Source organism: Pelodiscus sinensis, chromosome 13 (genome assembly GCF_049634645.1).
Source record: "Pelodiscus sinensis isolate JC-2024 chromosome 13, ASM4963464v1, whole genome shotgun sequence".
NCBI classification, from domain to species: domain Eukaryota; kingdom Metazoa; phylum Chordata; order Testudines; family Trionychidae; genus Pelodiscus; species Pelodiscus sinensis.
In genome coordinates, this window is record NC_134723.1 from 45,380,363 (window position 1) to 45,661,645 (window position 281,283).

Below are 281,283 nucleotides of genomic sequence, written 5' to 3' on the forward strand. Positions count from 1 at the left end.
TCTGGCTTCCAGCCTTAGGTCTCCCACCCCTGGTATAACCTAAGAGTCTGATTCTATTTCCCTTTCACCCACTTGGTGGGGGGCAGGGAATTTAACGTATTTCGCTGAGGGCTGATGCCTAAATGAGCCTGGTGTCTCCCTTGGTTGCTGCTTGGGAAGCGGCACCGTGGACAACAAAGGAGGCAATGACGTGGAGATGCTCTGTCACCGGCAAACGGCGGATCATTGTTTGTTTAGCCCATTCCAAAATAATGGCTCTGTTGGGAGCATCAGCCCAGGATGCATCCTGCCTTTTATAGCATCTATTAATTTAGCGCCGACATTAGGCCTCCATTATTCCTGCCTTTTAATTCTCCCGCATTAGCAGGTGGGATCCGTTTTAACCCCGGACGCAGCTTCATTATGTCACAAAGCAGCATAAATCCAGCTGGAGAGCAAATGTATTTTTTCAGGCCGACTCGTGTCTGAGAGGGGTGGAGATGAAGCGCAGCCACCGTGTTGTCATTTTAAAGCTTGAATTTCCAAACTCCGTGTTTTCATTGCAGGGTGCAGTTCATTCCTTTTGGAGAGCGAGCGCTACAAACCAATTAACGCCAGTAGTGTCATGCCTAGAATCTGACACACAAAACTGCTTATTCTTGTGAGGGTAAATGTTTTCAAAATATTGGAGACCACTGGAAAGTCAGGAAAGACAGGGTAAGGCACTCCAGGATGAAAAACCTGTTGAAGGCTGCATGTCAATAGTAAAATTATGTCAAGGTGAATAGCAGAAAAGGGATTTTGTGCCCTTTCCTCCACCTTCTTTATAGTGGACAAAAATCTGGTCGATTGTTTTAAGTTGTTTTTCCTTGTTCCTTTCCCTTGTTTTAAGTTGCTTGTTTGTATTAGAAATTCAACTCCAGATTGATTGGCCGGCGAGTAAAATTAAGAGATCGCAAGAGAGAGAAAGCTGAGTAACTGAGACGGAATGGAAGTTATAGTCAGAGGGTTTAAATCTGCCCCTTACTTGTTTTTAGCACCTATTGACCTTGAATGAGTGAGGGAAGAAACCTTTTAGGAGAGTCATCACCTCTGTCCCTTCCATTAAGTGGCGAGAGCAAATTTACGGAGCTGAATACTGCAGCAAAACCAAAGGCAGCCAGAATCGATGCTGAACCTAATGATTCTCAAGTTAAAACAACACAAACAACCTTCCAAGCACAGGCTAAGGTTTAAAGTTCTGTGGTAGGTCATTAATGAGAGGCAAGTGTCTCTGGTAATTAAGTGCAATTCCAGCAGTCACTGCTGAGGCCGGGTCTACATTGAAAGGGTGGGTCAAATCAAGATACGCTAATTCCGTGATGTTAATTATGTAGCTGGAGTCAACGTAACCTTGTGTCAAGTTTTCTCACCGTCCCCACAGTGGGAGGCCAACAGGAGCAAATGCTTCCATCAGCTTCCCTTACTCATCACAGAAGCAGGAGAACCCGCCTGGTGGGGGTGACCTCTGAGTTTGATTTAGTGAGTCTTAAGTAGACCTGCTACATCGAACTCCGGAAGCGCGATCGTGGCAGCGTTGAGCTTCCATTTAGTGAAGACATGGCCTGAGAGAAGAAAAAGAAAATCACCATTTGGTACCCCAAAGCATTTAGCTTTATCCTGAGCCTTCCTACCCCAAGGTAGGGATGTAAGTGACTAGCTGACTAGTCGACTAGTGACTTAACTAGTCACTTCCCCTTCCCTTGCTGCCTCTCTCGGAGAGCTGGCTTAAAACCTGGCTCTTGCTACAGTTCAATGGCGGAGGCGCCCTTATGGACTAATCGACTAGTCGATGCAAATTGCATCGACTATTCAATTATTTGATTAATCTAAATGTAATACCCTGGCTCCAAGGATCGGTGGTTCTGCAAATAAAATGATAAGTGGTCATTTTTTTTGGGTGATCACCGCATGCCCTTCGAGCAGCGGCACCCAACCCGGTAAGCCTCACTGGCACCACGCCAGGAGGCCTGATCGGAATGTGCCTGTAAACACACACAAGATTTTAATCAGTGACAAATCCACAGAGTCCCTACTATTATTATTTGTATTTATAGAACACTTTAATTGTACGCCGTGCTTTCAAAACATGCGGAAAGACAAAGAACACATGACTGGGTTTTAAATTAACTGGAACCCCCGGAGAGGAAAAAGAACAGGATGCTACTGCGCACAATTCAGTGACAACCTCTGCTCCCGGCCCAGCAGCGTTCAGAAAAGGAAGCAAAATGGCAGCATGTGGGATGAACGGCTAGGATGGTAATACTGAACATACACTAATGCCATTCTATAAAACAACAGTACAGCTTGGACCTCTCTAGTCCGGCACCTTGGGGTCTGATTGGTGCCGAAGCAGAGAATTTTCTGGACTACGGGAGGTCAATATTGTCTAACAGCATCACCAACACTGCTGCTTGCTGGGCTCTTAGAGGCATTTTATTTATAAGTTAGAGCTAAGTTACAGCACAGAGCAGTGAGAGCCAGGCCTGGTGGCTGGAAACAAACTTTATGGGACTGTGGGAAACTTGGTCAGACCCAGGATAAGTGGACACCCGGCGCACTCAAATCATGCCGGACCACGGAGGTTGCCAGACCAGAGAGTGCCGGACTAGAGAGGTTCAACCCGTACCAGACAGCAGTTTGCTCACCTTGAATTGAGCAGCCAGTCCTGGGCATCCTATTGCCACAAGGGGAATGCAGAGAAAGACGGGGATTCAGAGATGGGTGGCCACGAAGATTAGGCACAGGTGAAAACGACGAAGACCGAGACTCTTCTGTTGAGAGTCTTCATGCCAGCGGTATATGAAATAGGGGCCATTATGGGGCAAGTCGATCAGGCTTCGAAGCAGAGCGTCTCTGCGTAGGGGACGGCTCCCTGACTCAAAGCACCGAGGCGCCGTGGCGATGGTCAGAGGTAAAAGCGTCATTAATTCGGCCAGCATTGCAGAGATGCCTCACCGCTTGCCGTAGGGTCTGCTTAAAATGTCGACTTGGATTCCCCGGGGTAAATCTCTTCTTCGGTGGTCCCAGAGTTCGGGGGCAGGGAGACCGGAGGGGCATTGCAGGGCACAGGAGAAGTGGCCCTCTGCCGTAGAGAGGAGGTTGGGTGGTGTCTTTCGGGGGGCAGAGAAGACGCCCAGTGTGATTTTCGTGGAGCTGCCGAGGCAGGCAAGGCATGAAGGAGAAGAGACTCTAGCTCTATGGTAGGGCTACTCAATGTTGGACGCTCCGGGGGGCCACAATGATACAGCAAGGGCCACAACTTAAGTGTGGTTGCATATACATGCAAATATCTATGCAAATATATGCAAATAGCTTCTTTCACATGGACGGGCATGAATACAAAAATGAAGGCAAGACCACACAACATGCAGGCCCCATTTCAGTCAGTTCTGCTGCTATTCATAAAATGCAATAGTTACCCCTTTCCACCCATATGACAGCATTTTAATGAGCCATGACAGTGCAGGAACATAATTACTAAAACACATCAGCCGAAGACCATTCTATTGATATTCTATCTAGACAGTGCTGGGTCCTGCCATGAGGGCAGGGGACCGGACTCGGTGACCTCTCAAGATCCCTTCCAGTCCTAGGATTCTATGATTCTATGACGACTTTTTTGTTTTGGCTTCCCAACAGTCCAGGAATTGAGCTATTAAAAGAGTTATCAACCCAAACCGCACCGCGGGCCACAAGCCAACGGGCTGCGTGTTGAGTAGGCCTGCTCTGTGGGGATGGGAACGGCAGTGGGAGAAAGGGCAGCGGGCGATTCTCCCTGGTGGGGAAAGATGGGAGTGAGGAGCCAAGAGAGTTCCTCTCGGAGAGATGAGGCTGAGGGCCAGGCCGGAGAAAGGCAGCGAGGGGGAGTTGGGAGTCCTGGGTGTTTCTCCTGGAGCAGGGAGGAGACACCAAGCAAAGGAGCATCCCAGCTGGTGCTTGTGTGGCCCCGGGGCAGCGGACACCTGTGCTTCACGACCGCATTGACACAGCCATTCTCTGCTCCCCAGGCCCAGCTCAAAACGTCAGCTCCCGCGGGTGCTGTCCCATGGGAGCCGATCAGCCATGCCCCCCCTCCCCCGCCCCCAGCTGAGGCATTTTGCATCCATCCCCTCCCAGGAGCCAGAGCCAACATGGATCCTGCCCTGGTGAAGGAACATCCCTGCCAAACCCACCCTATGGATCATCTGAGAGACACTGCTGGACGGTGCAGGGGCAGCTTCTGAACTGCGGGAGGTGTCTCCCGGAGGGGAACACGGACACGCTGGCTCCCCTCCAGGCTGCTCATGCCTGTTGTTCCAGCTGAGGGGCCCTCCTACGTAGACCAGCGCGTCGGGAGAAGGGCCACAAGCACAGAGCGAGGCGCTCACCTTGGCACTGCGGCGGACCTGGGGTGGCAGGAGTTTGGCACGAGAGCTTTGTGCTCAGATTGCCCCCACTCCTACGTAGGGAGGTCCCACAGGTCCAGGGAGCCAGCTCCCAGATGGATGTAGCGAGTAGGGATGTGACCAACTCTCCAATAAGCCAATGCTTATCAGATAGCCGACACACTAGATGCTCCCCCGCTCCTTCCTGCCTCTATCAGAAAGGGGGGGGGCGGGAGAGGATGCCTCAAAGCGGCAGCACCGCATGGAGCCCGGGGCCAGACCCTGGCTCCATGCAATGCTGCCGCTTTGAAATGCCGCAGGGAGCCTGGGGCCAGCTGGGAGTCCCCGGCTGCACGCGGCATTTCAAAGAGGCAGTGCTGCGCTGACCCTGGGCTCCATGCAGAGCTGCCGCTTTGAAACGCCGCGGGGAGCCCGGGGCCAGCGGGGGACGGTTTGAATCCCCCTTGGCCCCGTGCTCCCCACAGCGCTTGCACCCTGGGGCTGTTGCTACACTTCCAAGGCGGAGGCGCCTTTATCGGCTAATCGAATAGTCGATTATCTAACCGATCTACATTTAACATCCCTAGTAGCTACCCCACAACGTTACAGGTCAGTCGCTGACCCTTTTGGAGCTGGCCAATCGGTGCTGGCCAAGAGGATCCCGACGGTGACGTTCGCATGTTCCAGGGGCCGGGACGTTACCTTCATGGAGAAGGTAGGCCATGACTCCGAAAGGACTGGCATTGCTATACAGGGAATCACCGTCCCACCAAGGGGGTTAGCTTTGGGGGGCCCCACTTGGCCCTTGCTGCCATGGCTTCTGAAAGCAAAATCTGCTGCCTCCCTGTAGCCACCCAGCAGCACTGACCCAGGGCGTCCTCTGAGGGCGGGGCATAGCTAATCCACATGCCCACTGGGTTTGGTGTTTGCAGGTGAGCCCCTGGGAAGGAAGGGTTAACTGAGCAGCAGTTTTAAAGCAGGGGGTGTGGGAGTGGAAGGGGGGAGCACAGCCCCATGGCATAGCACTGGGGCCCATCCCGCCCCACAAAAGGACCTAAGTGGGCTCTGAGCCTGTCCCATTGGGGATAGGCTCTGAGCCCCCGCCCCCCCCCCCCCCCCCCGCAGACCAGGGGCTGCAGGCCAGACTCCCCAGTCTGCTCCAGTCACTCATGTCTGCGCTGGGAGGACGGTTTGGGCACAAGGCTGAACGAGATCCGGGAGGCGGCGGGCTGGGGGTGAGGCTGGCCAGGGAACAAGGGGAAGGCGGGGCTGGCTAGCCACGAGGGAGGGAAAGGGTCTCGCTTCTGGGGCAGGAGCAGTCAGCTGGGGGCTGCCTGGGCAGTGCAGAGGGGGCAGGCGGGACCCAGGCCCCTAGCCCTTGGGGGCCACGCACCACCCCACGGGTCGAACCCCCTCCTAGACGAGGGCTGGCTCAGGCGGGGTGGGGGGCCGGGCCTGCCTACCTACAGGGGGAGACCCTTTCCCCTCTGCCCTGCCCGCCTGCGCACGGCCCAGCGCGGCTCTGACTCCGGAGTCGTATCCGGGGGAGGCTGGTAGGAGCCGCGAGCGAGAGTTTCCCCGGGGCGCACGGGGAGGAGCGGCCGGAGGCTCCGGGGCGCACGGGGAGGCGGGGGCGGAGCGGGCCGGAGGTTCCCGGGGCGCAGGGGGAGGAGGCGGAGCTGGCCGGAGGCTCCGGGGCGCAGGGGGCGGAGCTGGCCGGAGGTTCCCGGGGCGCAGGGGAAGGAGGCGGAGCTGGCTGGAGGCTCCGGGGCGCACGGGGAGGAGGCGGGGAGGCTCTCCGAGCGCAGGGGGCGGAGCTGGCCGGAGGTTCCCGGGGCGCAGGGGGAGGAGGCAGGGGACGTTCCCGGGGCGCAGGAGGCGGAGCTGGCCGGAGGCTCCCGGTGCAGCGAAGGAGGCGGCGGCGGGGGAGGCTCCGGGGCGCAAGGGAGGAGGCGGCGGCGGCGGCGCGCTGCTGAGGCTGCCGGGAAGCGCACGGGCGGGCGGAGCGGATGGAGGCGGCGGCCGGGGCCGGGCGCTGGGCGCAGGGCGCCCGGGGCTGCTGGCGGCGCGGGCGGTGAGCGCAGCATGCGCCGGGCGCCCCGCGGCCGCCATGGAGGAGCGCGCCCCGCGGCTGCTGCTGGCCCTGCTGCTGCTCTGCCTCTTCGGCGCGCTGGCGCTGCAGTACGTGTGCCCGGGCAGCCGGTGCCAGCTGCTGCGCGCCCTGCGCCCCCCGCGGGCCGACCCCTACCGGGCGGAGGACGAGAGCCCGGCCCGCTTCGTGCCCCGCTTCAACTTCTCCGCCCGCGACCTGCTGCGCCGGGTGGATTTCAACATCAAGGGCGACGACCTGATGGTTTTCCTGCACATCCAGAAGACGGGCGGCACCACCTTCGGCCGCCACCTGGTGCGCAACATCCAGCTGGAGCAGCCCTGCGAGTGCCGGGCCGGCCAGAAGAAATGCACCTGCCACCGGCCGGGCAAGCGGGAGACCTGGCTCTTCTCCCGCTTCTCCACCGGCTGGAGCTGCGGCTTGCACGCCGACTGGACCGAGCTCACCAACTGCGTGCCGGCCGTGGTGGACAGCAAGAAGGAAGCCAAGCGCAGACCGTCCAGGTGAGCTTTGCGCGCCGGCGAGCGCAGACGGGGAGGAAGCCCCGTCCCCCTCCAACAAAATGTGAGCCCGGCCTCCTGCTGTTCGGCCCTGCTCCTGGAGGAGGCCTGGTGATTCCTCAGGCGGTGAGATGGGCGGGGGTTGCCCCCTTTCCTCCCCCCAGCCCTGTGAAAGAACAGGTCTCCTTCCCTCTGGCCAAGGGCTGGGGAACCTTTTCTGGGCTGGGGACCCACAGAAAAATCAGTGGGGGGTGCACACAAGTGGGAAGCAAGCAAACCCCAAAACCTCACTGAGGTGGCCCGGACGGAGGAGAAAGACCCCCCAGTCCCTTCGCACAGCAGCGCCTGGGGGGGGGGGGGCAGGCTAGTAGATTGCATGTTCTCCAGCCCTACGGGGAGACGGTGGCCAGCCCCAGTTCCCAATGCTGAGGGAAGGCCCTAGCCTCAGGCAGCTGGATCCAGGCAAGCCGGGGGCTGCATCCGGCCCTGGGGCCGCAGGTTCCCCTCCCCTGCTGTAGCCCCTGAAGGGATCCCAGCGTGTTCTGTTCCAGGCATTGCCCGGGTAGGAAACTGCAGCAGCACAGCTCCTTAGTGGACACACCAGGGAGCTACTGTTACCGCAGCCTGACCCACGTTCAGGAGCCCAGGAACAGCTCTGCTGGGCCAGCCTGGGAGGTTTGTTTTTCAGCCTTGTTTGAGTTGCCCGGGGACAGGTGTTTTGGGTCCTTCCCGGGAGTTGCCATAAAGGTGTGTCGTCGTTGCAGGGTGCTGCCCTCCGCACCGGGCAGCCCTGTGTGGTAGCTCCAGCGAGAGAAGGCTGGGGCTTTGCGGGCTGGCTTTGATCGGCTCCTGCAGCCGGGGGGGCCCGTCCAGAGGATGCAGCCCCAGTGTGAACAGGGGAACACTGAGCAGTGCTCACCCCATAGCTGCCTAGAGGCTGGAATAAAGCCTAGTTGTTAAGGTCGAGCTGCAAAAGCTGGACCCCTTTAAAACTTTGGGGGGGAGGGGAGGGCTGCTGCAGCCAGCCGAGCCAGCCAGGAACTGCTGCCTTCGCTCTGCTTGGTGGGAAAGGTTTTCTCCGATCTCCCGCTGGCCGATTCTGCTGTGGCGCTGACAATGGCTCTGTGGCTCCCAGAGGGGGAGTGGAACAGTTACTGCATCTCCTTGTTAATGTGCAGCTGGGCCCCCGAGTCCCTCCGTTCCCAGTGGCTGTAAGCGGAGCCAAGGATCCTCAGTATGACTAAACCCAGCGCCCCCTCTCCTCGAGTCTCTATGGTGAACCGTCCTTGTGTACTGAGCTGCTGCCTTATCATCCCCGAGCTAGCCCGTAAATGATGTCAAGTCGGGCATGTTTGCGAGCGGCATGATTTTTCTATGCCTTGAGCTCCGCACAAATCAACCCGGTGCTAGGCGCGGCGAAGCTCCTTCAATCACCGAAAGTGTTGCAGCTCCCCTTGGGGCCGTCCGCCAGCTCCAACTTGGCTTTGGGTTTGGGTGGCCCGTCCGCGGCGTGCTCACGTCTACCCTGTTCCTTCCACCACGTGCCTTTGTCCTGAAGACGCCAACTTGGCCCCTGGCAGTTTTGATATTTAAACCCGGTGAACTCTTTTTCCAGAGATCCGCTGGGTGGTTCTCGTTCCAAACCATGACCTAGCTCCAGTCCTGGAAAAGATCTGTGGGCTGCGAGTCAGCTGTGACATATTAAAGAGGTGGCACGTTAGTAGCATGTAGGAACATGTTCTGGTATGCCTAGGAATATGGTGTAGCAAGTAGGTGCAGGTAATGAATTGTTTTTCCTTGCATATCTCGGGTTCCGATTGCTCAGAGATTAGTCTGGTGTCACTATTAGACTAATGGCCGATGCCCGTGTGTGTGTGTGTGTGTGTGTGTGTTTGTGCGAGGAGTACAGTTGTATTTCACACCATCTGCACAGTCAAGTCTAAGCACAGATTCATTGGAAATTGAATGCAGTTTCTTTTCAGAATTTCTTTTATATAGGGCGACACACCACTGCCATCTAGTAGAAAAATGGTTCACGTCGTCCTCCCCCTGTAGCCAAGCCGCAGCTAAAAAAGTCTTTTAGCTGTTAGGGTGGGTCTGCTTTGTCTTCCCTGCTGCTTTTAAATGCCATCTAATCGCATTAACATTAAGAATTAATTACTCTCCCTCTGGATCTACCATGGCCTTAGCTGCTGCTTTGAAGGATCCTAAGTCTTCCGAGTCAGCCGGGTGTGGAATTCCTTTGACCCGTTGTGTAAATGTGTGTGACAGCTTGGGTGACACAGCGGTGGAGGAGCACAACAAGGGAGCACTCTGGTGTTGCGGACGACCTGCCAGTTGTCCCCTGCAGAGGGGCCCAGTCTGCAAAATTCAGAGAGAGATGTGAATTCCTTGCTTTTGATTCCCTCCCACCCCCAAAGACGAGGCTAGTCACAGACAGGGGTATGGGGTTGCTCTTTATGGGGCTAAGGTTCTGGTACCAAATAATTAGGATCTGAGTCTGGATATGACCCCACTTCCCCACCGGTCCATCATGCACCGGGTGGGTGTTTGGGGTCACTTGTGTCTTGCCTGCGGAATTACAGGACATCCTCCAACTCGAAACAGGCATGTTAGCTGGCTTGGGAGCGTGCGTTCTACTAGACGGTTCAGAGCAGCGCGACGGATGCTGCGTCGTTAGCGCTGTGTACAGCCCGTCACCATGACCTCTGAGTGGGGATTGAGCACAGGCCAAAGCTGAGGGGCGGAGGAGCCGAGCAACGCCGCTGCCCAAAGCTCTGATGCTACTGTAGCTAGTAGCGGCCTACTCTCGAAATGTTGTTGGTGTGGCGTTTTACATAACCATTACCCGGCCTGCTTCCTAGCTACAGTCTCTCTCGCAAGGTCCTGTCAGGCAGCTAATTGGACTGTGGCGTCTAAAGGTTAAAAACATTGGAACACAAGAGCCTTTCGAAATAAACAACCGGCCCTTCAGAGCCGCCATTTTATTATCGCATGTTAATTTATTTGGTGCTGGAGCAGCGCCCGGCTGATGAGTGAGTCGCCGACCTCCGCCAAGCACCCACATCAGAGAGAGAGAGAACAGCTCGTTGGGGAGGAGAGATTGGCTCCCTTCCGAACGTAAATAGGTCTGTTGAGAGACACTGGGGAAGTATTAATAACTAGAAGACTTACCCAATGTTGCCTGGGGGGCAGCGGCGACTGTGCGGCCCGCCTGCCAGCTTCTCCCCAGGGCAGCAAGAGCCACGCAGCTCTGGGGCCAGCCTGGAGTGCGGGAGAGGGTCGGGGAGGCAGTGTGAGCGGCTGCTCCGTCAGGATGACCAGAGCGGCAGGGGCTGCACTGGCCAGCGGCTGCTCCTGCCCCCTTGTGGTCATCTGCGAGTATAACTCTCCCTGCTATCATACCCCTTCCCTTTCTGTTTGAGGCGAAACTTAGTTTCATGTGCATCCCTTTGTCCTGGCACAACCGGACCCTGACCTTCTTGTACGTTTTAAGAGGAGGAAGCTGCCTATTGAATTGGGTGGTTCCAGCTCTTATCGTTTGGGAGGAGTTTGTGAACCGACAGACTCACAGGCAGACGGACGCACTAAGTCTCTAATATAGAGAGTAGATACTTAGCTATGAGCTCTGTGCCCGATGCACTTGGGTCATAATGGTGAATAATCTCTAGGTAAACGTGGGCTGAAGTGGATTCATCAGTCCGAATCCCAGCTCAGGTTTGTAGTGTATCAATGTGGGTAACGAGCTGTCTGAGAGTCTCACTCTAGTGCTGTTGACACACGCGTTGGGCAAATTCAGACCAGATGTACGCACCTGGATGTATTCTTTCCTAGAAATGCCTGTGCGTGGCCGCATGTTTGCTCATGGCTTGAGTTAATAGTCTCGTCTGTGTCTGCAGTCAGCCAGAAGAGGGTTCTGTTTGGCAGTCTTTCCCTTGTTCAAAAGTGGAGCGCTTCGTTCGGCTCTAAAATCCAAATGGACGCTCTGTGCTTATCTAAGAGGCAGCGGCAAATGCTTAGCAACCGAGGTCTGCTCCAGTGAGATCAGCTGCGCGGGGTCTGATGCGTTCCCGGAAGAGTCCTCGTTAATTGGATCCATCGGAAAGAAGACTGTGAGTTCCAGACAGGCCTATTAAAATGGCGGCCGTGGGCCCCAGAACTTTCATTGGGATGAAAATGAAGAGCGTGTCGGAGCGTATGTGGCTCATCTTGGAAATTATTGCCTCGGTAATGGAATTAGGCCTGAGGGGGACACAGAGGCTGTAAGCAGAGGTGGCGGGAAACGGCAGGACATGGAACAGGCCGTTGCCACAAACGCAGTGTTGGAGGGCTCCGGCCTTGCAGCTCCATGGCAGCCATTCGAAGCCGTATTGTTGGTCACTACCTACCTCAGGGGCTGATTCCTCTGCTCAGCTTCTGGGCTTGGGGCTGCTAGTTTTGGCTGCCCTTCCCCTGCTTATACTGAGGCACTTCTAGTTCTGCTTCACTTCCGCCCCGCAGAGCCCTCTCTCCAGCTCGCCTGGCCTCGGGCCTTCCTGCTTCTCTTCTACCGGACTGCCCCTGCCCCTCCCAATAGAGGCTGTGTCTGAAAGGGGGACGTTAAATTGTGTGGAATTAAGTAACCCTTGGCTCCTGCCTCTTCCCCCTCCCCACCACGCTGCTGCCTCTGATACAGAAGCAGCAGCAGGGGAGAGGCAGGAGGCTCCCTAGGAGCCAGTGCGCACGGGGATCCAGATTTTACACCAGCTCCCTGTGTGTACCAGGAGCCTGCATGTGACCGTGTACACCAGGCCTGGAGTACCTCAGGTCCAGGGGGCTAGATGTGGCTCCCAGCTTGCCTGGATCCAGCCCCTGAGGCTCAGGGCTTTTCTCCCCCTCCCCTCAGCAATGGGGAGTCCGAACTGGCACTCTAGCCCCCCTCCCCGCCCCACTGCGGAGTTGGAGCCCACAAAATCTACTAGCCTGAGCCCCTCTAGGCTTTGGTGGGTGAGGGAAATGGGGGGGAGTGTCTTTCTCCTTCTCAACTGGGGGCCACGTCAGTGAGAGTTTTTGGGGGGGGGGTTTCTCTTTCAAGTACAACCCCCGACTAATTTTTTTCTGTGGGTCAACGGCTCCCGACCCAAATTCCCCGTCTTTGGTACATGCAGTTACACTTTCACAGGCCTAGTCAGAAACCCTATTCACCCCTCGCTCCTAGGAGGTGCTTCTTCCCGACCAGCCTCTGTCCAGCTGGAGCTGCTATTTCTTGCCTGATGCTGTATCCCTGGTCACTGCACCTAACCTTCTCCCGGCTTGTAGGGTGCTACGGGGCCTCACCTCCAGTCTGGCTCCTGTGCTCCCTAACGCCCCCTACTGGCCCACAGAAGAAATGGAGGTTCTGAAGTCCTTGCCCGGGGCCAACCGTTGTGTCTCACCACAGAAACGCGGCAGCAAATATCAGGCTGTTTCAATACACCAGCGCTTCCCCACCTCCCTGTCCAAACGCAAGCTGCCTGGAGCTAGCAGGGGACCTGGCATTCCCAGCACAAGGGCTGCAAGCGACCCTGGCGGAGCTGGGTAGATGGGGGAATCCCTCGCTCACCCCGGAGGCCTTGAAGGCACAGAGCAGGGAGAGGTTGGCCTGGCCTGTTTTTTGGAAGAAGCAGGCCCGGGAAGCCCTGAGTTAATCAGCCCTGTGCTGAAAAGGTGGCGGGGTGGTGAGAACGAGGAGAGTTAGAACAATGAAGGCAGGCAGTTATTTTGGCTCCCTGGGGGCTGACTGGGGACTGCTGGTTCCAGTTCCAAAAAAAACCCTGGCTCCGCCGCAGCCTAAAACAAATCTGTTCAGCTTCTTTCCTTTTCTCGCCACACCCTCTGCACCCTGGCTATGGTGGGGATGGCAGGAGGGGGCAGGGAATGGCTGCTCTTTCTTTTGGGACCCTGCCATTTTCTGGGATTCTCTGCTCCCTTCTGTCCCTGGTGGTCTCCTCCCCCCACCCGGTACCACATTTCCTCTGCTCCCTTCCCTTCTTGACCCTCCCTCCCGATCTGGTGCCGCCTCCTTCCCGTGGCCTGTCTCTGTTGCCCCCTCCCCACTAGGGATATTAAAATGTGTGTCTTTTAGTAACCGTGTAGCTGCTAAACATTTGATACAGAGGCAGCAGCCTGGGTGGGCAGGCAGCTCCCCAGGAGCTGGCTTAAAAGTCAGCTTCCTATGTGGGCCAGTTCCTGTCTCCCTTCCTGCTGCCTCTGATGCAGGAGCAGCAGTGTGTGTGGGTGGGCAGCTCCCTGGGAGCTGGCTTAAAAGCCAGCTTCCTATGTGGGCTGGCTCCCCTCACCCTCCCCGCTGCCTCTCATACAGTGGCAGCAAAGGGGGGTACATGTAACCATGGGGGTTAACCGATGAGCCCAGGCTTATCAGTTAACCGTGTACACAAGTCCACATTAGCATTCCTATTCCACCCATGGACAGAAGATAAATTAGAGGGAACTTTGCTCCTCTCCGAGCTGCTGAGGGGGCCGCGGCTGGAGCAGACGTTTCAGGGCCTGAACGGTGCAGTCTCTTGTCCGGGGGGATATCCAAGCTGTCTGGCATCTGTGGGGGAAAAGCGAGAAATGTGTCTTTGCCTGGTCATGACTGCCTGACTGGCTTGGGTCACTCGAATGATCGAGGAAGTCTCAAAGCCTTTGGCACGGAGACCTGAAGCAGGGGCCAAAGGAACGGGGTGTGAGACATGCAGAACAGAGCCCCTTTGCAGCCCAGCTACTTCTTATGGAAAGTCTCCGCTTCGCTTCATGCCGGTAGTAAATCCAGTGGCACCATTGGTAAAAACAGAGTGCGTGTGTCGAGACTGTAGGAAATAAGTCTGGACACTGTGGATGCAGTGAAAACAGGCAGAGGATTTAGTACACAGAGTGCTGGTGGAGTGTCCCTCAGCTCATTAAGCTGGTGAACACTGCTTTAGCAAAACATTACAATAGATTATATAGGGGGCTGATGGGCGGAGGGGAAGCAATTCAATAGGTTCTAACAGCGAAACGAAATGAGCACATAAGCCAATAAGCTAAGAAAGATGACATAGCATCTCCGCCCATCGTCAAACACACACCTGATCTCTAATACAAGTAGTTTTCCTTAACAAGCTAAATAAGCCAACATCAACAGAGGATTAAATGGCGACTTTTGCCTAGTTAAAGGATGCTGCGTCTGTGATGGCACCTCGCGCTGATGTGATCCATGAGTTTATGGGCCCATTATCTAGGATTAAAGCAAAACATGTTAGCAAGGTTGGTTTGGTATCAGCTGGTGCGACCCCTTGGAATGTGGTTGCCAGGGCGACTGTGCCTTCCCAAGGTCCCTCTACTCAGGCTAACTGTCCGTTTGTGAGGTTTCCAGGTTGCGAGGTTAGAGGCCCATACAGGATTTCAGAATTTGAATAGGGGTTCTTAGCGAAATACCATGGACTGCCTCAGTTTACCCTAAGACTGAGGAAGGTAACGACCTTTGAGCAGATCCACAAACTGATTCCCACACAGTGAGGCGGGGCTTTGGTTTTCTCTCTCCTTGGACTGCTGTTGGGGTGGGCTGCATCGCTTCCGATACAGGCAGTGTCGCATCCAAGCCAGACGGACAGTAATTGAAAGATCAGTGGCTTTAGCTGGCAGAACCTCTAACACAAATGGGGTGTGTGTGGTACTGTGAAGCCAACGAACGAAAGGCTCACGGTGATTCTTGCAACATCTTGCTTTCTCTGGTGGCCTCCATCCAACGACAGGCCTGACCCGGCTGAGTTTGAGACCGTGGGGCTGATATTGCATGTCGTAGCTACCCTTCTGAGGTGAAAATTCATGGCTGTTTGTGCATTGATGAGTGTCCTTCGTAGGCGTCGGTCGGTTGTCAGGAGAGCTGTACAACAGACCCCCCCCCTTGCAAATCCGCTGAGGTGTGTGTGCGGGAGCTTGTTTGCTCACAAAAAAGTTACCTTAGAATTTATATTTTGCTCATTGCCACGATTGCTGAGTGGCCTTACGTGGCCCACAGTGTCACTGAATCTGTGATAAGCGCCGGCTCTGCCCATGGCAGGACGGGAGGGTGTACGGCATAAGCCCCCCCTCTCGGGAAGACTGCATCAGTGAGGACGAGCCAGTCTCTCCGTAACAGTGGTGAGGCCGTGTAGGGTGGACCTCAGGGTGTGGACGTGGAAGTGCCAAACGTATTGTGACGGGAGGGGGGCGGTCACTGAAGACCCCTTGGGGTTGCTTCCCTATGGGCTGACAAAGCCATTGACACTGAATCACTTCAGCTCTGAGGAGAATGCGGCTTCAGGCCCAGCTTGCAGGAAACCCACTCCTCAAACGGGGTCTGAACCCCAAATGAATCGCTCAGGCAAGCCCCCTTTCACACTGAAGGGAGGCTGTACACACTGAGGGCTCTCCCGGGTAATGCTCATTTACATCTAAAACTGTTCTTATTTCAGCTAAACCTCTAAGCCGGGAAGATCTTTTTGCCCTGCAGTCTCTGGTTAGCCCCTTAGGTGCGTCATGCCAGCCAAAGTGCAAGAGCCTGAAAACTTTGCATCCTACATAGACTTCCTTTTGGGCGGGAATTCATCCATGGAAAGTTACCTGGCCAGACACTACCAGTTGGGGTGGTCAGATGACTTCCTAAGACCAACCACTGCTTAGACTTCAAGGAAAAAAGGGGCCATTTACAGCGATCACCCCGATGTTGAGGGAAACTCCTTTGATGGCTTCCCTTTGTACGTGCAAAACCATAAACCATTCCATACTCCGTGGCTGCGTCTAGATTGGCATGATTTTCCGGAAATGCTTTTAACGGAAAAGTTTTCCGTTAAAAGCATTTTTGGAACATAGAGTCTAGATTGGCATGGACGCTTTTCCGCAAAAGCATTTTTTGCGGAAAAGTGTCCGTGCCAATCTAGACGCGCTTTTCCACAAAAAAAGCCCCGATCGCCATTTTCACGATCGGGGCTTTTTTGCGGAATACAAATCTGAGCTGTCTACACTGGCCCTCTTGCGCAAGAGCTTTGCGCAAAAGGGACTTTTGCCCAAACAGGAGCAGCATAGTATTTCCGCAAGAAGCACTGATTTCTTACAGTAGGAAGTCAGTGCTTTTGCGGAAATTCAAGCGGCCAGTGTAGACAGCTGGCAAGTTTTTCCATAAAAGCGGCTGATTTTCCGGAAAAACTGGCCAGTCTAGACACAGCCTGTATCTCTAACTTCACACACAAGAATGCAACATGCACCAAAATGAGATGCACAGATCCAGCCGATTGTGACGTTAAAATTGAGAGGCGATGTCAGGTACTTTGTCCAAAGTATCTTTGAGTTAGGTATATTTGTATCCATAAGTCAATCTCAGAAAGCACGGAGGGGGTGAAAGAATCACACGTATTAAATGTTTAAAAGAAGAAATTACCACCTGCTTTTAAGCGGGGCTTACTGCTTTAAGTGGGTGTGTGTGTGTGTCAGGGGAAGGGGAGGTCCTGTGCCTGGCAAACAGTATTACTAAATATCGAGCAAGGAAGCGGAAGGTTCCCGTTAGGCACCGTCTGACCAAAGCTGCTGCTCCTAGATTAGGATGCTTCACTGCACGTACTTTTTCCAGACTGTGTTCAGCACTGCAGGGCCAAGGGAAAGAACCCTAGTAATCCCATGCTCCAGAGCTTACCAGCACGTTCAGGGCAGTTTCTCTGGCAGGAACATTGCTCTGGGACCTGCTCAGCGTTGGGTCTCGTATCTAATAGGGCGATCATCAGCTAATAGGGCGATGGCTACTATAGGATCCCACATTGAACAGGAGATAGTAGCTGTCTGGCCTTTGTTTCTGAGGTGATCTCAGACTATTGACAGGCCCGGCCAACGAGTTTGCGGGGCCCAAGGCAGTGCACTGACTGCGAGGTCCAGCTGGTGGATGGCGTGATGCAGGCCGGGCCACAGGGAGCAGGGCTGGGGAAAGAACCCCCCTTCCCTTCCCAGCCCCACCCTTCCAGGTGCGCTTTGCTCAGGCCACAGGAGCCAAGTCAGCCCCGCTCTCTTGGGCTGGGCAGCAAGTGGCAGCAGCCGGTGGTGAGGGCCAGGAGCAGCAGATGGAGCATGGTGCGCCCCCTGGTGCTGGAGTGGACAGGAGGGAGTGTGGGCAGAGCGGACTTCAGTAGGGCTCTATCCCATTGGGCAGCGTGGGAGCGTCTTCGGCCAATCACTTGTAGCACAGGGACCTGCAGGTGAGGGGCTCAGTGTAAGCCTTATCCTACGGCTGGGCCTGACTATTGAAAACGAGGCAGGAAGGAGAGAGAAGAGGGGGACCGAGAAAAGGGAAGTGGAACATGGAAGGGAAGCAAAAATGAAGACGATGAGCAAAAACGTGTGCGTGCACACGTAGCGTTAAGGTAACCGTATTTATTGTGTCTTTAAACCAGAAGGACCAGACCGTAATAAAGTCTTATTACATAGGGAAGGCTCAGTGACTATTAAGTGCAGCTGTTTCTGGGGTGGACCATGGCAGCTGTTCTATTAACAATGATAAACGGTTTCTAGTAAGGGAAACGAACAGTATTATTTTCCAGTTGAAACAGCAGAGTCGTTTTTAAGCAAGCAGATGTTGTGTCCTGCTGCATGTTGGAGTTTGGCCAGACATCAGATGTGACATGCCTGTCCTTGAGCGAAGCACTGGGAAATTCTCAAAAACCGACTTTCTGTTTTGCTCATTTGCATGATCATTTCGACCATCAAACACGCATGACTCTCACATACAAGAGTCCCAGCGCAGTCATTGGGATCTCATCAGGCCTAGCTGGCTTTTGGTTTGACGACTCAGTCCAATGGGAGCTGCTCCAGCTGGGGACGTGGGAAGGCAACGAACGAAAGGTTCAGGGTGATTCTTTCACCATCTAGGGTTTCTTTGGTGGTCTCCATCCAACGACAGGCCAGGCCTGATCTGGCTGAATTTGAGACCCTGAGGTTGATATTGTTTGTCATAGCTACCCTTCTGAGGGTGAGATTCTTTTCTTAAACAGAAGTTCTCTGGTTATTCTTCGGTGTTCAGTTAATCCCATGGTTGGTCCTTGCAGCTGATGTCCATGGCCTTGATAGCAAAGTTGAACATTTTTTATTCCGTTCTCTGCTTTGCCAGCGTTTTAAAATGCAACTTTAGCTGATGGTTTAAACAGGCTCAAAATGCATGCGCACTTTGCATAAGATGTGTATTTATAATTTGCCATCCTTCTGAACTGGGCAGCCTGTGTTACAGGGCTATGAAATGTACTTTGAACTCAAGCGCATCGCTAATAGATACCTTTTTTATGATAGAAGACAGGGCCGTTTTCCGTTCCGCAACTCCGGCGTCAATTCTGACGTGCGCTCCCTGAGATGTATTGGTCCCTCATTTATGTAATCTGAATGGTGAAGAATCATGTTCCGCGCTGATGTAAATGTTGGGAAAAGGGACTTATTAGTAGGTTTGATTGCTTTTTAAATTTGACTAGCCGGGATGCACTGGGATGCCTTGGAGAATTGGCCTGTTTCTTGTGAACAGTTCAATGCCTAATGAATCACTTCAATGTACTTTTCTGAAGGAAAGCAGAGCAATTTAGATGTGCAGTGCATTGATTTACATCAAATGGATTAGGCCTCTGTGTGCAATCCCCGGCATTAATTTACTTTCTCCAGCAACTGTAATAATAAAGACAGTACTGCAGGACAGGATCAGCTCAAATGAACTCCTAGAGATCATTGTAGCTTTCCGCAAAAGTGGAATAATAATCTACTGCAGGAAATCAAATTGGGGAATAGAGTTTTCCAAAATTGCTTATAATCGTGGAACAAAGCTACTTTGAGCCTGGTTAAAAAGTCCACTGAATACTGCCAAGGAACTCATCTGTGGATTCCTGTTTTCAACCCCGTGCTTTATTGAATCGTGGGACCTTTTTTCTAGCATGGTGGATACAACTAACTTGGTTCTAACCAATATATACAGTGCAATTAAACATATTCTTCTCTTTGTTAGGATTGCCAGATGGTTTCAACAACAATACCGAACACACTTGACATTACGTCACAATCTACATGACATCTTATTTAGAAAATACTGGACACTTCTATTTTCTCATCTATATTTTCTCAATTTGTTTCCCAAACAGAGAGCTCAAATACTGGACTGTCCAGTTCAAAACCGGACACCTGTTAGTATTCCTTTAAGTTTCCTAGAACTTGTCTAAATGTTATGGTGAGGGTTCTCTCTTTTTATAGTGTTTACTTTGATAATGTTCTTTCTTGTCAGATAATGTCATTGAATGATCTCAGATGAAGGAAAAAATGAAAATATCTGAGATTTTGGCCTCTTTTTCAGTCCAACTGTTCTAATTGGGTCTAATTTCTCTTAAGGTTCCTGGAGCCGCTGGAATCTTTCTTAAAGTGACTAATGAGTCATGGTACAAAAATCTGCTGCTCAAGTCGGCGTGAGAACACGCTGTCAGCAGCAGAAACATGCTGATTAAAGCTCCAATTGTGTTTCTTTATTTCTATAATGTCCGATCTGTCACAGTTACCACACTCGCCGGCTGGAATCCTTTCTAAACCGGCCAGGAAGGCAGAATGCAGAAAACTGGCTAGTTTCTTATCAAACCCCTGAACTACAGACATGTTATCTTTGCTTTGTTTCATTAAATAGAGATTATTCTTAGTCCAGGAAGCTATTTTGCCTCATTTGGAATTATCCTTGCGCCGTGTTTTTTAATACTTGAAGGATAAAAACCAAGATGATCATTAAATGGTAATAAGAATTGCCCTTTGAGGGGATTGAGTGAGATATAAGACTCCCATGTCTGTACAAGACACAAGCAATAAATAAACCAAAACTGTCTTAGGACTCTGCCTTAAGCCACTACGGGTCGGCTTCCATTATAAGCCAAATGTACGGGGGAGGAATTCTCATGGGATTCCTGCCTGAATAAGGATTTGACTCTAATTATAAAATGTGATTGTGAGCTGCCTGCCCATTGAAGCTGCTAACACAAAAGATTTCCGAAGATACCTGGACTTATTTCTATTGGCTCTGGGGATTTAAGGGCACGGCACAGATAAAACAGTAGTGAGAAGTAGGCTGGGCTTGGTGCTTTGCCTTTGTCATGTAAGAAAGGAGCTGTTTGTTGTTCTGATTTCTCCGTTGGGGGGGGGGGGGGCGGAAGAATCTTGAGGTCGTAGACGCCCCGTGCTGATTATTTTTGAGATTGATTTGCTGATGCTGGCAATTGTACAGTGTGTTCTGAGAGTAATAGGGCTGCACCGAATTATTCAGGCGTTCTTGAAATGAATAATATTTGTGATGAGTAATATGTAGCAGACTCTGGTATTTCTGAATGATTAACCTAGTAAAGTTCTTCTTAAGCAGACATGAAGAAATGATTTAATTTCCACTATGAGCACTCTGTAAAATTAATGAAAGATAATTACGCTCACTAATGTGAGACTCGGAAGCCACAGCAATATTTTTAGTATGTAAGTTTATATTGCTGGAACAAACATTGTATATTTAATCCCTTCGGCGTGTCTTCTCCAATAGAAATCCCAAGGCCGAATATTTTAATATTTTTGTTGGCTGTTTATTGAAAAGGTGAGAAGATCTTTGGTAAATCGTAACTGACACGGTTGTAGGTCTCTTGCACTCTCTCTTTCTGCATAGGGATGTAAGCGACTAGTCAACTAGTGCTGTGACTAGTTGTTCGCCCTTCCCCCTCTTGATGCCTCTGTCAGAAGCCGGTATTTTCTAGCAGGAGTCGGTGCTGGGGGTAGCTGGCTTGTTTTCCCCAGCATCGTCTCCACCGGAGGCAGAGGAGGTAGAGGCACAGTGGGAAACGGCGCGAGCGGGGACTGAAGCAGTCTTTGCTCACACCGCTTCTGCTGTGATTCTGCTTTTGAAATGTACAAGAGCCCACTGCACTCTTGCTATAGTTCAAAGGCGGAGGTGCCATTATAGACTAACCGAATAGTCGATGGAAATCCCATCGACTATTCGATTAATTAATCTATGTACAAGAGCCCACTGCACTCTTGCTATAGTTCAAAGGCGGAGGTGCCATTATAGACTAACCGAATAGTCGATGGAAATCCCATCGACTATTCGATTAATTAACTAATCTAAAATGAACATCCCTATTTGGGGACATATCTCTTTGGATGGTACAGGCTGACCCTCTCTGATCTGGCAACATCCACGGTCCAGTATGATTTTAGTTAGCTGGATGTTCCCTTATCATGGGTGTGACCAAGTTTCCTGCGGTAAAGTTTGTTTACAGCCAGCAGCCTTGGCTCTCAGTGTTCTGTTATTAGAGCTGTTATTTAGATCTAATTTATCCCTAAATGTCTTCTAACAGCCCAGTAAACAGTGACAGTGTTGGTGATGCTTCTGGATAATATTAATTCGGCACCGGTCCGGTCCTGAGGGTGTCAGACTAGAGAGGTGTAAAAGCCAGTTGCTTGAGTTAATGCCAATTAGCAAATGTTAAGGATGTTAAATTTAGATTATTTAATTAATCAAATAGTTGATGGGATTTCCATTGACTATTAGATTAGTCTATAAGGGCACCTCCGCCTGTTTTCTAATTTGACTCTTCATAGCAATTTATTCTTCGAAAGATGGGATTCATTGAAAATATCTGTTTTGCATGTTTAGAGCTTTGAGGGAACTCTCCGGTCATTCGAAAATGCCTTGAAAAATCATTAGCAAGGTGCTGAGAGACCTACGTATCATAAGATTCATTAAGATGAGACTCAAAACCTTACTTTTTTCCTATTTCCAGCCACTCTTATTTTTGATGAGATACGAACTAAATATATGCAGCACACAGAGGGAGAATATTGCAGCTTTAACCAGCCTGGCTCATCTCTGTAAAAGTGCTACGTAAGAGATACCTTTCAGGAGATCTCGGTAGCAATGCTCTTAATTTCCTACAATCAAAAGGATTGTTCGGTTCTGATGCTCTTGGAAGTCTGAGTAGCCTGAAGAGCAATCTGTCACTTCTTCCATTTGGTAGAAGGTGAGTAAAATATTGCCTGGCTTCCCGCAGAGATTAAACAGATACTGTACTCGTTTTTTAAGATACCGTGGGATACAATCCGATTTGTTGAACGAGATCTGTGGTCTAAATAGCCGAAGATTGGAGGTGCAATTCTGTAGTATTGTTTCATTTTCCTAGGCCATCTCTTGCGTTAGGGAACAAATAATTGGTGCAAAATGCTATAGAAGTTGGTGTGGGTTTTTTTTTTTTTTTTGTGATCAGAGCCAAAGAAATCTTAGAATTCTATTTCTTTCACATCACCTTGTTTTGTTGTGGAATTGAACAAGACAAAATCCCTTTGGTAACTGTTTGAGGGGGATGTTAATAAACTCGGTAGAAAACCTACATCTGTTTTTTTTTTAAATGCTGCAAGTTTTGGGCAGAGAAGCTTCATCTGTGCATTCTCGATACCTTCCGTATTTGTCGTCTCCTTGCAAAGCCTTCTGGGAAAAGCTATTCCCTGAAGTAATCTTGGTCCATTCCAGGCCTGATCGCTTCCTGTGGTGTGAACAAATATGTTCTTCATGATGCTTTTTGTGCTTCATTGGGAACCAGCATGAAATGACTTTCCACATCCCCGTGGCAATAATACACTAAGGACCACCGTTCACTTGTCATGGGCTCGATTGCAAGAGAGAACACTAAGTAACTAAGATCCCGATCCTGTGTTGGTTGACTTTAGGGTGCCGAGCAGGTGTTATCGGTGACACGACTATTCAGTAGTCACTGGTGGGCCCGGCAGCCAGTGTGCTCCTAGCCCCACTCACACGAGTCCCCTGCCTCCCTGCACTACTGCCTCTGACTTTTTGTCTTGTGTACCCCAAGTTTCACCTCACTTAAAAATGACAATCAGACATAACAATACAAGCAGGTCATAACCACACTGTTACCGAAAAACTGCTGACTTGCTCATTGTTATTATATCATTATAAAATAAACCCATTAGAATATAAATATTATACTTTCATTTCAGTGCATAGTACGTTAAGCAGTACAGAAAAGTCACAGGAGGAAATCACAGGCTATGTCTATACTACGTCCCTCTTTCGAAAGAGGGATGTAAATTAGACCTATCGAAATTGCAAATGAAGCCGGGATTTGAATTTCCCATGCTTCATTTGCGTAATGGTGGCCGCGCGTTCTTTTGAAAAAGGGCTTTTCGAAAGTGAAACTGCCGTTGAGACGCAGTTCTTTTGGGGGGGAAAAACCCTTTTTTTGAAAGAACCGGTAAACCTCATTTTTTTCAGGCATTACGGTTCTTTCGAAGAAGGTTTTTCCCCAAAACAACCGCATCAAGATAGCGGTTTCACTTTTGAAATACCCGTTTCCGAAAGACCGCACGGCTGCCATTACGCAAATGAAGCGTGTGAAATTCAAATCCCGGATTCATTTGCAATTTCGATCTGTCTAATTTACATCCCTCTTTCGGAAGAGGGGTATAGGTTAGACATGCCCTTAGTTTGTACTGACTTTGCCAGTTGTTTTGTTGTAGCCTGTTGCACAGTTAGGCAAATCTCCAGATGAATTGATGTTCTCGCTGGAAGACCTCTTTGTAACTGGTTGAGAACCACCGGTCTACACTATGGCTGGGATCATGGTCTCCAACACGAATAGACAGATCTGCTATCTCTCCTCGAGCTACTTTGCTAAAAATAATGGTGCCGAAGTAGCCCCCAGCGGTCCAGGCAGGCTTGTGTTCAGGTGGCTAGCCTGAACTATGGCTTGTGTTACCCCCACAGCTACACAACTATTGTAGCATGTGCTAGTGTGGTTCTGTCTACTTAATCTGGGAAGCATATACCCACCTATGGTTCAGGACACACACAGTGAAAGTACAAGTTGAACCTCTCGGCTGTGTCTAGACTGGCCAGTTTTTCCGGAAAATCAGCCGCTTTTCCGGAAAAACTTGCCAGCTGTCTACACTGGCCGCTTGAATTTCCGCAAAAGCACTGACTTCCTACTGCAAGAAATCAGTGCTTTTTGCGGAAATACTGTGGTGCTCCCATTCGGGCAAAAGTCCCTTTTGCGCAAAAGATCCAGTGTAGACAGCTGAGATTTGTTTTGCGCAAAAAAGCCCCGCTCGTGAAAATGGCGATCGAGGCTTTTTTGCGCAAAAGCGCGTCTAGATTGGCCATGGATGCTTTTCCGCAAATGCTTTTAACGGAAAACTTTTCTGTTGAATGATTTTTCCGGAAATGCTTTTCAGTCCAGAACAATCTCATCCAGAAACATCTGTAGTCCGGTGTGATTTTAGTGAGCCGGATGTCCACTTTTCATGGGTATGGCCAAGTTTCCCACGGTTCCATAAAGTTTGTTTCTAGCCACCAGGCCCGGCTCTCCATGTTCTGTGTTGTTATTTAGCTCTAATTTACCCCTAAATGTCTTCTCAGAGCCCAGTAAGTAGTGGAAATGTTGGACAATATTGACCTCCTGTGATCCGGCAAATTCTTTCTTTCAGAACCGGACAGGTCCCGAGGGTGCTGGACTAGAGAGGTGCAACGAAGTGTGAAACTCAGCAGTATATTTTTATCCCGCCCTGGCTGAGTGAGATGTGCCCAAAAAAAACAACAAAAAAACCTGAAAGGCAAAATGAACTAGACTGAAATACTAAAATAGCTTTCACATACTAAAATAAATCATTGTTAATACCAGCAGCGATTGCCTGCTGTTCCTTTAACTACTGGTTCTCGGTTGAAAACTCCGGTTGATTCCCCAGCTTTGTTCGACATGTCACAGCCCTCTAAACATAAGTAGTGGGGTTTTCTTTTATGTGTAAGACTTTATTTTTCCCATTTAAATGAATCAATACTAGTCTTCACCTGCATAAAGAGTAAAAGAGTTAACCAAGTGCTGAAAATGTATAAATCCATGGTGGCTTTCTGAAACAATATTACCTTGCATGATACCTTAAAAGTGCCATTTCTGTATATATTTAATTGCAGTTTCCAACTTCCGTAAGACGGGGAATGACCAGGGAATGTGTCAAACCAGTGAAATGCGGGAAAGAGCACAGAGCTAGTTTTGACTAGAAATTAGCCTAGGAGAGTTGGCGTAAGTGACTCCGTGGTGCCAGTGATGAGACTGTCTTTTCAGAGTGTTCAAGGACGACTGAATTTAGACTACAGCTGGTATCTCTTCCTCTGGTGCCAAACTGTAGGGCAGACAGGGTGGCCTAGTGGGTGTGGCACTGGACAGAGAATGGCGCTGGATAGGCCTGAGTTTTCTTCTCCACTCAATCACTTACCTATTGCATGACCTTGAGTAAGTCTCTATCTTCTCCCAACAAGTGGCTGTTTGGTCCACAGACTACGGTGTAGTCCGTTGACTTTGTAAGCTGTTCGGGATGGAATCCGTCTGCCATTGTGTTTGTTTTCACTGGGCCTTGCACAACGAGAAGCCGATTTCTGTCGCACCGATAGGTGCAACTACAATGAATAGTAACACTGCTACGGACCCAGCAAGTATTAAATGGTGTATAAATGGTTTGAGGTAAATATTTGGAAGGATTTTGTTTAAAAGCAAGTTCAGTAAAAGTCTTTGTTCCCGAGCAGTAGTCTGCATGGAGACTTGCAGAGTTGCAGAACTAACAGAGAGGTGGTACGTTGTATTTGTGTTTCCCAATATACGCCTACCAGCATTTGGAGTGAGCATCTGATGCTGGCAGGTTTCATAGCAGAGATGCCTGGGATAAAAAAGTGAATTTGGTAAGAAATAAAATTTCTTATGGGATCTTACTGCTTCCCAGCCACTTCTGCTGGGGAAATAACGTGGTGTTTCCACCTTTCAGGAATTATGGAAAGACCAGATGCCATTGATTGTCATAAATGGCTTCTTTGGGCATGAGAAGGCAGTAAAAAACCAAACCTAGATACTAGAACCTGCTCATGCGTCTGACAGAAGGTCTGCTGGCTTGGGTTGGATAATAGGAAGGAGGTTCCCAGGTGTCAGGTCCGCAAAATGCAAAACTAAGATGGCTGCCCTGTGCCTTTCACACTAGTTTTATTTGCTTAGAGTGAGTGATTTAGAGCCGTATCAAAGTGGAGAGGAACTAGCTTCTGCCCGAAGTTCCTCCCGGATTAATAATCCCTAGCTTTTCCACACACAGCTCTCAGAGGGCTGTATAGAGGCGTTTAAGAACATAAGAATGGCCGTACTGAGTCAGACCAATGGTCCATCCAGTCCAGTGTGCTGTCTGCTGCCAGTGGCCAATGCCAGAGGCCCCAGAGGGAGGGAACACAACAGGGAATCCTCACGTGATCCCTCCTCCGTTGCCCATTTCCAGACAAACAGAGGCTAGGGACACAATTCCAACCCATCCTGGACCTAAGCTCCATGAACCTATCTAAGCTCTTTTTTTGAACCCTGTTAAAATCCTAGCCTTCACCACATCCAGTGGCAAGGAGTTCCACAGGTTGACTGTGCGCTGAGTGAAGAAAAACTTCCTTCCGTTTGTTTTAAACCTGCTGCCTATTAATTTCATTTGGTGACTCCCTAGTTCTTGTATTGTGCAAATATGTAAATAACTTTTCCTTATTCCCTTTTTCTACTTTTTTGATCGTTTGGTAACACTATCCCCATTTTACAGATGGGAAAACAGAGGCACTGCAAGGGCCATGACGTGGCTGATGTCCCCAGCTCTGGCACTGACTGGCTGGGAACTGAAACTAGTTCTCCTGTGTTCCCATCCCGTGCTCTGTGCACTAGACAGTGCTGCTCCCCATGCCAATGACGACTGAATTTTTAGGCCTGTCTTGTGCTTCTCTTTGTGACTGAAAAGTTGAGTGGGCGATATATAGGACAGCTGCTGGTTACAACCGGTGCTGGTTCTGGAGCAGGTCCGTTAGCGATAACCAACGACGCATTATCCTCTGCTACGTTCTGGTGCTGCCGCCGAGCCTATGCTCGGGAGAAAGCCTATGCTTTTTTGACATGGGAGAAAGAGGATGGGGTGATGAACTGAGAGGCAGGCGAGGTGAAGGGGAATATATATGGGGGTCCCATGTGAAGCGAGTTCAGCATAAAAGAACCCTCCGTCAGATGGATTCGTGCCAGTTTGCTCAGCAGCCTGGGCTGCAGTTATCCGAGGCTGCGCTCCGTGTCCGTCAATAGCATTACAGGGCTGTAATGTGTGGGTTTGACGGGCTCACGCTTTACCACCCCGATAGCAGCACGAGCCTTTCTTTGCTTCTGGGGGCAGCATGGTCTGCGGTGCCAGGAGAGGCAGGAAGCCGCCTTAGCCCCCCGCTGCACAGCTGGCCGGGCGCCGCTTGAGGTCAGCCCCCCTAACCCCCTCTGCCCCCCAAAGCCAGAGCCCCTTCCAACACCTCATTGTTCCTCCTCAGCCCCACACTGGGCCCACACTCCAGTCAAAGTATGTTGGGTTGTGGGCATCAAGGATCTTCCGCTGGGTCATGAAAGAACGGGTTTGCAAACCGCTGGTCTGAGGGTCTCCGTCTGCACAGGCTTGGCTTAGGCACCGTGTCCGTGGGAAGCCCATGGCCATGTATTTACCTGAGGAAGGGTTCTAGGGTGGAGACCTGTGGCTTTCAGATGCCCAGTCTCTGCGTGGCTCGGGGAGCAAGTGCGGGATGGCCCCAACTCAGCCAAGTGTGTAAACGCTCCGAGCGTCTGCATCCATGTCCCTCTGACTGGGGAGAGCTAGCAGAACCAGGGGCTGTGGGCCTGCCTGGGTAAGCTGCATTGGGGGGGCTGAGCACCCCTTAACTCCGGAGGCAGCGGGCACTGCAGGAACTGCTTCTCCTTGCCCATTCCAGCAACTGGCCATCCAGCTAACAAGCTGCTTCTGACTACAGAGAGACAGCGTTACCCTGACACAGCCAGTCCTCAGCCACCGCTTTACCATCTGTCCGTAGCCTGGAGAAAATGGCAATCAAGCCTGCATCTATGTAACATCCGCACAATCATCCGGACAGAGATGCAAACTAGGGAGGATCCTTCGGAGAGGAACACGAGCTTGCAACATCATTGCTTTCCGCTTGGCTTCCGTTCAGTAGGGAGACGCCCACCGCAGGACTGTGAAAGGCGAGTCAGAGGTTAGGGGTCATAGCGTTAACTTGGTAATTCCTGGCTCTGCTGAGTGCTTTGAGCCATTGACTGAATAATAGCTAAAGAATTTGCCAGCAACTCGGCAATATTAAGCAAGTGAAATACCGTGGAATCCTACTCGAGGTACCGGAGTGTGTGTTGTCATAAGTCGGCCCAAATCACGGCTTGGAAATAGAGCAGCGACTTCCACGTGAATGTCGTTCTGCTTTATTAATACGTTGCACTTACCATTGCCACCGCTCCACGTTTTTCAGATGGTTAGAAAGGCCAAGAAGTTAGTACTGCATCCCTGTGGAGTATTTATGACCATGCCTCTTTTTACAGATGGATATACTGAGGCACCCACGAGTCCAAATGGTTTGTCAAAACTCTTTCAACGAGCATGGGCAATACAAGTCCATAGTTCTTCCCTTCCCACCCCCTTCTCCTTTGGGCCACTAGGCATTTTCATTCTGCCTCTCTGTTACAAGGGAGATTCCGTTCGTTGAAGACACGTGCCCGTTTTGATGTTGGATCTCACGGGAACTCTGCGGCCATATGGATTTTCTGAGGCTGTCGTGTGAGTCTCAGGGAGTTTTCATGACGTTAGTAGGGTCGAAGGATTAACTTAGTCTTGACAGTCCTACGTTGCATTGGTTAGGGCTGGGTTTTCTGCCTCCCCTTGTAACAAACCTTTCCCCAGTGCAGTCATGCCCCAAACATTTAACTCTCTGGATATTGTGACCATGGTAGACTCTAGCAGCCTGACGTCAGACGGTGGAGCCCTGCAATGTAATAATAGCGGGGTCCGGCTGGCGGTGGATCTCATTACATCCATGCGGCACATAACGGCTCATAGTAAAAGAACGATTCCCTGGCCAAGAGGGCAAGGGCCTGGGGTGGAAAGGTCATGCAGGAAAAGCCTTGGGAACAACCAGGTTGGAGGAGAAAGTTTAGGCTCTGGCTTTTATCAGTGATGCTGGGGGGATTGATTTTAAACAATGATTTAAATCACCAAGTGGAAGATCTCAATCTAAAACATCAATTTTAATCAACATTTCTATTTGTTCTTCACTGTTATTTTCTAAAGAAAGGTGCATTCTCATTCATGGTACCATTGGAACGTGGTGATTTACAACTAAGTACACCCTTGACTCTAGATTTGGTGCATCTTTTATGCTACCTAGGACTCTAATTATGTACGTCTATTTAAGCAATTGTACAGCTTAATTTTTAAAATTATTACTAATTGTACACTTTTAGTATGTTAGAAAATGGTGAATGTGATTGTTTATTTATTAGATAATGTTTTGCTTGTGATTTATGTCTCGGGGGGTTAGGATGGTACCTAGAATTTGATTAAATGAACACAACAGCATATTTTATTTATATTTATATTTACATTTACATTAACATTTACATTTATTTTTTAAAACAAAACAAGCCCGTATATGATCATCTGTGTTCTGTTTATAAAGCTTGACCTCAAAAGTTACATTTCAATTTATCACATTACATTATCTTTATATTCTTTATTATATGTATTACATTATCTTTCATTTATATTTATTTTGTATTTCTATGTATTTATTTCTTTTTAAACAAAAACACGTTCGTATAGGATCAACTTTGCTGTGTTTATAAAGTTTGACCTCAAAAGTTACGCATTCCTCTCCCCCCTCCCCTTTTTTTTTTACTTCTATAGAAAAAAAGCCTTTAACTCAGTTTTTCATAGAGGTTCATGGACTCAACATATTTATTTTTTTATTCAAATGTTTGAGTCTATAATAAGTTGAGGCCTTGACATATATTGTACAGGTTGGATGTCTCTAGTCCGTCATCCTCAAGACCTGATGGGGGCCGAACCAGAGAATTTGCTACCCTGCCCCTGCTTACTGGGCTGTTAGAAAACATTGGGGGTACTTTAGAGCTAACTAACAGCACAGAACACTCAGAACCAGGACTGGAGGCTGTGAACAAACTTTGTGGGACTGCGGGAAACTTGGCCACAGCCATAAGTGGACTTCTGGCTGACTCAAATCGTGACGGCCTATGGGTGTTGTTGAACTTCTCTAGTCCAACCTGTAGTAAATTCAGATTTCATTTTAAACAGTTTTATTGTTTAAAAGAAAATTTTCCTATCATTTAAATAAATAATAATACATTTATAAATAAAATAAGTTACATTAAAAATTAATTTTTATAATTCAAAAAAGAAACCCCATTGCTCGGTAAACACTCTGGTTGGGTGGTGGTTTGCCACTACAGCCAAACTGTAGGATGGGAAAAACTTAAACAACAAATAGTCTGGTAGCACTTTAAAGCCTAACAAAATATGCAGATGGTATCGTGAGCTTTCGTGGGCACAACCCACTTCTTCAGATGACTGGAGTGTTGGATGTCCAGAACTAAAATAAGTAACTGCCCTAGCATCCGTGTGTGGCATCTCTTCTGGAAGCTACACGACTTACGAATTTTGGGGAAATATAAGATTGTAACCGAAGGGACACAAAAGTAGTGCCACGCTAGGCGCCTCGCTGGGAGGCATGGGGTGCCGCCGTTTATTTGGGACCTGGAATCTTGTCAGCAAGCAAGACGCCGGCACGGAGGGATCTTGGTTGGTCAGAATGTGGAGAGACCCGGGGTTGAGACGTTTGCTCCCTGGTGCCTTGGTCCGTCTGTTGCTTGTGCATTCGCAGCGGCAGTTGTTCACGTCATCTCGCATTGCTCGCGCCCTGCGCGGGGGTAACTGGTGCGCCGCTGTCCCTTGGCTCGCTGCCTGTTCTTGGGAGGGACAATGTGAGTTTCAATGATACAGTAGCTTGTTTCATGGCTGCAGGGTAAATTGTAATTTTACCCTTGCCCCTTGGCCTGTAGCTAAATGCTTAGTGAAGCAGGCCGGAGGGACGGCCTTACCTCACAGGGCTCCTCAACAGATGCTTTCCCAACTTCCTCATAAGCTACATTATTTGGAGCCCCCCCACCCAACAATTCCCCTCCCCCACCTCTTCAACAGAGAGCAAGCTGGCATCGCTGTCTCTAGCATCGGCTTCGGTTACCTTTCACCAGCTGCAGCTTGTTCTGCCCAGGCGTTTGTTTCCCTGCCCTTCCCCGGGGACGTCTTCCATCTTAGGCCACGGGGATTCTTGGTGCTGAGCTGACAGGATCTGTCGTTTCTTCTGCAGGTTCATTATTTGCTTGTTGTTTCCTGACTACAGCACACAAAGGCAGAGCCTAGTATGCATTAATAGTAAATAATCCTCCGCAGTTCTACGCTTCCCTAGCCTCAGGCAGTAGGTGTGCCGCTTTATCTGCCATTACAGAGTCCCTTATCCTCACTTACTGAGTCTTACCTTCCAGTAGCCTCGCAAGGGAGCAAAGTGTCATCGAATGGTTCTGTGTGGAGAAACGGAGTTAGCGGGCTTCAGAGATTTACCTCAAACCTTGTATTTGTAATGTCCCCAAAGGGATTTCTTCCCCTGTTGGTTTCATTCTTCATTTCCTGGAGTTGGAGTCTAGTAAATAAATAAATGGAGGTTGCCTGTCTCCTAGAGCTGGAAGGGACCTTGAAAGGTCATGGAGTCCAGTCCCTCACAGCAGGACCAAGTACCACATTTTTGCCCCAAATCCCAAAATGGCCTCTGCAAGGATTGAACTCGCAACCCTGGGTTTAGCAGGCCAATGCTCAAACCGCTGAGCTACCCCTCCCCCTTTGGCTCTTCGCCTACTTGTTTTTTCTCATGTCCCCCTTTGTTACCCATGGAGGTGTGACTAGCTAGGGCAGGGGTGGGCAAAAGGGCCTTGGTGGGCTAGATCCAGCCCACCGAGCGGGTTGATCCGGCCCGTGGAGGCCCTGCCACTCCCCTGCCCCCAGGCCAATCAGAGCATGAGGGCGGGGGAAGCGCACAAAGTTTCCTCTGTCCTGCTGGGAGCATGGAGCACTCTTCTATATGCCGCACGCTCCTCGCAGAGCAGGGGCAGGGCAGAAGAAGCCTCATGCGTTCCCCCGCCCTCAAGTTTTGATTGGCCTTGGGGCAGGGGAGCATGTGAAGCCTCTTCCTAACCTGCTAGGGGCATGGTTGTATAGTGGGAAGGGGGAGGCAAAGGGGCTCCCCCAGACCAGTCATGGTCTGTGGGTGGGGGAGCTCGGAAGCATTCTGGCCCCACCCCTTCCATTTTAGGTCCTGGGGCAGTCCAGGGCCACTTGAAAAATTATTGCCCATCCCTGAGCTAGAGTGTATCTGCAACACCCAAAAAGCGGGCTTCTCGACTCTCCATAACACCCTTGCGCCCTTTCGAACAACAAGCCGGACCAAACGCCAGGCAAAACTTATTTTGCACGTCCATCAGATGCTCCGGAGCAGGTGGCGTCAATGCCACGATGGTCTAGACAGGTTACTCCCGTCTCCGGAGCGCTAGTTCAGGATTGATTGCTAGTTATTTATTATAACAGTGTTGTACTGCCGGCAAAGGCATTAATGCTCCTGAGTTGCATTTCAGATCATGCAGCTAGCTAGGCTGTGGTGGTCGGATTTTTAGAAGAAGCATTGCACCCAGAGCTGGAGGTGAGCTCTCCGTTCCCCTCCCCGATAGCTGTATGTGTGTGGTAGCAGCTGGTATGAATGTGTTTGGCAGCCTTTTGTGTGTGTGTGTGTAGAGCAGGGAAGAGCGGTCCCTCTGTAGTCATTCCATCCCTCTGTATCTCTTCCTTACGTTGAAGAACGTGCCTGTGGTTTAGGACCAGCTGAACTAAAGTTTGAGAGAGAAATGTTGGTCCTACTGATGTGGCAAAACATGCTGTAGACATTCATAGGTTCAGGATAGTGATAGAAATGGAGCCGTGTTAGTCTGGTGTAGCTGAAACAAAATACAAGACTATGTAGCACTTTAAAGACTAACAAGATGGTTTATTAGGTGAGGAGCTTTCGTGATCTGAGGAAGTGGGTCTGGCCCACGAAAGCTCATCACCTAATAAACCATCTTGTTAGTCTTTAAAGTGCTACATAGGTTCAGGATTGTATCCTGAGTGTTTTCGATATAGGGACTCTAGGAAGGAATTGACTAATATAATAGCCACAGTCCCCATCCCTTTCTAGATCTTTACATATGTCTCTGGTAATCTTTAGTGAAGGGGACTGAACCAGATGACCTCTCGGAGGTCTCTTCCAGCCCTACAATTCCGATTCTGTCCCATGAGTCAGATTCATTCTTTAGTTGACGACAGACTCCATCGACTACCGTGGAGTTCCCCTAGACTTGCCCAGCTGTATCTGAGAGCAGGCATTAGCCGTGGGTTTGCGTTTTCCCCACATTCCTATTGTGCCATAATAAATTTGCCAGCCCATGGCTTGCGTGTAAGAAGGATCTATGCAAATTGTATTGTTACTCCTGTCCACAGCTCTGGTTCCCACAATACAGCAGGGGATCCAAGAACCAGGTTCTTTGCTCACAGCTCCAAGCTGCTTTCTAGCCTGCATCCAGCTCAAGAGCTCCTTCTAAGCTTTCTCTCAGGGTCTCCGCTGTATTGAGAGCTTCTCTCTCTGCCTCTGTGCTTATTGGGGCGGCCGTGCTTTCAAAGAGACACAAACTATCACAATACAGTACCCAGAGATACTCCTTGTCCCGCACGAATCTTGCACGTGCTTTTCTTTTGCTGGGGGGAGCCGGCTTAAAAGCTGGTTCCCCAGTGTGCGAGGGCGAGGGGGTGGGGGGAAGAGAGGCAGAGCTGCAGCGGCCCTGGAGCCAGCATGAGCTCTTACAACATTTAAACTGCAGAGCAACAGTGGGGGTAGCCAGTGGACCGCCTCCCCCATTCGACTAATCGAGTAGTTGACGGAATTTTCATCGACTACTCGATTAGCTAATTAATCGCAACTTAACATCCCTAGTGGAGGCTAGACTCATAGACTTTAAGGTCAGAAGGGACCATTATGATCATCTAGTCTGATCCCCTGCACAGTGCAGGCCACAGAATCTCACCCACCTCCTCCTAGAATAATCCTCTCTCCTATATCTCAGATATTGAAGCCTTCAAATACTTTGAAGGCCCCAAGATGCAGAGAATCCTCCAGCTGTGATCTGTGCCCCATGCTACAGAGGAAGGCGAAAAACCTCCAGGGCCTCTGCCAATCTACCCTGGAGGAAAATTCCTTCCCGACCCCAAATATGGCGCCACGGCGCATGCGCGGGGCTTTTTGAAGCGTGGGGCCCGGGGCGGCCGCCCCATACGCCCTGCCCTATATCCGCCTCTGCCCTTATCATAGAATCATAGAACTAGAAGAGACCCCAGAAGGTCAAGTCCAGCCCCCCGCTCTAGGCAGGACCAATCCCATCTAAATCAACCCGGCCAGGGCTTTGTCAAGCCGAGACTTAAACACCTCTCGGGATGGAGACTCCACTACTTCCCTAGGTAACCCATTCCAGTGCTTCACTACCCTCCTAGTGAAATAGTTTTTCCTAATATCCAACCTGGACCTCTCCCACCACAACTTGAGACCATTGCTCCTTGTTCTGCCATCTGTCACTACTGAGAACAGCCTCTCTCCAGCCTCTTTGGAACCTCCTGGCTACTACTGTTCCACTTACTTGGTTTTTGGAGGCATTGTGGCTAGTTCTCTGAAAACTGCAGCGGCAGTCAGAAGAGCAAACACAATGTTAGGATCATTAAAAAGGAATCGAGAGTAAGACAGAGAATATCTTATTGCCTCTGTGTGAATCCATGGTACGCCCACGTCTTGAACACTGCGTGCAGATGTGGTTGTCTCCTCTCAAAAACGGTATTTTGGCTTTGGAAAAGGTTCAGAAAAGGGCATCAAATATGAGTAGGGGTTTGGAACGGGTACCATATGAAGAGGGATTAAAAAGACTGGGCCTTGCTTAGAGAAGAGAAGACTTGGGGGATATGACATAGGTCTATAAAATCATGACTGGTTTGGAGAAAGTGAATAGGGCAAAGTTATTTACTTGTTCCCATAATATAAGAACTAGAGGTCACCAAATGGAATTAATAGGTGGCAGATTTAAAACAAACAAAAGTAAGCTTTTCTTCATGCAGTGCACAGGCAACCTGTGGAACTCCTCGCCAGAGGATGTTGTGAAGACCAGGACTTTAACAGGGTTCAGAAAAGATCTTAGATTCATGGAGGTTAGTTCCATTAATGGCTATTAGCCAGGATGGATAGGAATGGTGTCCCTAGCCTCTGTTTGTCAGAGGCAGGAAATGGTTGACAGTAGAAGGATCTCTTATGTTCTGTAAGGGCACTTAATTTTTTCTTATGGAAACAAGGAGTCCTGTAGCACTCTAGTGACTAACACTTTTAGTAGGGCATAAGTTTTCATGGAGTAAAACCCACTTCCTCAGATGAATTGGACTGGAAGCAATGGAGGCAGGGAAGGAATTGCTTGTGTTAATGAGGCTAATCAAGTCAGGGTGGAGATGTGAATATCCAGCGAGGGGAAATTGCCTTTCTAATGCGTTAGCCCGCTGAAATAACTTCTTCGCTCCTAAGTTGACAGTGTTGAATTGAATAACAGGAATAACAAGGAAACCTTATGTCCTGACAAGAAACCGCGAGGTGCTGATCCGGTGCTCCAATTCAGATGCAATCACAGTGACAGAATTATGTCCCATAGGTCTGCTTTCCTTGGTTATGGATGAGTTGCGCTGAAGAGAACAGATGGCCCAAAATGGTGGAATTTTGCTAGACAAATGTTTACTTTCCTACAGAACTTAATTTTGCTAAAGTGTAAAGGAATATTAAGTTTGGCACTTTATGAAATTACTACGGGAAATTGAAGATCGTCGTTCCCTGTAGCATTTGATAAAATGTTAAAAGAAAAAGAAAAAAGCCAGAAGGAAAGAATGATTCACTTCTCAACTGTCAGCTGGAGGGGGATAAATGAGGTGAGGCTGTATTCGTGATTTGAAAATCTGTTCATCAGTGTTGGGACCTGTCAAAACAATAATTTCATCTTGTTAATTTTAGTGAGTTACTGAGTCAAAAGTAAATTATAAAGATTTGTGGAAGAATGGCAAAACAGTGTTTTCGTAATGAGGGCTTTTTTAAGCTTGATTTTTCCCAGCGACATTTTATAAAAATTCCTGCTGTTCTAAAGTTAACATGATCTTGTTCCAGTAAAGCCTTCCTAATTACAGAATCTGCGATTTAATCATGCTCCATCAACCTATATTCAAATTAGAGTTAAGACGCACACACTCGGAGGCAATTTTAACCTGCTCATTTTTTATCTCACTGCACATAAGGTCAGAGATAATTATTGTGCATTCTGTGTTTCTCTCATTAACACCAATAAGTTAGAGCTACAGGGTTTTATCCCACCTCATATAATTAAGGGGGTACTTCAAGTGCATTTTTTTTTTAAATTAATTTCCAAGTAATTAAATGTACAGTAAAACTCCAATAGTCCGGCATCCAATAGTCCGGCACTCCTGATAGTCCGGCATCAAAATGGCAAGAGCCTAGTGAGTGAGCTTTGGCAAAAAATGAGTCACAAGGTAACAGCGGCAGCAGCTGAACTGAGCAAAAAGGGTAAAAAAGGCTTAAAAAAACTAAAACATTACAGTATACTGTATACAGTATGTACAATAAAAAGGGTTAGGAACACTTTATATACAGTATATAATGTATACAGTGTGTATATATATAACCAGTTTATAGTACCTCCTGATAGTCCGGCATATCTGGCACCACCTAGGTCCCATAGGTTCCGGATTATCGGAAGTCTACTGTAGAAAGGTATTGTGAAAGGGTCTGTCTCTTTAAAACTTCTTGGAGCAGACTAGGTAAGTGAGTTAATGCATATGGATAGCTGAAAGCCGTACATTTAAACTGCCTAAAGCATATTAGTCAGATTTGCCTGTTCTTCGTGGATGGGAACCCACTGACGTTAACCTTTGAAAAGTTCACATTGACAAACACGAAGGAGCTTCCATTCTGAAATGTAATAATAACGATGGGCGAGTTTGTGTAACGAAGCAAAGCTATCAAAGGCTCAAATGATGTCCTGTGAAATGACTGTGTAAGATGGTGAGTTTTGCCGTGTTGAGAAATACGAGTGGGACTCGTAATAACCGAGCTGTATCATGGCCTATTACATTGGGCTAGCAAGGAATGCTGGGAGACAGGAACCTGAAGAAAGCAGCTCTCCAGGGAAGGGTGAAGGAGTCGTGTGGGCGTGACTGAGCGGTAACTCCCAGCCGCGGGGGAGACAGGCAAAGGAGGCTGAGAGGATGGCTGGAGAAGGACCCTGGGAACGGGGGGAAATCGTTTAGAAAGCCGGGACACGTTCCTCTGATGAGAAGCTTCAAGGAAAATTGTTCAGATGGGGTGTGTTGACGAGCTAGACTCAGAAAGGACCATGCTGTTTGGTGACTGTTTTGGCATCGGAAAAATTGAATATATTGACATTGGAAAAAATTCAGAAAAAGGCAACAAAAATGATTAGAGGTTTGGAATAGGGCCCATCTGAAGAGACTGGGACTCTTCCGCTTTGAAAAGAGGAGATTAAGCAGGGATATGATAGAGGTCTATAAAATCATGACTGGTGTGGAAAAAGTGAATAAGGAAAGATTATTTATTTGTTCCCACAATATAAGAACTCTAGGGGTCACCCAATGAAATGAATAGGTAGCAGGTTTAAAACAAACAAAAGGAAGTTGTTCTCCATTCAGTGCACAGTCAACCCGTGGAACTCCTTGCCAGAGGATGTGGTGAAGACTAGGACTTTAACGGGGTTCAAAAAAGAGCTAGATAGATTCAGGGAGGTTAGGTCCATCAATGGCTATGAGCCAGGATAGGTTGGAAAGATGTCCCTAGCCTCTGTTTGTCTGGAAATGGATGACAGGAGAGGGATCAGGTGAGGATTACCTGTTTGTGTTCCCTCCCTCTGAGGCATCTGGTATTGGCCGCTGTTGGCATACAGGATACTGTGCTAAATGGACATTTGGTCTGACCCAGTACGGCCGTTCTTATGAACCCCTCATTTGGAGTGATTTGGGATGTTCCTCATGTCTTGCTTCCCCCTCAGTTCTTTGCGTCGAGTGGCAGTACCAAATGCCGCGTACCATCTCACAACATCAGTAAGCTGCAAAATTGTAGTTGTGATCATCACGCGCTATCTGGCAAAATATCCTGGATATGTGAGAGTTCTCCAGACAGCTCTGGGCTTCGCTGTGAAGACGACGCGCTGTGTGTTGAACTGGGATGCTGCGTGTTCTGGTAACGCGTTAACATTTCTGACGAGAGAACTGGAGACTTCCTCTGCTCTGTTGCCGGAAGGAATCGAGACTTAACGCACGTGTGCAATCAAGACTTGCGGTGAGAAACTCACGTGCTAAAAGAAAGCATGTGCTAAGTAATGGGGATTTTATAAAACCACTTTTGCTTTCCTACCTCCTCCTACTCCGCTACACTTAATGGTTTTTCCAGATGATCTCCTAGTTCTGTATTTACGCAAGCTCCTCACGTCTTCTGTGCTTTTGCGTTTCTTTGGCGAAGCCAGGTCAGAGACTCCTAATGGACTGAGCTGTTCTGCATAATCCATTTTGAATTCTGGGCCTGAACTTTTAGGAAATGATGGAGTTTATCCGTCCCCTTTCATTCTACTTTAGCCTGTGGCATATGTCCATGAAAGTAGCACTTGGCAGCCTCTTGAATGTCTGCAGTACGCCAAAGAAATACAGTCTGGAAAAAGCAAATCCCAGCTGGAAACTCAGGGGTTTGCATTCAGCGAGACTCTTGTGTTTTGTTCCCCCTCCTGAGTCATTGCTGTTGTTTTTTGGCTGGTGGTCAAACGTACAACTGGTAGCCAATGTTTACCCTTCCCAAGTATATCTCCATTGGAATAGTCCTGCAGGAATGAATCACCTTTCAAGTACTGTAGCAATCCAAATGATATTAACCGAGTTAGGGGGGTAAAGGAAAGGGATGATGAATAAATGATCAGACCTGCTTTCTAATGTGTTAGTGTCTAATGCATTAGATATAAGGGAAAAGGTAGAGAAATTAAGAGCCAGGATTGTGACGATGACTGTTGTGTACAGTAGACGTGTTTTGCATTTTATATGCAATCACGCTGCTGTTACCTCACCTGACTAGCCAATGGATGAAAGGATAACAGCTAACTGATCGCCATATTTGGGGTCGGGAAGGAATTTTTCTCCAGGGGAGATTGGCAGAGGCCCTGGAGGTTTTTCGCCTACCTCTGTAGCATGGGGCACAGATCACAGCTGGAGAATTCTCTGCATCTTGGAGTCTTCAAAGTATTGGAAGGCTTCAATATCTGAGATATAGGTGAGAGGATTATTCTAGGAGGGGTGGGTGAGATTCTGTGGCCTGCACTGTGCAGGGGGTCAGACTAGATGATCATAATGGTCCTTTCTGACCTTAAAGTCTATGAGTCTATAACTAAAAGTGATTCTGCCTTTTTTGAGACATAAGAACAATCACTGCACTGTGTGCTTTGTCATGGCACAGATACATGGTGCAACATGGTGACACGGGGCACTGTGGACTAATTCAACAGGCTGTGTGGAGCGGGTTCTGTCTGACTGGAGAACTGAGATGTTCTGAAGATTGTTTGGCAGGCTGAAGCGGGGGAAAGAAAAGTGTCAATGGCTATTAGCCAGGAGGGGTAGGAAAGATGTCTCTAGCCTCTGTTTGTCTGGAAGTGGGTGATGGGAGGGATCACGTGAGAATTCCCTGTTGTGTTTCCTCCCTCTGGGGCATCTGGCATTGGCTCCTGTTGGCAGACAGGATACTGGTTTGGATGGATCAGTATGGCCGTTCTTACTAGGATTATTTATTTTTTGCAGGGTTTTTTTTCAGATGCGTTCTCTAGTACTTCCGGGGGTACTGTTAATAGCTGAGTGCCTAATGTGAGCATTTGGGGAAGAGTGATCCTTTTCTCGTGGACTTTGATGGACACCTGTCAGCCACTGTCTCCGTGCTAATAGTCTTCATGCAAGTCACGTGGCTAATTGCTTCTTCACAGGGGTTGCAATAACTTCATCTTTTCTACATAATTCCTTTCCCTCCTTCTCTGTCTCGTAGGTGTTTTGTTCTTGGGCCTCGTGTGGTTGGGGGAGTGGATTTTTTTGATTGTAGGCAGTGGTTCTAATGCAGGTTTGACTGGGAGAAAGCCACATAGAGGAGACGGATTCCTGCAGGCTGACTCCACCAGTCTGGAGCTGATGAGTAATGATCTTGTCAGCTGGATTGACAGGCAGTAGCAGTAATTACACCTGACTTCCTTCCTCGGCTCTTGTCTCACCCGGACCAGGGTTACACGAAATGCATTCAGACAGAATAATGAACTTGCTGGAGAAATGCAGAAGCCTCTTGGTATTTTAGCTTCTGGCTTGGGTAGCTCTGAAATGCAGGATCATCATTAATAAGGGCTGTATGTAGCACATTCTTCTTTTTGGATGGGGGGAAGTATTTGGTTAGAGATCCCGTTACCCCGACCCTGTGTAGAAGGCGCCTCTGCTTTGAAACCAGTCACAGCCGGGGGCTGATCCAGCCGTAAGACTTGAAGAAACAACCTAATGTTGATCATGCAGGTGCCTTGCTAAATTACTTGATGGGAAATCTTTTGTTTGTTTGTTTTTGTTTACGGGGCACGTGCTGCGCGGTGTTTCCGGCTTCTGGAGTTAGAGGAGGGACGTTTCTGCTTTCCCAACTTAAAAACGAAAAAATGGTGCTTGCTTTCTTTTTCTTTTTTTTAACTAAAAATAGTCATTGTGCTCTGTGGTGTGTCGCGGCGTTGGTACGTGGTGCGACACAGTGACGTGGTGCAGAACAGACTTATCCAACAGGCCCAAAATGGAGCGGGACCTATCTGCCTGGAGAACTGAGATGCTCTTGAGATTGTTTGGCAGGCCGAGCGTCTGCATCGCGGGATAGTGGCAATCTCTTCGAGCTTCAAAGGGACGCCATCAGCCACTGCGGGCCCTGAGGCATGGTGTGGGCGGAGGCAGCTCCGTGCCCCTGGAATGGTGGGGCCTCGGGCCATTAGGGCTGCCCAGACTGTGCCCACCCACCCCCCGCTCTCCAGTGAAAGGGACTCAGGGCTCCGACCACTGCGAAAGTGTAACCTTGGATGCGCTAGACTTCACTGCCACTCCCACAGAAAGTAACTGGAGACCCGGAGTTCAGTCTGTAAGGAATTTCAGCAAGGATTGCCCCGTGTCGGCCTCCCTACATTCAAGTTTCAAAAGAAACTAAAGAAATGAGTTTGTTTAATTAACTTCATAAAATCTTATGAAGAAACCAATAATAATCTAATTCTTACAACATAACACGGCTATTTATAACCCACAGATAACGTCCACAGTTATGGTAAACATTAAATAAAGAGAAAACGAAAAGTAAAATTTGAAGAGTTCAGTCCACACAAACACAATGGTTATATCTACACTACGCATTGTTGCGCAAGAAAATATGCAAATGAGGCATGATGAATATCGCCGCACCTCATTTGCATACCTAATGAGCTGCCATTTTTGTGCAAGGGGCTGTTGCGCAAGAAGGAGCTGTCTACACTGCTCCTTCTTGCGCAAATCCCCCCTCTTGCGGAGGAGCCGTTCTGCTGCTTATTTTCAGGAAGAACCGTTCCTGCGCAAGAGGGGGTTTTGCTCAAGGAGGAGCAGTGTAGACAGCTCCTTCTTGCGCAAAAGCCCCTTCCGCAAAAATGGTGGCTCATTAGGTATGCAAATGAGGTATGGCGATATTCATCACTGTGCCTCATTTGCATATCTTCTTGTGCAACAATGCACAGTGTAGACGTAGCCAATAAGAAGAGACTGAGAGATCCCAACGGCTCCGATGTAGTTCCCCAAAGTCTCAGTTTGTGCCTCTGATCATCAAATCGGCACCATATGCTGAGTCTGAACCGTCCCTCCACTTGCTCGTAGGGCTCCTCGGTTGGAGTCCAGGCAGGCTCTTCCTCTGCTGTGGAGCGCTGCAAGGCAGCCAGCTCACGGATTAACCAGTCAGTTAACTCACAAGTGAACAGATTCAAAGAAAACTGTTACAAGAAAATACAAAAACTGAAAACAACCAAGTAGAAATGACTCTTTCCCCATTCCCACATTCACAGAGGAGCTGAAGAATCGCGCTGACTGAGGAAGTGAACTAAAAGAATTGGGCAAAAATCCAAACCGCATTCCAAGCAGACAGTTAACCCAGAAGACGTTATTTTCCCCTTGCTCTCAGTAGCATTGCCCATGACCCCTGGTGGAGGGTTAGCAGCATCACTACCTGCTGCAGAGCGCTTCAGAGTGACGGACAGCAACGCTCCTGGCTCAGCCTCTCCCGGCTCCCACAGGCCCTCAGACAAGCATCTGCCCTGCCTGCTGGCTCCTGGAGTCTGACCCCAAACTACCCAACCCAACTCCAGAAGCCTTCTGGGTAAGGAGGCAAAATCTGCCCGCCAACAGTAACACTCAACTCACGCCTACCACCCCCACAGGGGTCTCGTAAAGAGATCGCTCCCTGTCAGGTGCATGGGTTACAGTAGCAGTGACGGCAGGTAGGAGCTCCAGGCCTAGAGTTGCCAGGTATCCGGTATTAACCCGGACAGTTGGTATTTTCGCCTTCTGCTCCGTAAAAAATTTCAGAAAATATCGGATACCTGAAATGTCCGGTATTTTCTGATATTCTTCTCCCCTCCCCTCCACCTGGCCAGGAGGTGAAAATACTGGACACCTGGCAACCCTACGACACACTCGGCAACTGGACCCAGCCCCCGGCCTCCCCCACCCCAGTCCCCCGACACTCCAGGCCTCTAGCCCCCATGCTTACCTGGTTCTGCCGGCAAAAAGCCTAAAGACCAAGGGGAAGCAATGCATTCCCTGGGTCTTAGTGCTCAACCTCTTCCCTCTTCCTATCCCTATTCTGACTCTGCAGGCACTCTGAAAGGGGCCATGCTATTTTCATGCTGTTTTATTATTTACTTTTTTTTTTTTTTGCTTAATAACTCTCGGAGTCTTTTTTTTTTTCCCTTTGCTCAACAACTTTGGTCTCCCCCCCCCCCCCCACACACACACTTTTTTCCCCTCAACAGAATTTTTTCTGGGGCATTTTTTTTTTTTTTGGAGGGGAGGGGTGTTCGGTATTTTTGCTTAAACCATCTGGCAACCCTATCCAGGTGCCTTTGAATCTTCAGTCCCAGGGTAACTGCTCCCTTTGTTCCCCCTCCCCCTGTCATTGGGCCTGGACCCCGTGTTTCTTGACTCCCCCGTACTGCGATTTGGCCACAAGACACCCGCTTCCTTTAGGGGCGTTAAGGCCGTACGCCAAGTCTGAACTATTCCAGCTAGGGTTGCCAGGTGTCTGGTTTTGAACCGGACAGTCCAGTATTTGAGCTTTCTGTTTGGGAAACAAATTGAGAAAATATAATTGAGAAAATATCAATGTCTGGTATTTTTCTAAATAAGATGTCATGTCGATTGTGATGGAATGTCAAGTGTGTCCGGTATTTTTGTTGAAATCATCTGGCCACCCTAATTCTAATGCCTGTTTGGGTACCCGCGAGGTGGAGAAATGTTTATTTGTCCATGAAACTACCTTTGTGTCTACATTAGGGATGTAAATGGTGCATCAGTAGGGGCTAGAGCAGCTCCCCAACTGCCCCAGGCAAGGGCCCGCTCCAGTCCCTGTCCGTGACAGGCCTAGACCATCCCGTACCCTGCCACAGATTACACGCTGGCCTCCCAGGTCCGCTCCCAGGGCGGCTTCACTGTGGGCTCTGCAGTATAAAGCTTATTTCAGCTTTATTTTGCAGAGCCTGCAGCACGTGTAACCGCTGGGGTTTTTAGCGGTGACTCGGTCATGTTTTACATCCTTGGTCAACATGCTACATCCCAGTGTAAATATGAAATGGAGGTTAATTTAGCCAGACAGTGCCTCGCCTGGCAAGACTATCGACACCTCCTGTCTACGACACGGAGTTTTAAGAGTAACCTCTCAATTGATTACAACACTGTTCTTTTTTTTTTTCCTAGTTGAGAGCAATGGCATAGGTCTCTCTGGGCAGAATAACCATAAGGACTCTCTTGACTACCTCCTCTCGAACAGTATTTCAGTGTAGATAAATCTGCCTCTTCCGCCAGGCCTCCTGCTTCCAGGAGGTGAGTCGGTAAAATGGCAGTTGTAGGAATGTTGTCGACTCGAGTGCACAGACAAAGCAAGCTGTAGGAGCACGTCTCCTTCGATGCCCCCACCCTCCTCTTGGCCTTTTAGAACAGGCTGGCTGCTAAACACTTTCATGTTTGGTTCCTAGCCAGCCATTTTAATCCTCAGACTGAATCATGCTTTGAAATCAGATTATCTTGGGGTTTTGACAACTTGCGCGTATTAAAGCAGCTTTAATTTGTAACCTGAATCGAACGTAATGGAGCTCTTGACTTTCAAGGGTTGTGATCTAGATTAGTCAGGATCCTCGGGCCAGGCATAAGTCAGGAGTAACTCCAAATACATAACAAACTAATGTCCATTTGGTGCAAGTGACAGGCAACACAGGGCCTAAGTCTTCTGCAGTGTAGGCAAAAGGGATACATTCACATCTTGTGTAAATAATCGCTGTGTTTTTGATCCTAGCAGAGCTGTGCACTGATTTACATGAAGTCTGATTTGGGCCAAAGAGCTGATCTGGTCTCAAATCCGATTGCAATGGCATTAATTTGCTTTTTCGGGATTACACTCCTTTTTTGCACGCTCGCAGTCCCATCTCTGTATCCTTTTTCCCCCCTTTTTCTTTGTCTGTCTTTTTTTCCCCCTCTTTGGCATCTGAGGAAGGGAGGCTTATGCTATAGTACCCGAATAGATTTGTTAGTCGTGAAAGTGCCACCCGACTCCTAAGTGGTTTTAAAGAAAGTTGCAACAACTCTGGATGTTACCACCAATAGCGTTTGGAAGTTCGTTTGTTCATAGAAAAGGGACTTCACTAACTGCAGGGTTTCTCAAACTGTGGGTCAACTTACCAACTTTGAGGGGGGGTCGCAGCTGGATTCAGTTTTTCACTTGCGACCCCTCGCCCCTGGGCCACGAAGAGTGGCAGGGCGGCGGAAGGCAGCTGCCTGCAAGCCACGCAGCATGTCCGGGGCTGCAGGACTCCAGGAGCACGGCTCAGCTTCAGGAGGAGGCAAGGCAGCGGGAGAGTGAGGTGCAAAAAGGAGCAGATGTGCGAGGGGCCAGCTGGGGCACGGTTGCCGGGCGACCGAGCACTTCCCCAGCTGGGAGAGGGCGGGGTCCCTCAGGCAGCGGGCTGGGGGATTGGGTCGGGGCAGAGGACCCGAAGGTAAATAAGGGCACGCGGGGGCCAGAGGAGGAGGCAGAGGAGAGAGAGAAGGAACCAAAGGGACACAGAGCGGAAAAGAGGCACAGAGGAGAAAGAGATGGAGGGGAAGGAGCCTGCAGGGGGGAAGGGCGTTGGGGACCGCAAATGCCTTGAAGGAACCCCAGGAGGGCAAAAAGTCTGGTGAGAAGGGGGGAGGAAGCGACCCAGAGCAGTGAGGGTCACACAACTTCATTTAGCATTTTAGGGGGGTCGTGATCTCTCAAAGTTTGAGAACCCCTGACTAACGGCATTGTACGCACATGAGAAGCTCTCTTGGGATAACAAAGAACTTCACTGATTCACCTCACACTTCATTATACATACTCTGCTTACTACCCATTTGTATGCCATGAAAAATAACGACATGGCAGGAGGTTTACATAAGAACAGAAGAATGGCCGTACTGGGTCAGACCAAAGGTCCATCTAGCCCAGTAGCCTGTCTGCCGACAGTGGCCAGCACCAGGTGCCCCAGAGAGGGTGGACCGAAGACAATGATCAAGCGATTTGTCTCCTGCCACCCCTCTCCAGCCTCTGACAAACAGAGGCCAGGGACACCATTCCTTACCCCTGGCTAATAGCCTTTTATGGACCTAACCTCCAGGTTTAGCATGGGCGGTGGGTAAAGGTAGGGCAAGTCCTCAACCCCACCCCTTCTAACCAGGCCCTGCCCTATGGGAGCCAAGCCCCCTCTCCACCTGGCATGAAGCCCAGGCTCCCTGGCCCTGGAGCGTAGGGAGGGCGGGCGCTCGGGGACAGCTACACTCCACCACCCAGTATGTGGAGGGGGCGGAGTCTGGGTGGGGCCAGGCTGGCGGTTTGGTAGGATTAGCCACCTGTAATCAAGAGTCTTGGGTCTGGATTAGCCAGGTGCTGCCGGGCAAGCTAGCAGAGTGCATGTTTTCTCTTTGTGGCCGTTCCGTGTGCACGCAAGTTTTCATTATAAAAGAAATGAAAGAAAAATCTCGCTTCACTTGTCTTGCATTCGCTCTGGTGCTTGTGTTCAGGGGAACATATCTATTGCTTCTAGCTTCGTAGTGCGAGGTTATTAGATCGTTGTGTTGTCCTACCCAGGAGCTTAGGGGCACGCTGGGCAGGTGGTGAAAAGACGTGTCAGCTAAATAAGTGTTAGAGGTTTAAGCTTTTCTGAATCAGTGGCAGAACACTCACCGGGAAGTATGTTCACCAACATCTGAATTCCACTGTTGAGTGGATGGATTAATGGTGATCAAATCTGTCGTGTCAGAAGATGTGCGAGGCCCTATTGTGTGGCTAACTGTTGCGAATACGTCAAGTGGAAAATGCTACCACTTCCTTGCTCTTTCTTCAACGTTCTTCTTCTACAATTGGTAATGAATAAGTGTGTTTGAGAGGGGGAGGGGAGGGATTTCCCCAAATAGTTTTGGAAAATATTTAACTAGAGACTCTAATGAGAATCTAGTGTCGCTCCAGACCAAATTGTTATTGTCATTTTCAGCTGTTCAGCATTTTAAGGGCAGTTGCTCACAAAGTGTTCACTAATTAGGGACCAATTCACTTCACAAAATGCTTGCAGGGTAGTTTAGTTGCACATGGTCTAGTACAGAGAAGCATTTGAATAGCAGCCAGCCTGCCTACATAAGGTGGCCAATTTGGTAATACAGGTTGAACCTGTCTCATCTGGCATCTTCGGGACCTGACCAGTGCTGAGCCAGAGAATTTGCCGAATTACAGGAGGTCAATGTTGTCTAGCAGCATCACCAACATTACAACTGCTTGCTGGGCTGCTAGAGGACACGGAGGAGTCAATTAGAGCTAAATCACAGCACAGAACACTGAGAGCCAGGCCTGGGGGCTATAAACAAACTTTATGGGACTGCGGGAAACTTGGCCATACCCTTGAAAAGTGAACATCTGGCTCACTAAAATCATTCCACATGACAGATGCTTTCAGACTAGAGAGGTTCAACCTGTATTTAAAAACCTGGCACTCCACACGCGGGGATGCTGGAACCTCATCTTGTCTCCCAGGCTCCTCCTCCTACACTTCCTGTTCTTCACACTCCCACCTGGGGTGGGAGTAGGAATGTAATAGTATAGTCGATTAACCGATAATGCTTATTAACCGATAACGATAGCTTATCGGCTAATGCTATGGACTCCACGCATTTCCTCTCCTCCCCCCTACCCGACCAGTGCATTCTTTTGGAAGGCTGGCCAGCAACCCGGCTCAGTCCTGGCTCGTGCTGGGTCTGGGACTTGCCCATGCTGCGGCTCTGTATTTTTAAAGTTTTTTAGGAGCTGAGCAGGCAGGCAGCCGTGCTCAGTTCCGGCATGTGTCGGGTCTGGCAGCTCAAACCCACCCTGGACAGACAGGGCGACAGGCAGCCAGTCCCTGAGAGGAGCCGGTTTTTAAACTTACAGACCTGATGCAGAGGCAGCAGCGTGGGTGTAAGGGTCAATTGCGGAAGAACGTTGTACGTGCTAGTTTAGGGTTGGTGAGGCCTGCATTCTTCCCCCCCTTTTTCCTTTTTTCTGATGAGCCAGAAGCAAGTCTTTGGGAACATACGCCAGTGTAGCAAGAGCGAGTTGTAGATAAGAGCGGGAATATAACAATCTTGTTTACCCTAAAGTACTGATCACGTAAACCGGACCGAAGAACAAGTAGATCCAGAACAGATCCAGATCAATAACTAACCGCTAAGCCCTACGTCAGCATATAATGAGTAACCTCTGGAAATTTCCAAGCTGCCAAACAAGGCAGGAAAACTATATTTAAGGCTGCACCAAAGCACAGCAATTTGGACCTCACCGATGGCCTTTGGGTACCGGCGCCTCAGAAAATGAGACAATCTCCCACTTCGTCCGCAGCCTACCTGGGGTTCCAGGCTTGCAGGAAGGGACGTAAAATATGCCGCTTCTTTGTTATATTGTTCTTCCAGTTATGGGGCACAGCTGTTAGCTGTCAGGAAGTAAACAACTTGTGTCTGACAGATACCTGTGTAGCGTCCTTTGAACTGAGAGCCCAGTGTTGGACCTTAGGCTTACTCTTGCCGACTACGTTTTGGCGCAGCGAGTAGGGGGCTCCTTGGGAGTGAGGCTGGAGCACACTGGCTGCTGGCTCCATCCCTGGGGACTATACAATAGTCGAGTAACCGAGAAGAATTCATGAGGTTAATTGACTATTCAATTAACCGATATTGAACATCCCTAGTTGGGAGGGATTTGCCCACAGAGCAGGGCTGGGAGTTGCCACCACTCTGGCTGGTGTTAGGCTTGCCAACTTTCCTCGCCAGACAGACCGGATGCCAAATGGTCTAGTGCAGCCATGACCAACCCTGGCTCGTGAGCTACATGCGGCTCTTTCCCCCCAAAATCACAGCTTGAGAAGCTGCTCCTGCGCCCCCCCCCAATGGCCCCTGCCCTCCACCAACTCCTCCCGGCTTCCCTGTGCTTACCAGGACGGAGCTGCGGGGTTTTAAAAATGGCACCCAAGACAGGGGCTGTCTTAAAGGGGCAGCTTCCTTTTTAAAAAAAATTTTTTTTGTTTTGTTTGACAATTCTGGTGCGGTTCTTCACATTTTTTCCGCCGCTGTTTTGGCTCCCTTTGTTAAATGTTAGTCTAGTGTTTTGACCGGGTGCCTCTCCGACCCACAGTAACCAGATTTTGGGAGTCACACAGAAGATGTGATTGGATGCTATCAGGTCCCCTTTCCCACCACACTTTCTGGGCCCCAGCCACCCGATGTGGATTGGACTCAAAAAGGCTGTAGTGCTGTCTGTAACGTTCACTTGCTCTTCCATCGTGCTTCGCCAGTCTATACTACAAAGGCTTAATCATTCAAAAGGGTATAATTTCCTTTGGCAATCGCCCGATGGGTTTATTACTCATAGTCAGAAATGTCAAGAGATGATTTCACAGTTCTATTCTAAACGCATGAAGGAAAGGCTGTGCTTTTGACAGCAGGTCAAAGCATCACTTTTGAAAGTTGAAACTTAATTTCCATTGCTGGCACAGTTTGCGCTAATTATTGTGTTTAACAACAATATCCAGTCCTCCTTCATATTAACTTACTAATGGTTAAGTGAGCGTTCTAACCTCTTAGGAAAGTTAAGCTATATAAATGAGGGTGGGAAATGCAATTTACATCTGTCGTCTTAGTAAAGAGCAGCATTTTACTCAGTGTGATACAAATTATTGCTGGTTAATGGGATGTCCTAAAATATAAAAGAGCAGGGAGTTGTTCTAACTATAGCTACGGTAACAATTATACTGGTTATTTTTAATTTTATATTTTAAGCACTGAATAATGAGATGAAAGTAAGTACGCATTCTCGGGAGAACTCTTAAAATAAATCCAGCTAACTTGTTCAGCAGCCCTGGAAGTCTCCTATAGTCCCCGTAAAACAGATATTTTTTTGTTTCTGCCACTGCCTTGCCGTTTAACTCAGATAAGTCAGATCACCTGTCTGTCTGCTTTATTTGTGTTCCTCTGTAAGAAAGATAATACAACACACATGGAGTCTTTGTATGGAAAGTGCTTCATTCGACTAATTGTTCTTGGGGTTGTTGGATTCGTTGTTGTTAAATTACGAGTTGGCTAAAATACGGCTAAAACATGAGGTTCTGATTTCTTTGTGACATAATGTGGGGACTTCTTGTATATTTGATGCTAGTCTTACATCACACACCAACCATGCATTAATCAGTCAGCCTGTGGCACTGTGGAGACTAAGAAAAATATATACTATCATGAGCTTTGGTGGGTAAAACCCACTTCATCAGATGAGTTGAAGTGGAAATAACAGAAACCAAGATATATATTTAAAATCCCTATGCTAGGGAAGCATAAGTAAGAGCGGGATTCCTATGCCCCCAGTGTGAGAGAGGTATGGGGGAGGAGGGCAGAGAGGGGTATACAGGCTGCAAGTGGAACAGGGTTGTTAAAATGCAGTTGCATCCCTGTAGCACTGCAGTGAAGGCTATACCCCTGCTAAGGGGGAGGGATAGCTCAGTGGTTTGAGCAGTGGCCTGCTAAACCCAGGGTTGTGAGTTCAATCCTTGAGGAGGCTGTTTAGGGATCTGGAGCAAATCTGTCAGGGATGGTACTTGGTCCTGCTGTGAGGGCAGGGGACTGGACTTGATGACCTCTCAAGGTCCCTTCCAGTTCTGTGATTCTAGTGTGAGGGCATTACATTTCCCTAGAGCAGTGGTTCTCAATTTGTTTCAGTCCACAGACCACCAGGCCAATCAAAAAAATTTCGTGGACCACCTCTTTTTTGAGACATGATAAAAAAGAGCAGACAATGAACATTTTGGTTTGAAATGTATTTCTTACTAACAAATTTTTGTTGCCTGACCACGCCGTGTGACTTTGGACAATGTTCCTGTGGACCACCGAAAAAGTCACCGTGGACCACCAGTTGAGAACCACCGCCCTAGAGCAAATGCCTCACTTGCAACCCCCTCCTCCCGTCCGTGGGGAGAAGGGCAGCCTGGCTTGTGGAAGATCTAGCCATTGGTCTGGGATTTACATTTCAGCCCCCTTCCCGCTCTGCAGCAAACATCCTGTGCCCGTCACTGTATCCCTCTCTGCCTGGTTCTTCTCTATGTGATGGAGATGATAAACCTTTTCTCCAGCTCTGGACAGTTTAGTTAGCAACTGGGATATCTTGTGTAAGTGGAGGGACAACACAATGGGACCCCAGTCTGGGTTGGGGCCTTTTGTGTCTACGCATTCCAAATGGTTGGTACTGTATTCCGAGTCGCATCAGATAGGTACAGGCTGGGGATGCCGGTGTTGATCTTGTCGCAGTCTGGTAGCAAAGGAATTTATGATCACAAACATAGTTTTGCGCATGAGAAGTGCAGTGTATCTAGCAATAAAACCCCATAATTGCTGCGAGGAATATACCACGTTAGACCCAACAGTCACTTAATTAAGGCCTGCGTGTAGTTTTGCTATAGAGAAACTGGTGCTTTCATGTGAAAAAAAATACATATTATCTCCTTTCAAACACACCTTAATTGCCTGCAATGAATTCATTAATTAAGCAATAGATCTTACGAAACTGGGCAGGCTCATCTGTGCATGCAGAGTAGGAGAGAGTGTAGTTAAAGACAGAATGAGATTTTGTAGCTCCAAGCAAAGAGTGCTTTTGTGGCTAATACTGTGGGGAAGAAGGGAGGGTCGATTGTAACGGGACTGCAGGGTAGGTCTATCAATGGCTATTTGCCAGGATGGGCAGGGATGCAGGAGCGGCCCTAGACGAGCTGTCGGCAACTGGCACCCTAGGCGAAATGCGTAATCGGCGCCTCCCCCCCCCCCCCGCCTCCAAAGTCCTCAATGGCTGTTTATCTTGGCGCCCTAGGTGACCACCTCGTTCACCTGTATTGACGGGCCACCACTGCAGGGATGGTGTCCCTAGCTTGTTTGTTAGAGGCTGGGAATGGGCGATGGGGGAGAGATCATTTGACGATTTCCTGTTCCGTTCGCTCCCTCTGGGGCATCTAGTGTTGGCCGCTCTCAGCAGACAGGATGCTGGGCGAGATGGACCTTTGGGCTGACCCAGTCTGACCGTTCTTATGACTGGCCTCCCCAACTGAAATGGGAGGTGGTAGGGCTCCATCGAACATGCTGTACCGGGGCCCCAAATATCTCTCAAAGGGTGGTACTCCTCAGCGTAATGGAGAGGAGCAATAACGAACGCTCCGATTCATTAGCCGCCTCAAAAATGATTGCCTCGGAAATACCACTTGGAACTGACCTATAGTGGTGTGACGTCTGACGTTACATTACCATTGCTGCAAGGTGTAATGCCTGCCAGTGCGGTTTAGTTCCAGACAGCACCACCGAATCGATATCTTGAGTTGGAAGCTTCCGTAATGGGAGTAGTTGGAGCAATTCTGCCTTCTGGCCATTTGCTGTGATACTGTGGAGAATAGACTCCAGGCAGGTGAAGATCTCAAATTTGTGTTCTTTTCCAGTTGCTTTTCTGCCCTAGGTTTCCGGTGCGTTGTCTAGAAACAATGCCTGAATCCCCTACAAGAATTGCCGCTTGCAGCGTGATGAATTACGGGGGGTGATTTGTTGCTAGATTTCAGACTTAGTGTTGATGTATGAAGCTAAATGAGTTAAGAAATTGAAGCAGTAACAAGTAAATTGCTTTTTCCTTGTACTGTGAAATTCTTTATAGTTCAGTTGCTTGCTACATGGATTTTTTTTTTAAACAAGAACATATCCGTGCATCTGTAGACTTACGTATCCCTATTTTGTTGTGGTGGCCCTTTGGGAATCTTTACTTGTAAGTCAGTGAACATTGCCCAAGTACGGAGAGTGAGGACCCGTGTACTCAATATCTGTTGCACATGGTATCTTGTGTGTTAGAAACTTGAGTAGACCCTACACCTGGTTTTCCAAAGTGTGCTCCACGCAATGGGTCTAGGGGCTTCTCAAGAGAATATTAATGACAATTGTATGCTCCTGTTACTTTGTTACTAGTTTTCTGAATGTTTATTTGAGGGGAAAAAAGGAATTTTTAAGAAGTAAAAATAGATTTACAAAATGTTGGCTATTCATTTGCATACCTATCGAACTAAAAATCTATTTTAAAAGCCCTGCCAAATTTTGAGGGCCCCGAGGGGCTCTGTGGATGAAAAAGTTTGGGAACCCCCTTCCCTACACTTTGACAGTGATCTTAAAGTAACTCAAAGGTGTATCGGTTGCTTTTTGTTTCCATCTTCTTTTAATGGTCTAGAAAGTTTTAAACGTTAATGTGGCGAGAACTGGGAAGACTGTTACCATGACTTGAATCGGTTGGCTCTGAAATCCCACGATATGGATGAATTAGGATTTAATGCCACCTCTTTTAAAATGTGATACTTTGATTTTATGACGCTTCTGTATTTGGTAAGCTCTCTGGGGCACAGAAGTCAGCTTTGTTCTTGCGTCTGAAGTGCTCAGTCTACTTCCTGGTGCCGTTAGCTAATTTTGGCCCAGGTGTAAATTTTCAGACTGTCAAGGCAAGACAAATTATTTTTATTATAGGAAATCCTTTTCTCGGTGTTTTGCAGTACATTCTTATAGAACAATGTTAGCCTCCATTTTTCACTAGCTGTGGAGGAAAATGTGCCTCCAGAGCATTAGTCTCATGAATTTGCAAAGACGTTTTTATTGCCATTGGCAGATCATAAAGGTGTGGGGTTTTTTTTCCTCAAGCAGCAAAGGGTTTGGTTTCCACAAGGGACGTTGACTGTGAAAGCTAATGAAAAAAACTCTTTGCTTCCTGTGTGATCCCGGGAGAAGAGCGATTTTATTCTCTACTTGTGATCATATTTGACCTTGCATTGCATTTTTATTAATTTGTTAATGGCCCTAACTGCTAGAGTTTGGGAATCACCAGAAGAAGCCAATATGATTATTTATCCACAACAAAGAATTGCTGAAGATCGGCAGGTGCACCCAGGTGCCATGTTTTTCCTTCCACTTTTCCTTTGACTAACCAGGAGCTATTTTGTACATTTTTTTTTAAAAAAGGTGGTTTCAAATCATTATTCCATAAGGACCAGGCTCCTGCATCTCTGTGTAAGTAGGAAGAATGTTCCCAGTTACACTTTTATGAGTATAGATTTTCCACTTCACATTCTTGAGAGCACGGAAACATGATTAATGCAAAAAATTGTCAAACAGCATTAATCATAGCTGATTTCTTATTGATTTTTCCCCAGAACCTGCCTGCTGCTGATGCTGGCTGGTGAACTTCTGTACAGTGAATAAAACTAAGCTTGAATTGGACTTTTTTTTTTTTTTAAACAAGTTTGAAGGAAGCCTTGATAAATACGCCTGAGAGTAAGTCAGCTGCTTGGCCACCATTTTTTTTAGAGGCCTGTCGTCATGGTAGTATGGGGGGGAGGCAGTCAGCACGTTATATTTTATGTAAATACTACACAATTATGTTCTGTAAACTACACCATGCCAAGACAAGCTTTTTTACATCTAATATATATTTTCAACAGGCTGGCCTTTGTGAGACACCAGTGACATAAGGTGAACAAACTGCTTATTAAGGTAAAACAATGAAGGCCCAATTTTTAAAAGGTTAAGATGTACTAGAAAGTATCAGTGCATCCTCAAAGTCATTACTGTTATACCGAACGCACAGTGTGTGGTATTTGGAAAGGCCACAGTAACCTTTTCAAGCGTGGCGCATTCTAAAAGGAGTAGAGTTTCCGTAGTGTTCGGAAAAGAGAAATCAGCTTTAAAAGGCTCTTTATTTGCTTAAAAATAACCCTCTCTTTAGAGCCTAAAAAGAGAAAATGAACCTTCTGAAAGCACATTAAGAACTCGCCTCAACTGCCAATTACAAAAAAAAAAAAATCACTCAAGACAGGAAACCTTTTGGTGAGAACAGAGATGTAAGCTATCCACTTTTTTAAACATTCATTGCTTTGCAGTTTCTTTCTTACCTAAACCCTTTACTAATCTTAATCTTTGTATTTTTTTTTTGTTGGTCTTAAATAGAGTCCTTTTTCTTTGTACCGACAGCCATATGCTGCTATTTCCAGCGATCTCTCAGGTGTCCAGATAGGATTGTAAACGGAAAGTGAAGTGCAAAACTTTGGGTAAAAATAAAACTTAAGAATTTGATCTTGCAAACACTTGCTTGTCATAACAGCTCAATGGCAAATGGCGCTATTGAGGCAGAACCCTCTGTGGCTGTTACTAAGTGGTGTTAGCTCCTCGGGTCTTAAATATGAACAGTACACATGCGTACAGATGTGGTCTCCTCACTTCAAAAAAGAGATTTTGGCATTAGAAAAGGTTCAGAAAAGAGCAACTAAAATGATGAGGGGTTTGGAATGGGTCCCATATGAGGAGAGGCCAAAGAGACTGGGACTTTTCAGTTTAGAAAAGAGGAGATTGAGGGGGGATATGATAGAGGTCTATAAAATCATGAGTGGTGTGGAGAGGGTGAATAAAGAAAAGTTATTTAATTGTTCCCATAATATAAAAACTAGAGGACGCCAAATGAAATTAATGGGCAGCAGGTTTAAAACTAATAAAAGAAAGTTCTTCACACAGCGCTCAGTCAACCTGTGGAACTCCTTGCCAGAAGAGGCTGTGAAGGCTAGGACTATAACAGAGTTTAAAAAAGAGCTAGATAAATTCATGACGGTTAGGTCCATATAAGGCTGTTAGCCAGGGGAGGGGGTAAGGAATGGTGTCCCTGGCCTCTGTTTGTCAGAGGCTGGAGAGGGATGGCAGGAGACAAATTGCTTGATCGTTGTCTTCAGTCCACCCCCCCCCCCCCTCCCCGGGGTATCTGGCACTGGCCACTGTCGGCAGACAGGCTACTGGGCTAGATGGACCTTTGGTCTGACCCAGTGTGGCCGTTCTTATGTTCTTAGTGTATTTCTAGATGGGGTGCTTTTGAATCTTCGCAGTTCAAACCCAAATATTTTAAACCGGCTCGGCCAAAGCGCGTGCGGGGCCAAAGGCAGCGTGCTGAGCCGCACGGCTCCTGGCTGGGCAGGTGGGGCAGGGAGCTGGGCAGCGCGGGACCCTGAATGCATGGAGCTGGGGCCCTGAAGGCACAGGCCCCACGGCGACCGCCTTTCCCAAAGTCCAGGCCTGATGGCAAAACCACTTCTGCTGCAGGTTTGCTAAAACGGCGCTCACTGTTGCGTCTGCCTTCCCAAATGCTAACGCACAGCCAGGTCCGGATCCGGCCTGCAGACTGCGTCCGGCTGCTTTCCAGACAGTGGCTCAAGCAGCAAGCTCCTGTTGAAATGGCTCCCGGTTGCGGTGCGACGCTGGCAGGGGCTGGTGCCGTGAGCCCTTTGCGGTTTTTAATTCAAAGCCTCTGGCGAGAGGCTTATCCCCTGCTCCCCCAAGCCACGGCCCCTTCCAGGGGGAGGGAGGGTGGAGCCAGCCCATGACCACGTAATAAAATTCAGTAAGGGCCCCTCCCCTGCAAAAATGATCGCCCACCCCGTACTAAAGTGTTGTGGGCCTGAGTGTGCGTTCCTTGGCCCAGCATCTATTTCAGAGGGGCTGGGGGTGGCTCTGAGCATGTGCTTCAGCGGATCGTGGCAGTGGGGCCTAGAGTCGCCATGCGTCTGCTTCTCTTTGGACAGGGGCAGTCCAGCTCAAACCTCCTGCTGTAAGGAGTTTCCCCTTGAGCTGCAAGCAAGGTGAGACGAGCACGTTTCGTTAGTCGGCGACTCCTCTCCTGGCGTTCCTTTTTGGGATAAGCACGTTTGTCTCTCGGAAATCAAAACAGACTGGTCCACCCTGCTGGTAGGCGACATCTTCACTTCCCCGCTGGCATGATCTGCCTTGGGAGGGGAGAAGTTCTTGATTTTAAACCAACACGGAATCTGGTTTCATCTCAGTGGGTTTAGGGGAATGTGGAGGATGACATGAGAATTTCCCCTTTAGTGGGACTATGAAGCGCCTTTGGGAAAGAGCTGTATAAGGACTGTTCGTAGCCTCGGCTTTGCATCTGTTTGCCAAATTGCTTTTTCCGAAATACCCCGTCATTCTGAATTCACCACGTTTGCCTACAGAGGAAAGAGAGAAATAAAAATATGCCATCACCCGCCGGAGGTTCAAAAGGTAACGTGCTTGCATAGTGCAACTAATTTTATCCCCATGATATGGTTCCGACAGGCTTCCAAAGCGAACGTCCCAAGCCTGTGACCCGACCCAGACGGAGTGAATTTTGGGATCCAATGCATCAGGACGCCGAGACCTGGAATGATGAACATCCTAGGGTATGGAGTCTGGCCCAACCAAACAAAAAGACGTTTCCTCTTAAATAAGCAACAAGAATTCTACCGAGGAAGGGCTTGTCAGCTGTCAACATGGGATTTTTTTTCCCCCTCATCCTTCCCCATCTGACAGGTCTATCTCCAATTTCCACTTTCTTGAAAAATAATCCCCATTTAAATAATACATTTGGAGCTTTGAGAGGAGTTTTTTCCCCTATGTAACACCGATTCAAATTTCAGATCATAAACAAGGAAATCTAGAACACGCCTGGAAGGGACAAAGCAAGTATCTCGGCAACTAAGCCGATTTGCTATCTCTCCTGGCTGAGGTTTGGGAGCATCGAGTTGCCCTTCTCTGTGGGGGAACAGCAGTTGAGTGTTTGATAGCAATCAGATAAGGAGCAGAGGAGAGCGCCAGGCATCCGACAGGTTGTCAAACCTGTCACTTCCCTGCCTTTTCTTCCCCCGACAAGGTTAGCCACTGACTGACAAGGGTACCGTGAGGCAGAATGGCAGCGGAGCATCAAGAGTCAGGAAAACTGCTTGCACAAAATGGCTGAGATGCTTCTTCCTGATCCTCTAACGTCTGCCAACTAAGCTCTTTTCTTTTCAACTTCTCTCTGCGATGATTGTCCACCCTCCCTTCCCACACAGTAACGAATAACTGATGCACTCAGTGCGCGTTCTCGCTTCGGGATCCGATTGCCCGTCAAACATTTGTGTAATATTATTGGGGATCAGAGAATCAAGGAACTGGAAGGGACCTCGAGAGACCATCAAGTCCAGTCCCCGACCCTCATGGCCGGACCGGGCTCCGTCTAGCTCAGGAGCCGGCAAACTTTTCAGACAAAAGAACCAAACGGCATCAAAATTCAGAACAAGCGGTCAACCAAGAGTGGGCTAAGAATGCCCGTCGGCACGACTGAAAATATACAACTTAATATTATTGATAATTGACATAACGATTAATAGCAGCGTAAGTGAAACGTACTCACAGACTTTATTTAATGGGACTTCTGCTGCTGCGTCTTTTCACACGTTTCTTTGAAGTTTACATCATAACCGGTCAAATCCAGCTTCATTCAGGCATTAAGGCTGTCTTCTGTCAATCTTATGGCAGGGGGCTGGGGATGTGGGGGGTGAAGGAGTCTGGATTGCAGTGGATGAGGGGCTCAGGGCAGAGGATTTGGGTGTATGATGGACTTGGGGCACAAGGTTGGGGTATGTGAGGGGTGCAGATGTGTTTTGGCAGGGGAGCCAGGATGTGGGGGTTGCAGGAGTTTAGGAATGTGGGGGTAGGATGGGCTCAGGGCAGGGGATTGGGGTGTGTGGTTGGGGGGGTGCAGTGTTATGGCATGAGTTTGGGGAGTGGATGTTGGGGTGCATGAGTTTGGTGGATGTTGGGGTGCATGAGTTTGGTGGATGTGGGGATATGAACGGCTTAGGGCAAGGGGTTCAGGTGTGTGATGGGCTCAGGGTTTGTGTGTGTGTGTGGGGCGGGAGGGGGGCGCTGCAGGAGTCTTTTGACACTGTGGCCAGATGGGGGCAGGGCCCCAACTGGGGGCTTGTTTGCCAGGCTTCATTTTTAAATAAAATAAAATATGTGCAGCACAAAAGGTTTCAATGTTGTCTTTATTTGCGGCAGGGGTAGGGAACCTCTTTTGGTTTGGTGGCCTCTGACCCACAGAAAAATCAGTCGGGGACCACACTGGTGGTGAGAAGCAAAACAAACAAATAACAACCGCTCCAAAAACCTCCAGTCTTCACCGATGAGTCCCCAACTGAGACACCTCACTCCCCCGGTGCTCCAGCCCCATGTGGGGAGAGGAGCAGGGAGGACTGAGGTTCAAGGCCTCGGGCCAGATTTACTCTTCTGAGGTTCCAGGGTTAGTGAATTTTGTGGGCTCCCCTAGGCTCCGGGGTGGGGTAAGAAATGAGAGGTTCAGTGTGTGGGACAGGGCTGCCAGCGAATGGGATGGCGAGGTCTGGGTGGGAGGTAGGGTGCGGGAGCAGGCTGGGAGTAGGGTAACTGGCCGGGGGCAGGAGCAGGCTGGGGGCAGAGTGTCTGGGCAGGTGTCAGGAGTGGGCCGGGAGCAGGGTGTGTGGCCGAGGGTTGGGGGCAGGCTGTCTGGCTAGGGGGCAGTGAGTGAAGCAGGATACGGGGTCAGGGTATGAGGGGGTGGGAGGGCATTTACTGGCCTCCCACTGCTCCTACACGCCGGAAGGAAGCCTCCAGGAAGGATTCACAGGACGCTTCCAGGAAGTGTTTCCCGGGGGAAGAGAAAAGGCAGTGCATGGACCCATTTTTCGCTCTGCTTGTACCCCGCATGCCGGATCTGGTGGGGAGGCTTGGGGCTTTCTTCGGACCTCACGGGAAGCCGGCACTGGCGTTCCAATTTTGTGGGGGGTCGTAAGGCTGTAGCACTGGGGGGACTGATATGGGGCTCCAGAGGAGCCATATTGGGCTCCCTAGTTAGCCATTGGTCGCCGACCCCGATGACGACCATCTCTGACAGGTGTCTGTCTAACCTGCACTTCAATATCTCCAGTGATGGAGATTCCACAACCCCCCTGGGCAATTTATTCCAGTGTTTCACCACCCTGACAGGTAGGAAGTTTTTCCTAATGTCCAACCTAAACCTCCCTTGCTGCAACTTAAGCCCGTTGCTTCTTGTCCTATCCTCAGAGGCCAAGGAGAACAATTTGTCTCCCTCCTCTTTGTGACACCCTTTTAGATACTTGAAAACTGCTCTCATGTTCTCTCTTACTCTTCTCTTTTCCAAACTAAACAAACCCAGTTCTTTCAGCCTTCCTTCACAGCTCATGTTCTCTAGACCTTTCATCATTCTTGTTGCTCTTCTCTGGACCTTCTCCAGCTTCTCCCCATCTTTCTTGAACTGTGATGCCCAGAACTGGACACAAGACTCCAACTGAGGCCTAACCAGCGCAGAGTAGAACTGAAGAATGACTTCTCGTGTCTTGCTCACAACACCCATGTTGATGTATAATAGAACTACGCAATAGAACTGCTAGTTGTTCCAAGGCGGGAGTGATGACCTTGGTTCCTCTTCCTCCCAACCTCCCCTTACACACTGAAGTAGAACCAGGTGCAGGCAAGACCAGCTGTTTTTGTTGGGCACCACTGGTGTGGAAGAGCAGCACTCTTTGATGCTGCTGGGTTGCTGCTTGCAAGCAGACACCAAATGGTAACTGCTCTTTTGATGGAGATGATTTGTGGCCTCCCTCTGATGCGTGGGATTAGACCCGCTCTAGGGTGTGCCCTCTTGGTTCTTGATACTGTTGCCGCTGACGGAGACACGCGTGTGTGTGACGTGGTGGGCTCTGCCGCTGGCCCTTGGAGCAGCTAGAGAAGAAAACAAAATTAAAGGGAAAATACAACCAGAGAAGTCACTGCAGCTTAAAATCCTTTGGGTAACGTTTAAACGTAGAGAAACAGGAAAGCAGAGATTTGTGTTAGCGAAGACAGAGCTGCAGATTTCTGTAGATCTATCTGTTCTGTAGATCTTTTAAGTCTCGGCTTGACCAAGTCCTGGCTGGGATGATTGAGTTGGGGTTGGTCCTGCTTTGGGCACGGGGCTGGACTCGATGACTCCTGAGGTCTCTTCCAGCTCTAGGATTCTATCCCATAATCGAGAGCTCAACTTAAATTGCACTCAAATGAATGAAACATTTCGGAGCTCAGCATTTCCAAAAGTCCGGAAGCGAGGACTTCTGGTGTGAAGGTGTTTATGTGAGACTGGTACGAACACACACTCCACCTCCCCCCATAAAGAATAACTTATCCTTTACGCCTCAGTTAACAACTTTCATACCTTTTTAGGCTTCATTCATAAATTATGACGCTTCCTTATAAGGATGAGTTTCATATCCTGAAGCAACGCGATATAATTTCAGCTGTGGTACACAAAGTGGCGTGGCAATTTATATTCATCCCATAATTGAGGAGAAGCTACCTGTGAGATGCATTCTGCTATAGTGTGTGTGTGTGTGTGTGTGTGTGATGTGTGTTTATGGTTTTATTTATTGACTCCCATTAAACTAACACATGCTTGGAGAATCTCAAGTCTTTCAGTGAAGCTGTTTATTTAGCAGCTAAAGCTCCGAGGCAGCCAAGTGGGTGTATCTGTGTAGAAAATTGTGTATTGAAGAGGTTCACCCTTGTTCACCGTGCATATAGGTATAAATGCTGGGGATTTTTAGATGGGAAGACCAGCAGGAGCGGCTTTGCTGTACATTCATGCCCAAGGCAGAGGTTTCCATATTCATCAGGCCGTTGTAAGCATCTTTGGACAGGTGGGGAGAGCTCTTTGAGAAGAGACGCATTTCTTTATTGCTTATCTTGGATAGCTGCCCATTAGACCAGCGGTTTTCAAATGTTTTTTCTCATGACCAAGTTGAAGAAAATGGGCCTGCGACCCAACATCATTACTGGAGTGTGGGTTCCAGGGTGGGGCTGAAGATGGGCTTTGGGATGCAGGAGGGGGCTCTGGCTTTGGGGAGGGTCAGGGCTGGGACAGGAGGGGCTTACCTCCAATGGCTCCCTGTCAGCGGTGCAGCGGGGGTGCTAAGGCAGCTTCCTGCCTCTCCTGGCACCACAGACCATGCTACGCCCAGAAATAGCCAGCAGCAGGTTCCTGGCCAATGGAAGTGCAAAGCTAGTGCTTGGGGCGGGGGCAGTGTGGGGAGCCCTGTGCGCTCCCTCCTGCGCCTAGGAGCCGGGCCTACTGCGACTGCTTCTGGGGCGCAGCATGGTCTGCAGTGCCAAGACAGGCAGGAGCTGCCTTCGCACCCCCACTGCTCACCTGATCCCCTTGCAGCCATGATACCCAGGGCCTGACATTCCACCGCCCAGTGCTGGTTCCTGCAGTTTGAAAACCCCTGAAAATTAGTCCTCGGCGCAGGACTTAGCTGAATTATTACGTGTTGTTGTGGGCACGTCGTGAGATAAGAGCGGTGGTGGGTAAGTGGTAGGTACGAGGGCGCAGTAATTGCCCTGAGCCAGGTGCCCAATGCTGTGTCAACCTGTTCTAAATCAGCGAACCGCTCTGAGATGTGCACTTCCAGTCTAAAGCAATTGGGATGTGAAATTGGAGCGACAATATGAAGCCAATGCCGCGCCGTTGAGCCCATTGCAAATGCCTCGCTGGGATGAGGACGGTGCCGGTCCTCCAGAGACTTGGTGAATTTCATCTCCCATATGGTGGTTTCTGGAAGAGCAGGTCCGCGTTTGGGTGTCGCGGGTGTTGTAAACTTGACCTCTGCACTAGCAGTTCGGTGCTCTTCATCTGAGTGTGTCCAGTGCAGCAGGAAAAGGCAGAAGTGCTGTTTGTGTGTAAATGATTTTTAACAATCTAAGCCCCCCCGCAAAAAAAACCTCTGCTCCTTCCCTAATGCCAGGAATCTGCCATGTGTCTTCAGAATGGCTGGAGTCTTTTACCTGTACAATGATCACATGTTCATCTTGCTTGGTAGGGTGGCTGAATCACCTGCTGGAACTATGCTTTTCATTTGCAGACTCCTGAAAAATGTTGAATGGGGACGTGTACCTCTTTGGAGATTTTAGACATAGTTTGTGGATGCCAGGAATCTGTGGACCACAGGTTGAAAGCTCCTATGTTAGAAGAACAGATGTTGCTGTTGGGGATGTAAAATCCTGTTTGATTAGTTAACTGGTTAAACTTTGTTTAACTGGTTAGCCGCGATTAATCGGGGGCTGCTGGACTGGAGTGGGGCTCCCTGCCACCTGGGCTGGCGCGTTTCCCACCCATGGCAGGCCCCTCGGGGCTGGAATGGCCCCCTACCCGTGGCAGGTGGGAGGCTGCTGAAGCCCCCACCAGTTAACCATAACCAGCAAAACTCACCCGCTAAGAGTGAGGCTTACAGCTTAACCTTTCACTTCCTTAGTTGCTAATACTAGAGACCGTTTGGTGATTTTCTTATTGAAGTTCCATCTTCTGAACCATTGTGTATTGGTAAAAAAAAAAAATGCAATAAACCTGTCCTATTCACAATGTACCATTCTTTAGGCTGACTAATAATCAATAGTGCATAACTATTTATCTATAGATGATGTTGTATTGGAGTCTCTCTCCAGGATAATAATTGTATAATAAAATCCACCATGCTAATTTATAACTTTAAATAAAGCTCCGTCACGCTAAAGATTTTTTGCCTTTTTCCTGGGCTGCTAGATTGATGCAGCTCCAGGAAGGAAGTTTCCCCTCCTCCATTTTCTGGCTGTGACAAACCCATTTCACTAAAAAAGTCTGAGGGGGTGGCTCTGTTAGTCTGTAAGGTGCCACAGGGTTATTCATTGTTGGTAAAGTTACAGACTAAGATATATATAAAAACAGCATGAGCTTTTGTGGGCAAAACTCACTATGAAGAAGTAATGTCAGGACAAGAAGCAATAGGCTTAAACTGCAGGAAGGGAGGTTTAGGTTGGACATTAGGAAAAACTTCCCAACTGTCAGGGTGGTGAAACACTGGAATAAATTGCCTAGGGAGGTTGCAGAATCTCCATCATTAATGACATTAACGACGCTGGGAATGCCTGAAAAGTCTCGGAGGGGTGGCCGTGTTCGTCTGTATCTGCAGAAATGACGAGGAGTCCTGTGGATCCTTAGAGACTAACTGATTGATTCGGGCATAAGCTGGGAATGCCTGCTGAGGCGATCAATCCTCTAACCCTGCCGGCAGCAGGTGCAAAGTGCAGCTCCAGACGCGCTAGTTTGTTTCAGCGAAATATCCACCGCCGAAATCTGAGTCGGAGACAGGATTTTAGAAGGCCTCAGTGACGAAAAAATTTTGCGCAGCTCCCCAAATCGGGTGCGGTTTTGTTTGTCAGCGTGGTTGTGTCACAAGGCCAAAGGGAGACGTGTACCTCCCCCATCCACCTGCTTTTCCAGCCCCCACATTTTGAACATTAACTTATGCACAGGGGATTTGAAATTACTACTTTTCACCCTGGCTTAAGTCAGCAAGCAGGGAAGCGGGGTTGAAACAACCCATTTGAATCTTACTTTGCATTTACACTCTAAGAAATGTTGTTTCTCATTGCTTGGCAGCCTTTCCAATACGTTGATTTGCAAGTAAATAGTCTTTTTACTTGAAACTGGTGCTTTTTTGTGGGGGTGTTAAAATTAGTTTAATCAACTAATCGAATAGTCGATGGAATTTCTGTTGATGATTCGATTAGTCCAGTGTTTCCCAAATGGTGTTCCACTGAACCTCGCTCGGGGTTCCACAAAGTGAAAATAAGGGTTCCGGGAGAAAATTCCATTACAATAACATTTTATGATTTAAAAATATATATATATATATATATAAGCGTTTATGAATTTTATTGAAAACAATTTTCATTGGTGTTGATCTCGTGACCTTGTTTAGCATTTGTTTATTATTATCCTTACTTATTTGTGGTCTACTTTTTCAGCTCCATATATAAGACTTATTAGGGGTTCTGCAAAATTCTTTCGAGTTTAAAAGGATTCCATGGCCCAATAAAATTGGGAAACACTGGATTAGTCCAGAAGGGCGCTTCTGCTTTGAAATGTAACAAGAGCCCCACTGGCTGTGGCTATATTTCAAAGCTGGAAGTGCTGTGTGGTGTTCCACCCTTGAAATGTACAAGAGCCCCAGTAGGGGCTCGTGTGCATTTCGAAGATTGAAACGCCATGTGGAGCCTGGAGCCAGCTGAGTCCCCCGCTGGCCCCAGGATCCATACGGCGCTTCCTCTTTGGAATGTACAAGAGCCCCAACAGGGACTCTCATACATTTCAAAGGTGGAACGCCACTGCTGCACCCCTACCTACCCCTTCCGATGGAGCTGGAGCAGGGGGAAATCGGCTTTTAAGCTGGCTCCCCCCAACTTCCCTCCTCTTCCTGCCTCTTTCTGATAGAGGCAGCGAGGGGGGGAAGCCACTAGTTGACTAATGTGTCAACTATCCAATAAGCTTTTGCTTATCGGATAGCTGTCTAGTCAGTCACTTACATCTCTACTTTTTTGGCTAACCAGGACATGGATATAGGGCACCCTCCATTTAAACAGTTCTATAGATTAACATACTTGTATTCAGTCTTAATTAACATAAGAACTAGAGGTCACCAGATGAAATTAATGGGTAGCAGGTTTAAAACAAACAAAAGGAAGTTTTTCTTCACACAGTGCACAGTCAACCTGTGGAACTCCTTGCCAGAGGAGGTTGTGAAGGGGAGGACTTTAACAGGGTTCAAAAAAGAACTAAATAAACTCATGGCGGTTAAGTCCTTCAATACAAGTTATTATCCAGGCTGGGTAGGAATGGTGTCCTTAGCCTCTGTCTGTCAGAGTCTAGGAATGGATGACAGGAGAGGGATCACGTGATGATTCCCTGTTCTGTTACTTCTGGGGCATTTGGCATTGGCCACTGTACGAAGACACAACACTGGGCTAGATGGACCTTTAGTGTGACCCAGTCTGGCCGTTCTTATGTTTGTTAAAAAATGGTGACTGATGCATTTCGTCTTTACTGGATAACTAATAAGTTACTTTGGTATCTGTCAAGCTTGATTTGAGTATAAACCAGTATTTGGTTAAAATGCACAAAAATAACATTTCCGTTTTTATGACTGAAATAAAAGCTACCTTAAACGTGCTGGAGATGGAAGAAAAATAACTTTACCAGAACCAGCTTTGTATTTCAAAATTGACAGATTTATTCGGGAAGTGAGGTGCCTGTTTCTGAAGGGCGTGAACCTCGAGGGTTCATTCCCAGACCTCATTTTTAGAGTGGGAGAAGGAAACAAGCTTTCCTGCCTTTTCAGCTCTCTGTCAGTATTTCAGCTTTGAGTGAACTAGTCATTGAACTGACCTGGATGAGAGAAATAGTCTCTATGCCCACACAAGAGGCTGCTGCTATCAAGGGGCTTGTCTCCTCTATGCTGGAGATCAACACTGCAGCAATCGATCCACCGGTTGTTGATTTATCATGTCTGTTGAGACATGATAAATCAATCTCCGAGTGCCCTCCTGTCAATGCTGGTACTCCACCAGGATGGGAAGAGTAGCTGGTGTTGATGGGAAACCAGCCCCCACCGACCTTACTGCATGCAAGACGCCGTGCTAAATACGTTAACCTCAGCTACGCTGTTTGCATAACTGAAGTCATATGGATTAGATTAGTGGTGGGGGTTAGTGTAGATAAGGCCAAAAGCTGAGTTGAACTTCAGCTCTGGCTTCCAAGGCATAGCCAGTGACCATCACTTCTCTGCTTTGTCTGTCTTTTAAACTTTGTCAGCCACATCAATAGCTTCGTAATATGTGATTTAATGAGTGACTAGTGAATGAGCACCTGTTGGCTGTACATAATGTAAATGATGTGATCTAAATGATTTTGAGCTGAGGCCTTAAGGGCGTCCTCATTTTGAATTTAATTTCAGGCAGGTTGATTTTTAGAACAGAAAAGTCATTTAAATTTGAAAAGTTCATTTTTTAAAATAGAGTTTTGTTCACTCCGGCCAACGCTCATATTTCATAAAGGACAGGGGCCAACCTTAGTCTTTCTTGGTTGCTAAACGTCCTTTCAAATTGCCGTCCGCAAGATGGAGCCCATCATAGCTTGTTAGATGAAGGGAATTACGAGCCCCGTGCTAGGGCCCCCAGATGGAGCTGAGCCTGCCGCAAGAAGCGTTCCTAGTGTGAACAGAGCTTGGTAGCATTGAGTAGATGGTTGTGGAAGAGGCGCCCACCAGTTGGTGGTCTCATCGGCTTATTTGTGGCGTTTGAAACAGTCACAAAGATCCACTCATTTCTGAAATATTTAGGGTGGGGCTACCATATAAAATTGGGTCGACCCTGGAGCATTTCTCCGGGGTGTGAAAAATGCTCTCACCCGAGAGAAGTAGTTAAACTGGCTGAAGCCCCAGTTTATTCATTGCTAGGTCAATGGAAAAATTCTTCTGTTGACCTAGGTATCACCTTCCCAAAAGAGTAGATTTACTACAGCAATAGAAGAACCCGTATCTTTGTGCTAGGATCACGTGTTCCCATACAGCCTCAGAAAGCGGAAATAAATAGGTTGTGAGAACTGTTGTTAGGAGGTTGGTTTCTAAGGCTCTCTATTGCTAGTTTCGGCAGCCAGACCGGGTGACACTTGAGCATAGCCCAGAAGTATAGAAGTAGTAGAGTGTCTCGGATGGGAAGGACCAGGGGAAGGCACTGGAGGACGAAAGCTGGAAGAAAATGTAGGTTGAAGTTTTCTTGTTGACCGTAACAGCTCCCAAGGAAAGGTCAAGTTTGGCTATGATCTGCAGTGTGTGCTCCTTTTAGGAGCAAGGTAGGTACACACCTCATGTTGTGAGTTCCCCGTCATGGGGGAGGTCTAGGTTGGCTATTAGAAAAAACTATTTCCCTAGGAGGGTGGGGAAGCATTGGAATGGGTTACTAGGGAGGAGGCAGAGTCTCCATCCCTAGAGGTTTTTAAGTCCCGGCTTGACAAAGCCCTGGCTGGGTTGATTGAGTTTGGGTTGGTCCTGCTTTGGGCAGGGGGCTGGACTCGATGCCTCCTGAGGTCTCCTGCAACCCTACGATGGTACGTTCTGAGGCTCATGTTCTAAGGTCTGTCTTAAACTCTGGCTACACTGTAGCGTAAGGTGGGTGAATTAGCCACCTCCCTGCTCAGTGTAACTTCTGCTGACTCGAGGACCAGTGAGAGAGCTTCTCCTGCTGACATAACCACCGTCTGCAGGGCCTGGAGTAATGAAGCCAATGGGAGAGCAGTGACGTTGGAAATCTTACAGTGACAGTTGTATTCGTGCCACTGCAAGGTTCCCAGGGTAGCCGCATCCTGTGCCTTTTGTCACTGTTTTTCATTCTGGCTTCTACCTGTCCCGTTTATGCCCTCTTCATTCTTTTACTGCCTTGTGACTGCTCTGTCTGCCCAGGGTTCATTATGTGCAGTGCCTTCATTAGTGTTTTTTTAAGTAGTAAGCTGAAGGGCCCAATTCGGTGAGGTTCAGTGCGTATCCTCTGAAGCAAAGAGTGGCAGATGATCTGAAATGTGTAGGCTTGCGTTCTGCTTACCCTGGCTGGCTGTTGCTGTGCTTAAATGGCTTTGCTGGCAAGAAACACGACTGAAATATACTACCAGTTGAACCTCTGTAAACCAGGACTCTCTGGTCCGGCAATCTCCATGGTCTGGCACAACCACGGATGTTCCAGGGCCAGAGAATCCCAGTGGAGCGCTGGTACCTAGAAACCCTGCAGACTGGCTGGGTTGCGGGCTGGCCAGGGGCCTAGAGCTGTCCGGTGGGGTTGAGAGCCAAGCGTGCCCCAGCTGGGCTGCGGGATGGGAGCATGGCATGCTGTGAGTTAGGTTGCCTGGCATGGCAGGCAAGGAGGAGTGGGGGCCGGCAGGGCCTGCAGCTGGTCTAGCACTGTGGGGGCTGATAGCAAGGGGGCCAGATATGACCTCCCCTGGTCCAGCAAAATCCCTCATCTTGGACTGCTCAGGTCCTGAGGGTGTCGGACCAGGGAGGTCCAACCTGTACCAGCAAAGCAGCATCGTAAGAGCTTTAGTGCCCCAACTGTGCTCAAACCCAGCAATTACATTTTGATTCAATATTTCGTTAGCGTTTTCAAAGAATTGTACAAGAATCTGAAGTAGATTGCAAGGGGAAGCATTAGCTTAATGCTCTGTTGGCTTCCCGAACCGTCTTCTCGGCAGTAATCCACGTTTGACCTGCAAGCTGTGAGGCCAGGTTTCCTCCAAGGACATTTGAACAATAGACGTTGCCAGTGCTAAACTGAAACTGACAGGGAACGTAACCACCAAAATCCCTGAAGTTCTCTAAAGAATAGCGATCAGTCGAACGCAAGAAGTAATTGGCTTCTCTGGTTGGGTTTAGATTTTACGAAGAGAGGATAGAAGCCAAAGGGATTTTAGTTCCTTTCTGAAAGTGCTCCTCAAAGTAAAGAGAGGGATAACCAAGTGCCAGAGTTTTGGGAGTTGCCAGCTCCGTAAAGTTCTCCTCTGATTATCTGGAGCCATTGATATCTCATTCACATCTTCATATGGATCAACTTGAGTTTTGACCTGCCCTCATCATTTTGCTCGTAGTAACAGCAGCACTTCCTTGTGGATATCTCAGGCACCCTGTGACGGGGTGAACTAGGCTCAGAGACCAGTTGGAGGCATAAGGTCCAGCTGCATCGCATTACTGAGAGCAGAAGAGAAGTTCTCCAAGCAGCCTAGAGTGGCTGCAGTAGAAGCAGCTACTCAGAGGGGGCTGCAGAAGTGCCCGATAAGGGCCCAGCAGAGCCATATAAAAGGAGCTGCAGAATAGAGCATCAGGCAGTTGCTGCCTGGAGCAGGAAGAGGGAGAGCTGGGTGACTGGAAAAAAGAGCTGCAGGACCTTGGACAGTTCAGCATGGGCAGGGCCCCAGGGAGCTAAGATGGTGCTTCTAGCTGCTGCTGGGATTAAGGCCTGAGTCGAGTCTGAGGATGGCCTCAAGAAGACAGTGTCTCCAGGGAGAAAACCCCTCAAGTGCGGCCCAATAGCAGGGCCAGATCCACTAAAGCCTGATCCGGGAAGGTGTGCTGAGAGGCACCCCGGTGGATTGCGTACTCGAGCAGGGGTCTAGTCTCATGCATGTATAGTGTGAGGCTTGGCCGGAGGGCGATCACTAAAAAACTGCCTGGAAAACCATTGACACCGTAAGCTGAAGATCACAGACATACCCCCACCAGAAGGGAGTACAGAACCTTGTTCCATACCCTGATGTGGCAGCAGGTCTCTGTGGGGTAGAGGAAAGTAAGGGAGCATGTCTGCCCCTGTCTGGTGCCTTCTCTATCCGGGCTCTGGCCCACCAGTTGTTTTTTTTCCCTTCAATCTTATTCCCTTCTAGGGGGCCCGGCTCCAAAAAGCTCTGAAACAAAATGCAAGCACCTCCCAAGAGGTCTGCTTCCACCTGGGTGCTCCATCCTTCCATTTGGTCTTCCCTTCCCAAACCGGGTCTTCCTCGTGTGGTGCACGCTTCCGGCGCCACCCAGTGGCTGCTCAGGCTGCTCGCGTCCCTCTACAACTCTATGAGCCAAGCTCCAAGATGGCCGGCCGGCCCTCCACTGAGCCCAGCTCTCTCCTTGCACGGCCCCACCAGCGTTGGCGTTTCCTGCAGGTACAATGAGGGGGATGGCTGGGCCCAGGAGCTCTGCTTTGCCTCTTTTCTGCCGGGGTGGGACTCAGCCCCATCACATCTCTTGGTTGAGTCTTTTCTACTTTCTCTTGCTTCTTACTTTCGGGAGTCTAATGCAGCGCTCCTGTCCGTTGCTCTGTATCTCATCAACTTGGGAACCAGCGCCAAGCAAAATCCTGCCAAGATGCATCCCGAGCCAAGCCCGGTGGCCAGTGTGAGAGGCCTTCAGCGGCGGCCCCGGTAGACTTGTGAAAGACACATGAGCACCGCATCCCCACTTCCTACGGTGGAAGGCAGGGTGTTTGTACAGGTAGAGTCTTGCTAGGGCTTTGGTGCATCGGTGTCTTCAAGCCCAAAGGGAGCATCCTGCCATCTGGAGGCATGCGAAGTGCTGGGAGGGCTCCTGTGCCCATCTCTTGTGCTGAACGGGGGCGATAGGATTTTCATCTGGATATTCACAGCTCCTAAGAGAACTTGGGCTGAGTCACTAAGCTAGTCCTGCAGAGCTTCATGTCTGGTTTGCCACTGCTCTGGGCTCTAGTTAGAAAACCTCAGCTCCCTGGCTACTGCGGGGCTCTTTCCCTAGCGAGAGAGCCTGCCACCGGAGTTATAGAGCAGGCCGTGGCTTTTCTTAATTACATGTGGTTCCTGGCACGTAACTACTTACAGCAGGAGCACCAGAGTGCAGCTGGAGTGGCGCATATTGAAGTGCTTTGTCTGCCTTCCCTCACACACATCTCAGCTGTTGTACCTCTGCCTGGGCCAACACTGGACACCCATGCGGTTTTATTTCCGTGGAAGAATTATTGCAGATCCCCTGTGAAAGAGAGTCCACTTGGCAGCACTTCTCTCTCCTCTAGGCATAAAAAGAAGTCAGTTTTGTTGCATTTAGAAAACACTCCCCCCCCCCACACACACACACTTTGTTCCTGTGTACAAGTCTACACTGGTTTTTATTCCACGCTCTTCTTTGTGTACCAGTATCATGGATGGTGGGAAAATGTACTTGGTCATAGTAACTGTTGGGGTATACAGCAGTGTAGAAATATTGTGTGTCTTTGCTTTCATGGGAATTCCAGAATGGAGGACGAGGGTGTGTGAGAGAGAGCACCTAGTCTTTGTGAATGATGGAATACTAGGATCATAGAATACTAGGACTGGAAGGGACCTCGAGAGGTCATCGAGTCCAGTCCCCTGCCCTCATGGCAGGACCAAGTACCATCCCTGATAGACATTTATCTAACCTACCCTTAAATATCCCCACAGATGGAGATTCCACAACCTCCCTGGGCAATTTATTCCAGTGTTTAGCCACCCTGACAGTTGGGAACTTTTTCCTAATGTCCAACCTAAACCTCCCTTGCTGCAGTTGAAGCCCATTGCTGCTTGTTCTATCCTCAGAGGCCAAGATGAACAAGTTTTCTCCCTCCTTCTCATGACACCCTTTTAGATACCTGAAAACGGCTATCATGTCCCCCCTCGATCTTTTCTTTTCTAAACTAAACAAACCCAATTCCTTCAGCCTTCTCTCATAGGTCACGTTCTCTAGACCTTTCATCATTCTTGTTGCTCTTCTCTGGACCCTCTCCAATTTCTCCACATCTTTCTTGAAATGCGGTGCCCAGATCTGGACACCATACTCCAAGTGAAACGCAGGAAGAACTCAGCTGACCAGGTAGCAGGAGGTCTTTCAGCAGACCTTAGAGTTGGGAAAAGATCCCAGAGAGTGGAGGACTTCAAGGGAGGAGAAAGGTTTCTTCAAAGTCGCAGGGTGATGAGAGCAAGGTTATACGAGCCCCTGGAAGCTAGCAACCCATATTGGGCACACAAATGACTTGTATTTTGCTGCCTACGTCTTCTCTTGAGGTTCTACATTGCACCGTGTGCAAGGCCCTGCAACAGACTCTGGCGTGGCATGGATCCCTCCCAGGCTGGTAAGCTTGCTCAGTGGTTTAGTGCTGGAGTCTCTCTTTGAAACAACGGGCTGGCTCATCAGCTGGGGTAATTCACAAGGTACCTGGGACTTCGTGATGCCAAGTACAGGATGTTGCGCAAGTAGCTACTAATTTCCAGGGGAGATGTTCAGGTGTGGACATCAGGCCCCTTTGTTTCGATGACTAAGTTGACAGACCCATGTTTGATGCGAGTCTGGGCCGGAATTCTCCATCAATAGGCCGGCCCCTTGCACGTTAGTGAGGGCCGCTTGCCAGTCTAGATTGTGACACTTCCTCAGTGAGTATCTTGCATCCAGTTCAGAGCAATGTTAGGGTTTGCACGGTTCATTTCACACTCCTCCCGCTTGGCGCTAAAGGCATCTCCATGTCCGTCATGTGGACAGGCTTTGGCCTGGCTCCTGCTGCACTTAACCAGTGCAAGTTGCTGGATCTTCAGACACGGTCTGTCCTTCCCATAGCGGTTGAATTACTATCTTCGAGGGCGCCATGGAGAGATTTGCTGTAAGGCTTGTTGCTGGGGCTGGCAGAGCGGGAGCTAGCGTGCTCAGTTCTCAGATTTAATTTCCGGTTCTGTAGCTATGGGGATGTTTTCTCATGCAGAAGGCCTAAGGGTGAAAACCTCGACTCTACTGAAAGCGATAGCACGGACTTGAGGGAGGGAGGCCAGGGTGCCATCCTACGGCCTTACATAATAAAGAGTGAAAATTGCATGTTGAGGCTTATGACGCGAGCAGTGCAAAGCGTGGTAAAGGAAAGCTGGGAAACCCTTGAATTTGGATCAGGCTTTTTTAAGCCAAACTTCACTCAAGACCTCGTCATTGAGTAATACAATGCCGCTGTCACGATCCATATGGTAGGAGAGCTGTTACGGCAATCAGAGAAGATAAATTGGTAAGTCATGACCTTGAGAAGGCCTGCAAAAGGGAGACGTTTGTTCTTTCCGTGAAACTAAAATCCTGGCTCTTCATGCCAAAAACTGGTGACGCGCTTAGAATTGCAAATGACGAGCGACGATTAGAAAAGTGCGTTAGGAGCGATGGTAAGATTAAGTTCACAATTAAAGAAATAGCTGTCGCTGAATTTTGATTGGAACTAGTATTGCTACAGATTCTGGGCCTGATCCTGTATTTGGATCTGAGCCTGTGGGCTCTTCATCTGCATGGGAAGTAGGGATGTGAATAGTTAACCAGTAAGCATGACCCTTACTGGGTACGGTTAGCTGGCCAGGGCTGGAACAGACTCCATCCACGGTGGGCCTGGCCCGGGATTGCCACGGGAGGGCACGCTCCAGCTCGGCTGGAGCAATCCCTGCCCACATCTGGGGGGGGCCACGTCACCCCACCCGCCCCCGCTGAATCAGTTAACTTGTTAAACATCATCTTTAGCCAGTTAACTAATGAAAGAGGAGTCCTTTTGAATGAGCTCCCTGCCTGATCCAATAGCAGGACTGGGGTCATTGGAAGTTTTTTCTACTAAATTCCAGTTGAGTTGAGCTGAGGGAATAAGATAACGGCATTTCAATATCGGCTTCCCAGATGCCTTTGGAAGGTAGAAGTGCACTTTAGCACCATCAAAATAAAAGCATCCTATTCTGAGCCTTGGTCAAGACTGAATTTCCAAAAAACCAAGCAAAACAACAGGCTTCAAGGAGTAGAAATTTCTGTCTTTTGGTTTTAGAGACTGTCACAAGGCAGCCACTCGCTGCCACGGCGCCTCCTGCCGGTAGCACAGGGAATTAGCTGGAAGCAGGGCGCCCCCCTCTGGCAGGTGTCTCTCCATGTCCTTACTCCGGATCCATGTCGCTCTCGGACCGAGGGGTCCTCTTTAGGTCACAGCCCTTCGGCAGTGCCCACTCCAGTGTCTCGGCCCCTTCGGGGGAGCGAGGTGTTTATCAGTCTCTGTACTCTAGGGTCTTCCCCTCCCAGGGAACCCCCAATTCCTCTATACCCGCCTTGCCTCAGTGGCCCACTGCCAGTCTTCATGTAGCCCCTTACCTCAGGGGCAAACTGCAGCTCATCATTGGCAAGGGGGGGGGGGAGCTGCCGCCTCTTTCGAGCTTGGCTGCCTCCCCACAGCCCACTACACTCAGGCCTTGCCTCAGGCCCTGCAGCCCAGGAGTGAGGCCAGGCCAGGCTCCACAGCTCTTCCTGCCCCTCTCCAGCCCTGCTCTGTCTCAGGGAGGTTCCAGCTTCCCTGGCAGCTGGGCCCCCCCTGCTCCCCAGCTAGAGCAAGAGTCTGTCCCCTCTTTGCCTCCTGGAGCCCTTATTTATACAGCCCCAGCTGGGCCCTCATTGGCCGAATGTGCCTCAGCTGCGCACTCCATTCTCTCAGCCTTTTCCCAGGGCGGGGCTTCACCCTTAAAGGGCCAGTGCAGAGCAAACGCCCCGTCACAGAGACAGAATCTTTCTTTGGGCTTGTCTGATCCCTTACGTAGTAGGAAATACACGAATGTTTTCGGAAAGAAGGGAGAAACCCTCCTTTTCCCATCTCTTTGCATGTGTGTGTGTGTGTGTGTGTGTGTGTGTGTGTGTGTGTGTAAGGCTGGCTATTTATTTGGGTTGGCTGCCATAGAATCCTAGCACACTAGAACTGGAAGGGACCTTGAGAGGTCTTCGAGTCCAGTCCCCTGCCCTCACGGCAGGACCCAGCACCGTCTAGATCAGGGATACTCAACTTTGGAAGCCCTGGGGGCCACAACGATACTCACAGCACATGCCAACAAGGGCTGCAACTTAAGTGTGGTTGCTTATATATGCAAATAGCTTTATTCACGTTGACGGGCATCAATACAAAGCACTTCCCACGATGCTTTGGCTCTCCTAGTACCTCCTCCCTGGAGGCTAGAAATGCCGACACCCTGTACCCGCTTGTCCAAGTCAGCCCGTCTGCTTGCGTCTTTCAGTGCTCACCCCACCTGGGAGCCGCCTCGCCGTTGTGGAGCGTGTTCCCAGTGGAGGCCACGTTCAAAGGACCCCACCTGTGGGCCGCATGTCGAGCCTCAAGTAACCCAACCGCACCGTGGGCTGCAAACATATGGTCCATGGGGCCGTGTTTTGTAGCTCTGGTCTGGACCATCCCTGACAGGTGTCTGTCTAACCTGCTCTTAAAAATCTCCAGTGATGGAGATTCCACAACCCCACTAGGCAATTGATTCCAGTGCTGACAGGTAGGAAGTTCTTCCTAATGTCCAACCTAAACCTCCCTTGCTGCAGTTTAAGCCCATTGCTTCTTGTCCTATCCTCAGAGGTCAAGGAGAACAATTTTTCTCTCTCCTCCTTGTTACACCTTCACAGGCACTTGACATTGGCGGTAGACTCCTCAAAGGTTAGCTATGCAATTAAAGTGATGGAATGTCGACTCTACTCTACTCTACTCAGGTTCTTAATGTTTAATCAAGATAAATACAAGCTTTGCGATCCCCACCCCCGCCTTCCGAACACAGTTTTGGTTTGACAGCTTTCCAGAGCAGGTATAGTGTGTGCAAAGCTGCCGTACAAGCTCATGGGCTCCCTGTATCTTGGTTCTCCCTGCTCGTAGCGTTTTCAGTTCGTAGTGAGAAGCATTCACCTTGTCCTCCTTTTGTATAGATCTCCTCCAGTTGCAACCTCCCAAGCAACCACTGCACAGTAGTAACTTCCAACCTTAGCCGTCTGAACGGCCAGGCGAGAGGTGAAGTTCTCAAGCCTCCATACCTTTCCTTCTGGTAGTGGATACAAGGAATCAAAACCACGTGCCTAAGCTAAGGGGTGTGTGAGAAATCCTGGCTCCATTAATATCAGTGGCAAAACTCTCCCTGAATTCAACCGCATCAATATTTTGCCAAGATCTGTTTGCTGTGCTTCCCTGTAGACCACATACTTGTCACCTAAAGTGTAGACAGAGTCTAACTGCCACTTTGAAGCATGTTCCTAAGCTTGTTAAAGTTCTCACTGGCCTTTGAGCTGAGGAAGGGAGGTGCCATGTGGTTTTTTGTTTGACTGTTTGTTTGCTGGTTTTGGAAGTACAGGTTTGGCTCCCGGGAAGGTTTCGCTCACCCAGGACATTTGCAATGCCCTTTCTTTGGCCTCATCTTCGGTGTTGTCTAAATGGAGACTCGGGAAAGGTGTGTGGGAAAGCGACGTTACAATCACGACGTGCAAAGTGGCTGGCGTTTCTAGATGCAGGGTTGGATTCCCGGGAGATTCTTCTGTCACAGCAGGTAGCTTTTTGAATTTGTATCTGAGTGCTAAGACGCCACGGGGACGAGGAAGACAGCTTTGTGAATCACATCATGTGCTCTAACATCCTACCTTTGACTGAAACAACCTCCCTGTGTGGGAGATGATAAACATTTTTCTTCTCTTAAGGGAAAATCCTGCACCGACAGAGACAAGCACATATAAATAATTTACAACGCTGTAATACACTGTAAATAACAAGCCCACTGAATAATGAATTAACCCAGCTGCTGATTCATAGGTAAATACTTCTTGCGAAGCCATTTTAATGGATTTTACAGCTTCGTTAATATACACTCATGTTTTATTAAGGCTGTTCAGGTGAAGTGTTCTGATAACGTGTATCTCTTTGGAAGTGATTTGGGGTGTTTGCAGTGCACAGTAAACCTACTGTTGAAAGTTTCTCCTCCTAGCACGCTCCAAAGACGTCTGTGGCCAGGAGATGCTGTTTGCTTTTGCGAGGGGAGGTTTTTTTCTTGCATTCTTCATATGACAGGAGTGATTTTTGTAGGAAGAATTTGGATGTGGACAAAGAATTGGAGTTCTGCAGGGAGACATGTGTCTCTGAACATCTTTCTCTAAGCTTGTGACAATAAATAATGCATCCTGTGTACTTTGAATGACTTCTAGTCACTGTGAGATTTTTCTGCATCTTCAAGGCAGGGAATTTGAAGCAGTGCCTTGAGAATGGGGGAGGGGATCAGCCTCCATTTACTGATTTTCAGTGGTTGTGCCTGGGGTGTGGCATGGAGAGTCTGCGCTGGACACAGTTCTTGGCATTCGCCCCTCCCATAAGTGGAGAGGAAAGAAACCCAAGGGGATAGTCACTTCCACAAAGCAGGTCTCTCCTTCCTGTCCCTCCCCTCCCCAGAAAAGCCTTAAGAAATAAAAACTGTTGCTAAGCTACGGGATAGGGGACATCACAGCGTTTTGTGGAAATTCCGGCAGCTACTGACGACTCAGCAGATCCGCCGCAGAGAGCGACGGTAAGAGCTGTTCAGTCTCTTGGATTGCACGCCAGGCTGGGTACCAACTCCTAAGGCAGCTCGTATTGAGCACGCCAGTTGGATTTATATGGGAGGAGACTCTTTCTTTCGTCTCCAGGGCTGGCCAGTGGAATAGGGATCATCCCCATTATGTTACATCAGGTACAAGATGTGACTTTTGTCAGACATGCCATCTCTTTCTTTTATGTCTGAAAGCTTAAATGATTGCTTTTGTACAATGGCGGGGAACGTAGGCCTTCCTAAAGCTGCCTGGCCACCTAGAATCATAGAGTTGGAAGAGACATCTGGAGGTCATCAAATCTAGTCCCCTGCCCAAGGCAGGACCAATCTCGGCCAAATTAACCCAGTCGGGGCCCTGTCAAGCCGAGATTTAAAAACCTCCAGGGATGGGACCACAGTGCAACAACTCCAGTCCTTCTGGTGGCCAGGAAGGATCAGGCTTGAGGGCTTGGCTGGAAGGGAGATTGGTGAAGGGGGCGGGGCTTTGGGCGGAAGGGGCGGGGCTTTGGTGGAAGGGTGCCGGGCTTGGGCTTGGCTTTCTCAGCTGGGCATTCACCCACCACCCATGAGAGCGAGGTTGCTTTCATCCGGCAGTGCATTTGTTATAAATGTATAGATATCAACGCTGATTTTCATGGGCAACACACAGTTCTCCTCCCCGACAGATTTGGCTGCAAAGTTGTCTCTTCAAGAAACTGCGTCATTCTGATGATTTTGAACTTCAAAATAAATGATCCTCTGATTAATAAAGTGTTCCCTGGGGTCCCCCCATGCAGTTCGCCGAACTAAACAAGCAAATGATCTAAGTTAAATAAAAAAAATGGCTTTCCCTCAATAGGTAAGATTTTAAATGAAATAATCTTGCGCACCCACTTCAATCAGCCTGGAGCATGCTGGTTTGAATATGTTGGCTCCTCTATAAACGCAGTCTCACTTTTGATTGCAAGATCGCTCTTCAAGCATTGCATGCCATAAAAGGGGCTTGAAATGAACAGAGTCGGCTGCATTATTCATCACAGAGGAACTGTCTGTTTGCATGTCTTTTGTAGCTATCTAGATGATTGAATTGTTCCCAAATTTAATCCTATTTTCCATTACCTTGGCTGTTCCTTGGGCTGTGTGTGTGTGTGTGTAATATTTAAAAAGGTGATGTCAGCAGGGACACATTTTGTGTAGAATGCAACGGAAATAACTCTAAAACAGGAGCCCAGAAAATTGCATTGTCTCCTTTGCCTGTCAGAATACCCCATTGAAATCTCTCCACTATTCAGGGGCATATTTAATTACGTGACCAATCAGTTCAGCGTGGTGTGGAGGGGCAGACAGTTCACTCGCTGTGTGGCTCTGGAGAAAGAGGTAACATTATCAGTGCTCTGAGGGCAGGGGGAAGGCATGCGAATTGGTCACCCCTGCATTGCTTTTGGCAGGTTGTATTAGCTGCGATAGCCACCTCTGGTGCGGAACCCCAGTTCATTTAGAAGGCTGGTGTATGCGCATCTCTTGCTTTCTCGCCTTGCCCCTGAAATCAGCCACTTGATTTTTTTGTGCTCAGAATGCCACTTCCCATTTTCATCAGTCTCACAGGAAATGTTTAAACTTCAGCTTGAAAGAACCAGTGTGTAGGGCATTGCTGCATGAAAGACACTTGAGTGGTAAGATTTGGGTCCTAGAAGGAGGACAGACTTCAGTCTAATTAGCCAGAGAGTTCACTGTCTGCTCATCCATGCTGCTTGCTGGAGCAGTGAATGGATGTTACAATGCAAAATACCCTTTTCTTTTTTTTCCTCCTTTCTAAAGATTAGCAGCGCCTAATTGTTGGAGAAGGGGGCTGCAACTCACTCAGTGGAAGCTCGATTTGAACAACACAGACTCCACCACGGCGCTATAAAAGCTGCTCTGGCATTCCACCTTCGTGGCCCGGGAGCGTTTTTCTTGTCATGGTTGTGGCTGGGGATTTCATGGCGACTAAGGCAAGCCCGCTGTGCTAGCGACAAGGGAAAGGAGAAGAAATTGGGACGGGATCAGAATTGCTTAGCAATGTCAGGGCAGACCAGCGCCCTAGAGAATTCAGATGAGGCGTTTGAAAACTACACCTAGCAGGGGCTTTGGAATGAGTCGGTCTGTGTGGTCACAGGAGTGCAGCCAAATGCGAGTCACGCGAGCTGGTTCAAAGTCGGGATGTAAAATCCTGTGTAATTAGTCGGTTAAATGTTATCTAGTTAAACTTAACTGATGAAAGGGAGGGGGTGGGTGGGGGGAGCCGCTCTAGCCCACCTGCCATGGCCAGCCTGGAGCCCCCTCCCCCGTGCTGTGGGCAGGGATGCTCCAGCCGGTGGGGTTTCTGGCTCCCAGCCCATATGGGGCAGGAGGCGGGAGGGGAGGGGCGAAAGGGTTGGGAGTTGGCAGCCTCGTGTGGGGTGGAAGTGGGGTGTGGGGCGGCTGCCACTTCTGGCCCTGAATGAGGCTGCTGACTGGTGGACTGGGCACCAAGAGCCCTCACCCCCGCCCCTGGTGAGGCTGCCAACTCCCAGCCTGTGTGGACGGAAGCCAGCATCCCGACGGAGCTGGAGCAGCTGCGGGTTAACCGTTGCCAAGTAAGCATCACCCGTGGATAACCAGTTAACCAGCTACCCATTCACGCCTGGTTCAAACTGTTCCATTCTCCTGGTGGGATAAACGGGGAGAAATGAATGACCTGGTAAATGTCTTACTCGTCTGTTCGTTTTCAAGCGATTTTCATTCCTTCCCTGCGAACTCCCCTCCCTTGCGGACGTGCCGCAGGCAGGTTTAAAACAGGACGGACCAACAGCCGAGGGGCCGGCCTGCAGCCTCTGCTTTACTCGGCTATAGAGCATCGTTTTGCATTGCACGTCGTTTGTCCTGATGGGGCCCAACCCTGCTCTCTCCCCGTGGGCAACGCTGCCATGAAACCCGGGTGAGTTCTGCCTGGGTTAGAGGGGGCAGGATTGGGTGCACGCTACACTCGTTTTGGAGTGAAAGTGCCCTGAAAACCGACGCTCTACTCACCCTAAACTCTTCAATACAGAGGTCCAGGAGCCGAGCTGGGCAGCACTCTGGCCTCCTGTGAATGCCAGCCCGAGCCAGGTTTAATGGCGGAGTTGCCTCCCTTTTGTGAGCCCCGCTGCTCTGCTCGGCAGCAATCGGAAATCCACTCTCTCTGTCCGGGAGCGTTTCCATGCGTCCGATCGGGCCCCAGTTTCATCTTCATTCCTCTTGCAAGACGGCGTGTGGCTTTTACATCCCGGGAGAGATAAGAGTCTTCATAGTAAACAACCTGGAGCCGAACAATCTCCCAGCGTTTCTTTCCTCAAAGCTTGGCTGAGCAGCTAAGCCCCGTCTTTGTGCCTGTGTTCCAGGGCTCAGATAAGGGATGGGAAACCAGGTTTCCTCTTCCATAGCGTAATGGGTTTTCGCGCCCAGCTGTTGCCTGCACGCATACAGCCTATGTTCAGGGCTCCTCGCTTTGGACGGGCTTTTTAAAAACTCCACCGGTATTTCCTGCCTTCTAGCAGGGGTTCAGTACCGGTCCTCCAGGCAGCGCGAGTCGCTGCTGCCATAGCACCATGGAGTGATGCTTCACCGACTCGCAGGTGGCCGAGACGATGCTTTACAGGCCCTGGAAATGGAAACTTTTTAAAGACGCCATCATAGAGGCCCAACTTAAAAGCATGATGCAAATTAAAAAACGTAAAGAGAAAAGCAAAAAAAACCCAAGTGCCACCATGACTGATCAGCGACGTATAAGCAGCAGCGGAAGGCAAAAACCACCATTTAGAGAGTGGAAGTTAAATCCTGATGAGGAAAATAGGAGCATAAACTCTGGCAAATGAAGCGTGAAAATATAATTAGGAAGGCCAAAAAAGAATGTGAAGAACAGCTAGCCAAAACTCAGAAAGTAATTTTAAAAAACACCCCTTTTAAGTACATCAGAAGCAGGAAGGTTTTTTACCCCATTCCCTTACAGAGAGTTCATTTCCATTTGGGCACATGAATTTCTCATTTCATTTACCCTAATCTGTTCATTTAAAAAGAAATGCCCTCTTTATCACCCTATGGATAGGTCTAGACTACAGGCTTTTGTCGACAGATACTGTTGACAAAGCCTCTGTCGACAAAGAGCATCTAGACGACATCCAGTTCTGTCGGCAAAGCAAGCTGCTTTGTCGACATGAGAGTGTGGACACAAAGGACAGTGTAGATGCAATAATGCCTTCTGTCCACAGAACTCTGTCGACAAAAGGTGTTATTCCTCGTAGAATGAGGTTTACCGCCGTCAACAAAACTGCCGAGTTTTGACAATGTTATGTTGACAGAACTCGGCGGTAGTGTAGACACAGGTATGGTTTTGTCGACAAAAGTCCACCTTTGTCAACAAAACCCTGTAGTCTAGACACACCCTATCTGAATGTTGTCACAGAAAACAAGCTATTTATCTATATACCAGAGCCTCTCCGCTAAAACTTTTGGTTAGCTGGAGGGCCTCCAAGTGCCTACTTCATGTGAGCAACTATAGGAGCCGGAGTGGCTTATTCTCCATAGCTCTGCAGGTCACCTGGCAATTTAACTACCAAGTAAAAAAAAGACACTAATCCTCATTCCAGGTCAGTTGGTGCAACGTCAAGAGCTTGCTCCTGCACTCAAGTTTTTCTCTGTGGATCTCAGACTATAGACCGATCAAACTGTACATTGGATTGGCAGAAAGAAGCGTCACCCTTCACTCACGAGCGGGCATCTTCTCACATCTGCCGTTGTGGATGATACTAGTGCTCCAGCTGGAATTGGTTACGACCTGAAGCAAAATTTACACCAGTAAAATTCCCTTAAATTGCATCAGAAGGATTAATTTATTCCCTTGAGCTGCCTCTTGCAGACAAGAGGACTGTGTCTCAACTTGGGCGTTGCCCGTCGTCCAGTTGTACCAAAGCTCCAAATGAAAAATCTGATACCTGGGGTCACAGAATCCTAGAGCTGGAAGAGACCTCAGGAGTCATCGAGTCCAGCCACCTGCCCAAAGCAGGACCAACCCCAACTCAATCATCCAAGCCAGGGCTTTGTCAAGCCAGGGCATGATGCAGGGTTAGGTCACTCCATAGAAAACGTGAAGTTCTGAAAGCAATGAATGGATCACCCCGATTCTTATGTGCTCTGAAGTCTCTCTTCTTAGGCAGGTGTAATACGGATAACAGTTCCTCAGCAGCTTCACCTCCCCGGGTACTAGAACACTATTCCTACCCATCCTGGGTAATAGCCATTGATGGACCTAACCTCCATGAATTTATCTAGTTCTTTTTTGAACCCTGTTAGTCCTAGTCTTCACCACATCCTTTGGCGAGGAGTTCCACAGTTTGTGCGCTGAGTGAAGAAAAACTTCCTTTTGTTTGTTTTAAACCTGCTGCCTATTCATTTCATTTGGTGACCCCTAGTTCTTATATTGTGGGAATAAGTAAATAACTTTTCCTTATTCACTTTTTCCATACCCGTCATGATTTTATAAACCTCTATCATATCCCCCCTTAGTTTTCTCTTTTCTCAACTGAAAAGTCCAAGTCTTTTTAATTTCTCTTCATATGGGACCCGTTCCAAACCCCTCATCATTTTTGTTGCCCTTTTCTGAACCTTTTCCAATGCCAATAGATCTTTTTTTTTTTTTTTTTTTTTTTTTTTTTTTTTTAAGATGAGGCAACCACAGCCGTACCCGGTAGTCAAGATGTGGGTGTCCCATGGTTTTATATAGAGGCAATAAGATATTCTCTGTCTTATTCTCTCTCCCTTTTTTAATGATTCCTAATATTCTATTTGCTTTTTTGACTGCCGCTGCACATTGAGAGGATGTTTTCAGAGAACTATCCACAATGACTCCAAGATCTCTCTCTTGAGTAGTTGTAGCTGCCCCCCGCTGGGATACGCATTCACAGAGAGGGGCTTAGGCCCCCAACTTTTTGTTGGGGTTATTTGCACGTTCAGAAAATTTGCGTTTTTAACACGCCTTCTGTTGCACCTGCAGTCTCTTGATGCACAGCTATTAGAGGACATCTTCCCAAATTGGTGTCTCCTCATGTGTGCCTCAGCCCAGCTCCCATTGCCTCCATGGTAGGACAGCCCTGGATTTCAGCATGGGGGAACCTGCAAGAGATGAGATGAGAGTCTGTGCCCAAAAATTGGAATTTGGCTCAGTGGCGGCATTAGCCACAAAGCCTTCCCAATTCTCTGGTCTTCTGTCAACACTTGGCGTTCTGAGTAGGAGGTTACATTGCGCATTTTTATAATAGTTAAAATGCAGCTGTGACCTCACAGGGAGTCCTGCCTTAAGAATGAACCGCTGTGTCATGCCTACCTTTGTCTTGGCTGCTCTGTGGATCATCGTTTGGAAGGCAACAGCGCCTGGCTGACTGCGTGGCAGAGAAGAAAGTGAGGACGTGCCCTGTGGTAAAGCCACCTGGTTGTCAGCTGGAGCCAGTTCTTTGTGTGGGCGTGGTGAGGGTTACCCGCGTGAGGAGCGTTGTATTAATTTCCACGGAACCGTGAGGCCCGAAGAGTCAGCGGAGTTAACATCACGCTGTCCCCGTCCAGCATTACACGGTGGTCAACAAGGTTCAGGATTTGGTAAACAGTTCTCAGCCTGCGTGGGATGGGGGCAAACCCTCCTGTGACGGCGCGTTGGGGGTTCCCCGTCTCCTGCACCCCGAAATGGCACAAACAGACTGCACCAGCCAGTGGAATTGAGGGTGGTTTATTGCTCCTCCAGCACAGCGCAGCACAGATGTAATCTGGTTACAGGGACTGGGCTAGGATGCCTCAGGCCCCCTTGAGATGGGGGAGACTGGGCCCCTAAACTCCAGCCCCTTCCCCTAGGCTCTCCTCCATGCCCTCCGACAGCCAGCCACCAACTCACTAACTTCCAGCCCTGCCCCCCAGCCAGGGCAGCATCCACCTTCCTTTGTTCCTCTCCATGGGGGGTGTCTGGCCACTGGTTCAACAAGTTTGGCATTACCTCTGCCTAGTGAGGTTTTCCCTGCTGGGTCTTGCTCCAGACAGCAGGGGTCACCACAGCCCAGCAAGTACCCCCACTACGTCACACCTCCATTAAAAATCTTGAACCAGCTCTGAAAGAGAGAGAAAAGGCAGACAAACATTTTGAGTGTAAGGTGAGCCAGGCGTTCGCTTTAACAACCTCCCTTTGTTCCTGTTCCCTGTGACTGGAGAGAGCTTTTTAGAAAGAAGCAAACTTCTTCTTTATCAGCCATGTAGATGCTCTCAAAGATGGCCACAGCAGCCCTTTGTGAGGGAGGGAAAGAGCAAAGGGCTGGTTAAGATCTGCTGGAGTAGCTATTGAAGTCGGACTCCGTTTCCTTTAAGACAAAACAGGACACAAACAAAAGGAGAGAGGAAAGAGCAGCACAGAGGAAAATACTGCTTTTGTCTCGGGTACTGACTGCCCCGGGCCAACTCGAAAACATGGGCCCAGCACTTGGTCTTATCAGTCACTCCAGTGTCAACACTGGACCCTGTTTTTATCCCCCCTTTCTGCTGATAGGCTTTTGGGCAGGGCTGGGAAGTACCCGGTTGGAGAAAGGAGAGGGCTAGGGAAGAGAAAGGAGGCAGGGAGGGAAAAGGACACTAGAGGGTACGAGTGACAGAGTCTTGCTTCTCTAGTGGTGTTTGGGATTCAGCTGGAGCTCGCTGAGGTAGCGATGTCTTCTAGGTTCCTCTGTTGGGCCTGGTCTGTTCAGGTCAGCGGCCAAGTGGCAGCTAAGGTAATGAAGCTCTTTCCAGCGGCCAGTATTTCTTCCCAAAATCTTTCTTTAAGGACCCAAAAAAGGGAACAGGGAGGGGAAATAGCCCATCACCTCATTCATTTGTCTACCAGTTGGGCTGGTTTCCTACACGCCGATTGGATTTCTTGTTTACTGAGCCAAACCTTAACGCCACCCTTGAACTATGACCGTACGCTTTGTGTTTGGACTAATGGCATCTTTCCGCCTCCTTTTTGTACCTTTTCCCATCAACATTTCTTGTAGATTGTGACATTCTATGGACTTACTGACTTCTTACAGTTGAACTCCCAATTGAGGTAAATATATAGATCTAGCGATCCCAACATTATCAAACTTCTTGTTTCTATGCCCTGTTGAGAGAGAGAAAGTGTAAAGCTAAAACACCACACACTCATTTGAATAACAAGATGGAGCTGCTTTGGGGTTTAATCATTTTTATTGGAAGTTATGAGGTTTTTTGATGTTGCTCGTGACTTTTCCACTAATTTGACACTTTGGGATGTTGTTTTACATTTCATTTTGGTCTATAATCACTGAAAATTATTGCCAGTCGTACATGCTGGCTTTGCATTCTTGCATCTTGTTTATGCTCATTTGTACTAAGGGAGAGCTCTCCCCGTATCTGCCCAATTTATTTTTCTCCACAGCAGCATGAATTTCCAAACCTCTGGAGTTTCATTACTCTGTGTAGGAAGCGAAGTCCGAGGTTATCTCCCTTGAACTTCATGACGTCCTTCTGTACAATGTTTGTTTATTTAGACTTCATTCAACTTTTTTTAAAAAATCAATCACATTCATTTTTAGAAATAGCCTCTGATCTGTAGTGCAGGAAGCAGAGAGTTCTTGGCACTTGAGATTTAAAGAACTTGAATTTTGAATGAGCCAGATAGTTGATTTCCATCCCAAGAAACACAGAGAAGAGATACGAGCCATTTTGAGCAGCGCGTGAAAGGGGCGGATGCTTGCTTCTCCACTGTGCTTTCTCAGTTACTATATGAGATCCCATTTTGAACACTAGGCCTGCAGCCAATGTTCTGTCAATTTTTTTATTAAAGGCTAGAAAAATGGATTAAAAAAAAAGTTTGATTAATAACTACTGACTGTTTCTGGCTGCTTGTTTGTGTTCCCGGTTACCGGAGGTATTTGTCATTCTTAACATGCCAGTGGTGATGGGAATAAACTCTGCATGTGTCTTATGGGGCACGCAGCAGAAGTAATAAAACAGTAGCTGTTGCAGTGTTGGAACCCTGTCCCCAAATAAAAATCTCAAGACTCCAAGGAGTAATTACAGCAGAATCCATCAGCAGGAAATGGCATCCGTTCATTTCATCATCTTCTTGAAGATCTACAACTCCTTCCCATAGATTCCCTGTGTGTTACTCCCCAACAATCTGTGTAGTAAATGCAATCCAATGGCCACCTTAGCAATTGCATCAGGATTGTATCGCTCGTAAAAGAGAGTGAATTTATGGTGTCCTTTTCAGGCAAAACTTCCTTATTTGGGGGTGCTCTGTAGGCCAAGGTGCAGCCTGTTGGTTGGGCTGATTGTCCCTATTTGAAAATGGAAGCTGAGCCATCTCGGAGGGAGATGAGGAGGGGAGTTCTATGATCATGAAAATCCCAGCTCCAAAACGTGAGAGCCACTGCTGTGCCTCGAGTTGGCACTTGGGAAACCCTCTCTCTGTGAGCGCGAGCAGCCTTCGTACAGCATCGTCGCCGCTTCAGAGGCGCGTCTTGCGCTTGCTCCGTGGGTGTGAATTTGCGCTTTGATCCGGAGGGCCCTTGCGCTTTTGTGTCTCCCAAGTTTTTCATCATCTGATGAGAGCGAGAAGATTGAGCAGTGCCGCTTCCAAAGGCGGCGGGCCTCTATCCATCCTTCCCAATTTGTGATATGCCTCTCCCGTGGACGTGGTAGCTCTGTATTGGTGCTGGAGGATCACCCGTCTCCCCTGATCACAGCAGCTCTGTGCGTGGCAACCCTGAACTCCTGCGCGGGGCTTATTAGGCAGTGGTGCAGCTACGCTGTGTGGTTAGAAGGGGCTGCAAGTGTCATCTATTCCTAAATCCCTGCTGAGATGCAGGATTTGTTGGATCTAAACCAACCAATACAGATGGCTCCTGCCTCCTTTGGAAAACCTCTAGAGACGGCATCGCCAGGTCTCCCTGGGAAATCTCTTGTTTTGTCCCATGCTGACAGGAAGTTGTTGTTGTTTTTTCCTCAGCTTTAATCTGACTCGCCTCTGCTCTTCTTTGTGCTTGCTGCCTCTTGTCCTCCTCCTGTGGCAAGAGAGAACAATTTTTCTCCCTGTGTTTTAGGTCAGCCATTCGAGACTGCCCTCGTATCTGCTCTTCTTCTCTGAAGTAAACATACTTGGTTCCTTCGGCCTTTGCTCTTATGGCTTACATTCCACCCCCCAGGTCGCTTCATCCATGCTATGCATCTCTCCATCTGTAACTTGGGGGTCAATATTGATCTCTCTTGCAAGGACCTGGGGAGGAGAAACATGCTCAGATGCTGTGCGGAGGAGAGATGCAGAGGTACACAAATGTATTACTAAGAGTACTAATTGGTGGTTTTCGATGGAGACATTTGCTTCTACGGGTTGAACCTCTCTGGTCCAGAATTCTCAGGTCCCAAAGGGTTGGCTGCCAAGCTGGGAAGTCAGCCCAGGAGCCGGCCTCCTTTGGTCTGGCAAATTCCCTCCTTTGGGACCAGTCAGGCCCTGACAGTGCTGGGCCAGGGAAGTCCAACCAGTAGTGAGCTGCACTTGGACCCAAGTCAAAGCTTTATTTTTGTTGTATCCTTATGTGGCAGCTTTCTCTTTGTTACTCGGTGCCTTTGTCCAGGGTAACATCGCTAAAGCCCAATATTTCTCCCCCTGCCCCAATGGTACAGCTCACCACACGCAGGTGTGCCATCCGTACCTCTGATTTCCCATGGGCATGTCTGGCTGCTCACTCAGTCAGTGGGCGTGGCCTTGTTTTCTGCTGTGTTTCGTGGTTCAGTTTCCCCTCATAAGGTGTTGTGGCCTCCCGGATGAAAATGTTTCCTGTGTGAGCTTTCTGGCTGTAATTCCCCGCATGAGATGCTAGTAAGCCGAAGAGCTGTTGTGGCGGGGCGGGGAGGGAGACCTGTAGGTTGCTAATTTTCTCTGCGAGGATAAGCGTGACTGTTTCTGGTTCCCATAGTTATTGCCTCTCCCAGGGGTCTCAAACTCATGGCCCGTGGGCTGTCTGTGGGCTGGAGCATATTCCCATTCCAGCCCTGGAGACCCAACGTTCTGGGGGGCGTGTCCGAACCCATCCTTAAGCCCCACCCATTCCTGCCACCACCCTATCATTTCCTCCCTATGGCACCCCTCCCCAGAGGGACCAAACCTCGAGGATTACTGGGGGAAGGGAGGCCTGGTGTGGGGCCTCCCCACACTCGCGGGAGCCATGAGTGCCATTCGGCACAGTGGGAATGCCACAGAAATTCAACTTAAGGTACATGGACTCCAGCTATTTGATTCTAGTAGCTGGAATTGCCTATCTGAGGTGGACTTTCTTGCATAGTGTAGACCCATCGAGGAGACAAAAGGCAGGACTATGCAGCACTTTAAGGACTAAGAAGATGGTTTATTAGGTGATGAGCTTTCGTGGGCCAGACCCACTTCCTCAGATCAAATTGTGGAAGAAAATAGACTAACACGGCTACATCTCTATTACTATGAGAGGAGAGGCAGCTACCACCCACCCTCTTGAGGATTATGATCGAACTAGTGTATTTGCTTGGCTTCTTCTGTTTGGTGTGCGTTGCCTTGCATGGGGTCCGGAGCAGAATGGTGCTTTCCAGGGCACCTGCCACATTCGTTGTGTTAAAATATTAGTCAGCCAGCAGCCCCTCGGAGACCTTTTGTGTAGTGAGAGAAGTTGTCCTATTTTTCATGCTACAAACAGTGCAGGCTTTGCTGTAACCTCAGTGGGCTGGTGAGGGAAAAAAGGGACATTTAGCAAAGATGGATGGCAGCACATGGCGGAAAGCGGGTCAGCCTTCCGGGATGTGGCTTTTATCAAAGGCTTGGCTTGGCTTTTCACCACGGGCTTCAGGTAGTTTAAATGTATGGATCTGTTAAATAAATTCACAGGCTCTATCCCCACTGCGAAACAGCCAGGCGTTGCTCAGAGGAATATTGATTTTAATTTAGCACAAAACATTGAATTACGCTGGAATTCGGCTCCCACTGGTTTTGAAGATGGGAGGTAGAAATACACAGAGCTCATTTTGCACCTGCCAATAACAGTGCCCATATTCTTGTAATTGCAGGTCGCTGTCAGTGCAAATACCAGTGGATATTGAAATGCTTATTTGTACCTACAAATATCAGGTCGTTAGAGGTGACCAACCGCACTTCTCTTTCGGACTGATAACTTCCAGGAATGCATCCTTTCCATTCTCCTTCCCAGTACTCTCCGCAGCCCTGTGTCCTGCGCCTGCTCTGACATAGATTGCTTGATATTTTTATGCCTTAGGCTATCAACTCTCTAGATCGAGACTGTGTCCTGTTCTATAAAGGGTCATACCCACTTCTGGTACTTTGTGTACGATGCAGGGAATTTTAATCAAGGAAGAGTGAGCGACGGGGGACGGTTAAGTGACAGGGGAGTTGGCGAGTGCCTGGCAAGACTATAAACGGTTAATGGGAACTGTGCGTTAGAAATAAAGGAAACGTGTCATTTATTATCAGTATTAGAGTAGCGCGAGTAGCCACAGTCACAGAGCAAGGCCCTGTCATGCTAGGTGCTGTACAAATATAGGACAATCTCTTTTTGTAGCTTGAGAGAGAGTAGAATCAGAAGGCATTCCTTAGTTGAAATCCCATTTCTATGTACCTAGAATCCTTCCCCTCTAAACCACGGAACAAGCGTCCCTAAAGAGGCGGGTCTCTGTTAAAAACAAAACTTAATGCTCTGAAACCCAACGGTCACATCCCCCCCACCTCATGCAGAACTGCTGTTTAAAGATTCCATCTTTCATACGCCAGCCCATCTCTGAAATGCACCCAAATTTTAATGGGCTTCCAAGAAATACGTTGGAAATTCTTATTAGCAGTGTGACATTCAACCCAGGGAGAGACTTTTACAATTGGTGCTTTGTAGCCTGTGGATGAGCCTTTTATTTTTATTTATTCATTTTGTTTTGGTCGGACGTGCCTGTTCATGTGATTTTTCTCCTTTATCATAGCTGTGGAAGGGATGCCTTTCTTTTCAGAAGAGAAGAACCAAATAGCGATTAGCATGAAATGCGACTCCTAGCTCCTAAAGAACGGGCTTTGTAACTAGTAAACAGTTGTAATTGCCCTAAGATGAAAGTAGTAAATCGAATATATGTTCTAATTATTATAAAGAGAGAGACTATTTATGGTTGCAAATCAAATTGCAATGCCCTGAGACTCAATTTGCCTTCTAGAGGACGATCTATGTAAAAGATAAATAAATACATTATAAGCTATGGTTCTAAATCGTGCAGTCAAACAAATCTGTTTCCATATAGAGTCTAGGAAAACAACATTTCTATGGCATGTTTTTCTGTGTGCATGCAGTTTTCCAGTGCCAGGCTGTGCTACTTTGAAGTAGAGAAATTGCTTGCGTGAGCTAGTATTGAAGTGCCAGGGTTTGATAGACACAAAACACTTTATTTAATTGCACAATGGGAAAGATCCCAAACAGTGGATGAAAATCTTTATCTCAGATGTGAATTACCTAGACTTTTAAGCAGGGTCAAAGAAGTAGGTGTCTCTGAAACTTCTTAACGAATTTAACCTCATTAAAGAATCATAAGGCATCTTTAATAAGGACAGTACTTACTACATAATTAATACAGCGCTCAGTACTTCAGCTATGCATTCTGCAGATAAATCCCAGAAAATACACCTTATTTTCAATCCAATAAACCCCTTATGGAAAATCCAATAGGATTTAATGTAGAATAATAACCTCTCTGGAGTATCGTTTTACCAGCTTGAAGAGTGCTAAAGCAGGAAAATGATTCTCCATTAAATTTTGTAGGTTGATTTTAAAAATTCCTTACAAAAGATATCGTGTGAATAGGGGCCCTTTGAAAGTTACTTGTAAGAACCTCTACAATTGAAGACCTTCTGTAGAGTCCTATTATAGGTTGAACCTCTCTAGCCTGGCACTCCCACTTGGGCCGAACCAGAGAATTTGCCAGACCACGGCAAGTCAGTATTGTCTAGCAGCATTTCCAACACTGCCACTGATTGCTGGGCTGTTTGACGCCCCCCCTCCTACCCCCCAATATCTTCTATCAGAGCTAAATCACAGCACAGAACACTGAGAGTCAGGCCTGGTGGCTGCAAACAAACTTTCTGGGACCATGGGAAACGTGGACACCTGGGTAACTAAAATCATGCCGGACCACGGAGGTTGCTGGACCAGAGAGGTTCCACCTGCAGTTTCATCTCTGTGAAAGTCTGTAGGACTGTTTTAATATGGACTGTACAAACCTTCATGGTCTTAGCAAGCCGAAATGCTGATCACAATTTGTTGTGTGTGAGGTGGAGGCCATTTCAAATGACATCGTAGGATGGAAAATATCCCCTCAGGAGAATTTTGCCCCTCCATTCTGACAGCATGATTTGAAGTCTTGTTGTGGTAGCTAGAGGAAAGTTGTTCCTGGAAGCTTTTACTGCTATTCCAATTTATCATGTGACTAAAATGACCTCTCAGTCACAGGGAAGTAAATCACTGTGGCAGAATCATGACCCACTTTGGCTATTTCTCCAGACACCAGGAGCTGGGCTTTCCTTGTGTAGCGCTGTGGAACTGAACCAGGGACCTTGGGAGCTTAGTGCATGAGCCTCTACAGCTTGAGTTAAAACCCAGCTGGTGCTCAGCTTAGGCTGTAGCGCAAAGTCATTCTCTCTCTGTAAGTGGTCTTGGGGCCACTCCATGGGCCAGTGCAGGGGCGACCAACCCATTCTGGGCAAAGAGCCAAGATATCAGTGGATCCAGCGTGAAGAGCCGGGGAAAACTTGTTGAGCAAAAAAAAAAAACCCACTCTGCCTCTTTAAGAAAATGTGTTGAGAGGCTTTTTGGCCACATCAGGCTCCCACTGGCTGACTCTCCATCTTCAATGGCCGCACCAGATGGCTCCCCTACCCAGTCAGCACAGGGGTCGCGGAAGCGGCTTTGAGCCGTGAGGAGGCGGGCTTCCCTACGGGGGAGGAGGAAGAGCTGCACATGGCTCACGAGCTGTGGGTTGGCCCCGGCTGAGCCAGTGCATCCCACCCAGTAGGTGTGTGGGTTATGCATGCGCAACAGGTCAGACATGATTTGACTCACTTCAGCCTGGAAAGGGAAGCCCAGCTGCAAAGGGGCTGCTGCTTTCTTGTGGGGTCAACATCAGCACCACTTTTTTCCAACTTCCTGAATTCACGCCCAAGACTTGGGTGGCATTTCCCCTCTAGTGTACAGTTTCACAAGTGCTTTGGAAAGTTGCCTACGGTGGGCGGAGCTTGTCCTCGTGGGATTAGGCTGCAAATAGTTCACTGCGTGTGAAGACCAAGTGCAGCTCCTGTGAACGTCAGGGGGAGGTGAGCTGATACCACCCGCGGGAGCTCTGGAAAACAGAGGAGTAATCACAACGGCTGACATTCCAGGGGTGTAGCGCACGGCTGACAGTCGTCACCCCCGTTGTTACACTAACAGGCTTTGCCAGGTGTAGCTACAGGGAGCACCAGAGCAGAATTCTGGGCTGGCATCCACGGCAGGTAGAATTCCCAGCCTCGCCGAGGTTCCAGCTGTACCCAGCCTGGGCAGTTTCTGCTAACGGAACTGTTCCGATCCCGGGCAGTTTCTTTTTCCTCTTGCTGGCGGGTGCAGCAGGAGTATTGGAGTTCGGAGAGGGGTGTGCCGTGCCTGTGAAGGAGAATCCCACGGAGCTGGGTCTGGGACGGAAAGAGAATGCGAATGGCAAGAGAGCCAGAGAGAGACGCATGCTTCCCGCACAGGCACTTGGAAACTCCATGGGGCTCTGCTTGCAGAACCTCCCTGGAGCTGTGGCTTCTTGGGGGCAGCCCCAGCCCCACCTAGCAAGGTTTGCATGTGTGTCCGGACAGCCACACAGACATCTGGGGTCCTCGCGGTATCTGCCCTTGGGGATGGGACGAGGGAAGTGATTGCTGATTTACCCAATTAGAAATCAGTAGGGAAGCCCGCTGTCAAGAGGGGAGTCTCCCCAGCTCCCCTCCCTTCCTGGAACACGAGACTTGGGAATCCATGTGTCTCATGATTGGTTGGGGGTGAGAAGGGAAGGATGCGGGGGGTGTCCTCTGCTGTGGGCTGGTGCATTGCTCCTCTCCATGCGCCATGCAGATCCGAGCTCGTAGCATCACAACCGTATCCTGGAGGCCACACCTTGGGCATGGGGCAGTCGGTGATTTTAAAATAACGGGACAATGGATTTAAGAGAGCTAAACGTAAGTCGCCCTTGGACACTGTCCAAACCTCCCTGGTGATGACACAACGAAAAGAACGGTCTGGAAATGCATTAAATAGACAGGTTGTCTTACACTACCTAAGCCCCTGCACACGTGGAATCAGTGCAAACATCATTTTCATGATGGGCAACTATAATATGGTAAATGCTTTGCAAATACACTTCTAAGTGGGGTTGAGGGAGTAAAAGTAGAACGAGCCACCCAACTGTAATGGTACAGGAACGGAAGAGTTCTTTCACTTTTCAACTTAGGGTATGTCTACACTGCATTCCTCTTTCAAGAGAGGAATGCAAATGCAGACTAATGAAATTGCAAATGAAGCACAGATTTGAATTTCCCATGCTTCATTTGCATAATCGTGTCCGGCCGCTATTTTGAAATACCCTATTTCGAAAAAAGAAACACTGTCTAGATGCGGTTATTTTGAAAGAAAAACCTTCTTTCGAAATTACACTTACTCCTTATAAAACGAGGTTTAAGGATTATTTTGAAAGAAGGGGACTTTTCTTGAAATAACCGCGTCTACACAGCATTTTTATCTCGAAATGGGGCATTTCGAAATAGCGGCCGGATGCAATTATGCAAATGAAGCATGGGAAATTCAAATCCGCGCTTCATTTGCAATTTTGTTTGCCTGCATTTGCATTCCTCTCTCCAAAGAGGAATGCAGTGTAGACATACCCTAAGTTCTGATGAGAAGAAGACTGAGCAGCAGAAGATACCAGAGTTTTAAAAAAATATAAGCAGGCCACGTTTTAGTTCGTTAAAAGCCGTGGATTCAGCATTGGCTAGAAACAGTGTTTGGAAGAGGAACTTGGAAACTAGCACAGGAATCCTAATTAACTTCTTCTTAACAATAGCATTGTCTTTCCAACTGAAGAGAAAAGTACAAGAGTGGAATTTCTAGCAGGGCAATGCTTTGTGTGCTGAGCACAATTTGATGAATTTGCAATTATGAGTTTCTTAACTTTTTTTTTTGTCCCGACGCAGCTTTTCTGAGGTTTCTTTCACCTTTAAATACACGTGAGCATCGATTCATCTTTGAGTTGAAAAATGAGGGCTTAGCTTAAACTGAGAGTGGCCAGGAAATTCAGAATCAAAAGGCTGTCTGTACCCAGAGTAGATAAAAACTGATTCAAAATTTGCAGTTTTTATTGAAATATAAGTTTCTTTTTTAAAAGAAACCTGCTTAAAATGTGAAGTTTTATGGTAAGGCCTAAATTACTCTAATCTATAGAAGTAATGTAAAGTAAATAATTTTCCCTCCTGAAATGTTAATACAGTAAAGGCATTCTTTTGTAATTGCATACAGAATCAGGAGGAAAACGTTAACTTTTGAGGTCAAATCGGGCATTATACAAATATCACAATGTCCTGTACTGCATCAAGGACCTATGATTTTTGTCTTTACAAGGAGTAAATTCTGCTATTTCTCCTTTTCCAGGTGTAAGTACTTTCAGTTGTTGTGCAGAAGATTTTATTTTTTTTGCCTTGATTACCCATGGCCGCAGCTCAATTCATAGGTACAGAGCTAATAATTCATTTGGAATGATTCTTTCAGAGTCGTCGTTCCAGCTATGACTAAACACCAGGTGGGTGAGAGAGCTACTAAACAAAAGAAGTTGAAGGTCATGGGGCCAGATTTGCAGAGGTATTTAGGTGCCTAAAAATGCAGATAGCTGCCCCATGGGGGAATCTGCCGTGGAGAGAGACATTATATATCGCAAACATAATTAAACCATTAGAAACCTCCACTGCGGCAGGGTCTCTTAATCACTCTGTAATGGTGTAATTAAAAATAACTTGATGGACGGAGTTATTTGCTGCCAGTTTGTTTCTCTCTATTGTGAAGATGCTCACAGTCCTCTTGATATGTTTGGGTGTAGCAACCGGTCATAGCGTTGGACACAACCGGTCATAGCGTTGGACACAACTGGTCATAGCGTTGGACACAACCGGTCACTCCAGAACAGGATTGGCTCCAAAGCGCACCCATTGGCAACGTAGTCTCAGCAACTCTTTCTGACTGCGCTGAGTTATTTCTTATTTACAAAGTAACTCAGGAGGCAGAGGGGGAATGTGCACCCCTGCTTTTTAAGTGAAACTCTTCTATTTTAAGCAAAACCAAGATCGGTCTTGTTCCGCTCGAGCTTTCTCTCCCCAGGGGAATGCCTCTTATCTGGTTGAGAGGCAGTACTTCGTTGAGACAGCCAAAGAGCAGTAATACATTAAATGCTGCAGCTGTAATTGAATCGCGCCAAACATCATCCGGCTCTAAGTTATTTATAAGTTCAGACTATTGATAAACAAAGACCCCTGCAAACAGGTTCAACTCGCTGGAAGTCCTGCGTGTCAGTAAAGACTTTTCTGTACTGCTGTATCAGAAGCAGCAGCATGGAGTGGCAGGCAGCTCCGGGAGAGCTGGACTGGGAACCACATGTAACTCTGTGGATAACCGATAAGCTCATGTTTACCTATTACTGTTTACATGGCTACATGATCACATCCCTAATTTACATCTAATGATGCAATAAACACATGGAATCAATGTTCCAGCTAATTTTTCCATTTGTGTGCAGAATAATTTTTATTATGTGCACGAGGCATATGCAGATGTGCACCACCACCAGTAGAAACACATGCTGCCTGCTGTGGGCTCTCTGCTAATCAGCTGGGCAGCAATTGAATCTTTTCTGGGCTGCCCAAGTGCTCAGCTTACGGGGGGAACGCTCCACATAACATCTAAAATTTCCCCATATTGTATCCTTGCAGCTTCAATTTCCCTGTTAACTTTCAGGCTCCATTACTAGAGCTCCCTGAAAAAGCATTATCAGGCAGCATCATGTGCTTGGACTGGTGCAGGGCAGCACATCACAAATATGCGAAACCGTGGATAGCAAAACCGCTAATGGTGAGGGCTTCCTGTAATGTATTGTGGGTCATGGTGGATTCTCCATTTTTTAATCGGGACTGGATGTTGGTTTAAAGATTTGCCCTGGGAAGGAAGCTGGGGAAGATCTGTGGCATGTTTTCTGAAAGAAGTCAGCCTAGTTGGTTGCTTGGACACTGCGCCCCCATTTTTTTTATAGAATTGTGGTTTTGAATATGCATAACTCAAATATGCTTTTTCAAATCAAGGCAGATAATCTATCATTCAAAAGCTTGTCATCACCCGAATGTGTGTGTTTCATTTGTGTGCATGTATCACTCTTGTATGTGAAGTTAGAAATAGGAAGTGTAAACCTGCTTATTAAGCTAGCTGTGCTACTGAAAGCCATTAGCAGGACTTCAGGAACTTAATGGCCCGGTGCTCAAGACAATGATGTGTAAAATAGTCTTGTATTTCTTGTAAGCCTATACTATGGCTGCTCTTGTCGAAGTGAGACCAAATCACCTGATGCTGGAACCCATTTTGAATGTGGTACTTTCCCTTGGGGGTGTGAAAGGGTTGAAGCTGAACACAAAGGATTTCTGCCTCCGGAAAAATCTGTTTATAGGTGGGAAGCCAAACAAATGATAGTAGGCAGTTGAGAGAGACCCTCTGCTTATCATGGAGATGCCTGCTGGACTCTTCTGAGACTGAACAGGGGGAAGGATCGGGCCCTAGCTAGGAGGCCAACTCGCTTGTGAGAGAAGATTTAAACTACTGAGACAGTTAAAAATTGCATGTAACAAGTTTCTTAGAATATTAAGTTTAGCTGGTGTGTTTAGTTTTAGTTTAGCTTTAGTGACTCACTTTGATTAGTCGGTCGTCACTTGCAACTACTGAAATACTAGTTTCCATACTTAACAAAATCACTTTTCTTTGTTATTAAACCCAGTGTAAATAATTGTTACCCGGGGGAGACAAGAGCTGTGCATCTCTCTCTTCCATTGATAAAGGGAGCGAACTTTCTGGGCATTCTCTGTGTAAAACTTTTATCCAGAGTGAGATGGATTTATCGGGCATCTGATCCCATTGAGGTTGTGCACCTGGGTGTTGTCAAGTCCCTGTGATGAGTCCTTGAGCTGTTCTCAGGCTGTGGTCTGTAAGTCCAACTCTGTGCCTTGGCTGGGGGCGACCAGAGCTTCTGGCTTGGCAGGGTAGCCCCCAGAGGGTGGGTAGGTGGGCTCAGTGGTATGATTAGCCCATGCCCTCCCCCTGTATCAGTCCAGGCTCCGGGCCCCCCACCAACCACAGCATGCTGGGACTCTGATCCTGGAACACCCGTGTTCTGGACTATGGATGTTGCCGGACCAGAGAGTTCCGGTATATAGAGGTGCAACCTGTATTGTGTGTAAGCAGCTGGTATTCTTGCAGTTTTCTCAAAGTGCCAATGTAAATAAGCATTGGTCGTTAGGCTGACATTCTTCCCCTCCTCATTTGACTAGGCCCCGGTGCACAACAGCACTGCAAAGTGTCTCTGAAGCGTAAACCATGATGTGTCCTCCTTTGGTGCTACAGAGGTAATGGAGGCTCTCCGTTCACTTCCCTTCTATGGCAAGATGGCTTGCCACGCTGGCCGGGGCCATTTCAGTTCAGGGACAGGCTTTCAGGTAACATTATACTGCATTAAAGTGTCTGCGTCTGCACAGGAAACTAACAGAATAAGAACCAATGGCCCAGATCTGATTTCAGGGGCGCCTTACGGCCCTGCTGTCAATGTTTTCCGATGTGATTTGATCTTGGGGCGGGGGAGGGGGCAACAATGGATCTTCCTTTCACCATTTTCAACCAATTTCACGCTTCGGCAGCTCTTCCCACTTTTGTCATCTTAGCGCCACAGGTCAAAAGAGGGACCCTGGCAGGAGATGGAAACTGAAGCCTTAATTGAACAGTCAGAAGCTTTCACCTCTCCACAGGTTACTCGGGGTGGGGAGGCAACGTTTCTTATAGGGGCCCCCAAAATTTTAGCATTTAAAAAACTGTTGTTAAAATTCCCATAATTATAAACAGTAGAGCGGAACGAACAAACCTCTCCTGGCCTGCAAAGACTTAACTGCAAGACCGTGCTCTCTAGAATGAACCCGGCACAACCAGGCCAAAATAAACACGTCTTTCCTCTTGCTCTTTGCTTCTCCTTTACGTCTAGACGTTTGACCCTCGTCCTTTTTATTTTCCTTCCTTTTTGGAGAGTGCACCCGTTGCATGTCGGGTTTTTTTAATGTGAAGCGCAATTAAAAGTGTGTAAATGTCTCGCACTTGACGAGACCGTTGGCAGAATGCACGTGCTGTGACGTCACCTCCGCAGCTGTTCTTCTAAAAATGAGCGTCATGATTCAGATTTATCTTCGGGAGTAGTTGCGCAGATGAGGATCTAGTGTGTGTGCGCGAGCATGGATGTTAACTGGACTTGAAATAACCCCAGCCATAACCTTGTGGGAGGGAACGAGGCCGTTGTTGTGTATCACAATCGGGGAGCTCCTCTGACTGCACGTGCCCTGGCAGATGGTACTTCAATTAGAAGATCTGAAGAACTTTCTCGGGGGACTTTGTTGGGGTTGGTCCTGTTTCAATAACCGCCTGACCTTCAACCTTCTTCTCTAATTCCGTGAAGGAAGCACAGAGGATGCCGACTGGACCATGGGTCTTGTTGCATATGATGAGCCCTAATGATTTTAAATGATGCTAACGAGAGGTTTTCAGAGTCTGTGAGGTGTCATGTGCAGCTGCCAAATTCCAGCATTAATGGAACAGCTCTACCGTAGGCAAACGTGGGATCATCTGCCATCCCTCATAGACTGCTTTAAGACCTAAACCGTGACGTTTTTTCACGCTTCCAAAACTAGTTAGCATGAACTGTAATTGTCCTCTTCATATCAATGTCCTGTCCCTCTTTTGAATCTTGCTGAATCCTCTGTTTTAAGAACATGTGTCGGTGAGTTCCACAGTCTAACCTTACGTGAGGTGGGAAAAAAATAGTTCCTTTAACTGAATCTGAATGTTTCATTCTTTAATGCCTTCGAACGTGCCCCTGCCCTTAGGCTATGAGGCAGGAAGAGCCAGAGGTTCTGCTCCATCTTCTCTGAACCATTCGTTATTGCACGGTGTCAGGGGGTTCACACCCCAGTGCGCCTCAGTGCCCCCTGACTGTCTTCATATAGCCCATCTCAGGGCAGAATACAGTCTGTATGGGTTGCTCATCATGGGCATTTGGGCTTATCTCCGTGGCCCCGCTTACCTAAGCCAGGCTGTAACCTGTCTCCACGCCCGGGCCTTTCCTCCGGCCCCTCATCAGGGTAGCCTTAGCTGGCCTTCTCCCAGCTCTAGCTGGCTAGCCCCAGCAGGTCTCCCTCCTGGGAGTTCCTGCTTCCTCCACAGCCAGCCCCTCACTGGCCTCTCTCCCCCCCTTGAGCAACCTGGGCTTCTCTATATATAGGAGCCAGCTGTGCTCATACTCGCCCTAATGGGTTCAGCTGGCTTCTCCCAGCCATTCGTGCAGTCCTGGATCTTTGCCAGCTGGGCTCTCCCACGCCCTAATAGGTTCAGCTGGCTTCTCCCAGCCATTCGTGCAGTCCTGGGTCTTTGCCAGCTGGGCCCTCTCTAGCCCTAACTAGCTCCCGCTGGCCTCCTCTCTGCTAGCCCTGGCTCCGGGCCGGAGTCCTGGTATTAAAGGGCCAGTGCAGGGCAGGCGCCCTGTCACACACGGTCTCTAAACATACACCTCTTTTGGAATTGTCCTGTCCGGGGCAAATGACCACTTTACTGCTGTCCCCAGCAGAGATGGCTCAGTGACTTAGGCACATTCTGTTTTCCCTGATGGATTCTAAAGAAGCCAGGCCCCATCTGCCAGCCCCATGGTGAACTCATGGGAATAGCTGCAGGAGGCTGAGAGAGACTGAGTAAGTAGCGTGTGCGCTACCCTATTGTCCTAGTGAGTATCCGCATTGCCAGATGGGTGGAAGGGCAGTGCAGGGAAACCCAGTCTCCCCGGTCTGCTCGAAGGGACTGGGTAATAGGGATGTTAAAATGTGATTATTTCCCTAATCGAATAGTCGATAGATTTTTTTGTCAACTATTCGATTAGTCAACAACGGAAGGCAGTCACGGTACTCAGTCTGGCTCACGCCGATTCACAGCACAACTGTCCCAGCTGCTGCTGCTCTGCGCTAAACAGCCCAGGGAAGCCACATGCGAAGGCGCTAGCTCGGCCCCTGCTCCGTGGATGTAGAGAGCGAGATGTAGGCCCCGGGGTTGATCTGTCGCCTTCCGTAGAAGGCTGGATCAATAGCTCAAGGAAGAGATCTGTAGCAGTGAGATAACGTATGGTAAGCCCCATGGCAGGGACTGTCTCACCATAGAGTGCTAGTCCATGATTAGGGTTCCTAGGCACAGCAGTAACACAACTAGTAAAGAACAAATATCCTTCTAATTTAGGGCAATGGTATCAATCGTGCCCAGTGGACTTACGCTCCCAAATCCACCAAAGCTCCTACGTTCAATTGTCTTTTAAAAAGCTCAATTCTCCATCTTCCTTTGACTGTTCTATCCATTAGGGCAGGTCTATGCTACGGGGTAAAGTCAACCTCAAGTACATGAATAGCATAGCTGGAGTTGATGTACCTTACGTTGAGTTGCAGTGGGATTGCCACTGCAGAAGATCGATGGGAGACTGTCTTGTCAACTTCCCCTTATGGTGAAGTATCGGAGTGAGCATGATCAGTGGTTGATTTAATGGGTCTTTGCTAGACCTGCTGAATCGAACCCTGAGGAATTGATCACCATGGCTAAGTGTAAACCCGCCCTTCATCTTGTGTTTGTGTCTTCTGTGCATCCTCGCCTGATTCTACATCTGCACATATATGGCTGAGCTCAAGGCTTTAAGTGCCACTGCAATAAGAATGATTTGATAGGAATCCCTCATCCTCCGTTGAGTGATTGCTGTGTTCCTGGTTACTGGTGGTGGTAAGAAGAGGCATAAGTGGTATTTGGTGTCCACCTTATATGTCTAGATGTGAGAGCTTGTATTGCAAAGCAGCAGCAACATTTACTCTGTCACTTCACGAGGCTCATTTTGCAACTGAGGACTATGCCCCATCTTTAATTTGCTGAATGCACCCATGTCGGCTTTGCGTGGTTTTCTTTCCATCCAGGCATTTCCTTCTTGTGATTTATGCTTCTGAGCCTTCCTTGGCCGTTTTTAAGTTAATTAATTCAGCCTTTTGTTCTCAGGTTTTTTAAAGGCTAAAACTTCCTGAAGGGAGGTTCCAAAGAGGATGGAGAGAGGCTGTTCTCAGTGGTGGCAGATGGCAGAACAAGGAGCAATGGTCTCAAGTTACAGCGGGGGAGGTCTAGGTTGGATATGAGGAAAAACTGTTTCCCTAGGAGGGTGGGGAAGCACTGGGCTGGGTTCCCTAGGGAGGCGGTAGAAACTCCATCCCGAGAGATGTTTAAATCTTGTCTTGACCAAGCCCTGGCTGGGCTGATTGAGTTGGGGTTGGTCCAGCTTTGGGCAGGGGGCTGGACTCGATTACTCCTGAGGTCTCTTCTAGCCCTGGGATTCTAGGATCTAACCTTCTTAGGTGCTTTTGAGAGTCTGAGCAGGCATCTGTCTGCCTCTGTGTGTGTATATAAATATCTTCAACAGTTTTGTCCTTAGTGACATGTGGTGTCAATTATCATCTCTCTCTCCTGGTACTGCCACTTGCTTCTAGGCACCCTGAGTCTAAGACACCCTGGCTTGGATGACTTGCCTGTTGAAACCTAAAATACGGTTCTCCTGAAATGGGCATTTTCTACTGAGTATTCCCTGGGTGTTTCCATTTCCTGGGAAGCCCTGGTGTAATGCCATCCTGAATCACGCAGCAAGTAATTATTCAATGTTAGACGCCCCACCGCAGAATGTTGTCATGTCCACTGGATAGGAGAGTGGATCTTCTCGAGTGTGAGCAATGTTGCCTTCTAATGGCTGCCTCTTTAAAGCCAAACTTTTTCATTACAGGTTGGAGCTCTCTAGTCTGGCACCCTTGGGACTTGACCATGCCGAATCAGAGCATTTGCCAGATCACAGGAGGTCAAGGTTGTCTAGCAGCATGACCAACACTGTCACTGCTTGCTGGGGCTCTTAGAAGATATTTGGGGCTGGTGGCTGGAAACAAACTTTATGGGACAGTGGGAAACTTGGCCACACCCATGAGAAGTGGACATCTAGCTAACTCAAATCGTGCCGGACCACAGATGTTGCCAGACCAGAGCGTGTCGGACTAGAGAGGTCTAGTCTGTACTACAGTGATGTTGATTCTCCTTTAGCTAACAGGCCTTATCTGTGCTAGGAAAATAGCTTCCCATTTTTCAGTACTGATGGAGGCTGTCGTGTAGAGCATTTGTATCCCTGTCATCAACCTCCCAGGAGTGTATTGGCTTGTGGAAGGTCCCAACGTGTCTGGAAAAGGCTATAAAGCATTCTCCTGGAGACTCATCTGTTGACCCCTGCAGTGTTTATCATTTTGTTTGTTCCATTTTCAATGTTAAAACCTATTTTCTTCACCCGCTTTGTTTTTCTTGCCTCCATTGGATCCTTTGCAGCACAATCGGCGTGGAGAGCAAACATACCGAGCGGGCCACGGAAAAATAAGGGCATTTGTTGAATTTTCCAAACCTGCAACATTGTCTCTCAAAATAAACCAGAAAGTGGGCTATTTGGGGCTGGTGAGATGTGAGGAAATGTGAGCTAAAGACCCAGTCGGGTTGTCCGCTGGCTCTGTAGGCACTGGCACTGTGTGCACGAGAGTTTGAGGAAACGTATTCGTGAGATCTGAATCAAACAGATTTTTTCCGCTAGAAAGCCCCTGTCCTACAAAGACTCGCTGAAGCATCCACGTATAGAATCACCTCGCGAGGTCATCGAGTCCAGTCCCCTACCCTCACGGCAGGGCCAAGCACTGCCTAGATCAGAGCTACTCAACACACTGCGCATGGGGCTCAAGATGCGGCCTGTGGGTGGGAGTCAAAACAAAATGTAGTCAATAGAATGGTCTTCTGTTGAGATGCGTGTTAGTAGTTACATTCCTGGACAGTTATTGCTCGTTAAAAGTGCAGTCATGGGGGTGGAAATCGGGTAAATATTACATTTTCTTAATATCAGCAGAACTGACTTCAATGGGGTCTGTGTGTTATGTAGTCTTGCCTTCATCTTTGTATTCGTGCCCGTCAATGTGAAAAAAAGCTATTTTCATGTATTTGCAACCACACTTAAGTTGCAGCCATGTGCATGTGCATGTGCATGTGCTGTGAGTATTTCCAAAGTTGAGTCGCCCTGTTCTAGATCATCCCTGACAGGTGTCTGCCCAACCTGCTCTTCAATATCTCCAGAGATGGAGATTCCACAACCCCCCGTAGGCAATTTATTCCAGTGTTTGACCACCCTGACTGGTAGGAAGTTTTTCCTAATGTCCAACCTAAACCTCCCTTGCTGCAGTTTAAGCCCCTTGCTTCTAGTCCTGTTCTCGAGGCCAAGGGAAACAATTTTTCTCCCTCCTCCTTGGAACACCCTTTTAGATACTTGAAAACTGCTATCATGTCTCCTCTCAGTCTTCTCTTTTCTAAACTAAACAAGGCCAGTTCTTTCAGCCTTCCCTCCTAGCTCAAGTTCTCTAGACCTTTCATCATTTTTGTTGCTCTTCTTTGGATCTTCTCCAGTTTCTCCACATCTTTTTCGAAATGTGGTGCCCAGAACTGGACACAACACTCCAGTTGGGGCCTGATCAAAGCACAGTAGAGCGGAAGAATGACTTCTCGTGTCTTCACTTGAGATTCTTGTGTGTATTGATGCTTGTGGAATGCTGGTGGTTAGGATAAAGTGGGGACCTTTTTCTACCCAGGAAATGTTAGTGTTTGGCCATCAAACGAAAGAGGCACCTTTCTGTAAAATGTCCTTTATGTTAATATTGTCCGTCTAGGCCTCTGCTTTTGTGTGTGTATCGAATTCAGCATTGAGCACCTGAGGTAAAATGCTTGCCGGACAGGTAATTAATAACAGTAGAAACTAATTAACTGGAAGTCCCACATTGTCCCTGATGAACACGTGAGCAGACTTGATTCGGAAAGCGCTTTGAGTGCTGGGGAGGGCTCTTGCTTTCAGAGCTGTTGCTTCTTGGCTCCAAGCAGGTGAAAGCTTCAGAAACCCTCCCCCTCCCCCCCGCCCGCCCCCCGTCTGTCTGTCTATCTGTCTTTGGAGTTCTACCATGTAAAATGCAATTAAACCAACTGTCCATTGGCACTATGGGCATTCATCCCCTCATGGTGTGAGTCGGAGTGGCAATGGCTCTGCCTCAGTTTCCCTCCAGGCTTTCCAATCACCCTGAAAAAAACTCATCCTCTGCTTCTGCTGTGTGTATGTATGGGGGGGGGGGGCTATTTGGGCCCCCCACATCTCACTTGCCTTTTCCTGTCTAGTTTGGGGTTGGCACATCACAGCTCTCCATCAGGGAGGTGTAAAGCCCCTCCAGCTAATTGTCCTCATTTGCATGTGGCAAGTTTAACACATGGAGAAACAAGTAAACTAACCGATACATGTGTCCATGGTTTCTCTTCTCGCGACCATAATTGGCAGGAAGCAAAGTTCCGGCATCTGCGTCACTGAGCAGGGGAGAATGGCTTGTTAGCAGACGGGACTTGTTCTTTGTTCTCTTAACGAGAGAATCCCACAGAGAAGGCTTCACGTCCCTCAGCTTGAATCCAGACCTTCCTTCTGCTTTTCCACCACTTGCTTTCCCACTTATTTGTCCCAGGCTCCCCACGCAACCTCCTGTCTGCCAGGGCTCAGGCGCCGTTCAAAGCACAGTGTCGTCGCTCTTGGTTAATTGACGCAGACGCGGCTTCCAGGGGCCACTGGATTGAGCTGTCTTGCCCCGATCAGCCGGTGTTCAGCCGTCTCGTGTCCTTTCATCAAGAACCAGACGAGTGGCTCTGGGCAGAACCCATCCCTTTGCAGCTTCCTTGCTGGCTTTTCGGACCTTTCGGGCTGGTTGCGGCAGAAGTAAACTGAACATAAGAACGGCCATACTAGGTCAGACCAAAGGTCCATCTAGCCCAGTAGCCTGTCTGCCGACAGTGGCCAGCACCAGGTGCCCCGGAGAGGGTGGACCGAAGACAATGATCAAGCGATTTGTCTCCTGCCATCCCTCTCCAGCCTCTGACAAACAGAGGCCAAGGACACCATTTTATCCCCTGGCTAATAGCCTTTTATGGACCTAACCTCCATGAAATTATCTAGCTTCTCTTTAAACTCTGATATAGTCCTAGCCTTCACAGCCTCCTCTGGCAAGGAGTTCCACAGGTTGACTACACGCTGTGTGAAGAAGAACTTTCTTTTATTAGTTCTAAACCTGCTACCCATTAATTTCATTTGGTGTCCTCTAGTTCTTCCCTTGCTCCCCTTGGCTTGGCAGCAGAGTTCCCTGTACGCTGAGCATTTGGGCGGCTGCCCAGGAGAGATCTGGGACTGCCCAGCTGATTAGCAGAGTGCCCACTGCTGGCAGCATGTGTTTCTGTTGGTGCACATCTGCCCGTGCCTGGGTGCACAGAACAAAATTTATTCCACACATGGATGAAAAAAATCAGAGGGACTATTGCTTGGCAGAGCCGTTCTCTGGTGTGTGCCTTAGTTCTGAGCTGTAGTTGTGCGGTGAGGCTCTGCTCCTCTCCCTCTGGGCACCTTGGCATTTGCGGAGAGGTGGGGTTCATGCTGGATAAATGGGGGTGTTACTAGCCACCACTGGCTCCCTACCCCCAGGCTTCCTCTGCTTTAAAATCTGTTCTGGGCTCCTGAGGTGCCCTGCTGCAGGAATGGGAGGCTGGCGCGCCCTCGGCCAGTCCACTCGCACACACCCCAGGCATCGTGGGGATTGCAGAGGGCGTGTGCTGCCGCCTCCCCCCGAGCGAGCTCTGTGACCCTGGCACATCGCCTGCGGTTTTATAACCGAGGCAGCATCGCTCCAGGAAGGGGCTCAACCTGGGGTCTGGGCCCAGCTCCTCCATTGTCCTGCTGGCTGGCTTGGGGCGAGTCATTCAGTTGTGAGTGTCTGCCTTTTCCCTCCCACCCATTGCCTGTCTTGTCTGGTTTACGTGGTAAGTTCTGGAGGACAGGGCACTCTCTCTGATACGTGAGTGCACCAATGTTCCATCTCATTTTTCCACCCATGTGCAGAATAAATTTTGTGATGCGCACCAAGGTGCACGCTGATGTGCACCACCAATCGCAAAACACATGCTGCCCGCTGTGCTTTCCGGCAGCTGGGCGGCATTGGAATCTCTCCTGGGTGGCTGCCCAAGTGCTCAGCGTCTAGGGAGCGCTGGTGTGCCGTGCCCACGTGATGGGTGTGACTCTTTGGCACGACAGCAAACACAAATCGCTGTGTGTCCTGGGGCAGTGTGGGCTTTTGCCTGGATCCCCAGCACAATGGAGATAAAGTCTGTCTTTGTGAGTTATTTAAAAGGCAGCAAATGATGCACGGTGCCGTCTGTGCTTCCATTGTATGGACCCGCTCGCTTCTTCCTCCCAAGGCACTCAACAGGCGGGGGTAGGTTTTCCATTGCTAAGCGATATCGATTGTTGTGCGGGTGGCCGGCTGGGCTTAGCCAAGAACGAGCGTGGCCGTCTAAGGAATAAACTGGAGTGCTTGTTCATTAGTGGGAGGGATGCTTTAGGGGAGAGGGCTGCGTTTATTTAGGGAGCTGGTGGAAAAAAGCCTGGCTTAGCCCAGTGGAAAGTTTCCGATTGGTAAAACGGAAGTACTCACGTTGCAGTATCGAGGGCTAGGAAGGAAGCGGCAGGTAAACGATTGCTCCCGGGGAGGAGTGTCTGTTTTGCAGCATAGCAATTTACTGCTTATTATGGGCTGCAAAAAACGAGGCTATTCCTTCTTGTAATCAACCAGCTAAATGCAGGCTTTTCTGTCCAGCTACAACTAGATATTAGGGTCTGGAAAGAGGTGATCCTTTTAAGGGGTTAAACATTAAGAATGTCCAGACTGGGTCAGACCAAAGGTCCATCTCGCCCAGTGTCCGGTCTGCCCACAGTGGCCAATGCCAGATATCCCAGAGGGAGGGAACTGAACAGGGAATCAAGTGATCCCTCTCCTGTCATCCATTTGCAGCCTCTGACAAGCAGAGGCCAGGGACACCATTCCTACTCATCCTGGCTAATCGCCATTGATGGACCTAACCTCCATGAATCTATCTAGTTCTTTTTTGAACCTTGTTAAAATCCTGATCTTCACACCATCCTCTGGCGAGGAGTTCCACAGGTTGACTGTGCGCTGCATGAGGACAAACTTCCTTTTGTTTGTTTTAAACCTGCTACCTATTCATTTCATTTGGTGACCTCTAGTTCCTGTATCACGGAAACAAGTCAATAACTTTTCCCTATTCACTTTCACTACACCAGTCATGATTTTACAAACCTCTGTCATATCTCCTTTGAGTCTCTTTTTCTAAGCTGAAAAGTCCCAGTCTTTTGAATCTCTCTTCAGATGGGACCCGTTGCAAGCCCCTCATCTTTTTTGTGACCCACAAGCTTATCCACATGAACATGGCAGGCATCAAGACAGCTTGTAGGTTTTCCCGCGGCATAAGCCTGAAACCTGTTTCATCATGGGGAAGGTTATGTATGTTACCATTATGCGGATTTTATATGTTCAGAGAGATATTCCAATACAGTGTCCTTGCCTGTATATAATGTTTGTGACACTTACACTGATCCGGGGATTTCAGGGGGGAGAGCGTAAGGCTGACAACTCTGTTCTCCCTAGGGAGCAACCTCTGTCACTTTTGATATTTATTGTTTCTTCGCTGGTTGCATTTCTGAGCTCTCTTGGGAACTGGAATAGAAAGGGAGAAGTAAAAATATAAGCGGACTTGGCTCCGAGGTGAGCTTCTCTACCCTTTGGGTCAAAGCGATCCAACATTTGTCCAAAAGCTGTGCACCCACCATGTGTTTGTGTGGCATAATACAATATCCTGTGCCTCTGGCAAACTTTTGTTCTTAGCATGACCCACCCCAGCGAATACACCCCGTCAAAGTCCATGATTTTGAACTGTACTCGTTGTGAGGAAGGGTTGTGGGCTCACACCTACAGTAATCATGTTGATTTTATGTTAGTGATTTATTTGTTATAAAAGTTGGGTTTTATGTAATCAAACCCCTAGGCCGATCATGAAGCTTTAGTTGTAATTATTAGGGATTCGGATGGAATTGCAAATATGATACTAAACTTCCCCTCCCCCCCACGGAACCCACGGAGTTAGATCCCCCAAAACCATGATATTGATGTAAAAATGGTGAGGTTTTTTTTTTTTTAAACGATTTCTTTTGTCATTTAGTTTTTGAATCGTTAAGGTACGCTTGGATCACATTTCAAGCTTTTCTGTGCACTCACCAGGGTTTGAAATCTGTTTTCATTTAAAAAAAAAAACAAACTTGGTCACATGTTCTCACGACTCTAGGAAGTGCGACTTTCTTCAATATTGTATGTTTTCCTTTGAGCCGCCAGCCCTGCTGATGAGGCCTGTTTCTGCTCTCCTTTGCAATTTTGAAAGTGCAATTCCATCGATTTGGAGTTAACGTGCAAAGTGGCATGCCAGCATGACACCCAAATTGGAGAATTTTGGGTTGGTAACAATTTCAATGGCAGGTTGATTGGCGTACAGTTATGTGTAGATGGTTTAAAAGCTGACTTTCTTGCATGTGCTGTTACCAATGGTTTATTAATTTTATACATTAATATTTTTCTTGGAGAGGAGAGCACCCAAATTTAATGGCACAGTATTGTCAGAGGGCTTTCTAATATACAAACAACCACCAGGTATGTTACACTAAGCTGCTTCTTTGTTTCATCTGGTGTTTAAAAATAGTCTGTGTTTATTTGCATTCGTGCAGAAGGTTTCAGATGAGTTGGAAGTGTGCTCAAAAGCCTACAGGCTCAAGATCAGCTTTTGTGATACTTTTATTATGTGAACGGGATGTTATCAGCACTTGGGTCTGAATTCTTTTCACTACTTATTGTTGCAGTAGCAAGATTACTGCAGTAGAAAGCAATTAGTGAATACTTTCTCTCTCTTCCTGTTGGTTTATTGTCTGCACATTTTGTTTCTTCTGTATTGCGACTTCTCCGGTCCTCCTTTCTTTTGTGGGGAATTTTCCGCACAGAGAGAGCAGAACTATTTATTTATATTTGTAAAGGGAAAACGTCACAGTAAATTGGCAGGAACAAAAACCAGGACTAGGTAGCACTTTAAAGACTAACAAGATGGTTTATTAGGTGATGAGCTTTCGTGGGCCAGACCCACTTTATTCAAGGACAGGGGACAGTGCCTGAAATCTAGTCAATGAAAAAAATGCTTAAAAGCCGTTTCAAGTTGCTGTTCCTATGATGGTGAATGAGTTGAAGCCCCCTCTCCCCCCAAAATGGGATTCATTTCTGCTGCGGATGGGAATGTTTGGGAGAAAAGGGGTTTCTAAAGGTTTTCTGCAGATGTAGGCCAAGTGCGCAGGATCTAAGGGACAATAACTGATTACACTATTATTTGTGTCGCTTTCCTGGCTGGTACTTTGAGGGTGATGCTTCAAAGTTGCTCTTATCTTTTATTCACAAATGCAGTTTAAATGAATAGCACGGTACAGCTGCTATAAATAAATGTTCAGTACTAGGCATTAGCACATGAAAGGGTCATTGCGGGGATAGTGGGACGGTGTGTCCTGCCAACTTCAGAAGGAGCTCAGGGCGAAGCATCAGGTTTGAGATCCGTCGCGGTAGCGTTTTGATTTCAGTGGCGGTTCTTGCTCAGTGCTGAATGGGAAATGGGGGGGAAAAATAACCGTGAAACTGGCGATGATGATTCTTGCTGGAAGAGACGGAATCGAAAAGGGAGGTGTCAGGGCTGTTCCCCGCTCTGGCACTCTGAGGGCAGAAGGTGGGGGCCTGCAAAGACTTTAAATACCTTGCCTCAATACACTCTGCTTAAAAAAAAAAAAAAAACCAAAAAACAACCCCCCCCAAAAAACAACCAAACTCCCTCCCCAGAGCCACAGATGCATAGGCTCTGAGAACCCTTCCCCCCCCCCCCCCCCAAAAAAAACCCGCCACCATCAAGTGATTTTACCCTAAAAAACCAGGAAGGAGCACTTGAATTCCTTCCTCTGGGTACCCCAAGCACTTTTGCCCCAAGAGAGCTTGTAAAAGGAAAAGAGAGATACAAGCTGCAGCGCGCGCACACACACACACACACACGCGCGCGTGCGCACAGAGCGAGAGCGAGCCCTGTTCTTTTCTAGGACACAAGAATCAAATCATCACCTTAAAAAATTGTTGTTGTTAACAAAACAAAAGACAGACTTGATAAAGCATACTTGATTGCTAGGGGTTCCAGAGCAATTAGGGAAAACAACTTAAAACACAGAGAAAATCTCTGGGAACAGCTTTTGGATAGCAATGGGGGAGGAGAGTTTTGGATTCACACAGAGCTGTTCAAACCAAATGACAAAAATAAAGAAAAATACCCTGATTGCGACTAGATTCACTTTTCCCCTTTATTTACTCACAATCCCTTCCTGGTTCAGTCCACTTCCATGCCCACATTCCTTGGCGGCATGGTAGTCCTGCCTGGGTTTAAATCATTCTGTGTGTGTCATCTCCTGGCTTAACTCTCCCAACAAAGAAAGCAGGCCAGGTACCTTATACAATTCAGATTTCAGCACTTTATTCCTATTGGTTCTTCTGGCCCTCTGCAGCACCCTTGATAGCTACCTGAATTTAACCCCCTAGTCACCGGGTGCTAGCCAGCACTCCTATCCATCACAGGGGACTTTACCAAACTGACAGCGCGTAATCAACCTGTGGAACTCCTTGCCAGAGGAGGCTGTGAAGGCTAGGACTATAACAGAGTTTAAAGAGAAGCTAGATAATTTCATGGAGGTTAGGTCCATAAAAGGCTGTTAGCCAGGGGTTAGAAATGGTGTCCCTGGCCTCTGTTTGTCAGAGGCTGGAGAGAGATGGCAGGAAACAAATCGCTTGATCATTGTCTTCGGTCCACCCTCTCTGGGGCACCTGGTGCTGGCCACTGTCGGCAGACAGGATGCTGGGCTAGAAGGGCCTTTGGTCTGACCCAGTACGGCCGTTCTTATGTTCTCATGACATTATACGTAAAAAGGTTCCTTGGCTGTGTCTCTTCTTGGGACTGCTCGGGTGAGTGAGCTTATGAGCCGTGCCTGAATCAGTCGTTATGTGTCTTGAGTTTTTTTCTAAAGATCATCTCTTTGGCACCCTGCGCCCGCAGTCAAGATTTCTATTGGTGCAAGTGAAATATCAGCTCCCTCTTCCCCACCGCGGTTCCCCGTCGCTGTCGTCTGCAGTGTGAGGACCGCAGTGAGAGTGCACCCTGGATTCCCAAGTACCACGCCGCACCTCTGCTGGGATTAATCCAAATCGCACGTCCTTGCCTGCTCCTCCGGGTCGTGCTACCAGGACACATGTCCCTCTGTGTCTCCCAAAGGGACCCTGCCCACGGGTGTGAGAACAGTTGTGCTCCGGCCCGGCTCCCTGGGCGGTACCGTGGCACTGAGGTACTCCGCGTGAAAGCCGGCATACGTCAGGCCCTGCTCCAATCATGGGCCGAGCTTCAAATAATTGCAGCGGCGTTGCAGATAAGACTTGGAAAAGCCACAGGAATATAATAATACACCTTTGCTAGTCGTGGTGATTTGGAAACACCAGACTAGAGCTAGAAAAACATTGCTTTGGAATGCTAGCGACATGCGAGGATTGCGTTACGCCTGCTAATTCTTTGGCTAACCAGGCATTTTGCTGCTTCTCATTTTTGAAGTCATTAAAAAAAAAAAGCCATCCCTACAATATCAAATGCAGAGGAGTAGCAGGTCCAACGGAGCTCTTGGAGAACTCGAGTTCGCTCACGTTAGTCTTTTACTTTGTCCAGGCATCAGATGTCCGTGCCCTCCCAGCAGCTCACTCCACATGTAGGCCCTGGATCAGTCCCAGGGACGCAGCGGTCTGTTTGCGACACGGCCCTTTGACTGTGCCGACCTCCGTGTTCCCCCCTTCCAGGGGGACGGTGTCCCCAGCGCTCAGTCCAGCTGCTTCCTCAGTGGTGTGTGGGGTGGCGGAAACCCAGGCCTACCCACTACTCTGAGTCACATCCCAGGAACCCTGGAGAGGGCTGCCCCTTGCTGCGTCTTCTCCAACCCCTCTGTAGCTCTCCCCGGGCTGCTTCCCCTCAGCCCCAGCACCCTCTTGGCTCTTGCCCAGCCTGTAGATCCCTACAACACACCAGAAGCTGCCTTTAGCACTGCTCTAGGTAGGGGGCTTGCTGCCCTCCACCTGGAAGGCAGCCAGTCTTCCTCCCTCCTCAAGCTCCACGGAGTGACTGCCGCTGCTCTGTACTGCAGCTCTTCTTATAGCGGCCTGGCCCAGCCCTGATAGGCTGCTCTTATAAGCCCTTCTGTGATTGGCTGCCTCCTGTGGAGCCTTTTCTAGTGCTCTATTAACCCCCTAAGAACCAAGTGCGGGGCAGGTGCCCTGTTGCAGGACACAGTGCTTACTTGGTGCTGCTATCTGGGCTGCCATGGCGAGGCTGCTATTTATACTGAACTGTCCAAATATTTTATCAAAGCTAATGTTAAAAGTTTGCATAATACACAGGATAAGGTTTAGCGCCTCTAAAAATCTGGCCAGCAGCTCTTTTTAACAATTCCACATATTGCCCCTGTGGGCTGTGTTATCTGTGGTCTCTTGTTTCTTGCATGCTTTTATGCTCGTTTCCTGCCCTTTAATTACTTCCAGCTTTCACAGGATCTGTATCTTCCACATCCTCAGTGAACCCAGAGCTGTGTGTGTAAAGCTTTCGCGGCATTCGCGCTTGCTTTTCCCTGGAGTTTTATTTTGAAAAAAAAACAACCACCCCTGGTTAAGATGAAGTTTTCCTTCCGCTCCACTCTAGTAATTGGAGCTTCAGAAATACTTAATAGACAGGTCTGCGCCCGTTTGCCCTACCCTCTAATGTTTGTATTAATTACATTTTCTGATGGGTCTTGGTTGCAGCAGTAGTTGCGAGGCACAGGAACAAAACATCCAAGTGGAACTGGCTGATAGCTCGTGAGAATGGCCTTTGATAGTTGCTGAAGCGGCTCCCACTAACGCGAGGGTTGAGAAGGGGCAAAGTGTTGCTATTTTAGACGCGCCAGTGCCCTGCCCACCTGTGTCCTCTTGTGGTCTCTCTGCATGTAAGGCGATCCTGCTAATGTTCACGGCTGAGCCAGTCCCCAATCCCAATGCTCTCACTGTTGCTCCTGCGCCCCTTGTCTCTGGGGTCCGTGTCCGGAGATGGATGCAGAAGCGAGGGTGGGGCCAGCCATCACTGTAGGCGCATTTGCTCTGCCTGCCACGGTGGAGCTGAGACCCGTCACGGGCGTCTCGGCTCTGGCAAAACAATGAGTAACACGGGCCTGAAAGCAGATTCATGAGCTCACCCGGAGTGCACCTTCTGTTTGGCTACTTCTAAACTACATCCCTCTTTTGAAAGAAGAATATCAATTAGGCAGATCGACAGTGCAAATGAAGCGGGGATTTAAATAGCCCGCACTTTATTTGCATATTTGCGTCACAGCGTTCTTTTGAAAAAGGGTATTTCGAAAGTGAAACCGCCATCTAGACACAGTTCTTTCGAAAAAAAACTCACCCTTTTCGAAAGATCCTGTACAGGATCTTTTGGAAGAACTGCGTCTAGACGGCGGTTTCGCTTTTGAAAATACCCTTTTTTGAAAAAAACGCTGTGATGCGATTATGCAAATGAAGCGCGGGATATTTAAATCCCTGCTTCATTTGCACTTTCGATCTGCCTAATTGACATCCCTCTTAACATGCCCTAAGTCCAGCACCTAGCACAGGGGTGGGCAAAATCAGGCTGGATCCAGCCCGCCTGGCATTTTTCTCCGGCCCGCCCAGCTGATGAGCAGAGGTGCAGACGGACAGCCGGCAGCGTGTGTTCAGCTGCCCTTCCCCCACCTTGCTCTGTCCTGCAGGTGAGCGGCTCCAAGGATTCTCTTGAGCTGTGCAGGGGAGTGAAGGAGAGAGGGGAGGCCTGAAGTCAGGGTGTCTCCTTGTCCCTGTGCCCCCATCTCTGCAGAGCGGGGTTGGGGGAGGACACCAGAAGAGAACAGCTTTCCCTGTCTTAAAGAGACGGCGCGTGGTTGCTCTCAGAAACTTACCCAGTGCACACTCCGTGTCTCTGCCACACACTTTCCCAGTCTCTATGCCACACCCACTGCGTGTCACAAAGTCTGACTCCCACACACACACTGTGTGTCTTTCACTCTCTCTCTCTGTAGCCCCCAGCCCAACTGCTTCCAGGGGGGAGGGGCGGAGGAGGCCCATGACCATGTACCAAAGTGCCTCCCTCATGAAAATTATTGCCCCCCCCCCCATGATTGTGGCCTCCAGCTCCCTTGTAATCTCCATTTGTTAACCGACAGAACAATCATTGCGCGCATGCATGGCTTTTGCGGGCCTAGATACCTGCGTGGATGCATCTGCATTTGCCTTGCGTGTTTCCTTTTCTCGCTGCTGACTCCAGAGCGTGTCAGACTAGCACTGATCTGGTTTTTACCCCAGTATTGAGTGAGGCAGGAGATCAACAAGGCCAAGCTGGAGAATGAAACACCACAGCCCGCAGGGAACCTATGCTGCTGATCTATCAAAGCTCTTGTCCCTGGAATAGTTACAGCCATCCTGTGTCTGTTAATTAATAGGACTGGGCTATTGCTTTTGACTCCTCCTTAAAACCTGATGACTGTGCAGCGTTCTTTTAAGTTTTAAGAGCAGCACTGACGTGTGAAGGAGATGCAGGGTGGCAATGTTAGTTTGGGGGTTATTTGTCATTCTCTTGATGTGAGGTGAGATGAGCATTTGCTGAGTTCTGGAGAAGGTGAAAATGCTTCCAAGGAACTCGAAAATGAGTGAAACTGAGCTAAGGGCAAGAAAAAACCCCCGAACCGCGAGCCCTTCAAAGCCATGTGATATGTGTTTTACTGGATATAGGATTTTGCTTTTTTCTTGGCTGACAACTTTTAATTGTGGCTTTGTAGTGAAAAGCTGACATCGCTGGGTGTCCCACCCCTTAATGCTGCTATTGATGGCACCCTCTCTCTTTCCACAATGAAAGCTGTTTGGCCATCAAATATTCTACTTCTTAATAAGTGATGTCCATGCACATTGTAGAGGGAAGTGCTTTACCGTAGAGGCTTGACTGTTTGATTTGATCCTCCTCCTCCTGGCAGGAAGGTAGATCTGATGCCACACCTGAGAGTCGAGGCTTGCTCCTGCCTCACGTTGTTTCCTTGCGAACTTTTTCCTCCCCTTGTTTTCTTCCTTCAGTACAAAATAATCAAATTAGCATTCCTGCTGCAGGAAGCACGCCTTCAAAGAGAGGCACACGGTTGTTTGTTTTTCTTGGCAGTGCCAAGTACCAGGATAAAGGGCGTCCTAGCATGCGTTCCACTCACTAAACTCGAACTCTGACAATGGATATGGAATAAATACAGTGACATTCGGGTTGAAACAGAGCTCGGAGGGGACAGGTCATCCTGGCATCAACACTATCTGCTAACGCAGCGTGAGTCTGGAGAAGGAAATGCGGCGCCTTTGTAGGAGCAGGCTTTGTTCATTAAAGTCTTGTCTTGTCACATTGAATGTGAAAATGGAATGTTCTAGAAGCGCTATTGAATGTGAAAACGGAATGTTCTAGAAGCGCGATTTTCTAGAGGCGCCATTGAATGTGAAAATGGAATGTTCTAGAAGCGCCATTTTCTAGAAGCGCCATTGAATGTGAAAATGGAATGTTCTAGAAGCGCCAGCCTAGAACGCCAGGACTTCTAGAATGTTCTAGAAGCGCCAGGACTTTTTCAAGTGATGCTTCATCATTTAGCACCGATCTTTATCACATCCTAACACAACTGCCTCAAGAACATCGAAGGATCAGCCTGGCAAAGTCAATTGACTGGCGCAGTCCCTATTGGTCCCTGGTCTTGCCTTCCGTTACAACCCCAAACCGAGCACACTCCATCCGATGAGTGAAGTGGTCAGTGCCAGGCCTGTCCCACCACCAAAGCATTCTGGGTTTGTCCAGCAGGCTTCTTTGGCGAGTGGCTACTGCTGTTGCTCCAGTCACCTTGAACAATGGTTGTCTTCATCAGTAGCTTAGTGTCTCTGGGACATAAGAGTTTTGCAGACACACAAGAGAGTCATTTGATCTTACCAGGAGGAGAAGGTGAAGGCTCTCAGGGACTCGGAAGTGCCTGTTCTGAGCTGGGTAGGGTGACTGAAAGGATGTCAGTAAGCCAGAAGTCAACCCTGGCCTTGAATTGAATCTCAACTCGCTGCTTGGGGGACAATGGAAGTAGTTATTTGGGGAGAGTGTGGTAGTGTCTAGGAACCCCAAACACAGTCCCATTGCACTTTTTATTATACACGAAAGTAACAATGCTTCTCTCTGCCCTAGAGATCTCACTATCATACAGTCCTAGGGCTGGCAGAGACCATGGGAGGTCATTGAGTCTAACCCCCTGGCCAAAGCAGGACCAGCGATCTAGGATAAATTCCTCCCATGGTCAATTCCTTCAGTCAATCATTAGTCCACTTGACTCCTTCCTTACTCAGACTGACACCTGCTGGCGACAGTGGGGATTTGGGGCAGTGAAATGGAGTGAGAACTAAGCACGCTCCCACAGGCTGCCTGCCAGATCTATTCCATACTGCCTTTCTGAGTGGGGCTGAAATTTACAAAGCTCGATATTAGCTTGCCCTTGTCCTCTAAGTGTTTGGCTCTGTTAACTCCTCTGCAAACAGGATTCCGCTAACTCCTCACCAGCTGACGTTTCCTTTGTAGCGCACAAACCATCCCTGCTTGGGGTTGACGATGCCTTGAAAGCATTCAGCAGATGAGAAAATCCTGAACAAAGACTTTTGCCAGGGTACACAAGCTTGAAAAGCCTCTATCAAAGGGAGAGGTTTTGGTGTGGGGGTTTTTTTCCCCTCTTTGGATACACGTCCTACCTTTTATCCATCAGCTTCCAAGTTCTTAACCCATCTGCTTCCACAGCCAAGTCAAATTTAATAACTCAAGGAATTCACGGATATGTAACAGGAGAGGCATTTTTTGTAGCGAGGATGCTTCTCAGCAGCGCCGAGAGCCTGAGTTAACGGTCTTTACGTGTCCTTCCATTGACCTAGGTGGACATTGACTCAAATCTTAATACTTGTTCCCAAGTCAAATGAGGACTGATTCTGTACACTAATGATAGATGGAGGGACCATTTGTCCCAAGGAGGAGAAGCAAAATACTAAGAGGATTGAATGCAAGTGGAACTGCATTAGGATTCTGCAGCAACCAACGGAGAAACATCTGACAATGAAGTGTACGGCATTACCAATATTTCCTGCAGTGCTGGTTCTCTGATGTAGTCCAAAGAACTACAAAATATGGTTAGTTTGCTATGGTCCTTTCACCTGAATATCCCTCCTTTTCCTAGATTCCTTATGTTTGATGGCCCTCTGTTGCTAGAAATTCTCTCGCATAAACCCAAATATTTTTCTCTTTTATGCTCCAAGGTTTGTCAGGTATTTATATTTACCTTCAGATCCCACTGATGTTTAGGTCAAGATTTGCTTCGCCATAAACCAGTATTCAGAACTTGACTGCATGATTACATTAAAATCATTCGTTATCTAATATTTCCTTTTTGGTCAGACGTCATTGAAAATGTGTGCAGACTAGTCCGGAATAAGCATTGCTCATTACATTCTCACGTCTTTTTTTAACCACTCTTTTCATAAGGCACCAATTAAAAGGTTTTTTAATACCCCAAAAGGCCCTAGAATATCGGTTTAAATTGTGCGTTGTTTGTTTTTCTGTTGAGCGGGAGCACAGTGATGGGAAGCGGTGGCGGGGGATATTGGCTTCGTTAATAAGCATTTGGCCCTGACTCAGGGACTAATTTACTCCGATTCACTGGGATTTAGCTTCAAGCTAAGAGATTGGAAGATTAAAAATAGCCTTTCTAGTAGGGATGCTCTGTGCTGCCAGGCAAGAACCCTGCTATCCTGAGGAAATCGAGTTTACTCCCACGCCAGACGTTGGATGAGTCATGGAGGTAGGTATCGTGTTCTGTTGGATAAGAGTGTGATACCTACAACTTGGTGTCTTGTTCCGCTTCCCAGAAAGGTGGCAACATGTGTGTCCCTGGGAGGTTCCTAGAGCAGGAAGGGAAGCCGGTATGCCTTGGGCGTAGTCGTGCAAATGAGAAAATACGGCAGCTGTGCAAAAAAAAAAGGGACTGGTGTCAAACGTTGGAAGTCTTGCTGTTCCCAGCCGCTACTCTGTGTTCGACTGTGTATTAACCATTCCAGATGTGCGGTGGTTTGTGTCAACTTGCCTCAAGCAGGTAGCGAAAATCCCAATCTTACCTGCTTCCCTCCTCTTTGCCCGTTCACCCGTCTCTGTGCATAGGTTAATACCATTTTTATCCCTCTTCTCTGAATCCCCTTCAATTTGGTTCGGCCCAGAAACAAGCGTCCTTTCGGCCATGTTCCTGTCGCTCTGGTACCATGCAGCCAGGAGATGGAGCGTGAGTTACACCTTCTGAGAGAATTTCAGACATGTTTAGTCAACCCACTGATTTTTTTTTCTATTATTGCCAATGATGCAAAAGTCGTGTGGGAAGCCTGGGACTATATTTATGAAACTTTGTTTTCATAAACTGCTAGTTGTTCAATAGGGCATAAAACAGCCCCGTATGAGAGAGTTATTTGCTCTGCAAAATCATTTTGCTCCTCATCGCCAATTTCACAGCCGTTACTGCGTTTCATTTTGTTCTCTAAGAAATGTGACACAGTAGATTAACTGTTGATATCGAAATACGGTGTTTCCCGTGTGGCTGTCAGTTATCTGGTTCCTGTCTTTGCTTCCCGGCCCCCCAGCTGATCAGGTAATGGCAAGCCACACCACTCAATGCAAAGGTGGCTTCTCAGATGCCTCCGTAAAGAGCAGCTTTACGAAAACACGAGGCAGACGTTGCACGGTGATTCCCGGGCCACCGAGCTAGTGTGCAGACTGCTGAGAGACTTTGTGCATAGAAAGCGTTTTGTTCAGCCCTGTTGTAGTTGGTGGCTGTTTTCCTAGCGACTAGTCAGTTCATATAGCCACCTCAGCACACAAAATATTGCACTTGTCAACATAAGTTACGGGGCATTAAGTCAACAGTGTATAATTGGTGGCAGTGACAAATGGTTCATGGTGCGGACAATTGGAAAAAAACACAGTGTGAAAAGGAGCAAAAGTGTAAAAGCTGCTTTGGGGCAGTTTGATTTTTCCCTCCATAACGGCGTGTTGTTACACAGCAGTCTGAAGCCCAGGAGTTGCACCATGAATTTCTACCACTTGGAGGCTAAACTCCAGAATGTTCACAGCTGCCCTTCCCCCTCGTACTTGTGGTTCCCAACAAAGAATCTGGAGTCTTTTCATTGTCTGTTTCAGCTTACAGAGCTCTGCCAGGTACGTAACACACCAGTCTTTGTGATTTGAGTCTGAGAAAGATGCCCCCCTGAAGCCTCATCTAAACTTATTGGACAATCGACGCTCCGGACCATCGAGCGATCTTTCAGGGTTTGATTTAGAAGGTCTAGTAAGGCCCACTAAATCGACTGCTGATGGCATCCCCGTTGACCCCGGTACTCTTTGGTGTTACAAGGAGTAAGGGAAGTTGATGGAGAGTTGCTCCCATCGAGCTCCCGCTGAGAGGCCCCCCACCCCAAAAAAATCGATTTAAGGCATGTTGATTCCAGCTATGTAATTTTTGTAGCTGGAGTTGCGTAACTTAAGTCGATTTTCTGCTCCAGCATAGAGCTGGCCTGAGTCATAGGGCTACATTGTGTCCTTGTCACCATCGGCTGAACAGAGAGGCGCGGGAAGCCTTTCTGTGCCCCTCCACCAGGGCCTCGACAGCCTTGGTGCTAGATTAGTGTGGCGTTTGGCCTCTGCTCTCTGGCTAACGTTGCTCTTGACAGTGGGCAAGAAGGGAATGGAGCCAGGCAGAGCAGCAAGTTGGGTGCACAAGAAAGTCAGCTATGCCCTTTTGAGGGCCAAGGCCGCCCCCGGGATTTCCAAAGGAACACGGCTGTTCACAGACCTGTGCTTTGTGACTAGATGCTGGGTTTCAGCATGCGTCCCTGTGTGTGCGCTAGGGTGGGAGAATCAGAAAGGCGAGTTGGTTAGAAATGTATCTTTCAGCGTTTCATCCCATTGGGTCCATCTTCAATCACATCGTTTCATGGTTAATTGTTTGTAGCCGAACTCCATCGCTTTGGCTGTCTTGTGCTCTCACGTGTAACCCACACAGCTGCTGGGTGCTGGGTCCCGTGGAATGCCACGGAAACCACTTATAGAGAGCGAATGAGTTTTGTTCTACAGCAGGGATGGGCAAGGCAGCATCCGCAAGCCGGATTCAGCCCGCCAAGCTGTTTCATCAGGCCCTTGGCCACCCTGCTGCTTCCCCGCCCCCGGACCAATCAAGACATGGGGGCGGGGGAGTGCAGTCTCCTGCCCCTGCCAGGGGCATGCGGCACCAGAGGGAATTGCCAGCTATTTTGAACAGTTGGCAGTTTTCTCTAGGCACCATGCGCCCCTGGCAGGACGGAGGCAGGGGGCAAAGACTTCACGTGCTCCCTCACCCCCAGGCCAATCAGGGTCTGTTGACAGGGGAGCATGCGAAGTGTCCTAGCTCCGCCCCTTCTGCCCGAAGCCCCGCCCCTTCAGGGGTGGCTCGCAACCACTTCTGAAATTCATGAATTCCCCCCCCCCCCCCCCAAATTATTGCTCAGCCCTGCTCTACAGGCTTAGCTGAGAACCAGCTGGTTTTTTGCATAAACGGTAGCGGCTCTTACACTGAGCTCCAGAGGTCCCCGTTTCGGTTCCGTCTGTCGGGGCATTACACTGGCATGTAAAATAAGCAGCAGATATTCTCAGCTGTGTCACTGAGGCTCTTTTCTACTTATTGTCAGTTTGTAACAAGGCCGAGGGGGTAGCGTTCGTGATGTAGGCTGACATGCCTGTGATCCTCTGAGAAGCTGAGTTACTTGCACGTGACCTTAAAAAGTCTGTCGTGATGTTAAAACGTCTGTTGTATGATGCTGCCGCGTCATTCAGGCAGAACTGGGATGAAAGAACAGCGGTGGCCAATAGTTTGTCACTTCACCAGTTGAAAGGAGTTAATTTGGGAGCCCCTCTCTGGACGTCCCTCCGTTTTCAGCTGACGGGATGGATAACTTAATAATTGCTCTGTTCTGTACTTTGCCTCTGAAGCATGTGCTAGATGGATCATTGCCCTGATCCAATAGGGCCGTTCTTTTCTGCTTACGGAGGTATTTGTCACGAAGTTATGTATTAAATCTGGAAGCAGCAGAGCATTTTCTTTTAGTCAAAAGGGACCTGCTTTTTCAAGCTTGCAAAACCGTCATGACATGGGAACAGTGTCAGGAAGTGTGGAAGATTTTGATGGAGTTTTTGGCGTACCGTTTTTTTGAGGGCAGGCATTGATATGTAGGCATGTTGTGGCCTGGTTTCCATTTTCTGATTTCTCCTGGGTTGATTTGCTGCGATCAATCACCTGTCCGTAGTTCGGTTTCCGTAATTGGCTGAGCCGACGTATTGTTTTTGAGTCTTTCCACTCCATTGTGTACCTTTCTGGAGCTTTACAGGCACATGAAAAATGTTTAACATAAGCGACTTGGACTCATTTTCTCTGAGAGGAGCTAGGGTCTGTCAGCCACGCAGAAAATGAATGGAGAGCGCAGCTTTGTGCTTCGGTGGGAGAGGTTCCCCTGCGACACAACATCTCTTCAGGAGAAAACAAAACATGAATCAGGCCCTGAAAACTTGCCCTCGAGATTCGTGAGAGGGTTCCCTGAGGAGACCCAGGGTATCGTGGCATACAGGCAGTTGCAGAAGATTGGAAGAGAGCTAATGCTGTGCTGGTTTTCCAAAAGGGCAAGTGGATGTCCTGGTAAGTAGAGGCCGGTCAGCCATGGCTCTGTCCTGGGCAAAATAAATGAAAAGTTACCAAGGACCAGAGTCAATTATAAAGAATTTTTAACAATAGGAATATAACTAGTAGCCCCCGAAAGCCCTTTGGGCAACATAGAAACTAGAACTAGAAGGGAGCTCGAGAGGCCTTCAAGCCCAGTCCTCTGCCCTCACGGCGGGACCAAGCACCATCTAGACCAGTGGTCCCCAACCTTTTAGGGCTACTGGGCACCCAAAGACGGGGCCGCACATGTGCCTGGGGGCGGGGCTGTGCATGTGCCCGGGGGCGGAGCCATCCATCCGCCATGTGTCTGGTGCCAGCGCCACCCATGTGCTGCACTCCCGGGGCTGGCGCTGCTTCTGTGCCGCATGCCCAGGGGTGGGGATGCCCATATGCCGCGTGCCCAGGAGCCGGCAGTGCCCATACGCCATGTGCCCGGGGGCAGGGCCGGCCCCGATCACTCGGCAGACGCACAGAAATGGCCCAGTGGGCACCATGGCACCCGCGGGCACCGCGTTGGAGACCACTGATCTAGACCATCCCTGACAGCAGGGCCGACTTATCCAGTAGGCACAGTGCCTAGGGCCCATGATGCTTTTTTAATTTCTTTTAAAATCAGAAGAAAAAAAATGCACTTTTAGGGGCGAAGAAAATGTTTTTAATTTTTTCTCACATCAGAAACCAATGAAACTTTTAGGGCCCACGAAAATCTATTCAATTTTGCCTAAAACAGGGAAAAAAATAAAATGTTGAAATATTTAAAGTTATATCAAAAATAATTTTTAATATTGATATTATGGTGGTGGGACGGGCCCACGAAAGTCATAATGCAGCCCTGCCTGACAGGTGTCTGTCTAACCTGCTCTTCAATATCTCCAGCGATGGAGATTCCACAACCTCCCTGGGCAATTTATTCCAGTGTTTCACCACCCTGACAGGTAGAAAGTTTTTCCTAATGTCCAACCTAAACCTCCCTTGCAGCAGTTTAAGCCCATTGCTTCTTGTTCTATCCTCAGAGGCCAAGATGAACAAGTTTTCTCCCTCCTCCTTGTAACACCCTTTTAGATACTTGAAAACTGCTCTCATGTCCTCTCTCCATCCTCTTTTCCATGGCCCAGCCATGCCTACGCTTACAGGCACGGTAGTTCTTGAGGGGTGGTTTTCCATTGTTTCTCATTGTTTCATCTGTCCCCAAAGAAAGGGGCATTTTAACTGTTCCCTTCAGCCGCTTGAATGGATACCACTTATCTCCCCCGACCGCGTCCATGACATGATTACTGAAATCCTAACATGACAATGTGAGACCGCTTTTGGTCATGTTGGTGGATGACGAAAAGATGGCCAGAAAAGTGAGTAATGGTGGGAACAGACCGGTCACACACACTCAGATCTGCGTCGCTTGGCTGCCTGGCCCTATTCTAACGTGCTGCCAGATGCAAAGTTATACACCGAGGAGCAAGGAATAGGACATCTAAGACCTGTGGAATAGGGGACTGTGTGCTGGAAAACAGGGGCTCTGGGCAGGATTTTAGGAGTCATAGAGGACAAAGAAGCTCAATCAGTGTATCTCATCCAAAAGAGGATCGAGAAAAGACTTGATTATGCTGCTCGAACACTTTCACGGGGAGCAAATGCTCTGTACCAAAACTTCCTTTCATTTCGCCGAGAGAGACAATACGGGCGCCTAGCCCAGACAGAATCCCTGAGTTTTCGTAGTGAAGGTGATTTAACCATTAGACCACACCACCAAGAGGAAACGGTGGATGCTGTATCTCTTGAAGTCTTCAAATCCAGACTGGGTGGCGCACCGGAGGTTTGGCTTTAACCAAACCCAAGTTACTGGGCTCGATACAGTGATAGCTGGGTAAAATGTAATGCCCTGCGATAGACAGGTCTGATTAGGTCTTAATGTCTAGTGTGCAGGCTCTCCCTCTGATCAATGCCATGTATCCGTGTAGGTCCAGGAAGTGCTAACGAGTCAAACCAGAGAGTTCCTCACTTCTTCGTTTTTTCGAAGTTTCCCCAGAGAAGAGATGTTGATGGCACCTACCTCGCCTTCAGCAATGGGATTTCTGTTTAGTTCTTCAAAATGCAAACAGGGAAATTCACAGACGTATGGTGAGTGTGACGGCCATCGGCTGTTCCCACCTTGCATAGACCACTGTGGTCCAGGCACTGATAACTCACTTTTCAGGGCCTAACATGTCTGGCTAAAAAACGTGCCGTATCGAAGAAGAGTGGGGTGGGAGAGGAGAAATACAGAGTGAGTGTTATGTGAGGGGAAAAAATCAATCTCTCTCATGCGTGTGTGATTGTGCATGGGCTAGAAGTCTATAGGTAATGAGGAAAATGCTGCCATCTTTCATTTCTGGTTGCACAAACGACTTGGCAAAACGCAAACTGGCACAGTATTTCTCAGATTGCTTCTGTGTTTCCACCTGCTAGTAATTTCCCAGCGAGAGACTGGGCAGAACAGGAAGAGTGAAGAGCCGAGAGATGCCCGTGGACTGGCCAGAGAGAGCACCATCTGGAACTCTAGGCAGGCTCGCAAGTCTAGAATGTGTGAGGTGACTCCTCAGAAGCCTGCAGTGAAAATGAGTCTCTCCTCTCAAGAGTGGCCATGGAGAAATAACACCCAGGGACATGCACAATCGTGTTTGTTTTCTGAAGAAAAAACTAGCAAGACTTTACTACAGTAGTGAGCAACCTGCAGCTCATCGGGGTTCTAGGTGCAACCTGCGGAACTCCCCTCTGCAGTAGTTCAGGCCAGCGATGTAGTAAATTCAGGGTTCACTGGTGTGGCATCCTGAGAGGTCTTCTGCTCCATCAGGAATGATAAACGTTTGTGTGCATTTTTGTATGCCCCCTCAGTATATCGTGCCAGCTCTGGGCAGCTACCTAGCATAATAGACTTCAAGGGAGACCCCAAAAATCACAGACTCAGAAAAGATACAAAGGTACCTGAATCAGGATTATTGTTGAGCAAAATACATTAATAGTTGTGGGTAGCCAGACAGGTGTTTTCACCTGTGACAATGAACCCAGTTCAGTCAATAGTATGGATTCTCTATTGCCCCCTATGCCGGACAAAGTGTTAAGTTGAGGTACCTCAACGTTTCTAGACAGAGACAATCAATCTATGATCCTCACCTTACATATCCTCTTACGCATTCACGACACGTTTGGTACCTCTCCTCGTACTTTCCTCCGAAGCATCCCTATTCACCACTCCTAATGTGTCAGGCAAAATATTACTGTGTGTTACTTTTTGTTAAGCTGTTTGATCGTGTGCAAAGTTGGGGTGTCCATGTACTGTCCTGGTGGAAGGTATTTACCTATTTCATGTGCTTTTAGCAGCGCTAGCCGTTGGAGTGTGGGACACTGGCTTGCAGGCAAACAGCTGCTTTGGACATGGCCTGTCTGTTATGCATTGTAGAACTCTTACTTGCTTGGGTTCAGGTCTCAGGCATTACACGGGTCCTGTGATTCAGGCTCTTTCTTTCTCCTACATCCTCTCCCCCTGCGCCTCTCTCATGCTGCCCTTGCCTGCTCCTCCCCAACCCTCCCAGAACTTCTGGAATGTTGTGAATCAGCTGATTCGCACCCCGTCCCCACTCCTCCTCCTCCTCCTCCCGTCCAGCGTTTTAACAGCGTGAGTCAGGAGAAGGGATAGGGCGTGCTCCGGGGAGGAAGGGGTGAAGTGGGGGCGGAGCTGGCAGCAGAGGGGAGGGGCAAGCAGCCTCTGGCGATACGAGAAGTGACACACATTTAAAGCAAGGGCACACCACATTGGGAGAGCTGGGCGTTCCTTCTGCTGCTTTGCTGCTTTTGCCGGCAGTTTAGTTTGCGCCTAATCATGGATCCCGTTGTGTTGAAAAGGCACGATACAGAAGGCAAATCGAGTGCAATGTAGAATCATAGAATCATAGAACTGGAAGAGACCCCAGAAGGTCGTCAAGTCCAGCCCCCTGCCCTAGGCAGGACCAATTCCAACTAAATCAACCCGGCCAGGGCTTTGTCAAGCCGAGACTTAAACACCTCTAGGGATGGAGACTCCACTACTTCCCTAGGTAACCCATTCCAGCGCTTCACCACCCTCCTAGGGAAATAGTTTTTCCTAATATCCAACCTGGACCTCTCCCACCACAACTTGAGACCATTGCTCCTTGTTCTGCCATCTGTCACTATTGAGAACAGCCTCTCTCCAGCCTCTTAGGAACCTCCCTTCAGGAAGTTGAAGGCTGCTATCAAATCCCCCCTCACTCTTCGCTTCTGCAGACTAAACAGACCCAAGTCCCTCAGCCTCTCCTCATAAGTCATATGCTCCAGCCCCCTAATCATTTTGGTTGCCCTCCGCTGGACCCTCTCCAATGCATCCACATCCTTTTTGTAGTGGGGGGCCCAGAACTGGACACAATACTCCAGATGCGGCCTCACCAAAGCCGAATAAAGGGGAATGATGACATCTCTGGATCTGCTGGCAATGCTCCTCTTAATACAACCTAATATGCATTAGCCTTCTTGGCTACAAGGGTGCACTGTTGACTCATATCTAGCTTCTCATCCACTGTCATCCCCAGGTCCTTTTCTGTATTTAATCTTATGTGTGTGATCATGATTAGCGCACGTGTTCCATGGAGATGAAGGACGTCCGCTCATTAGTCTAGGTTGCCCATTGCTGCTTTACTCCTTTTATTACTGCCAGCCAGGCTGAAGCCTCATCGCTATGAAGAGCAAAATGGATGTTTGCTGGCCTGCGAATCAGCCAAATGGTTCATTAAGTTCCAGCTTCAGGTCCTGCCGGTCTTCAAGTCGAGGCGCTGCAAGGACAGTATCCTGATTATGATCAAGTTGCAGAAGTGTAACGCAATGCAACATTTAACCTGTAGTCGTGAGGGTGACAAATGCGGGTTTCGGCTGCATTTGCAGAGTTGTCGGGCTACAGTGCTTGGTTTACAAGTGAGGAGATTTTATTCAAATTCCACAGGAAGCCACTCGGAGGCCAAACACCAGAACCTTCATGAGGCTGTTTTTTCCGAGAACAACTCTTCCGAGTAGAGCAGGACATCTAGTGCGGCAGGAAGCCGCTGTCTCGACTGATGGCTGAAAACGTTTGAATGAACTCCCCAAAGTCGAGAGTTGTATACACCTATGAGAACTTCCTGGGGGTGTCTCCCCACATCTCACCCATTCCCAGCCTTTTCCTCCACTAGACGCATTCACCTAAATTCCTATTCCCCTATGTCAGCCTATGTCAGGAGATATTCCACCAAGAGAGGGAATGTTTTTATGGAGTCTGTCTATCCCATTGGCCTTTTTTGACTCCTCTGTACAGACCCCGTCGGTCTCAAGTCTTCATGACCTCCCAGAACCACCTAATGACCAGAAGGTTTGAGAGAGGAAATATTGGCCCTTTTCCTAACCTTAAAAAGAAAGGTATGATCTTGGAAGAAGACATGGGTGCTTATGTTTTACTAACCAGTTCTCTGGTCTGTGCTAGGAACTGCCAACTGATACCAGCATGGTCCAGTTATCCCTGCAGGGAACTGGAGAGCTCTCAGTAAACAAACTGGGAGAGAATATTTTGACTGGTGAAGAGGGTTCCGCTTGGGTTATTCCCAATAATAATAAGCCGTCTGTCCCGCCCAGCTGTTGTGTACTTGCTGGCTATACCATTGGCGGACAGGGAGCTATGTGCAGTCATGGTGTCACGTGCCTGTGGGGTAGCTTTCAGAGGACAGAGCATCTCAGGGAGACGAGAGATGAGGTGGGGGATAGAAGAGACAAGGGGCAGCATTGCTCCTCACTGTGCAGTCCCCCAGTCTGATTTTGTCACTGTTAGCACTTAGTGGTTTTAAGAAGCTGCGGTTCGGCAATCACTTAGGTACCAACACACTAGAAAGAGGTTGTGTTGATTTTGCAGCCGTGTCCGTGGACTCTTCTGGCTCTGGATCACGATGAATGTCACTTTAAATTACCTCCTGGGATTCTGATTCCAAGTCTGTAGACGAATTGCCCCATCCAATGTGCATCTGGTGCATTAACTTTGTTAGGCCACTTTGCACAGCAAGAACTGACACACAGTCACCTGTGAGTTTGGGACTGCACTTATATCTCGCACTGTATTAGGTGCCCTTGGGACTTAATGCACTTGTGGATTTTAAGTGAAGGGAAAAAGGCGGTTCTTTCTTTCTTTCTTTCTTTCTTTCTTTCTTTCTTTCTTTCTTTCTTTCTTTCTTTCTTTCTTTCTTTCTTTCTTTCTTTCTTTCTTTCTTTCTTTCTTTCTTTCTTTCTTTCTTTCTTTCTTTCTTTCTTTCTTTCTTTCTTTCTTTCTTTCTTTCTTTCTTCTGCTTTGCTCGACCTTTTAGCTTTCATAAACGCAGCATTTATACATGATGCATGAGCTAGACTCTTTGAAACCTACAAGAAATGGTTTGTTCATTGAACATGCAATTTTTTGGGGGGTGGATTGGAATTTAAACTGACATCGAGCTCAGAGAACTTCTATATTTAATTATGTATCAGGGCCAGAAAACAATTGGTAATCTTAAAGGGTTTAATTAGAAGTGAAGTCTGTCCTGTGGTGTTTTGTTGGGTAGAATCCACCTTTGCAGAATGGCAGACCCCTTCTGAGGTTCCCAGCATTAGCTGTGGCGTGGAGAAGAAATGACCCACGTGTTTCCAGATGGTGCAGCCGTAGCCCCTGCAGTTGGTGGCTACCGAACTCCTGCTGGGTGGTAGGACTCTGACCTGTGTCCCCAAGCTGGGACCAGGAACTCCTGTGCTGCATCTTTCCAAATGGGAAGTGCAAATCCTGAGTAGGGCTGATGCTGCTTTGTAAAACTCCCGGGAGCCTGGTGGGAAGTTGCCCCTTGGGGTCGGAAGACCGAGGAGCAGGAATTATTCCCCTCCTGTGAACCAGAGCACTCTGAGATGCGCGAGCGGTGATGAAGCTGACAGAATTTCCAGCCTGTCTCCTTTGGTCCACGTCGTTAGCCCACAGAAGGGGGATGAACATAGAGTTCATGAGCGTGCACGTACAAATGGCCCGCTGCCAGGATACTGCTCGTGTCGTCGCTGCTCCTCACGCTGGGCATTCTGACCCTCGGAGGGAATCCGTTGAAATGAATGGATTCCTTGCACTCTCAAAAACAAAGAAGTGTTGAGTCTGTTTGATTTTGTAGCTGCATTGTTTTATCCAGGGCTTGGGGGCACGCGGCTGCCAGGTGAATTTTGCTTTTTGGATTGACTAGGTTGTGGGGGGGGGGTTGTGTTTTGGAAGGGGGTTAATTTACAGGACATTCTTAATGAAAACTGTAATGGGAACAAAATAGGTTTACAGTTGGCAGCTCCTGGGTGCCCTCTTCCCGAAGGGAAAGGTAAAACCTCCTCCTTTCTTGGGACAGGCTTTTAAGTCATGGATGTGAGCATCCAGAGCGTGTGCTGCGGCAAAGAGGAAAGAGGTCGGTGGTTCAGGCCGGCATATTACTTGATACATCATTTATGGACACAAACGAGGGGTTTGTATGTGAAGAGGGTCACCCGCTCACATAGCCATTAGATACCACAGAACTGGGTGCAATACAAAAGCAATGGACAATAGACTCCGCAATGGAGAAAATAGACCCAGAGCTATCCGAAGAACAATTACTGAAAGTACACCCTCCATTAGCTGCATACTGATACAAGGACATGTGCTATTAATGGTCCATTAAAGTAGGAGAGAGAGTATGTGTGTGTATCTGCTAACGTCTTTACTGCAGAGGAAAAATGCTTTCACTTTGCGTGGGAGGGGACGTAGCGCTAGAGGGCCAAATTCTGGCTGATCTAGGGGCTAGCTGTGAAACAGCTGTCAACAGACCCAGGCATGGTTTGGAATTGCGAAAGCCACGTTGAACCCTGGTACCGTCCCTATGCACAAACCCTCGGGCGTTCACAGCCCCCGTGCACATTATACTTCTGAGCAGTGGTTCCTTCCAGCCAGGCACCGCTGAACCCTGTTCTGGCGCACAAAGCATCAGACGGCAGAAATTGGTTCTTTGTGACTGGTTCGGAACAGGCTTGCGTCAGGAGGGTGAGTGGTAGGTTGAGTATGGTTAGAACAGACCTGTCATGTAGGTTGCCCATCTCTCTTCTGCACTTAGACTCATGGAATCCTAGAGTTGGCAGAGACCTCAGGAGTCATCGAATCCAGCCCCCTGCCCAAAGCCGGACCAATCCCAACTCAACCATCCCAGCCAGGGCTTTGTCAAGCCGGGACTTCAAAACCTCTAGGGATGGAGATTCCACCCCCTCCCTAGGGAACCCAGCCCAGCGCTTCCCCACCTGCCTAGGGAAAACTATTTCCCTAATATCCAACCCAGACCTCCCCCACTGCAACATGAGACCTTGTTCCTTGTTCTGCCATTTGCCCCCACTGAGAACAGCCTCTCTCCATCCTCTTTGGAACCTCTCTTCAGGAAGTTGAAGGCTGCTCTCAAATCCTCCCTCACTCTTGGCATCTGCAGACTAAACAAACCCAAATCCCTCAGCTTCTCCTCGTAGGTCATGTGCTCCAGCCCCCTCAGCATTTTGGTTGCCCTCCACTGGACCCTCTCCAATGTGCCCACAGCCTTTCTGCAATGGGGGGCCCAGAACTGGATGCAGTACTCTACATGTGGCCTCACCAGTGCTGAACCCCTGTTCTAGTTGCTCCAAGTTGTTGAGAAGGTCCAGCAGAGGGCAACCAAAATGACTTTTTGCTTTGTAAGAAAAAACGTTTCCTGTTCTTCTCCCCTTGCATTTAGTTGTACAAATAATTCAGACTGGATTTGGCACTTGGAATAAAGACAGGTCTTTAAAACGGGGAAGGGAAGGAGGCTTTGAGTCCGAGTTGGTTCCTATTTGCTGAAATGCCAGAGCAACCACATTGTTTTCTTCTCCTCCTCCTGTGTGTGTCCCTTCCCCCACCCCGCACACGTTAACGTTTCAGAGACGCATGTGTGTCCAGTGCTGGCAGCTTGCCATCTGCTGTCTAAAGCATAAAAAAATTCGAGCTGCAAGCTGGCAGCAGCCCTTTGCAAAACTGAGTGTCGAGGGCTGCACCTTTGCTGCCTTTTGCCAACAACGTGGGGTTAAAATACTGTGCACTAAACAACAGGAAGGGGCTTGACAAAAAAACGCTGCTTGGAATGTTGCAAAATCCGAGTCAAAGGAAAGGCTCCCCTCTCCGACCACTCACTCCGTTGTTTCTTTGGGTGACATTTCTCGAACCCTTGCAGTAGCAGGGGCATTAGACAGGAAAGCGTAACTTGCAATCGGTACAGTTTTTAAAAGGTCGTTTTGGATACGTCACATTCCCGAAGTCATCCTGCTCATTCCCTTGTTGCGTACCTTCGGGTTTTCTTTGTTTTCTCCTTTCTTGCTGCATGAAAGATCCACACCATGGAGGAATCAGAAAGCGTGAAAGTGACCGTACACAAAATGCTGCCAAAAGAAACTAAAAATACAGGGAAAAGGGGAAAACTTCATCTCTCCCCATCGGGGTTCCCGCTAATCGTTGCCATCCATGTGCGGAAGGAATAATGTTATGTGCACCCAGGCATGTGTGCGTGTGCACCACCAATGGTAACAAAACCTAGCTAGGTTACTCTGCTAATCAACTGGGCTGTATTTCAATCTTTCCTGAGTGGCCACACAAGTGCACAGCTTACAGGAAACATGGCTCTCCATCACCCTGGGTGTTTGTGTGTGCGCTTTTAAGTTTCGGATTTGTTAAATTAATCCTGACCTTTAAACTTTTTTTGGTTCCTACAACATTTAAATATTTTAGTTTTGTTGTTTGTTTTTCTCGGAAGGGTTCCTGGTTGTAAGGGAAGATTTACCCTGTGTAATATTTTTCCATCTTTCGTAGACATGATTACAGTGCGCACTAGGTGTTTGCCTTGTCCATGTAACACATCTCTACAGCCATAATACTTAGTGCATAATCAAACCAATTTGCAAAGTTCCACCCTTGCTAACATGAGCACAACTTCTTATTTGGATGTTTTCAATACCAAATATGATAGAGAAGTCACAGATTCATCACATAGGGTATTTCTTTTTCAGATGGCAAGTTATGTAAAATGTTGTAGCTCAGAAATGGCCATTCTTTTAAAAAAAATAATAAATAAAAAGCTTGTAAGACGAGGCTTTTTAATCTTTGCAAAGCTTCCTGTAAGAATATCGTTTGCCACCACCAACTGGTGTCTATAAAATAGACCCTTACCGAAAACAACGCTAGAAGGCACCATCACAGAATTGAAAGGGTCACATTTTCTTGAGCTAATTCACAGTTGGGGAGAGAATTAATATACCCATAAATACCGAGAGGAAAGCACCCTGAGAATTGTATGCTGTCAGCCAATGTGGCGTGATAAACATTTATCTAATATTGTTCAGCGCGTCTCATCATCAAAATCACTGAGTTCAAAAATATGATCGGTGCATTTGTCTGAAATCATTTCTGCGTGAATGTCCATCCATTCCTGAACTAAATGGAAGGGCTAGCGGAACTGCAGAGGTTTATCACTGAAATCAAGCAGTAAAAACAACATTTGTTCAGGAAAACATGAGAGAGATGAGCTTTTGCAAATATGTGTGTATAATTTAAGAGCTACTAAAAAGGAAGCATTGTAAATGCTTTAGTTTTGTTAATGGTCCTTCAAGTATTTCTTTTGTCTTGATTATAATTGCGACTCTCACACACACACACACACACACACACACACACACACACACACACACACACACACGTTGTAACAGAGATTCAATGCACTTCAGTTATTCACATAGATCTATTTTAGGTTGCCTTAATATAATTTTGTTCAGTCTTTTTTCTTCCCTCCTTCAGTTTTGTGTGATGTCAGTTTCTTTAGTTTTCTTACAGCAGAGCCTCTTTCATTTGATCCACTAAGAACTCCATCTCTTTCCGTTTTTTTTTTTAAGCAATTTTCTCCACAGGGTGTGTTCAGAGCATGCAGGGGTGGAGGGGCGGGGCTCTTTACGTGAGCAGTATCTGCATAATCACAGATTTTCCCTTCCATCGGATGGTTCTGTCCCTGTCTCACCAGGTGTTACTTATTGGTTTTTAAAAGAAAAGTGGAGCACGCCATTGATTGCTCAGTTGGCAGATGTGCACTGGAAATGACACTCTGGAGATGAAAAACCAGCCCATCGGTTTTGAGGACTGCCATGCTCGACTCGCCTGACAAGAAATAAGCTATCTTTATTAATGAGGTCCCAGAGCGTCCACGCGCGAGTTGGTCTTACTCCTAAATGAGGATAGGTGTGGTGTGTTCGTTAAAATGTTATTTGGCTCATTGCTGCTTTTCTGCAGAGTAGGCGGTTGGAGTCTTTTTATAAGTGAAATCCTTTTAATTGTTCTCCTTGGCAAAGTTAGGGGCCGCTACCGGTATTGTTCTTGTAAAGATTACGGTTTGTCTTCATCTGCGCCAAGGTGGCATGCGACCAGGATTCATGGCCAAATCTGGTGTTTTGATCATTAGGTTCCTTGGCCCACGCTGGGTACTCATGGGGAGTACGACATGAATGCTGATCCAGTGGGATTTCATAGAACTTAGTCTAAAACAGTGTTTCTTGAACGGTGTTCCGCGGTACACTGGTGTGCCATGAGGCAGTCAGAGGTGTGCTGTGGAGAACAACAGAATTCAAAATGGCCACCTTTAAAGGGGCAGGCAACCTTTTTTTTTTTGGCTCAATAACTCCCTCCCCCCCCCCCTTTTTTCCCCCAAATTTTTTTTTTCTCAACAAAAAATCCTTGGTGTTCCTCCATTAAAAAAAATATTGTTTGGTGTTCCTCGGTCTTAAAAGTTTAAGAAACACTGGTCTAAAACCAGCCAGAGTAATAATCCTTTTTAAAGCATTCCATAGATTACTTTAGTAAGGTGTCACTGAGGGGTGGGGAGTCACCCAGCTTTGCCCCCTACCCCCACCTCCACAGCCAGCTGTGACTCTCAGCCAGCAGGTAGAACAGAGTTTGTTAGCCCACAAGGATACAGCGTAGAACAGACTTATCAGCACAGAAACCAGAAGCAGCCAATACAATACATCTGGGGGAGAAGAGTCGCAGAGCCAAGGGCCCTGCCCCCCATCCCTTCACCAGCAAGATTAACTCTCACGTTCAGAAGCCCACCCCACCCCAGCTATCTGCACCTCCGGCCTTTGTCCAGTTTCCTGGGCAAAAGGTGTCACCAGGCTCAGGTTATAGAAAGCATCAGCTATTGTGTACATGGCGAAGGCTGTCACACCGAAAGCCCCATCACCCATCTAGGTATTGGTGCAGTGGCTAGGGAAACTGAGGCACACACACAGGGTTACTACAGGACAGTAAAAATCACATTCAACATAAGCAAACAGAGTGAATACAATCCTCATCTCATCACACAAGGCTGCAGTTCTCTATTCTTTTCTGAAGCAAGGTGGTTATTCTCTATTAAATTCAACATTTGTGCCCCTCCCCCCATTGCTAGGAGACAGGAAGGAGGAAAGAATATCTAGAAATCAGTACATGACCCTAAAGCCTTGTCTTTGGTGGCACATTTTTGTCACCAAAAACTGCCTTTTGGTGACAAAACCATGAGTGCGTACACACTACAATGGAACTTTTGTTAGGAAAAACACCCAGTTTTGGCGACACAGACATCCGCCCCTATGAGAGACTTTTGTCTTTTTCCCCCTCCCTCTATTGTCAACAAAGAGCCAGTGTGGACTCTGCTGTTTGTTTTGGCAAGAGAACTGGCTTCCATCAGTATCCCACCATGCCTGCCCTGCTGGCTCTGCTCAGTGTTTTGTGATCTCTGCTGCCCTGCAGTCTGCGCCCCTCCTCTTTCAAAGCTCTGGGAAGTGTCTGACAGCTGAGGGAGCTGCTCCCTTTGGGGAACAGACAAAGAGTGAATCATTGGGATGCTCCTGTTCTGCCCTGCTAGGAACACAGCGGCAGTCAGGCTGCTGCTGCAGGGGGAAGGCTGGCAAGGCTGCTGCATTGCTTTGACATTCCTCAGCACAAAGAGCTCCCAGAGCGACTCATCATGCTGTTCCCAGCAGCTGTGGAGGCTGTGGGAGAACGCAGAGAGAATCCCAAGAAACGCAGGGATCAGTTCTACCTTCCCACAACTGTGCCCTGCGGGATGCTCACCCACAATGCTTTGCTTTATCTGCCAACAGGGAAGCTAGCCACGTGGGCATGAAATGTCGACAGTAGGAGGCAGTAAAACCAATTTGATCCGTTTTCATTTTTGCATGTCGCCAGCACTTTTGTCTCCAAACCGTCCCAGTGTAAACAGAGCCTAAATTGTTCTAGTTCCAAATTGCAGACGTCGGCTACAGCAATGACTGTGTGAGAGTAAAGACTTGGACTGTCAATCAGTTATTCCCTTACTCTTTTATAGAAACTTGGGATGAGTCAGGTGCTTTCACAAAAGCCCTGGAAAGTCATACCCCCTCCCCAAAATGCACAGTACATCCTCTTTGCCAAGCACAGTGCTGCCAGACTCCTGCATTAAAAAAATCATGAGTCAGACCTCAAGAAGAAATCATTAGCTTTAATTCAGCAACGCACCAAAGCATGTACTTAAGTGTTGTGTTCATATCAGATCCAAATTGGGGCTTCTTTTTATTCACCGTTAGGGGTTTTTAGCCTTGAGGTGTTAGCACTTCTCAGCAATTATGAGGGCTAGGAATTTACTTCTCTTATAATGACAGATCCGAGTCAGACGTCATCACGTGATTTTGCAAGCTGTGGCTTTAAGCGAAATGCCTGGTATCTTAAGACTTGCAGTAAAATTGTAAGAGATGGTGGCATGCTCAGAAGCTGCAGGTATATTAATGAGAGAGAGAGTCCTTTCTCTTTATAAGTCAATTTCATTGCAATGTATTTAGTGTTGGAGAGGGAGAGGAACGAAAATCGGGAATTTAAAAAAAACCAACATCATAGAATACCCCCAAATTCCAGGCAGACATTTGAAAAACCAAAAGTGCCATTATCCAAGATTCATTGCAAAGGAAGATTGCTCTTATTACTTGGAGCACAATAGCTCTTATCTGTTGGCTAGGTAATGTTTATATCAACTGCCCTTGAGTTTCCAACTCACCTCTGGGGAAAAACGTGAGTTACAGAGGAGCTGTGAAAACTGTCTCAGATTTTCCGCCTCTAGGAATAGATGGGAAAACGCTGCGCTCCAGTCGGTCAGAGATACTCCTCGGCTGTTTAAATGTGTGCTCAAGTATTATAAAACAATACTTTACAGAGTTCTTTTTATTACAGTTATGTGAAGCTTGAGCGCATAAAGTTATATGGGCAACAAACAGACCAGCACTGAAATGATGTTCTTATGGCCTTGTTTTGATTTCCACCAGGAAAAAAAAGAATGAATTTGAAATGCACCTTCTAGCGGAAGACGGAAATCTTATTAAAAGCAAAGCAAACTGAATTGGAAGCCCTTCTTGCTAGAGGGTATAAATTATAGCTGTAATGTTAATGGTTTTTTTTGTGGAATTATTCTCCGCTGTTGGACCTGATCCAGCAGACCATAGACTTGTTCACGTTTCTGTTGACTGGAATGGTAATTTTGCCTGAGTTACGACTGCAAGATGAGGCCTGGTCTTATAAAAAAAAATGTAAATCAATATTTTCCTTTTCAAGTGAACTCTAGATACATTTAAGAAATTAGAATTAAAACCATTAGCCCTTAGAGTACTAAAATTATGTTCCAAAAATTTGCTCGTTTTGCCAACCAGTATCTTTGTTTCTTTCCCCATGCTCCCTGCTCACTTGTGATGACTGGACATGCCTCAATTGTTGGACTTCCGGTGTCTTCAATTTTTTAATCACGATTCTCTGATCTGGAAATATCAAATTGAAGGTAAGCCTATTATTGTCAACAGGACTTTACCCTGCATCTTGGGGCCAGCTCTGATGCAGGCATTCGGTCAAAGGCTAGCATTGATCAAACCATGAGATACAGGAGAGTGTCAGAGTTGCAGACCCCTTGGGAATGGCAATTATCTAACTCTAAAATGTTCGTCACTCTGAACAATGCCTCATCCAGGCTACTGACACTCCAGGCCAGGACTCAGCCCCAGCTCAGCCCCTGTCCCCATGGGGCCGAGGGGTTTGTGTGCGACAGTGTGGGGGAGAAAACAGCACACCTGAAGGCTTGTCTACAAAGCAGTGAGTGTGTTTACACTGCAATGCAACGTCACCAAAATTGGGTGTTTTTTCCGACAAAAAAAGTCCACTCGTGCAAGGGACTTTTGTCTTTCTCCTCCCTTTATTGCCAACAAAAAGCCAGCGTGGTCTCTGCTGATTGTTTTGTTGAGAGAACTGGCTTCCGCAGTATCCCACAATGCCTGCCCTGCTGGGTGTGCTCAGTGTTTTGTGATCTCTGCTGCCCTGCAGCCTTGTGCCCCTCCCCTTTCAAAGCTCTGGGAGGTATTTGAGGGAGCTGTTCTGTTTGGGGAACAATCAAAGAGCAAGTCACTGGAATGCTCCTGTTCTGCCTGGCTAGGAACACAGTGACAGGAAGGCCGCTGCTATAGCGGGAGGGCTGTGCTGTTTTGACATTCCTTAGCAGGGAGAGCTCACAGAGCTATGAGGGAATCCCAAGAAGTACAGGGATCAGCTCTGCCCTCCCACAGCCCTGCACTGTGGGATACTCACCCACAATGCTTTGTTCTATCTGCCGACAGGGTGCTAGCAGTGTGGCCATGAAATGTCGACAATGGGAGGCAGAAAAACTGGTTTGGCTGTTTTTCACTTTTGGCGACTTTTGCCTGTAGACAGCACTTTGATTGCCAAACCTTCCTAGTGTAGATAGAGCCCCAGGCCTGGTTAGGGGTGGGGCGGGGGGGAGTATAAAACAAGCATGTCTCCCTTAGGCCAGGGTCACGGTGAAATCTGCACAGACCCCAGTGCTGCTCCAGCTGCCTTGATTTTGCAGCCTCAGTAGCTTGCTGGAAGTGGCTGCCCCACAAGTGCGGTTGGGGTGGGGCCAGACAGCCAGATGTGCCTGCCTTTCAGATGCAATAGAGTACTTTGTGCGTGTGTCTGTCCTGCTCTGATTGGTTACTTCTGGTTTCATATGGTGTCTCATGGACCAGTCAGTCTGTAAATCTGGCCATCGTGTCTTTGAGGTTATGCTGCAGTGGGTTGGGTTGGGTTGGGTTGGGTTGGGTTGGGTTGCCACAGTCATAGACTTAAAACAAATAGCTCATTCAAAATCCAATGTCAGAGCTTTCAAGTGCTGAGAAGTTAAATTCTAAGCACAATATCTTTAGGAGCCTAGTAAGCAGGGCCAGACTAAGGGGTGGACGAGCCGGGCAGCTGCCTGGGGCACCTGATGGCAGCTGTAAGCCGCACGCGGCATCCTTTATAGCTGCCGTCAGGTGCCGCGTGCCCGGCTCCCACAGGTGGCCGGGCCGGGCCAGCCTGGGCAGTGCATGCGCCGTGTGCCCCGGGTGGCGGGCTTACATACCTTGGGGGGGGTCAGGCCTGCACCCCGGGGTGAGCCCACACATGCGCCGTGCGCCTGGGGGCAGCGCTTTGTGCCCGGGCCCGGGGTGCCAAAATGGCTTGGGCCAGCCCTGCTAGTAAGTGTTGCTAATTTTTAGGATTTTATCGTGAGTCTCAGATATGGAGCGTTTTCCTTAATGTTTCTCCGGCAGGAAGCATTCTCCCCCTCCGAGTTCACAAATTTTAGAGCAAACATTTTCAGAGTTAAAAGCATGAGGTGTGTGTTTCCTTCTAGCATGGCACGAAGACATTACGAGTAAGAGTAATGTGTGTAGGACGTTACACTCGATAGCGTCTGAACGCTAATTGCACTCTTATCAGATGACTGGCTACGTCGAGCCGCGCAAACGCATACGTGAACTGGCCCGGTCTGCAGCGAGGGGTTGTTGGCTTTTAGCTAATGCTTGCAGCCTTGGCAAACTCTAGCATCTGGCCTGCCAGCATCGCTGTGGGATCTTTGGATCATGGCCAGCCTCCAGCTTCAGGAGAAGTGGAACCCTGCAGCTGATGCGGGCGTCAGTATTGAGGACACTGGGTGCATTGTGCATTCTGGTGAAAGGTGGTGTTTGAAAGAGTTAGGGGTGCCAGATACTTTCACACACAATCCCGAACATGGAAAGAAAAAAAAATTGGTTTGGAGGGGGAAGGGGGGAGTTGCTGCGCCTTTAATTATCTCCCCGCTCCCCTTGCCCTCACCAGACATGGCAGGGGAAGAATGTCCCTGTCGGGCTTCCGTCCGAGAGAAACATGACCAGTATTTTCTGGGATTTTTTACCAGACAGGGGCCAGAAATAACAGACTGTCCAGGTGAAAACCGGACACCTGGCAGCCCTAGATAGAGTATTACTCTGCAATCATGAACTGATTAATCTTGAACCTCTTGGAGGAAACCATTTTTGTTCTCATTTTATAAATATAAATATGGAGAATAATTAAATAAACATTTCATTTTTTTTTAATGAAAATTTGGAAACTGGAGAATTTTGCCCCCAAACTGAAGGAAAACTTCCCTTTGGCACAGTTTCTGCAGTGCCTTGTGGGATTTGCCGTTTGAGTGCCTCATGCTCCCATTCTCTTCTAGAGGCCATGCTCCCTTTCGGACTTCATTTCCCATGACGCATGGTGGTGGAGGTTCATGGAGGCAGGAAGTGCCACATCATTAGATTCCCTGGTGATGGTGCATCTTGGGAGATGCAGTCCTTTCAAGCTAACCAGACTAAAGAGAAGAGAGAGGGATAGGAAGAAAGGGGACTGCGACTCCCATGAGTCATTGTAGCAAAATATCCAAATTGAAATATTTAGATCGGGCGGGGACATCCTGGCAGCCCATTGGGGTTGTGTGTGGCCTGCGAGATGTATTGTTTCCCATTACCGACTCACAGGGTTGCCAAATTCCACCGATTTCAGCCCCCATAGGGTTTTTTTCCTACCGGTATTACTAAAGAGACGCACGTAAAGCGAGGTATGTGCTGATCACACACAGCATTTTGAGAGCTGTGTACGACTTCTGCAGCCAGTCACAGCGCTGCTACTGTTCGGTCAGCCCACCCTGCACGTTCTAGGGACGCAAGCACCATGAGTGAAACAACCCCCTCCCCAGAGACCAATAGGGTTGCCAGGTGTCCAGTTTTCTCTCGGACAGTTCGGTATTTTGGCCTTCCGTCCGGTAAAAAAAACAACAGAGAATAAAATGTCCTGTTTTGTCTGTTTTCCTCAGACGGAAGGCCGGCAGTGTCTGCGAGGGTGGGGGGAGCGAGGAGCACAGTAATTTAAGGGAACAGCGACCTTTTTTTATTTTATTTTTTTCCTCTCGACCAATTTTTCCCTGCCTGTTCGGGAGTTTTTGTGCAGGTATCTGGCAACCCTAGAGACCGATTTGAATGCAACCATCTTGCAGCCCACCGTGATGAAGGGCCAGTCACACAGCCCACTCTGCAGCCTAGCTTGCCACTTACTGATTTTGGTTACCAGTGGAAAGCAAATGCCTCTAGTGAAAAAGGTTGCATAGTTGCAAACCCAGGTTTCTACTGGAAGACAGTTCTGGTGGAAAATTTTTGACCAGACCTAGCCCTCATTCAGCCAGGCACTTGGGCATGGAAATCCAGTTGGAAGGAGTGGGAGGACTGCTTAAAAATAGGCACAGGCTTTTGTCTCTGGTTGGATTGGAGCAAAGAGCGTGAATGCTCTGCAGTTAGCCACCTGCAAGCTGGCCCGTGCCAGGCTGAAGGACTGTTTAATTGTGGAGTAGACAGCCAGGTCTCAACGCCCAGGCTCCAGCCTGAAGAGGAACATGGACATGGTATTTTTAGCCCCATGGCATGGACCCCAAACAGTGGGCCTGGATTCTTAGTTTTGGGGATTGGTTCTGCAGGGTTTGGGGGTTGGTTTTGTGCAGCATAGATGGTGCCCTGAACGCAGTTGGCTGCTGTCCGATCGGCCGCTAGCACATGCAGAACTTCCCTGTCTCTATGGGGCATGTTAGATGTGCATCATATTCCTCAGCTTATTCCTAGCTGGCAGCAGAGGATGCTGAAAAAGCTGCCCATCTAGCTTTGATTCTCTGTACCTAAAAGCCCAAACAGGAGGCACAACCAGTCCTGCCTGGCTCCGGCTGTTTTCTTCCTTGTTTCTTCCCAGGGGCTTTGAGTTCCGGTCCCTTGCCTCGCAGACGCCGGCTGGTCTTTGCCCATCTGTATCTCAATCTCTTTGTGTTTTAATATGTCGCTGACAGTCTGCAAAATTCCCTGACACTTCCTCCCACGTCTGTTCCATCAGTCTTCTCCATTTCCATGAGGCGGCAGGTTTTTCCTGTCCGAACGCAGATTGCTGTTCTTCTTCGTGAAAGGAGATTTAATTACAGTGCAAGTGAGCAGCATCTATCATTTCCAGCTCGGAGCCCATCCGTAACTGTTCCTACCAGAAGGTGCCCGTTTGGGTCCCGTTTGCTGAATCTCTCTCACCGTTAGTATGCTGAAATACAAGCTAAGTAGGGCTAGAGCCAGACTTCCTCCTCACCAAGGTTTCCGGGCAGGGTTTGAGGACATACAGCCTCTGTGCTTCCAGGCTAGCTATCCTTTGTGCGAGGCTGGTTCATGAGGAGGTGGTAGAAGCTTCACAACTCAGAGCCTCCACTGGAAGTGATCGCGCAATGCTTCTTTTACTGAGCTGTAATAATAGGCCCTGGAAACAGGACGAAAATAGCCAGGCAAGCGTGCGACGGTTCAGAACAAATGAACTAAAATTGTACGGAGAGTGCAGTAAAACACGTGTGTTCTCAGCCTGCCTTTTGTCTTCTAATCTGCTCAGATCTCAGGGGTGAACCTGTCCTATTCTCTGCCACCATAAAAAAGCAATGTGAGGTCCTTAGCACAGGCGCTTTTGATTAAAATGACAAGGCATGCGGTTTAGGCCAACGCAATAGATGAGGGATGAAGTGTGATTCAAGTAACCGGGCTGATGCATCACTGGAGCCAAAGGTGTGCAACATGGCTCTGCAGTTGTACTTGTACGTGGTATGAGAACTTCCATTACCCTCCAGTTTGAAAGCCGGATTAGTCTGGGCTACGGAAGGGTGGGGAGGGATAGAATCCCCACATCTCTGCTAAGAATTGTAGTAATCTCACAAGATTATTTTAATTTTCTTATCTCTGTAGCTCAAATGCCTCCATAGCTCAAAACAAATGTTTGTTGAAACTCTGGAACCTGCTTTTGCTGCTGTGGATGGTTTCTGCTCCGAGTCAGAATATGGCTGATGATACCGCTAATGATGGGCCTAATATGGCGGCCTCCTGTGGGCCGACGGAGAAAGGAAAGTCTCAGGAAGTGGGGAGGGAGAGGTCATTGGGGCTGAGCAATCCAGTTTGTTTCATGCCTCCGCACAAGTGGCGACGACCCTTCCCTCCGGCAGAACAAAGCTCTTAGCTGAATTAGCAGCGATCGGGAATTATTCTGTCGCGTGGGGAGGGAAGTTTGGTTTTCCTTTCCCTCCTTCGCTCTTTATCGGACTTGGCATTTCCAAGCTTCAGTCCCAAGTCCCTGCTGCCCTCAAGGACCAGGAGCTGTTGGTTTGGGGCATTTCAGAGCTTTTTTACCTCAGGGAAGTCAGAGTTAGTGACCATATGTCCCGTTTTGGCTAGGTTGGGCCCCTTTTGAAGCTCTCTCCTGGATGTCACAACTGTTTTGGCAAAACTGGGCATCATGTATCTAGTAGCCCAGTGTCTGAGAGTCTGTAACGCCAAAATGCTGGCTGTTCCCTCTGGGGGGCGCTGTTGCCTGAAATGCTGGCTGTTCCCTGTGGGGGGCGCTATTGCCTGAAATGCTGGCTGTTCCCTCTGGGCGGCACAGAAGTCAGCCGAGCGCCACGGCGAGAGGAGAAGGGGGGCGGGGCAATGTGACAGCAACTCCAGGCTCTGCCCCCTGGCCGTGAACGTCACCACCCCGCCCTCCTTCACCTCCCGCCATGGCGCTTGGCTGACTTCTGCGCTGTTCAGCCAGGCCACTGCGTGGAAGAGCTGAGAGAGAGGGGGGAGGCAGTAAGAGGAGGAGAGAGAGAGAGAGAGACTGGAGGCTCAAGAGAGAAGACTGACATGGAGGAGAGACCTGAAAATCCCGTTTTTTGACAGGCTAATTGGCTAGTTTACATAAGAATGACTGTACTGGGTCAGACCAAAGGTCCATCTATCCCAGTAGCCTGTCTGCCGACAGTGGCCAACGCCAGGTGCTCCAGAGGGGGTGGACCGAAGGCAATGATCAAACGATTTGTCTCGTGCCATCCGTCTCCAGCCTCTGACAAACAGAGGCCAGGGACACCATTCCTACCCCCTGACTAATAGCCTTTAATGGATCTAACCTCCGTGAATTTATCTAGCTTCTCTTTAAACTCTGTTATAGTCCTAGCCTTCACAGCCTCCTCCGGCAAGGAGTTCCACAGGTTGACTATGCGCTGTGTGAAAAAGGACTTTGTCCCGTTTGCTCTTGGCCTTTTGGGTCATAAAGGAACATTCAGACGCAGCCTTCCCCAAATGTCAGGCAGAGCACCTTGTCCCTGCTCATGCGGCTTTTGTATGCACAAGGGGCCCGTTAGCGGTTCTGCCCTGGGACCCGGAATTGCTGGCATGACGGGAGAATGGCTGGCCTGGCAGGGAGCCATAGGAATGGATGTGGGGTATATGTGTAACCACCACCAGGCGGATTTGAACCTGGGACCTCTGAAGCTTAGTATAGGATCTGAGCTAAATGCCAGCTGGCTCCCAGCCCATGCTGTAGAGGTCTCTCGATCTTAGCTGTTGCTGTGGTCTAGGTGCTGCTGAATGGGACAGCGAACCACACGAGGTGTGTGGGTTACACATGCACATCTGTGTGCATTTTATTTCAGAGCGTTCCTCTGTGAACAAGTCACTTTTGTGCTTTTATTGAGCCCCAGGAAGGAACCAGAGGCTGGAGCCACTGCTGGGCAAGCTGTGTCCGAAGGGCTGCATGCGGGTGTGTGGCCCGCAAGAAATGTTGTTTACTGTTTCCTCAGGTGCCAGATTCTGCTGGGTTTTGCCCATGTAGGTGTTTTCCCTGCACACAACACTGACTGGAAGAGCCGGGCGCTCCCTCTGCAGCCAATCACAGCGCGGCTACGGGTCACTCGGCACCCTGCAAATTCTAGATCCGCACATGCAGTGAGCAAAACTACCCTATCCCGGGAGACCGTCTTGCTTAGACGCCACTCATCCAGCCCACCCACTAGTCTAGGTTGCCCATCGCTGAGCTGGAATCTCTCGTCCCTTTATCTGGCCAATGGGGCCTGCATTTGCTACATTTCCCTCAGTCCCTTTGGCTGGGTGTTCTGAGCTTTGGGCTGAATTAAAGCTAGTCAGTGCGTTACGAAGCTCCTCTGAGCGGCCGGAGGGGATCTTTTCCCCTCAGGGAGTGAGTAGTGGTGTCCCCAAATAACATTTGGGGGAACAGTTATGATTTGCCGACCGTCACAAAAGAGGGGCCCGGAACAGAGACTAGCGTTCAGGAATTCCCACCGTCAGCCCAGTAATCAGACCGCTAGGCGTTAGGCAAGTCAGTAATATGAACAGGAAGGTAAAACACGCTGACTAGAGCAGTCACTCCATAACGCAGGTCTGTGGTGGCTAAGAGCTGCCTTAGTAGTGTTTGCTATTTCAAAAATTGTGTGTGTCGGGAAGGGGAGGCCGGAGGAGTTGGTTGTATTTTTTTTTAAAATGAACAATCTATAAATGGTGGAACTATTTTGCCTATGTAGTTCTTTCCCTCAGAAGCGAGAGTGTGCCTGAGGGGACTATTTATTCCTAGAATTATATTCTTTTCCAGTCATTAAATACCTTTGGGTACGTATTTGGAATGTCTAAAACGCTTGACACCGTTTTTCCTGGGCTGTAACAGCCTGCATCCCCGCGCAGTGAAATATCCCGACGTCAGGACTTGAACAAATGCAACGGAAACAGTCAGGTAACCATTGCTTTGGCTATCCCTGTTGTACATGCGGTTGCATAAATGTGCAAGATTATGATTATCTCTGCCTCGTAATGAGCAATTTGCATAACTGTTTGCCGTGAACAAGAAGTCCCATCAGCATTTTGAAGGATTTATTTAGCGGTCTGAATATATTTTTGTTATCCAAAGCTGAAAGAAAACAATCAAAATGGAAGCTGTCCCAAATGGCTGGTGTTATTTCTAACCCACACGCATAATTAACAGCAATACTAATTGTTCAGCACCAGAAACTCATTTGTTTCTCTGTAGACTGGAGGAATATTAATTCTCAGAGTGATTGTCTCTTTTTTTTCTCCCCTATAGCCAGCAGTATTGTAAGGCCTGCAGTGAGCTGTAAGCAGATTATATGTGTTATGTTTGCTGTGTATCGCTTGTGATGTGTTTTCTAGCTTAGACAGAAACTTGGAAAAACTCTGTCCTATTTTGTGAAGCCCTATTTCCAAACTCCAGTTTAATTATATACTCATGGGAAAGGTTGGAAAACAAATTCAACTTGGAAGAGAATGAGTTAGGTAGCATTTAAACTGGTGAATGGGAGTGGTTGGTTTTAGTAGGTTGGCATTTATACATTAGTTTTCTGTTCCTTTTATTTTTCTGATGTGCCTAAATACAACTAGAGCAGATGAATGGAAACGTTTCTGATTGCCTTTCAAATCCTCCTCTCTTAATTTATCCTGAAATAGGGGTACAAGAAAGGGATCCTAGGACCACTTCAGTTATGGACTGGCTGTGTCACATGCCGTGAAGGGTCTACCACCATTAACCTAGGCAGTGGCTTCAAAAGATTGAGCAGCGTGAAAGTGACCTAAAGCCGTTTAGCTGCTCTGAGATGTTATGTGTTGTTCGGCAACGTGAATCCAGCCATGTGGCTTGTACATTGAGTTTTCTATACTAGAGAGGTCTGCCACATTGTGGTGTTGTCGTGAGAATCCGAGACAGCTGATATTCCTGCCAGTAGTGAGGGGTTGGGGAGGGACACAGTGAGGGCAGCGGCTTCAGCAGACATTACTGAGCATGCTCAGTACAAGACAAGAAGCAAGTCTGGGGGAAAGGCAGGTGATGCTCAGTGGCCTCTGGGGTATGGTATGTCCCTTCCAGCACAGGCAAAGCTCTGTTCCCCTCCTCTTCCCAATGTCTGTTGTGAAGAGATTTGGGCTTTTTCTATACCAGCAATGGAGTGAGGAATCGTTTGTCATTCACGGGTGCTTAATAAAAAACCTGAAGGACCAAAGCTTTGCTGAGACAAGTGCTAGTGTGAACAGTGTTTTCTCCACAGGAGAGCATGCCAGTTGGGGGATTGTGGGGGGATGGTGGTTAAATGCTTAGGCTGCCTGCCTGGCCAGGTCACTAATATAGTGTAGGCAAAGCCTTCTGAGAATCCTGTGTTTTCTGATTTCATTTTTATAGATTGTACCATGTGGGTTTTATTTCAGATTATCTTGAACTGTGAGTTGATAGAAGGAGTCGCATGTGTCTTAAAAATGGCCAGGAATTTCGGGCAACGGGAAACAAAACAAACCAAAAAATCCATCCGATCAGGCAAAAATGTTCAGTCTCTCTCTCTCTCTCTCTCTCTCTCACACCCACACCCACACCCACACCGACTGCCTGAAATTCGAAAAGGGCAATTTTTTTTGTTTTAATCAAAAACGGACAATTTTTTGAGGTTTTTAGTGAAAACCAAAAACTTTTCAAACTGACATTCCCTTCTGAAAAATCTAGCTCAACAAAACAACATTTTTTATTTTATTTTTTTTAAAAGGGGGGGGGGGCTTTTTGGCAGAAGGTTTTTCATCTGCTCGGAAATACCCATATTACTGACACAGTGCTGCTTGTGTCCAGTTAATGGGAAAAGCAAGCAAACAGTTTCAAGCCATGTAGAATTTGACCATTTCTTAACTTCCTGCATCTGTTCCCTTCAATTTCAGTAATGTATTAGCATAGGAATGAAAATCTGGAAATACAACTTAGTTCTTTAGGGAAGATGGTTTGTTAAAAGCCTAGATTCAATTATAAACCTCAGTGTGTCATTTATTGACTATGTATTATTCTAGTTTTAACTTGCAGAATTATTGCTTACATATACTTACAGAAAATTTAATATATTTCTGTCCAGTATGTGTGTGGGGTTATTTATATCTCTGTGTCTGCTGGAATGTGATGTTTCCTTATAGGAAACGTATCAAACCATTTAATAGGTAGTAGGTTTAAAATAAACAAAAGGAAGTTTTTCTTCGCATAGCACACAGTCAACCTGTGGAACTCCTTGCCAGAGGATGTTGTGAAGACCAGGACTTTAACAGGACCATTTAAATTCTGATTCTGGACCTTCACCTTCAAAACCACAAACTCCTGCTAGTTAAGGTACAAGATCTGATACCTTGGAGGAGAAGGGACTATTATATTAGGAATTGGTCTGTTCCTTCGTGTAGTTTTAATTGGCATTTATGTATTCAAGGCAATACAACACAATGCAAGATAATTGAAGTGCAGTTTTTAAGGCAGTCTGAAATAACTATCCACACGAGTGTTTACATCCAGTAAATTGACATGTGACAACAGAAAGCTTGTCAGCTCATTAAACACCTTGAGTGAAGTAGTGCAAACAGACTAGATCCAAATCCAGAACAGTTCTCACGCTTTTTAAAAACACAATTTTTCGTCCTTTTTTTTTATTTTAAAAACTGTAAATCCTGGTACAAATGATCATTTAAGGGATCTTTACTAGTTACTTGGTGGAGCTTGGCTCTAAAACCCCTTAGAGTTAGCTGAGTTTTTTTGGTTTAAATATTATGTTTGAACTAGATATTTGATTTAAATGACCAAGGAATGTAGAGTTTCTGTAGCGCTGGAACTGCATTAACGGTTTTCAGTGCCACTAGGACTTATAGCTAAAGAAGATGTGATGAATTTACTCGTGTAACGTGGTGCGACTCATAACATAAGAATGGCCGTACTGGGTCAGACCAAAGGTCCATCTAGCCCAGTATCCTGTCTGTCGACAGCGGCCAGCACCAGGTGCCCCAGAGAGGGTGGACCGAAGACCGTGATCAAGCAATTTGTCTCCTGCCATCCCTCTCCAGCCTCTGACAGACAGAGGCCAGGGACACCATTTCTATCCCCTGGCTAATAGCCTTTTATGGACCTAACCTCCATGAAATTATCTAGCTTCTCTTTAAACTCTGTTATAGTCCTAGCCTTCACAGCCTCCTCTGGCAAGGAGTTCCACAGGACTCACTGGCACAGCACCTACTGCTGGTCACTCTGGGAATTCGCTCTGCTCAGCACTGGAGCGCCCTCTTCTGGCGGGTGTCACATCTGCTGCTCCCAGTTTTCTGTTAATGGCTCCTCCACCTTGCGTTAGGAGACCGTAGCACCCTTCCGTCCAGGTACTACCCCACAGCAATGCCCTCTTACTTGGGGGTCCTCCTCCTGAAGTACCCCCCAAGCGCAACTTGCCTCAGTGACCCACTGCCAGGCATCATCTAACCCCTTACTTCAGGGGCCAACTGCAGTCTGACATGGTCACTCGTCATTGGCAAGGGGGTGTGGACCTACTTCGGGGAGTACTGAGGCTGGAACTCTCCTAGCTCACCCTGCCTTCCCCCAGCACCACTCTGTCCACAATACTTCAGCTATCAGGCATCTAGATCCTTCTTCCTCCAGGACTGAAGTGAGAGTGTGCTCAGCCTGGCCAGCCATCTCTATTATACAGCCCTTGTGATTGGCTGCCGCATGGCCTCTCATGATTGGCCCCTAGCTACAGCCCTCCCCCAGGCCTGCTTTAACCCTTTGTATGCCTGGAGCAGGGTGACCACCTGCTACAACTTGGCTTAGGCAAGAGATCAAGATCATGTTTCTATTGAGTATGGAAAATTTGTGTGTGAAACCCCTTTTTGTTTTTATTTCTGTGATTTATATCAATTAACTCGAAAGCCAACAAGTTGCCCATTTTCTCAAGAAGTTACAGGTTCTATAAAGTTTAGGCAGTGCTTCCAAGTCTAAAGGTTTTGAAGTCCCCTAAAAACTAACCCCTGGGTTTCATTCAGCTTTGAAAGGTGCCGTTAGTAAGAAGATGTCTCACAGCGCTGTTTGTCCCTCCTTGTGAGATCCCTCTACTTTGCCGATGTCGGAAAGACATAGGAACTTGGTTGACAATGAGCTAGCTGAAGGTTAGTCTGAGGGTGTGTCTAGACTACAGGGTTTTGTCGACAAAAGTGGATTTTTGTCGACAAAACTAGACCTGCATCTACACTATCGCTGAGTTCTGTAGACATAACATCGACAGAACTCAGCAGTTTTGTCGATGGCTGTAGACCTCATTCTACAAGGAATAACGCCTTCTGTCGACAGAATTCTGTGGACAGAAGGCGTTGTTGCATCTACACTGTCCTTTGCTTCTACACTGTCATGTCGACGAAGCAGCTTGCTTTGTTGACGGAACTGGATGTAGTCTAGACGCTCTTTGTCGAAAGAAGCTTTGTCGACAGTATCCGTCGACAAAACTTCTGTCGACAAAAGCTTGTAGTCTAGACGTACCCTAAGAGTAGAATAGGTAATACCAGTAGGAAGTGGAGTCATCTAGAGAAGTTGTTCTTGTCGTTCCGTGCCAAGCCCGTCTGCTTTTAATCTTGCGGGTGATGGGGATTCCTGGTGGTTTAATAATTCACGGTTTCTGTCTGCATCTGGCTGGCTGATTAGAGCCATTCTTCTCCCATGTGAGATTTCAGTCTCTGTGATGCTAGACCAGGGGTGGGCAATAATTTCTCATGGAGGGGGGACACTCCAAAAGTTTGGTAAGTGGTCAAGAGCTGCGCTCTTCCATGATTTTAATGGAGGAGGTGCAGGCTCTGGGTTGGACATGGGGTGCAGAAGGGAGCTTGGGATAAGGGATTAGGGCGCAGGAGAGAGTGAGAGTTGGGGAAAGGAGTTGGTGACCTGGTGCAGAAGGGAGTGCAGGCTCTGGGGGAGAGTACAGGTGCAGGAAAAATTCTGACCTGGAGAACGGGTGGAGGAGGGGGTGCAAGGATCTGGGTTGTGACGGGGGGTAGAGGATTAGGGTGCAAGTCTAGGAGGGGGTTGTGACCTAGAGAAGGGGGTGCAAGGGGTTGGGGTGCAAGGTCTGGGCGGGAGTAGGGGGGGCAGTGTTGGAGGTAGGGAGTGGCTAGGGTGCCAGAGGCAGGCTCTGTCCAGGAGGCACTTATATGGATGGCTCACAGCCCAGCAGATTCCTCAGCCAGGGTCCCTGCCTTCCACGCCCCCACACCAGCTGCAGGGGCCAAGTGAGGCTCTGAATGCCGCGAGCCCAGAGGGAGAGGGCTACTTTGTGCATTGCCTGTTCTTCAAACAGGCAGTCCCCATTGGTTGAAAACAGACCAATGGGAGCTGCGAGATTGTGCTGGGGGCAGGGCCAGCATGTGAAACCTCTTTCCCCAGGGCTCACAGCATTCAGAGAGCCGCTCTGAGCAGCGTGCAGGAGCGGGGTAGGCAGGGAACCTGGCTGAGGCTCCCCCGGGCCGGATCCAGTGGCTTGGCAGCCCGCGGGCCGTGTTTTCCTGCCCCTGGGCTACACATTCTTAAGCTTCAGCTTGTGCAGAAGGCGGTTGCCTGCTTAATATTGTCAGCTGCAGGGAATGTGTAATAAAAAAAACACTCCTTAGATCACACGGGCTTTCTGTTCCAAGCCAAGTGCAATTGATGGTGTTCATCTGTGCGTTTCATATGGGCCTGGATACATCCGAGAGTTTTGCCCATTCTGTTGCCATGACGCTGGAGTTCAACTGGAGTTCTTAGATCAGTCTCCAGAATTGAACATCCGGGCAAGAGGAGAGACAATCTGAGTCTGATCCCCCGCCTGCGAAAATCAGGAGTGCCTCTGGCGAAGCTAATGAAATTACACTGGTGTGAACGAGGGTGGAATTCTGGCATCGTTAGCGGGAGAGCCGACGTCGTCGATTAGGAAGGTGAAAGGCACTTTGGTCTACTTATGATTTCCCCTAGTGTGAGGCATGAAGCATGGAATTGTTCTGGCCTTACAAGTCCATCCTGTACGTTAATTATGAAAAAAAAAAAGTTTTCCTTTTAATGACAAGATGCTGCTTAAAACTGCAAAGTGGAATTCAAGGAAAAGGCAGACCGATCTTTTGTGATTGTGCCCATCTGCCGAGATTGACTGGTGTCTTGATGGGAGGGCTGGCTTTACATGACTGCAAATGTCACAGGACTTAGGACGTTCCGTGTTGCGTCAGCCGTCACCAGCTGGGGCAGCAGATCTGTTCCGTGGTTCGTGATTCGGTGATGTAGGTTGTTCTTGCTTCTTGCACAAGGATCCTTCAATGTGGATATTGAAAACTGAAATTTGTTCCTGAATACCCGTTGGAAAAGGGATTCGGGTGGCTCCGGTCAGCACTGAAGTAGGTTGGTGGGACAGTGGGGCTAATGTAGGCTCCCTGCCAACCCTGGCACCATGCAGCTCCCAGAAGCAGCTGACGTGTCCGGGAAGGCTCTGGACATTGTCCTTGCCCCAAGCACTGGCTCTGCAGCTCCCATTGGCCAGAAACCACAGCCAATAGGAGCTGAAGGGGCGGGCAAAGACCCATGGCGCCTCTACCTAGGAGCCGCAGGGACCTGCTTGCAGATTCCAGGAGTCCTATGAAGAAAGCAACCACCCCCTCACTCCTTCCTGCTTCCCTACCTCCTACCCCAGGTTTGAACCCCCTGCCACATCCAAACGCACTCCTGGAGCCTGTACCCCGCACCTCCACCTGCACCCCAGCCCTGAGCCACCTCCCACACCCAGATTCCCTATTGGATCCCCATCCACGCCCCATCCTGCATCCTGCACCCCTCATTTCTGGCCCCAGCCTGGAGTCCGCACGCCCAGCCGGAGTCGTCACCTTTTCCCACACCTCAGCCCCTGTCACAGCCTGGAGCCCCCTCCCTCACTCCATATCTCTGTCCCACCCACCCCCAGCCCAGAGCCCCTTCTTGCACCCCAAACTCCAAACCTTGGCTCCAACCCAGAGCCCACATCCCCAGCCCGAGCTCTCAGCCCTATGAAAATGAGTGAGTGACTTAGGGGTGGTGGGGAGACGAGATGGCGTGGGGCGGGGCCTCGGAACAGGCAGGCAAGGTTGTTGGGTTTTCTGCGCTCAGAAAGTTGGCAGCCCTAGTATACTTCCTGATCTTTCTCATGAGCCACTCCCTGCTTGTATTGTGGAAGCGGCCTGGGGCATTTTGCAGCTGGTCTTGCTTTATGGCATGGAAACAAATGTTGCTCCCACTCCATTTTTCACCATTTGCCCTTAGAGTGGAAATTAAATTTTCTAGAGAGTTACCGTTCCCTTTGCGGTTTCGGTCGAAGAAGCAGACTCTGAACCACACGCCTCAGCTGTGATTCCGGGCCTCTGGCTGCATGTTTGTCAGCAGAAATAATTGGGGATACGTTTTTTGTGGCTTACCCACCCCTCTTTCTGAGTGCAAGCAGGCATGAGCAAACCAGTTAGACGTCAGGGTGCACTTTATAGCACTTGTGATTATTTGCCTGTTGGAAAACTGTGACCTAAAAAGCAGAGACCGCTTCCATAAACCAGACGGAGAGAAAACAGAATGGCACAGCCATATGGTTCTCTGGTTATAACTGTGCTCCAAACAAGGACTAACCTTCAAAACCTTTGTCTTGATTAGCACTTGGCAATCTTTTAGAGCGATTGTACGGTGAACAAAGTCCTAGTTGTGTCCGTATCCTTCTCCCAGCCCGGTCCTGGTTCAGTTAATAACAAAGAGCCCCAAAAGTCCTGTCCTGGAAAGCATTTAAGCACGTGCCATAGAAGCCGGTCATCTTAAGCACATACTTAAGTGCTTTCCTAAACGGGGGCCCAAATACGTAAATCCCCAACGGTTGAAAAAGGCTCTAAGAACTTGCAGGAAGTTCGTGAGATCATGTAAATGAAGAGCTGGGTGATTTTAATATTTAGCGATCATGAAATCTTAGGGAGTTCACGGTGCTGCAGCTGCATCCTTTACGTACTTTTAGGAGCATCTTCAATGCTGCTTGTGCTGTTAAAATAAGAACGCTGAAGGGAGCTTTAATCCAATCCACGTTTATCACGGGGGTGAGGGCGAGGCTATAAATAATGCTGCCGAGAGGCATGGAGTGTGAAGCGATGTAAATGGGTCCATCATCTGTTACTTGAGGTGCGTTCAGTTGGCAATGAACTGTGGAAGGCAAAGCTAATTCTGATGCCAATTGGTATCTGAATCAGCAATGCATGGGGGTAATTAATCAGGAGGGTTATGATTGCGCCTGGCAAATAGATGGATCTAACACATCAGTCCTCTTTTCTCTACTATAATCATCGGAGAGGAGGACGCTTTTCACTTGTAACCCCATCGAGTGATGTTTAAGGACCTTTTTGTGTGATTTTAGGGTCAGAAAAGTGCCTGAGAACTTTGTGTTAGTCTCTGTGAGCTGAATCCTGAACTCGCTACGCAAGTAACACCCGGCCAGTGGTCTGAGGGAAGACTGCTGGATTTGGGCCCTGTTGAAATGCCCATGGCGGACAAAAGGCAGTTTCTTGAAATATGGAACGTTTGTGTGTGTAACACATTCCCCCTTCCACCAGAGGAAAAGCAAACCCCTTTTGGGCATCTCTTCATGACATTTCCATGGAATCTTGCCTTAGAAGTCATTTGAAAAGTAGCTTGTTGGAAGTGGCGTCTGTGACGTAGTGGGGGTACTTGCTGGGCTGTGGTGACCCCTGCTGTCTGGAGCAAGACCCAGCAGGGAAAGCCTCACTAGGCCAAGGTAATGCCAAACTTGTTGAACCAGTGGCCAGACACCCCCCATGGAGAGGAACAAAGGAAGGTGGAATGCTGCCCTGGCTGGGGGGCAGGGCTGGTGGAGGGTTAGTTAGTTCCTGGCTGGAAGGCAGGGAATAAGGAGCTGGGGAGGGGGCTGGGACTCCCCTATCTCAAGGGGGGGCACTGAGGCCTCTTAGCCCCAGTTCCTGTAACCAGATTACATCTGTGCTGAGCTGTGCTGGAGGAGCAATAAACCACCCTCAATTCCACTGGCTGGTGCAGTCTGTTTGTGCCATTTTGGGGTGCAGGAGACGGGGAACCCCCAACGCGCCGTCACAGCGTCGTCTGCCATCATGGAGAGATGCTAGATCTGCTCCCAGAGTTTGAGTCCTTATTGCGACTGGCCTACCGGAGCTAGTGCAGTATCTCTGCAGTAACCTGTCTAGCAGCTATTCAGATATCTATGGACACCCTGAAACCTATGACTCCATCCATCCGAAGTATCATTACAATCCTAGGGCTGGGAGAGATCCTGGTTGTTCCCAAAGCAGGACCAACCCCAACTCAATCAACCCAGCCAGGGCTTGGTCAAGCCGAGACTTAAACACCTCGAGGGATGGAGATTCCACCCCCTCCCTAGGGAGCCCAGCCCAGTGCTTCACCACCCTCTGTTTAGCCATTCAGAAAGGCCCAGCTGCTAAGACTTTGAAACATGGAGCCCTGAGCTGGATGGGAAAGTTGTGGGACATAAACTGGCCGGCGGTGTCCCTTGAATAGAGAGACCATGAGAACGTTAGCTTGATCGTTTCTGAAAAGAAACGCAGGAAGTGCCTGACTGCTTAGTCCTGCCATTTACAGACCCAGGGCCAGCTCGAGCCATTCCTGCGCCCCGCCCCCTGGTGCACGGTGCATGCGAGGTCCCGCCCCCTGGCGCACGGTGCATGTGCGGCCCCGCCCCTGGTGCGCTGCGCACCTTACAGCTGCCATGGGGCGCGTGGCGCCTGATGGCAGCTCTAAGGGGAGCCACACAGCCAAGTGCACGGCGCCCCCTACAGCTGCCATCAGGCACCCCCCATAGGTTGGTGCTCCGGGCAGCTGCCAGGCTAGCCACCCCCTTAATCCAGCCCTGTACAGACCACTTTGTTTTATCCCTGCCCCATTGAGCCTGACCCCATAAAGGGAAGGCTGGGTAGCGCTTGTTCCTTTGGGGCAGGGCGAAAGAAACCCGGGAAGGAAGAAGTGGAGCAGAGGGCTTGGGAATGGTTGGAAAGAAGGAAGACAAAATCCAGGATTGCTCTTGAGGCGGCTGTGCAAGTCCTTAGGCTTCTGGCTAGTGTGTTGTAGAAGGGATCTTTGTGGGAGTTTTTTCTTCCTCCTGTCTCAAATCCTTCTTTTAAGTCTGGCGCTTTCAAAGGAAAAGCTCATTGGAGAGCATGTGTGCAGTGTGGTTTAATGATGAATGATCAGGCAGTACAAGTGTTGCTTATTGTGGTATTAAGGCTACAGTTTTAAACACACGAAGGTGAAGAAATGTACAAACAGATGTTTCCTAAGGCTATGTCTGTGCTACAAGGGGATTTCGAAGTAAGCTATTTCGGAATAATAGCTCTTGAAGTAAGTATTTTGAAATAGCACATTCATACTTCAGGGAAGCCTCGAACTTAGTCTGAGGTAGCTTCTGTTAATGTAGACACACTACCTCAATTTAAAGCCCTAGGAGGCACTAGGGAGGAATTATTGTGGATGGCCCTGGGCAGGAGTTGTTTCAAAACAGCAGCAGCGGAGCATGCACACACACCTTATTTCGAAGTGGGTGCTATTCCTCGTGAAAGGAGGGTTTATTATTCCGGAGTAAGAAGGCTTGCTGTGTGGACGCTTACCTTGTTATTTCGAAATAACGCTGTAGTGTAGACGTGCCCTAAGTGACCTGAACTAGACCTGGCTGAAAATTGCTTTTTTTTAAATTTATTTCAATTTTTTTTGGTTTAAAAAAAATCAAACACTGCAAATATTATTTCCTCTGAAATACTTTGGCTGCAATTTTTAAAAAGCTGATGAGCGAAGGCGGCAGTGGTGCCCTGTGAGCCTTGTAGTGTGGGTGCCTCATCTCTCCATTCTGCATGGGCCGGGCTTCCTGGCCAGGCCGTCTTCCCATGCTGCATCATGGTCTCCCTTCCTACGGAGCCACTGCAGTGCATTGTGGGAGACTTAGCCCAGCGAGGGAGCCATGCGCATAGAGGCGGGTAAGTACAGGACACGCCTGAGAACCACAGCCCTATTTCCACATCAACTCATTTCGGGTTTGGACTGAAAACTTTTTGGGTTTCAAGTGTGGTGGTTTTTTGACGAAAATCAACAATTTCTACGGACCTCAGGCCCTTTCTGAGCTGTGTTTCGTTTAGTTGAAAACCCAGCTTTCCAGCAAAAAAACGTTTTGATAGCAATATTTGGAAACCTCCCATCTGACTTCACCCGTGTTGCACAAACAGTCTTGATCACGTTGTCCTTAGAAGGATTCATGCAGCTTCTAAGGAATGCAATCAGAGCCGTGAACGAATATTGGAGAGCAGATGGTGGGTGGGTGGGTGGTGTGTTAGGCTGCCTTAAACAGCATAGGGCCAGATTCTGAAATCCGTGGGAACTACTTCTGGCAGAAATGGCTACCGAGTATAAATAAGGCTGGCAGAAGCTGCTCTGTAATTAGCAAGCCAAAATATGCGTATTAGAATGTTGGCAAGTTAAAGGTCTCATAATAATGTAAGTTTATCGGCATATTTGTGATATTTTTGTCCAATTTCACTAGGATGTTTTTATTTTAAGAGTAAGTAAAGTGTGTCTTTATCATCACGGATTTTTCATAGCCAAAAACACGCTCAACTATGAAGCTGCACAGTGGAATACCAAAACAAAGCCACCCCTCCCTAAGAAGCTAGCCTCCATATTTACGTTATCACTGATCCCGCAACACACGGTCAGTCCTAATCGTAGAATCCTAGGGTGTGATGGGGCAGGCCCCGGTCCTGGCACGAATTTAACTTGGCTCGGGGAATACTTCAGCACTTTAGCCTGGCCCTCCCAGTCAAGGGCCCTTCTACCCGGGGAAATACGGCCCTCTGACCGAGTTGGCATAGTTCGGGGCCCCTTCATCGGGGTAAATACGGCCTTCTGGCCAAGTGTCTATAGTTTGGTGTCTCTTTATCGGGGTACATATGGCCCTCTGGCCAAGTCTCTATAGTTCAGCATCCCTTTATTGGGGTACATATGGCCCTCTGGCCAAGACTATATAGTTCAGTGCCCCTGTATCAGGGCAAATACAGCCATCTGGCCTAGTCTACAAAGCCAACCCTTTTTCACAGTCCTGGAGGCTGGCTTACTGGAGTTTTTTGGGAAGGTGGGGGGACCCGGGCTCTCCCACTCCACCAGGTCCCAGCCCAGGGCCCTATTGGCAATGTCAGTAGACACTGCCCGGTCGGCGGGGATGCTGCCGGAACTGCCCGGAGGTCCTTCCTCCGCCCTGGGCTGCTTCCTACCTCTTCCCCGTCTGTGGCGATGTCCTGGGGTCTGTGATTAAGCTTGCGGCTCTCGAGCGTCTGTATCAACAGGCCTTGCTCCAGCGTTGGTGGTGATGGCCGGTCGGGCTCTGGGGACGGCTGTGCCAACTCGGGATCTCTTCCCTGCACTCCTGCCCAGTCAGCTACCTCCCCTGCCAGTCTGCTTCCCCTAGCTTTTATCCCCAGCCCCAATGGGGTGCAGGCCCAGCAAGGCTGTAGGGGTGGGGTCTGCCCCCCAGGGTGAGTCCTTTTAGCTTTAGTGCGGGGCCGGGCTGCCCCGTCACATAGGGCTGGAAGAGACCTCAGGAGTCGTCAAGTCCAGCCCCCTGCCCAAAGCAGAACCGACCCCACTCAAACATCCCAGCCAGGGCGTTGTCAAGCCAGGACTGAAACACCTCTAGGGATGGAGATTCCACCACCTCCCTAGGGAACCTATCCCAGCACTTCTCCACCTCCTAGGGAAATCTTTTTTCCTAATATGGCCAAACCCCAGAGTGCTTTCATAGAACTGCCATTTTTAAAGCCGCCAGGAGAGAGATTATATTTGGTTTTCCCCAAGTGGGGCTTTCCTCCTCTATACCCTTGCTGTTCTCTTCCCCACCTCACCCCAAAACAGAATGCACAGGGCAAGGAATGAATGTCTGCACCATGAACAAAATCCAGTATATCATGCCATTTCTTGACCAATATGTTAGAGAGATTGGAGATGGCTGGCTGAGCAACGGGACTCAGTAGACCTCTCAGCATATCAGACCATAAACCTGTGACTTCAACATACAATAGAAAAGCTATTTGGGAGGGACGTATGCTGGCATCTCTAACGTACAATTTCCCTTTTCTCTTTAAGGCCTATACCATTGCTTAAAGAGGAAAAGAGAAGGGGAGAAAAAAGCACCTGTTAGTTTTAAAAGCTTTGTAGATCTTTTCTCACTGCTCTTCTGTAAAATATGTGATTGACAAAAAGACAACAGAATGCGTTGGGGTGTATAAACATTTCATTGGCACTTGGCTGGGGGTGACCGGTGTAAATTGCCGTTCCTGAGTGATGTCAGCCACAAGGGTGCCGTTTTGCACCTGTGCGCATGTCTGTGTGGCATTGCTGTACTGTATTTTAGGAGGAGCAAGACCGCGTCCCCTTTACGGAGGTGGTTAATTTCCATCCCAGAGGACTCTGTGACCTTTGAAGTGTTCTAACGTCATAGTTGTTGCAGAAGGCCTATGAGAGTTGGAGAAGGTAAAGCCCTAGGGCTAGCCACATGGATTTGCTTGTCCTATGAAATGTGTCCAGCATTAGCAGAGCTCTAGCCTGTTAAAACCACAGTTTTCCTCCTCTTGGTCATGGTCCTCTGTCAAGATACTTTATTTGGCGGGTGGGGAAGCACTGGGATGGGTTCTCTGGGGAGGGGGTGGAATCTCTATCCCTAGAGGCTTGACAATGCCCTGGTTGGGTTGATTGAGTTGGGGTTAGTCCTGCTTTGGGCAGGGGGCTGGACTCGATGTCCCGAGGTCTCTGCCTGCCCTGGGATTCTATGAATGTTCTAAGAATCCAACTTCCTGTGGGACGCCTGGCAGGATCAACCCACAGGATCCAACACATGGCGAGAGTGACCCATTCCATGACCTCAACTCCACCTCCATCTCTGCTGTAAGAGCCTTCCTTTGCTACCAGCGAATGTAGTGCTATAGCTCAGGAGGGAGTCATTTACTGCACGGCCCTGCTGCAGGTTGAGGGTTCAAACCCCACTAATAAGATCTACTGGGGATTCTTACAGTTCTCCTTCATTTCCTTTCTCCCCCACTTTAAAAAAAAAATCATAGGGAATTTACTGGCAGAACTTCCATGCTAGAGGAACTTTATTTTGGTTGTCAAGTCGAGCTCTTTCACGTTAGGGAGTTGCGCATTTACGTTTGCTTATGCCACCTGAATTCACCCCGCTGATGTGCATGCATTATGGAAAAGGCTTTAATTACATGATTGCATGGTATTTTTCTCCACAGAGCCCAGGCATTATTCAGCGTGCAGAAAAATCAATGAGACTGCAATTAAGGTGGGGTGGACAGCCGTGCCCGTGGTGTTTCCTAGCTTTAGAGTGCTTGACTTTGCAACCTAAATAACATTCTTTTTACGTCTCAGAGGCGGGATCTCCGTGTTAGTCTGTAACTTTAAAAACGACAAGTGGTCCTGTGGTACCTTAAAGACTAACACAAATGTATATCTTCTAGTATGAGCTTTGGGGGGCAAAACCCACTTCCTCAGATGAGCTGAGTCTCCCATTATTCTCTTTCTGTGTTTTTGTACTCTGATATTTACGTCAACGGCATTTCAGGTTGCCTTAACTGGTGACCAGCTTTCAGGGCAGATCCATACCGTTGCATTTTTGCAGAGCTCAGCTGTTTGGGGAGGAAGGATTATGCCCACACAAAAGAAACTTACGCCAGCTTGTTACAAAAATCAGTGTGGGAGACCCCTGAGAACTTGGCTGAGTGAGACATATGTGCTCATCTCGAAAGATAGGTAGATATGGACGTAGGCAAATTTTATCTCTCGGGTCTGCAGCTTAAATAGCACTGTTATAATTTCCTCGGCTTTTACATATTCCGCTCAGCTTCCTTAGGCAATTTCTCGTTGAACTAGATTTAAATCAATGTTACTTAATTCTAAGGAAATTTGTTATCTGAAGCCTGAGAAATCCTAACGATCGATAGAAGTGGGATAGACATCGTTAAAATAGCCATGTATTTAAACATTATCCATAAAATTGTATTTCAGTAACTTTCAATTTACTTTCATATCTGTTTCTTTTAAACAGGCAGTCTATATAGAGATCAAGCTGATCTGTGAGAAGAGTAATTTTAACACTTGAGCTAGAAAAAAAATCAACCTACCTCCATAACAGAGAGGAATTTGCATGATTAAAAATCTTTAAGCTGAAGAGAAGATGGTAACACTTTTATCTGGCTATAAAGTTAAGAGAAGGTGTAGACCAAATTAGCTACACTTGGTATGAGACACTGCCAGCCTTTAGGATTTCACTTAGGTCACGTCTGCACTAAAGGGGAAAGTTGACTTGAGATACGCAACTACAGCTATGTTAATTAAGTAGCTGGAGTCGACATATCTTAAATTGTGCTTTCGCCCCATGCTTACAGTGGGAGGTTGATGGGATTGGATGTTCCCGTCTGCTTCCCTTACTCCTCGCGAGGAGCAGGAGTACCGCTGCTGACAGAGATGACTTCTTGCTTTGAATTAATTGGTCTTCACTAGACCGACAAATGGAACCTTGGAAGATCAACCGCTGCAGCGTCGATCTTCTGCGTAGTGTAGACAAAGCTTTACCTAGAACTATGGGGAGCCCTGCTAACAATTGTCACAGGGGGTGGTTCGCTGGCTTCCTTGCAGGAGAAGTCATACATAACATTGTTGCCTTTTGTGTGGTTTCAGCCTCCCCACCCTCCATAAAGGGCATCAGGGTGGGGAAGGAGGTTCAGGGCTAGGACCATCCCTGACGGGGGATGGGGACACCCTCAGCCAGCACATTTCACCTGCCTGGTGATTCTGTCTCGTTTGTGTATGACTTGCTGAGAAACAATCCCATTCTAGGCACATCCCATTGTCCTGGCATAATGGAACCCTGATCTTGATTTAAGTTATGATAAAAGGACGCTGTAAATTGAATTTGTTGCTCTTACCATTTAGAAGAAGTTCTTGAACAGACAGAGACAAGCTCTCTCAAGTATATAGTAGACATGGCTCTCTTGCAATGGCAATGTTATATGCTGCTCTGTTAGGGTACGTCTGCACTTGCTCCCTAGTTCGAACTAGGGATGCAAATGTAGGCGACCGAAATTGCTAATGAAGCAGGGATTTAAATAGCCCGCGCTTTGTTAGCATGATCTCGCCAGTGCGTTACTCCACTCAACAGCTGTTTTGAAAGTGAAAGTGCGCGCCGGGATGCATTCATTCAAACCACACCTCATTTTTTGAGGAGTAACGTTAGTTCGAACCAAGGGGTTTGGTTCGAACTAACGCATCCCGGCACGCACTTTCACTTTTGAAATAGCTGTTGAGCAGAGTAACGCACCAGCGAAATCATACTAATGAAGCGTGGGATATTTAAATCCCCGCTTCATTAGCAATTTCGGTCACCTACATTTGCATCCCTAGTTCGAACTAGGGAGCAAGTGTAGACTTACCCTCATGGAATCTGTTGTAAACCAGGTCAGTGCTACATTAATTTGGACTTGCCACAGCCTGTATGAAACTGAGAGAGTAATTCAGTTGGTACTTACTGCTGGTCTGGTGCATGTACTTCCCCCGGCATGCCCATCAATTCATCTCCCCTTGTTTTACTGACTTGGAGAGAACGAGCATGGGAAGAGCGTCATTGTGGGAATCCTGGTCAAGTTTGGTCCAACTCCTTGTAGAGCCTCACCAAATGCATGTTCTGCAATCTCTGCCCCTTACCCCAATCCTCACAAAACCACTGATGGCCTCTCCCTATTTCACAGGCTTTAGGAATTGAAGCGGCAATGTTGTTTATTAGTAGACGTGAGAACGGTGAAGCAGTATCCTTGTTGTCTTAGGGCTTCATTTGCAAAATTCACTAATTGTCCCATTAAATCTCCCCATCTCCCGCAGCTGGGGTGGGTGGGTGGGTGTGCTGTATTCGTGAATCTCCACTATTTGATCCACAGCCCAGTGAAGTTGGTGGATAATGTCCTTCCATTGACTTCATTAGGAGCCTGATCCAAATTGAGCATTTAAAAGAAAAACATCTTTTCCCAGGGACTTTGTCTAGAGAGTTCACTGCTAAGGAGCTAGAGGAGTAGCAGGTGATTTGTTTTAATCCTCTGTGAATTGGATTAGAAAGCACGTTAATCAGACTGAAAGTGGGACATCAACTAGATCACTACTAGGGATGTCAAATCCCGGTTAATCGGTTAACAAATTAAACCTTAAATGTAACTGGTTAACCGATTATGCAGGATTTGAGGGGGGTCCACTCCAGCCTGGCTGGAGCAACTCCCCCACCTGCAGGGCTGCCGGCTCCTGCTCCCGGAACCCGGACGCATAGGGCTGCTGACTCCCGGTCTCCTCTGCTCCATGCGTGCAGTGACTAGCTTCTGCTGGCGGACAGGGATCTACTCCCAGGTACCAGTTAACTGGTTAACCGTTCACATCCCTAATTGCTGCATTTGTCTAAAAAGTAGGGATCCCGTTTTATGTGCGAAGGTTAGCACCAGATGTTGCGGGGTGGATGAAACCGTTTGTGGCTTCCCCGAGGCACAGGGTCATAGTGGTGTCTAGTGGGAAGAGCATGCCTGCTCTTTTCTACTTGGTAGTAAAGGTGCATTCGCTGTTCCAAAGAAGGGACAAGGGAGCCCTTCTGGAAGATGTCAGCGGCCAATGGAAAAGAACAACGGAAAGAGAAGTATGCGAGTATCACCCTTCTGCACGCGGCATAAACTCTGGCACAGCAAGATCTTGAAACCCTTTAATGCTCGCTGCCGGAGCACGGGGTGACCTCTTACAATCAGCGGCTGCTTGCGGAATACTCTAGTTCAGTGTTTCCCAATTTTATTTGGCCATGGAACCCTTTTCAACTCAAAAGAATTTTTGGAACCCCTAATAACAGTCTGATATTGGGAGCTGAAAAAGTAGACCACAAATAAGCAAGGATAATAATAAACAAAGGCTAAACAAGGTCATGAGATCAACATTTAGTTTAATTGCACATATTTTAAAAACAAAAATCACATAATATTCATTATTTTTTTAATCATAAAATGTTATTGTAATGAAATTTTCTCATGGAACCCTTATTTTCACTTCTCAGAACCCTAAGGTTTCACAGAACAGTATTTGGGAAACACCGTTCTAGTTCTTCTGTGCATCGTTACAGTGTAGCAGAACTTTCGTGTACAACGGCGGGAGAGGTGTGAATTTCAGTCTCAGCTGAATTTTTTGGATGTATTGACCCTTCATCCACTTCGAAGCTTGGGACCAATATCCAGTGCTGTTCTACCCCTAGTGGAGTCACTAAATATTGGGTAGGATTGTTGGCCAAATTGCGGAGACTCTCACCTCTTTGGTGGGCAGCCTTCCACAACGCAAAGAAATTCCAAATATCACCAGCAGTTGATGCTTCATCGAGTGCAGGTCTCTTTAAACTGAGGGTTTGGGAAGTTTGGTTGTGACTTTTTAGGCCTTTTTAGTGAAATAATTAGTGGGTTTTGCCTCCAATTTTATGCACTGTTCACAAAATTAAGGCTTCTTTTTCCAAGCAAAAAGGCCAATCTCTCCGGGGGATAGTCCTTTCAGATTTTTTTTTTTCAAGGTGTAACCTGAGGAAAGAAAATGTTATGTGGTAGAAATGGCAAAGAACAATCATGACCGTTTGTGAAAGGGTATGTCTACCCAGCAAAGTTATTTCAAAATAACAGCGGTTATTTCGAAATAACTACCTAGCGTCTACACAACCATTCCACTATTTTGAAATTAATTCGAAATAGCGGAGGGCTTATTTTGAAATTGGTAAAGCTCATTCCATGAGGAATAGCACCTATTTCAAAATAAGCGCTGTGTAGACGCTTATTTCGATATAGGGGGCCTCCAGCCCTTCTCAGGGTGTCCTGCTGGCCGCCCTGGCCACAAGGTAACTTCTGACCTGATGCCCTGCTGGAACCAGTTCTGTCTGGCCTTAAATGCGATTCAGTGTCCAATCAGTGTGGACACGCTATTTCGAAATAGCACAATGCTATTTCAAAATGCATTTTGTGTCTAGATGCGTTATTTCGAAATAACTATTTTGAAATTAGATATTTCAAAATAAAACTGTCGCGTAGACATACCCAAACAGGCCAGTGTTTCAGATTTGAGAGAGAACTTGCTACATTCTGAATACGGTATGTAACGTGCATACAAATGTAAAAGCGTGGGTGAACAAAAACCTGCTCTGTGTATTCTTAGACTTATCACCTGTGAGCCTATAGTTCTAACAATTTTGAAGATAAATTTTTCTGTGGCTAGGAAGGCTCCGTGTCTGTCTTTGTTGGCTAGGAAACCTATTGGTTGAGTAATTATCCAAGATCAGCTCAAAGAGTTTTCTGTATAATAAACTGTTTGCCATTTCGGTGGCAGATTCTCATTATGCAAAAGGGAAAATAGCCAGGAGAAGTGTTAAAGCTACTCAAGAGCCGGCTCGGGTTGTCTGCGTAATTACAGGACACCGCATCGGTCATTTGTTGTGTGGCAGTTCTACCCCTGCTGCCTTGGCAAGGAATCAAAGATCAGCTTGGCTATTAAATCTGACCAAGAATTGAAGGCTCCAAAGTATCTCACCAGCCGCCTGCTATCCTGGCGTCCCCTTAATGCTTTACCAGCTTGTCAGGAAAAATAAATACTCGCAGCTTAGTTTACCCAATACAACCTTAGAATCCTAGGGTGGAAGAGACCTCAGGAGTCACCGAGTCCAGCCCCCTGCCCAAGGCAGGACCATCCCAACGAAATCGTCCCAGTCAGGGGTGTGTCAAACCGGGACTTGAAAACCTTTAGGGATGGAGATTCCACCCCCTCCCTAGGGAACCCGTCCCAGTGCTTCCCCACCCTCCTAGGGAAATAGTTGATCCTAATATCCCATCTAGACCTTCCCCACCTTCATATGAATAAACACACATTAATCATGCATACTGAGCCAACTCAACACACGTGCCACTAGCAGGGCGACTCTCCATCTGGAAATACTATTCTCCTCCCGATGAGACACAGCAAATGCTCCGGCTTAATAACTGATGGAAGACCTCACTTCTCCCTTCAAGATTAGCCTCCCATTCGAACTGAGAGGAACACAGTGTTTCCCCCCACCACTCACAGCCCTAACTGGGTGGGAGGTGTCACGTGGCTAGCACGTGGCCTCATGGTGCGGTTCCCGCTGATCGACTCTTCCCAGGGGCTAGCCCATGCATCCCTCTTCGCCCTGCTCCATTCCTAGCAACCAAGAGCGAAGGGACCAACTCCTGCCTTCCTGCCTGGGGCTTCAGTCAGGCACAGAGGGCATTTTGTTTGGGGGTGGGGTTGCAAAATTTTGCCACCCTTAGTGACGTGACTTCTGGCAGCCAGTCGCCTCTGCTAAAACCTGTAAGCTAGCCGCAGGCGGTAGCTGGCACAGGGTGTGCCACGTGTCCGGTGCGGGTGCGCTACGGCAGCGCTTCACAAACTTGGTTCCTCGCGACCCAGTTGAAGGAAATTGTTGGTGCCCGGGGCCCACCTTCGTTATATCTGTTGAGTAGAACACAGGCACCGGGGTTGAGGGTGGGGGGTTGAAGGCTTTGCCTTTGCCTAGGGGTGTGAGTTCTGGGTTGGGGCCAGAGATGAGGGGTTTAGAGGATAAGCTGGGGAGAGGGCGAAGGGTTCAGTAGGAGGGCGGGGACTCTGGGCTGGGGGTGGAGTCTAGGGGGTGCAGACTATGGGATGGGGAGGAAGAGGGTGGGGTGCAGGTCAGGTCTCTGGGTCTCGAGGGGCTCAGGACTGGGAGAGAGGATTGCGGGGGCACAGGCTCCTGGGATGTGAGGCCGGCTTCCTGCCTCTCCTGGCACACGGGACCGCACTTCACCCTGGAAGTGGCCAGCAGCAGGTCCAGCACCACAGGCCTCCCCCGCCCCCAGCTCTGGCTCCACGCTCCCATGGGCCGGTTCCTGGTTTATCGCCAGGCCTTGCCGAGCACAAACGGACGGGGCTCGTGTGGGCTTGGTTTGCAGTGGGCCCGGCTTCATTGTTTGGCTGCTTTGCCTTTTTTCTCACGTGAGCTTTGGCGACTCACCTCCACATAGGAGCCGGGCCTGCTGCCGGCCGCTTCCGGGGCGATGCGCAGTGCCAGGCCAGGCAGGAAGCTGCCTTAGCGGCCCCGCAGGTCTCCCTTCAGCAAGGCGACTCCGTGCCTGACTTTCCACAAGTCCGACCTGTACTTTGAAAATCACTGCACTGTAAGGGCCTTCGCATGGACTTAACGAATTCAACCCACAGCCCTAACTCAATCCCTGTAAGGCTTGTGACCTAATCCTTGAATCATTCTCCTCTGAACCTTTCTCCAGTTTATCAACACCCTTCTTCAATGGTGGGCACAAAACCGGACCCAGTATTCCGGCATCGGTTTCACAAGTGCCAAATGCAGGGGTAGAATAACCTTTGTCGTAGAGTCTCCTGTTTACGTATCCTAGCACTGCATTAGCTCTTTTTCAGCCAGAGCATCCCACTAGGTGTTCTCGTTCAGCTGATTATCCACCACAACCTCCAGAGCTTTCTCAGGGTCACTTAGCATCACACTTAAAAATTATGAAAACGTGTAAACAAAAATAAAACCAAGTAAATACCTCGCCAAAGCTAAGCTATTCATTGATTGGCCTTAATTCATCAAATTCGTACCCAAAATGCCCAAACCTTAGACAGGTTCTAAGAAAGATGGCTGCACATTTGGTTAAAAAAATGGGCTTTATAGCCAAAATCAACCAAATCTATGAGTTGGGGCTGGTTATATATCCTAAGACTGAAATCAAATTATTATTTGATGTCTGGATCACAACCTCAGCCCATTTTAGAGCTTCTGCTCTGGTTTTTATTCTCATGTGGCGGGTTAACCCTTTTCTTTCCCCTCCTGAACAGAGCTGTTCTAGTACAGACATTAGCAGAGCTTTTTTCAGAAACAGCAGTCGGACAGCTTATTTAGTCAACTTTAGCAGTGACCAGAGATCCTAGTTTTCCATGATCCAGGAAAAAAGCAAAACTGAATTTCTCCAATAAAAATACTATTTGAATTTCCCCATCCCCCATTGAAACAAAATCAAATCTGACAGCAGGTACCCTGCCGCTCGGAACTGAAGTGTCAGTTTCCCATATTCTCGTGTGCGCATTGGTGGTCTGGGGTTTTACTGGTTGGTATTTTTAAAAACTAAAGATTCTCTGTCTAAAAGAAAAGGTCAAATTCCATGTTTTTCCATGGCAAATGGATTTCTCCGATCCCTGTTGAGGACCCTCTCTCATCCCGCTGGACTCTCAACCATAGCATACACAACACACTTGGAGTCATTTGATGAGCCAGTATTTCAGGCTTTCGTAGCCTGCAGAATAGTTCTTTTCACATGCCTCTGCTTGGGGATTTTCGGGGGGCTCACGCCCCCACTGCCATGCTTTCGTTCTGCAGGCTAAGAATAACAAGGCTGACGAGGCTGGGTTGTCTCCCCGCTAATTACAAAAACACAAAAAACAGGAAAAAACAGGAAAAGAAACGTAAAAGAACAAGACCGTTCTGAATTCTGTGGCACTTGCCCTCTCCTGGATTTGGACAGCCTGAACGCCCGAGCTGCCAGCAGTGATATTCCAGAGGCAGAACTTCTCACCTCTGCGATTCCTTCCAGCAGAGGCAGGAAGTGGTCAGAGGCTGGAGCAGCCTGGATGTTGATGTGACTTCCTCTCCCCCACCAGATGATCAGTTGTAGAGGCTCTCAGAGCTCAGTCTTCCTTCAGGTGGATTGTTCACCCAGAAGGGTCTTCTCCTTGGTCCTCCCGGCAAGGTCTCAGGCTGGCTCCTTGCTCCGCTTGAATTTGAATTAGGTCAGTGGGCCCGAAATGAGAAATATACAAAATGCTCAGTGTTTTGTGTGCCGCAGAGACCAACCTTTGTGAATTGCTCTCTCTCCCACCTTCCCCTGCCCCCTCCAAAACCCCCAAACCTCCGGATGCACGACACCCCACAAGTGGAAACTGGCATGTTCTTATCAAGGTGGAAAGGTTTTGAGAACATGGTCCTGCCAATACAGGCCGTCCTTGCTATAAATCCAAGATAGGTTCCAAAACACTTGGACTTGAAGTGAAACAACTTAAAGGAGGGATTTTTTTTCCCACAGCTGACTTCCTCTTGTGGAAAATAGCAGGGAGGGAGTTGCACGACTTAAGAGCAGGGAATGGGAGGACGTATAACGCTTCGGTTCCTAGAAGCATCAACAACTTTAGTGCAGAGCAGATGTATCCCGGAGTGATTTATAGTTCAACACACAAACACTATAAAATCGTGGATTGCTCAGGTTCTTCTCCGCCACCACTCGCTCACCATTCATCATCAGTGACGTGACAAATACATTGGAACCGCTTCCAACCAATAGCGTCATTCTTCTTGCAAAGAAGGCCGTAACTTTTCTGTTTCGGGATTAGGCCACGAGCCAAACAGCTTGTTTTCTGGACTCTTCCTCGTGATAGGTTTTTAAATAACTTCTCTCAAGATGAAACCCATTGAAAACTAACTTTTATCAAGTTTATTTCAGGTCTCTGGTCCCACACGTGCCCCAAACCTTAGCAGCATGATCTTCTCTGTCTTCAGAGCATGATTCATGGCTGCTTTTGTTCCCCGGCGGGTTTGTAGATGCGCCGAGGTGCAGCTGGTGGTGTGGGAGTGCGGGAATTGTGGGGGAGCGGGAGTCAATTGTTTGATCTGTGGGAATTAATAGGCCTGTTATGTTCTGTGTATTTTTACAAGATTTCTAGGGCTGCCTCGAGCTTTGGGTGGGAGGTGTTTTAACATAGTTGGTAAAAATCCAAAAAAATCAATAACGTGCCTTCTGTAAATGCAGTTCTTCAGCTTTCGTATTGGTCTATCGGCATGGATTAGTCCTCCGAAGGCTGGTCCGGCAGTTAGGGTGCTGATCTGGATTTCATGAGACCTGGGCTTAATTTTCTACTTTGCTGCTGAATTCCAGTCACGAGTCATCCAGACTGTGTGTCTGTTCATCAGTAAATTGTGGGTAACGGCGCTTACTGCCTCACCGGGGTGTTGTGAAAACGGATTAGAAATTGCAAAGGGCTCGGGCACTATGGAAATGGACGCCGTGTAAGGAGCTAAGAGAGAATTTAGCTGAACAAAAAGGAAGAGCAAATGTGGTACTAGATGTACGGAGGATGAGGGAAGATGCCTGACACGTAAGGGGCACCGTGACAGTAAGGCAGAGGGGTGGGTTCCTGCATGGCCTAGGGGATAGGGCACTCACCTGGGAAGGACAGGGTCATGAGTTCTAGTCCCACTTTCCCCAGGTTTGGTCAGCCCTGGGGTTAGAGGAATAAGGGGCACCCTGACAGTGAGGCCGTGTCCAGACTCAGGGGTTTTTTTGGGAAAAGTAGCCTTTTCCCAAAAAAACTTCCCCTGCGTCCAGACTCAAGCCGCGTTCTTTCGAAATTATTTCGAAAGAACGCGGCTTTTCTTTCGATGGCGGTAAACCTCATTTCACGAGGAAGAAAGAAAGTTCCTCTTTCGAAAGAAGGCGTTCTACGATGTAAAGAGGCCGTCTTCGAAAGAGAGCATCCAGACTCGCTGGGTGCTCTCTTTCGAAAAAGCGGATTTCCTCTATCGAAAGATCCGCCTGCAGTCTAGACGCGATCTTTCGAAAGAGCCTCTTTCGAAAGATGCTTTCGAAAGAGCCTCTTTCGAAAGAAGCCTGCAGTCTAGACATAGCCTAAGGTGGTGGGGCAGGTTCCCGTGTGGTCTGGGGGATAGGGCACCGGCTTTTCTGTCTCATCAGCCTTCCTAACCCTAAACACAAAACCAACACCTGCATGAGTCAAACCTTTAGGGTTCATCTCTTGAGCCAGCACAGAACCAAATCTGGACTTTCTGGCGTTCCCAAAAGACACGCCGCTTTTTAAATTAAAACCAAACATTAATTCAAAGTTTTTAAAAATGTGTCATGATGCCTGGCGGGCTGGTCTGTGTGCACCCAGAGGTGAAAGGAGGGCCGTGCGCCCTGGGGAGAACCGGCTGCGCTGCGGGGGCCCTGTGCTCGTTGGACGGGCCAGCTGAGGGCGCACTGTCGGGGACGTGAGCCCACTCCCAGCCGGGTTGATGAGAGAGGCTGGCGGCGGCAGATCCGACTGCCATGGTCTGTCCCAGGGTGCTGTGTTCCTGGGACAGCCCCAGCCCCAATAGCCCCGTAGCTGCTGCAACAGCCCGACTGCGGTAGCCTGGCTTGGGCTCTGGATGCAGTATCCTGGCCAACAAGGCCACAGCATCCTGCCCCTGGTCCCCATCTGGCTCTGGCACAGATAGAGGAGAGGCTCTGATTTGGCTGTAGTGATCCTGGCCCGGCTCCTTGTCCAGTCCCTGCTGCCTGGGTGCAGCAGCCTAGCACAGTGCAGGTAAGGTAATCGAGCCCCAAGGCTCCCCATGTGTGCTGCTTCCCCACCCCCCAGCCTGCTGCCCTAACCCCCTCCTACACCCCAACCCTGACTCCATACGGCCCATCCTGGGAGCGGCCGGGCAGCTACCTCCCAGCTTCCCCAGGCCTGGAGCTGCAGCCAGGATGGGAGCAGCTGGGCGGCTACCACGTGACCCACCCTGGCCATGTGCTGGAGCTGGAAGGTGGGAGTCAGCTGCTCCCAGGGCGGGTGGCTTGCTCTGGGGCTGCACCGCGGCTCGGCTCCAGCTCCGGCCCGTGGCTGTAGGGGAGCAGCGCTGTGGCCCAGGCAGTGCTAAGGACCGACGGCCCTCAGCCCTTCCTCTTTTGTGGGGGTGAAGCCGTCCCTCCCCCCAGCTTGCCCTGGGGCCCGTGGTGGCCAGTGGCCCCACTGGGTGGTCTTACTAAACCACTAGACCACAGTTAAACCAGTCACCTGGGGCAGGCAGCTTGCTCCATTTTTCCAGAGCTGGGACTGGGGCTGCAGTGCAACTCCTCCCAATTGGGCAGCATCCTGTCCCTGGCCCCGATTCTAGAGGTGATCCTGGCAACAACAGACCAGTAAGTCTAACTTCAATACCAGGCAAATTGGTTGAAGCAACAGCAAAGTCCAGAATTGTCAGACACGTGGACGAACAGAATTTGTTGGGGAAAAATCAACATGGTTTCTGTGAAGGGAATTGTGTCTCGCCAGTCTACTAGATCTCTTTGAGGGGGTCAACAAACATGCGGAGTAGGGGGATCCAGTGGTTCTAGTGTACTTAGATTTCCAGAAAGCCTTTGACAAGGTCCCTTGCCAAAGGCTCTGAAGTAAAGTGAGTCGTCATGGGAGAAGAGGGAAGGTCCTCTCATGGACTGAGAACTGGTTAAAAGAATGGGTGATGGAGAAGGATACTTGATGGTTACCTGCTCTGTTCACTCCCTCTGTGGCACCTGGCATTGGCCATTGTGGGCAGACAGGACACTGGGCGAGATGGACCTTTGGTCTGACCTGGTCTGGCCGTTCTGATGCTCTTCGTACACTAGCTGCACCATTAAACACACAGGCAGGGAGCAGTTCTGTGGATGTGCTAGAACAGGGGAGGCCAACCTGTTACAGACAAAGAGCCAAAATAGTGGTGGATACAGCGCAAAGAGCTGAGGGGAGGAAAAAAGTTGTTGAGCGCCAATTGGGAAACACTGGCCTAGCGTAAAGTTGTTGAGCAAAAAAAACCCACACACTGCCCCTTTAAGAGCCACAGGTGCAGAAGCTGCAATTTTTTCTTTGAAGAGCCACATGTGAGCTGCAGGTTGGCCACCCCTGTGCTAGAAGATTGCCTGGAAGAAAGATCTAACAGAGCCCCGGTAGGGCATAGCCAGTTTTTTGTGTGTGATGTAGCATGTCCACATTAGTTAGAAGGAGTGGGGATTGTCCTTTGGTGCTTCTCCACTTCCAGAATGGATAACTCAAATCAGAAAAGGGCACCCTTACTCCAGATTAAATATGTCCACATGGGCTTTATTTGAAGTAATTATTCTGGAGTAGCTATCCTTGGATATTTCCTAGAAGAGGAGCACTTACCCTAGGGTAAGTCAAACTTAGCCACATTAGTCATGCTGCAGTAAAGCCAGGCGAGAGATGAGAATTGGGTCCTGCATGGTAGCTGCTCTTGGGTTTTTTAAAATAGATTTTCACTTGTCTTATTTAAACACTTCTCACTCACTGCCTTTTAATATCATATAGAGGCCTAAAGCCCTTCGATCATGAGCAGCCCAACCTAGAAGAGCAGCCACAGTTAGTCACTGCTTGCCTTATTTTCAGTATCCACGCCAGCCGAGAGGTGATACTTCTCGACACCGGATCGTTTTGTTGAGATCCAAAGTGTGTCCCTCCAGCCAGACCTCCAAGACAGACTTTGTGTTGGCTTGCCTCTTCCAGGGTAGGGATGTTAAATGGCGTTTAATCAGCTAATTGACTAGTCGGTGGTCTTTCCATCAACTAATCGATTAGTTGATAAGGGGGATGAAACTGCAGAGCCGCAGCAGAGTTAGCTTCTGGCTCTGGGAGCTAACCCTGCTGCGGTTCTGCCTTTTAAATGTATTAAGAGCCACCCTGTCTCCACTGCTGAAGCACAGCAGTGGAGACCAGGTCGCACCTGGTCCCCCACTGTGCCTTTGCCTTCCCTGTCCTCCATGGAGATGGTTTTGCGGGGAGGAACATCTTTTAAGCCGGCTCCCCCCCCCCCCCCCCCAGCACCAGCTCCTGCTCCCCCTGCATCATGCTGCCTCTCTCGCTACTCAACTATCCAATAAGTGTTCATCCCTATTCCGGGAATGTTTTTCCGATGCGTAGGCACCACCAGAAAGCGGCGTGTGGAACTGGGACTGATTTCCTTTGGTAACTTTTATTCGGCTGCCTTATTTATGGCTTCTTAAGGCATGGGGGGAGTTCAAGGTAAAATGGCTTAGGGTTGTCTTTTGGTCTTCTGTGCACCTCCCCTCTGTTGGCCTTGCTTGGCGAGTTCTGTACCAGGCCGGCCTTTCCCTGAGTTGTTTCATTACCCTATCGACGTGAACGATAAATCCTGCTTTCCTTTGCTGTGTGCTGAAGGTCACTGGCAGTAGGCTCATAATGAGCCTCATAAGCCAATGTCTCATCTCAGCCAGAGTCTCCCCTTATTGCTCCCCTCCCAAAAATCCATTAATTCTTTAACCTTACCAGTCTACCGATTCCGAAGGCATGGGGCGAGCTTTAAGCCCTGTATCTCCCGGATGCCAGGGGATGCTTTCCTCTTGCAGGGTTTGGGGGTAACTCAAGGAATAATAGCGAAGGATCCAAACTCTTGAACTTTCGAATTGCCATAAGTAAAAGAGGCTTTTCAAAACTCAGAGGACTTAGGGTACGTCTAAACTTGCACCCTCTCTCGAGAAAGGGATGCAAATACAGACATCCGAAATTGTAAATGAAGCCGAGATTTAAATATCCCATGCTTCATTTGCATAATTGTGTTATGGCGCTATTTCGAAATAAAAATGCTGTGTAGATGTGGTTATTTCAAAAGAAAACCCTTCTTCCGAAATAGCCCTTATCCTTATAAAATGAAGTTTAACAGTTATTTCTGAAGAAGGGTTTTCTTTAAAAAAAAACCCACATCTACACAGCGTTTTTATTTCGAAATAACGCTATTTTGAAATAGCGCCATAACATGATTATGCAAATGAAGCGCGGGATATTTAAATCCCGGCTTCATTTACAATTTTGAATGTCTTCATTTGCATCCCTCTCTTGAAAGAGGGTGCAAGTGTAGACATACCCTTACTCACATTGGTTTATTATGTGATAGAAATTTGATCTGAGGAAGTGGGTCTGGCCCACGAAAGCTCATCACCTAATAAACCATCTTGTTAGTCTTTAAAGTGCTACATAGTCCTGTCTTTTGCTTTATTATGTGTGATTATTACCCGCATCTTGTGCCGAGAAACAGAATTGTCCCAACATAGCTTTGTTTGCTTGCTGGGGTGTGAGTATGTTTGGAAAAATAGCACAGAAATATATTCGAGGGCTTCTAGTCATTGTCTATTGATTTCTGTTCTTTTGAGCTGGATTAAAAGAATTTCTGAAATGATCCCCCCATTTAAGTTAGCAACCAGCCATCTTAAAAATACACCTGCAGTCTGTTTGCCCCTTCTGAGCCCTTCATTTTGAAATTAACACCTTTGCACGGAGAGCCTGTTAAAACCATCGTTTAATGCGCTAACGATGCTGTGTCTACCGCAGCTGCGACGGGATGCCATGGGAATGCCCAAGCGATCTGCTTGTTTGAAGCTTGTCGCAACACAGAGCGACGTCAAAGAGCGGCAGTTGGTGAAACATGCGTTACGTTGCCGTGTGGAGCGTCTGGGTTTGGTTTCAATTATAAATACAAAGACCCACACACCCCTTTGCCCCGGAATTCAGAGTGAAACAGCCGACAGAAAACTTCTCACAAGCCCCTTGGTTGTGGCTCATAGCAGGTCTGTGAGAACGGCCTCGTGCGAAGACCATGACTCAGACCTCCAACTGGGTAAGCAGGAACCGCCTCTCAGCTGCCCTGGATCCGGGCAATTCTTGGCCGGCATATTTTGCTCCCTAGTCCTTTGGTGGGGATGAGTTTTATGTCAAGCTGTTTATTTAGCGCTCCAGGGCATTTGGGGTGTGGTTGGTTGGTTGGTGGGATGGAGGATGTATCCTGCTCTTGAATCACTGGGGTATCACCGTTGGACTGATTTTGTGACTCCGGACAGCCTGCCTGGTGAATACCTAGGGCAGGGGTTCTCAAACGTTGTGATACCACGACCCCTCTCTAAGTTGCTTGTGACCTTCCGGGGGGTTGGGACCCTCAGTTTGAGAAACGCGAACCTAGGGACGTGCTAATGCTGCTTCTGCCCTGAAGGCATCAGTGTGCAAGGGCAAAAGGCGGAGAGGTTGGTGAGTTATGGTGTCTGGCACCGAACTGAATAGCCCGGTGAGTATAGCAGGGTGAACGTTGTCTATACTTGGGGAAACCCAGTGGGCAGCTCCGAAGTGCCAGCATTGCCCACCGAACGACTGTATTGTTGGCATATGTGGGTGCCGCCCCAGGGGGAAGTCTTGGCTGGCACTCCTTGTTGCATTTGCTGACTTGAGACCGCCTGGCGTGGCCAATTCCTTTCCACCTAGACTGTTGGTCTGGTTGGAGAGAGGGCAGGAGGGATGCAACTCTGCCTGTGTGCCTTGCGCTATTTCGTAGGGGTCTGATTGCAGACGCTTCGCCGGGGTGGGCGAATTCCAGCCTGCGGGACAGATCCGGTTGGCAGTGTTCGTCCTCGGCCGGGCCCCACTGCTGTATTTCCCTGCGCCTGCGCAGATCGCCGCTGGCTGAAGATCACCGTGCACGGTCAGTGGGAAGTGTTGCCCTGGTCCCTGTCACGTCACGTCACGTCGCTCCCATTGGCTGCGAACGTTGATCTGCGACCAATGGGAGCTGTGATCGCCCCAACCCTATGGAGGCCCAGATAAATATCACGGTGGAAGTCTGCCAGAAACTCACCCTGGTGGGCCACCATTTTTTTTTGTGGCCCACCTCTGCTCTTGGCCATCTGTGAGATTGGTCGTCCTCGCGTCCTTTCACCTTACAGCTTGTGGCCTGCAGGCTGTTCCAGAGAGAGCTCTCCGGCGATGCGTTGCTGCTGGGCCACGGCTGAGCCTGGCTTACTCCATTTCACTCACTACGCTGTGTGCTGAGCAGCCCCCGAAGAGTTCATTCCGCCTTGCTCAGATAACCACGAGAGATGGGCGTTTGTGAGCCGGCGTGCGAGGGGAGGGAATTCCATTCTGAGTCGGTGAACCCAGGCAAGTATCCGGACGCCTGCAGAGGCTCCTCTTTCAGGCTGTATTTGCTGCTCAGCGTAGTGAGGAAAAGATGGTTGTGGAGATGAGACAGGGCCCTGGCCCGTGAGACAGAGTCTGACAAGCGAGGCAGCCCCACCGGGGCAGCTGATCGTGCAGCGCTGCAGTCGGTTTTCCTATCTTGTTCCGATCCCGGTTACGAGAGGCAGGGAGCAAATGCGCTCGCCGTCTGTCCAGTCGCTGGGGCAGGAGACGACCAGTAACCCCGGCGCTGGGGCCGTGCAGGCGGCGTTAATTATCAGCGCCTGTGTCTCAATCCAGAGTCTTCCGGAAACGTGGTGGGCAAGGACGTTCCCTTGGGATGCTCACAGAGGGGCCTGGACATGCTTCCCTTCGAAGCCAAACACCAGGAAAGCCCCTTGTGCTGAGGGGAGGTGAGGTGAGAGAAGTGATGGTCCCTCGTGAGGTGGGTGGTGCTGAGGGTGCTGCTGCAGTGAGGCGCTATGGCAGCATGTCTCAGACTCGACCCACAGAGCCCGGGGGTCGCAAGCGTTCTTCAGGGGGTGCAGCCCCGTTGATCAACTCCTGTCCCTCTCTCCCCACGCCTCGTGCAAGTTGGGGACGGCTGTCGCATGGCATGCAGGAAGCATGGGGGGGAAAGGGCAGGAGCAGGGAGGGAAGCGGAGGGGGCAGGGCAGGTGAGGCCTGCCACTAAGCAGGGCTGAGGGTGTGGAAGGGTCCATGAAGGGTCTCATTAACAGGTGTGTTGTGAGCAAGACACGAGAAGTCATTCTTCCGCTCTACTCTGCGCTGGTTAGGCCTCAGTTGGAGGATTGTGTCCAGTTCTGGGCACCACATTTCAAGAAAGATGTGGAGAAATTGGAGAGGGTCCAGAGAAGAGCAACAAGAATGATGAAAGGTCTAGAGAACATGACCTATGAAGGAAGGCTGAAGGAATTGGGTTTGTTTATGTAGAAAAGAGAAGACTGAGGGGGGACATGATAGCCATTTTCAGGTATCTAAAAGGGTGTCATAAGGAGGAGGGAGAAAACTTGTTCATCTTGACCTCTGGGAATAGGACAAGAAGCAATGGGCTTAAACTGCAGCCAGGGAGGTTTAGGTTGGACATTAGGAAAAAGTTCCTTACTGTCGGTGGTTAAACACTGGAATAAATTGCCCAGGGAGGTTGTGGAATCTCCATCTCTGGAGATATTTAAGAGCAGGTTAGATAAATGTCTATCAGGGATGGTCTAGACAGTACTTGATCCTGCAATGAGGGCAGGGGACTGGACTCGATGACCTCTCGAGGTCCCTTCCAGTCCTAGCATTCTATGATTCTATGAAAAATTGTAAATCAATGGGGGTCCTTGGATTGCTAAATCGAAGGCGTTTGTACCTTGTCTGTGCGCTAGGTGGTGACTGGGACAATTGTCTGACAAAGGATCTCTCTCCCCCCTTTTCATCTCTGGGTGGGCTACCTGGCTTTGCATCCTGGAGGGGAGGGGTCCGTGGGACTATTTGCACAGGGCTTGTCTTCACTACACCGAAGATTGCCGCTGCCACGATTGATCTTCCAGAGTGCGGTTTAGTGGGTCTAGTTCAGACTTGCTAAATCAAACTCAGAGGGTGCCTCTGCTGGCATCTACTCCTCCTTTCGTGAGTAGAAGCTGACAGGAGCATTTGCTCCCATCGGCCTCCCACTGTAGGGAAGCCACCAAGCTCGGCTTAAGGTGAGCCGACTCCAGCTACATATGCTACACAGCTGGAGTTGTGTACCGTACGCTGAGCTGCCGGGTCACATGTAGACCTGGCTTCATACGCTCTGTCGCTGAAAGAGGTGGGCAGGGCTTTGGTGACATGGGCACACACACAGACCTCTCGCAGCTCAGAGAAGCTGAGCATGCACCCATGGGCTGAGCAATGAACTGCTGAAAATGGAATTCTCCATTGCTGTCTCCCAGGAGGAAACGGGGAAGGCTCGGTGCATCTCCAGAGTTCCTCCAGGGCCGCTGCAGCTTATGACTGCCCCCTTCTCTGTCTCACTGAAACCAGTAGCAATGCAGCAGCCAGTCACACAGCTGCGTCTGCTACTGCTACGGTGGCCGTGTGGTCTCTCCCCTTCTGCAAAGGCCCTTAGCACTCGACAGGGGGTGAATTGAGACTGAGCGTAAGTGATTTGTCCCCGATGGCATGGGGCGCCTGTGGCTGAGCCAGGAATGTAACCCCGCCCTCCGGAATCCCGGTCCAGTGTTTGACTCACAAAACTACCCTTCCCGGCATGTTGACTTCAGAGGCTCCATTTGAATAAACTTGGTAGAAATTAATCTAAGTTGTTTTGTGGTATCTGCTTGTTACAACCGCAGACAAATAGACATAGCTCAGTAGCTGAGGTCCCTTTGAGTTGGGGCCATTGTGACCTCAGAGGTTACTCAAGCCATGATCACACCCTCGCCGGCTAATACACACAATTATTTTATTTTTTTTAAAGGGAAGGTCCCAATGAAACTAGAGGTAAGTTGAACACATGTATCCGTCACATCGGAGAGTTAGAAATTGGTTTTTACAAAAATGCTCTAATTATCCAAAAACAAAGTCGTATAAACCAAGGGGGTGCATCTAGACTGACAAGATTTGGCTGTCTACACTGGCTGCTTGAATTTGCGCAAGAGCACTGTCGTTCTAATGTAAGAATTCAGTGCTTCTTGCACAAATACTTTTACGCTCCCGCTCAAGGATAAGCCCTCTTGCACAAGAATACTTGCGCAAGAGGGCCAGTGTAGACAGGCACCTTAATATTTTGCGCAAGAAAGCCTGATGGCTAAAATGGCCATCAGAGCTTTCTTGCGCAAAAGCGCGTCTATACTTGGCACGGATGCTTCTGCGCAAAAGCACTTTTTGTGCAAAAGCATCTGTGCCAATCGAGACGCTCTTTTGCAGAAATACTTTTAACGAAAAAGTTTTCCCGTTAAAAGTATTTCTGCAAAATCATGCCAGTCTAGACACAGCCAGAGAGTTCAAAGTAACTTTTAAGTTTAAAAGTAATACAAACTTTTTAAAATACAGAACTGCACAGTCAAGTCACCCAATCACCTTAACTCTGACCTGTAATAAACTGAGGGAATAATCCAACGTGATGATTATGACATTGCAGTGTTTGTGCTATAGGTCTTGATTTCAAAGACAGATGTGTTTCTTCCCGTGTTCCCCTCTTGGCATCACTACAGGGCAGAGTTAAAATTGTGTGTGTCTCTATACTAAAGCACATTGTCATGTAATCTCTCTCCAAGATAGACAAGGCTCTCACAACTTTGGCATTGTAAGCTGTAAGGGTCTGTACACCAACTCCTACTTAACCTTATTCCTTGGCATGAGATCCTATGACTGCTGTTCATACCTACATGCCTCCAGCTTTCATCCAGGACACATCACACGATCCATTGTCTACAGCCAAGCCCTAAGATACCCCCAGATCTGCTCCAGCCCCTCAAACAGAGACAAACCTCTACAGGATCTTTATCAAGCATTCTTAAAACTTAACCAAAAAAAAAAAAAAACCCCTGGGGAAGTGAAGAAACAGACAGACCGACCCAGACGAGTCCCCATAAGTCACCTACTTCAGGACAGGCCCAACAAGGTAAGTAACAGAACATCGTCAGCCCTCACCTACAGCCCCAAGGTTAAATCCCTCGAGCTCCTCATTGACAATCTACAGCCTATCCTGGATAACGATCTCTGGCCTGGGGAGACAGGCCAGTCCTTGCCTGCACACAACCCCCTAACCTGAAGCAAACCCAACAGCCACACCCCACACCACAGAAACACTCACCCGGGAACCTACCCCTGCAACAAACCCTGTTGCCAGCTCCGCCCACAAACCTGCACAAGTGACACCATCACAGGACCTATCCGCATCAGCCACACCATCAGGGGCTCATACACCTGCACGTCCTTGGTACAAACTTGTTACAAGTTCATTATAAACTTACCCGAAACTATTTCTTTTCCAGCTCAGCCTTCAAACCAGGAATATCTCCTTTTCCCTGGGGCCTTTGGTTCATTCCCCTGGGTGTGCCCGCCAAAGACCCACACCCCTACTTTCCTATTGGTTTGAAAGTGTCCCTTCTTGCATAGGAAGTCACCTGTCCAGTTGGGCTGGACTTGGGACTTCCTCAGACCAACCACTGACTGCTAAAACTTAAAGGACTCAAGAGATTGTTTAAGAGCCGGTCATCAAGACAGTGAAGTAACAGCCGTGCTGATTTTTTCATTCACGCATTTAAAAACCATAAAGCATTCCACACGCCACATGTCTAACTTGACACACAGGAATGATACACACACCCAAATAAGATAAACAGAGCCAGCGGATAAAGACATGAAGATTGACGAGTTACATGAAGCCATTTGTCCCAAGCACCTTGGAGTTATGTATGCTTGTGTCCCTGAGTCCATTTCGTAAAGCATTTCATAAAGCACCGTTGCAAGAGAAATTTGGCAACTTGATGTCGAAAACCAAGTACTGCGGCATGTTGGCAAGTAGTATCTTGGGCGAGAAGGTGACACATTTTAAAATCTTTCCTATACTGTATCGTCATGTTGGGATTGCATCTCCATGGTAACGCAGTTTTGATTTACCACCTTTAACAGCCTAAATATAATTAGGATTATTGTTCTATATGCAGAGTCTGTTGTTATATTTGGGGACTTTGAATGACTCTTCCAATTACCCCGTTGTCAGGAAGTGTCATTTAATGAAATTCACTTCGGTGAGTATTGATTCATGAGACACCACGTCCATTGACTCTGCTTTGCCTGGTAACCTGCCTAAAAAATATGGAGCAGGTGATGTCTGAATATTCCTCCTATTTCTATTGTTTATCCTGCGAGGTCATTCGTTAACTGTCCATGTGTCAACAGCCCTATGCTAGTACAGAGGACAGCAGTTTTTCATGTCTCTGAAATAACAGATGGACCCAGCTATTGAACCTCTGCTCTCCAAAACACACACTCCACTTATGCAGACTAGGGATGTAACGGTGTAACCGTTCAAACTGTTAACCGATGAGCTTATCCATCACCGTAACGGTTACATGCCTGCTCCCGGGGAGCTGGCTGCCACCTCACGCAGCCAGCTCCATGGGAGTGTGGCTGGGAGCGGGACTGGGCGCCGGCTTGAAAGCTGGCATCTGGCTTGCACCCGCTCCTAGGGAGCCGGCTGCCACCCCACATTGCTGGCTCTGTGTCAGAGGCAGAATTATGGGGCGGTAGCTGGCTCCCCAGAAGCAGGGCTCCGGCGGGGGGGGCCCGGCTATGCCGCAGACTCTGCAGTATAAGCTTTATACTGCAGAGCCCACAGTGTGTAATCGGGTAACTGCTATGATTTTTAATGGTTCCGTGATTCCCTAATTAACCCCTTTTTAACATCCCTAATGCAGACTGGCCTCTGCAAATAAATACCTCTGTGTCTCTGGCCTAAACAATATGCCTTGTTAAAGCCGGGGCACCATCTTTTGGGAACATGACCATGGTTTGCACAGTTGTTATATCCTTTACGTGAGAGTTGGACTTTCAGCTCCTCAAATAAAGGGCTGACATTTAATTGCATCTGGTAGGTTAATTAAAAGGGTAAAGCTCCCTAATCTCAGAGCAGGGCTGGGGAACTTTTGCTCTGAGGGCCGCTGATCCTGCTTTTGATCCACAGGTACCCGCGCATGTGGATAACCATGGATTGTTTTTGCAGATGGAGATGAGGATGCAAATTTTGTATCCGTGCATGGCTTCTTTCAAAGCACAGGAGGGCATGGCTAGACCTGAACCTATCCCATTGGAGAAAGAAATGTTTTGCCGTGTTATGGACACGCTTTATTGTGAGCAAATCATGATCGGATGGATATTTTAGCCTCATCCTATGGAAGGATGGTGCATGCTAAACACAAGTACATTGATGGGAGATATGAAGGGAAATAAATTAATAGAAGCTAATAGAATTTGGCTGGTGTCTTCAGAGCTTCAGCTGATATAAACCTTCTCCTAGCTCCATTGAAATCCTTGAAGCTGTGCTGCTGTCCTAAAGGTATTCTAATTAATGAAACCCCGTTAGAAAAAAACTGCAATGAATCTCCAAACTCTGTTCCAATGACGAGCCTCATTAGACGCATCTAAGCCATTGATCCCTGCTGTAAGTTTTGCAGTATTAAACATTGCTGGGTTTAGTCATGTGATGGTTTTGCTTTAGCAAGAAGAATTTGCCCAATTGTGGGGTTTTGGTTTTGTGTGTCTAGATCGGGGTGGCCAACCAGTTAGAGACGAAGAGCGAAAATAGCTGTGGATAGAGTGCGAAGAGCCCCGTATTATATATTTATTTTTATATATTTATAGATAGATAGATTAGATAGATATAGTACACATAATGTAGTGATAAAAATAACAGTACAGGACATTTTGGATAGAAACCAATAAAAAAGTCTCTAGTCACTTAAAAAATTCATGGGTAGGCCATAGATCTTCAGTGAATTTGACAAGGAACAAACATCAAATTGAAAAAAAACTCTTTAAAAATACAGTAATAGTCTCACACTAAAAAAAAAAAAAGCATCTCCACCATGTATTTTAAATTTAACACTACTGCCCTATTGTGTCCTGTGAGTTTGTTTGTTTTTAATTAAACTGAACTGAGAAGTAAATTAGCACACTCACACTCTGAAGTGCCTGTTTCACTGCAGCTTGTTGATGTCTGATCTGGTTTCCTCTTTTTTGATTCTTTTAATTATGAAGATTTTGGCTTTTTTATAGTTCTAAAAATTCAGGTCTGTCCCAGACTGCAAATATGAGAGGTTCATAAACAAGAAGGGGGAAGATTCATATCTCAGAATAATGGCTTCAGCCTGGCAAACAATAGCCTTTGAATTTTCTTTAAACAAACACCGTGTAAACGAGGGACATGCTGGTTCTTTTTTGCTTTGGAATTTAAATATGAGATCTGTGTTGGCTGCCTTATTCTGCATCCATGAAGACCCTGAGTTTAAGATGCTTCGGCCCCGCCTCCTCCCCACCTCCTGCTCTAATCCAATCCCCCACCTTTCCCCAGAGCCAGGCGTTCCCAGCGGCCCCTCCCCCCCGCTCTAACCCAATCACCTTCCTCTCCCCAAGAGACAGGTGCATCCCCCCATCACACTCTAACCCAATCCCTCTCCCCTCCCCCAAAGCCAGGCACCCCCAGGTCCTCCCTTCCCTCCCCCCCCCCCCCCCCCCGCTCTAACCCAATGACTGGGTTCCAGAGCCGCCGCCATGCGCTTCTCTCTCCAGGCATTGGGGCGCATCCGCAGAGCGGCCGGCCATGAGCAGTCTGGGTGCACGGCTCAGAACAAAAGCCGCATTTTTTTAACCAAAGAGCTGCGGGTTGGCCACCCTAGTCTAGACCATCCCTGACAGATGTGTCTGAGATTCCTTACAGGAAAATGACACCCGTCGGCCCGTCCTGATTGATCACTTTTTTCAAAATGCTGTACAAACTAAGCCGCAGCACATCCCTGCGATGTAATTGGATAATTATTACCCCCATTGTATAGAAGGGGAGAACTCAGAGCCCCAGGGGATACTGAGCTGGCTTGTCGCTCTCAGGGCTCGGTATGTGTCCGGATGTGCAATGCATCTGTGATCCTCGGGGTCTTGTACCTTTCACCCAGTTATCTGGATGGTCGTTCCATGGTTTTCAGCTTTTAAAACTATGGAAATGTTAAGATCTCAGATGTGCAAGGGTGGAAATTTGATGCCTAATTCTCCATAAGACAGAGTCTGCATGACCTAGTCATGAAATCTTTACTTGTCGTATCCCGAGCACATCTCGTTGGATAGGTTGGTTTGGGTTTTGCCCTCTCCACTTTTCTTCTCCAGCTCCAGGCACCGATTAGGATGCTCTAAGACAGCAGTGGGCAACTCCAACTGCAGCCCATACGCCCCCTGTCCGCCCCACATTCCTCTTGTATACTAAGGCACAAGAGCCCCGCACTTCCTACTCCCTCCCTCCTTCCCAGCACGGATTCGTGCTCTGTCCCTGCTCTGCCTCCTCCCGCCCAGAGCTGGAACTCTGGGAATCAGCTGACTTCAGACGACTCTCAGCCTTCTGAAAGTGCTGGGGGAGGGGGCACCAGAGGCGTGGGAGAAGAGGTCAGAGAGGGAGCGCGTGGGCCAAAGATGGAGTCCCAATGGGCCAAGGGCCTCGGGTTGCCCACCACTGGAATCATGCGGCCCACTGAGACAAAGGAGGACTACTCATGTGGCCCACTTGCTAGTCTTGGTTGCGCATCGCTGCTCTAAGATAACTTAAAATCAGCTTGTTATTCCATTGGCTTCTGAAGTGGCAGCTTGCCGGATCTGAACTGGTTGTGAGGGTTTATTAAAGAGAAAGTCTATCAGTGGGTTGGGAAGAATCTCCGAAGTGTCATTTCAAGGCTACGAAATGGGTTTGGAAGTAGCCGCCTGGGAACAGACTGGGTTTTACACGTCAGAATAATTCCTTTAGGTTAAATGAAAAGAAAGCCTTCTCCTAAATACATGGCTAAGTAAACGGATGATTATTTTAGCTGGAATATGGCTTTGCAATTAAGAAAATCTTAAAGAGCAATAACGTACACCTCATTTTAGCGCACAGTGCAAAAAGCAAACAGAAGGGTAATCACTAGTAGATTAGTTGTTGCCTTGGGAGATTATGCTTCAAGGTTATGTAAATTCTGTTACTCACTGCAAGGAGTATAGGTGCAGGAATACATTTTCTTGTTTTATTGGCCTTTCTTGTAATAAATAAGCCTGCACAGCAAAATATATGGGGAGCCTATAAATATGGATTTGCTTGAAACAAGATGCTTCTTGGACAAACTTAAAAGCACCCTTGCCATTAATTTATGAGGATAGGTTGTATAGGATCCTCGGGGAATTTTCTACGGTCTGCAGGCATTGACGCCGCAAAGGACCACGTGAGAGTTGAATGAAGGGCAGCAATAGCAATCCAGGTCAGGGGATGAAACATTTTAAAGACAGGCATCGCAAGAAAATGAATCTAGAATACAGTCTCGGAGGGATCGGTGTGTTAGTCTGTATCCGCGAAAACAACAAGTCCAGTGGTGCCTTAGAGAGGAACGGATTTATTTGGGCATCAGCTTTTGTGGGTAAAAACCCACTTCATCAGATGCATGGAGTGGAAATCTCAGAGTATGTCTATACTGCAGAGTTTTTCTGGAAAAACAATACGTCCACACTGCTATCGCGTTCTTTTGACAGAAAGTCGAAAGAATGGAGGGGGTTTTCTGACACCGGTAAAGCTCATTCTACAAGGAAGAAGCCTTTTTCCAAAAAAGCTTTTTCAGAAAAAGCATGTGTGTATGCAGAAGAGAGTGTTTTTTCAAAAGAAGAGGCCTCCAGGAAAAAGCACAGGTGCCCTGGTGGCTACTCTGTCCACAGTAATCACAACTGAAACGAGAGAGAGCATCCAATCAATGGGGACATTATCTTTCGAAAAAGCAGATCGCTTTTTTGTTGCACTTTTGCTGTGTTAGACGCTCTCTTCTGGAAGCCTGCAGTCTGGACTTAGCCTCCGAGGCTGGGATATATACATATATGTACTAGTATATCAAGAGAGGGGAGTGACTTAGCAAGTGTAGGACCAGTGTCAACGAGGCCAGTTAACTCAGGGTGGATGTGGCTGTAGTTGATGGGGAGCTGTGAATACCAAGAGAAGGCAAATTGCCTTTGTAGTGAGAACCACTCTGAATCCTTATTCAGTCCTAATTTGATTGTTAAGTTTACAAATGAACTGCAATGCTGCTGTTTCTCTTTGTAGTCTGATTTTGAAGTTCTCTGGTCGAAGGGATGACTACTTTGAAACCCGTTACTGAGCGACTAGGCAGGTTAAAATGTTCCCCTACAGGTTTGTGTGTGTTACCGTTCGTGAGATCTGATTTGTGTCCATTCATCCTTTGACGCAGAGACTGTCCAGCTGGCCATTGTCCACGGCAGAGGGGCATGGCTGGCACTTGATGGCGTAGATCCCGTTAGAGGATGTGCAGGTGCGTGGGCCTCAGGGGGTGTGGCCCATGCGGATAGGTCCTGTGATGGTGTCGCTTGGGTAGATACATGAACAGAGTTGGCAACGGGGTTTGTTGCAGGGATAGGTTCCTGAGTGAGTGTTTCTGGGGTGTGGGACGTGGCTGCCAGTGAGTATTTGCTTCAGGCTGGGGGGTCCGTCTGTAGGCGAGGACTGCCCTGCCTCCCCTGGTCTGTGAGAGTGAGGGAATTGTTTTCCAGGATAGCTTGTAGATTGTCAATGAGATGCGCTGGAGGCTACAGGTGATAGCCAGTTGGGATGTAAAATCCCACGTAATTGGTTAACCAGTTAAATGTAATGTTTAACTGGTTAACCAATTAAAGGGGGGAATGGAACCCCTGCCCACCGTGGGCCCCATGTGACTAGATGCTTCAGCCCCTGCCGGTTAACCAGAACCAGTCAGCCTCGCCCATTCAGGGTGAGACTTACCGGTTATCCCTAAGTCCCTAATAGCCAGTAGTGATGTAAAGGGTTACGGGCTAACCAGCTTCCATCCCAGCCAAAGCAGCACTGACCCACCCCACAGGCCGCTCCAGCCTGGCCGGGCCACCCAAGATCACTTTTTAAGTCTCAGAAGAGGCGAAGATCTACCACCCCGCCCCTTCCTTGAAGCCCCGCCTCTTCCTTGAAGCCCCGCCCTCTCTATTCTCCTGTCCATCACTTGCTATCCCCAGCCCTTATACACTCTGTTAAACAGTTTATTTTTAAATTATGCAATATATAAAGTTAAAATCACGTTTATAGTTATGAAATAAATGATGTTTTTAGTTCATGCGATTTAAATGTCAAATGAAGCATTTACAATTATACATTTTGTTCTCTGCTATTGTGTAAATCTAAAATCGAGTATTGATAATTGTATATTTTTTCTTCCAATTACAAAGTCTCAGTGTGACACCTGTGACTGAACAGTATCTGCCAGTGTCTTGAAGTCTGGGTTGTAGTCTGAGATTGTTAGTCATATACAGTCCATCAGATGGGCATCTGTGATCCTGCGCTCAGCCTGGGAAGCTTGCTCCAGCACAGCTGGAGCTAGACGCAGCCTCCCTGGGCTGAGCGCAGGGCAGCCGGGCTGGAGGGAAGAGAAGTGGCTGCCCGGTCAGCTGGCCATGGTGCTCAGCCAGGGTGCACCAGGCTCCACGTGGGCAAGCGCAGAGGAGAAGCCGCCGATCAGCTGGAGTGCGGGGCAGCCTCTTTCAGCTGAAAGCCACAGTCAGCTGTCTGGAGTGTTTCAGCCCTCCCAACCTCCCAGCTCCCACCATTCCTCGCAGCTACTCACCTGTGTTGTTGCTCGGTGAGTAGCTGCTCCTCAAACGAGGAAATCTAATGTAAATGTACTGTGCAGGCGCGCAGTTCAGAGAGGGCTCAAGAGCTACTCTTAGAGCCCCTGAGATCTCCCGGTAGATCGCGATCGACTGGTTGGTGACCACGGCTCTAGATATTATCCTGCCTGGTGTTCTGCTGCAGTGGATGGTGAAGGTGCAGAATAACACAAAAGCAATGTAAAGAAGTGTGTGTGGCATGTTCACAATCCCATGCCTGGGTTTGGTGTGTGGGGAATGAAGAGTGTTTCAATAACACATTTCTCCTGCAGCACAGAAATCCACCACCTGAACCCCTATCTCCAGGCCTGGTCAGGGCGTGCCAGGCTACCGTGTGAATTGACAGCACACTAGGTGGCTGGTGGAGCCGGCTCCAGCGCACTTTGATTTGCTCCTGTTCCAGCCAGTGGGCAATAGCAGGTCCACATGGCTGGTCAGTCCACATGGCTGGTCAGTACACAGCAGGCTTGCACGCTGTATTATCCCTACCCTGGCTTGCCATGCACTATCTCACTGGTTAGTCTGGGTGTAACACCAACAGGCGGAACTGAACCTGCGACCTCTGGAGCTTAGTGCGCGATCCTCCGTTACATGAGCTACAAGCCAGCTGGTGCACTGCGAAGGCTGCAGAGCAAACTCCTTCTTTTCTCTCTGTCGGCCGTCTAAGTGCTGCTTCGTGGGTCAGTGCTCCTCACCCAGCAGGTGTGTGGTTTACAACGGCCCATCCTCTCTGGTCTGGAGGAGTAAGAGCTGGAGTCAGTGTAGCACTTGATACACAAAATAATCTTGCCACAGCAGATAGATTGGCCTTCTGAGAGGCTAATGATTAAATAATTATCCTTTAGCACCTGCAAGCGTTCAGCCTGTTGGGGCGAGGTGCTTTGATGGTGCGTTAGATGAATACCTTCAGTCTCCAGTCCTGTTTAATCTCTCCTGTTTGACAAGCCCGGTTATTAAAAGCACTTACCACTGGAAAGTTGAGTGCTGCTCTAAATGTTCTGGGGCCTGTCATTTACCAGTGATTAGCATGGTGTGTGTACGGCACACACTGTGCTTCCTTTCCCATGTTTGCCCAGGTTTGTATTCCCCCGCGAGCATGTCTCCAACGGAGAGGCAGGCCTCTTCCCATCCAAAGCGAGTGCCTCTTTCATTACAATGTTTTCTTAAATGAAGAAGTTTCAAGGGCGGGCCTGGTAAAACAGCAGGAAAAACATTTGCCAGTCGGCTTCTCCCCTGAGTCAACTTCGGTTAAATCAAGCTCGTAAATGGATGGAGTCCTACGTTGGATCGTACGTTGCCTTACCTAAGAGGGAAAAATGTATCCCAGATTATCCGGACGTGCTTTGTGGTAGAGAAATCACTGGCTAAGGGGCCATGACTTTCTGTGATGCTGCGGGATGCACTCTTAAGCAGTCACCTTTATGAGAAGATCCTTTGGGGTCTACAGAAAGGCATGGCCTCCTGATATTGTCTGTGAATAACGGGAGTGAGTGCTGGGTAGATGTGATCCCTGAACAAAGAGGTTTAGTGTCGTTAACAAGCAATTTCCCTAAGAGTAAAGTCGCAAACGTGATCTCCGTAAGATATTTAACACTTCAGGAGTAAAGAGTGTACAATCCTAGAACTGGAAGGGACCTCGAGAGGTCATTGAGTCCAGTCCCCTGCCCTCACGGCAGGACCCAGTACTGTCTAGATCATCCTTGACAGGTGTCTGTCCAACCTGCTCCTAACTATCTCCTGGGATGGAGATTCTATAGCCTCCCTAGGCAATTTATTCCCGTGTTTAACCACCCTGACAGGTAGGAAGTTTTTCCTAAACCTCCCTTGCTGCGATTTAAGCCCATTGATTCTTGTCCTATCATCAGAGGCCAAGGAGAACAATTTCCCCCCTTCCTCCTTGTGACACCCTTTTAGATACCTGAAAACCGCTATCATGTCCCCTCTGTCTTCTCTTTTCTAAACTAAACAAGCCCAATTCTTTCAGTCTTCCCTCATAGGTCGGGTCTTCCAGGCCTTTAATCGTTTCTGTTGCTCTTCTCTGGACTGTCTCCAATTTCTCCACATCTTTCTTGAAATGTGGTACCCAGAACTGGACACAATACTCCAACTAAGGCCTAATCAGCACAGAGCAGAGTGGAAGAATTACTGGAAAAATCCTTTTAAATACATATGACATGAAACTATGTATTGACTGTGAGGAACCCAGGTTCCCATGGCGAGGGGGGAGCGTTTTGGCAGGGGAGAAGGTTATGGGGACGGTAGAGATACTATAAAGGAGGATGGAGAGAATCCGGTTCCCCAGGAAGTACTGGGGTAAGGCCTTCATAGTGAGCTGCTGTCTCTGATGAAGCTTTCATGGAGAAATTTAAAAAACTACCGAACTAAAGCTATGAAGTCACCCTAAGAATTCAGAATGATGCAAAAGGGGAAGGTGTTGACTTTTAACAGACTGGATTATTGGTGGACATTTATTATTAGCTATGGAAGTTAAATTTGTGGTAAAAAATCAATGCAGTCTCTCTGGATCCAGATCCTGTGCAGAAGTGTCACGCAGGACGTGGTTTCTCCTGTGTATAATCCTGCATAATCCATGGCTATTCTGATTGTATCAATCTTTCCATGAAACCTGATATAATGGACAGTACCCGAAGTACATGCCTGAACTAGCTCTGAATCAGGCTGAGCCTTTCTGAAAAGCCTGGTGTTTCTAGTAACTGACTCTTGTTTTTCGTTATTTTTGGAGTTTTTGTTGGCTGCTTCTGTCGCTGCTCTCCTGGAATTATTCCGCCAATCCCGCGCTCGCTGGTTTGGCTCTGGGGCTAGAGTTCATCGAGTATGTGTTTCCCGGAGTGTTTCAGAGACCCCGTAATGTATAATGCTCACCACAACTAGTCTCCAGTTGTGAATTTTTAATTCTGGCGGATCATTTTCCGTAAATGGGACTTCAGCCTCAATTAGGGCTGTCACAGCCAATTTTTCACTCCCCGCTCTTGAGCTCCTCCTGCATTGTTTGCAGTAATTGCCAAAGCCACAGGAAAGATGAGACTCGCTTAAGATGAATGTCTCCGGCATTTCCCATGCTCTTAGCCTGTCTTGGGCATCTTGATAGAGACACTTAATCCAGCTGCCAGTCAGATGCCGAAAGAGGGGTCTGTTCATGGAGAAGTATTTTCTTTAAAATGGTGATGCAGGAAAAACTGGTTCTTCCTTTTGTATAACAAAGCAGTTTTCTGAGCCCCATGAACTTGCATCTTAGCCAAAAATAGTTTCTCCATTCTGGAGAATCTTCCATTGTCCATCAGCCCCTCTTACTCACCGTCCTCCGGCATTTTCTTTTCAGCTAATGTTCGTCTTAATTTTCTAATGGATGAGTTTCCGGAAAGTAGGAAAAACCGATGTCCGCTTTTTTGGTTCAGGAACTCCAGCCTTGCCCAGTTTCCCAGCTATCCTTACAAGACAGCTCTTTTGTGACACTCAGTGCTGGAATTCTGTATAGTAGAAACAAAACCGAGCGTGTGCAGTAGGGAATGTTAAAACAAACAAAAGGACATTTTTCTTCACTCCGCACACAGTCAACCTGTGGAACTCCTTGCCAGAGGATGTGGTGAATGCTAGGACTTTAACAGGGTTCAAAAAAGAGCTAGATCAGTGTTTCTTAAACTTTTTAAGACCGAGGAAAACCAAAACACAATTTTTTTTATGGGGCACACCAAGGATTTTTTTTGAGGGGGGGGGAAAAGCCCCCAGAAAAAAGTTGACAAGACCAAAAAAAAAAAGGAAGCTTGTCTCTTTAAGGGCAGCCATTTTGAATTCTGTTCTCTCCAAGGCACACCTCCGACTGCCATGGAACACACTTTAAGAAACTCTGAGCTAGATAGATTGATGGAGGTTAGGCAGGGGTGGCCCGTGAATATAGGCGGACTCAGCTGCCGCCTAGGGCACTGCCTTCAACGGGGCACCCAATAATGACGTCACGGGGTTCCCAGGGCGCCCGATGATGACATCAGTCCATTGACGGCCCTGCAGGCAGAGGCGCTGATCATGCATTCTGCCTGGGACGCCAGCTGCCACAGCCCACCTCCTGAGGTTAGGTCCATCAATGGCTATTAGCCAGGATGGGTAGGAATGGTGTCCCTAGCCTCTGTCTGGGAATTGGTGACAGGGGAGGGGTAACGTGAGGATTCCCTGTTGTGTTCCCTCCCTCTGGGGCATCTGGTATTGGCCACTGTGGGCAGACCGGACACTGGGCTAGATGGACCTTTGGTCTCACCCAGTCTGGCCGTTCTTATGTACATAACCGTTATTTATTTTTTTCTGTGTATTTATAAAGTATAGCTACAAGGGCCTATCCCGTGCTCTGGGCATCTATTCCTTAGGTTAAAATACACAGAATAACTCAAATACTAAAAGACTGTCATAAAGATAGCCATTCACTGGCCCTCAGCCCACTGCATCCTCAGCAACGAAAGACGAAACCCCTAAGATCAGCTTTGCTGTGTGTCTCAAAGGGCAGAAAGTCACCTGTGTTCTAACGTCCTATGAAAATGTCATTCTGGACCCCTGCACGGGCCGAGTGCGTTCATATGTGGACTCGTGTACACTGAACAGTTTGGAGCGTTTCATTGCTTCTGAACCATAACCCTGTTCTGAAGAAGCGGGTTGTGCCCACGGAAGCTCATGACACCATCTGCGTTGGTCTCTAAGGTGCTGCAAGGCCATTCGCTGGTTAAGTTTTTGCAGTTACAGACTCACACGGCTCCTCTCTGAGACGCGGAATGCTACGGCAACGTAAGAACACCTACTGCCTGAAGGACAGCTTGCCTGTCGAATTTGGCTCTTTGGAGACTGAGAAGCTACGGAATGCACAAAGCTGTCTGGTCCGGCATCCGGCATAAGCCAGGCGCTCCTGGCGCAATCTGTCCCGTGTAAATACCAGGCTGCGAATGGGACTCCATGCCAAATTCCTCAGAGGAAATCTCCTTCTGCACTCTTGGCGGCTCGCATTGCAGATGCTCTGTGAGCTCTTCCAGAGCGCAGTGGAGTGCACACATGTCTGTGGAGGCCAGAGAACAGCAAGCACTGCTCTGCAGGGTAGTTTTATGACATCAGAGTTCTTGCTGTGCGGACAGGTGCTGCTCCCCTGACAGACAGCACCTAATAAGGCAGGCAAAAAACCCGGCTAGATACAGCCACTCATTATCCGCCACTTTCCACGGGGCCTTATCTTGAAGCATAGTTTGTGTCTCTGAGTCAGGCGTGTTTCTTTCCCATCTAAGCTGTCTGCATGTCCGGGGCTCCTGCGGGTCAAGTAACCAGAGCGTCTGAACAGATACACAGAGCTGCCAAGCAGTGTTCGAAAGAAAGGGGGTTAATAGCATAACAATGGCATCTCCATCCCTCGGCAGAAGGCAGCAGGAGGTGCTGTCCTGGGATAAGAACTGGTAACTGGTTAAAAGACAGGAAACAAAGGGTAGGAATAAATGGTCAGTTTCCAGAATGGAGACAGGTAACTAGTGGGATCCCCAAAGGGTCTGTACTGGTACCAATCCTATTCCACTTACTTAGAAATGATCTAGAGCAGTGTTTCTGAAAGTGTTCCGCGAAATCACTTTCAGAAACACGTGAACTGGCTGCCTCGGTTTGTTTATTTGCTGGCACCGTGGCCACAGAGCCTCATGGCTCCCTTTGCAGCCAAGGGGAGCCGCGGGAAGTTCCAGTTTACCCAGGGAACGGGGACCTCCTTAATCTAGGCTCCCTTCGAGTACGCTCCTGTAGCTATCTGGCCTCACCCTCTCACAGCGGGTATAATAAGAATTGGACGTTTTACTGAGCCTTTCACCCCAGAGCATTTTCTCAACTCTCTCATGCACACTCACACCTGCCTCTGAGTGTCTCGTGTTCTTGGCCATAACCGTCCCTGTGGTGCAAGCTCCTGATCTTACCAAGGTGTCATAGGATCCTTACACAGGGAGGTCCTGTCTGCTCTGTGGTGGTTATTAGAAGTCCCATCGAAAGAGACAGACCCACCGAGTAAGTTGCATGGAACTCCGACCTTGAGTCATAAATCTAGGATTTGAACCTGTCTCTGCAGAATCAGGAATGTTGTTGAATCAAGCTGATGGCCCGGCTCTCGGGAGGCATGGATCGCATGCTTTATTTTATAAAATAAGCCATATCCGTCGTTGAATACTTTCCGGTGATAACTCGCCAAAGGTTACCAGGGACTTACCAGTATGTTGCAACAGCAATCAAAACCAGATCCCTGTGGCCTCTCCACACGTGTTGGTGTATAAACTAGACAAGGAACTGCCTCTCTCCCTGAGCCACTGAGCCATTTTCCCTCGAGCGCTTTACTTGATAGCGATACGAAGCCAGGTGAGAGGAGATGGTACTTGGTCCTGCTGTGAAGGCAGGGGACTGGACTCGATGACCTTCAAGGTCCCTTCCAGTTCTAGGAGATAGGCAATCTCCATTAATTTTTAGGGAGGAGGGATAGCTCATTGGCCTGCTAAACCCAGGATTGTGAGTTCAATCCTTGTGGAGGCCATTTGGGGCAAAACTTTGTCAGAGATTTTGATTGCCCTCGCCTGGTTTTCAATGCACAGAACTCCATTCCGGTTACAAAGCAGCATTTTACCACCACCCCCCCAATGCAATAGAGGTGAAAACGCTACAACCCTTATGACTCAACTTTCAGTGCAGTGGTGCCAGGTGCTTTCTCTGAGCATTTAGAAATAATTGTGCTTGGCGTGTGTAGACCGCCACAGAGACATGCAAAACGCCCCTCCCTCGGTTTAACTACCTCATCCTGCCAGGAGCACATATTGGCTGGCTTTGCAGAACTTTGATGAGGCCTGATTATGATTCTAGGGAGGTAGGAAGCTTTCTTGCCCTTGTAAGACTAGAGCGGTCGTAATTATAAAATAATTGGGCTTGTTTGCTTCTAAAGTAGCATTTTATTATTTGATGACTCGCTTGTTTGCCCTGCGCAGACAGTATGACTTCACAAATTGCTTGTTTACTGTCATACCTTTGATTTAGAGTTAATCCTACAACTTTAAGGAATAGTTTTTCCCACAGATACGCATTCAGATTACAGTAGAAGTAGTTCAGCTCATATTCAGCAAATGTTGCCAACCCGCTCTTTATTCAACTTTCCACTGGTGCGTGATCTGGCGATATATTGCGTTTTGAACGGGTATGCCTAGGCGTCACTTGGAAACCTGAAGCCCACTGCAGAAAAATTAAACCATCCCATACATCTTCCCCCCGCCCCGCCCCAGCCCTCCTGAAATCCTGCCATGTGGTAAAAGCCTTCCCATATGCTAGATGTGTAATTAAGTGAAGTTAAATTGCATTTTGAAATGTGACTGATGATTTGGGGAATCAGTCTGGGCATGGCTTGTGAATTGTGTGACTTTTTTTTATCTGTGGCAGACTGAAACACACACACACACACACACATCCCCGCCCCTGGGAAATAGGGGAACTTCTCTGCTGCGTTGAATTGAAATTCCAAGGTGTGTTCACCCAGGGCTAACGATGCAGAGTCGTTAACCCTTGGTGGCTCTTTATTCACGTGGAAAGGAATTGGCTACCGGACAGAGCAAAGCACTTTCTCAAGGCAGAATTCCGGAGTGGAGGCACCTGGTGAGCAGACTGGAAATTATAAAAGAAAAATGTGTCTCAGTAGCCATTTTAGGGGAGAGGGAGAAAAGAGCAGGGCACAGAAGCCTGGCTGCAGAAGTGAGGAGAAACTCCCCGTTCCCACGGAGGACTCGTGCAGCCCGGAAGGGAGAGAGAAAGAGAGAGAGGCCGCAGTCCCAAGAACTCTTCCGAGTGGGGAGGGAAAAGAGCCAGGGAAATGCATCCAAGTGTGTCTTCGTTTGGGCCGATCTGTGTACTTCTCAGGCTCCCTAAAGAGTAACAGCGTTGGGGACCTTTGCAAAGCCAGTGTATGACATGCTAGGTCCATCACACGTCCCTGAAGGGATGAACTGGAGACCACAATGCCCCAAGATTGGCGCTCAGGGAATGCTTAAAAAAACAGAGGTTTCCTGGCACAAGTTAGACATCCACATTTGTAGCTCATTATGTTCTTTCTTCTCTTAAAAAAAAATACCTACCAAATTGTCAGAGAAGAATTCTCCAGGGAGTTTTCACCTACCTTTCTAGTCCTGTTGAGTTGTTTTCCACTTGTCCATGGTGGTATCCGTTACTTAAAGAAAAAGGCAAGGCACCTTCTATGTTTGTGCCGAGCTACAAGATTCTGGGTCAAGACTTAGCTGTTTAAGATGCAGTGGTAAGTGTACGCAATGCCACTGCTACATTGGCTAAGTCATATCCCTTCAGAGCTTTTCCTTTGTTAGAATGGAGAGATCACAGGAGACCTGTTAGATCTACCAGTTCAGTTCCCTACCAGAGCAGGAGTGTTCCCTGTTGCCGTTTCTAGTGCACTATCCATAAAGACTTGTTTCAACTCAGTGGCCTCTGCATCCCAAGATCTTGGCTTTTCCTGTCATGGGCAGGCTTAAGGAATCATAGAGACTCTGTTTCTTACGCGGATGACAGATTAAGGTGGGGAAGCACTGGGATGGTTCTCTAGGGAGGTGGTGGAATCTCCATCTGTAGAGGTTTTTAAGTCCCAGCTTGACAAATCCCTGGCCGGGAAGGTTTAGTTGGGGTTGACCTTCCAGCTTTAGGATTCTATGATTCTATACCAAGAGATGGTACTTACCACTCAGCTGTTAGTACTGCTCTTTGGCGGATGAGTCTTGTGGACATAGGCCATGACCTTGGCTAATGACCCTGCAGATCTCCTCCCTTTTGGGCTTGTGTTCGCTACACCGGGATTGACGCTGCAGTGATTGATCCATCAGCTATTAATCTGTTGCGTGTGCTTAGACACGATAAATCAATCTCTGAGTGCCCTCCTGTCGCCGCCGGTACTCCACCAGGACGAGAAGAGTAGCTGGCGTCGATGGGAGAGCAGCTCCCGCCGACCTTACTGCACAGAAGACACCACGGTGAGTACGTTGATTTCAGCTACGCTATTGGCACAGCTGAGGTCACGCTGCTTAGATCGATGGCAGGAGGCTTAGTGTAGACGAGGTCTGTCTACAGCCACTTTCCTTTTGTTATGCCAGCTTCCCACTGTCCCTGACATAGCATCTTCACAAAACTCCCCCCTTTCCACAGCAGCCTTTCTGCTTTGCTCAACGTTTTGCCATGTAACGCTTTGTTCTTTGGGCGTGTGTTTGCTGTTGTGATGAACGTAGAGGACTGTCATGCCCAAAGGCCTTGAGCAGTGTTGGGCCCCATTGTGCTAATAACAGAGATTGACTCTTGCAGAGAGGTGATGGGGAGTCAAAATCTAGCACCCTGCTCCCCGCTGCACAAAATAGCGGTTCTTTCTGCAGGTCAAGATCGTAGGAAGACACGTATCTGTGGCTCTTGCTTCTAGATCCTTGCTGAAAACAAGGGATGGTCGGGGAAGATGTCTACATAGATTATAAAAGCCTGTGTTGATCATTTCAGATCTCCACATTTGACAGCAAAGTTTTCTGAGCACGTTGACTAAGTTACCCGAGTTGCTTACCCTTTTATAATAGGATTGGATTTTGTAATCTGATCGTTCCAGGTGGTGCATATTTGAAAGCCGTATTTCATAAAATTGATTTAGTTTTCTTCATAGGAAACTCCAGGAGGGCTATTAGTTTAAGGTTAGCAGCTGTTCTTTCCAGCATTCGGGATTTTCTTGCATTATAGATTCACAACAGAGCTGGGCCAAAAATGTTTTGGACAGAAGATCGTTTTTCAATCCAATGAAAATTTTAGCCCCGAAAAAATCTGGTTTGGTCAAATTTTAAGTTTTCATTAAAAAAAAAAAGCTGGAAAAATGGCAGCTGAAATCGTTTTGGTTTTATTCTTTAACAAGCCTTGAAAAATGTCAGACACTGAAGTTTGGACTCATCAAAATGTTGCATGCAGGGAATTAAAATAATCCCCCAGTCAACACTAATAGATAGGCTTCCTTGTAATCAGAAAGAATGGGTGCACTTATGCCAGATCTCTGTCTTATTAATTAGTGTGGTGTGTTATATTTGTTAATTATTAATTACTCTTGTTAATACTCCATAGACATAATAGGAGAATGGGCATTTAGCATTTCTCCATTCATACGGGAGTAAAACTTCTGAAGGATCCTGCGGCATTCTGGGCAGTCCCAGAAGTGCTAAAATGTGGTTCTTGGGGTGCAGTACTTTGTTCTAGCGGGCAGTAGCTCTCGCGCCAGGGCATTTCATAGAATCACAGAATCCCAGGGCTGGAAGAGCCCTCAGGAGTCACCTAGTCCAGCCCCCTGCCCAAAGCAGGACTGACCCCAACTCAATCAATCCAGCCAGGACTTTGTCAGGTCAGGACTTCAAAACCTCTAGGGATGTAGATTCCACCACTTCCCTAGGGAACCCATCCCAGTGCTTCCCCACCCTCCTAGGGGAAATTTTTCCTAATATCCAACCTGGACCTCCCCCGCTGCAACGTGCTCCTCTTTCTGCCATCTGTCACCACTGAGAACAGCCTCTCTTCATCCTCTTTGGAACCCCCTTTCAGGGAGTTGACGGCTGCTCTCAAATCCCCCCTCACTCTTCTCTTCTGCAGACTAAACAAGCCCAAATCCCTCAGCCTCTCCTCGTCGGTCACGTGCTCCAGCCCCCGCGTCGTTTGTTAGTTGCAAATGGAAAACAATACAATGTGTGAGCTGTTCAGTTGCCATGTTTTGCTCAGTCTATTTCATACAGTAAAATTCTAGAGCGGGAACCGAGAGCTGCTAATGTGTTGACTTCAGTTTCCGTAGTCAGGTGCCATCCGTTCTTGGTAGGTAACGTGATACGTTGTGTGCAGTGCTGTATATAGTCTAGCATGAAAAGTAGTTTAGCAAGGGGGGATTTGAAAGAACTAATTCTCTCCCCCACCCCACTGCCATCTGCAGAGAGGGGAAAGGAAATCGGGGTAGTGCTGTGTTGAAGTTGGGTTGATGACTCATAATTTTGCTTCGCCTGCAAAGATAAGAGCTGCCCACCTAGCAACCGCCCCCCTGTTAATTGCCCGAAGTCGATGCGTTTGGGTGCTCCTTTGAACGACTGGCGCTGTCAGAGTTTGGGGCAACTCAGCCTTTGGGGCAACTCAGCCTTTGGGAGGCTGGGTGTTTTAAGCAGCCAAGCCGGTAGGGCACATCTGCTTCGTGCTGCTTGAGGGCTGGCAGATCGCAGGCAGCTCCGCCGGGGTCTAGCGTCAGAGGGAAGAATTTGCCGGTGGGGATTCGCTCAGCAGGCGAGAGTGCATTTTGCATCGCTCCGGAGCATGCCAGCTGGGCCTGGGTGTGTTTGTAGAGCCAAACATGTCACTGTCCCCAGTTACTTTGACATAAGGCAGCTGAATTTGACAGCGCATTGGCGGAAGCCCCCCTTTCTGTTCAGGTGGGCACAACATAAGAACGGCCGTTCTGGGTCAGACCAAAGGTCCATCTAGCCCAGTATCCTGTCTGCCGACAGTGGCCAGCACCAGGTGCCCCAGAGAGGGTGGACCGAAGACAATGATCAAGTGATTTGTCTCCTGCCATCCCTCTCCAGCCTCTGACAAACAGAGGCCAGGGACACCATTTTATCCCCTGGCTAATAGCCTTTTATGGACCTAACCTCCAGGAAATGATCTAGCTTCTCTTTAAACTCTATTATAGTCCTAGCCTTCACAGCCTCCTCTGGCAAGGAGTTCCACAGGTTGAATACACGCTGTGTGAAGAAGCGCCATCTTATGACTCTCACCCTGTGTGAGACAGCAGAGTCTCAGCCAGGGTATTCTGGGGGGGTTGTAGGTTTTTCCACAACTCATACAGCGCTATCTGCGTTTTGCTCCAGAGGTGGCCCTCGTGCTATGACTTACTTTCATCCAGCCGCGGGGGGGCAAAGCCGCGGGGGGGGCTTTGCAAAGCCGCAGGGGGGCTCGGGCAGCGAGGCACCCCAGGCGCGCCTGGACTGCCCCGCCGCCGGCTTCGCCGTGCTTTGCAAAGCCGCGGGGGGGCTCAGGCAGCGAGGCACCCCAGGCGCACCTGGACTGCTCCGCTGCCGGCTTCCCCATGGCTTTGCAAAGCCGCGAGGGGGGGGAGGGCTCGGGCATCGGGGCTGCCCCGCTGCCCGAGCCCCTCCGCGGCTTTGCTCTGCGTCTTCCTGGTCTGCAGACCAGGGAGACGCAGAGCAAAGCCCCAGAGTACACGGGCGGCAGGACCGCGAGGTCCCGCAGTCCGTGTACTCTGGGGCAGCCCCGTTCGTAACTGCGGATCCGACATAAGTCGGATCTGCGTAAGTCGGGGACTGCCTGTAGTCTGATGTAGACGTGTTATCTTGATTTAAAACCCCAAGAGGAATAACTTAGTATGACCCTGGTGAGGGGCTATTTCGAAATATCAGAAGAGGAGTGTCTACACAGCCCTTACTTCGAAATAGCTATTTTGGAATAGGCGTTATTCTTCGTAGAATAAGGTTTACAGAAATTGGACTAAACCATCCGTTATTTCGAAATTATTTTGAAATAATGGAATTTTCATGTAGACGCTCACTTAGTTATTGCAGAATAATGACCGTTACTCCGAAATAACTTTGCTGTGTAGACACACCCCCAATGGCCATGTTATCGGCAGTCTCATCCCTTCCCACTGTGTGGCACATTATTCTCTCGTGAGGGAAGGGAAACGGTTAAAAGTTGGCCGTTCCAGATCCCTTTGTCATAGCGATTGCCATCTTGGGCCGCTCTGCCTTTAATTTTACAAGGGCTGCCCCATGCTTTTAGAGCCCAGGTGATCAAAAGTCACACGGCGGAATATCCGCATTCCAGTAGTTGGGACTTCCTTGAATATCTAATGAGAAAGTCACTGCAGATGATTAACGGACCAAACTTCAATCATTGCTTGAACCAGCATCAGCGTTTCTATATTCAGCAGTAGCATTTATAAGCATGGTTGCCAGAGAGTGGCTTATTTACAGTGATAAGCTACTTCCCCTTTGCCAGTGTCTTAGTTTGGGGCAAGACTCTTGCTAGGTGCAGCTCCTTTAGCATCAATGGGTCTGCACCAATTTCCATCAGCTGAGAATTTGACCCATTGATTTTTAGGGGCTGCAAGCTTTGGGATTGACTTGGCGAAGCAGGACAGCTGAGTGAGTAATAATGGCTGTGCTGACTTCCGTTTAAGGAGTATGTGGCTGTAACGATGCAAAAACGGGTTCTCGTGGGCAGCACCCAACCTTAGCCCCACCCCTTCTGCCCAGGGCCCTGCCCCAGTTTCCCTGGCCCCGGAGCACAGGGAAGGCGGATGCTTGGGGGCAGCAACACTCTGCCCACAGTAGGTGTATAGGGGCGGAGTGTGGGCGGGGCCAGGCTGGCGGTTTGGGAAGGCAGAGCCTTTCCCTGCCTATGATACCCGCCACCCACGTGGGTTCTGTTTGGGGATTGTACTTTAATTCACATGATGGTACGTATTCAGATCCCGGCGAGGCAGTGGAAACACCTGACAGACTGCTCTCAGTATGGGCCTGCCGATTGAGGCTACGTAGTCTCGACGCAGCGTTTTGTTCACCCGGTGTGTTGTATGCGCTTGCAGTCTGCAAGTTTAGTAATTTCACAGCCTTTCTTCTTTCGACCCCCTCGAAATAGGCATTTGACGCTCCCGCTGCCCAGCTATAGTGGTACTCTTGAGGTGTGACAAGGGGAACAGTCCATCGCTTTAGAAGTTAAAATACAATTTACTGACATCATTGTCTAACTTGATTTTCCCAATTAAATCACATCCTGCGGCTAACCCCATTACCGTTTTACCGGAGGAATAGCTCCTCTTGGCATGCGCTTCTAACGCCACCACAGCTATCGGGAGGAAACCGTTCCCGTTTGTTTTCGACACAGAGGGGAACTGTGTATCGAAGTTTAGCACAGTTTTGTTGGGCCAGTCCTGGAAAACCAAAGTGTAACCTAGCTGGCATTTATCGGACAGGCTCTTGTTTGCATCTGTGCCCGGAAAGCCGAAAGACGGGAAGAACAGACAGTCGAGATGGACAGCTCTGCAGGCAAAATGCAGCCACGTGACTAACTTGACAGGAAGCAAGGTCTTGTGGTTACCATACGGGATTGAGACTCAGGAGACCTCGGTTCGATATTAAATTCTGCTGCAGACTCTGTGTGTGATTCTGGGCCAGCTACTTAATCTGACTGTGTCTTTGTTTCTTCCCCATTTGAAACCTGGAAATAATTGCATTTCCTGTCCCCCATCTGTTGTCTTCGTTGTCTGATTGCTGTGAGTTCTCAGAGCAGGGGCTCTCTCTTGCTGTGTGTGTGTACAGTCCCTGGCACAATGGGACTCTTTCTTCAATGGGAACGGCTAGGAACTACTGTGTTACAAATAATAGTGAGTGTGGGAAGGCAGCAAGTAAAAGGCAAGGAGCGGGGGAAATGTTGTATCAGGGAGAAAGAAGCAGAACAGCTGAGGAGCATGAAAGAGGAACTTGCGCTAGGGATGTGAAATTCCGTTTAATCGGTTAACCGGTTAAACGATTTGGTATGTTTCGACTGGATCCTGGGGTGGGGGGTGCTCCAGCTGGGTAACCGGTAAGCGGTTAACAGCTGACCTCCCTAACCTGTACTTAAGCTGGAGAAGCGAATTGAAGGTCTTGGGGAGAGGAATGTCAGTGGAGCGGAGCAGACGCAGGCTAGACAAAGAGTAGGTGGGCTACCCAAGTGGCTCTCCTTCACCTCAGTGGGCCACAGAAGCCCACATCCCACTGGGGTTCCACCTGCAGCCCCGTGCCCCTCTGACTGCCCCCCACATGCCTCTTGTGCACTGGGGCCTCAAAGCCTTGCACTTCCCTACACCATCCCTGCTCCTCCCCCTCCATCCCAGACTTAGAATGCCACGAACAGCTGTTTCATGGTGTTCCACCTCGGGGACAGGGGGAGGAGCGGGGACGAAACTCAAACCATGTGATTTGCGGCTCCTCGGAAAGTTCTGGGAGGGAAACGTCGGAAGTGCGGGGCTCCAGTACTCAAGGCATGGTGGGGGGACGGCGGGGGATCCTTAGGTGAGCCACATGCAGGCTGCAGACCACTGATCTGAAACCTCGGCTGTTAACAATATTGTGTGTGGAATGCTGGTTTGGTTAGCTAACCTTCACAGGCACCATGCTTTTGCCCTGTTTTACATGAGCCCTTTTTTATAAGCATTACATTCTCCAAATATTAGTGACGCTGCATTTGCTGTCTTGGGTTTACCATAGATAACAGCATTGAATATTCTTTTCCATTTGATTCAATAGTGCATGACAAGGGAATCCAATTTGTTCAGATTTAGATGACATGCCTCCAATTATGTAATTCCATTAAGAGGTACCAGGAACCAGGCCTCGCCTCACAGTCTCTGCAGACATAACCCATAAGGGGACATGTTGCAGTGTTACCGTGAGGTAAGCACAATTTTGACAGCGTGACCCATCTCTTTGGGTCATGTTTGTGGGAGCGGAGGAGATGGAAAATGGTCTCGCTATAGGACGGCCTCTAATCTGGCAATAAGTTATGTCGCTACCAGAACAAAGCTTTGCAATGAAAGATGAATTGGTAATGGGACTCTAGTTTATGTATTCAAAATTAGGCAGTAAATGCTGCGCTTTGAAAACGAGCGTCTATTCAGTCCCATAAATGACAGATATATTGGTTGCCGTTTGTCTCCTGAATCCCATTTCAGGTTCCCATATAAAGCAGAATGGTGGATATTTATGAGACGATAAGGCAATGATGAAAGCATAAGGCTAAATCTTCCCACTGTTACAACTTGTTTTAAATTATTAATCTTTAAAACGCATGATAAAGATTCTACCATGTAAAATACGAGGAAGCGGGTGTGGTGCATGCATTGCCCAGTAGCTATCTGAAGAGTGTCTTCGCGATAATTGTTGAACGTTGACTCGCAGACTGAAAACGTCTGTAAACAGTGAACGGCAGCTCGAACGGGGAAGTCTCTGTTGAGCCCTAGATGGCGAATGGCGTGCTAGCCGCTGAGAGCTGTTTCTATGGCGTCAGGGTTACATATGAACTAGGGCTGTCAATGTATGTGTGTTAACGCCTGCGATTAACGCAGGGCAGGATTAGCGTGTTAAAAAAATTAACTTAGGATCCTGGGGATCAGCCGGAGTCCCTACCTGACCCCGGGCTCCATGCAGCACTACCCCTTTGAAGTGCCAGAGTGGCATTTCAAAGGAACAGCAGAACGCGGAGCCAGGGATCAGCTGGGCACTCCAGCTGATCCCTGGCTCCACATTGCGCTGCCCCTTTGAGGCGCTGGAACAGCACTTTCCAAGGGGCAACACTGCACGGAGCCAGGTCAGCTAGGGACTCCAGCTCATCCCAGGCTCCTGCGGTGCTGCCCCTTTGAAACACCGCCACTACGTTTCAAAGAGGCAGCTGCACTGAGCTTGGGCTGTGTCTAGACTGGCCAGTTTTTCCGGAAAATCAGCCGCTTTTGCAGCTGTCTACACTGGCCGCTTGAATTTCCGCAAAAGCACTGACTTCCTACTGTAAGAAATCAGTGCTTTTTGTGGAAATACTATGCTGCTCCCGCTCGGGCAAAAGTCCCTTTTGTGCAAAAGGGCCAGTGTCGACAGCTGAGATTTGTTTTGCGCAAAAAAGCCCTGATCGCGAAAATGGCGATCGGGGCTTTTTTGCGCAAAAGCGCGTCTAGATTGGCCAGGGATGCTTTTCGGCAATCAGTGCTTTTGCCGAAAAGCGTCCGTGCCAATCTAGACGCTCTTTTCCGAAAATGCTTTTAACGGAAAACAGACGCCACACCCTCACCCTGCTCCTGCAATTTATTTCTCGTCCAGACCTCGCAGCCCCCTTCTGCACACTAACCCCTCATTTTTGGTCCCAGCCCAGAGCCTGGGGAGGCCAGACAAAATCTACTAGCCTGGGCCCCCAGAAAAGTTAATCCAGCCTTGGGGTTCATTCCAGCCCTGAGCCTCAGCGCTCTCCCCTCTCCCAGTGGGGCTGGAATGCAAGGGGACTGAGGTGCATCTGCATCTCAGTTGGGGGCCAGGTCTATGAGGGGGTTTTCTTTTCTCCTCACCTGGCAGTCAGTGAGGGAGGCGTTTTTTGCTTCTCTCTTGTGTGTGGCCCCCAACTGATTTTTCTGTGGGTCAGCAGCTTCCAGCCCAAAATAGGTTCCCCACCGTGGACTAGATGGTGCTTGGTCCTTCCATGAGGGCAGGGCACTGGACTTGACTTCCCGTTCTAGTGCTCCATGATTCTAAAATCTTCCAGCCAGGTATAGCTAGAGGAATATCTGCTTCTGTCATTGTTTTATTATACACACAAAGGGTTCTAATAATGCGTGTGGAGAGAAAAACAAGTCGTCCTGTGGCCCCTGGGAGATTAACAAAATTAGATCGTATCATGAGCTTCCGTGGGCAAAACCCACCTCCTCAGATGAAACGGGGATGCGTGTTGGCGTTTGCATGCCTGGGTATATACCCTCTCTGAGAGAGTCAGTATATGGGGTTATACAGCTTTCTCCTCTGTGGCAGTATAGATGGCTAGAGAAAGCCAGCAGCCAATTTGGGCAAACGATTCCAAGCTCTCCTTTCACATGAAGATGGCCTACACACTTCCTTCTAACACTTAATTCTCCGGCGGCAGTGCCATTTTGCTGAAAATAATGTAACGTAGCGTGTCAGCTTGTTCAAATCGGAGTTCCTCTATGTCATGCCATTTACTTAGGTGTACTTGGGATGCTACCATGTTGTCTGATTTTTGCTATCAGAGCCGTTTTCGGTTTTCCTAGCACTGCTCCTTTGCATTCAACCACATTGAGGCATCCCTTTACTGGGCGGCTAGAAGACTCTGTACATTAGGGAAATAAATATTTTCCATGGATTTGGACTACTTGAGTCCCTTGCTGCACAACAGATGATGTTGCACCATACATATTTCAGCATCCTATTGAAAGCTCAGTGTAACTTTGCACTAATGAGCTGTTTTGTGGGTACTGTAATGTACATTCTCTTAATCTGCTCCATGGGAAAAGACACTGTTACCCAGCGGTTTTTAGGTGTTACACAATTTGGAAAGAGATTAGATTGTCTTAGGTTCCCATAACATAGACTCATCTAAGAAGAGCATGCAGTGTCTCAATGGACATGTGTGTGAAGATATGGAAGCTCTTGGAGCTAACCCCGCTGCGGCTCTTAATACATTTAAAAGGCTGAAGCGCAGTGGGGAAGGGACCAGGTACAAGCCAGGACAACTGATTCCCAGTTCCTGGCTCACGGCCAGTCCTCTGTGACCCTCCCCCCCGCCCCCCACAGAGATGGTGCTGGGGGGAACTAGCTTTTAAGCCAGCTCCCCCAACACTGGTTCCTGCTCGCCCTACCCCCCGCCACCTTGCTGCCTCTGATGGAGGCAGCAAGGGGAGGAAGCAACTAGTCAAGGTACTACTCAACTATCCGAGTAAGCTTCTGCTTTTATCAGATAGTCGACTAGTCGCTTACATCCCTGCCTAGTAAACTTTCTTATGGAGTTGTTTGAGCTCGCTCCATTGCTAGCCACCTATTATCCATCTCAATTAGGCTATAAATGTCTTAGGACAGCGGCCCTATTTTTCATGCCTCTCTGACAGCCCAAGGAGTGCCTACTCTCGTTACACCACCCTACGTATTAAATGTTAAACGAGAGCCAGATGTTGCCAGGGAGAGCTTTCCGGTCCAGAATCGGATGGGTTTTTCTAGCTAACAGTCTCATGCAGGAGAATTCCTGATGGCAGAGAAATGGATGTAGCATGGGCAAAGGAAGGTCTATCACACCCGTCTTCCTGTTCTTGTGACTGAACCACACCAGCCCTGAGTTTCGCCTTCATTTTCAAGTGGTGTTCCAGCAACCGGGGCTCCCTCCCTCCGGCTCAGACTAAATCCTTTCTTACAATCCCACTCTTGCGTTTCCTTCCTATGTGAGCAGACGTCGTTACAAGACGCTCAGCGTCTCTTCCGTCCCATAGAGCAGGCCCTGAGGAGAATTCTTCAGTGCCCGGTATTACGTCGTCTTACATTTTTGGTCCTAAATTATTCTGCCTCCGCAACATGTAACGACAATTGGCTGCCTGCTGCTACATCTATTTCCGGCCGAGTAGCACAGTGTTAAGGGAATGGGAAAGCGCCCGGCATTGGTCCTTGGGGATCTCCTACTGAACTGAGACACTGCCTTGATGGGCCCCAAAGGGAAACCCCTCTAGCTGGGGGTTATGGGGTTCCCAGGGTAGGAACTAGAGGGATTGCGGCAAGGGAAAAAGGAAGGAACTCTCTGGGTTGCAACCGGTACACGGAGGATCTCTTGGGGAAACCGGTGCAGTAAACAAACCCGCTAATGAAGCTTTTTACTGGGATGAAAGCACCCGGTGACGCCGCATCGTCACGTCATCTCCTGTCTAAGACGCAAGTCTCTGAGGCCAACTTTCATGTCGTTCCCCTAGGAAGCCGTGTTCCCTTGCTCGTTGTGACTTTATAACAGGGCTGGCCCCTGTCAGAGAAGCAGAAAGGCACTCTCCATGTTCCCCTCACACACCAGAGCCTTGGGGGGCCCAAGCTAGTAGACTGTGTGTTCCAGCTCCATGGGGGAGACAGGGGTGGGGCTGGAGTGCCAGTGTGAGGAGCCCTGAGCCTTGGGGGGCCGGATCCAGGCAAGCCGGGGACCGCATCCGGCCCTCAGGCTTTACGCTCCCCGCCCTGGCTTTATAATGTAGCATGCGTGGCTAGATTTCATTTCATCCCCCAAATGCACAGTTCCTTCTGTCTTCATTTCATCCCCCAAATGCACAGTTCCTTCTCTCGTAGGACACGGATTTACTCTTGAGTGGATTTGATTGTGACTGCCAAAGCGACTGATACGGTGTCTTTGGTTGGTGTGCTTGAAACAGAGTTCGGAAGAAAACCAGGCAAGACCTAAACCTCACTGATGAATGCACTGTCCATTTTATCAGGAAAATGCTGGCAACACTGTAAAATTCAGGACACCATCTGTCACGTTGCTTGCTTGCGGTAACATTTGTACTCGATCATTAAAATGTCCCACACGTTTTAGCCATGCAAAGACAGCACACCTCTCTGGTTTGTAGGGCTTTTTAAAGTGGTCCCAGATAAGCGCATTGTTGTTCTGAAGCATTTCCTGCTGCTTCCTGCAAGCAGAGTGTTTACAAATCCGTTCCGAGCATTTAAAAAAATATAAGAGCACTGACTTCTTGTGGAAGAGGCTGTAAATTCCATGGTCCCGGCCCACGCATTTTTCATTTCCTTGGGTGGAGTGTAACTGGCGTTCATTCCAGACATTATTGGAAAAGTAAAGGAAGCCCTTTAATAGAATGGGTCCATGCATCGTCTGTTTTCCATTAGCTGCAGTTGGAGGCATGTGCATGGAGAGAAAAAACCCTACGAATTTCACAAAGCCCCAACGCTGAAATTCGGCCTTGGTAGAATTTGTTGGGACTTGTCCCTGTGTCCTTAATTGTGCAGATGGGTAGACTTGCTCGGAGGCCGGCATATACTCACCTGCTACCCAGGAGGCAGTCGGTGAGGTTCAAAAGGAGTGGCTGCTCTCAGATCGTTTTTAAGATGGCCGGGTACCAGGAAACGATTTTTGTCCTGCTACAAAGCCGTTCCCCTTTGAAATGGAAGTTCGTGATGCGAGCCCTCAAACGAAACTAGCGCGGCGCGTCCCACAGAAACTGGATCTCTGAGCCTGTCACCCCAGAGCGCCACTAGAGGTAAAGCTGCAGAAATAGGGTTGTCTCCTATGAGCAAAATGGAGGATACTTGCTTATATTGTGTGAACAAATGTCAGGTACAATAGACGATCCTTTCCCGTATGTCCGCAGGAGGTTGATTAAACCACATCCCGACCTTATGCTATGTTATCTTTGCTCTTATAGAATCCTAGAACACTAGGACTGGAAGGGACCTCGAGAGGTCATCGATTCCAGTCCCCTGCCCTCACGGCAGGACCAAGCACCGTCTAGGTCATCCCTGCAAGATATCTGTCTAACTTGCTCTTAACTGTCTCCAGTGATGGAGATTCCACAACCCCCCTAGGCAATTTATTCCAGTGTTTAACCACCCTGACAGGAACTTTTTCCTAATGTCCAACCTAAACCTCCCTTGCTGCAGTTTAAGCCCATTGCTTCTTGTCCTGTCCTCAGAGGCCAAAGAGAACAATTTTTCTCCCTCCTCCCTGTGACACCCTTTTAGATACTTGAAAACCGCTCTCATGTCCTCTCTGTCTTCTCCTTTCCAGACAAGCCCAATTCTTTCAGTCTTCCCTCATAGCTCATGTTTTCTAGACCTTTACTCATTTTAGATGCTCTTCTATTGACAGATTAAATACAGAATGTGGATTTTTATTTTGCCACATCACACATTGGGAAACCCGTGCAGTGACTGTGTCTCCTAGGAGTTAAAGTGCACTGAATTCTCTTCCTGGTTCGGGCTAACCGGGCAGGTCGCTTAGACCAGACGTTAGTTGGACGGCAGGTCCCCAAATTGAGATTTCAGATGGAGGTGGGGGAGGGCAGCGCTTCTGAAAATCAGACCATGTGGGACTCGGGATTCCTGGATGGTTTTGGAAAAATTTGACTTCTCCTCCTTGGTACCTCTGTTTTCCCGTCAGTAAAATGGGAGATTTACGGTCTGCCCTACAACAGCGAGGAGTCCTCAGAGAGGAGGCATTGCCTGCCTGCAAAGTATTATTGTTTGTTTAAATGTAGCATTTAGTGTCTGGCGTATAGAAGCGAAACCACTAACCCGGCCTTGTGGTTCAAACTAGAAACCATTTCAGCTTTGGATTCCAAACTTCCTTACACTTCGAATTTTGCAAATAAGAGAGTGCTTTGTAGACGATCTTAGTGCACGTGGTGCCAAAGGGCTGCAAGTGCCAACTGAAGCCAAATGCAGCACAAGGCGGTACTCTCCAAGGCGGTACTCTTCCTTTGGTCCACGGGGTGGATGAATGTCTTCCGATCCGGACCCTCCAAGACAAAGGTTGTAGACCTGGGGTGGGGAACCTCGAGCCAGATGCAGCCCCTGGCTTGCCTGGATCCGGCCCCCGAGGCTCAGAGCCCTCCCCTCAGCTGCCCCATTGTGGGGATTGAGCACACACAGTCTACTAGGTTGGGGGCCCCTCGGCTCTGGTGTGGGAGAGGAATGTGGGGAGATGTTGGAAGTGTCTTTCTGTCGAGGCCACGGCAGTGAGGGGGCTTCCTGGGTTTTTGGGGTTTCTCACTTGTGTGCAGCCCCCGACTGATTTTTTTTTTTTGGTGGGTTCCCCACCCTGGCGTAGAGGAGCCACGGCTGGGTGCAGAGCTGCGTAGGGGGCCTGGGCCAAAGCCCGTTGTGGAAAGACTCTAATTGACTTTGTAGAGTTTCTCAGGCCTGAGGTGAGCAGCTGGCTCGTTGGCACATGACACGTCACCGGCTCGGTGCCGGCCGGAGCACCTCAGCATCTACTAGTGCGCCAGCCGAGATAGAGGAAATGCCGCTGAGAGGCCAAGCGCCCTTGGCCGCCGCCCCAGTCACATCATGGCGCCTGGTCGTAGCAGGAGAGACAGCAGGCTGGAGCGCGTCCCACCTCAGCTGGGCTGGCCTAGGCTGCGTTCAGCCCCACCGGGAAGAGGGAACTGGTCCAACACGGGGGAGGATGCCATGTAGCCAACCCGTTGCATTACACCCCGCCGGTGCTGGGGAAGTGTCCCAGGCCGGGGTCTGGGAGATGGGCTGGGCAGAGGCGGTCCCAAGAAATGGTGTAAAATGCCAACAGTGTGGGTGGAGACTAGGGCTGTCTGCAGGTCCGGCTGGGACTCGAGAGACCCCGGGTAGCTGGGATCTCTGGGCTGTATGGAGCGGACTGAGCTATCTTTCGGTCAGTGTTTGGATGGCACTCGGCCCAGGGCAGCCTTCCTGGGACATTAAAAACAACAAGCAGACCTGTGGCACCTTAGAGACGAACAGATGTATTGGGCATAAGCTTAAGGTTAGGGACCAGCATAGGGGGCCTTGTGTGAGCCTCTTCCCCTCCACAGGAGAGGTAGAGGGGGATATGTTGGGGTGGAGAGTTCTGCACCGCTACCATGGCCCATTAGTGAATTAAATTAGAAATGTTGCATTAACCAAGGCCACGCAATCAAAAAGGGAGCTCTGGCCTTAATAGGGGATCTTCAGAGTCACCATCCCTAGAGCTGGAGCAAGGGTGAATGGGAGGGAGGGTCCTAGTCTTCCTGAACTTCATGGCCCGTGCTATTCTCAACCCACGAGCATCTACAGCAGAGATTCTGGCCAGTGCGGATTTGGTGTTAGCTTTGTAGCCTTTAAATGGGGCCGACAGCTAGACTCCTTCTCCCTTGTGACCCAAATCGTGATTTGAACCTTCACGCTAAGGATCCGGGGCTGATACAAGCACAGTCGGAAACCTATTTCCATCTAGCGGGCGCTCCGGGATATCTTCATGGTATATGCTTTCCTGAAAATACCAGGGAAATATTTGGTTAAATTTCTGTTTACTTTGGAATCTATTTTTCCCATGCACATTCTGGTGCATTTTCTGCACTTCAGCTGAATAAGAAATCTTCTTACAAGCCAATTGCTCCTCCCTCTTCTCCCCCGTGTTTAATCTTTTTTTTTTTTTTTTGTAAGATGAAAGATTTGTTTTCTCTTTTTTTGCAAGTCTGCTGCGTCATGGTAAATGGATCAAATTCAGCTAGAAAAAATGGCATGCCTTTGCAAAATGAAGGAGATGAAAGCACAGCAGAGAAGGAATCGGTGTGTGTCCTTGTTCTCGGACAGATTGCAAGGGCCTGTTTCTTTCTGCGAAATGAAAGCTGGCGCGGGTTAGATTTTACACAGCAAATATAGAAAGGAAGTTGTGTTAGAAACACACGTTACCGTTCTATGCAAATTCAATCCAGTTACATTAAGTGTGTGGATGGGCGGGGGGGAGCTGACATTTCTAAAATCCTGGTTTTATCGGGAGGGGTTTAAAGCGTCACAATGTGCAATAGCAATACCCAGTCAGAGTTATAGGTGAAGGAGAAAGCTGTGGAGACATCAGAATGACCAGCAAGCAAAACATGGTTTGGACAGTGTTAAGATTTAAATTCTGCTTTCTAATTTTTCAGAGGGTAGCCTTGTTACTCTGTAATAGAAAAAACTTAAAAATCAATTAATAGTCCTGCAGTACCTTAGGGTGTGTCTAAACTACATGGCTCCATCGATGGAGCCATGTAGATTAGGCTGATGGGCAAAGGGAAATGTAGCCGATATTTAAATAATCGCGGCTTCATTTAAATTTAAATGGCTGCCGCCCTGAGCCGACAAACAGCTGATCAGCTGTTTGTTGGCTCAGCGCGCTAGTCTGGATGCTCCCTCGCCGACCTGAAAGCCCTTTATCGACTTCCCCGTTATGCCTCATAGGATGAGGTTTACCAAGGAGGTCGATAAAGGGCTTTCATGTCGGCAGGGGAGCGTCCAGACTAGCACGCTGAGCCGACAAACAGCTGATCAGCTGTTTGTTGGCTCAACGCGGCAGCCATTTAAATTTAAATGAAGCCGCGATTATTTAAATCGTGGCTTCATTTCCCTTTGCCAAACAAACAAATCTACATGGCTCCGTCAACGGAGCCATGTAGTTTAGACGTACCCTTAGAGACTAACACAAAATGTAGATGGTATCATGAGCTTTTGTGGGCACAACCCACTTCTTCAGATGAATGGAGTACTCTTAGTTACCTGGTGTTTGGCTTTTTATGTCATTAGGATGCGTAATGTAGATGCCTGCTGAAGTATTCAGGGTGTGCGTCTCATTGTATGTATGATCAGTCTTCTCTTGAACCTTATTATTGACAACAGGAATGCTTTACCGAATACAGGATGGCATTTCCAATATTCTAATTGTCTGGGATGAAATTCTAACTTTGTTCCCTGGAGGAGAGAAGTGAGTTTAAATCATTCGCGCCCCCACCCTCAAATGATGATTACAAAAATGTTTGTAAGTGGCTTAATCCATATAGTGTAACTGCTCCGTTTTAATGTTCTTGTCCTGATAAAGTTGACTCAGCTAATATATGTTCCATTTCCAATTCAGTTAAATGAGAATATCCTTCCATTACTCGATATCACCAAAGAGCCTTTGTGAGAAAAGACTAAATGTGGCTTTTTCAATTCAAAGACTTCTTCATTGTGTAATCTCTTGCTGGGTTAAATGAAATGAAAGGGAGCTTAAATGAAAATTGTAGCAGGCAGCTGCTGTAAATATTTCATCCATAGCTGTCCATTTTCCAGCATCAGGCTGAAAATGTATTGGCTTTAATGCATTAATTACTAATGCCGAGACATTTTTAATCATTGTGTTTTTCCATTGACAACGTTTTAGAGATCTGGTAAACAGATTCCTGTAGATTTCATAGGTTCGTTACAAAAATATACATCTGTTCATGATTCTTTGTATAGCAGCAATCCATACTTGATCTGGCTGTTAAAACATTTTTAAATCAATTTGATCAACGTGTGTCTTTTTTTGACAGCAGAAAGGATGAGTGTTACTGCCATCTGAGTGAGTTGTCATGGGAGGATGGAGTTGTCTATGCAAAGATTTGAAAAGAAATTAATATCAATATTACACTTTCTAACTCAAACCAAACTTTTTTTTCATATAATATGAAAGAGAATTGATTTAGGAAAAAAAGGATTTAATAAATATTGACTTAAAATTTCCAGTAGTGAGCAGTGTAATGATTTTCAGGTTAACATACAGTATATGATCAGTTTCTAGCTACAGTATTACTAGAATAGTGGTTGTTGAGTTTTTCTAATGGCTTGGATATTTTTATCCATACCGTTTTATTTTTGGTAAAGAATAGATAGTTATGATGTGATTACAGGTGCTAAGGAAAAGGCTTAGATCACAGTTTATAAATTCCTCTTCACATGATCAGCTGAGATTAGAGAGGTTTGCATGTTCTTGCTTCTAGTCCAAGTTGGCAGCAAAATGTATACTGCAGTAGACAGCTTGGAAAAAACCTAGAAACTTAATCTACTATCTATTTTAGGAACTTTGTCCGTCTGTGAGTCTGTTTGTTCAAGGACTCCTCCTAAACGGATAAGAGCTGGGGCCACCAAATTTGGTAGGCAGCAGCTTCTTATAACTTAAAGCAAAGTAAGGGTTTGGTTGTGCTAGGACAATGGGATGTGCCTGGAATTAGATTGTTTCACATAAAATGGAAAGGAAAGGGTCTGATGGGAAGGACAATTATACTGTAGAATGACCACAGGGACCTCAAGGAGCCAGAGATGGGGACCAAGACAGCTATAATCCTATTGGGCCAGGGCTGGAGAAATGGACAGTTAGCTACTATACATACGTTTCAGAGAGTTTGTATGTTTGTATGTCTGTCTGTTCTCCGGCCACGGGTCATGTACTCCTTCCCCGGCTGTAGCGGCCATGGAGAGGCGCTTTTCACCGGCCCCCAAGCTGCTGCGGTGACAGAGGGCTGGGTTTTCCTCTCTCCCCAGGGCAGCCTGCATCCTGAGCCCTCCTCCTCGGCCTGAGCCCAGAGCAATGATTCGAAAGAAGCGTGAACATTTTCATTTAATTTTCCAAAATACAAAAATTACTTGAGTTAAGGACCGAGCAAATCTTCTAGTACATTATATTTACCTTGTGCTTTCCAGTGGAATAATATGTGGCTATGATAGTCTTTTTGTTTGATTCGATTTGTTAGTTGCCCTGTACTATTGTTAGTGAGCTAACTAGTCTGAAGAAAACCCTAAACATCCATCTAATATTGCTTATTCCATTTTAACGGCACTGAGCATATGGTTACATTCAACCACATGCCACCTTCTTAAAAACTAAGGAGCAAACCAGCAAGTTTGTTGGATCTTTGGTGTATTACATTACTACAGCTTGAACCTCTCTAGTCCAGAACTCTGGTCCGGAAACCTCCGTGGTCCGGAATGATTTGAGTTAGCCAGATGTCCACTTTTCATGGGCATGGCCAAGTTTCTTGTAGTCCCATAAAGTTTGTTTCCAGCCACCAGTCCTGGCTCTCAGTGTTCTGTGCTGTTGTTTAGCTCTAATTTACCCCTAAATGTCTTATAAGGGCCCAATAAGCAGTGGAAGTGATGATAATTCTGCTAGACAATATTGACCTCCCGTGGTGCGGAAAATTCTTTCATTCGGAAGCAGTCGGGTCCCAAGGGTGCCGGACCAGAGAGGTTCAACCTGTAGTGCATTTTCCTCTGGCCACTACATAATAACTGGCTTTGCATGACCTATCTGAGACAGAGCTAAAATACACAGGACTACTCTAAAGATTACTTTTAAACTTAATCGATGTTTGAGGAGGGTTACAACAAAAATCTGCAGTATGCAGAGTGTAATATCTATTTTAGCATACTTATTCTGGCATCACAGGTACAATGTAAATGTTGGCTTTGGCATCTCAGTTGTGTTTTACAGATTACTGTAATTTCCTAAATGTCAAAACTCCAAATTTTTCTACTAAGCAAATTTTTCAGTGGCAAACCAGATTGCCTCCACAATAGATCACCGTGTGCAGGAAAAATGAAATCTTTATGTCATGTATTATGAATCAATGAGGCATTAGGATTCTCGGAAGGGTAAATGGACTCTGGAAGATGAAAAACTGCCCCAATTCCATCACTGTAAACCACTGTTTATGGAGTGCAGGCTTTGGAAACCTAGATCTTGTGTGCCACACAATTATCCGTTACAAGTTGAAAACCGTTCTTGCAACTGAGTTTAGATGGGGTAAATATCCTCTGATTTATAGTAAGGACCATGGCTGTTCCCTAGCATGCTTGCAGTAGCTGAACGGCGTTTTCCTTTCTGCTTTAGGAGCAGCAATCTGCTTTTCAGTAAACCTGTAAAAGGGACGGTTATTTATTGGATCGCTATTACCCAGGTTTTGGTACTAATCCTACCAGGGGCTACATGCCTGCAGCTTCCGGTTGAACTCAGTGGAATTTTAAGGGGTTTTTATGCAGTGGGCTGTAAGGGCAGGAATTCTCACTTAGGGTACGCCTAGACTACAGGCTTTTGTTGACAGAGGCTTTGTCGACAAAGCTTCTGTTGACAAAGAGCATCTAGACTACATCCAGTTCTGTTGACAAAGCAAGCCGCAGTCGACAAAACTACCAAGTTCTGTCGATGTTATGTCAACAGAACTCGGCGGTAGTGTAAACGCAGGTATAGTTTAGTCGACAAAAGTCCACTTTTGTCGACCAAACCCTGTAGTCTAGACACACCCTTAGGGCCTGTCTACACTAGGAAATAATTTCGAAATAACTAAATTCGAAATAACTCCCAAAATAACAAAATTGAAACAGCGTGTCCACGCTATGGGGGGCATCACAATGAGTCCGAGACAGGCTCCGTTACTGTAGACCTGCTACCTCTACTTAGAACCCCAGGAAGCACCAGAGATAATTACTTCAAATGACTCAGGGGGGTCGTTATTTCGAACTAGTAGCAGTGGAGCAACCACACGGCCGCTATTTTGAAATTAACTGCTTGGAAATAAACGTTATTCCCTGCAGAAAGCAGCAGCACCGATTTTGAAATAACGGGCTTGGTCGTGTGGCTATGCCATTTCTTATTTCGAAATACAGGAGGGGGGGGTATTTCAAAATATCTCCCTAGTGTAGACCAGGGCTTACTGTATCTGTGAACTAGGAATGTAAAATCCCGTTTAATTGGTTAACCGGTTAAATGTACGGTTTAACCCCCTGCCAACCATAAACAGGGGCTGCTCCAGTCAGCCGGCCCCTCCGCGACCTGCGGGGATCTCCTCCAGCCCCCATCAGTTAACTGGATCCAGTAAGCCTCACCCGTTAAGGACTCCCGCTGAGGAGAACCTCATGCCGCAAAAGGTCCCATCTCACCGTGGAGATGGATGGCAGGTCTCCAGCTCCAAATGGAGATATGGCACTCCATGTCTCTACAATGCAAGATAACCTAGTCTGTACAGTGCCTAGCACAATAAGAACATAAGAACGGCCAGACTGGGTCAGAGCAAAGGTCCATCTAGCCCAGTGTCCTGTCTGCCCACAGTGGCCAATACCAGATGCCCCAGAGGGAGGGAACACAACGGTAAGCCTCACGTGATCCCTCCCCTGTCATCCACATCCAGACAAACGGAGGCTAGGGACACCATTCCTACCTATCTTGGCTCATAGTCATTGATGGACCTAATGTCCATGAACGTATCTAGTTCTTTTTTTAACCCTGTTCAAGTCCTGGTTTTCACCACATCCTCTGGCAAGGAGTTCCACAGGTTGACTGTGTGCTGAGTGAAGAAAAACTTCCCTTTGTTTGTTTTAAACTGGCTGCCTATTAATTTCATTTGGTGACCCCTAGTTCTTTTATTGCGGGAATAAGTAAATAACTTTTCCTTATTCACTTTTTCCACACCAGTCATGATTTTATAGACCTCTGTTCTATTCCCCTTTCGTCTCCTCTTTACTGAGCTGAAAAGTCCCAGTCGCTTTCATCTCTCCTCATAGGGGACCCGATCTAAACCCCTCGTCATTTTTGTTGCCCTTTTCTGAACCTTTGAACAATGGGATAGAGAGAATGTCCATTTGTCTCAGAGATGCAAATAATTGTTGGCATCTTGCAGGGCTTGAGCCTTAATGTCCAAAAGCTGTCTTCTGGCCTCTTCTACTCCCAGACAAGCCCACTGGTAGGTTTAGCTAAGGGCACGAATTGGTCCTGAATTCTTCGCATTGGGATAGTCACCACTGGAAAATGTCTTCTCGACAGAAGAAAAGCTCAGTGGTTTTGAAAAAAAAATAAATGTTGCCAGCCTTACAATGAAGCTATGTCTACACAGCAACATTATTTTGAAATAACTTAATCCTCCTTTAGATAGCAGGCTGTTTTTGTTTTTTTTAAATAATGTCACAATATTGTCAAGCGGCAGGACTTCTTACTCGGACTCCTGTAACCCTCATTGTACGAGGGGTAAGGGAAGTCGGAGGAAGAGCGCTCCATTTCGAAATAAGTGACGTGTAGACACTCCCTATTCAAAATAAGCTATGCAATTGACGTAGCTCCATGTGCCTAGCTTATTTCGAGTTAAGCCCTGCAGGGTAGTCGCACCCTTAGGGTGGCCATCTAGCAAGTGAAAAATTGGGACTCGCATAGGGTGGGGATGATAATAGTTGCCTGTATTAGAAAAAGCCTCAATTTTTCCTTATTCACTTTCACGATGGATTTATACAGAGGCAGTAAGATATTCTCGGTCTTATTCTCTGTCCCCTTTCTTTGCGTGTGAGCTTTTGTGGCTTCCAGTAACTGTGCTTCGCTGGATGCTAATAGAAGAAAAAAAGTAACACTCACGTGGGGGATGTTTGAATTCGTGTTTGCTCAAGTCTTTCATTTGCAGCTCTGAAACTTGCTTCTCTCCTTTCTTAATGGCGCCTCATTCCAAACTGTGGCTTGGCTTTGAATCACCCGTGCCGTACTCGGAATAGAAGTAAAGGAATATCCCGTGCGACGTGCTTTTTACGGACCTCTCCAGAAAAATACCAATATTTCATCGTGTTCCCAGAATCCTTCTGCTTGACCTTGCTGGTGGCAGGCAAGGTGAGCCACGCCACCGTGACACGGTGAATTTCCACTGGGCATAGTTACAAAGGGTGCTGATATACTGGAGTGCAGTAATTAGGAGCTGCAGAAACGGGCTTGGATGACATTTTTAAGAGCTGCTCCTGCAATAACTTCCCTGCAGTCACATATCCGGCTCAGCCTCATTTTGATTTGAGGAATGAAATGGATTCCACAGCTGAATTTAATTTAAATGCTAGAATTGTGCTGTCCTCTAATTCAGTGTTTCTCAACCAGTGGTACAAGCACCCTTAGGGGTAATCAAGAGACGTCTTGAGGCTACGTCAGCACAACTGAAATTTGGAGAAAACAGAATTTTTGTTTTTAGTTTTACAGCATTTTATTATTTTTGTACTTTTTACACCCAAAAATTTCATCGCCTGCCTGGCTATGATTAAATTGTTTAAACAGACATGTTGCAATGGTAGAAAAAAAAATTGTGTGTCAGAAAACTGTAGGTACTGGGGGTCCTTTTTTTTTTTTTTTTAAAGGGGTACTTTATAAAAAAAAAAAAAAAGGTTGAGAAACACTGCTCTAATTTATGGGATTACCCTTATCTTGCCTGAAGTTGGGGGAAGGGGATTGACATGCCGTTTTCTGAAAGTGGGTTACTAGATCATTTGTGTATTAAAAAATAAACCTCAGAGCTGCTTTGAGGAACTTAAAAAAAAAAAATTCTTTTTTCTCCATTTTCAACGTTTGCAGCAAAGCCAGTCTGAAGAGATACTGTGGGGAGTTGACATTTGTGAGAAGGACTGGGAGGGAGGTTGTTTCCTCAGTATTGGGGCCTGATGTGGGTCCCCCTTCCAACAGTGGCGCCAGATGGACACAAATATAAATCGGCTCAAGAATCGGTCTCTTGTTCTTTAAGGCCGCCATTCCTGAAAAGCAGTCGGAGGTTGCCGGGGGCGCACCAGTCAGCTGTTTAAATACCACCGCTCTAACACCACAGGGAGTGGCTGTTGCCAGCCCTGTGGGGTCCCTCTCATGGGCAGCGGTTGTGTCAGATCCCTCAGGGTGGGCAACGGAGCCGCAGTGATAATCTGTTTTCACCCAGTAGATGAGATCCTGCCCCTCCACTCTAGAGCCGCGGCTGTGATCAGCCACCGATACCATTAGAATAGCGTCCTTCCAGCTGCTGTCTCTAGCAGGACGAGATGGGCCGGAAGTTGCAAGTACAGTCTGCAGGCAAGGTACTTACCCTTTTATTTGAAAGGCTGCCTGGATAATGAATAGACAGGGCCCTGTAATAATGATGACATGTTTGAGGGAAATGTGGTAATATTGACATCTTATTCCCAGAAACAACCAATAGCCCTGCCACACCTTAGAGACTAACAAAAATATATACATAGAATCATGCGCAGAACCCACTTCGTCAGATGAGCAGTGGACACCCCGATTTGTCCTCCAGAAGGGACAAATGTGTGTATGTAGCTAGATCTATCGATACAGGCCGTCCCCGTTGTAAGTCACACCGGTATACATCCATTCCGCACTAACGCTATGGACGTTTGTAGGAAGGGATGCGTTATAAGTCCTCCCGTTCCCCGCTCTTAAGTCACCCAATGTGTGCCAATGGAAGTCAGCCGTGGGAAAAAAATTCCCCACTTGAAGTTGTTTTCCTCTTAGTCCAAGTTTTTTGGAACCTATCTTGGACTTACAGCGAGGAGGGCCTGTACCCACTCACACCATTTTAATAACTAAACCCCACCTTCTACTGTGTCCTGAGTCCTCTGCTCATTGCAAGAAGTGGGTTTTACCCATGGAAACTCGTGATATGATAGATTTGTTAGTCTCTAAGGTGCCACGGTACTCCTCATGGTTTCTTTACAGTTACAGACTAACACAGCTCCCCCTCTGAGAATCTTCTTCCCAGTGCGGTGCAAACCACTCGCTAACTCCTTAGGTCAGACCCTGCAAACTATCCTATGTAGCCCTGCAAGCAAATAGCATTCCCATTTTAGAAGGTGGGAAACTGAGGCAGATTAGTTCTGACTTGCCCAGGGGCATGCAAATGGGATTGGAGGATCTCATGCTCAGCCTTTTTAATGATGTCTCTGGGTGATAACGTTTTTTTATGAAGATTGCTTCCCATTCTCAGTAATATCCACGTGCCGCCTTCTACCAGGAAGGCACCGGGGGGATCTCTTATAGGAATAATTTACAGCATTAACAAATCAAATTCTCTGTGGGTCACTACCGATGGGAATTAACCTCACAAACACTGTAAGCTACTTGTGTGACATACTTTTTACTTCTCGTTGTCCTGAGATAAGAATGACTGATGTGGGAAACGTATGCAATTGTTGGTCTTGATTAACTGTCCATACTAGATTTACATTCTCAGGGAACAGGGGTGTGACGTAGTATTGGTACCTGGCTGGTTGCTGTCTGGTATCATAGAGGAGACAGTCTAGGGAAGGGGCTGGAATTTAGGGGCCCAGTCTCCCCCATCTCAAGGGGGGCTGAGGCATCCTAGGCCTGCCCTGTAATCAGATTACATCTGTGCTGTGCTGTATCCTGGAGAAGCGATAAACTCCCTCTATTCTACTAGCTGGTGGAGTCTACAGGGGTGCAGGAGTCGGGGAGTCAGGCATAGTTTTAATCTGAGCTTTTTGCTTTATGTCATATCCTGATTGTTTCATAGCACAAGTTTAGAACGCCGGGAGAAGAGAGAGGTGATAGTTAAATTAAAATAGGCACAACCACGTTCCGGACCTTTTCAGCTTTATTCAAAACTCTGCTGTAAGCTAGGCAAAAAGAACATCCTGCACAAAATGCCCCCAACTGCGTTTTAGGGCAAAGAAAGAGTGTAAGTGTTTGCAAGCCGAAAAGCTGTTAGTGTAGTATTTGAAGTAATTGAATGTGACAAACCCAACTGAACAGAATTCAGAGCTGCTTATAAAGAAGGCTGTCTTCGTGTTGACTGGATCAGCTGGAGTGCTGGTCATTTAGAGCCATGCGAGGCAAAAATCTACTGTCCTAAGACTATCGTGCCAGATGATTTTTAATATTCCTATTATAATTGACCCATAAGTATGTTCATTCAATTGCATGAGCTGTCAGGGGAGAGGGAGAAAACATTAAGAGATGCATGGTCCTTGAAACACTAGTTTTTGGCTGGTTGTGCCTTATCTAAGGTAGCATTTCTGGTGCCAAGTCATCTGATTTTTTTTTCACTCTGCCAAATCTTAGAATCCTAGTTCTCTCTCCTTCCCATCCCTAGATCCCCAAAGCTGCTCTAATTTCAGCCTCACGTCTCAGGAATTCTGTATCCCTGCTGGTGATTTTATTGTTGCCCAGCTGTGCTGGGCAGGGTTGGGAGTTCTGTCTTTCTGTCAGTCAGTCCCTCTCTCTGCTTCACCACTCGCCCTTCAAGGAGCAAGAAGATTTAGACGTGTGTGTCGTCTCCGTTGCTATAACTCACTTAGGGTGCATCTACACAGCACTGAAGTGATTTCGGAATAACAATGCGAGCGTCTACACAGCAATTCCATTGTTTCAAAATCAGTCCGAAATAACGGAGGGCTTATTCCAACTTCAGTAAGCCTCATTGCATGAGGAATAACACTTCTTTCGAAATAGCGGTAGTGTGGATGCTCCACTGCTGCTGTTTCGAAATAGCCCCTCCCCAGGGCCTCCTGGGGCTCTAAATCAAGGTCGCGGGTCCACATTAGGGAAGCCTGCCTCGGACTCGTTTTGAGGCGTCTCTGTAGTGTAGATGCATTATTTCGAAATAAGCTAGTTCAGGGTATTTCTTCCGAAACAGCTTATTTTGAAAAGTGTGCAGTGTCACCATACCCTTAGAGATGGGCCAATTAATGCATCGTGAAGTTTGCAGTTTGAAATGCTGGAGGAAAAGTTCCTAAGAAGAGAAAACATCCCAAATTACAACACCTTCAGCTCCACCCTTGAAAAGCCTGAATGAACGACACAGCCAGACCCTGGTCTGAACTGCTGTTGGAAAGGGTTCCCGTTTATTGTACAAACCCCACCGGTGCTAGCATGACTCGCCACCTTTAAAACCTTGATTCCAGTACATTTAAATATCCCTTTCCAGAGTCAGGTTAGAGGACAGCCTTCCCCACTGCAGCCATGAGACTGGTGTCCCTACGTAGTTCTGGGCAGTGATACCACAGAGAAATGTCTTCTGCTGTTTATGCAAAGGCTGCTGATTTTCCCCGTCCTAATTAGACCACTAGGCAATTCTAGCTGAATTCCCCATTACAGAAAGGATCCTGTTAGTTACGTAAAGAGCTCTCCCCCCGCCCCCCCCCCACACACACACACACAAGTGCGTGCTCCCCTGTGCCTGAAAACTTCTTCCTCAGGAGTTTTTAATAAATCAGCCCCACTCCAGGGCCTGTGAGCCCTAAATTACTGTAAATAAGAAGTATGGATACTCCTGAACTGGATAACTGCTCCTCTCCCGCTGTCTTGCCTAGGCATAGAGGCTCCGGGAGGGTCAGACGGGACTGACTCGGGCAGTCCGTGAAAATAAAACACGTGTCCCTCAGGCCCGCTGTAATATACTGTGTGATACTGCCTGACTGGCTTCCTCTTCTCCACACGTGGCCTTGCTTGTTTCCGCCCCCGGAGGCAGGACAGGGGCTGCTGTCCAGGCCGATAAGGCCAGAGGGTGTCTCTGCTCATATTCCGATTGCTGACTCCTCGCGTGTCCTGCCTGTGGGTTTGATCCCTGTCTGATCAGAGCACCCAGCAGTTCTCACATGCTTGGCTCGCCACCCTTCCGGCTAGCAAGAAGGTGCAGTCCAAGCTAACGGCATGGAAAGTCCTGGGTCTGAGGTTCTCCACCTGGAGAATATTCCCCAGGCTGCACCTTCTGGCTACAGTGCACTGCTCTATCTCTTATCGTCTGTGATTTCTCCCACCCTTCTCCCACGTATCTGGGGACCGGTGGAATCAACCATGTGGTACGGGGGGGGACCGTTTTTATTTTCTCTGGTGTTTCTTCAACTCCTTCGTCTTCTGACCTGCTGTATTGGGTGTGTGAGAAGCCAGGTAGTGCCTTCCCTAAAGGGGTGGTCTGGGAAAAGCTGGGTCCGCCTCCACAAAAGGAGAAGACAGCTAGGCTGTGTCTAGACTGGCAAGTTTTTCCGCAAAATCATCTGCTTTTGCAGAAAAACTTGCCAGCTGTCTACACTGGCTGCTTTAATTTCTGCAAGAACACTGATGATCTCATGTAAGATCTCATGTAAGATCGTCAGTGTTCTTGCGGAAATACTGTGCTGCTCCCGTTCGGGCAAAAGCCCTCTTGTGCAAATCATTTGTGCAAGAGGGCCAGTGTAAACAGCACAGTACTGTTTTCCGCAGAAAAGCCCCGATCGCGAAAATGGTAATCGGGGCTTTTTTGCAGAAAAGCGTCCTGCAAATCTAGACGCACTTTTCCGTAAATGCTTTTAACGGAAAACTTTTCTATTAAAAGCATTTCCGGAAAATCATGCCAGTGTAGACGTAGCCTGTGTGTGTGTGTGTGTGTGTGTGTGTGTGTGTGTGTGTGTGTGTGTGTGTGTGTACTGAAATCCCCCTTCAGTCCAACGAAAAGAAAAAGGCTGAGGAACCCACTTGTGGCCCGCCATGCTGTACCTTGCCATTGTAGGTGCTTTAACGTCTTTTCCAGTAGCCCGTGGGGTAAGGTGGCTGGCTCCCTGTTCTCAGATACAGACTTGGATGCTGCCGTGGTTAATGGCTGCTTTGCTCACCGCGGCGGTCTCCGACTTCTGAGCTCATAGCTCCATCAAGCGAGGCTCAGGTTTCCAAGCTGAAAGGCCTGGCATCTTGTATTGGATGGCAGCTGACACCGGATGACCTCTCGTCTTTCTTTACCTCGAAAAGCTATTAAGCCGCACAGCGTCCCTCTCTCCTAGGTCAGGGATCGATACTCGCTGTGCTGGCACCAACCGGACTTTTGACCCGACGGGGCTTCAGTGCACAGAGCCAAATTCAGCTGTGGCGTCCTCCTGTGGACTTCAGGAGAGCCGCACCAGCATATCCTGCAAAGCCAAGCCCACGGTGTCTGCCCGGGGCTCTTGTGTGGAGCCCTTCCTACAAAGAGAGGGGTAAATCCAACCATGATGTGAGCAGGTGCAACGCCATTACAGACAGCAGAGCTGAATCTGCCCAGCTGTCTCGGAAGATGACTCCCTTCCAATAGAGGAGAAGCTGTCGGAATGTCAGACGTGCTGACCCATGCCCAGGCACTCTGCCAATGAGTTGGACCCTCACCCTACCCTCCAGCATCCAGATGTTATTACTGTGACGTCCCGAAATCAAGCAACTGCAGCAGAGCTGCCCAGTGTCTTCTGTCTGCGGAAGTTGGATTGATTCCCTTAAACCAGCTGCTCGGTCCCAATTCTGCAAAGCACCGACGCCCGTCCCTACGTAGCCAAGCTGTAAGCCCGTGCGGAAGTCCCCAATAGGACTGTGCTTTGCTGAACAAGGATTGACACCTGGAGATGACCGTGAGTGGCAGCTTGGCATTTTCTGTGTCCTGATCTGAGTCGGCCCGCTTTGCATGAAACGGCGCTCCTCAGCTGTAGCTCGGAACGTGATCCCTCTGGGCGGGGGAAGGGGTTCTGCACACACGCTCTTGGATCTGCAGACACCTTCCATTTCTGGGTATGTGCACATCCTGCAAAGCCTTAGCACAAATGCACATTTTTTTCCAACTGTGCATAGGGCGGGCTCAGAGTCCACCTTTGTCCTCCTCTAACCCTGCCTTGATGCCATCTCTCCGGGCCAAGATGGGGCACGGGGAATCGGTGACCCTGGACTCTTCTGCTGAAATGCGGCAGGGTGGGTTACTCTCAACGCGTCGCTTGGAGAAATGTGTCCTTCTGAGTTTTTCTCTGTTTTTAAGAGCTCGTGCCAGGGGAGGAAGGGGGAGTGGGGCTTTTCCAGGTGTCCTGTCAGATGATCATTGTTCAAGGAGCAATCCTTTCTACTGCCATAGCTCGGCCATTGCGTGGCAACCAGCACGGTCTTCACTCTGTCGTTCTATCTCCTTCTCGGACAAAGAGGTCAGCTGGCGGCTTACACTGTCCTCCCATGGAGGCATGAGTCAGGTCCTTCCTCCACCGTTGTTCAAAGACGCAGACGCCAGGCAGTGTCTGCCTCGCAGAGGAAGGAGCTGCATGCTTTCAGGCAGGAGAGGCTGCAGGGCTGAGTCCTTTCCAACTGATTCAAATATTATTAGTAATTCGTGCCTAGGAGTCCTCTCCTTTTCCTTAGCAGGGACACAGGAATCTGTGTAGCAGCACCTGGCATTTGGCTCCAACCTGAGTTTCAAAGGTCGTTGTCATTTGACCGGCAGGTAGAATCGACAGCTCTGGGGACGGCTGATGTCTGTGTGGCAGGCCCGTGGAGCAGAGTGAGCGTCCTCGTTCCGTGTAGCCCACGTTCCGCAGGGCGGCTTGGCTTCATGGGGCCCTCTCACCGGGAGGGAGATGTCGAGTCTTCCGTCAATGGAGCGCAAAATCATGGGGTGGTTTTCCTTGAAAAAAATCTTCACCGCTACTCTGCCTGGGCCCCTTATCCTGTGCCTCAGAAATCACTTCTGTTTCTTGGAGGGGTGTAAACAGGTAACTGGTTAACCGGCGCCCGGCCTGGCCCGAGCGGCCTACCGCCCGCAGCTGCTCCAGCCCAAACAAGCCCACCATGCCGCAAGCAGGGGGCGTTCCAGCCCAGCCATTTTAAGAGCCCGCCTCAGAAATCTCCTCAGCCAGCCCCCCACCTGCCCCATTTTAACAGCCCGCCTCAGAAATCTCCTCAGCCAACCCCCCACCTGCCCCATTTTAACAGCCCGCCTCAGAAATCTCCTCAGCCAGCCCCCCACCTGCCCCATTTTAACAGTCCGCCTCAGAAATCTCCAAGTAGTTGTCTGGAGAGTCCCTTGCACTGGGCCAGGGAGATCTGGCTGGTCATTGCCAGGTGGTGGCAAGTCACAAGGGTGACATGCATCTGACGAAGTGGGTCTTTGCCCACAAAAGCTTTTGCTCCAATACATCTGTTAATTTATAAGATGCCACAGGACTCCTTGTCGCTAAGGGTGACAGAGATAATGGTGAAGTTTGAGAGGAAATAAAGAGTTGGGTTAGAACTTCCACCCGAAACGAAAGCAGAACTCCTTACCGGGTGATGCTTAGCAGGTAACTGGTTAACTGGGAGCAGCCCATGCCCACGGGGGTCCAGCATAATTGGTTAACTGGTTAAATCTAAGGTTTGACTAGTTAGCTGATGAACCGGGATTTTACATCCCTACTCCAGTAGTTTGAGTAAGCATCCAAACTCCTGCCTGTTAGTCTTTGTTTCATACGCAACCAAGCTAAAAGTCCTCAATATCTGTTGTCATGATGAGCGCAGGTTTCTTTCTTGACTTGGAGGGGAATGTTATAGGGCTTGTCTCTACTACGCGGGGATCACAGTCAATTTATCACGTCAGCTTAGACCCAATAAATCAATCTCCAAGCACTCTCCCAACAACACCAGTACTCTACCAGGACAAGAAGAGTAGCCAATGGCAATAGGAGAGCAGCCTCTCCCGATCTTACCGCACGCAGGACTCCGCGGTAAGCACGTCGACTTCAGCTACGCTATTTGCATAGCTGAAGTTACGCAGATTAGATCGACGTCTTAGTGTAGACAAGGCCATGGTGAGTAATATCTGTGCTTTGCTTGCACGAAAACCACTGTTGTTTGAAGTTAAGACAAGAGCTTAGTGTTCTTGTAGAGGTTAGCAGAAGGAATGGGGTGTTGCATCCAGTAATAAAAATAATTACATAGCATTGAAACCACTTACTAGTTATGGCAGATCATTGCCAGACACCACCCCATCTTGGTAGAAGGACGGAGCAAAAGCTTTAACTTCAGCCAAAGACTAATCCAGTAACAGGAAGATGTGTGGGGGGTTTTTTTTTTCAGTAATGTTTTCACATGCAAACTAGGATTTTGAAAAAATCTGCAAAATACTTGAGAGGGGATCCAGTTACTGTTTAACAAAGTGACTTTCCATACCCATAGAATCACAGAACACTAGAACTGGAAGGGCGCTCGAGAGGTCATCGAGTCCAGCTCTCCGCCCTCAAGGCAGGACCAAGCTCCGTCTACACCATCATAGGCTTCATAGGTCATGTTCTCTAGACCCTGACAAATGTTTGTCTAACCTGCTCTTAAATATCTCCAGTGATGGATATTCTACAACTTCCCTAGGCAATTTATTCCAGTGTTTAACCACCCTGACAGGAATTTTTTCCTAATGTCCAACCTAAACCTCCCTTGCTGCAGTTTAAGCCCATTGCTTCTTGTCCTGTCCTCAGAGGCCAAGGAGAACAAATTCCCCCCCTTCTCTCTGTGACACTTTTTTAGGTACCTGAAAACAGCTATCATGTCCCTTCTCAGTCTTCTCTTTTCCACACTAAACAAGTCCAATTCCTTCAGCTTTGCGTCATCGCTTATGTTCTCTAGACCTTTAATAATTCTTGTTGCTCTTTTCTGGACCTTCTTCAATTTCTCCACATCTTTCTTGAAATGCGGGGCCCAGAACTGGACACAATACTCCAACTGAGGCCTAACCAGCGCAGAGTAGAGCGGAAGAATGACTTCTCGTGTCTTGCTCACACTTCTGTTAATGCCTCCCAGAATCATGTTTGCCTTTTTTGCAACAGTGTCATACTGTTGACTCATATTTAGCTTGTGGTCCACTATGACCCCGAGATCCCTTTCTGCCGTACTCCTTCCTAGACAGTCGCTTTCCATTCTGTGTGTGTGTGTGAAACCGATTGTTGCTACCTATGTGGAGTATGTTGCATTTGTCCGTATTAAACTTCATCTTATTTACCTCAGACCATTTCTCCAGTTTGTCCAGATCATTTTGTCTTCAATGGATACTGCATCTGGGAAACTCAGGTTTAATAACAAATGTGTGCATGTAGGAACATGTGTAAGAGAAAAACAAGGTTGAGATAAGCAAGAACCCCAAGAGAGATGTGCATAGTGCATCTTAGGCCAAAAATATAATTCCATCTGAGCAAATATTTGGAGTTCCCTTCTGCAGACAGATAACCCTCAAGTTTCCTGACTCTACAGATGTTCAGTAAAACTCTAAACACCTCCAGGTTCCACATCTCAATCCTCATGTTTGGGCATAGTTCCCCATAATGAATGTAATGATTACTTTTTCTATTTAGCATTTTTTCCTCATAATACTGCTATTAGTTAAGATGAAATACATCTCTTGTTCCTCAGACAAGGCATTTTCGTGTGATAGGAAGATATTGTTAGCAAAAAAAAATCTGTTGACTTAATTTTAGAGAATAAAGTTAGTAACATTTTGATTGTAAACGTGATCAAATTGTTGTTTATCAAACATGAACCTGATAAAATATAATTCACAGCCATTTTCAAAGCATGCAAAATGGGAGCAACATCAAGAGTTGGAAATATTTCCACTATTATATTTCTGATGACCCTATAGAGTTTATAAGCATCATCAGTAGGGGTTGAAGGATTAGATTTTTGTCCATAATCATTAATACCATATCCGCACAAACAGATGGAAAAAATATTTCCCCCAGTGATAACAAAAATGTATAAATATGCAAAGAAAGAAAAATGCTGCTTTTGAGAGCTTAAGGTCTGCTTTAAGAACACTTATAGTGTACATTTTGACATGTGATATTGACAATTTGTATTTTGAATCTCTGCTCCCATTAAATAGTTTGACACACACCCAGCCCGTCAGCTGGCTCCCCCCCTAACGTCCTTCAACGGTGAAAATTCAAATAGATAAACACTGGAGAAAGGGCTTAAAAATAAACATTGATATTATGCATAAAAATAACAGCTGAATTCTTCCAAGCCTGCTCATCGCTCTGACGCATGGAAATGGCCAATTTTGGCAGATTGGAAAGTTCCTTGCCAGCAAGCAGCAGAAGAGGAAGTTCTGCAAAGTAACCAGCCTTGTAAAATGGAGCAGTCAGGCAGGTTACGTCTAGATTACAGGCTTCTTTCGGAAGAAGCTTTTCCAGAAAAGATCTTCTGAAAAAACTTCTTCTGAAAGAGAGCATCCGCACTGCCAAAGCACATCAAAAAAGTGATCTGCTTTTTCAAAAGATAGCATCCACATTGATTGGACGCTATCTCGCATGTAAGCTGTGATTACTCTGGGCGGAATGGCCACCAGGGCACCTCTGCTTTTTCCTCGTTCCTCTTCTTCCGTAAGAATTCCCTCTTCCCCGGCCACACGTGCCTTTTAGCGAAAGAGCCTTCTTCCTCGTAGAAAGAGGTTTACCAATGTCGGGGAAAAAACCCTCTGTTCTTTTGATTTTTTTTTCGGAAGAACGTGATTGCAATGTGGACGTAAGTGAAGTTTTTTCAGAAAAACGTCCATTTTTCCAAAAAAGCTGTAGTGTTGACATAGCCATAGTGTAATGGAGATGACAGGGTGTGAGCTGGACGGTGGGGCTGCTGAGCCCTCCCGCATCCACCAGCCTGGGTTTTGGCCGCGCTCCCACAGTGATGTTGATGTCAATCTAAAAACCTCAGATGGCTACAGCACTTCCTCAGACACCCACACCGGTGAATAATCTCCTATCCCCTCGTGAACCGACAGTAAAGGCTCCATCCAATTCCCCTAGCCCCAGTCCTACGCCTCAGGACGGCACCATCTTATACAGTGGAAGGCCATGAAATAGTTTACCACTCCCTCTGTGAAGAGAGGAGCCCCACAAGCCTGTGTCAACTGAGCGGAGATTTCTCAAACGCTTCGTCCAAAAGACTGTTTTAAGTAAAATCTAAAAGAGGTTTATTAGCTGCAGAGAGACAGATTTTGAGTGATTATAAACAGCAGGTGCAGAGCTCAACGTTGGTTACTTCAGAAATAGAAACACAGGTGCAGCCTAAGTTCTACACACTGAGCAGGATTTGAATCAAGCCGTATCTGACCCTGACAAATGGGACACGCAGTTCCTCAGTTCACAGGCTGGGTCTGCCCTTTCCCAGTTAAAAATCTTTGTCCTCCGGGTGTTGTGGGGGAGGAGACAGGCCAAGTGATGATGTTATTTCTTTTATATTTTCTTCCAGCTTGCACAGTTAACCTGTGGAACTCCTTGCCAGAGGATGTTGTGAAGGCCAGGACAGTAACAGTGTTCCAAAAAGAACTAGATAAATTCAGATGGAGGATAGGTCCAGCTATGCTTATTAGCAGGGTGGGTAGGAATGGTGTCCCTAGCCTCTGTTTGTCAGAAGTTGGGAATGGATAACAGGAAGGATCACTGGATGATTCCCTGTTCTGTTCATTCCCTCTGGAGCATCTGGCATTGGCCACTGTGGGAAGGCAGGCTATTGGGCTAGATGGGCCTTTGATCTGACCCAGTCTGGCCGCTCTTACGTTACTAGAAAGATCCCTGCTGTGATGTAGGGGATGAGCAGCCCCATTGGTCAGGCAGAGTGGATCCCTGTGAAGAGCCATATGCACATGTCTGGTTGGTCCTTTGTTGTAACTGGGGGGTTGGCTGCAGGCATCTCCCAGCCTGTTTCGGCAGCACGTATAGCAACGCCTCACAACGGCACCTACCATGAGAGCACATACAATCCAGCAGGATATTGTTATTGAGCACTGCAAGACTTCCAGAATGAGGCCTTGCAAGGCATGCTTTGTACAGCTCCTACCATAATCCTACCTCTGTGCCGAACAGCGGGGTTCCAGGTGGCTACTTTGAAGTACACAGTGTTCTAGGACGTTTGGAGAGAAAAGTTCCTCCCATCATAGAAACAGGCAACATGGTTGCATAGCTGCCTTCGGGGGGTGATTTGGAGACTCACTTTATTCTTGATGCAATCCATGAATGTGTTTGAATCTATTAACAGGAGTGTTGTGAGCAAGACACGAGAAGTCATTCTTCCGCTCTACTCTGCGCTGGTTAGGCCTCAGTTGGAGTATTGTGTCCAGTTCTGGGCACCACATTTCAAGAAAGATGTGGAGAAATTGGAGAAGGTCCAGAGAACAACAACAAGAATGATTCAAAGTCTAGAAAAGATGCGCTATGAGGGAAGACTGAAAGAATTGGGCTTGTCTAGTTTGGAAAGGAGAAGACTGAGGGGGGACAGGATAGTGGTTTTCAAGTACCTAAAAGGGTGTCACAAGGAGGAGGGAGAAAAATTGTTCTCCTTGGCCTCTGAGGACAGGACAAGAAGCAACGGGCTTAAATTGCAGCAAGGGAGGTTTAGGATGGACATCAGGAAAAATTTCCTGTCAGGGTGGTTAAACACTGGAATAAATTGCCTTGGGAGGTTGTGGAATCTCCATCACTGGAGATATTGAAGAGCAGGTTAGACAGACACCTGTCAGGGATGATCTAGATGGTGCTTGGTCCTGCCATGAGTTCAGGGCACTGGACTCGAAGGCCTCTCGAGGTCCCTTCCAATTCAAGTGTTCTATGATGTAGTGACACCAGAATTAGCAAAACTGGTTTCCTCTGTCCTGGGGCAGGAGCTTGGGTTAAGTTCTGGACGGATGTCCTGTTTCAGAGAGATGACATTGTTGTGACTGAGGCTTCTAGAGCTTACTTTAAAGAGGTGAAAGTCTCCAAAGAATAATAGTACTCACAGCAGGCTAAAATCTTCCTCCCGTTCCGCTCCAGCAATGAGATGCTGTTTTGCTCTCCCTGCGGTCTCTTGCTTTACTGGTTCATTTTTTTGTTTCTGTAAACTTTTATTTTATTTTTGCCCCTCTTGTTAAATGTATATTTTAAACGAGAAGATGACTATCCTGGCTCATGCGTTTTCTCTGTGCTTATGTACTTAATCTGCCTTAGACTCCTTTTCTATCCGGCCACAATTATCTGTGAAACAGTGACACCTAGTGGTTTTTCTTCTGAAGGAAACAATGAGAAATAAGGGGTTCGCTGCTGTTTATCAAGTGGTGCCGTTAGAAGCTAAGGAGCAAATTGCTATCCCGCATGCCGATAGCAGCAAGCATGCCTGTCGGAAGGATGACAACGTTACAGGACCGTTGGGGTGATGGTAAACAATTAACAGCTGCCGTGAAGCAGAGATTGGAGAATGATGGAGGGACAGCGCGTGTGTCAGCTGCTAAGGGACAGAATTCCATCCCTTTAAAGCTTGTTTATCTAGATAACGCCTTCATTTCCTTACACTGATCACCCTGAAAATGTTGCTCTGGTGTCTCACGGCCCACTAGTGCAAGAATGTGCAGATATTTCTGTGGCTGTGGGCAGTTGAGGGTACGTCTACACTGCAGCGTTATTTCGGAATAACTGGGGTTATTCCGAAATAACAAAGAGTGTATCCTGCGGTGTAATTCGGCCAAAAGCCGAATTAAGCTATTTTGACGTAAGCTACCCAATGGATGTAGCTCAAGTTGCGTAGCTTAGTTCGACATTTGCCGTGCTGTGTAGTCAAACCCTTAGTTATGGGCACGAACTGCAGTGTTTAGCACGGCGTATTTTAATTTGCAGTCCATAGTATTTTCTTAACGCGATGCATTACCTGAATCAGAATATGGATTCAGTATGGAAAAAAAGTTGAAATGCCCATGTATTTTTACTATAAAATATGCTGTTTGCAGTGGTGTTCCAGCCTGTTGGTACTAGAATATTAGTGAGAAAAGGTAGGTGAGGTCATATCTTTTATTGGACCAACTTGTAGTTGTAAAAGAGATGAGCTTTCAAGCTACCCAAAGCCATTTTTCACACTAAACGCTGTTCAGAACAAGAGCTGCGCATGGCTCATAAGCTTGTCTGTCACCTACAGATATTCGGCCAATAAAAGATATTGCCTCATCTACGTTGTCTCTGTACTACGAAGTATGATGTGCCATTTTTAGAGAAAATGCTTTTGTAATATTTATGTACTACAAGATTTACCCTGCTTGGGTCCGTAACTCAGATAAGTTTTGTTTTTCTTCATTTAAATCTTCATTCTGTGGTGGGGCTGGGGAGGAGGGGTTCAGTACGCAGGCTGCCCTGGGAAGAGAGGACAACTCCAGCCCACTCTCACCGCAGCAGTTTGGGGCCAGGTGAGAAGTGCCCTCTCCATGGCAGCTGCAGGGAGCACAGCCCAGAGCGGGATGCAGATCTCCCAGCTGGGGGATGGACAGACGGACACACAAACTCTCCACCCTGACCCCTGCTGGCCCATGGGGTTATAGCTATCCCTGTCCCCATCTCTGGCTCCGTGCTGCCCCCTGTGGTCATTTTGCAGTATAACTGTCCTTCCTGCCAGACCCCTCTGTTTCCATGTGATGAAAGTCGCATTTCAGGCGCATCCCATTGTCCTGGCAGAACCAAACCCTGACCTTGCTGTAAGTTATGATCAGAGGAAGCTGCGTTGGGCAGGGGGCTGGACTCGATGACTCCTGAGGTCTCTTCCCGCCCTAGGATTCTAGGCTTGTTGACCTGGGTTGCAGCCCCCCTTGAAGTACAGCTTGTTCCCGGAGGCTTTCTGCAGCACCTCGCACACACTCTCCCTTGCACACCACAGTGCTGTAGGAAAAAGGGCCTGGTCTTAGTGCCAGCCGGACTCTGGGCCTAGGGTCACTCTGCCACTCTGCTGTGGTTTGAGCATTGGCCTGCAAAACCCAGGGTTGCGAGTTCAATCCTTGAGGGGGCCATTTAGGGATCTGGGGCAAATTTGTCAGGGATGGTACTTGGTCCTGCCGTGAGGGCAGGGGACTAGACTCGATGTCCTCTCGAGGTCCCTTCCAGTTCTATGAGATAGGTACATCTCCTCTCTGCGTCTCTGTTCTACAACGCAGCTGCTATCAGAGGCATCCCGGGCCATGTCAACACGGTGCATAGCTTGCCCCTGGCACACCACAGCATAAATCCTGCTCTGCGCTTCTGGCTCCTCCATCAGGGGTGAACTAGACAGGCCTCGCTTCCCGCTCGGTTCTAAAGTACCCTGTAGACAAAGCATCCCATAAATGCAGCCTGTAGCACTTTGCTGCTGCGGCAGCCCCGTGTGTGAGACTGCTCTTTCGTGCGATTTACTCCCGTCTTTCAGTACTTACCGCAGTATACGTTTAAGCAGGAGCTCCCGCTGCTTATGCACAGGTTTTTTTTCTATGCATATTTCCTTATTTTTTGGATCGAGACAGAAACCAGAGCTGCAGCCGGAAATCCTTTTGCTCTAAACCAATAGTGTAATGCCTCATTGAATGCCCTCTGCTTAGCGGTCCTATTGGCTTTTGGGGCCCTGGTGCCAGACCCACAAACCATAAATAACGTGGGGGTCGTGCCGTGACTCCTTTGCTGAAGCCCCGGCTTGTCAGCTCATGTTGCCTCAGTGAGATTAAGGGCTGGTGAGAACGTATCTGCTTGTCTTGACTGAGGAGAGACGCCATCTTGTTTCTCCACAACGGCCTGATCTTTTACACCGCGGAGTTGTCAGGGTTCACTGGGAAATGGAGTCTGCGGCAGCAGCTTGGACTTACAGTATCAGAAGATTAGAGAGACGAGGTGGGCGAGGTTGTATCTTTTATTGGGCCAGTTTTTGTGCCTGAGAGAGATCAGCCTTTTAGCCACACAGAGCCCTTCTTTCCTTCTGCGTGGTCTGAATGCTTCCCTCTCACCAAAAGAAGCTGATGCAGTAAAAGATATCCTGTCACCCACTTTGCCTCTCTAACATCCTGGGACCACCACGGCGATGCCTGACCTGCACAGCTCCAGAAGATGGTGCTGTTGTACAAGGAACACATTTATTTCAATGGAAACTGTTTGATGTATTAGTCTGTCCCAGGTGTATTGTTACTTGAGATGGGTGATTAACAGGCGCTCCACCCGAGCAATGAGAAAGAGGGCACTTGTTATTAAAGAGCTAAACTCTTAAAAACTAAAACTTAATTGAACACCCTCCCCAAGCTGTATAAGAACATCAGAATGGCCAAAGGTCCATCTAGCCCAGTAGCCTGTCTTCCGACAGTGGCCAATGCCAGGTATCCCAGACTAATAAACCATCTTGTTAGTCTTTAAAGTGCTACATTGTCCTGCATTTTGCTTCAGGTATCCCAGAGGGATGAACAGAACAGGCAATCATCAAGTGATCCCTTCCCTGTCACCCATTTCCAACCTCTGACAAACAGAGGCTAGGGACACCATTCCTACCCCTGCTGGCTAATAAGAATTGATGGATCTAATATCCATGGATTTATCTAGTTCTATTTTTTTTTAACCCTGTTTAAGTCCTGGTCTTCACAACATCCTCTGGCAAGGAGTTCCAGAGATTGGCTCTATGCTGCATGAAGAAAAACTTCCTTTGATCCTAAACACATTTTCACTTGTGCAAAGTAAGGCTGTGATCCTGACATTTTGTTCTGCCAGATTCCGGATGGGGACCCGAGGTGGTCCAGTTAATCAGTGAGAGCCCACTGTGGGAATTGGATGAGGGAGGGTCTGACCCATAATTTCCGGCATTGGTCTCTCAGAAAGTTTGAACGTTGGGCTCGGATGAGCCCCATACCCTTTTTGGCTATTTTTTTTACTCTTCTGGAGTCTGCCTTTTCTTCTCCCTTCAACTCCCAGAGTTCTGTTAGGCTCTGGCTGGCTCCTGGCATCGAATTTCAGTGACGAGGGTTTCCCCACATCGAGAAAAACTGGGCCAGAATGCATTGCTTCCCAGCTACCTTGAAGATGGGCAATCAGAAGGCAGCAAAAACCCTGTTGAAAGAGAGAGACCCTCTGGCAGGGGTTCAGCACAGGCTGCGTGAGGCCTTTTAGAAGTTAAGGAAGCACGTTTTTTCCCCAGAACTGAGGCCAGGTCTACACTAAGAGGCAATAGTGACGCTAGAGTCAATGTGCCTTAGAGTCGATGGGTGTGTGGTCGACTGTCGATTTAGTGGGTCTTTACTAAAGGCACATTTTGGTATGTGGCCGACAAACAGGAATTTAGTTTCTGGGCTATCAAGCACTGTTAGTAAAGTCACAATAAATGTATCCTATGTCTGCGAATGCGAACCTCACCGTAAGCCCGGCAATCGGGTGGAGAAACGTTCTGCCCTAGGGCTGTTACATTGCCATCAGGGATTCGGGTACATGATATTGCAAAACACTTTTCTTTAGAATTTCTAAAGTTGATTGCCTACCTCCCCAAGCCTCCGTAGATTGTGACTGTGAAAGCCATGCATCCAGAGATTTGCCTGCTCAATCACCTTTTCTTTTCCCTTCTTCCCAGGAACTTTTACTACATTACTATCCTGCGCGACCCTGTGTCCCGGTATTTGAGTGAATGGAGACATGTCCAGAGAGGAGCAACATGGAAGGCTTCCTTACACGTATGTGATGGAAGATCGCCAACTACTGAAGAGTTACCCAGCTGTTACACCGGGGACGACTGGTCAGGCTGTTCCCTCACGGAGTTTATGGATTGTCCGTACAATCTAGCCAATAATCGGCAAGTCCGCATGCTGTCCGACCTGAGCTTGGTTGGATGTTACAACTTGTCTGTCATGCCAGAGGAGCAAAGAAACAAGGTTTTGCTAGACAGCGCGAAGGAGAACCTGAAGCGTATGGCCTTCTTCGGCCTTACAGAGTTTCAGAGGAAGACTCAGTATCTGTTTGAAAAAACGTTTAACATGAACTTCATCGCGCCATTCACACAGTATAATAGCACAAGGGCCTCTAGTGTGGAAATAGATGAGCAGACTCAAAACCAGATTGAGACCCTCAATTTTTTAGACATGGAGTTGTACGATTATGCAAAAGACCTTTTTTTGCAAAGGTATCAATACATGAGACAGAAAGAACACCAAGAAGCCCGACGGAAGCGCCAGGAGCAGCGAAAGATCCTGAAGGCAAAACAAGACCGCAATAAAGAACAGAGCGATGATAATTCAACTACTGATTACATAGGGAATGTGGAGCGTTGGCGATAGTGGGGACTGAAATCTTTTAAGTTAGACTAGTCGAATACCATAAACAAAAACCACACAAATCATAGACGATGACGCTAGTCCAAACCAATTGCTCTTCTTAAATATTTGACGCAAAAGAGGTTAAAAAGTTGCCTTTGCAGTTGCCTTTGCATTAAATGTTGTACTGTACGTGGAAAACTTAACCTTCCTGTGTAATTAACTTGTCCTTTTTCAGTTTGTTGGATTATTTATGAAACACAAAAGCCAAGTGGGCTGTCCAGAAATTGTTGCTTGAACCTCTAGGGGAAAAAATCCTTAAATTAGTTCTGGGTATGAAATGGGGTGTTAGAAATCTGACATCATGCACTATTAAACCTCTATCAGAAGCAAACTGATTTCCTAGTAATAAGCATACATAAGTTTAATGTGCATACATAGTAACGCATGTGTGCAAAACTCCCCTCTTTGATTTTTATTTTTTTATTTTGATTTTAATTATTTCTGAGGCCCCCCCAACTGCTTGCAATATTTACCAATTTTCAAGAAAGTGAAAGGAACAATTAACATTTAGAGGAAAAGTTGACTCATTTCATGTATGATGCTGGCTTTTAAAAAAGAATAAAAGTAAATTGTCTAGTTATATACAAATTAAATATTTTAAACTTTTTCTACCTACCGCAAAGAGTTTTAAACTTGGTCTGTCTCACGTTAAAAAAGTAACACTACACTTTTCTGAACCGAAAATCAATGTTAAGGACACTATTTTCAGAATTTTTCATGGCAGTATCATTTTCAACATTCTGGAAATATATGGCATATCTTCATGTTTCATATAGTCTTTTCAAAATGATACTCCTGTATACTATCCAGACTTAACAGTCTTTCTTATACCTTGGAATATATGTTGTGGCTTTTACCAAATACTGAATATTTGGTCATTTAAGACAGGAGAGTCTTTCTAAGAAATTATCTTGTGAATGTTTGCATAGCGTCTGTCTAAACGAAAACCCAACCATCTCAAATCCTGGCAACATTTTTCAAATAATTGCTTTGGTTATTCGTGACTAACTGGAGGTGAAATAGATTTACACTTGAATTGTGATTTGGTAAATCTTTCCTGCGTGATGTAAAAATCAAGCTCTTTTCTAATGCATTCGAGCCCTTTTTAGTGCTGACAGATTGTAGACAATTATAAAAGATTGCAACATATGCGAGTATATAGCCATAGTTACACAGTAAAAGACGGTTGTGTGGTAAAATGGGATGAGCATCTTACCCAAGCACGTGCATCACTGAGGGTCTGGGTGTAGAGATCATTCTGAAAGTTCTCCTGTGATCCAGTTTCATCTGGATCGGGTCTAGAAGGTGGCCACGTTAGAGGTAAGGACGGGAAATGTGATTTGATCATACAAATCTCTATGCAAAACAACTGTAAAGATTCCAGTTATAACTTGGGTCAAGTTTAGAAATGTCATGTGTAGCCCTCCGGGCTCTCAAGCATTGTACTAACTGGCAACTTTCTTTTATGTGCTTGTTCTATTTTGTGTAGGCTTGTGTTAACTCTACTGACACACACACACACACACACACACACACACACACACACACACACACACACACACACACACACACACACACACACACACACACACACACACCCCGTCCCGGTTACTGCTGAGTGAGGGAAGCTATCTGAACATGGCTTCTCTCGTTACGATGCGTACCATGCTCATTTCCACTATAGCCTTTCATCTGTCATGTTCAATGCACAAGTAGGGCAGGAGGCGTACAATGAGAATGCTTTAAAAAAAATCACATCTGTGGCTCCATGCCGCAGCGGTCTAAAGGTCCTGTTACGTCGGGCATCCTGGCAGTGGTGCTGACTGAGAAAACGGGAAAAAGAATGAAATGAGCTGTCTTAGCAATGTGGGAAGTAAAATAACTCCCTGTCCAGTGCATTCTCTTTACCGAGAAGTCCATTCGCCAATATGGTGTCTCAATTCTATTTTGGTTTTTATGGGGGAAAATAATCCACTCTTAAAACCGAAAGGCATTTTTGGGAACAGGGACTCAACCCAAAGCTGGTCGGAGGGCCTGTTGCACAAGGTGCATTTTGTTTTTATGCTGTGGTGTGCATGGTTTACAAAGGCTAGTTGCATTTTCTCTGTGTATACTGTTTATTGTATATAGGGGCCATATGAATATAAGGCTATAAGGTTTTGTCATAAGCATATAAATTCTACTGATTTCCACTGTAGATTGCTGTCTTATTGTGTAGATTTACAACCCAAGCCACTGACTTTGATTGTGTAATTTAACAATAGAACCAATAAATAAAATTTAATTAAGGCTTTGCTTTTAGTTCATTATTTCTGTATCTGGAATCACTCCTGGAAAATTGAGCCGTGAAGAGGCAATGGTTGTTTTGATAACAATGAAGTAGACAGTAAAAGCTACGCATGGGATATTAGGGTGTGTCTAGACTACAGGGTTTTGTCAACCAAAGTGGACTTTTGTCGACAACACTATACCTGCGTCTACACTGCCTCCGAGTTCTGTCAACATAACGTCGACAGAACTCGGCAGTTTTGTCGACGGCGGTAAACCTCATTTTATGAGGAATAATGCCTTCTGTCGACAGAGTTCGGTCGACAGAAGGCATTATTGCATCTACACTGTCCTTTGCGTCTACGGTCTCATGTTGACAAAGCGGCTTGCTTTGTTGACAGAACTGGATGTAGTCTAGATGCTCTTTGTCAACAGAAGCTTTGTCGACAGTATCTGTCGACAAAAGCCTGTAGTCTAGATGTACCCTTAAAGTTAGGGCCATTTTGAAATGTATTCCAAACTCCAGACCCTAATGCTTCCTGTACTCAGTGAGAGTTTGCACTGTGGTGAAGATTTTTGTTTTGCTCTTCAGATGTGACTGAGCACCAGTAGCTTCTATTAGCTCCGACATAGCTGTGGCTGGCTGCCTACACTTTAAAAAAAAAAAAATTGTAATATATGTCCACTTGTTTTACTTTCAGGCTAATCCTGCTAGATTTTGAGCTAGTGGTCACCTCTGTGAAGTCCTCTGCCCTCATCCCGTAACGAAAGAATTCAGTGACACGGAAATGCCTTGATTGTTGTCGGAACGATGGGATGCAAAAAGATCCATCAAGAATTTTTTGGGCCCTATGACGAGCAAAAAGATGTAGGGACATGGTTCAAGATTGACCCGTAAAACTACTTTTACTTCTATTTGGGTTGAGGGCTTTATCACATTCCTACCGTGTTTATCAAAGTGTCTGACGCGGTGCTTACAGAAACCAAGAAATCCACCCGCCGTCTGCCAGCCAGAAAGTACTGCCCCCGGGTTTCCCCAAAACCCTGAGCCTAGCTCTGAAAATGCATCTACGTGTCCAATTCTGCTCTGACATATACACCCAGTGCAGCCTCCTTGAAGCCAGTGTAGTGTATAAATCAGAGCAGAATGTGACCCGTAGCCTACACAAATTCCTTTGGGGAAAGCCCGCTTTCTTCCCAATTAAAGCTAAAAGCAAAGAATGGGGTCTTAGTGTAAAGTGTAATGTTGGGGGAGGGAATCAGGTAGTAGCCAAGGGAGCCACGTCAGCATGCTTTGGCTTTACACAGAGGCCTATTGCTATGGTGACTAGCCCCAGTGGGCCTGTTAATAGGATGCCAGTTGTGAAAAATGCTTCCCTGCCGTACTAAAAAGCAACCCAACAATGAAGTGTGGCAAAAAATAGGCACATTTTAAAAAACCCAGCAAAAGAGAAATGTTTTGACAGATGAACAAAACACAGGTCCGACAAAGATAGAGGTGGGGGTGGAAGAACTTCCACCTAGAACCCAGAGATTGGTTGCCTCAGATCATCTGATGGTTCAGAGAAGAATGGACCCATGTAACAGGAGAAATCTTCTGAGAACAAAATGAGACATTTTACGGCTCTGCCAGATTAAAATATCAGCAAAACTTCCAGTAACAGGCTAAGACCTCAGCCTAGGAACAGTCCACACAGCAATCTGAGAATTCAGACGAGGTTGTGACATTAAAGAGAATGAGAGATGAGGCAACAAGCAACTTGTCAAACACACAAATTCAATACACATTTCAATCTGTGCTGGGCACTTCTGAAAACCTGGCGCATTCACTGAGGTGCTGAAATGGGAGATATGCAATCTTGAAAATCAGGCCCCAACATTTTCTGCGTGGATTTGCAACAGTCCGGGTGGATCAGAACGACTTGATCGTGACTGACATGGAAACAAGTAATGTGTAATATATCGACAGATTAAAAACTGGATGTTCAACTGTATGCAACACTGTTACTCAGTCTCATTGAAATGATGGGATTGTGTTTTCCCAAAGAAAAGTTCATAGGAAAATTCTCAAATGCTTTTCTTACTAGATCTGGTTTTGAACGCATTACTCTGCTTGGGTTACATCAAACTGGCATGTTATAAAAATGAGGGTTTGTTTGCAATCCCGTGAGAGTTTGAATTTAACTAATAAAAAAGTTAGAAAAATTCAGAACCGTAAAATCAGAACAGCCTTTAACAGGGTGTTGTGTTTCCAGCTAATATTTTATATTTCCCAAAGTGTGTATTAAAACTATTAACACGTTGCTATGTAAGGAAGGTTGAAGATTAACTGCTCAGTTGATTTCGGTTAACGAGCTTCACAATCCATTTATTACGTGGATATTTTTTAATAGGGCATCATATATATATTTGATTTGTATGTGCCATTATTTAACGATAATGACCTAATCCATTTTCTTTCCCCTGTAATTACTTATTAAAAATCCAAAAGCTATCCAAAAATCACTGATCAGAAATAGGCCTAAAGCTGAGAGATGTCCTTGAGATCATACCACATTTGCAGACACCCTCCTTTTAAACTTTGGTATAAACATAGAACAATTGAGGAGGTCAGAAAAACCCTAAAGGATGAATCCTGGCCATTTCTCAGTGTTGAGCATTTGCAGCAAAGTGTGATGAAGGGAGGCCCAAAGGAAAGCAGGTCCTTAGGGGAACAGTCTTTCTACAGTGAAAATATTTCTCAGGCTCCGGGGCTGTTTATAACTTACCACGTCTTTTGGATGAAAAATACACGGGCCACCAGGGTGATTAGCTGGAGCTGGGCACATCTATAAAATCACTCTCAGAAATAGGCCTGTTCTAGCTAGCCTTCAGTGGGCCGGATTGTCCTTTCACACCATTTGTATATTGGAGCTCAGCTGACTTCTGTGATGTCCTGAGCTCTCATGCCCTGAATTGTAAGGGTAGGTTAGAATCATAGAATCCTAGAACTGGGTGCTGCGTGTGAATCCTAGAACACAACCTCCCTAGGCAATTCATTCCAGTGCTCAGTCCACAAGAGCTGCCTTCTGCTTGTTTCTCCTCTCTCTCCTCCAGACCTACGTCAGTTTTAATTAGCTCTGGTTTCATCTGCATCTGGGACTGCATGCAGATTGGTTACACCCCCATTGGACTCACCTACCCGCACCGCAGCCCAGAAGGCAAACCTCAATGAAGTTCATTTACAAGTTGGACACTATCGACTTAGGCTTGAATAAGGATTCTAATCAGTTAACGCACTACAAAAGCAATTTCCCTGCCTTTGATATTCGCATCTCCACATCAAATGCTGCGACTAAGATGCGTCTATCCGGGCTTAATTAGCTTCATTCATGCTGCTTCTACAATTGATGGGTTATTTTGTTTCCTATTATACATACCCAGATTCTGTTATTTCCACATCATCTCATCTGATGAAGTAGTTTTTACTCACGAAGGGTCAGGCCTATTAGCCTCTAAGGTCCCACAAGACTACGCGTTGTTTTTGCCATTGCAGACTAACATGGCTACCCCTCTGAGCTAAGAAGTTCTTCCGCACGATCACCGATAGTCCATCCACTCTGCCTGCTCTTGCTCCCTGATAGTCTGATATGGTTTGCAGGAAAAGGGGAAAAAAATTCAAAACAAGAAGTTGAGTCCTTGAGCCTTTTCCAAATCCTCTTCTTTGCAGACACGTGGCTGCTCGCAGGGACAGTGACCTCTATGGTCAAAGCACTGATCCACAACAGAAAGATCTGCAGAGTAGGAGCTTTGCCGGCCAGGTCAGCACTGAGTAACTGTCCAGAATGCGGTGCCAGAAGGAAAAATCCGGGTTGGCTCTCCTAGAAGGATCCTTGTCTTGAGTTGTTCCAAGGCCCTGGTCAGGAATCTAGTGGGGACAGATCCACCGTTTCCCACAACCCTTGCTCTGCAGTTCTGCCATTGTTCTTGTCTTCTGCCCAAAGTTTCTATTCCTGGCTAGGAATCTCTCTACACTGTGTGAAGCAAAATGCAGGACAATGTAGCACTTTAAAGACCAACAAGATGGTTTATTAGATGATGAGCTTTCGTGGGCCAGACCCACTTCCTCAGATCAACTATTCTACACTGTGTGGCGCTGTTGCCTTTAACAGCCCCATTGCAGATTTCCCAGGGCGGGGAAAGCTTGTGAAATTAAAACGACTGCCATTTTCTCCGAGCAGAGCCCTGAAGTTGAGTAATTGCCCGATAGGACTTAAAATACAATGTTCGCCATACGGCGGGCCCCGCCTCGGCGTTCCAGTCTAACGCGAAGTGCCCGAGCCTGTTCACTATTTTGTGGGTGGGCTCGGGAGGACTTAAAAGCAGCCCCCATGCAGGCCAGGCATCTGGCCACACAGAATCACTATTTGCAGGAGCATGGCCTAACTGTGAGTTGTTTTACTCTGATGGAAAGGCGATACGTGAAGTCGAATTACGTGGAGTGAAAGGCCAGGTTTGCTTTAAGTTGAGCTGCAAAAGAGAAAAAGCAGGCCCGCCCTTTTTCTGCTTCTGCCTGATCTCCAGAGACAAGACGAGACTTCTGTTTTTCTTTCAAATTCGTATGACTCTGAGGGTACATCTACACTCCAGGGGTAAACTCTGCCACGTCCACGGAACGTGTTTGCTCTTCTGCTTTTTTTTAGGAAGAGCAAACACGCTCTTTCGGGGAGCCCTGTGTACCTCGTTCTATGAGGAATAAGAGCTTCTCCGAAAGAGGAGACTTTTTTCCAGAAAGCTACCTTTCTTTCTTTCTTTCTTTCTTTCTTTCTTAATAGAGATTTTATGAGCCGTTCTCCATGTCAGTGCCGCCAGTCTGTTGAGTCTATGCACTGTTGCCCACCTCCAAGATGGCTGCCACCATGTTTCTTGTTGACTTTTTTCCTTTAGCCCTTGACAAAGATGGCCACTTCAGATTCAGGCCTTCAGCATGCAGCTTTACAAGCACAAAAAAAGGGGGCGTTGTCTCCTCACTGTGTCTTTCTCAGCAGGGGAAGGGGGTTCCTTTTATCTCCTGCCCTGATGTCTCATAGCAGCTGGTGGCCCAGCTTCCAGGCAGATTTCTGTGTTTGCTTTCAGGTTGTACTTTCCTTCTGTGTTGTCTTTTTTCCTTTTTTTGGTGCAGGTTCGGGGTCCTTTGCCACCAGCTTCAGCTTCCCTGGAGGAGGCCCCGCTACACCTGCAGGTACAGAACGGAGGCTCTGTGGCGAGCAGCGCTCCTGCAGGACGCCGGCAGCCGAATCCCCAGCAGGGCTGCAAGATCTGCCAAGAGTGCAGGGACGTGTCATTCCCGCTGGCAGAGCTCTTGCCGGAGGCAGGCCATGACGAATGTCCTGCCACTGATCCCTGGCTGGGGAAAGAGATCATATTTGCCAGGTGAGCTCTCGCCTCCTCTTGTAAAACTCCCCTGCCACTCACCCACTTTGGAGGGAAGCACAATTCTGCCACCCTCAGAGTGGAGTTACCCAGCGTCGTGTACAGATGTGGTCTCCTCACCTCAAAAAAGATATTTTGGCCTTGGAAAGAGGTCAGAAAAGGGCAACTAAAATGATGAGGGGTTTGGAACGGGTCCCATATGAGGAGAGGTTAAAGCGACTGGGACTTTTCAGTTTAGAAAAGAGGAGACTGAGGGGGGATATGATAGAGGTCTATAAAATCATGAGTGGTGTGGAGAGGGCCGATAAAGAAAAGTTATTTATTAGTTCCCTAAATAGAAGAACTAGAGGACACCAAATGAAATTAATGGGGAGCAGGTTTAAAACTAATAAAAGAAAGTTCTTCTTCACACAGCGTGTAGTCAACCTGTGGAACTCCTTGCCAGAGGAGGCGGTGAAGGCTAGGACTATAACAGAGTTTAAAGAGAAGCTAGATAATTTCATGGAGGTTAGGTCCATAAAAGGCTGTTAGCCAGGGGATAAAACGGTGTCCTTGGCCTCTGTTTGTCAGAGGCTGGAGAGAGATGGCAGGAGACAAATCACTTGATCATTGTCTTCGGTCCACCCTCTCTGGGGCACCTGGTGCTGGTCACTGTCGGCAGACAGGATACTGAGCTAGCTGGACCTTTGGCCTGACCCAGTACGGCCGTTCTTATGTTCTTATCGGTTTAAACCAAAACATGGTAGATCAGTAAGAATAATAAACCCCAATTACTGAGAAGCAGAAGACACGCATTGGAAAGTAGGAAATTCAATCAAGATTTCCTAAGACAATCTTCCAGTTCCTCCCGCCTCATCATGGAAGTGGCTAATTTCATTTTGCCTGTTTCCTGATGGTCTGGAGAATCCGCCGCAGAGCTGTGATGCTGACGTATTGTCCTGCTCTATTCTCTCCAGAGGACGAGTAGCCGATCTGAGCCCCTCGCTATCGGTGGCCTTTAAGTTTCACTGTCTCCGGGTTACTCCGGCCCCACTCGGGAGCTGGGCGATGAAAACTGGAAAGCCATGCTCGTGTTCTGACCGACAGAGAAGGCAATAACGGGGTAGCTCTTTGGAGCTGGAAAAAAAATGTGGAAGAAAACTCTGCAAAGCAAAGCGAGGCTTCCGAAGGAGAGCTGACAGGCCTAAGAGCCACAGAGCAGCCAGACGGGGTCAGAGCAAAGGTCCATCAGTCCAGTGTCCTGTCTGCCCACAGTGGCCAGTGCCAGGTGCCCCAGAGGGAGGGAACAGAACAGGGAATAAAGTGACCCCTCGCCTGTCACCCATTTCCAGCCCCTGGCAGGCTAGGGAGCCAATCCCTGCCCATCCCACCCGTCCATTGATGGAGCGATCCCCCATGAATTTATCTGGCTTTTTTTTTGAACCCTTGTGAGTCACATAAAAATGTGGATTTGTGCGAGATGCGGCAATCTCATGGGTATCTTTGGGGAACAGACTGTGAAATCTAGACCTGGCTCGTGTATGACTGAGTGCCACTCCGTGAGTAGGGAGGTCGCTCAGCACATCCGGGAACTCCAAATGCTGAGAGGTGAGGTTAGGAGTCAAAAAAAGACCTTTTGGATTAAAAGGATGAACCTGAATTGACTCAGGGCCATCTTTCTGATCCAGGACTTTCTTGTCCTGGAGGGGGGAATCAGTGTTCCCTATAAACTGTGTGCTTATGCGGCCACTCAGGACAGATCCAAATGCCACTCAGCTGATTAGCAGAGTGCCCATCATTGGTTTTTTTTGTTTCTATTGGTGGTGCACTTGTGCACCTGCCTTGGTGCACAGAACAAAATTTATTCTGCACATGGATGGAGACACTTAGAGGGAACAGTGACCCCAACCCTTTCATAAGAGTTGGAAAGATGTCGGCATGCTAGAGAGAGAGTGTGTGAGTGTGAGCGTGACGGTTCTCCAGAGTGCTTTCACCAGAAGAATAAAGATGCTTGCTTAGAAAGCATGGGGTGGTCTCTTGTAACTGTCCTCCAAAGCGCTTGCAACCCCCTCCCAGCTTGGCATCGCGTGCAAACTTTAAGTGCATTGTCCTGGCTGTTATCTAAATCAGACCCAGAGCAGAGCGCTGTGAGACCCCACTCGCCGTTCAATTTTGTAGCCAGTTGTACACCCCTCTCACAAACGGTCCCGCTAGGCTCTATTTCCCTATATAGCCTCAGACCATCGTTTTTATCAGAGGGCTTTTAAAAGGGCTGGAGAGAGCCCTAAGAACATGGTGTATATGGGGGTTTTCCTTAAAAAAGCAACAATACGCCAGTTTTAAGCTGGCTCCCCTCAGCACCAGCCCTGCAGTGCTGCCTCCCTTCCCTGCGCTGCCGCAAAACAGCCTCTGTCTGCGGCGGGCCCAGCTCACAGTGGACGAAGGCAGCACTGCAGGGCGGCTGGCGGGAGCTGGTCCGTGTGAGGAGCTGGTTTTTAAACTGGCTCCCCTCGTGGAGCGGCTCCTGCCTGGCACCTCGTGCTGCTGCCCCCCCATCCAAAATTATTCCTAACCAGGATCGTTTCCCTCCGCTGTATTTAACACTTCACCCCACTCTGCCCTGGCCCATGGTGGGGCGGGTGAAGGCCCAGCTGGGGAAGGTAAGTCAAAGCTCCGCCCCTTTCACCCAAAGCCCCGCCCCTTCAACAACCTCCCACCCCCTTCCCCCCAGCCAAGCCCTTCCTGGGTAGCTGGACAGTGTAGGCAATTTGGGGAAGGCAATGCCTTCCCTTGCCTACTTTACCTACCACCCCTGCCCTGACCCTCACCCGCTCCACCCCTGCCCTGCTCGCCCCACCCGGACTCACCAGGCAGCAGCTGGGGGCGGTGGCGATAGGGACCGTGGGGAGAGGAGACAGGTGCTGTCCACTCTTGGCACCCTCCTCTCATTCATCTCCATGAAAATCCCCCCACCAGCATGTCTGTTCCTACCCCCGTGTGGGTCCCCCTCTCCGTGCCTTCAAATCCCGCCCCCCACACACAACACTTCCCGGGGGCTGGCAATGCCAAGGCCCAATGGCGACCAAAACGGGGGCTGCTGCCCCAGCCAACAGGCCTCCTGACTGTTTCTGTGTCCTGTGGAGCCCCTGCCACTCTCCATCCCACACAGGACAGAGAGAACTCAAAATGGCTGACGCTCACGGCGTAACGGGGACAGTGCAGTCAAGGCACAAAACCAGAAATTCTAGGCTTCTGAGCAAGACGCGGGAGCTGCTTTCAGTCCGTAATAATTTGATTGAACCTATTACTGAGCCTACTGGTTCTCAATGCCAGGAGGTGGCACTCTTTGTATTCGCTATCTGTATTTACACTCACGCACACGCATCCCGGTATTTCCCTTTTGCATATCGCTCCTCTGCCGGGTTGCCAGTTTTAGTTGGATGTATTCCTGGATGTTTCATCACATGGCATAATATTTAATTCCTGGAAACTCCAGGACAGCCTTGGAGAATTGGCACCCTTGCTCCTGTAATGTCTGGCATGAACCTCTGAACGCACCAGGAAAAGAAGGCACTGAAAAGCGATTTCTCAGGCCTGAAAAGAATGGGCCGGTCCTCGTCATTTTGTCTGCCATGAAAGATTTTGCAGGAAGAATACAAAGGAGGACTCTCTCCCGTTCCAACAGCCTCTCTACTCGTGTGCAAGATTTGATCTAGAAATTACACCAGCCTTTTTTTAATAACAAACCTAGTTTTAGTGAGCACCTGGCTTTGATATTGGCTGTTCCTTTGCCTGCATTATTTTGCATGCTCTGGACCAAACACCAAGAAGGGAGGCTATTTCAAAGGTAGTATTCATTGAATTGGAGTATTTTTACGTGATTTACATTTTTATACACAGTCAACTTGTGGAACTCCTTGCCGGAGGATGTGGTGAAGGCTAGAACTGTAATGATTCAAAAAAGAACTAGACAAATCCATTGAGGTTAGGTGCATCAATATCTACTAGCCAGGCTGGTGTTCCTAACCTCTGTTTGTCAGAGGCTGGGAATGGATGACAGGAGAGGGGTCACTTGATGATTCCCTGTTCTGTTCACTCCCTCTGGGACATCTGGCATTGGCCCCTATAATATACCTATCTCGTAGGCTTCTTGTTCTGAACTGCCAGCCTCTGGGACCAGCAGCTCAGAGCCTGACACCCCTGGGCCTGGCAACTCAGAGCCCGACACCCCTGGTCCTGGCAACTCAAAGCCCGACACCCCTGGGCTGGCAGCTCTGAGCCCGGCATCTCAGAGCCTGGCACCTCCAGGCCTAGCAACTTGGAGCCCAACACCCCTGGGCCTGGCACCTCCAAGCTTGGTACCTCAGAGCCTGGCAGCTCTGGGCCTGGCAGCTCAGAGCCCAACACTCCTGGGCCTGGCACCTCCAAACCCGGCATCTCAGAGCCTGGCACCTCCAGGCCTGGCAACTTGGAGCCTGGCAGATCAGGGCCCAGCACCCCTGGATCTGGCAGCTCAGACCCTGGCACTTCCGGGCCTGGTAATTCAGACCCTGGCACCTCTGGGCCTGGCAGTTCAGAGCTTGGCACCTCTGGGCCTGGCATCTAAGAGCCCCCGGCACCTTTGAGCCTGGCAGCTCAAAGCCCGGCAGCGCTAGGCTTGCTGTGTCTGTTATGACCGTTACAAGAATTGCTTTAATCCCAGCATCTCTTCATTACGAATGAAGCCGGGGTCTAACTTCCTTTTGATCAGGGCCACATCCTGCATCCTGACCGCCGTGCACCCTCCAGCGCTATCCTACCCTCGGCCGCCCTCTGCACGGCTCTTCTCGAGCGACCCGACTCCGGAGCGAGCGGGCTGCCTTCTGCTCGGTGCCATCCCTGGATGAGCTAAGCCTCAGCAGCCGGCCAGGAGACACTGTCGCCCCACGCACGTCGAGTGGCAGCTGCCAGCTGGGTTTTTAAACCTGAGGAGGGAAGTTTCCGGAGACACTGCGGTTGCATGTTCCCGCCGCTAGATGCCAGTCATGCCACGGGTGATGAGTGGCCACTTCCCTCTGCCCGGCCCTGGGCGCGCAAGGGGAGTATCAGCGTTGGGCACAAGAGTGGAGGGGGATGAAGTGCCAAAAATCCTTTTCCCCGTCGTGGGAACCCCGTATCTGATAGGCCCGGTCCCAGGCATTCTCTGCCGTTCTCTTGGAAGGGTTCCCGTGACTCTCAGCCGCACGGCTGCCCAGGGAGAAGCAGACGCAATGTCTGGCTATTGTTGCCGTGTGACGCTAACGCCTCCCTCCAGACACACACACACGGGTGGGGGGGCACTGTTCCCCTGCTCCAAGGCTGGACAAGTCAATAGAAAGACACTTTTGGTGACGTCAGAGGGCTAGGAGCAGGCCTCACGTCAAGCGCTGCCTCGTAGGCTGAGCTGTTCTAACCTCCCTTAGGAAGCCCCGGGGGGGAGGGTGGAATGGTGCCTTTTATCACGGCAAACGTTCCCAAGCCGCGGCCCATGGCCAGTGCCGTATGCTCAGGGGATCTGCGCAGCGTCAGGGAGACCAGGATCGACACTTGAGACCAGGGTGTTCTGTCCAAGGCAGCCCCAGGGCTCTGACCCCGAAGCGGCCACGAGTCTCTGACTGAGGGGCCAGCAGTGGACGTAGAAGGGCCCTTCCTCTTTCGAAAAGGACTGACCGACCCGGCGCTGTAGGTGGGGAACGCCACTCGGGGGCCCTCGCCGTGTGCCGGGCCGTGTCACCCACCCATAAGAACGGCCGTACGGGGTCAGACCAAAGGTCCATCTAGCCCAGTAGCCTGTCTGCCGACAGTGGCCAGCACCAGGTGCCCCAGAGGGGGTGGGCCAAAGAAAATGATCAAGCGATTTGTCTCCTGCCATCCCTCTCCAGCCTCTGACAAACAGAGGCCAAGGACACCATTTTATCCCCTGGCTAATAGCCTTTTATGGACCTAACCTCCATGAAATGATCTAGCTTCTCTTTAAACTCTATTATAGTCCTAGGCTTCACAGCCTCCTCTGGCAAGGAGTTCCACAGGTTGATTACACGCTGTGTGAAGAAGAACTTTCTTTTATTAGTTCTAAACCTGCTGCCCATTAATTTCATTTGGTGTCCTCTAGTTCTTCTATTATGGGAACTAATAAATAACTTTTCTTTATTCGCCCTCTCCACACCACTCATGATTTTATAGACCTCTATCACATCCCCCAGCGGCTTGGTGACGTTTCTCAGCGACGCTCCGAAGGGGCATGGCTGCGCCCAACATCCTTGTGCTTTCCTGAATATTAAGCATCTCCAGGCATTCAGTGCGTGTTCTTTGCAATGCCTCCAATTTCCCCCTGCTCCTGGCCCTAGTCTGTCTGGGAACGGTCCCCTGGCGTCTTTCAGACTAGCTGCTTGGTCCTGATGAAACCGGAGAATAAATAAACGTTATTTAAGGTCGTGGAAATTCTGCCCCCCCTGCCCTGCATCCTTCCCCAAATGAGCTCGTGTCTGGCCACAACGTTTGCTGGCGGCCGCACCCCACTCGTACTGAATCTGATGCAGAGGAGACTTTTGCTTGGCATTCTGGAAAGGGCAGCGTGGCCTTGTAAGGCAATGCCAGTCTCCGTGTTACGTGCCTCTGGTGTTTACGCCTCCATCCCTTAGAGCCAGAGCACCTCACATCCTCCAGGCATTTATCTTCATGACACCCCCCCGGACACAGGGAGGGGCTGTAAGCCTTTTGTACAGATGGGAAACTGAGGCATAGAGCAGCTACCTGATGCACCCACAGTCACACAGGGAAACAATAGCAAAGCAAGGGCTTGACCCCAGCTCTGCTAAGTCCCAAGCTGGCTCTCTGACCACTGGACGACCCTTCCTACCTATTGGGCAGCAGCCACAGCCCCATTTTTTCCCCTCAAGGGCACATTTGGATCATCGTATCTAAAGCAGGATAAAGGAGCACCGCAGCACAGGAAAGCAAAGCAGAGAAGTAGCAATGTCCCTTTGGAAGCCAGCCTGCCACATGGTAATTCACATTGCCTCTATGCTAATGTATGTCTTGACAGCACACAGTCAACCTGTGGAACTCCTCGCCAAAGGATGTTGCAAAGGCCAGGATTTTAGCAAAAGTTCAAAAAAGAACTAGACAAAATCATGGAGAATATGTCCCTCCCTGGCCTCTGTTTGTCAGGGGCTGCGAATGGGTGACAGGGAAGGGATCACGTGATGATTCCCTGTTCTGTTCACTCCCTCTGGAGCATCTGGCATTGGCCACTGTTGGCAGACAGGACACTGGGCTGGATGGACCTTTGCTGTGACCCAGTCTGGCCGTTCTTATGTAATGTCATGTTTAAACGTACAGCTATGCCAGCACCACACTGCCACTGCCGCATGTGCGGTAAAGACACTCTAAGCCCTTGGGAGCAAGAGCGCTGCCATCGCCGGACAAAAATCCCCTCTGCGAGCAGCACACACTGCGTCCGTGGGAAAAGTGCTATGCACACACGTGCTTGTGCCAGTGCCCTCTGTCGCACGGGGGAGTGTGTGTGTGGAATAGTCACACCCCTGAGCCCCGTATGTTTTCCCAGCACAGGCTGTAGTGCAGTATAGCCTAAGTCAGTGTTTCTTAAACTGTGTTCTATGGTGTGCTGCGGAGAACAACAGAATTCAAAATGGCCGCCCTTAAAGGAGCAGGCAACCTTTTTTTCCCTCAATAACTTTCCCCCCGGCCCTTCCTCCTCTCCCCCCCCCCCCCCATGTTATTGGTTTTTTGCTCAACAAAAAAATCCTTGGTGTTCCTCATAAAAAAAATTATTGTTGGGTGTTCCTCGGTCTTAAAACGTTTTAGAAACACTGGCCTAAGTTTATCCCCAGTGATGCGAATGTGAGAGCAAGTGGATGAAAACAGCCAGTTCATAGAAACCATTCATCCCACTGACGGGCTGATAACCGCGCGTTCGCACATGCAGCCCTTTCTCCTAGGCTGGGCTCTCTTCACCTGGGCTGAGATGTAGGTGGGGAAGGTGAGCCCTGAACCTCTGGTCCTTTTAATAATTCTATGAATTAACAGGTGTATGGTGGGTAATGCAGTACTCCCTTGTACACAGGCCAGGTCTGCACTAGAAGGGAAGGTCAAATCCAGATACACAACTCCAGGCACGTTAATTACATAGCTGGAGTCGACATACCTCATTTCGAGTTGCCCTGGAGGTCACCAGGAGCAAACGCTCAGTTTTAATTCATAGAATTATAAAAAAGGATCAGAGCTTCACGAAAGCAAACATTTAAAGGCAACGGTGCCAAGAGAGCAGCAGGAGAGTCGGGGAATGATGGTCCAGATGGAGCCTTGATTCTTTACTTCAAATCCAGATTGGGAAGGCGGTGATTCCTGTCGCACGTTCCCAGCCTCTGATAAACAGAGGCTACGCACACCATCCCTGCCCATCCTGGCTAATATCCATTGATGGACCTAATGTCCATGAATTTAACCAGCTCTTTTTTTAAAACCTGTTATAGTCTTGGCCTTCACAACATCCTCCTGCAAGGAGTTCCACAGGTTGTGTGAAGAAATACTTCTTTTTGTTTGTCTTAAACCTGCTCCCTTTTAATTCATGTGGTGAGCCCTAGTTCTTGTGTTATGAGAAGTAAATAACTTCTTGTTTACTTTCTCCCCACCAGTCATGGTTTTACAGATGTCGCTTTTCCCCACTGAAAAGTCCCAGTCTTATTACTCTTTCCTCAGACGGCAGCTGTGCCCATTTCTGAACCTTTTCCAATTCCAATATCTCTTTTTGAGATGGCACGAGCACCTCCTCATGCAGTATTCAAGATGTGGGCGTACCATGGATTTATACAGAGGCAATATGATATTTCCTGTCTTGTTATCTAACCCTTTCTTAACGATGCCCAACTTTGTTTGCATTTTCAATTGCTGCCGCACACCGAGTGGCTGTTTTCACACAACGAGCACCAGTGTCTCAGAGACCTCTTTTTGGAGGGGATTTGTGGGGACGCTGTAGAAGAGACGATCTAGGTGTGGGCTGAGAAGCCGTGAGGGACGAACCTTGGGAACATCCCAGCCCACGGAGAAGACTTCAGGTGAACTTCGTTCTTAACAAAGCCAATGGCAGGCCAGGGGGCACGTGCCCGGGGTGGGAAGTTGGGGGAAGGCACCTCCTTGTGGGGGGCTCGGCTGACAGGGGCAGCCTGGGAGATGTGCTGATGGGCACGCATGCCCTGGGCAGCCCCGGCCGTTTTGTGGGTTCCTCCAGCTGGTCCCTAGCTCCTGAGGGGGAGGAGGTGTGTGGACAGCTTCCGTACCCAGCAGCCCTTTCTGCGGCCTGCAGCCCAGGTTCCTCGGGCGGAGATGGGGCAATGAGCCCCACCCCTTCGGGTAGCATGTTGGGGTGGGGGTTCAGGAAGGAGAAGGCAGCTTTGTGCCCAAGCTGGAGGGGCCTCTGTTCTTACCGCTGGGGGGTCCTGACTGAGAATGACCCACCTGACTGGCGTGACACGGTCTTTCTGCCCTAGGCCACACAGCCCGTACCGCTCACCCCTCATCCCTGTGCCACGGACCAGGTTGTGCTCTTCCCTCCCCTCACGATCGCGATTCCTGGCGCAGCCTCCCTCGGCCATTGGTTCCTACCCTCCTCGGGGCTGTTGTTGCCATGGGAGCGGCAGGTTGCCTGGGAGGCACTTGGGGTCCCTCCACGGAAACCTTGCTGCTCTGAGCTGTGGGCTTGTCTGACCTACGGGCCTTTCCTTTGTTGGCGGAGGGGTTCAAAAACATGGCGGCATTAGCCACCTATGTCCCGTGTGGCATTCCCTACTCTGGGGAGAAGACATCCTGGACACGACACTCTGGTCAGATGCTGCTGCCGTGCTTTTTTCAGACCACAGACATGGGTGAAGGCCCAGCTGGGAAGGCAAGCCCAAGCCCCGCCCCTTCTCCCGAAGCCACGCCCCTTCTCCCGAAGCCACACCCTTTCCCCAAGGCCACGCCCCTTCAACAACCTCTCTCCCCAGCTCAAGTCCTGCCCAACCCCAGCCTTCAAACCTGATCCTTTCTGGCCACCCAGAGGACCAGGACTGTCGCACCGTGGGCCCAGCCCTCCCCAGCAGCGGGGCAGTGTAAGCACTTTCAGAAAGGCAATGCCTCCCCTTGCCTTCAGCACTCGCAGACCAGCTCTTCCCTCCTTTCCATGCAGAGTTTGCTGAATCAACTTTAATCCCCAGAGCAGATGGGGCTGATTTGGAGTCTGTGCAACCTCCCTGGCTCCAGCTAGCACTGCAAAAGGCTTTTTAAGGCTGGCGTCCCTGGTGGCTTGCAAAGAGCAAATGAGATGAGATCTCTGTCTGACACACCGGCCTGCTGGCTAGCTTGCCCCACCGAGGGCGTCTGTCTTGCAGTGCTCAGTAGGTGTGGCACTGGTGCTGCCGGCTTCCCGTAAAAGGAGACGCTGCCCGTCGGGCATTACGTCAGACTCGCTGCAATCCCTGCCTGGCTTTCCCGAGGCAGAGCCGTCCCTTGAGTGGCTGCCAATGTACCTTCGATTCCTGGCGCTGTAATTACTTGCTCGGCTCGGCTCTCCCAGCGGTCTACCTGCACAGGCTGATCTCTGCGAAGGGAGCTGCTCTTCCCTTTTCACTTCGGGGAGGCAGAAGCCGACTTTTGTTCAGTCTCATTTTGATGGAGCACGTTCATTTTCAAGCATTGGTTGGGTTCCTATCGATTTCCCTTCTCACACTTGCAGGGAACGACGGGTTTGAAGCCTTTTCCCACCATTTTTTTTATTGATTTAAATGTTTGCTTTTTCAGGAACATTGGACGGGGTGTGCAGACAGTGATTTAATAAAGCAGATTCAAAAAAGATTCAAGAAGTTGAAGCTTCCTCCATGTTAAAACACAGCGTGCCAACAGCACATGGCAAAATACGCCAAGTAAACACCTGTCACTCAACATACCATATCTGCTTTACTCTTTGCTCGCAAGACCCAGGGCCGCATTATGACTTTCGTGGGCCCGAGCCACTTTTGCCTTCGTGGGCCCTTCCCACCATCATAATATCAATATTAAAAATTATTTTTGATATAACTGTAAATACTTCAACATTTTAATTTTTTTCTGTTTTAGGCAAAATGTAATAGATTTTCATGGGCCCTAAAAGTTTCATTTTTTTCTGATGTGAGAAAAAAATTAAAACATTTTCTTCGCCCCTAAAAGTTCATTTTTTTCTTCTGATTTTAAAAGAAATTAAACCATTTTCGTGGGCCCTAGGCACTGTGCTTAATGCATAAGTCGGCCCTGGCGAGACCCTTCGGAGCAAGCCGCATTCAAACACCTTCATCGCTCGCTTGGGACTCGAACAAGTTTCTCATGCAGCGTTTTTCTTGTTGTGCCTATAGGTAAAGGCTGAGCGTTATGAATGGAAATATATTTTGTTGGTTTGTGTGCGCCTGGCGAGATCGACATTTAGCGACACAAATCTAACCCTTGCAAGAGTATTCCTAGTGCATCTCCCCTGATGGGTCGTTCGCTGCATGTTCCCTCTGGCTATGAACTTCAGTCAGGGGCTTGCTTCCCCTCTAGAGGAATAGTGGGGATGTAGGAATCCGTCAGATTCAAACCGGCCCTCAGGGACAAGGCATGCGCACGGTTTAGCTGTTGCCCTGGCCTGGCCGGGATGGTTTGGAATTCACTGGGCCATTCAAATGGAAGTGGAACGTTCCGACACAGCTGTGCCGAAAGAACAGGTCTTACTGGTCCTGCCCCGACCCTGCTATGCCAGTACCTCTAAGAAATGTTAAGGCACGTTCGCCCCTGGCTCCTTGGTAACCACGTGGGTCCCAAGCCATGTGTAGGCCAGAAACATGGGACTCCACCCAGGAGCCGGTGCCGCGGCAGGCAGGTTTCCGGTGCGCTCAGTGTAAACCCGCACATAGTCAGCAGGTTGGGGTGCTCCGCATCACCTCCCATTGCTGAAAGATGCAGCCCCATGTCAGGCCTCTACAGACCGGCCCCTGCACCAAGAGTGATCCTCCCCCTTGTCTCTATGGACGCTGGCCAGGAGGGGGCTCTCGGGCCTGGTGTAAACGCCACTGGACTCAGTGTAAAGCCTCCCTCTGACCCTGTAGCTGCGCTTGTTCTGCCAGACACCTGTGTGGTGCACCGGTTAGACATGAGGTACGCTCCAAGGGCACAATGCGGGGGGGGGGGGGTGCCTCATGACTCTTGAGCGGAGTTGGGTGAGGTCATAGGAACGTCAGAACGGCCAGACTGGGTCTGCCAGCAGTGGCCAGTGTCAGATGCCCCAGAGGGACTGAACAGAAACAGGGAATCATCAAGTGATTCCTCCCCTGGCATCCATTCCCAGCCCCTGACAAACAGAAGCTAAAGCCACCATTCCTACCCCTCCAGGCTAATAGCGGTTGATGGATCTAACCTTCATGAATTTATAAAGCTCTTTTTTGAACCCTGTTAAAGTCCTAGTCTTCACAACATCCTCTGGCAAGGAGTTCCACAGGTTGACTATGCGCTGAGTGAAGACGTAAAAAGTCATGATGGAACCCCTTCCCATGCGTCAGGTCACAAGGCCATTCTAGTTTGGGATAGTTAGTTAGGTGACCTGGACACCCTCCTGGTGACCTGGACACCCTCTTTAGGCAAACTCTAGTTGTGCTCCCTCATGTTCTCGCAGGTGGAAGAAGTGACACAAGTCCCAACAACTCCTCAGCCCATTCCAGCGTCCCTGTGTCTAAGCTGCAAACAGTCCGAGGGAAATTTTACTTGTCTTTAAAAAATACAAATGCTTCCCATTAGCAATAGTTTGAGGCAACGTGAGGGAAATCTTTCTACTGGTGTCGCGCTAAACTTGTTTGACAACCCGAGTTTCAGGCCAAATTTGCCATCACAATGTCCCTCCCAGGCGATCGCTTTTTTAGTGGAAATCATCCATTTGCTCCTGACCGGGACGACATGTATCAGATATTTCTCTTGTTACCCAGATTCCTCATTTCTAGCTTGTACTCCAGCAAGCGCAAATGCTGAGTTTCTACACAGAACAACGCTAAGTTTGGGGAAACGCCTGGATGGATTGAGCCGGATTTTTACAAACTGAGAAACTGATTCTTATGTTGGTTCAGGAGTCGCCCGAGTCGGGCTGCGGCAGCTGGTGCCCCAGGCAGAACGTGCAATCAGTGCCCCCAGCTGCAGGGCCGTCAATGGACTGACATCATCGGGCACCCCGTGACGTCATCATCAGGTGCCCCATTGAAGGCGGCGCCCTAAGTGGCGGCTGAGTCCGCCTAAAGTCACAGGCCGCCCCGGTATAGATTGAACCTCTCTAATCCAGAACTCTCTGTTCTGGCAACATCCGTGGTCAGGCAGGATTTTAGTTGCCAGATGTCCACTTAGCATGGGGGTGGCCAAGTTTCCCACGGTCCCATAAAGTTTGTTTGCAGCCATGAGCCCTGGCTCTCAGTGGTGTGTGTTGTGATTTAGGTCTAATTTACCATAAATGTCTTCTAAGAGCCCAGCAAGCAGTGGCAGTGGCAGAAATGCTGCTAGACAATATTGACCTCCTGTGGTCCGGCAAATTCTCTGGTTCGGCACCGGTCCGGTCCCGAGAGCGCCGGACTAGAGAGGTTCCACCTGTAGTACATTTGTATGAGACTAAGGATAGGAGTGGGGTGAACAAAGTCATCACTTTAAAACAGGGGGGAAACTTTCTGGAGTCGGGAGCCACTGACCCAAAGTCGGGGACCACACAAAACTGAGAAGCAAAAAAAAAAGAAGTCATGGATGTGGCCCCCAACAGAGAAGCAGGAGGCGGGGGGGGGGGGGAGCAGGCTAGCAGACGTGGTGCCCCCCAAGTTTCTGGGATGGGGTAAAAAATGAGGGGTTCAGTGTGTGGGAGGGGACTACTGGGAAACGGGCTTAGGGTGCGGGGTCTGGGTGGGAGGAGAGGTGCAGGAGCCTCGGGGGCCGAATCCGGCCCCAGGGCCGTATGTTCCCCAACCCGGCTTTAAAAGCATGGCAGACCAGGTAAATCCTGCCCCACAGAGTCTAGACATCCCCTTAGACAAGGGCCTGTAGCGTCACTTGAACCGTGAGACGTCGCGTCTGTCCTCAGGGACGGTGCCCAGTGAGTCTGTAGCGGGACAATGAGGCCGGATCTCCTATGCTACGAGGCAGCTCGCGCGGTCTGGGTGACGGCGGCAGTGATGCCAAGCAGAGAAGAGCACTTCCCGGCGGTGGCTGCCGACTGAAATAGCGACAAATGACTCAGCACCTCCCGTGACGTGCCCAGGTAGCGTCAGCCTCCCAAGCGGTCCAGCGTGCAGACGAGAACGTGACCCAGGGGTTTGTTTCCCGGCGTGTCTCGTAAACGGCAGACGGGTGATTAATGTTCCTCTGTCTGTTTCCCTGTTACAGCCTCGTGCAGAAGCCTAGACATTGCTCGGATCCGCTGTTGGTCTGAAAGCTGCAGCCCTGTTATTTGCTTAAAAACCAGACTACGGTGCGTATATCTGTTCCTGGGCTCATCCGTCATGTAGTTAACTCTCCCCCCGCTCCCTCCTGCTGGGCAGAAAACGGCGAGAGGAGGGCTGTCTGCATTAGCTGTGATATAAAGAGACACCCCACCCATCCCCTTCCTGCTCTCCCCTGTATTTCAGCCATCATCAGACTACTTTGCTGTAAGGATGATTGAGGTGGGTTGGGTCCTGCTTTGGGCAGCGGGTTGGACTCGGTGACTCCTGAGGCCTCTTCCAACCCTCATGGTCTATGATTCTAGGGTCGTGCTTCCCCTTGAGAGATCGCACTGCAATTACAGCTGGGCAGATAGGACCACGGAGGGGCGAAATGATCAGGGTTTAGAGTAACTTAGTGGCAGAGCTACAGAGATGGTGCCATGTCTTCTGACTCCCATTCTAGTCCATAACAACATAGGAACAGCCATACTGGGTCAGCCCAAAGGTCCATCCAGCCCAGTATTTTGTGATCTGACAGCGGCCAATGCCGGATTCCCCAGAGGGAGGGAACAGAACAAGGACTCATCATGTGATCTCTCTCCTGTCACCCATTCCCAGTCTCTGGCAAACAGAGGCCAGGCACACCATTCCTACCCATCCTGGCTAATAGCCAGTGATGGCCCTAACCTCCATGAATTTATCGAGTTCTATTTTGAACCCTGTTGAAGTCCTGATAAGACTGAGACAGGACATGAGAGCAGCTTTCAAGTACCTAAAAGGGTGTTACAAGGAAGAGGGAGAAAAATTGTTCCCCTTGGCCTCTGAGGATGAGACAAAAAGTAATGGGCTGAAATTGCAGCAAGGGAGGTTTAGGTTGGACATTAGGAAAAAGTTCCTAACTGTCAGGGTGGTGAAACACTGGAATAAGTTGCCCAGGGAGGTTGTGGAATCTCCATCCCTGGAGATATTTAAGAGCAGGTTGGACAGACACCTGTCAGGGATGGTCTAGATCAGTGTTTCTTAAACTTTTTAAGATCAACGAACACCAAATAATTTTTTTTATGAGGAACACTAGGGATTTTTTGTTGAGAGAAAACAAAGGTTGGGGGGGAAGGGTAGGGGGAGAAAGTTATTGAGAAAAAAAGTGTTGGGGGAAAGTTATTGAGCAAAAAAACAATTTAAAAAAGTCGCCTGCCCCTTTAAGGGTGGCCATTTTGAATTCTGTTGTTCCCTGCAGCACGCCTCTGATTGCCTCGCGGCCGCAGAGCACAGTTTAAGAATCACTGATCTAGATGGTGCTTGGTGCTGCCATGAGGGCAGGGGATGGGACTGGACGACCTCTTGAGGTCCCTTCCTGTTCTAGTATTTTACGATTCTATGACATGGATGGGGCATCTGTCACAGGTCGAGCAGTCACCGGTGCCTCCTGCTGGTCCGTCAGGGAATTAGCTCTTCCAGCCCTGGAACGCCCCCTGCTGTCTGGCATCTTGCCCTTAGTTACCTGTCTAAGGGTTTGTCCTTATTAAACTGCATCCTATTTACCTCAGACCATTTCTCCAGTTTGTCCAGATCATTTTGAATACATTTGTAGAATATTTTCTTGTTACCCTTTACGATGGCTGTAGCTAGATTGAGCTCGTTTCATGCCTTCGCCTTTCTGAATTTGCCCCTACATACTTGTGTTGTTTGCTTATATCCATCCTTTGCACTTTGACCTAGTTTCCACTCTTTATAGGACTCCTTTTTGATTTTTAGATCGTGTAAGAGCTCCACGTTAAGCCAAGGTGGTCTCCTGCCATAATTCCGATCTTTGCTACGCCGCAGAACACGTTTGCTTTTGGTCCCTGAATAAAGTCGCTTTGAAAAACTGCCAACTGTCTTCGGTTGTTTTTCCTCTTAGTCTTGCTTCCTACGGGACCTTACCTACCAGCTCTCTGCGTTTACTAAAATCTGCCTTCCTGAAATCCATTGTCTTTACTTTGCTGTTCTCCCTTCTGCATTAGAATCACGTGTTGCTTTCCTAGTCTACGTTGGTGTCCCTCCTGAAATTTCTCTGAGGCCTGATAAAGCATCATCATACCTCTAGGCCCCTTATAAGATGATCCTCTGAAGACTGCTTCTCTCACTGCTCTTCCAGCCTGCAGAATCCAGGGGTGAGCCTTCTCGTTCTGCCTGAGGCTGAGAGAAGCTCTCTCACGAAGGAGAGACGCCATGTGAATTACTGGTTTGTGCTACTTTCCACGGCTACAGTGTGGTCTTGCAGGGAGGGGACTTATCCATCGAATTCCCCTTCTAACCAGGCCGTTCTGACTGGCCGCCTGGCACAGGAAAGGATCTCCGCTGTTGCCTGCTCCGCTAGAAACAGAAAGTTTTGCTGTGCCCGGGGTCAGGGCATGGTATGTCCCCTGGCTCTCTGGTTCCAGCCTGACAGTGCACTGCCTAAACAGTCATATTGCGTACACCTTGTGTCACGGGGGAAAACCGGCCCAGAGGCTCCTTCTACCAGACAACGTCCAGCATGATTCTGTGCTTCGACAGCCCTCAGAGAGCCAGGAATGCCTGCTGCCGTAGGCGTGCCAGGGCTTCTTCCTGCCCCAACTGAATTGCCTCAGACAAAAGCCGCGTGAGAAGCACCATCCTCCCCTCCTGATCAGGCTCCGATGAGCCATCGACTCTTCATGAAACCTCAGAAGCCGAGATCCAGCCTCTTCCCAACAAAACCTGCTGGGCAACTTGAGCGGCGTTTCCCTCCCAAGCGCTCCAGGGGAGGAGGGCACGTGGAGACTGCCAGAATTCCCATGACTACGCTTTGCTTTCGCCCAGCTTTCCCCAGGCCGGCGGCCATCTTGGAGCCGGGACTATGTGCTGTCCTCCAAGCTCAGATAGGCGTGGGTTCCCAGGCGTGCTTGGGCGAGGGAGGGGAGACTTTCCTGCAGGCCCAAGGCTTGACTCCAGTCGGGCTTGTGCCCCTCATCACGGGTGCCAAACCGACCCTCCTGGTTTGGCCTCCCTCCCTGGAACCACGGGGCAAATACCAATCGACAGGACTCTGCCTTTCCCCTCTTGGGGGCAGACAGCCGAGCATCATGGTGTTGACAGTGTAGGGGGCTGTGAAGGGCTTTGCACTCCCTCTGCAGTCCCTCACAGTGCCGTGAGCAACACTATCCCATGACACCGTCCTGGCTATGACAACCTTGCAGCCCATGGGGATAGAGGGCCGCTCCTGCACCAAGGTTGCCCATTGCTGCTCTAGATAATACTGAGTCCTGACGTGCGGGCAGGGGACTGGTCTAGAGGGCCTCTTGAGGTCCCTTCCAGTTCTATGATTCTACGGTCAAGCAGCCTCCAATACCATATTGACCTGGCCAGGTGGGCCTCAAGCAGATGGCAGCAAATATTTGGGCAGCATTCTAGGCCGGGCTGGAGCATGCACAAAAGATGCGGGCCATGTAGCCATGCCATAGGCCCTTCGTTGGCCTTTATGGGGTTGTCCTGCCCTTGAGTGGCACCGTACAACTGCCAGTGTGAACATACACTGAACACGCCACCTCCCCGCCCACCTTAATCCCTTTGCCAGACCCCAAACTGGGTGGTGGCCAGTTTGCATGGAGGTCCGGCCCCTCTGGGATCTGCCCCGGTGAGGACGATTTGTGCTCAGAGTGACACCGCTGTAGCTGATTTCAGTGCCACAGCCAAGGTGTAAATGGGACCTGAATCTTGTCCGCTTTGGATTAAAAACCGATGTGCGGCGAAAGCTGTGAGTTGCTGTTTGAAATGTCTTTACTCGAGACCCTCATGGAGCCGACGGTCCTAAAGTAATCACACGCTCGGTCTTCCGTCACGTGCAAAAATTAAAACGGCCACCGAAACAAAAGTTCCTAATTTGGTGGGGGAGGGAGAGAAAAGGGGGGCAGGTTTTGCGGTGGGTATTACATCAGCACCAATTCAGTGTTGAATTGGGATGAAATAATGAAAGCCCCTTTGTCTGAGCGTTAGTAGCATTTCTATTCTTTTGCTCCATGGATACAGGCAGACGTGAGATCCTTTACTGTACTACTACTGACATCAATAAAAGAGCTATTTACTTAACACATTTGTTTGCATGTGACTTGTTATTAGGCTCCTGGTGCAGGCTCTCTGCCGTGCATATGACTGTATGAAGAGGCATAATTAACCAATGCTATTTGCTGGCCATGTATTCCTAAGTGTCTCAGCTCTCCTTGACCGAGAAATTAGCTTCTCTGCGATCTAATGAAAGGTTTAGTCTTTCTAATTTATTTTCTTAGATTAGACTCAGAAAATAACCTTATTATTCTAATAGGTAGAGCAGTCCCCATGGAAGATCGGTATAAATGAAAAAACAACAGGGGAAAATAGGCCAGAGCAGCTATTACCAGATATTCTCTTGGACCTTTTAATTTTGGGTCAAAAGCTGTGGAATTTAGACCAGATTCTTGGTGTCTGTGCAAAAGACAGAGGCAGTGATATTTTTCTGTGGGACCCAACTAAATTTTTAATGGAACAAACATTTTCTCTGGAAATATATTTTAAGTGCCTGGTTATTAAAACAGTGGTAGACTGCAGATTCAATAAAATTCCTATTCATACAGTCGTATGCATGGCAGACATATGTATTAGTTTTAAAAAAAGGTGGGTAGTCTGTATATATGTGTGTGTGTATATATATATATATATATATATATTCATGAGCTTTCGTGGACAAGACCCACTTCCTCTGATTATATTATATTATATTATATTATATTATATTATATTATATTATATTATATTATATTATATTATATTATATTATATTCTCTAAGGTGCTATAAGACTACTCATTTTTAAAGTTACAGACTAACACAGCTACCCCTCAAAGCATATTTGTTAATATTTCTGTTTGAGTCCACTAGGGGGAGCTACCTAAAAAAATCCAGAAAGTTCGCATCTGAGACTCTTCCCACAACATGTTGGTAACTAGTAGGTACTTGTATAAATATCCCATTCAAAATGTTTTCCATCAGACAATGCAATTTCATGAACCCTATCCCGGGAATGTGAGGAGACCAATGTCGACGGGTTTCGTTTAAATCATGTCAAAAATGCTTGATTTACACTTTATCATTTTTGATTATTTTATTTCTGCCTTTGTATTATAGTAATTGAACATGTACCTTGAGCTTAAGAGTATATGCAGACCGTATATTATATTTTAGTATCATAGCCTCAACAAAATGAATCAACATCACTGAAAATGAAATATTTCAATGGCTCCCAATTGGATTTTTTTTATTATTATTATTTTTGAAATTTTCATTTCATGGGAAATTTTGAACTTTCAGCTTTTTGTGCCGATTCAACCTTTTTTAATGTCAGATTTTCCTATGGAAAGAAAACCCCAGCTCCAAATCCGCTCTAAACCTATGTTTTCTTGCATGTTTGCTCCTGCGTAGCCTGATGAGTCTGATATACATTTGGTTTTCTCTTTTTGAGCCGATCTCACAGAATTCCAATGCAATTCTGAAGTGACTAGGAGGCCTTGAGCCATTTAGAGCTATAAATGCATTCAGAGATAGCACGCGCTGGTGCGGCACAGGAGTCCATAGGCCCAAATTCCACCACCATTGTTCACATTGTATAGTACCTTACTCCATGGGTAACCCTGCTGATTTTGATGTGGCTGTTCCGCTCAGTGTAAAGGTATGAGACTATGCCACACAGTTGGTGTTCATGTCAGCTGCAAGGTTGCACAGGTAAGACACGGAGAACAACACTAGCAGCTTGCTTGCTTAGTTGTGCAGTAGTACATGGGTATCTTTGTTAGGCCCTTGAGACGCTATATATAGTACAACACATTGAAAGGTGGTGGTGTTGTGTAGGTAAGGAAACTTTATTCCTATTAGGGCACAAATATTTCTCTCCAAATTAAAAGACCATCCAAGCAGCTCTCTTGTCAAAAATGCCTCCTGTGACAGAGCGGAAAGTTAGAACCAAAGTTTTCTCCCATCACACCCTGTTAATTTCAGAAATAAAGCAATGGCCCCTCCCCTGCTCAGCAAAGGTCCCCCTGGCGCCAACTGGGAAAGGCCCCCAGATGTGTTGACTGTGAAAACACAACCCCGCAAGAAGTGCCGTGAGGGAGACCACAACCCCCCCACCGTGAACATAGACATGCTGGGACTGTCGGGAGCTGGCGCGTCTGGAAGAACGTCCGGGGTCTCTAGGGAGCAGCAACACGCAGGCTGATCCAACGCGTGGCCGGCAGGCCTCCCATTTGAGCTGTGTTATTCTGAGGAGCAGTCCTGGCTTGCCTCTCCCATCCATGCGCATCAACCGTTCCTTGCCTTGTAAGCATGCAGATACGGTGTCCCCCTTCCTGTTGGGCTAACAGGGAAACGCGCGCTGGTAGGGAGCGTAGGCGGCGTCAGGCGATCCTGCGCCCTTTGGAGCACGCCGCACACCCTGGAGACCGGATCAGGCGGGGGAGGAAAGAGAACAACCGTGCCGATGCAGTCAGCTGGATTTCCCTTGGCTGTGGCCCAGGGCCCAGTGGCAGAGGAAGGAACTGGGAGCCAGGCAAGCAAAGGGGTTCTTCCTTCAGCCTAGGCACTAGGCGCACCCGCTTCAGTTCTTCAGGACCTGGGTTCAAAACCTGCTGATAACCCAAGTATGGTCTGGTCCGTAGAAGCTGTAACAACTCATGGATGGTTTTACATGACATGGAGCCTGGGTTGGTTGCAGCGTTTAAACTTCAGAAGCCTTTACAATAACGTCGGCAGAACTGTGCACCTACGAGGCACACACCGTCCACCTTGCCTGAGCGTTCGAGTGGCCACTTACCCAGCTAACCCGGCATCTGCATGCACAATTTCAGAACACGTGTGTTCAACTGCACTAGCAGTTCGGCAGAGAAGGCCCTGGGGATTCCAGTGGATGAGAAGCTGGAGATGAGTCAACACGGCGCCCTTGTAGCCAAGAAGGCTAATGGCATATTGGGGTACATTAGGAGGAGCATTGCCAGCAGACTTAGGGAAATGATGATTCCCCTTTATTGGGCACTGGTGAGGCCACCTCTGGAGTATTGCCTCCAGTTCCGGGCCCCGCACTGCAGAAAGGATGTGGACACATTGGAGGGAGTCCAGCGGAGGGCAACGAAAAGGATTAGGGATTGGAGCACGTGACTTACAAGGAGAGACGGAGGGAACTGGGCTTATTCAGTCTGCAGAAGAGAGGAGTGAGGGGGGATTTGAGAGCAGCCTGCAACTCCCTGAAGGGAGGTTCCAAAGAGGCTCGAGAGAGGCTGTTCTCAGTGGTGGCAGAACAAGGAGCAATGGTCCCACGTTGCAGTGGGGGAGGTCTAGGTTGAAGATTAGGAAAATCTATTTCCCTAGGCGGGTGGGGAAGCGCTGGGCTGGGTTCCCTGGGGAGGGGTGGAATCTCCATCCCTAGAGGTGTTTAAGTCCCGGCTTGACCAAGCCCTGGCTGGGCTGATTGAGTTGGGATTGGTCCTGCTTTGGGCAGGGGGCTGGACTCGATGACTCCTGAGATCTCTTCCAGCCTGTAATTCTGGGATTCCGTGAACTTCTCTCAACCACGGGAGCAGTATCGAAAGCCCGGCTGTTTCCGTATTCGATGGGCCAATTTCCAAACTCAATTCTGCTCTGCCCCAACTGCCCTCCTCTCTTCCAGCCTAGCCACTCTTCTCCCTCCTCCCCACCATCCAGCTGTGCATGTGCCCCAGCCCCACCCACATCCATCTACTGCCTCACTCCCCTCCCCCTCTGCACCCTGCCTGGCTTTCTCTGGGGCTTCTGGGATGGGGGAGTCTGGGCAGCCCTCGCTGCCTGGGTGCAAAGGAAGGCTGGTGGTGAGTGCCGAGGCCAGGCGGTGCAGACTGCAGAAGGGGAGGTATCTTGGCAGGCCTCTGGCTAGCTCTTTGCCTGCCCCGTCTGACCGTGCAAGGCGATCAGGCACAAGGTCCATCAAGCCCAGTGTCCTGTCTGCCCACAGTGGCCAAGGCCAGGTGCCCCAGAGGGAGGGAACCGAACAGATAATCCTCACGTGATCCCTCCTCTGTCACCCATTTCCAGACAAACAGAGGCCAGGGACACCATTCCTACCCATCCTGGCCAATAGCCATTGATGGACCTGACCTCCATGAATCTATCTAGCTCTTTCTTGAACCTTGTTAAAGTTCTAGCCTTCACCACATCCTCTGGCGAGGAGTTCCACAGGTTGACTGTGCGCTGAGTGAAGAAAAAATTCCTTTGGTTTGTTTTAAACCTGCTGCCTATTCATTTCATTTGGTGACCCGTAGTTCTCATATTGTGGGAATAAGTAAATAACTTTTCCTTATTCACTTACCGGTCATGATTTTATAGACCTCTATCATATCCCCCCCTTAGGGTATGTCTACACTAGCCCCCTAGTTTGAACTAGGGAGGCTCATGTAGGCATTCAAAGTTGCAAATGAAGCCCAGGATTTAAATATCCCGGGTTTTATTTGCATCTTACTATCAGGTCGCCATTTTGAAATTTCACTAGTCCGGACTAACTGCCCGCGGCTACACGCGGCAGGGACCCGGTAGTTCAAATTAAAGCCCCAATTCAAACTACCTGTTAAACCTCCTTGCAGGTTTAGGACTTTAATTCGAACTACCAGGTCCCTGCCGCGTGTAGCCACGGGCAGTTAGTCCAGACTAGTGAAATTTCAAAATGGCAACTGGACGGGAAGATGCAAATAAAACCTGGGATATTTAAATCCCGGGCTTCGTTTGCAACTTCGAATGCCTACATTAGCCTCCCTAGTTTGAACTAGGAGGCTAGTGTAGACAGACCCTTAGTCTCCTCTTCTCCAAGCTGAAAAGTCCAAGTCTTTTTAATCTCTCTTCATATGACACTCGTTCCAAACCCCTCATCATTTTTGTTGCCCTTTTCTGAACCTTTTCCAATGCCAATACATCTTTTTTGAGATGAGGCAATCACAGCCGTACACAGTATTAAAGATGTGGGCGTACCATGGTTTTATATAGAGGCAATAAAATATTCTGTGTCTTATTCTCTCTCCCTTATCACAGTGTTTGCCTCGCTGTTCTAATCTCCTGAAAAGGAGGTTTTCAAAGGAGATGGCTGCAATTCTGAGTTAAGCTGCATACATTACAAGGCCAATCAATGTTTTTTTCTCTCCGCACTGTGGAGCATTGGAAGGCGAGTTTCTCCACTTTGTGTACATTACAAACTGTTCCCAAAGGGCTGCTGGCTTGGCGTTTGGAGTGCCAAAGTTTGCAGCGGTACCCTATGCAGAGCCCTCCTTACCCAAATGCAGAAAACACAGCTGCATGGGGCACCCGAAAATTTGGGGCACCGCTGGGTCTTAACGTCTACCCACCTGCCTCTTCAGAGCCTTCTTCTGTGGCTCTGCTTCCTCCGGAAAGGATCTAATGAATTCAAAAGGGAATTCAAACTCTGCCACAGCTACTATCAGAACCGTGAACCTGTGAGAGAGCCATTCAAGCGGTAACGAAGCCATGTAACAGACATGGGCCAGCTCCAGGTATGCACTGTCCGTTTCTGAATTTACTGTCGACAGGAGCTTAGTTTAGACTTTGTTTTCAATCTATTTCATGGTTGAAGATTCTAAACTCACATCTCTAAAGTTGTCCATCCCCCCCGGCAGCCATCGGGGCTAGGGCTCCAGGTAAATAGCGCTGTGTAAGCCCTGTACATCCTAAGGACAGCCCTTCCGCTATCCATTATTGCCATGTGCTGGAGTGGAGCTATAGAATTGGCAGCAAGGTGCTAAGATGGAAGGACTGAAAGCAGTAGCTGGTTTTACGGCTCACACGCCAACATTTCCTCTTTTGCTAGAAGGAGCAGCTGTTCTCCCTGTTTATAATACACAAACAGACTGCATTGTTTTCAGCTTTTTTTTTTTTATTATTACAGCAGAGATAGGGGACATGTGGCTTTTGGGAACAAGGCAGCAAAAGACCAACCCAGCCAGTTCTGTGCTATGAAGGTCGGTATTGTCGGGAGCCAGTGTATCTTCTTGTATGTAAATCCCCTCCGGGACTTACCACAAACGAACTGGCGCACATGTGGAACGAAAGCCTTCCGCTGTCATGCCCTTGACGTGCACTTCGGTGCTGAACGGTGGCCGGGTAAAACCAGCTCGTTGCTGCTGCTCCCGGTGTATGTCCGATCCTGAGGGGACAGTAAATGGGGACGCCCTGGTGCGCAGCTCTGGCAAGCTGGATGAGCTGCGGCAAAAGCCAACAGAGAGCTATTTGAAGAGCTGACAGCGCCCCGGGTTGCAATAGGACAGAACCTGGAAGAAATTGTAAGTGACTTTCACCGCTGGGTCAGTCCCGTCTGCTGCTTTTGGGACCAAATGTAAATTTTACTCCAGTGAGTCCCACAGAGCCAAGAAATCTGGTGGAAAGAGGCGCAGGGGCAGGGAATGTGTGTGTGAGGGAGATATAGGGGATGTCATTTGCGGGCAGTGGGCCTGGAGGGGCAGCTTTGCGTTTGAAATGTTTTAGTGTCTCTGCTGATGCACGAGCGGAACCCAAATCCCGCTCGTTCTCTCCTAGCGGGGTCAGCGCTGCAGGGCTGAGAGGAATAAAGCCAGGACAGACCACCGGTCTTCACACAAGTCCTTCGAAGTGACTCTGAGTAACCCCCGGGGCACAGGTCACCTGAGGGAGCTGGAGCCATTTTTCCAGAGAGCTGCAACACGGCATTCCACTGTGAGGAGAGACGCGCTCGGCCCTTCTCCCCGCGTCCCCAGTCCGCCTGGGGGTTTCCGAGCCCTGACGGAGTATCTGGTTGGGAACTCTTGAGGCGCAACCGTTCGATGCCACCTTGCGCACAGCTGACCTGGTTTTTCTCACTTGGCCTATTTGCCTGAGTAAAACGCACAGAAGCCGATTACTCCTTTCACCGACATTTTTGTGGTAACGAGTGGATGGTTTAAGAGGTTCCTCCGACCCACTTATCTTTCTCCGGTGTGCTGTTACAGAGGGCAGTCTCTGAAAGCCAAGCGCGGGGACTTACGGCTCGCTTGCTAGGCCCGGTGCCAAGCCTCTGCCGTCTCTTGTGAGTTCTGGTGGCTTTAACGCTTGTGAATTCAAGGCAGGTTATTAGCATTAGCCGGAGGCAGACGCTGTGCGAACATGCTGGTTCATTCACGACATAGGGTTGGTGATTACACCTCAGTCCTGCCTTGCCACACACCTCGTATCCCCCTCGGAGCCGAGTTAGCAATTACGTGCTGTGCTCCGCAGGTGTAAACAAATGGCCGCTGGGGAGTGGGAAGAAGGATCACAACCTTCTTCTCGTTGAGGGCCCAGATCAGAGTAGAGCTCTGGCGTCTGACTCAGAAAGGGTAGCGCCTGCATCTAATGAGTCATCTCACTTTGCTGGTATTTGCTTGTCCTGGGTGGGGCTCTTTAGACATGTTCATAGGCTTAGTAATATCCAGAGATCCTCAAGCCCTGCTCTGTGCTTGTGTGAAAGAGCATTTGCTCTGCAAACACGGGAGTAAACTATCAAAGACTTGAGGTTTCGTGAGATTAGAGGGTTCATTATTAGTTAAAAATATTAAAGCAAAAAAACCTCCATACACTCTCCCCCAGTTTTTAATAAGAAGCAAAGAGCCAACACTTAGCTGTTCCTGAGGAGTACTAGAGTGAGAACAGCTGTCCCTCCGTTTCTGGGGAAACGGGCGGGGTTGTACTAGGGAGGACGCAGCCCCACCTGTGTTGGGGGGTTTCTCTCCCCCCGGGCAACTCAGAGCAGCTTCCTTACCACGGACTGCCTGGTTCCAAAGTGGCTGCAAAGTTTTGAACCGCGCCTTGCAACACGATATGCAAGTTTCTTGGAACGTTTCCAAACTGGCTCCATGAATCACTTGTCTAGGTCCAGGAGCGTCCGCTGAAGGGCAACACACCCGACCCCTAAGTGTGTGTTGGGGAGGCGGGAGGATGTGGTCTGTACAGGGCTTGGCAGCAGTTGGGGGTCTGGGCAGTTAGTGGGTGCTGTGTGGGAACTGGCAGGCTGGGTTTGAGGGGAGGGTGTCTCATGGTAGGTTGGGGTGGCAGGCGGCTGGGTTATCAAGTCCAGCCCCCTGCCCAAAGCAGAGCCAATCCCAACTCAATCAACCCAGCCAGGGCTTTGTCAAGCCGGGACTTAAACACCTCTAGGGATGGAGATTCCACCCCCTCCCTAGGGAACCCCTCCCAGTGCTTCATCGCCCGCCTAGGGAAATAGTTTTTCCTAATATCCAACCCAGACCTCCCCCACTGTAATTTGAGCCCATTGCTCCTTGTTCTGCATCCGTCACCACTGAGAACAGCCTCTCTCCAGCCTCTTTGGAACCGCCCTTCAGGAATTTGAAGGCTGCTCTCAAATCCCCCCTCACTCTTCACTTCTGCAGACTGAACAGACCCAACTCCCTCAGCCTCTCCTCATAGGTCACATGCTCCAGCCCCCTCAGCATTTTTGTCGCCCTCCGCTGGACCCTCTCCAATGCGTCCACATCCTTTCTGTAGTGGGGGGCCCAGAACTGGACGCAATACTCCAGATGTGGCCTCACCAGAGCCAAAGGGGAACAATCACGTCTCTGGATCTGCTGGCAATGCTCCTCCTAATGCCCCTAATATGTCATTGGCCTTCTTGGCTACAAGGGCGCCCTGTTGACTCATATCCAGCCTTCCCTTTGGCTGCATCACGAGGAGGGGAGCCGGTATGGGGGGGACAAGAATAGAAGCCAGGGCATCAATGGGGCTTTTGGGGTGAGCCGGGGCAGCCAGTCAGCAATGGAATTAAGGGGAAAGAGACCTTGAGGGGGGCGAATGGCAATAGGGAGGCAGAGCCCAGTTTACGGAGCGCTGTGGGGAGGAAGTTGGCTGGCGTGAGTCCCCGGCGCAGCCGAGAGGTGTCGGTGGTGCAGGCACCATCGCTCACAGGAGACCCGCCAACAACTCAGGGCATATCTCCGCCAGAAAGCGACGCGTGGAGTGGGCTGTGGTGTGAGAGCCACCGCCTGAGGCACAGGGCTGGTCTCTCGAGGGCGGACTCCACCCACTGGCAGGGCCTTGTGGGAAACCAATCGGCCGCTGCCCGCCTGTGCATGGGGCTGCCAGTCGGCTCTCAACCAGCACTCAGGAAATGTGCACGAGGCAGGCTCCAAATTTCAGGACCACCCCTTTGTGACTCCCCAAACTGCAGGGGCAAATAACGGAGGGCACATTTTTCTACCCTCGGTTATTGGCAGGGGCACGGCAGGCCACTTGAAAGCCTAGGTACCGGCTTGCCAGGTGCAGCTGTTTAGCACCCTCGACTGCCCCTACAACGTGAAGCCAACCTCTGTCGTTCTCCTTCGCTCGCTGCATTTTCTTTGCACCCATGGGGCTTTGCTGAGGTGTTTTGTTTCCCTACCACGTCTCCCCCTTAACGTTGCTTTCTTCTGTCGGCCAGAGATCCTTCCTCTGAGATCCAGGCCAGCCCACTTTTTTTTTTTTTTTTCAGTTGGGTTGATCTCTGCACTGCGGAGTTATTAATAAAAAATCACAATGTCATGGAGCAGCCCACGCCGTCAGAGCTGTCAGTGTCGCCAAGACAGCATCGTGGGCTTCCCCCTCCCCCGGCCCCCCCGGAAACCCTGTGCAGCAGCAATTGTGTGACAGATTAAAAAAAGCCGTGAAACCCTCCAGTGCGGTGAGTGAATTTGGGGGCACAGCGGTACGTGGGAACATGAAAAATGGATGACGGCTGACATTCCATGGGCAAAAGCGGATGACTGTTTAAATACTTTTTAAATTCTTGTTCAACAGAAGTTGTGAAAATTATCCTGCGTGGTAAATAATTTATTGCAGATGTCATGTTACAGTCTTAATTAGGCTTATGGATGAGCGCTGGGTACAGAAACTAGTTCTCGTCTCTTTGGCTGCGGTATTGAACGTTCCTACCCAGGGGCGAGCAGTCAAAAAGAGCCATTTACCATGCTGCAGAATTTGACTCTGCCGAGTTACTTGCAGTAGGTCTGCTCGTTACTACGGTCAGAAAAGTTGGGTGTCTTGTATTTGAAGACAACTGCTGGAGAGCTAGAAACCAGTAGCCCCACTTAACTCCTTGCCTGAGGTTTAGGCCAAAGAAGCGAAGCTTAAACAGTTCTGAAGAAAGCCGAGAGATGGCTGACCAGGCAGAATGCACGGAGGGACATTTTATGTGTGGGGGGAGCGGGAGGGAGAAGCGCTGGGTAGTTTTTGGAACAGGGTTCCATGGGAGGGCTTTTGGCAGGTCTGCTTCCTCTGTGTGGAACTTTGTAGAGCTTTCCGTGCGGACGTGCCTCAGTGGCTGATGGGAATTGTAGTCAAGTCCCTACGAGGCAGCTCTAGGGATGGGCTGGCCACATGGTTTCAGGGACTGGCTCTGAGCTAGGAGGACGTGTATACATATGTGTGTAGCATGGTGTTTGTGCATGGGGAATTAATCACACAGCCTTACCCAGCAAGAAGAGGCGTTAGCAACCAAGACTTTTAGCACCTGAGTGTGACAGGTGCAATCGAAGGTACGGCTGGGGAGAGGGGGGTGTATTTATGTTCCTAATGTTATGGCACATCCCAAAGGCATACATGCCACCTCTGGAAGTGACTAGCGGTACTCAGTGGAGGAGCTAGCGTCTCTGGTTTGTGCAGATGTGCGCCCCTAGAGGGGATAAAAGCCTTACTGCTGCTGTCAGGTCAGCTAGTGGAGCTGCACGTTGTATGAGCTGGACAGCCCTTGCTCTGTCTGTCCCTCCCCTGCTGCGACGGCTAGCAGATCTGTGCAGATCATACAATCACAGAATCCTAGAACTGGAAGGGCCCTCAAGAGGTCGTCGAGTCCAGTCCCCTCATGGCAGGACCAAACACCATGACAGGTGTCTGTCCAACCTGCTCTTAATTGTCTCCAGTGATGGAGATTCCACAACCTCCCTAGGCAACTTATTCCAGTGTTTCACCATCCTGACTGGAACTTTTTCCTAATGTCCAACCTAAACCTCCCTTGCTCCAATTTAAGCCCATTGCTTCTTGTTCCATCCTCAGAGGTCAAGAAGAACATGTTTTCTCCCTCCTTGTAACACCCAATTAGATACTTGAAAACCGCTATCATGTCCCCTCTCAGTCTTCTCTTTTCCAAACTAGACAAGCCCAATTCTTTCAGTCTTCCCTCATAGCGCATCTTTTCTAGACTTTGAATCATTCTTGTTGTTGTTCTCTGGACCTTCTCCAATTTCTCCACATCTTTCTTGGAATGCGGTGCCCAGAACTGGACACAATACTCCAGCTGAGGCCTAATCAGCGCAGAGTAGAGCGGAAGAATGACTTCTCGTGTCTTGCTCACAACACTCCTGTTCACGCAGCCCAGAATCATGTTTGGTTTTTTTGCAACAGCATCACACTGCTGACTCATATTTAGCTTGTGGTCTACTCTGACCCCTAGATCCCTTTCTGCAGGACTCCCTCCTAGACAGTCGCTTCCCATTCTGTGTGTGAGAAACGGATTGTTCCTTCCTAAGTGGAGCACTTTGCATTTGTCTTTATTAAACTTCATCCTATTTACCTCAGACCATCTCTCCAGTTTGTCCAGCTCATGCTGAATCATGACCCTATCCAGGGGATGCTAAAGGAGAACAAGGGGTTAAAAAACCCACGCCTAAGGGAACAGCGGAGCTGTGAAGAGAAGCTCCCCCCCCCAAACATACACACACACACACACACACACACACACACACACACACACACACACACAACCACTGCCACTGCCACTACCATGGCCAAACTAAACTAAAATGCAGGCACAAGTCCTTCAGCAGAGTGGGGGCCAGGGCTGGGGAGACTTTGCCGGGCCCTGGATACTGTAAGGGGAGCTTGGCTCCGGGTCCTTGGAAGGGGTGGGGCCTCAGGGAAAGGGGCGGGGCTAGAGGCTAGCCTCCTGCAGCCAGCTCTTCAGTGCCACCCAGATGGTGCTCTGACCACTGCTGCTGCCATGGTAACAGCACGGGGGGGAGGGCCAGAGCAACAGGCCCTTTTAAATCACCAGGCCCAATTAAATTAACAGGCAGCAGGTTCCATAACATAAAGAAGTGCTTCTTCACACAGCAAACAGTCAACCTGTGGAACTCCTTGCCAGGGGATGATGTAAAGGCCAAAAGTATAAGTGGGTTCCAAAGAGAATTAGATAAGTTCCTGGAGGATAGGTCTGTCAATGGCTATTGGCCAAGATGGTCTGGAAAGCAGCCCTATGCTCCAGGTATCCCTAAAGCTCTGAGCTAGAAGTCAGGGCTAGAAGAAAGGGGATGGATCACTCGCTACGTCACCCTGTTCTGGTCACTCCCTCTAAAGCATGTGGCACCAGCCACTGTCAGAAGACGGGATCCTGGGCTCAGGGGGCTATAGGACTACCCCAGTCTGGCTGTTCTTACGTGCTGGTGAAAGGAATTTTTGGGATCAAGTCAACAGGCCTGAAAAGGTTCCATGGCAGAGAGGGACACTGTGTTTGGCTGCCAAGCGATGAGAGACACGCTGTTTAGTGGGGGTTGAAGTCCAGTGGGGGAGACACACTGGAAACGTGGCCTACATTTCTACCGGCGTGAGGCAGCGAACGAAGGCACAACGTCATAAGAACATAAGAACGGCCGTACTGGGTCAGACCAAAGGTCCATCTAGCCCAGTATCCTGTCTGCCGACAGTGGCCAGCACCAGGTGCCCCAGAGAGGGTGGACCGAAGACAATGATCAAGCGATTTGTCTCCTGCCGTCCCTCTCCAGCCTCTGACAAACAGAGGCCAAGGACACCATTTTATCCCCTGGCTAATAGCCTTTTATGGACCTAACCTCCATGAAATTATCTAGCTTCTCTTTAAACTCTATTATAGTCCTAGCCTTCACAGCCTCCTCTGGCAAGGAGTTCCACAGGTTGACTACACGCTGTGTGAAGAAGAACTTTCTTTTGGTAGTTTTAAACCTGCTACCCATTAATTTCATTTGGTGTCCTCTAGTTCCTCTATTTAGGGAACTAATAAATAACTTTTCTTTATTCACCCTCTCCACACCACTCATGATTTTATAGACCTCTATCATATCCCCCCTCGGTCTCCTCTTTTCTAAACTGAAAAGTCCCAGTCGCTTTAACCTCTCCTCATAGGGGACCTGTTCCAAACCCCTAATCATTTTAGGGGTCCCCATGGGCATTGGATCCCCCCTATTCCCTGCCAATGCGACCCACCGGCTTTGCTGCCTCCGCGTAGCCATACCTCGGTCTCATTCTGGTTGTGGGAGCGGCTCCCTGGCGCTGGTGGCCTGTGATATGCAGGAGGTCAGACTAGACTCGCGCCGGGGCCCTTCGGGTGGTAAAGAGATGAGAGGGGGAAATTCAAGTCCCTGCCCAAACCTTCCATCCAGAGCACGGAGCGATGGGGAAGCCCTCTGGGGCTGCAACTCCTTACCCTAGGCAACGAGAGGAGATGGTCTGCCTGAATCCCTCTGCAACACCACAAATACCCAGCCAGACACGTGGCGGCTAGGGATGTACCTGCGAGGAAGGCTGGGATATACCTGGGGTGGATATAGCTGGGATATACTTGGGCTGGGCTATACCTGGGGCGGATATACCTGGGCTGGCCTATACCTGGACTAGGATATACTTGGGTTGGGATATATCTGGGGTGGGATATACCTAGGCTGGGATATATTTGGGTTGGGATATACCTGGGGTGGGATATACTTAGGCTGGGATATTCCTGGGTTGGGATATACCTGGGCTGGGCTATACCTTCAAGGTACCAGCATCACTTCTGCTGGGCAGTGCCACTGCAGGGTTTCGGGGATGCCAAGGGCCACAATAGAAGAGCGATCGATGCTCATTTACCGCAGCTGAGACTCGGGCCAGTCAAACTCCTGCCGTTCTGCCTGAGTCTCACTCCGTGCTTCTGAATTCCTTGATGCTGAAAGTGACTCTCGGAACAGCCCCTCCACGGCTGAGGAATCCTGGCACCTGCAGCTGGGAAGCAGCTATCCAACGAGCTGGGGAAAGCTGCGGCGCCCTGTCAGCTGGGCCAGGCTCCCAATATGGGATGTGGCGTGAGTCAAAACCCTTGGAGGCCAGCGGAAGAACGGGCCGGAGAGGAAGAATAATCATGGGGGGGAGTTCCTTTCATCTGCAGAGGCTTTCCCAAACCTCCCAATGCCCCTTGCCCCGACGAGGCAGAGGTGTGGGGTTACTGCACCCAGAAAGAGGGCGGTCAGCCAGGGATTGGCAGGGGAGGGCAGCATCTGGTATCTCAATGGCTGGATCCCATGTGCATTTGGGGCTGCAGGTGGGAGCAAGGGTGCGTTCAGGAGCAGCACAATCTGGTTCTAGAGAAGGTCAGAGGAGACTGGACGCAGTTTGGAGGAGCATCGGCTTTGGGCCTGGGTCATCATTTGTGCGTGTGCGTTGGACGGACGGACAGGCGGACTCTGGGCTAGAAATGTTCCCAATTTAGAATTTTCCATCTGAAAAGCCACTGGGTGAAACACAATGGCTTGTGCTGCCCGAGAAGCAATCGTTCCCGTCTCTGCATTGCACACGTGGAACAGATGAGGGAGGGTGCAGAGTGGCAGCAAAACCCTGGTGCATGCGGCTTGGCGCGCGGGCGGGACGGCGTGGCCTCCACTGTACCGCACGGACTTCAAAGGGAGCTTTGGGCGTGTCAAGAATCTGGGCTTGGAGTCCCAATTATTGAATCCTGTTTAACCACCAGGTAAATGGCGGTGCAGAGGGGTGGCGGTTTGTCAGGACTGACGGCCGGGTGTCCTTACGCCCAGGCTCTTGCCCCCACTCCTGCGTGAGGGGGGAATCGTGTGTGTCGTTGTAAAGAGCCTCGTTTACACGCTCAGCCTGGTGATTCAGCATTTCTGGTGTCTGCACTTGAATCAGAGCCAGCGAGCACCCGATTTCTGAGGCATGCGTAGCTTTCAGTTGTGGGGGGCCCTGCGTCTTGCAAAGAGGAATGAGATTATCAACAGGAGGCATGTGGGGGTGCAACTCCTATCAAAGCTGTGCCTCTCTCTAGGGAATGTGCTCCTAGCCTCCGAGGCAGCTCCAGGGTCTGCAGCCTGGCACTGAGCTACCCCCCCTCACGCACACTGCTGCTGGCTGGGTGGCGTTAGCCCCGCAGGAACCAGTGCGGCGTGTCATTCACCTCAGACTGCAATCGCTGGGAATCGACGGCTGTGGGCAGGCCTGTCCGTGCAGGTGCACTTTGTTCCCCAGACTCCTGTCTCCTTTTTGCCTTGGGGTGGAACGTGAGTCAGGCACCACCTTGCACACTGAAACTGCCAGCCCGCCGTTCGCTAGTGCCCAGATGCCACGGGGAAGGCTGGCTGCTCTGCTAGCAGGCCCTGGGTGATGACAGGACTTTCAGTTTCCGATCTATGGGGCTGGCTATTCGTGCCGTGCACAGTCAACCTGTGGAACTCCTTGCCAGAGGAGGTTGTGAAGGCCAGAACTTTAACAGGTTCAAGAAAGAACTAGATAGATTCATGGAGATCAGGTCCATCAATGGCTCTGAGCCAAGATGGGTAGGAATGGGGTCCCCAGCCTCTGTCTGTCAGAGGCTGGAAATGGGCGACAGGAGAGGGATCACGTAATGATTCCCTGGTCTGTTCACTCCCTCTGGGGCACCTGGCACTGGCCACTGTCGGCAGACAGGACACTGGGCTAGATGGGCCTTTGGTCTGACCCAATATGACCCTCTTATGTTCTTATCCTGAGCTGAACTACTGTAACTGCCTCTAGTAACCATGCCACCTTAATTCTTGCTTTACCTCCTGCTGGGGGCAAGGCCGGTTACTGCTGCTCTATTAGTCCTTAGCATGTATTTGTGTTATGTCTCCCATGCAGTCTGAGGCTTTCCTCTGTCTCTCCACCCCTTGTGTGCATGGATTAATCCTCGTGGCTCTCTGTGCCGTGGGTGAGTGTCATACGCCCCATGCGGCAGGGCTAGCATGTCTAAAAGTGGCCAGTGTTTTTAGCTGCCTCCACCTGTGTTTCCCATTTGATCTCAGATATATTCCCCCAGATCACAGACTAGCTGGGAATATCTCCTCCTAAGTGACTGGCCCTGGGGCACGCCGTGAGTCAGTGGCAGACTGTAGATCTCCTGAGCCTCGTTGACAAGAACGGCCAGACTGTTCCGATTCACACCCCTGGTGGACCTTTCCTCCAGACTCGCATCTAATTCTTTTCCAGCCATTCACACTTTTTAGCCTGGCCTGCATCCCCTGGCAAAGCCTTCCGCAGGTTGACTGCAACCTATGAAACAGGGCTGCCTTCGGCTCATTTTGAACCTGCTGCCTATTAATGTCATTGGGTGATACCTTGTTCTTGTGCTATAGGAAGGGTAAAAACCATTTCCCTGTTCCCTTTCTTCGCAACATTCACGGTTTTATAGACCTCCCTCATATACCTCCCTTAGTCATTTTTTTTATAAGATGAACAATCCTACTATTTTTAATCTCTCCTAATATGGAAACTGTTCCCATGCCTCTAATCATTCTTAGCCCTTCTCTGTACTTTTTCCAACTCTAATATATCTTTTTTTTTTCCTGAGAACTGTATGCAATATTCAAGGTCCCATGGATTTGTATAATGGCATTTTTATATTTTCTGTCTTATTCTCTGTCCTTTCCTAATGACTCCCAACATGCGGTTTGCTTTTTTGACTCTCACTGCACATGGTGGCTATGGCTACACTGCCGTGTTTTTGCAGAAGAGGATATGCAAATCGTGCTCTCATTTGCATATCGTCTTCTGATTCTTTTTGCGGAAGAGTTTTTGGCATTAAAAAGCCCTGTGTAGACGGGGCCACTGGTCGGAAAAGGATCTTTTTTGCAAGATCCTGTAAACCTCGCTTTTTGAGGAATAAGGGCTGTTGCGAAAAAGGTTGTATCTGACAAATCGGCCCGTCTACATAGGGCTTTTTAGCATCCAAACCTCTTCCGCAAAAAGCATCGGAAGAAGATATGCAAATGACAGTGTGATTTGCATATCATTTTCCGCAAAAAAACAGCATAGCCGTAGCCGGAGTGGTTGTTTTCAGAG

The 281,283-nt window shown here is 48.6% G+C and overlaps 1 protein-coding gene and 1 long non-coding RNA gene across 2 annotated transcripts; both read left to right on the forward strand.

Moving 5' to 3' along the window:
• The first annotated feature begins 6,109 nt into the window (after nucleotides 1-6,109).
• HS6ST2 (heparan sulfate 6-O-sulfotransferase 2) lies at nucleotides 6,110-240,317 on the forward strand. Its single transcript, XM_025190873.2, has 2 exons — nucleotides 6,110-6,998; nucleotides 237,290-240,317. The coding sequence occupies exons 1-2, from the start codon at nucleotides 6,496-6,498 to the stop codon at nucleotides 237,987-237,989; spliced, it is 1,203 nt and encodes a 400-aa protein (XP_025046658.2). The 5' UTR covers nucleotides 6,110-6,495; the 3' UTR covers nucleotides 237,990-240,317.
• A 19,406-nt stretch (nucleotides 240,318-259,723) lies between these two features.
• LOC142831308 (uncharacterized) lies at nucleotides 259,724-262,025 on the forward strand. Its single transcript, XR_012907033.1, has 3 exons — nucleotides 259,724-259,992; nucleotides 260,118-260,202; nucleotides 261,911-262,025. It is a non-coding gene; the product is annotated as an uncharacterized LOC142831308 (long non-coding RNA).
• The last annotated feature ends 19,258 nt before the right edge of the window (nucleotides 262,026-281,283 follow it).

Excerpts from the sequence above, each read along its gene's own strand:
- HS6ST2 (XM_025190873.2), top strand. The coding sequence starts at position 6,496 with ATGGAGGAGCGCGCCCCGCGGCTGCTGCTGGCCCTGCTGCTGCTCTGC. Across the intron at positions 6,999-237,289 it reads GCCAAGCGCAGACCGTCCAG|GAACTTTTACTACATTACTA; the intron begins GTGAGCTTTGCG and ends CCTTCTTCCCAG.